This window comes from Alternaria incomplexa (assembly GCF_024043165.1).
Source record: "Alternaria incomplexa strain BMP 0042 chromosome Unknown scaffold_19, whole genome shotgun sequence".
NCBI lineage: Eukaryota > Fungi > Ascomycota > Dothideomycetes > Pleosporales > Pleosporaceae > Alternaria > Alternaria incomplexa.
Window position 1 is genome coordinate 1 of NW_026249868.1, and position 270,391 is coordinate 270,391.

Consider the following 270,391-nt stretch of genomic DNA (forward strand, 5'->3'; position numbering starts at 1 on the left):
CCCCCCCCCCCCCCCCCCCCCCCCCCCCCCCCCCCCCCCCCCCCCCCCCCCCCCCCCCCCCCCCCCCCCCCCCCCCCCCCCCCCAGCAGATGCATTCGTCTTCTTCTAAGACTATTACTACTTATTCCGTATAACTACCTGACATTAGAGGTATAAGACCTCAACCGCTATTCAAAATATCATATCCTCCGGATTATTCCCGTTCCAGTCGCACACGAAGTCATCTATTGCCGCATTCGCAGCCCCATCATCCGCCGCAGCTGCAGCGGACATGGCATCCATGATTTCCCCAGCGGAATTCTGCTCCACGATCTCAGGTTCTTGCGGTAGCGGGGGGTCCGCCCACATACTGTCAACCGCTGGATACGCCGAGGAAAAGAAGGCCGGGAGGTTCTCAGCGGGCGCCACATCCCTGATCCAAGGTTCTTGGACCATCGGGGCGTCCTCCCATATACTCTCAGCCGCTGAATACGCGGGGAAAGAGAAGGCCGGGAGGTTGTCAACGGTTTCTACAGCTTCGGCGCTGTCTTGCCCACGCTCTTGTAGGCGGCAGGGGATTCCTGCCTCGACGCGTTGGTCGATGGTGTACTCGTTGAAGCCGGCAAACGGGGCGGCTTCGAACGCGAAGTTTTCCTCTGATGAGGAGTTGGTGGTGGTGGTGGTGGTGGTGGTGGTGTCAGGGGTTGGTACCTGGAGTACGACCACAGGTCTAGCCTTGGGAGGTCTTCCCCTCTTCTTTGGTACCTGAACCTCCACCACGGGCTTAGCCTTGGGAGGTCTGCCCCTCTTCTTTGGTACCTTGGGTACCTCGTCTTCCTCCCCTGACTGCCTCTTCCTCTTGGTAGGCGCGGAGGGAACGGGGACGGAGGGAGTTGTTGGCCATGTTGGAGGTATCTCCCCGTAATCATCCCCTGTGAGGTCGAAATACTGACCGTTTGTAGTAGCATCAATGACGCCACCCTGCTGCTGATACCTAGGCGTAAAGTGCCTCCTAGCATTTTGAAACATAGGCTTTGGGACGAAAGCAGAAGAAAAGCAATTAGTAGCAGCGACGCCAGGAGTGCTCACGGCGCCGGGTTGTGACCTACCCGGCATGTGAGAGTAGTATTGCTGGTTGGGGACGGAACCAGCAGGGAAGCAGTTAGTGGCAGCGACGCCGGGAGGAGGGAGCTGTTGTGGCATGCTCATCTGTTGGGGCTGGTAGGTTGGCCTTGGGGCAGAGATGTTGATCCACTGGTGCAAGCTTGTACTCCACATGCGCTGGTGTTGGGTTGCGGTGTAGGTGGAGTAAGACATGTTCGTGTGTGTGGATGGCTTTTGGTATGTGTGGATGAGTGGTGTTGAGGTGGTGTGTGTGTGGGTGGAGAGTTTGGTAGTTCAAGATACTTTTGAAAGTTGCGATGGTGAAAGTAATTTGGTCTGAGAGTTTGAGATATTAGGAGAGACGGAAGGGGATATCAGCTATTTATTGCAGCGCAGGAAAGAAGATGTTCGGACTGCGATATATCATAAACTTGGTTCATTTTGAGGTGTTTTCATGACTGTATGCTATGGATGTAACAGCGGTGTTGGAGGCCGAGCACATAGGCGCAATCAGACCAGTAGAGAGCATGGCAATTACCTGAGAATACATGGAAGCGTCCTCCCAGGCATCCATTTGTCGCTTGGACCACAAGAACAAGCCTATCGAGTTGATGTCCATTACGCGCGACCTCGCACACATGATTGATCTGTGACTCTTTTCAAAATTGCCTCGAGCCGAGCCACTATGCTAACCGCTTGTGTCGGGGCCACAACCCGTGATGGTACCAAAATCCCCTCGAGTCCAGCTTCCGGCCCAAGGCACCCATATCACGCGGCAAGGCACGGATATTCTGCTCTTCCATGAGCTCCCCCACCCGTTTAGCGAACTCCTGGCGCGTCTCCACTTCTTCCTTAGTCATGGAGGATTCGGTCATGGAGCTGAAACTCATGATGAGGTCGAACCAGTCGTATACGCGCATATCAGCAATGATCCAGCGCTTTCCCGGCGTAAACTTCCGATGGGTTGCGATTATGGCTCTTGCGACATCTTCGCCGTGGATGAAGTGCACAGCGCCTCGCTTAGCAACATCGTCTTTGGACTGGCCGAGGCGAGGCAGCCATCTCGCGGGGACGCGCTCGCCGCCGTACAGACCCGATAAGTTCAGCACACAGCCGTGGAGCGCTAGCAATTCGTCTTCCGCGATAGCTCGCTTGTCCTCCTTGTCGTATGGCGCGTCATCAGCGCTCCAGTCATTGGGCAGTTTATTGAAGATACCCGTGGATCCGAGCTGCACCCAATTGTTCTTTGCGCCGTGAACGGAGCGGTAGAGCCCTACGATGGTCTTTGACTGCGAGTGCCCCACCAATGGAAAAGTGATGATTACGGTTTGCGCCGCTGGCAGGCGCTTGTATGGCTCCGCATCACCAGATTCGGGGTCGAACTTGAACGGAATGGTGTTGTCTCTTCCGCTGGTGGTGGTTGCGGCATACGTAATATCGGTGTCCTCCAGTTGCGGAATCAGGAACGTGGACGTCCATCCGGCGCCCAGAATCAGTAGGTCCACCTCTTTCATTTGCTCGCGTAGCATTCTGTGTTGCGGGTGTGGCGATTATTGCCGTGAAAGATGTAGCATACACGAGAGATCTGCTGTTTGGGTGTTATAATTTTCAAGAGGTTGAGCCAATGGGTGACACAAGGTGGGAATCACAGCTGGCGTTGTCGTATGAAGTCGTGACGTCTCCACACGAGCCAAATTAGCTTGCATTCCGCACGGCCCATCTGTTCGGCGCAACCATCCGCACGGGAATTCTAGCTAACCTGCAGGAGGCTGATGTTACTTATTTGAAAGCCTACATACTTCAAACTCTTCCGGGCTATATGAGATCATGGACTGTGTATGCTGCATCTCAAGGTAGAGGTAAGTACTATGTTGAAAGCGACGAAGATACCTAGGTACTCTGGGTTTGGCCTCTAGAAACTTGGTTCTAGAGGTGTCAATCCAGCCTTGAGAATCCAATGGGAGCAAGTTGAATTATAACCATAGCAGGCGCCATCTCAGTCTAGATGACAGTTTCGCGATTAGGTAAATTGCAGAGACGTGGATTGTCGCAAATCTGCTTTCAATCGAAATCTGGAATTGACGTCATGTGCGGGAGCTTGTTCTCACGTGCCAGCGCGGTTAACCCATTACATCTGAAATGCGCTGATTGGCTGCTTCCACTTCCAGGGGCCGCGTCTTCGTCATCACTATGAGCTGCGCATCAGCCCGCGAGCTCAGACAATCTGTCGTAAAGATCAAAGATCATTCGCTCATTGCATGCTGTTTGCGCATTCCAATTGATCATCCAATGCGAACATCACGAGTTTCCCGAGACGCGTCCCGCGTTGTCGCAGCGAGTCGCACGCAACGAGCGTTACGTCAGACACGAAGCGCGACCAATGCGCCAGCTCCAGTCAAACGCGAGCCAGGTAGCGACGAGAATGCTGGATCAGATTCAGACCTCAGCTCTGCGCCAGCGGACTCCGCCTCGGATGGCGAGACGCGACGAATGCCTATGAAGAGGAAAAGAGGTCAGGACATGCCAATCATTGTAAAGAAGGAGGTAGAGGAGACATCAATCACTACAATCGCGTCGCCGAAGAAAGTTGCCAAGGTCAAGAAAGCGCGTCGTGCGCCTGCGAAGAAGATCAAGACCAGCGATGGAACTGTCACGATGGAGCCACCTGCGAATTGGGAGGAGATATATACCCTAACGAGAGAAATGCGGAACGAGAACCTCGCACCGGTGGATACTATGGGTTGCGAGAGCCTAGCGAAAGACATCAGGTCGCCTCGCGATCGACGGTTTCAAACGCTCATTGCTTTGATGCTGAGCAGCCAGACCAAAGACACTGTCTTAGCGCCTGTCATGCGAGGCATGCAGGAGAGGATGCCTGGGGTATGTGATCCGAGGCTATATGGCCATTCCCAGCTAACATAGTGCAGGGCTTCAACCTCGAATCGGTCCTCGCCTTAGAACCCCCCGAACTGAACGCGTTCATCAACAAAGTCGGCTTCCACAACCTCAAGACCAAGTACATCAAGCAAACGGCCGAAATATTGAGAGACAAATTCGACGGCGAAATTCCAGACACTATCGAAGGGCTGGTGTCGCTACCGGGCGTCGGACCTAAGATGGGGTACCTGACGATGAGCGCAGCTTGGGGCAAAACCGAGGGTATTGGTGTCGATGTCCACGTCCACCGCATAACCAACCTATGGGGCTGGCACAAGACGCAGCAGCCAGAACAGACGCGTGCAGCACTGGAGTCATGGCTACCAAAAGACAAGTGGCATGACATTAATAACCTGCTGGTGGGCTTTGGGCAGACAATATGTTTGCCCGTGGGTAGGAAGTGTGGCGATTGCAAGTTAGCGGAGAGAGGTCTCTGTCCTTCGGCAGTCGTAGCCAAGAGCACGAAAGTCAAGAAAGAAGCTGTTGTGAAAGTAGAAGCTCCCAATGGCAGCGAAGAGGCGGTGGTGAAAGAAGAGAAGGTGGTGGCTGAAGTCGATGAGATCAAAGCAGAAGATGTGGAAGTTGCGATAGACATAGAAGATATTGGGCAGGCGCCACGAAGAAGGCTGCAGAGGAAGAAGTAGTAAGTAGCCCTAAAACCTATCTTGAAGCCATAGCACGGCGTCTGACCTTCAAATCAGAAGCGCACACCTTGAACACAGTGTTACGTTTTGTCGCGTTGGTTTGGTGTTTAGCAGCAAACGCTCTAGTATGGTCCTGGAGTGGGCCCTTTCGTCATGCAGACATCGGGACCACATCGCGCCTTCCAGTCTTCACCAGGCAACGACACGCGTTCGAGCTCTTGTCTTCATTCCTTAGTCTACTCACCGTGAACTTCTGCGAGCGTCCCTAAACGAGTGCTGACAGCGCTTCTGTCACATCATCCTACAGGCAATTCACTGCACACCAGCCAAGTGCTGCCTGGTCAAGCACGGTCTTTGGTCCCTGGCGACCTCTTCCGTGGTACTCAAATACGTTCCCCCACGCCTACTTAAGCATTCGCGATTGGCCCACCCCTCAACCGCACCTGAGAAGAGAAATTCCACCGATCTCACTTCCGCAGACGCAGCCCACAACGCCGCTGCACCTACACCACAGCAGCTAACTACCACAAGGCTCAACGACCAGCACCCACTACGACACCATCCACCACTGTGGGAGCCAGCGACATGCCATCTCGACCAGAATACGAGGCGTCTACTCGGAGTCAGTCACGACGTGAGGGCCGTTGCGCTGCATCCGAATCAACAGAATCCGATCCTGCATACGTCCCCATACTCCAACGCGCCTTTCCGCGCGTCGCGATTCTACTGACATGCGTCACCTACCTCGCATCATCGTTCGCAGCTGTCTATGTCGGATTCCACGGCATAACGAACATGATATATCCTCGACATAACCAAGCGGTCGACGAGTATATGGCGCTTTCAACATCCAAGTACACAGAGGACGCACTGTACAAGAATTTGGATACACTTCTCTCTAGCCGACTAAACCGCGGCTTCATGGAGACTCATGAAGACTGTCTTGTCCGCGGTCTAAAGGAGGCCAACTACGAACTCTACGGCCTCGGCTTTCAGTACCCTGACATGCGCACGCAGGTCATGGACTGGACGATGGAGAACTGTGGTAGACTGCAGTATACGCCACAAGTGGTGATACAGGATCCAACCCCACAGCAGGCTGTGCTGACATACTGGGCTGATGCGAGCTATCGCTCTCGCCGCATGCTTGAGGGAGCTCTGGGAGCCTTGCAGCAGCAAGCTCGTCGTTTCTGGAATCTACTTTCGAGCGCGTTCACGGATAGGAAACCATCTCCCATCACTGAACACGTTCCTGTTAGTGCCAATACTAGCGGAACACTTCCTCTGAGTCGAGCCCTGCCTAAAGTACCGTTCGGCTTCGCTCTACGCTGCGAGCCCACCGAACCATGCCGCCTAGTCTACCCGTCTGGTTCTTCAAAGCGTGCAAACAAAGTCGGCATCTCACGCGAGGCCCTCGCGAAGCTCAAACGCAAGATCAAAGAAATGCGGGACGCCAACCGCCAAATCAAAAAAGCTAAATGGGCTACGGAGCAGGTTGTGGTCTTTTTCGACTACGTCCACGCCTCTATCTTGGTGGTCATGTTTGCGATCATCTTCAGTGTGGCACCGTTCGTCATACCCAAGGCCGTTCGCCCTCCTCCCCCTTCCCGCAAGACGGAACAGATCAAAATCATGCCCGCATCCCTGCATTTTTGTTTTGTAGGGAGACTGATACAAGAGCTGTTGTTTTCGTACCCAATACAGCTCCCGTATGGCGCCCGGTGGGCAACGCCCTTCCAGCTCTACTTCCTGTTCGTTGGTAACACGATGCTTCTTCAATTCTTCATCACTACCTGGCCGTGGTTCGAGAATGTCAACCTCGCATATAAGCAGATCAAAGAGCTCTACTTTATCGCCCGAGGGTGGGAGGTACCTGACGGAGCGATGGACAGCATGTTGACTTGGTACGGAATCCACATTCAGCCGGCGGACCCCAAGCCAAAGCCTACAGAGGTTCCTGGTGGAACGATGGATAACATGTTCAGTTGGTGCGGACGCTTTGAAGCGGCGGACTCCAACTTTCAGCCTCCGGAGGTACCTAGCGGAGCGATGGACAAGATGCTCTATCCGTGCGGAATCCAGTATCAATACGCGGACCCCAAACCCAAGCCGACGGAGGAACCGGCCACGGTCAAAGTAACCATGTCTTCCCCATCTGATAACCGCCCACAGCACGCGCAGTCGCACCCATCGCACCAGGGTCTGGCCGCTCCGAGCAGTTCACCCCAAGAAGGTCCCGAGGCGCACTTCAAGAAGGTCCAAGAGGCGTCAAAAGTTCAGCCGGCCGAGTATATCGATGTTCCGGAAATCGGATCCGTCGTCGATACTGACAGCGAGACCGAGTCTGAGGACGAGCATGGTAGCTTCGTCGACCTGGCCTGTGGCGTTACGCCTCAAGTCAGCGATGTGGAATCCGGCTGGTCTATTGTGGATGCTTAGGAAAGGCATGAACATCTAGTATGGAATATGACACGGTTGTTGTCTCATGGCACGTAGCACGGGAGTTGTCAGGCATGTCGGCGCTAGAGCTGTTCCGTTTGGCGCGTGTGGTGCAAGTATGGTATATGTACAAGAACATGGTTCTTTTCACATGGCGATCGATGTCGGCCGTAACGGCTGTCAATATCTACTATTAGTGTCAGATCAATATAAATGATAACTTTCATGTTGTGGCCTATTCGTGACCATGAAACCCAGAAATGTCGAACAGGAAGATGAGATGGTAGTAAGGTTGAAAGCCAGTGAAAGTTGCTACAATCTACGCCTCTTGAGGCCTTGCCTACTCGGGACTTTGTTGATTTTACTCACAAGGTAGGGTGGTGGTGACAGGCCGGGAGGGTGAATAGGAAAACCACCACAATCCACGGTTTTTGCGACGAGTTACTTGTTTAGGAAGGAGTTCGATGTGAGATGAGATGAAAGGGAGGTGGAAGCTAGACTGCTGCATCGAGCCCAAAGAGCATCACAGCGAACTCCGTGACTAGAGCAACAATTCTTCAGGAAAGTAACATTAGAAGTACACTACACTACCACATCCTAGATCTAACGACCAACTAATCTCAAACCCCGCTCCAGAACTCCAGCGCTTTTGCAAATCATCCTACACATCCCCCTCTATCTATTTCTTCCCATTTCCGTTCCCGTTTCCATTCCCATTCCCCACACCAAGACACTTCCCCGCGTCTTCCAATTCCCCCAACACCCTCATCTCAAGCTCACTCAGCGCATCCTCACCTGATCCCTTCCTTTGACTCAGCATCTCCAACTCGCGCTCGTCGACAGCAACGATACGTTCGCGTAGCGCACTCTTACGGCTAAGCCAGCTCTCGACATCTTCCTTGATGTTTTCCCTGTCCCAGTCCAGGAGGGCGACTTCGTTGGCTTGGATACCCAACTTGGGTCCTTGTTTGCGTACGTTTTCTAGGATGCTGGCGATGAGGGAGAGGGAGTGGACTTCCGAGGCGACGGTCAGTGTGATTTTGGTGGCTGATGTGCGGGACGAAGGGTTTGAGTTTATGCTTAGGGCTGAGCGGGCGAGTTGCTCGGGGAACTGGTTGAGGAAGGATGATATTTCCGCGGCGATGGGCGGGCCGACGGAGAGGAGGAGGTTGAGGCAGAGGGGCAGGATGCCTTTTGTCCAGATGCTGTACATGCGGGATGGGTTGTTGAAGGGTCCCATGCCGTTGGTGCGTCGGTAGTAGTTCATGATGTTTGCGGTGTTGAGTTGGCTGAGTATACCTTCCACGGCCATGGTCTCGGCGAGGGCTGAGATGCTGGATAGAGAGAGTAGGAAGAGGACGCTGAGCTCGCCGTAGATGGGGTCGTCGACGCCGTTGTGGGAGATTGTTAGGCGGTCGGCCCATGAGAACAGACTGGTGGCGTAGCGCACGGTGTTGCTGTTGGCGAAGAGGAGAGCGGCTTGCTGTTGCCACTTCGACATCTCTGGTATCGCGATGATGCGTTGGAGAAGCGCAGTGAGGAGAGCGAAGTCAGATGGCGAGACGGATGCGGGTTCGGCGTGGAGTTGGTTAGCCAGGCTGCGGAAGCCCTTTGCAACCGTGTCTGACAGAATCTCGAGGAGTTGGGTGGAGATGGGTTCCGTGTATTTGTTGTGGCTTGTGGGCATTGTGCCGCGGAAAGAGGAGCGGAAGGATGCGTCGTCTGACGTGTCCGTGTCTTCGATCAGATGGAAATGAAGGGCGAGGTACAGGATTCGTAGCAGAGACCGGTAGTAGTGCACAGCGTCAGTCGAAAACACGTTCTCGAAGTCGGGCGTAGAAGTGCGGATGGCGTTCCATACTGGAGCGAGTAGTTGGCGTGCCTCGGTCGTTCGTACTTTGGCCTCCACCAGCTTCTTAAGCAGTGCGAAAGCCAAATCTGCTCGCAGTACCATGAGCTGGCCAAACAACGCTTCCGGAAGATTCGATTGTTGATTGGCAACCATGCACTTCTGAATGACACCGACAAGGACCTTGACTATGCGCTCATCCTTTGCTACGACTTGGCTCAGCTCAAGAGCCAGTAGCTTCCAGCCTTGGAGCAGTAGGACTTGAGACTCAACGAGGCCAAGGTTGTAGTTGGCCTTCTCCACTTCGGCAGCGAAGCCCGTACCTTCTCTAGGACCTGTCCATTTGCTGTTGAAGCCCAAAAGCTGTTGAGCAAGGTCGATGTCGTAGAAGAAGGCGCGCCCAAAGGTCTCCGGGTAGAGTGTGGTTCGCTTGAGGTTTCCTAATGAGACACCAGGATACTGTTGCTCGAGGTTCTGTTTGAGATAGCCGTGCAAGGATGTACTGTATGACGGTAGCTCCAAAGCAGTATCTTCCAGGTATGTCAGACTCGGCACAACATCCTTGAGCACAGTGATGTCGCCCACTTGCCGCGAGCTGTGGAGATACATGGCGATGACTTCGCATGCTAACGACGCAAACCTGTTCTGGAAAGAGCGCTCCAGTGTCTCGCTATTGCTGCTCATTTTTGGTTGTTTGGGTTGCTTGGCCATCCACTTCAGGAAAGCAAGCAGCTTCTGGATCAAGTCTTTACGTTGCCTTAGGTCACCCATCGCCCACGACCAGTTGTTCTGCGCTGATGAAACAAACTCAAGCATGGCAGTGTAAAGAGGCCATGAAATCCCACTCGCGTCTTTCTCGGGCAAAGCCATGCTAGAAAGCGAATCGAGTGCTCGCGTGAGGAGAGCTTTGTTTCTTGAGTCATGGGTCGCATCCTTCTTGGAGCGAATCGACTCGCGAGGTGTGCTACCAGTGAGCAGGTACAACGAGAACCATTGCTGCTTGCACGTTACTACAGCCGAAAGCAAGTTCCAGACGTTCGTCTGAATGTCGACTATTTGCAATGGCTCATCTAGTTGTGACAGCACACTCAAGAAGTTCTTTGCAGTCCGTGGTCCAAGGTGACCAAGTAGGGAAGGCGGTTCTTGCTGTTCAATCTGTTTCCGGGCAGTCTGCTTTGGGTCTCCGTCTGCCATTGCTGAGTCTTCTTGTCCAGCGACCCGAACAGCACCGCGTACAAGAGCTTCCAAAAGGAGCACGACCTGCGACTTCCACTTGTCACTGGTCGCATATAGTCGTGCTAATAATGGCGTAGCTTTGAACAACTGCTGCTCCAGGTGTGTCCAGGGCTTGTTAAGTAGTATTGCAACCCTGACAAGGACATCGGCGAAGGCCACAGTAGTTTGCGTCTGCTGCATCCACAAAGCACTCGAGGTCGTGAGCAACGTGATGTCACTGGGGCTGACACCAGTAACCAGAGATGTCATCAGCGGATTCGTTGGAAGATCTGCACCAGATCGCGTAAGGTATAGCTGGGTAAGGTACTCAGCGATGGGCGCGATAGATTTGGCAAGTTTAGCAGATAGCTTGGGCTCGTCGTCGACGCTGTACGCAAGGTTCAAGATCGTTGTGAAAACCTCGCAGATAGCGATATTGATCTCAGGACGGTGGTTGGGTTGGGAGTATTTCCAGTTCAAAGAGCTCTCGTATATGCTGGCAAGGGTCCGGCCGAATGTAAAGAGAATGGTGCTCATGATCTTATCCGACGTTCCGCTTTCTGAAGGCGCAGATGCATTGAAGCGACTAAGTGCTTTTGTCGGCACTTTGCGAGACACCGATCGCTCAACGGCATCCTTGACGAGCCCCTTGTAAAGTCGAATGCATCCTATGAGGAAGTCATATCGCCCAAGAACCATCTCAGTTCCGATCAGAATAGTCGCCAAGCTTCCGTTGCCGTCGCCTTCTAGCAACCTGCTCCTAGCGAGCCAGGGCCATACCCTATGTGGTGAGACGATGATTAAGGCCTCTAGGAAGTGGGTGCAGTTGACCAGAAGCTCTAGAGAAGCCTCGTTACTAGGCTCCTGGCAGAGGTGAAGCAGCTCCTCCTCGAAAATGGCAAGCACAATGTTGACAGTATCCTGGCTGCTTTCAGCACCGATGCTGATCGCCTCCAGAAGTTCCGCTGAACAGATGCCCTCAGAAGCATGTAAAGAAGAATGCATCAAGTCGGCGAAGAGTCCGATGATCTCGATGACGCTTTCGCGAGATGCGGGTTGCTGCGTGGCGGTTTCGACCTTACTGCTGCCTACAGGGTATGTTGAAAGCAGCTCGACTAGGTACGAAAGTGTAGAGTGGTGATGATGCCATACCGCCACGTAAGGCTGTGAGCTATCATCAACGATAATTCCTTCTGTGCCAGCAGGTATTCCAGACAGGCCGTCAGACTGTGTTGATCTGCCGGAGGTCAATAACCGTCGTTGCCCACGGAAGCTTGAAGGGGTTCCAGTCGAGAAGAGTGGAAGATTGGCTGTAAGCTCAACCCAGTTGGCATTCTCCTCCTCGCGCGTCAATGCATAGTCCCTGAAGCCTTCTGGGAGGCGTTGCATAAGTCGGTTGTGGTTCCCAAGCTTCTCGATGAATGTAGGCATGCCGTTCTGCATGGTCTTGTCCCCGCGTGTCAATGCGCTACAGAATTTGAGGAAGGGCGTCATCTCGTAGGGATAGCGTAGGCGAGCTTCGTTGAGCAGCAGTGGTCGAAGGATGTATTCGTCTTCCAGGAAATACGCAACAACCGGATCAGCATGACGAGAAATCTCCCCATTCTCCCATCTACGGAAGGAGTTATCACCGGTGAGAATTGTGTATGTTGTTACTATCAGATCCGGGCTGTACGCAACAATGTCACTGCCGACTGCGGCGCGGATGAGTTGGAGGAACAGTAGACGAATCCTATCCTGCGATATCTGGTCGATCGATGTTCCAAATGCAGGCAGACTGGTTTCGACTAGCTGGTTGATGATAGCTAGCACACCCACTGCTGAGCTGATATTGGCCAGCTCCTCATAAGGCATCTTGCCGTCGAAGAGCTCATGATTTTCAAGTCTAGCCACAACTAAAGCAGCCTCTTCGAGTGGCGAAGTCTGAGGTTCCGTGTTCCCTGTGTCGTTCGACGCTTCGATGAGACGGTCACGCTCTTGTTCCTCGTAGCTCGCGCGGGTGGTGAGCCTCCAAGTCAGGATAGCCCAGGCGAATGTAGGTGGTGTAGCCGGACTGGCGCCCAACAATTTGGCCTCTCCGAAGATTGTGGTAATGCTCTCTACAACTGTGCCGTTGAGGATGTACGATGAGGAGTCCCAGGCGTTGCAGTTGCCAGACTCGAGGTCGTCCATGATCTTGTCCACCTTCAAAATAGTCAAAGACATTAGTGAAGTCAGTAGCTGTATCACCGGAATGAGAGGTTCCTGGCGAGCCGTGACTGCAGGGAATTCGCGGAAAAAGCCGCGGAAACTGAAGGCTTTGAGCCAGTCCTCGATGGTAGCCGCAGGTAGGAAGTCCTTCGCAACCAGGTCTGCGTGTACCAAGGCCAGGTGAAGGATATGCAGCATCTCGGTAGTCTGCGCGACGACCCATTTCTCTGACGCAGGCTCTAGTATCGATTCGTCGACGTCCCAGCCATAGCCGGTGTCTAAAGCGTCGCATCTTTTGGTGAATGCTTTGAGCAACTCGTCAAGCGCCTTTCCGCCCGAGGGGCCATCTTGCGCCGCTGCGATAGCCTGTCCAAGCTCTTCAATCCAGCCGGCGCCAATGCTAAGGTAGTCGTTGCCGTAGATGGTCTGGCTGCGCAAGTTGGATGCACAGCCCCACGAGACGAGAAGCTGGCTGATGCGTATGATGGACGCGCACGTCGAATGGTAGACGTCGAGGATGTGGAGGCGGCGCTGGTCCTTTGGTTCGAGATGCGCGGTCTTGGAAGCGAGCGGTGAGGTCATGATGGATGAGTTTGGGACGAAGGTCGAGGCGCCTAGATTTCCGACTCCGGCGGCTTCCTGTACGCTGAGGGCCTCCTCTTCAGTGAGTCCACTCAATAGCTGTGCGGTTGGCCTGCCTTGCCATTCCTGGACGACCAACTGCAGCGCTGCATATTCTGATATCTGCGCCTCTTTGGCCAGCCACAGGCTGTCGTCTTTGATCTCTGCTACATCGTAGTGTTCGCTCTGTGCGGGCGTGACGCTGATGGGCGCGGTCTTTGATTCGAATTTGCTCTTCTCCTGCGACGACGGGTCGGGAAAGGGCTTCCACGGGTGGCTGAGGATGTCTCTGTTCTCGTTGGCGGTAAGGAAGGCGCGTAGGGCGTCGCTTTTGGACGCGGTTTCGGGGTCGCAGAGGGCGCGGTATGCGATGTCCCAGGTCCTGCTACTGTCAGCTACGTTGCTGCGCTCGATGCAGGTAAACATACACAAGCTGCTGCTCGCCCTTGAGGCACTTGCCCAGGTCGAACTCGGGGGATTGGATGGGGGCCATGGTTGCGCTGCAGTGCGCGAGTAGGAAATCAGCTACCCAAAGGCCATGAAGGTGCTGGAGAGGCGTGGGGGTGGTGTTGCCGAATGTTTGGCGTCAATGGCTACGAAAGTCGCGAAAGCCAAAGCTCACGCGAAAGTCGAGCTAGTACGTGCAGGGATCATCACAAGGGCTCTTTCTTGCGATCCCTCCCGACACCTTGCACACACACTTTTCAATCTTCTGGAAGGAGACCAATTGCGCAGAAACTTATCATCGCCATTTGGTTTTGATCGTAATGGTTCGCGTCGCAATGGGGTTTCGTTTGATTTTCAAGTACCTTCTGCCAACAATACAGCGAGAACTTGCCCGCGGACTGCCTGCACACGGAAAAAGACCTGTCCTCTGGTATATCCAGAATCTGCATGATCTGTTACATTTCCTACATCCAAGAGGTCGCGCAATAGCGGCGTTGCTGTACCAGACATGAGGTACGGTATGGTAGCACTAAGGACCGATTCATGCCACCTCCGTGTTAACTCCGCAGCCTCAATATCTGAATAGTGCATCATTGAGTCACCCCACTACTCTCCTAGACAGCCATTCCTTTCCACCTTTCCGTCCCAAAGTGCACTCACATCTCTCGGTGCGCACTCCGTTAATCGGACACTAATATATTCCAAACGTTGACCTCGCCGTCAAAGGGCCGGCGCGCTTTCTGCCATCTGACCGCCGGAGGGTACTCAGACGAAGCTATATAACAGCCACCGGGCTTCCAACGCGACGGCAACGCTGACGCAGAACCCCGCCCAAGATGCCCGCCCTCGAACTAATCGACCACTCGCCCAGCAATCCCACACCCTCTTCGCCCATCCCCACCGCTTCCAACGTAGTACTCATTGACAACTACGACTCGTTCACCTGGAATGTGTACCAGTACCTCGTCTTCGAAGGCGCGAAAGTGACCGTATACCGAAATGATGAGATTACCCTCGAAGATCTCATCGCGAAAAACCCTACACAGCTGGTAATCAGCCCAGGTCCAGGACACCCTGAGAAGGATGCGGGCATTAGCAATGCGGCCATCAAGCACTACAGCGGCAAGATCCCGATTTTCGGCGTGTGCATGGGCGAGTGAGTTCTCGGTTTCCGGTGGGCGCAACACGCGGGGCAGTGCTGACACGATCAAGACAGTGCATTTTCTACAGCTACGGCGGTACTGTAGACGTCACAGGCCAGGTCCTGCACGGCAAAACGTCGCCTCTCAAGCACGACGGCAAGGGCGTCTTCGCAGGCGTCTCGCAAAACGTCCCCGTTACGCGCTACCACTCCCTCGCCGGCACCCACGGCACTCTCCCAGACTGCCTCGAGGTAACTGCGACCATACCCGCCAACGAAGAAGCCGAAGTCAAGGAAGTCGTTATGGGCGTGCGACACAAGGAATACGTCATGGAGGGTGTACAGTTTCACCCAGAGAGCATCTTGACAGAGGACGGTCGGCTCATGGTGAGGAACTTTCTAAAGATGCAGGGAGGCACCTGGGCCGAAAATGAGCGACTACAGAAAGAGGCACATGCCCAAGCAGTCGGTGCTGGTTCCAACGGCACAGCGACCGGCGCAAAGAAGGACAAGCAAACATCCATACTGGAGAAGATCTACGACCATCGCAGGGCCTCGGTCGCTAAGCAGAAGGAGATTCCGTCCCAACGACCCAGTGATCTACAGGCTGCGTACGATCTCAACCTAGCGCCTCCTCAAATCAACTTCCCCGAGCGTCTCAGGCAATCGCCCTTCCGACTGTCACTCATGGCCGAAATCAAACGCGCATCACCCTCCAAGGGCATAATTTCACTGTCCGCATGCGCTCCCGCTCAAGCAAGGCTGTACGCAAAGGCCGGTGCAAGCACGATATCTGTACTTACTGAGCCGGAATGGTTCAAGGGTAGCATCGACGACCTCAAAGCTGTTCGACAAAGCTTGGAAGGCATGCCGAACCGTCCCGCCGTCCTGCGCAAGGAGTTCATCTTCGAGGAGTATCAGATCCTGGAAGCTAGGCTCGCGGGTGCCGATACAGTGTTGCTGATCGTCAAGATGCTGGATGAAGCAGTCTTGAAGAAACTCTACGACTACTCCCGATCACTTGGAATGGAGCCTCTCGTCGAGGTCCAGAACGCCGAAGAAACGGAGATTGCGGTCAAGCTGGGCGCTCAGGTCATTGGTGTGAACAACCGTAACCTTGTGAACTTCGAGGTCGACATGGAAACTACCAACCGTCTAATCAACATGGTTCCAAAAGAGACGATTTTGTGTGCGCTAAGCGGTATTTCCGGGCCAAAGGATGTCGAACCATACATCAAAAGTGGAGTTGGCGCAGTTTTGGTGGGTGAAGCGCTGATGCGCGCATCCGACACCGCTCAGTTCATCGCGGAGCTTCTGGGTGGCTCATCTACCAAGAAGACGGGAACAGCATCAAACCCGATGGTGAAGATCTGTGGTACTCGCAGTGCTGAGGCCGCAAAAGCCGCAATCGAAGCAGGAGCTGACCTCATCGGCATGATCCTCGCGCCAGGAACCAAGCGAACAGTCACAGCTGAGACAGCTCTGGAAATCTCAGAAACCGTACACAAGACCAGAAAGCCTGTGGTCTCGAAATCCGGGCTGCTTGCTGAATCAAAGTCCGCCACCGATTTCTTTGAGCATGGCGCAGCACGACTGGTGTCAAGTGACAGTCACGCGCTTCTCGTAGGCGTGTTCCGAAATCAGTCACTAGAGTACGTACTTGAACAGCAGCGACTGCTGAATCTAGACATCGTACAATTCCATGGTCAGGAGCCATTAGAGTGGGCAAAGCTTGTCCCGGTTCCTGTCTTGAGAGCATTTAACCCGCATAACCTTGGTATCGGCTCAAGAGGGTATCACGCTCTACCACTTCTGGATGCAGGATCCGGCGGCTCGGGTCAGCAGTTGGATCTTTCAGATGTCAAAACAGTATTCGCGAAAGACGATGGTATCAAGGTCATATTAGCTGGAGGATTGAACCCTGATAATGTTCAATCTACGCTCGCTGGTCTTGAGGAATACCGGGACCGCGTGCATGCTGTCGACGTCAGCAGCGGTGTGGAAGAAGATGGCAAGCAAAGTCTGGATAAGATACGGGCATTCATCAAGGCGGCGAAGAACCAGTAGTGGCGGTTCAAAATACGACTACCGAAGCTGAAGGTGATCTTCGGAATTATCAAATGTAACACAAATGGCCCAGCATTCTTCTGATCTTTGCTTAAATATTCTTAATGGTCCTCTTTTCCTTACGAGTCAGGCAGCTCATAATTTCGATAATGGTGGTTTGTGCCGCCGCAAAAAGCGGCCTGGAGTCGCTTTGTCGGCGTCTCTTACCTCTTGATGGCAGCCGCACGGTCCCGGCAAACGCTATATCACTTCGGCCGCTGCCCACCACCACAAGGTAAGACCGACGAGGGTCTCGCCAGATGTACACCCTCAATCTGGACACCATAAGCCCTCATCTACGTCCTCAAGCAAGTTTACACACTATCACTCCTACACTCTACAATCCAACCACCGCGCCGCTACAATGGGTGTGTTGGACAAGCTTATTATTGCCGTCGTTGGTACCCATACCCATGATGCTAAACAAATCAAAGCCTGGATCGAGCGAAACGGCGGCAAATACTCTGCGAAGATCAACAAGAGCGTCACCCACCTCATCGCCAGTAAAGAGGCATACAAGAAGCCCGCTGACGCTGTACAACAAGCCACCGACCTCAACATCCACGTAGTCAGCTATGACTGGTTCGATGACTCGTTGCAAGCGAAGAAGAAGCTGGGTACTAGGAAGTACACGTGGGAAGTGCTTATGAAAGAAAGGAGGAAGAAGAAAGAGCTCAAGAGGATAGGTACTCTGGCCGATGGCAGTAAGTTCAGGAAAGGCTGTGAGAACATCGAAGGGTTGACTGGATCAGGTACGTCGAAGACATCTCCCGTTGTTGCGAGAAAGCCGAGGAAGAGCAAGAGCTTCTTCTTTGCCACGTCTGCCCCGGTAGTTCCTTCAATCCCCTTCATTTCCGCAAAAGAAGACCTCTTGCGTAGGAGGGCGGAAAGGGAGGCTGCATTGGCTGAAGATGTTGGAGCTGGAGCTTGTGAGGGCCAGGCAAAGAACTCTATTGAAGTCATGGATGACACTCCAAGCCCGGCCAGCCAATCTCCAAAGCCTGTCACTCTTATCAAGGCACCCCTCAAGAAGTCCAAGCCCCCTTCTACCTCTAAGAAAGCCCCACAAGCTAAGATTTCTCACTGGAAAGAGGATTATCACTACTATCAAGATACGGACGGCTTCGAATACAAGATCCTGCTTGTACGCGTGGACAATCCTCCCTACGGCTCTGCAAACGTAAGCTCTGACTGTACAAAATGCTTGCGACACATATACTGACCTCGTACGTCTGCCTCTACAGTACCATATTGGGCTATTGGAGAGTCATACAAAGCCGCATGTGTACTGGGCGCTTGTGCAGTACAAGCCTGCCAAGATCTTACCGGCAGCGGAGAAGGAAGAGAAGGAAGATGTCAAACGACAAGTATCTCTTAGCAGCGAAGAATTTACTCAGCACCCCGAAGCAAATCGTCTACTCTCCCTCATCACCAAGCCAGCTCCAACACCCGAGGCTCCGTACAACGGCGAGCTATGCCCCCGCAGCAGTGACTTCGCTACTGCCATGCGCTCATTCCGCCACGCCTTCCGTGATCTTACCCTCCTCTCCTGGGAAGAACGCTTCGACGACGACAAAACCCTCCAAAAGGCGCGCGCCCAGCTCCTCAACATTGAGCCCTTCTGGTACGGAAAGCCGAAAATGGGCATGCCAATGGGCAAGTAGCGTCCATATCCAGAAGCGATATAAGACACGTACTAACTTCTTTAGGTCGCCTCCCCCAATCACCAGCCATGTACACAGGCACAACCTCCGGCCTCGAAGTCCTCGGCGATATATCCGACACCTACGTCCGCGGTACCTCTCTCCTCCCCTCCATATCCCACCTTCTCACCAGCCACGGCTTCATCGGCGGTCCCATACATCGCGACGCCGAAGATGCGCGCAAAGCTGAAGAAGCCCGTCTCCAAGCTATCGCCGACGCGGAAGAAGTTGAGAAGAGGAAGGCAGGTCTACTTCGAGCGAGGGATATGAAGGTCAACCATAATCGACCCATGTTCAATGGGCCGATGGGCAGGCCGACGGTGGATGTGTACGGCCAGCATATCAGTTATAGGGGTGATGGCGGGGTGAGTAAGTATTCGGTGCCGATGCCGGTTGGGGGTGGGGCGAATGCTAATAAGGGGTTTGTGGCGCCGGAGTTTGCGCATTTGCTGAGTGGGAGTAACAGGAAGAGGAGGCTGTTTCCGAGTGAGAGGTTGGAGTGAGGGGGCTGAGGTTGGGTGTCGGCATTTGGTATCTATGGGGTCTGAGACGTGGTGGATGATAGAGAGAGACTTTGGTTCTTGGTCGCGGTGACCTCGGGAGTTATCGGAAACGTCTTGGTGGCGATATTCTGTAACTTGCATAGTATGGCTTCATAAGCTAGGGCTATATTCTTCTACCGACTATCGAGAATCTACACTGCGAATGGAAGCTTGCATCAAAGTTGTTCTATATTTGGTATCCACTCAATGAGGCAATGCACTAACCCAATGTGTCACTAGCGTCTAGCCTCTCCCGAGTCCAAGCCCTGGAGACGCGTCCACGGGTCCCTCCATCTCTCTTCCCGTCCCACCTACACCACGCTCCTCATTGACCTCCACATCGCCTAATAAGCGATGTCTCTTTCTTTTCGGACATATAGCTCCAACGAACTTATCGTGCGAAACCTACAAACGCGCAAAGCTATGCTGCTTGCCGCGGAGCAGCTTGACGTAAGCGGCAAGTACATCGGTCGACGCGTATCGCGACCAACAATCCGCAAATGTACGAAATTACTGCTTAGTGCTTGCTTAAGATCTTATTTCGATCGAAATCACGAAAGAGTTGGCTTGGTAAACAAATTCTCGTGATCTTAGAGACCCCTGGCGCTTCGCTTTGTGTCGGGATTGTAGACTCGCACGATGCACGTCAGGTTCAACAAAGACATTTTACATAAACTTCATGGGTCCATTTAGATGACGGCAATGGTCTGGCAAGCCGACAGTGTGAGCTGCAGCAGTGTTCCAAGCACTGACATACTGTCATTGATATGGCGATTGATCTAACAGCTTGCTGCCATGAGCTCTTGTTCAAAACATATTCTAGCTTGCTAATACGCGTTGTCTAGAGAATACCAAACTTGATACACGATTGTCAATTTGCCAGATGCGGCTATATGAGTATCGCTTTTCCAGCATGCAGAAGCTTCTCATCATACCTACGTTTCGCGTTCAAACCAGATCCTCAAGTTAGAGGCTCAGTTAGTAACGGGGAATATCATGTCGCAAGGTAGAAGGCCGCCTGGAGGTCCACCGCCGCCCAGAGGTTCTCAGCCACCTAGAGGTTATGCACCGCCTAGAGTTCCACCACCGCCCTCGGGTCCTCCGCCATCCAGAGGTTATGCACCGCCTAGAGTCCCACCACCGCCCACAGGTCTTCCGCCACCTAGAAGTCATGCACCGTCCAGAGGCCCAACACCACCCAGAGGTTATGTACCACCCACAAACAATGCGCCGCCAGGTCCTAATGCACCACCTAGGGGCTCAGGACAATCTTTCGCCCCGTCCACTGGTCCTTCGAATAGCAATCAACGAAACAACAATGACTGTGAACAAGTCGACACGCGCGCCCAGTTTGGACAGAAAGCCATCAGTCTATTCGCAAAGGCGAAGCAAGGTGTAGATGCTGCCGATAGCCTCAGCGTTCACGAGATCCGCCCGTCATTCGTTGGACCGCAAGGTCTCAACAGCCTCAACCACGTCCTCACAAATCATTTCACGGTTAAGCTACCAGAGGTGCTTTATTATTTCGTTGTCAATGGAATGGAGGAACGCGCTGAGACCGCTCAACCCGTTACAAAAGAAGACGACGAAGTCGGTTATGAAACTGACAAGAAAGAAGAAGGAGATGAAGCCGGTGCTGAGACCCACACGAAAGAAGAACAAGACGAAGCCGTTGCTGAAAAAAGCCCTACCGATTCCACCGCTGAGCCAACAGGCGAGACACAACCTCATGATGAAAACACCAAACTCCCACCGGCAGCAAAACAGCGTTTGATGATGGAAAGCCTTATCAGCTCAAACGAACTCCTCAGATCCCAGAAGCATCTCTATGCTAGTGATGCAATGCGGCAGATTGTCTCATGGACGAAACCGACTACTTTATTCCATGCAAACTCCGTCCCAGTTGACAAGATCGTGGCCGAGTGTGAGTATACAGTCCGCCCAGCTATACCATCCAAAAACCTAGATGCGATCGTCAAGACTCTAAAGCTCCAATACAAAGGCGAGATACCCGTTCGAGACCTTACCAAAGCTGCGCACGGCGTTCTTCCTCAGTTCACTATCGACCTGCAACGCGCTCAAACCATTGCAATCGACCGAGCACTTAACATGATCATCACGAAGGCAACCATGGCCTCCGAACCTGATCTTTTCCGCATCGGAAGTAAGAAGATCTTTACCGAGGCTGGTAAGCAGGAGCTATCTCCTGGAGTCTTCGCTCATCACGGTTACTTCTCAAATGTCAAGGTTGGAATGGGATATCCACTGCTGAACGTCAGCTCGGCTACGAGTGCCTTTTACGAACCGCTGAACGTATCGACATACTTGAGGAAGACGAACAACAGCTATAACTCACTCAAGAACGTCAAGGTTGAAATCTCGTACACTCCAGGCAAGACGAGAACGATCAAGCAATTTGGGAGGCCTCCTCGCGATCAGCTCTTCGACTTTGGCAACTCACAAATCTCCGTTCTCGACTATCTGCGATCAAAGGCCATCGACGGAATTCTCCTAGATCAGATTGCGGTGTCGGACTTCCTGTGCGCCGATATGGGCACATACACTTCACCAGAATGGTATCCTGTCGAAGCGCTGAAGATTGCGAAACATCAGAACGTCAAGTCGCTCTCCCCTGAAGCTACAGAAGAGATGCTCGAAGTTGCCAGTAAACTACCCCGGGAAACCTTGAACAACATCGTCCAGCGTGGTCTCGCCACCTTAGGTGTAGGGACTCAAGAGCACCCAAACTCAGTTTTGAGTGCTGCAGGCATCAAAGTGAGCCAGAAGCCGCTTTCTATACCTTTCCACAAGGCCACCTTTCACCATGTGTGCTATGGTACAAAATCAGTGCAAGGAAAGGAGCTTGTACAGGACGTGTCCAAGACCTGGGGCCTATATGAGAGACGGTTCTATGACACGAAGATACGTTTCGTTGGCCCGGTTGTGGTCTTACTTCCACAAACAATCTTCGATAAAGTGGACAAATGGTACGGCAAGTGGGTCGTGGATCAGCTTTTGATGCAATTCTCCGAGACTGGCATTCAGCGTACGTCCAACGGCCACCTTGACGAGTCGATCAACTTCGACGAGAACGCTGCAGACATAGTTGCTGAGCTCAAGCAAAGCCTTAAGAAGGCAAAGATCCTCGGCGCTGGCATCGTGGTCCTCGTCAATCCGTCTACAAGCCGATACGGCACGACGGTACTCTACAATCAGTTCAAGCGGGTTGCCGACCAAGCCTATGGGATGCACACTACATGTGTGATGCAAGCCAACTGCGACCGCTTCCTTTCGAAACCCAAGCCCTATTTCGCCAACATCGCCATGAAAGTCAACATCAAGCTGGGCAACGTCAACCACATAGTCAAGTTGAAGGAAGACGACGGTCGAGCACTCATACCTATGCTTTACAACAAAGCCGGTTTGGTTGACACCATGATCCTTGGCGCAGATGTTACTCACGCACAGAAGGGCAGCAAAGAGACTACTCGCTCTCTAGCTGCTCTAGTCGGTAGCGTGGATGAAACATTTGGCCGATATGCTGGCTCAGTGAGCTATCAGACTCAAAACCAAGAGGTATTTCTCGCATTTCGCATAGAACTACAGGCTTCAGCTAACTTGGCGATTAGATCATCGATGAGTTGCAAGGCATGGCTGAGCAGCGACTCAATGCTTTTGCCGCAAGGAACAAAGGACGACTGCCAGCCAACATCCTGTACTACCGAGACGGTGTTGACCCAGGACAATACCCCAAGATCCGTGCTCACGAATTGCGCAAGATTAGAGCAGCCTACGCCAGCGTTGCCGAAGCACGACAAATCCCCAACCCCAAGTCTCCCTTGATCACCGCCGTCGTCGTCACTAAGCGCCATCACACTCGATTCTTTCCTGAGGTTCCTCCTCCACCCAGGGAGAACCCCAACTGCAAACCAGGCACGGTCGTCGACTCCGTAGTAACACATCCCAACTACTTCGACTTCTTTTTGCAATCACATATCCCCGGACCAGGAACTGCGCGCCCAACGCACTACTTCGTGTTAGAGAACGACATGAACTTCACCCCGGCGCAACTTCAAAACTTCACCAACTGGCTTTGCTACACATATGCCCGCGCAACGCTGCCTGTAGGGTACGCGCCACCGGCGTATTATGCAGATCTCCTGTGCGAACGAGTGCGGTGCTACTTTCATGACTTCTTCAATCCGGCAGACCCTGGGCTGAGAGATGTAGGTAAGAATCAGGGCTTAGGTGACCGTGAGTTGAATGCATTGAAGAAGGATACGGCGTGGGAGAAGAGGTATGATGATAATGGAGGAGGAGTTGATGCAGACGGAAATGTGGTGCCTCGGAACGATCATGGACCTTGGCACCGAGCCTTGAACGATACGATGTTTTGGCTGTGAAGAGGGATCTCGAGCGATGGGTCTCTGAGATTGGGGTGGTAAATATTGTCATGGTCTGTTTCTAGTTGTTGTTCGCACGCGTAGATTCATTCAACGCACGTCTTGTGGGGAGCGGCCCAACGTAGTATGAGAATGATGAGTCAAGACCTTGAGTACTGTCTACTTGGTGAGACACAACATCATGTAAGCGGCAAACTGACTTGGGAATCGCCTACTGCCATCTTCCTCCAACGTGTTCAATAATCATTGATGAGCCGTCGTATTTGACACTGAATCTCCTCGGCAGTACAGATGCCGACAAGCGTCAAGCAGCAAGCATATCGCATTGTTCCGCGGCTGTAGCGTCACGCAACGCTTACGACCCCTGGTACCTGCACGGCTGGGTTTGATATCTATCATGGCAACGAACATCTTGTAGCAAAGCTGGCTTGTTGGTGGAAACCACGGTAAAGCAAATACGATTTAAGTTTGCAAGATATCAAGAGAAGGACATAAAGACTTCCACAGGCCCCGGTATAAATGCCTGCTTAGTAAGTAGCATACTCTCAATCTTTGACCCTCTCCAGATACCTGTTCAGTCCAATCTTCACAACGATGGTTCGGGGCTGTTTCAATTGCGGTGGCCTGCATTATCAGCAGAGCTGTGAGTTACTTTGTGTGGGCTGCCCTAACTCTGCTCATGCAGGAAAAGACTGCCATAATTGCCCTGTGCGACGAGGCAACAATCTCCGTGGCCGTAGTGGCGGTTCTTGTAGTCAAAGAGGTGGACGCTCTGCCGCTCCAGTCGGTCATTATAGTACTGGAACTTGGAATAGTGGTGATTGCCCCGTCTATCCAACAATGGCATACATACCAAGCCCAAATGTGAACCAGCCAGGCCTATACCCGCGTGTCCCTAGTTCTATCCAGGATATCAGCGGACTCTACCATCAAAACGACGCCCCGGGGTACCCATTATTTCTAGGAACGGTTACTCATCCTAACACTCACGGGCAACCTACGTTACCCCTCAGAGCAGCCAGGTCACGACAGCAAAGTAAGTCAGCCCGACACAATCAAACCTCATCTAACAATCCCATAGCTCCATGGGACCTCCTTCAACAACGCCTCTATGCAAACCGAGAACATTTCCCCTGTATCTGGTGCGGAGATTTCCATCACTGCCTGCTTGATTGCCCCGGCCAGCCAACAACTTGGCGCGCTCCTTTGCGTACTCAGATAGTTCAGAGCGGCTACGAGACCCTAGCAGGCTTTTTCGTCGTGAGTTTACAGGATCGCCATAGGCCGAACGAGGATGTGCCTTTCTTGACCGCACAGCGCAGACCTTGTTACAGCCGGACGGAAAACCCTAACTCGATGGGAGTCACGCAGGCACAAGGGCAAGGGCGAGGAGAAGGACGAGGAGGCGGAGGCGGAGATGAAGTTTCGGGCACCTTGGGTTGTCAGGATGGAACTCGTCAGCCTGGTGAAGACCAGCCGGCTCCTCCTACGTTGCCTTTGACGCAGACTGCTTTCGACGAACAGCGCTCACCCCAGCACCAAACTGATCAGTCAAATATTGATATGCTGGGGGGCGCAACGTTGACGTAGGCCTCTCATGGTGTCTGGAGGGAACTTCTCAATTATGCCGCAAGCTAAGTCGCTCTAGTCTTGTGTATACTCGAAGAGGAGAAGAACATCTCTAGAAACACGAGCTGGATCAGATCTTACGGCTGCATCTAGTGCCAGTCTCCTCATAATGCACTCTGTAGAAAGAACCTCGTGATTCATAAGCTCAGGCCAGACAACAACCAACCGTTCTTGCATCTGGAAGCGCCACTTGAGTCCATCCAGCATATGAAGAAGGTGGTGCATCCGCTCTTTGATACTCTTTTCTAACGATCCTGCAACTTGGCTCAATCCTTGGGATGGCTCTTTCTGCTTGTTTCCTTTCTTTTGTACTTGCTCCCGCGACAAAATTTGTATCATCTACTGTGTATACACCCGACCGTGTGGTGTTAGAGTGACTATCTGGGTAGCACCTCATCTAACCTTTGAACTGGAAGGGATACAATAAACACCCTAGAGCCTACATCAGGATCAAAACATGCAAAGCAGGGGGCCTAACGTCAACGTAGGCTCCAGGGTGTTTAGCTTTTCCTTTGTATAAGGTGGTAGAGAACGTATTGGTCACGAATTGACACTGATGTGCTTCGCCATGTACAACTGTTTCTCTAACCTGTATAGTTTCCAGTCTACACCATGAGAATACGCTCAGCGAGATGCCATACTGGCCTTAGGACAATAGCCTATGTTGTAGGTGCTGACATTGTAGTAGAGTTGTGGGCGCAGTCATGCCTAGGTGCTCTCCGGGTTGCACGGTTGTCTCTGAGCGTAGCCAGTCAAAGATGGCGGCAGGGCGGGATCGATATCGCATCGGACACTACCTCTTTCGGGTTATTACCGTGGGCGACAAGATCTAGACCTGAGTACGCTGCAGGCCTTGTACTTCTACTCCAGGTCAATCGCGCGAACAACACACAGTATTGAAAATGGGAGAGTGTACAATGAGGTCCATCAAAACGATGCTGCCTTGTCGTGATGATGGAGACAGTGATGCTGCGCCTCGCACGGGACTGCACGCTACGCCCGGGCGATCGTCACTAGCGATGACTAAGGGCGTGCCTTGCCCGTTCTTGTGCGATTGGTGACGTGCGTCTTCGCGGCTCAGAGCTCGCTGATTCAACAGGGTCCCTTCATTTAATTTCCCTCGCAGCCCACATCAAAACAAGGCGACGCAAGGTTCAATCAATCGGTTTTGAGCACTGCCAGTCCCAGCGACCCAGCATCCGCTGTTCATTTTACCAAGACTAGTCTTGTTGTGCGGAAGAATTGCTGGACTAATCGCCGCGCGCTCACGTCCGTCGGTCAGCGCAAGATTCCGTAGCTTCCGCGGCTCATCTCAAGCTCCACTGCGGCATTCCGAAACCATCGCTCCAACGCTGCCAATCCATCCCAGCCAACACCAAACATGTCGCAAAACTATCAGCAATACGGCGGCAACCCGTATGGCCAGGCCGAGGCTGGATACGGCGCGCAATCAAACCCATATGGCGGCACCGGCTACGGCTCAGCCAACCCCTATGACGGAGGAGTAAGCAGTCGCGACCGCGCGGCGTGGACTCAAAGACTGACGCGACGAAACAGTATGACGGCCAGGCCCAGCAGCTCAGCCCGCCGGCGCCCCTCCAACGTCATGGCGACTCCAACTATTCGCAGCCATCGCAGTATTCGCAACCCGGCGCGAACCAGCAACCACCCAACGTACCGCATACCGACGTCCCCATGAACAACATGCCTGCGTACAGCGAGCCGACCGCAAACACCGGCATGGAGGCGCCAGGACCGCAGCCGCTCAGCCGCGACGACTTCTTCGCGCGCATCGAAGGCGCAAAGTCGCGCATCGGCCAGCTCACTTCCGACATCCAAGCCATTGCAAGCGTCCACCAGCGCATGCTATCGTCGCCCGACAACCGCTCCACCGCCGAGCTCGAGAGCATCGTGACCGCCACGCAGATCAGGAACACCCAAATCAAAGACGAGATCAAGTTCCTCGAGAGGGATGCCGTGCGCGACCCCAACGACCGGACCAAGAGGACGCAGGTGGAGGCGCTGAAGAGGACGTTCAAGACACAGCTAGAGGACTTCCAGAGGGAGGAGGCAGACTACTCCAAGAGGTATCGCGAGGCTGTCGGGCGCCAGTACCGCATCATCAACCCGGATGCGACGGATGCCGAGGTCAACGAGATTGCCAACTCGGATCTGGGTGACGAGGGCATCTTCACACAAGCTGTAAGCTGACACAAATTGTACGAAACAAGAAATACGTCATTAACAACCCGCAGCTCAAGTCCAACCGTAGCGGCCAAGCCTCGAGCGTCCTTGGCGCCGTCCGCGCCCGCCACAACGACATCCAGCGCATCGAGAAGACCATGGGCGAGCTTGCCCTCCTCTTCACCCAGCTCAACGAGCAGGTCGTCTACCAAGAACCCATCATCCAACGGACCGAGGAGCAAACCGTACAAGTCAAGGACGATACCGAGAATGCGAACAAGCAGCTGGACGAAGGCATCAAGTCGGCCAGGCGCGCGCGCAGGCTCAAGTGGTGGATCCTCTTGACTGTCATCCTGATTCTGGCCGTTATCGCGCTGGTACTTGGATTATACTTTGGATTGAAGAACAAGGACAAATAGAGGATGTAATGACCATGTGGCGGTGTGAAAAGAGGAGGATGCGATATCATGTTGGGACTATGTTTCTGTATAGGGAAGTGGATGACTTCTCGTTGTTTTCTTATTATTAGTAATGATCCGGGCTGCACTCCGCAGTGACGAATGTGTATACAAAGGAGGTTTCTTGGTTGTATCTGAATGTATGCGCGTGGTTCTATCGAGCTGTAAACACAATACAAGATAAAGTCTACTTTTAGAACACCCGTTCGTGAGGTACGAGGCGGTTCCAAAAACACGAGCGCCTTTCCGAACGGAAGTCGGCAAGGAATAGTTCTTAGCGCTGGTGGTATGATGGCAAAAAGGCCGTAAAACAAAGACTACGTTCCCAACATGAAAGTCTCGACCGCTAATGAGATTCTGGACCGGCTGGCGTAGGTACAATCGATAGAGCTGCGGCAAGGCAGCGGGGGATCCGTTTGGGGAGAGGGCGTGCTCTTGAACTCGATCCCAGATGTGCTGGCTGGACATGTTATGTTGAGAAGGCTGGCCAGGGCTCTAATAATAAGATGGCAAACTAGCCTGCCAGAAAACCGCCTCCCAGCATTTGAGATACGGAGGCTGATGATTAGCCGATGAATTGCCAATGAAATGCCTCACCAGAATCCAAGGCTCGTGATGTCAAGAGACAGTGCCAGGCGCGGACCGACTACCTCGTTTCACAGCACAGCGTAGGCAGTATCGCCGTTTCGGAAGCGAGCAGCGACCAGCCAGCCATGCGATCCATGGATGCAACAGCAGCCCACGATGCCTCCACATGACGTCGTCAATCCAATCTTAGCCGTGGGCCGTCATTTCGGCATCACGCCTGCGCGACATGGGCAGCGGCATGCGTTGAGACGTTTGATACCGATCGCCAGCGTCTGCGCAACAGAAAACAGTGAATGATTGACGGCGGACGCGTGTTTCAGCGCGCTTCACTGCCGTCGGTCCAAGCATGATCGCCACGGCGAGCCAGTCTGCTTAGCTAGGCTTGACGGTGGGCTCATGCGCGTTGGCGGCTGCTTGGAGGTGGGCTTGGTGCGGCTTGTTCAGGGGTTGGCGCTGCTTGCATGCTTGTCTCCCAGCCAGGACCGATCCCCACCGGGGTCGCAGCCTATCACAGGCCGAAGGCGCAGTGCACTAGGGAATTGGACGCGTCGCCTCCCTCGCAGTCGACTGCTTAACCTGCTGCGTTCCCCGTTGAATCCTTCCTTCTTCAAACTCACGACTCCAAGTGCTTCTTGCTACTTACACCTTTATTCTAATCGCAACTTCTAACACTCGTTTCACGGGAGTTGCTCTTTACTTCGGATTTCAAAGTATTTTACTTGTTTACTTCGGCCCACCAGTCGCTATAACAATCGCTCAACTGTAATTATCATCAACACCCACACGACCATCATGAAGACCTTTGCCATTGCCGCCGTCCTTGCGGCCTCCGCAGCTGCAACCCCCGCGGCCACCCAGAAGCGGGCAAACATCACCCCCGTCACTGTCAAGGGAAATGGTATGTAGACTTATTATCACAGATGCAAGTCCCTACTAACATCTACAGCTTTCTTTGCTGGCAACGAGCGTTTCTACATCCGCGGTGTCGACTACCAGCCCGGTGGCGCCTCCGATGCAAAGGACCCCATCGCCGACGAGGCTGGCTGCAAGCGCGACATTGAGAAGTTTAAGGAGCTCGGCATCAACACCGTCCGCATCTACACTGTCGACAACAGCGCCAACCACGACGCCTGCATGGGTCTCCTCGCCGATGCCGGTATCTATCTCGCCCTCGACCTCAACACCCCCAAGTACTCCATCAACCGCGCCGAGCCCCAGAAGTCGTACAACAAGGTCTACCTCCAGAGCATCTTCGCTACCGTCGAGATGTTCGCAAAGTACGACAACACACTGTTGTTCTTCTCCGCCAACGAGGTCATCAACGACGACAAGACCACCAACTGCGCTCCCTACGTCAAGGCCGTCACCCGTGACATCAAGTCTTACATGAACGCCCGCGGTCTCCGCAAGATCCCCGTCGGTTACTCCGCCGCTGACGTCGAGAGCAACCGCTACGAGATGGCCGACTACATGAACTGCGGTGACGATGCCGCCCGCAGCGACTTCTTCGGTTTCAACGACTACTCCTGGTGCGACCCGTCCTCCTACACCGTCTCCGGTTGGGACCAGAAGGTCAAGAAATTTGCCAACTACAGCATCCCCATCTTGTAAGTCTCCCACATTCGCACTACATGGCTATTAGCTAACATTCACAGCCTCTCCGAGTACGGTTGCAACAAGGGAACTCGAAAGTTCGAGGAGGTCAAGTCGCTCTACAGCACCGACATGACCGGCGTCTACTCCGGTGGTCTCGTCTACGAATACTCCCAGGAAGACTCCAACTACGGTCTCGTCGAGATCAACGGTGACTCCGTCAAGGAGCTCGCTGACTTCACCGCCCTCAAGGACGCTTTCTCTGCCACCAAGAACCCCAGCGGCGACGGCGGCTACAAGAAGGACGGCCAGCCCGCAACCTGCCCCGACCAGTCCAAGACCTGGGACGTCACCATGAAGAGCGACGAGCTCCCCGCCGTCCCCTCCGGTGCCCTCGACCTCATGAAGAAGGGTGCTGGTGACGGCCCTGGTCTCTCCGGCTCTGGCTCCCAGCAGGCTGGTTCTTCCGACGAGAACCTCGCTCCTGCCGGCTCCGGTGCTGTCACCTCCGGCGGCAAGGTCCCCACTGCTACCGGTGGCAGCAGCCCCTCCGGTTCCGAGGGCGCCGCCGCTTCCATCCGCCCCGAGTTCAGCTTCGCTCCCCTCGTCTGCGGTGCCGTTGTCCTCGCCTCTTCGCTCTTTGGCGGTGCTCTCATCTTGTAAGAGTATGCCAGTAGAGCTGTGTGTGTTTCTTCGATGTAATGCAACGACCCAGCGCGGGCAACGTTATTGGGATAGATTTGGTTCTTCCTTTCCAAGTAGCATTGGCTTTGAAACGCTTTTCTGATGGGAGTTGGTTGACTTTGTTGTCGGCCTGGCGTCTCATGTTTTTTTTCTTGTTGTTCTCTTTGTTTCAAGTATCTCAGTATATATCAGGAAATACAAACACATTGAAAAATCTATGTTGATTGGTTGTGAGTGTGGTTGAGATTGTTATGCGCTTGGTACTTTGATGTTGACTTAGGACAAGGTTGGGTGTTGGCATGGCGCTCTGACCTGCTGGGCTGCATATAAAATCATGTCGACGGTGTGATCTCCTGCTTCCTTTCTACATCCACGAGCTCACCTCGCTTTTTCAAAACGCCCTGGCCTCTCCGTCATGTTTCCGCTTTTGTTCCAAAAACGAAAACGTGAACCTCGATGTGTGCCTCTTTCTTCTGGGTTACCATTACCAAAACACACCTGCTACCCGCCCTCATAGAATCCCGGTTCAAATCGCAGCGAGAGATTTCTTATGATTCCAATTCCTCCTCGCGCGTACCGAAAGCAACCCAGTCATGATCCCATGAGAATCGCGCCTGAAACCACACTTCTACATTTTACTTTAAAAACACACTGTCAACAACCACATGGCTCTGCGTCTTCTTCAAAAATCTACTCCAAACATTTCATGACTGTGCGGTGCGTTTCCAAAAACTACAATGTAGATATCATGTCTTTCTCCGTCGGACTCTGCGGACTTCATCAGAACATCATACGGCACGAGAAGAATGGGAGATGGAAGTATGAAAGTCACCTTTCTCACGCAGGAGTTGCTGTCTTCTTATCTACACAACTCCATTTTATTTTACCAAATATGCAACAAATGCACGCTATGGGTGTCTGTCTCCTTCCGAAAAATCAGCCATTATGGAATCATGAGCGTGTCTCTTTTCCAACACTATCAACACAGTCGATGATGTGCGGTGGAAGGCAGCAAGACTTCATTTCATGCTTTCGAGGCGATCAAGCTGTATAAATACCTCGCTTTCTGGGCTTGTCTCTTGTATACCATTGTACTTCTTCATTATCCAAAAATCGAAGACTACAACTTCCATGTGTCTGTTCTGCCCTTTCTTCCAAAAGCTAAACATTAACGGAGCATGGTTCTTCCGTCCCGGCACTCAAAACATATCGGATATCTGGGGTATGTGCGGTCTGCTGCTTTGCTCCGAGGTTAAAAGAAAAGAGTGGGCTATGCTGTGATGTTCTGGGACTGGGTTGAGCAGGTACAAGAGATTTCTCCGAAAGCAGCAATTGAACGACTCATGCGGCATCGTTGTGCTGTGCAGCACGCGCAGAAATCAACACGGGCAAAAACCTTTGTGTTTGGCGGCGCGCTCTCGGTGTATTGACGAGTGTACTACCCCGAGAATGTATAAAGTCTCCTACTGGGCTGCTTCTCCTTCTCTTCTCCATAACACATTCCCCTTCTACTTCCAAAAACACTTCGGCAGCGACGTGATGTGTCTGTCTTCCGAAAAGAGACAGTATACAAAAAGTTAGCAGCGAGACTTCCTTCCTTCAAAACAAGCAGTCCGTGAACCTGATGTCTCCGTCTCGCCTCGGAGTTACTTCACAAATCCGGCACCAGCGAGTTGCGTGCAACCAAAAAACAGAGCTCATCTTGCCATGCTTTCCCGGACGTCTTGGCGTGGTAGTCATATATAAACTGCCTTCTTCCTGGCTTCCTGCTTTTTTTATTTTACTCTCTACATATCCAAAAGAGTGTCTTCCCAAAACGTTATTTACATGGTTCCATGTGAGCTTGCTCTGCTCTTCTCCAAAGTATCACCAGTTCTGCGAATGGTTGTCTCTGCCTCGAGAAATAAGAAAAAAGATTCTTCGTAGTCTACATGGTCGTTCTGCTCCGCACTGGCATCACTAAAAGCCGAGTGCAGATACTTCATGTCGCAGAAATTGCCGACTGTTATTTCGGATGAGTGGCGCGCTGCCTGCAAAGCATTGACACAATCACTTGATGGTTTTCCTGAATCGCTGCCTCTGTTCTACTATATAAGCGCCGGGTTGTTCTTTACTTCTTCTCCAACACTTCCTCTACTTTCGACCAAAAGGAATACGCGAACGTCTTTATGACGGCTGCTTCTCCGTTCTCAAAATCCTCCTATAGCATACATATGACTTTGGAGATTCTGGCACCGGAATCCGATATGATGAACGTGATGTTCTGTCCCGTCTTCCGTTGCGACTGACTCAAACCCGTCATCGCTGCAACCATGTTTCCAAACGTCACTGCGATAAACCATCAATTCTACGTTTCCCTCTTCCGAAAAGTGCTACCGAAAAGAACGATGTCTCTTCTTGTCTTTGGAGCTAGCTGCAAAAAGCCTATCTGTTGGAAACAATGTGTTGTACGCGAAATAAAGACGCTCTACGAGGTTTGCATGTGTTTTGACCGTTGCGCCGTTATTAGACAGATGGGTATTTAAGACGTCCACGATCGACTCTCTCTGAATCTTTTGTTACACACTTTCTACCACTACTTCCAAAAAACAAACCCATCTTCACAATATAACTTGCTTTGTCGGAAAGACTCAAATCGCCGCTCGCTTAAAAGCATGTCCGTTCCGGCACTCGGTGCTCTCTCGTCTATAAAGTCCAAGGACTGCGAGCTCTCACTTCCTTCACCTATACGTATCTTCTTCTTACCAAAATACGCCAAGAAGAGTATCATGGGTTTGAAAACTAAAGGTTCTTTCTACATGTCCTGTCTCTTCCGAGCTTCTACAACTTCCCAATACGAACATCGTACTTTCTTTGCAAACCCTACCCAAAAAAACAAGTTAAGCACCTTTTCATGTCTTTCCGCTGCACCAGAAAATGATAGGTTACTTTTTTTATGTTGTCGGCCTGCCGAAACTTGCATGGATTACCTGAATGACTGGCTTCTGCTGAGTCGGCGACGTCGAAATTCTTCAAAACATCAATTCAAGCCCACATGAGCACCGAGGCTTGCTGGCTGCTGTACAAAATCCAACCCTTGGGGCTGGACGTTTCTTTATCCTCACTTACTTTATTATAATAAACAAAAATCGTCATGAACTCTTTCATGGGTGTGGTGTCGAGATCAAAAGTCCATGTGCCTGTCCAATGTCCGCTTCGTTTGCTCGGATTCATAATCATACAAAAGCCATACTTATTGTTGCTGCCTCTGAACCATCGAAAAGAGAAGACATGATCGACATCAAAGTACTGTACTCCGCCACGAGGATGTTCAAATTCCCGCTCCTTTCTCCAAAAGTTCGTCGAAACCATTCTATGTCGGAAGCAACTGTATGCCACTGCTTCAGTCGTCAATATCGCCTTTTGGGCCGCCGATGTACACTTCATTAGGGTGCGTCATCTGTATGGCTATGATTGGAAGTTTGCCCGAAGAGTTTGAGTAGTATAAAAGACCACAAAGCGAACGTCGAATCAACGATGCAGAGTCAGTCTCCTACATCCTCAAGCTTCCTAAAAGCAAAATCACACACGCTATGCCGGCTTCTTCCCTGAGCGCCAAAAAACGGCTATAGTGGCTCTCATGGAGTCAGAAGGACCTGTTAGCTGTGGATAATGCTAGTGTGTCGAAAACCAGCCTCATCGTTTCCCAAGACAGTCTTATTCTCTTGTGGTTGTCCAATGCGCGGGGGAAGTCATCATCTATACTATAAAAATACATAGCCATATCCACCGTCCTTTCGAACGAACATAAATCTGGAAGCAACACTGCACCCCCCGTCTACTCAACAATCCCAACAACCTTGACCTCATCCGTCCTCCACTTCCTCATCGGCACCTTCCCCAACTCCCCTCTCAACCTCTCCTGATCCCCCCAAACCTCCTCACCAACCTCCTCCCTGCTTACCCAAGCCCAATCCCCTTTAAGCACACCCACCCCATACCTCCCATGCTCCTCTCCCACCTTCAACAACCTCGTATCCGAGCCCCAGATCCCCGCTTCGTCCGGGTCAGAAATCAGTGTATAGCTCCTCTCATGCACAGTCTCGCTGTTCTCGAAAACGAGGACTTCAGTCTCGTTGGGCGGGAAAGGATCGGTTTCGCCCTCTACGTCTGCGTCTGGCGGACTGTAGCCTTTCATGGGCCCGCGCTTCTTTCCGGTTTTGAGATCGCGGAGTTCAACGCTGGCTTTGTTGCGGCCGTGGGGTATGGAGCGTAGGACGGCAATGCCTTTTGTGTTGGCGATCTCGGAGCGCGAAGTGTCTAGACGCCAGGCGAGGGTGATGGTGCATGGTGGGTTGCCTGAGACGGATATCGTGTCGGTTGAAGTAAGAATAGTCGGTCGAATAGGCGGAGGCTTGGGAACTGTAGCGAGGGCTTTGAAGGTGTAGCTAGGGAGTGGCGAAGATGGCTGCGGTATACTTTCTGTCTCCGGCTCAGGCAAACTGTTCGGGTCATTATGCCCACCAGCGTACCATGTCGTTATGCCGTGAGACCGGAGACGGATGGTATACGATTTCCCCGCTACGAGCGATGATGGATCGAAAGTATAAGGCATGGGGTTCGAAACTGTAGTACCTGGGCGAGTCGACCACATGATATAGCTGTCGAGCTTTTTGGGGTCTAGTATAAGGAGTCGTCGATCAATGTCTTGAGTAGCGGTCTTGGAAGGCACATAGTCCACACTTTCACCAGTCTCTGCGTCGACGAGTTCGAACAGGCCTTTTGCAAAGGCTGCCTCCGGATCAAAGATGGTGTGTTTGGTGTCGATGGTGAGTTTTGAGTGGTAGTCGACATTGCGTACAAGGCTGATGTCGAAAGTATCGCTGCAGTCAATGTAGCAGAACGCACTGGTGTAGAGCGTAAAATGTATGGAGGGAGCCATGGAAAGATTTACGGCAACAGGTCTGCGCTGATGGCTTTCTCAGTACAGCAGCGACAAATATAAAGTAGGATGTGTCGGTGGTGTTGCCTACCTATGGTGGCCTGACGTCAATGGCGCTAGTCCCTGGTCGGGTGTCAGCTTGTTCTTATTCGTCGCATCGTACATGCATAGTAATAATACTTCGCCTTTCGCCCCCCAATGAGACATCTCGAGTGCACAAGGCATAATCGAGATACTTTTGGGGCGGAGTGACGACACAGCCATCGTAGACTATCACCTCTTCAGGCGCCATACTGGATTCATACCTAGCTGTGCGTGTTCTGGTGAGTCCGTGCCGCTTATTTCTGACCAACATGTTGAGCCAAGTATTGAGGCTACATGGTACCTGAAGCTTGGAAGAGGTAAGCCGCCCCATATGAAGCACGAGACAGATCGACATGACGTTTAATCACCTGTTCCTTCGTCTCGATCAATCGTCATGTCTATGTTGCAAGAGAACTTGTCCGAGACACTCGCGATCCATCCACACATTGGGAAAGCCAACAAGGCCCCAAAGTTTTAATGCAAGACGGTGTTGTCCCGTGGAGTCGGGCGTAAACTGTGTTCTATCTATGGTGTCTGCTGTTCATGTATGACATCTTCTCAAGTCGAAATAGCCCCAATAATTGCGTATAAAGCACTGGTTGTCTGCCCGCTGGAATCTTGATCACACAACAGACCGGCTACTATTAAGCTGAACTACCTTCTACCATTACGAGAATGTACCTCAATCTCAGCACCCTTGCTATAGTGCTTTCAATCAGTTGGCGTACCTCCGCTAAGCCCATCGATGGGTCAGTCACACTTCAATCATGTCTGATGGCCATGCAGAACTGACTAGTCACAGCAAATTTCACGCTGTGAAGCGGGAAGACCCCGTATCCTACCCGTACGGCGATGCACTTCCCAACGAATTCCAGTGGCTGGGTTGGGACCCCGAGGATGCGGATCAAAAGAAAGACGGACAAAAGATACACGAAGCGTTCAAACAATGGGTACGTAATCGGTCACATGAAGGGGAACCTCCTTTTATCACCCCCTCCAAATGAGCGTATTGCTAAGATGTCTTTCACTATCTAGGCAGAACTAGCCAAAGCAGGCGTTACAGCAGCCCAAGGAGCACCCGATAACGTACACTTCAAACGCTTCTTCGGCACCCAAGATGCGGACGACACCAAAGCCATCCAAAACACCATGGCAAACATGTACGACAACACGGCAGGCACAGCTACAGAAACCATCAAAGGCATGGTCCTGGAGCGCTCTGACTTCGGTAACCACTGTGTGACAGACGGTTGGTTCGCGTATACAGATGCGGAAACCGGTCATTTCCACATGTGTCCTAAAGCCATTGCCACGAAGCAGAACTCGGAGACCCAATGTACGGATTTTGCGCGAGACTACATCGACAACACGGCTAGGACGCTGTCTTTTGTGATGCTACACGAGTTCACGCACTACGATGATGTGACCGACGACAGGATTGGGCTTATGCAGGATCACGCCATAACTTCTGTCAATTGCTTCAACCTGGACGATGAAGACAAGCTCGAAAATGCCCAGAGTTATGCGTTCAATGCTGCAGTAAGTCTTGGTTCCAACGACAGATATGATTTAGACTAAGATAGACTTTTAGGAACAATATTGGTCTGATAAATGTCCAAACAAGGACTTTACGGACCCTGGTGTAACACGCCCGGCTGAACCAACAGAGGCTGTGCCTGCGACTACATCAGAGGCGCCGTTGCCTACAGAGGCTGTGCCTGCCACTACATCAGAGGCGCCGTTACCCACCGCACCACCTTCTTGAGGCTCTCGTAAGAAGGGCGAGATACGTCAGAAATTTGCGTGCAGACGGATAGCGATTCTGCTTGATAGGAAGAAACGGACACTCTTTTTGTATGGCGTGGAGGAGAAGATTTTCGGTCAGTAACAGCACACAATTATAAAGCAACGGAATGTACAATATATCCTCGATTTCTCACACGTCTCACGTAACACATCTCATCTCATCATCACCACTCGATCTATCAACTACGCATACAGAAGCAGACGAAAACGCTCGAAAAACACAAGAACAAACAGGGGTATCTCAAGGCTCAGACGATATGCAACAAGGACGTTAGAACGCGTCGCTCCCACCGACCGTAACGCCTTGTGTCAGTCAGGGTCGTCTTCTCACGAGCCGGTGAAGAGATGCCAGACAACTGTAAAAACAGGTAGCAAACTCCACAGAACGCCTCAAATGCCGCATGCAAAACACGTAAAGAAAACTAGTTCGTAATCAGCCACCTGGCATGTTGAGTGCCATCAAGTGGCAGACCTAAAGGTGGGGGCTGTTAGCGGTGACGCCTTACGAAGGCGATGCAGGGAGCTCAAAGCTCCATCCTCTCAATGATGCCCTCGCTCATCGTCCGTATCTTACTCACGGCCCTCTCTCGGTCTACTAGTGACTCAACGTCGCTGTCGTCATCGCTCTCGTAGTACTCGGCGTCCATGCTCATGTCTCTGGCTGGCAGGTACCGCTGTTGTTCTGCATCGACGACATCGCCGGGGTGATCAATGACCATGTTGTCGAGCTCATCACTGTCTCCATATGCCTCAAGCCCCTTCCTAGCACGATCGCCGAGCCAGTATTCCGCGCGCTTCCTACTGCCCGCATTCGCACTGGACTCGTACTTCGATGCTTTGAACTTGGACATTAGTGACATGGCCACGCTGGGTGAATTCGACAGAGCCGATATTCCGCGGAGGTAAAAGTATGCAACTCGCTTGCGCTCCTTGTTGTACAGGAAGAAGTGGTGACTCCAAATCGCACCGTCATCAGCGAATGGGTCATCTGACGGCTCCCATGCATAGTATTCACAGCTCGACATGTCCATCTCCGTATCGAGCAGGTGCCAACTTCGCGGACTCCATATCGGCGACCCAAGTGGTGTGACTGCGCCCGCTGGTAGTCCGGCGGAGTACACCTGTGGGCGCAGATAGTACATTGTAGTGTCGATCTTGTGCATGAAGCTGTGGATGGTCTCGCGACGGAACTCATCAGGGTTCAGCGTGTTCGCGAAGTCGTAATCGATGTGTGTGGCATTGAGCGTCGCGATGAGGTATGCGAAGGTGTGGCGGTTTGCTGCTTCGCTGAAGGATCCGAACGGCGTGTCTCGGGAGATGTCGAGTTGGTCTGCGAACTGAGCTGCCGACTGCTCGGACAGCCCCGCAACCGCTGATAGCAAGTCCTTGTGCCGCTCCTCGAGCGTCCTCTCGATGCGCTTGTACAACTTCTTGTCGCTTCCCGCTGCTTTAATCGTCCAGAGATCGCATCCGCCGATGATTGCTGTGTCTTGCGTATCGAAGTTGAGGGCGAGGTTGACCTCGTGGAGGGCGCACAAATCGAGGTACTACGGTCCCACCGGGTCAGCTATGTCGTCACTCTGGCCTTATCGCATCGAGCACTTACCTTCATTGCGCTTGATGTGGACTCGTTTGGGCTGAGTGCCTATTATGGAATATATCGCGTATGATCCGAAATCTTCGAGATACGGTGTGATTCAGCGCGCCGTGGCTGCTGGGCGTGGGTGTGGCTGTGGTCGGAGGGGGTAGCCTGCGCGAACCGATACAACAAGTAAACACGACTCTAGGCTGGCTGCGGAGAGGAGAGGGTACTGTCGTTCGGCCAGACGATCGTCTAGCAGGCAGTGGACATATGTATGGCTTGGGCGTGGTAGTGGTGTGAGATGTCGGTGTCGCTGTAACGACGTGGTCGCGATTGCGGAGAAGGTCAGCTTGGCGGTGTCGCCGAGCTAACAGCGGCATGTGTGTCGGGTCGTCCTTCCTGATTGGTCGATGCGCAACCTGCCTCTCAACCAACAACAGCTGCCGATAAGAGTGGATGGGTAGGCGACTGGTGTTGAGTGTTGATGTTAGTTGTATGCGGCCATGCCGAGTGTGTCTGGTACGCGGGGCATGTCATCTGATGGTCGAGCACGTGAAGGATAGAAGATGCCTGGAGATGAATCCACGTGAATTCGGCAACGTATCATTTGATGAATGCATGTCAAGGTTCTGGGTGAAGGACCAAACGCTGATCCGAACCAATTGCTGTCACGAAGTGCAGGTGCGCAGTGTCTCAGCGGTGTGGAGACCTGTAGCTAGATGAATAAGGTAAGTGTACCAGCATAGGGAAAAAGAAAAAAAAGGGAGAGAGAGTTGTCAAGTCTATCAGGGTGAAGTCTCGATATCATGATGTGTGATCACGTTCGAGCCCTTGAACCGCTTGTGTCAAACCTAGCTGTGTCGAGCAAGCCCGCCAGTCCGAGGTGTATGAATTGTAGTAGATAGAGTACAGCTACCGCCATCCGCTCTACAAGGCAGGATGGCAGGTAGTGCGTTCTCCAGATGATCCAACCCCTGCGCCGTGTGATATCGTTTCGCTCTTGACGCCTGCCCTCGGAAAGATGTTTAGCATGAGCCGTGTTGTGACAGTCGACTGTGTGCCGTAGCCCTACCCCAAACTCCAATAACGCCGTACAATGTGTGTGTTCGTATGCGGACGTCGGATCGGGTCTACAAGATGCCGCTCTCTCGAAGTCGGCCTTTGAATTCATCCGCGTTCTGGAAGCCATCAGGCGCGGTCAGTGGGGACTCTTGGGACGGCGATGACGGAGAGCCAGAAGGTGAGGTGCGACAGTGCGTTCCGTACACGTTTTACATAATCTTGGTAACGATATCGTCCTCAGCCTGACGACAGGGCGTGTCAGCCAGCTGGCGCTATGGGTGCGTGCGGCGAAACAGACCCGAAAGTCATCACACCTCACTCACCTCCATATCCTCGAGGCTGTCTTGCTGTCCTATACACCGGAGCACGTTCTTTTTGCTGCTCTCTTGCATCTCACCGGCCAGCAGTAGCTCGTCCAGGATGAAGTAGGCCTTTTGGAAGTTGAAGATGATGTCGAGCTCGCAGACGTTGCCGTAGTACTTGTCCATCTGCTCGACGTAGCGGTGGACGATTTCGAGCGTGATCAGCTCATTGTCGGTCGAGTCGCAGCCGGCGATGAAGAAGAGCGAGGCATATCGGCGATATACGATCTTGGTGTCTGGAGAAAGTGTGAGCTAGCGAAGCTCTTACCCCTGCCGGACCCACTGACCTTTGTATTCTAGGAAGTTGCACATGCGGGTGCGGCGGGCGAGGACGAGCTGCGAGACGTCTTTGACAATCTTGGCCTTGTCTTTGGGGGCGAGCGTGGTGAACCACTTGGCTAGGCGCTGCGAGCTTCAGCAAGGGACTAAGGATTTAGGGTGAGGGACCAACCACTTTGCCCTGCCGGGACAGCAGAATGAGGTACCTGAGCTGTTAGCACTATAATCCGTTTTGGGCAGTATGTGGAAGTGCATCTTACTTGATCGTCATGGTGTCGTGTGAGGAGAAGATGGCAGTCGCTTGTGTCTGGCGCAATGGGGAAAGATGTTAGGTTCGGCGATCGGCGGTCACAGGCCAGCCCCGCGACTTTGAGACGTCAATGCGCCCTCATATCCCCGCTATCACCATCTGGTTTGGACAATAGACACTTGCGCGCAAGCAGTTCTGCTCTTAGCTCAGCCCTACTAATCATTGCCTAAAGCCTTGCGATTCAAATTATCTGCGCTACTGCACATCCGACGCGACTGCTATCCTAAGACGACCCACCCGCTGACAAACGTTCACCCTCCATACGGCAACTCGAATACCCCCGAGGAGTCACCACCACACGATATAGGAGGCTCTTTCGTCAGAACTGTTCTATCTCGCGTGATAATTGCGCGATACGACTGATCGCCATCATGAAGCTCGTACTATCTACCTCGTATGTCTCTCCATCTCTCCAAATGCCTTACCTAACAACCCAGAAATACCATGTCCGGTGGTCCTTCCGTGATAAGACGACCCTTCTTCGAGAAATCAAACACTGAACTCACCTCCTCCCTGCGCGCAAACTTCGCTGCCCACCAACCCTCTCCAACACCCTCAAAACCCGACTACACAACATGGACCACCAAAACCGACTCCGCCCTATACGTACCCACGCACACGCCCTCACCCCTTACCGAACCACGAGAATCCTACGATATCACAGTCAAACTGTTCTACCTCCCCAACATACCGACAGACAGACGCTGCGCACAAACACGAGAAGCGATAGAACTCGTGCTGAAAGAGCTGGGCACATCCTCGATAGACCTCCTCATCGTCAGTTTCCCCGGCGTATCCTTCGACGCCGACGATGAAGATTCCGATCTCGACGAAGACGACGAACCGCCCTCGCCCCCCTCCGCAACACAATCCACAACCGAAAACACCACCGGCGACTGCCCAGACGCTGGCGCCCCACCAGAAGACATAGAAACGATGGTAACAACATGGCGATCGCTCGAGAAACTGCACGCAGAAGGCCTTGTATCGAAACTGGGCATCGCTGAATTCGGCGTCGCGCGCTTGACCAAGTTCCTCGAACAGACCAAGATAAAACCAAGTGTGAATCAGATCAACGTAAGGGACTGCTGTGTCGTACCCAAGCCGTTGATACTGTATGCGAAGCAACAGCAGATCGAGCTGCTGACACACAATGACTGCACCAACATCTTACCGCGCGGCACGCTACGGCAAATACTTGGTTCGGGAGAGAACGGGTCCGGTGTTTTGGCAGGAGAAGGAAATCAAGATGGGCTTAAGGGCGATGTAGAGCCGCAGTGGGTAGTCAAATATACGGCTGTTGTCAAAGATAGGGGTGTGGTGGAAAGTAAAGGATACTTTGCTGTTGCTGAATTAAGGGATTCATAAGCACACGAAGACACAGAATCACTCAAATCAAATACAATGTTCAGATGACTCAGGCCATGACGATTTTGATTATACATATATCAGGCGTCCACAGACTACTCCATGCTCGCCCATAAGTAAGCACCGACTGGCTGCTGTTTCTATCACGGGAACGGCGCAAGCGCTCCGCATACTTTGCAGTTCAGCAACTCTCCGCGGCGTCCCAAGTTCGCGCATACCAGCGGTTTACCACACTTCTTGCATTTTGCCAGGTCAACTCTACCGGCTTCTGCCTTGGGGTATGTTGTCGATGACTGCGCTGGTGCGCCCGAGCTGGCCTTGCCCTTTGGTTCAGTGTAATTGTTCATTGTGGGTTGTACGAGTGTTGGGTAGGTGTGGTAGACGTTTGCTCTTATGTGTATATGTGTCTTTGGTAGTCGGCGTTTGGTCGAGTTGTCTTCGTATGTGCTAATTCGGGTGGTGGGAGGAAGGTTTTGGGGGGTATTTGCTAAATATGACCATTCACCATGTAAACCCATACTGTGCACTTCACTGCGAGTTCTCTACTGCGTTGTAGAATGTCAGCATGCATCTCCTAGAAGACTCTTGATCATTCGTCTTCAACTTATGGACGCTGCTCGTCCATGGAATCAAAGTGGTGCCAGGCTTCATCACAGCACGGACTTCTTCAACAGACTAAAGTGCTACGTGCGCGACTGGTGAGTACCCTGACAATGAAGTGCATATGCAGCTATTCGCTGGACTTTCAGCTTCACGAAGCCTCCACTGTGAATACATGAGTGCATCACAAAACCCACATACATAAGCTTTTCGGTAGCCCGTCATGTCGGCCCCCATATCTCCAATCTTCCCCAACCAATATACCGTACACGCACCCGATCTTGACCTTCAATGTCCACCCAAGCCAACCCTCCAAGCAAACAGTCCGCCAATACGGCACCAAACACCTCATACGAACACGAGCAGATCTCGGAATCCGAAACCGACCTTCTCATTCCTTATGTCTCCGACGGAGAAGAAGAAGAAGAAGAAGAAGAAGAAGAGGAAGTCTCCGACAACGAACCTGGTCCCTTCGGCCACTGCTGGCACTGCGACGCCCCATTACCTCTGCCCACCTCAGATGAAACCAACGTCAACTGTCTCGAATGTCAGTTTCCGAACTAATTCGCGCGGCGGACGAACGACTAATCTGGCTAGGTCATCAATGCGGCGGATGGTTGGGTCCACCTTGAATGGGATGGCGGAATGATTGGAGTGGGATGTGGCGTTTACTACTGAGCTTGTGTCGCCGTAGAAGAGATGTTATGAAATGTATGCCGCGAGGATGCATTCTAGAACGAACGTGTGCCTATGCTGGTTGTAGATTTGCAATAATTTATATTTCTCTTTATGTTCATCTATCAAGGCAAGAGTTTTCTAGGCATTGCTCCATTAGCAAGTCAAACTAGTAGTGATATCCATTTCTCATCCAGTCTGTGCTATGGCAGTATCTCAGTAGTCTAGTTCAGCTAATTAAGCCTCCAGCAGTTGCTTCTCGAGAACTTTCTGGTTATTCTAGTGAAAGCGTGGAGAGTGCGGTCACTCCCATGCACACATCCGTGCTTGGCTACTCAACATGTTCTCAAACGATACTAGCATTGCGCATTCACTCCTCCGCATCGTCTGTCAACCGTGTTTGGCCCCAACACACAGCGGGCTCCCAGTCTCCTTCTCCCATATCATTTCTTTAACGCTCTCGCAACCCAGCTCAAACATACGTGTGCAAGATCCAATACTTCCAACACCAATATGACAAAATCGTCAGCACCACCAGCATCCGCGTCATCTCGAAAAGTCCTGTCATGTCTACCCAAAGCCAATCCAAGCCGCTTGAGGTATACTTTTCAGTGTATGGTTCTGCCCATACAAACCCAGTTATACTTAGCATTTCTGGTACAACCTGCCCAACCCCTACTCCTACCTCCACCCCTACTTCCACTTCCAGGTACACCCCTCCACCCTCACCCTCCTCCAGACCCGCACAACTAACACCACCCCCATCAACCAGCGGCGCCTCAACACCCTCACCCTGCTCTTCACGATCCTCTCCCTCGCCTCCCGAGATGCACAATCACAGCATGTACGTCCAAACCGACAAAGGCATATACTACCGAGACGAAGGAGAGAAAGACAGGAACGGGAACGTAATGATTCTGAAAGACCCTTGTGAAGACTGCGGGGGGGAAGTAGTCTGGGCGACCAAGGGGCCGTGGTTGTTGATTTGTCGGGATTGTGGGGAGATTCAGTAGGGATGAGCGGGAGGAGGGGAGAGTCGAAAGGAAAGAGCACAGTGAAAAAGAGTTCGGAGAGATGAGGGATGAGAACATGTGTACAAGTAGTGGCTGTGTAGTGCGCGAAGATGGGCTGTATGTATGTAACAGGTGCCTTCTGTTTATTGGTTTCGGCGCCACGAGGGCAATGGATGAGGTGTACTCTGTTGAAGGTTGAGACTACCAATACAAGGTATATGGATAGTGTCTGACTCGTTCTTCTGTCTACCCATGTTTCAATAACACTTTGCAAGTCTTCTTGACGTCTCGTTGAGATGCTGTCATGGACCCAAAGCGTACTTTATATCAGTCCTTGAACTATGAGCATCACGAGTGGTGCTATTTACCGTAGCATGGTAACCACATGTTGTGTAGTCTAATCATTCGCATGAACCTGGTCAAGGATGTAGACACTAGTGCATGTCCTGAGTGCCAATATAACGGGAATTCGTCATATCAAACTACGACCAGAAAGGATATCCCTTCAACTCCTAATTCCCAGTTGGACGGCCGCTGGAACTAGATGCGCGGACCCAGCGGGAGCAAGCGCTTGGGTAGAGACGCCGTTCATCCAAGCGACATCCCCATCAGGAAATCCCTTTGTCCCCAACCATGCGGGCCGTTAGAGTCTAGAAAGAGTTCCCGGTGTGATCAGACCGTGTTTTGGGTTTTGGAAGGAATGCGCATGTCGGAGATGAACTATTCCTTTCGGTCTTCGCCAATGAGGATCTTGGTATAGGGACTTGGCTATAGCTGGCCAGCGCGTATAGGCTTACGACAACGACAGATAGTAACATGGCGCTATGCTATCGACGCTATCGCATCGTTTCGAAGTCGACATCCTCGTGTACGATAGCACATCGTTAGGCCACCAGAAGTTTGGCACACATATGTCGAGATACGTTAGCGCCATCAAAGTCGACAGCTAAGCGTGAAGCGGCTCATCACACGCATATCCTCATCATCGTCTTTCGTGTCAGCAAACTCAAAGTTGGTGGCGCAACGCCCTAGTCCAGGCACACGTCCCACCGTGGGTCAAGATGTACACCGATCAGGAGGTATAACCACGAGGTCGCCTTATCGATAGGAATTAGGTTTGCCGTGCCGCATGTCTGCTTTCTTTTGGTCGATGGAATGGGACAAGCGACGCCCATCCCAGCGCTACTGCGACCAAAACGTCTGCTAGTGATGGTCAGGTGCCACACACCCTTCTGGTAGTATCGCCGTCATGGAGCCGACGGCAGCGTGTTCGTACTTTTTGAATGGTTTGGGGAGTGAGGTTTTATTGATTAGGGGGGTTGAAATTGATGCTCCAAACTCGAGATCGATGTTTACCTCACCGCAAATACACATTCGCGCCGAGTTTCCACTTGCATACAAACAAAATATGTAATTTGTCGCAACGAAGTCTTGTAGCCCATCAACCGCTGAGACCCGCTCCGGTATCCGGGAGCTTGAGCAGAGTGCGGTTCCTTAGTGTCCAGGGGACGATCAACGACCCTGTTGGTTATTGGTTCCCATCCGAGCGCTCTCGATGCAAGGGGTCGAGGGTCCAATGAGTGCTCGTAACCACCCACCACATGGAGGAAAAAGGATCGTGTCTTACATGCACTACATCCACTAGAAAGAGCTGCTGTATCGACAATGTAGACAAGATTGTGCAGAACGGCCTGGAAAGCTTAGTCGAACAAACAACCCTTACGTTGAATGTGCATGAAGGATTATTCTTCGTACACGTCGCAAGTGAGCTCGGCGCTTTGCTGCAATCCTCCATGCAGGCTGACGAGCTGTAGGAAGGAAGATGGACTTCTGACGAGAGCTTGACGAAACGTGGTGCTGACTGGCGCGCGGGTCCTGGTAACTTTGCTTTGCCCTTGCATAGTTTTCATGTAAAGGATTCATTTCGGAAGCGTACAGTCAGATCCAACAACAAACCTATCGCGCTTATCACCAAACAGGTGGTGTGAGCTGAATTGCAGTTCACATCGAGCGCCGGATGGTTTCCTGCTAACTGTATAGGTGTACAATCGACCAATAAGGTTCCTAACCGGGACGACATCAGAGGCGACCATCGGTCACTCCGTTGCGGGGTTCCAGGTCAGAGGTCGTCACGAAGTGGCGCTGCCTCCGGCGTGCCTCAACCAGCTGTCACTCTCGTCTCGTTGCAGTATGCCTTAGCGAAAGAGGGGCGCACAATCGAGGGGTCGGTGGTAGTAGCTAAAGCTGAACTATCAGCTCCTGCGACAACTGGCCAGAGCTCCGATAGCCAAGTATAGGGCAAAGAGACTGCATGCATGCTGATGTTGTCTAGATCTGCTAGTACCGCAGTGCAGGACGCTGATCGTTGGAAATCGGTCGCCATTCCGGTGAGCAGTGGTCTGAAGATATGAAGCCATGCTTTTCTCTGCGTCTGGAACTGCCGGTACGTAGGCGATGGTTTCAGGTGAGGTAGTAGGGTGTGGGGTTGAAGCATCTGGTTCGTCTGGGGAAGATGGCGGCCTAGACTTTGGACCGGTCGAACAGCCGGAAGCGAGCGGGAGGCAACGAACGGCATTTAGATCACGTTGGACGACCATCTGAGTGGTTTACAGCACGATGAACTTTTTTCTGTTGGGAATGCGCGTGGTTGGCTGTAAGCATATCGAGAGTGCGGCTCTGCGGACCCAGGCGGCGCTCCTTCGTTGTGTACACGTCGCTGGGTGAGGGATTGCATTCGTGTACAGCCAGCAAATTACCCGGCCCACCTAGAAGCGCAATTTCCCGCATGTACTCGTTGCCTTGGTTGCAGGGCTACGTCAAGCCAGCGAATGTGCCGATGGTGCTCGTGGCATTATGACGATTGCTCAGGATAAAAAAACAATGCTCGCTTCGCTCGGGTCTGAGGTTTGTCTGTGTGGCTGTCAGGTGGTGTTCAAGCAGGGGAGGCGCAGCTGTGGCGGCGGAATGTTTATTGGCTGTAGTGCCGGCAAATCTCAGTGCGCTTCCCCCTTTGGGCAAGAGGGCAAGAGACAGGCCGGAGATTGCCAATTTCGTCCTTCCTGAGGATCAAAACAGACGTGAAACGAGATTCGCAATTTTGGGTCTCCGTACGCCTCGCAACCTGGCCAGCGAAAACAATACTTCCAAGAGTCGGAGTATCCTAGGAATTGTGGATGGTCGGATGGAGCAACCTCCGCTGTCCATCTCATCGTACATCGACAGGCGCGACCTTGCCCCTGACTTCAGTTTGGTAGCCACGCGTCATAGAGGCCGTTGTTGACGATACGACGCTGCTTGACACTGACAAGTAACGACGCGTCGGCGGGCGCCAGCGGAAGGTTTGGTGCAGGGAGTTTGGCGCGTGCAAACCAATGGACTGACCCGGAGACGTTCGCATGGTGTGGAGCAGCGCCGTGGCTGTGCAGTGCCATAGCTCTTGTATAGTGATCGCGCTGGCGCAATTCCAAGAATAATACAAACGACTCTATGTATGTAGAGTTTTCGGGAAAGCTGAGGCGCGGTGCGTGGATGCTGGAGGAAGCTATCGGGTCCTGTACCCAAGAATGAGGGGATGACCTTTGTTGCACGATGCTTTTTCGTTCACCGCTCCACTCGACACGCGATCGGAAAAAAGAAAGACAGATCTAAATTCGACGGCGCAGCATGAGCGTTGCGATGGTCGTCACAAGGACAGCCGTTATGTGCACTACGCTCCACAGATCGGGCTGTTAGTACCGAGCGGCGCGATACGTGGTAACCTTCGGACTCGTTTCAAGATTGGAATCGTCGTATCCTCGCAAACATGCTCACTATGGGGGCCTTGGCAGCAATGTTTTCCGTCTGCAAATGGCAGGAAGCCGTGGATCAAGAAAAATGAAGTCGAGTTTTTCAATTGCGGGACGTAGCTCGGCGCATTGCGCCGATGAGAGATGGACCCTGGAGATCATTGGAGATGATGCAGACAGCGGGAGACATGGGACTCCATGTTTATGACGTCGGAGGATATTGCGACTGATTCGCAAGTCTGCTTGGTTGGAAGGGAAGCGATGAGGAATGGAGAGGCCGAGCATGTCCAGATTACACAAACCCTAGAGCGTGCGAAGCCACATCGTTATCTCCACATGCAGGTGCGAGCCGGAACATTTTCTAGAAAGCGCAAGGAGTTGCAATGTCGATGCGTCGAATGGGGCAGCAATGCAGTATCGTGCATGCAGGGACATGTTGACTTGATTGCCCTGACCCGAAGGCAATGAAGCTCTGCGAGTTTTCAGACTCTTGTCTGAAGAAGACCGGGACGAAGTGGCCATGTGGTACGAAGCCGAGTCTGCAAGCCCCATTGTGGCGGCATGAGACACACATGGTATTGAACTTGTTGCGCCCTCGAAGCCCAGGCCGGTCCTATCAGTAATGGAGGGAAAGTTGTGTGTACAGCATGGGTGCAGTAGGGATGAGCAGATCTGTATCTGCTCCTTGTCTCCTCACACTTGGAGGTGCTTATAGTAGGTCCGCAGGTCCGGATCCGAGATGGCTTACTTCTTGAGCTGTTCAGTATCGTGGAAACCATTGCTCAACTCTCTTGCGCTCGACCTTCCCCATCGGCAGGATGTGGGCGTCGGACGGCAACAAAGCCTTGCATCTTGCCTCTGGCATCCCGCTTCTCCGCATTTCGTCTATCACATCCTATTTATGGTGGCGAGGACGAGCGTCCGTCATGGCTCCAAAGGGGGATAGCGAGGCGTCATTGCCCCTGCATAGCGAGGATCAAACGGGTGTAGTCTAGTCAATTGGTCCGAATTGCATATCAAATGCACGCTTGGCCATACATGTGCCGGGGTGCGCAGCCCCACCTCGAACGGGTGCTGTGAAACATCGAGTGCGCATCCTTCTGTCTCGAGGCCGAGGGTGCGTGAACACGTCGGGCAGTGCGGATGGGGAGAGTGGGAGCGTGGGCAGGTAGGGCCAGCTGCGGTACATGCAGCGGAAGCAGCAGCGCTGCGATTTGATTGTTAGCCGCGCTGCCCGATGGTTGGTTGCGGGAAGGCAGGCTGTTAGTGGAGAGGGGTCGGCTGGCGGCATGTAGCCAAGACGCACTGGGAGAAGATGGACAAGCAGAGCGAAGACGATGCATATCGCGTGCAGCCGCCTCAAAGGAGAGGGGTCCTGCAGCGCCTAAGGGTGGACGATATGAGCCAGGACTGCAGTGCGCATCTCGACGGCAGCAACGGCAGACTTAGAGAGCCGCATGCACGCGAGGCACCACGTAGCTATTGGACAGTTGTCACGCACACGTTATGAGATTGTAGCTGTCGCTAGTGCCGTGACGCTGTACAGATAGTGCTGATTCCTTGGAACCTGGTGGGAACTGAACTGGCAAACTACACGAGGCTAAGCAGCTATCGGCCGACTCTAGCAGACTATCGGCAGGCATTGGTTAACCGATGGGACTGCTACATCATGGTTGTGCAGAGCGCTGGAAGGGTTTGCTCCCACGTCGCCCCGGCATCGAGGCGTGACTCCTACACGTGTGAGGCTGCCGCGGAGGGATGGCCCTGCGACGGCGCACTCTGTTGTATTGTGCGGGAACCGGTCGACTGACGTGCGCGCAAAAGCAACACATAGCGACAGGTGCCTGGCTGGTACCTGGCAGCGCGTCGCGGCATCGTGTGGATCAGGCGTGAAATTACGAGGGAGACAACGATTAGCATGGGTAAAGCACGAACCGGGGATCCCTGCGCGGTGTGGTGGTGCGTGCTAGCGTGGAGCCCGCCTGGGAAGGAACGACCGACAAAAGCGACAGTTGCCCTGGTGCTCGTCTCCCACCCACCTCCGCCAATTCACTGTCACCACCTCGCCGTCGTCCCCGTCGCGCCCTGCCGAACCTCACTCTGGAGCCCATTGTCGTTACTCACACTAATTGAGGCGACTCTAGGCATCTGTCCGCTCATTTCCCCCGTCATTCCTTAATCCTGGGTGTACTGGCTTCACTCACTGCGACTACTACCACGGCAGCCTACCGACTTGCCCACTCCACCCGCAGCACTACCTCGACCTATACTGTACGCCTCGCACAACCTCACAGCCGGTCCTGCAATCTGCTCTTGCGCGTGCTGACTGTTATGTGTCAGTAGTAATCGCGTCAGCTCTTGTACCTCGACAGCGCTTGTTTCGTCTCACGCCCGCTGTGCCCACGCCTGTAGCACCCCATTCCCCACCCGTCCAACCACACTCTGTCCTCGCGCGTCCGGCAAGCTGTCCCTGGAACGCACCACCCGTCTAGCTCGCACATTAAGCATTGTGCTGCGCGTCCGTTGGCGGTACCATCTCTAATCTCGTCAAGCCCCATCGTCGCAGATCGCTGCGTCCGACAGGGCAGCTAGTAGTTCACCATGGCCGAAATTGCCCTGCCACGACACCGGGCTACACAGTCGCAAGCTGGTGTCGGCTCACCGCTCTACCAGCGACGACAACACTCCAATGCCGGCCCCATTGAGCTCATCCCCAACCCGGAATTCTCCTTCCCCATGCGAGGACCAGATACCGCCTCTTCAGAGCCTGCACCCACAAACTCGCGGCCAATGTCCCTGCAAGCGTATCCAGCTGGTCGTCGAGGCTCCATGCCGCACTACCGACAGAAGTCTATCAACGCTCTACCAGACTTTTCCTTCAATCCTGCAGGACCAGCAAAGCCAGCCACCATCGAATCTTCACCACCACAGTCACCGGCGACACTGCCTGTTCCAGTATCGCCGTCAAAGCCGGCACATGGCCACAGACGCGGTGGGAGCGAGTTCATTGGCGGTGATGTGCGACCCGGCGGCACCACCCTGATGAGCAGCAGCCCGACAAAGGGAGAGGATGTTCTTCCTACACCAAGCTCGACACTGCGTCCGGGTCCGCCAGCGGGTCGTCGCGGACACGCTCATCGTCGCTCGGGTGCCATCTCCTCTCACGACCTCACAACCATCATGAACCCACCTGCTCCAGCGCGAACAGGCAGCGCGCCCAACACACCCTCCGAGGGCAATCAGTTCGCTTTCGGCCACAAATTCAACAGATCTGTCTCGCAACCCTCGCTACGCGAAAATGGCGCAGACGATGAGGCGCGACCACCATCAAGAGCCCGTGTTACCTTCTCCGATAGAATCGAGACTATCCGTCCGCTCTCCACCATCTCCTCCGAGACTGAAATCTCAACCATCAGGGGACACTCAGCTGCCAACAGCCTGTCCTCGATTGTTAGTTGCAGCAGCCCGGCGCCTGTGCGACCAGGACGCCCCAGCACAACCCTAAACACAGTTGAAGACGAGGACCGACCAAGCACGGCTGGAATGGTGCTCGACAAGTTCATGGGCAGCCGCCTAAATGGCGAGGTCATTGAACGCAAGCGACCCACGTCCGCCATCTCCCCTATCTCGCCAACCGCGCCCACCCCGAAAGTACAAGCCAAGCGACGCAGTCTCTTCCAGAAGGATCGCAGTGATACCTCAGTTCCTACTCTTCCTACCAGTGCCTCCGATCCTGCACTCTCTAAATCCTTCGACACACCTCTGGCATCACCCACTAAAGATGACGATTCAGCACAGGTCGCCGAAAAGCCGAAAGCTGCGTCGCGCAAAAGCGGTCGCAAGCCCCGGAAAGTCAAGTCATGGGCAAACTCCATTATCACCAGGAAAGGAAAGCACAGCAAAAAGGCAAAGGCACGATCTCCGACACCACCACCATATGCGGGCATGGACACCGAAGACTCCGATGAATCAGACGAGATGGACTTTGATCCCAACTTCGACGATGACACCACAGTCACCATCGTCTCCCCCACTGAGAACTCAGTTCCTCTGCCGAAGATTGACACCGACTACGCTTCGTGGCAACCACGTGACCTGAAGCGTGTTGATTCTGACATCATGAGCCCGGTGATCGACCTTGATGCCGCACTTGGACCCTTCAACACTCCCAATGGCACGAGCCCTCGAACCCACCAGCGGGGCTTTTCGGCACATCGACGAGCCATGCACAGTGCTGGCGGCATTGCACCTTCGCACAGGAGGACGGAGAGCGCCCCTGAATTGATACCCTTTGAGAACCGACCATCAGCAGTTGCTAATGCTTCGCCTATGGCCGATGTGTTCGAAGAGGAGGAACCAGAAGACGACCTGACTCTGGCGATTCCTGCAAAGACTGCAAAGGCAAAGTCTACTGCTGCAGAACCTGAAGAGCCGAAGATCTCGGTCGTGGAGGCAGATGCGAAGCAGGAAGGCACTGCTATCAACTGGAACTTCAACGACGGACTTGGCATCAAGCGTACTGCGAAGCACGACGACGTTGATGCATCTGAGCCACTGTCTCCTCGAGCAGTGCCTGTTGAGTCCAGCGAGAACGTCTCTGAGCAAACGCAGGCCTCGGAACCCTTTGAAGTTGTGGAAGATCATGAGGAGCCCCGCACATCATCACTCACACATTCGTCCGACTCCACTGTCACCGCCCAACCAATGGAGGATTCGCCAAAGCATCATCAACCTGCCATGAACTTGTCGCTCCCACTGGGTCAACAAAGTCTCATGACACCCGACACGGTTACTTCTTCGTTTTCCTCGCCAGATTGCCGATCCAGTCAGATTTCGTTCGATAACGGCCGTGGAGGCACTGCAGCTTCCTCGATGACCGACTACCCCGTGATGCCTTCTCCCCGCTTTGGCGAGCCTGGACCTGAAGTTCGCATCTCTACGGAGGTCCCGTCTCTGACTTCTTCCAGGTCGACGATGACCAGTGCAATGCAGAACGCATTCCCGCTTGTCAGTCCCCGTCGATTTGGCGACCGCACCTCGTCTCTCTCCTCTGATCCCAGTGAGATTGAGTCCCGCCGTCGCAAGCGCTCTAGCATTGCTAGCCTCTCTAGGCTGATGGGAACTTCTTCTTCCTCGTTCAGCGAGCGCAGCAAGCTTTCCATTGAGCAGCGTCCTCAGTCAGAACATCGCGAGCCCACCAAAGACAAGAAGAAGAAGAACATCGGAAGCAGATTGAAAAAGTTCTTCCAGCACACCAGAGATTCCTCCCCATCAAAGACCTGAAGTGTTCATCATTGTCACGACTTGTACATCTTTGGCTCTTGCCTCAACCGACGATTTGCAGTTTGCTTTCTAGTAGCTGTTTCCACATCACATGACATTATGGCTGTGCTTCCATGAGCACATACATCACCTCTTTCCTCTCGCATGACCACGGAGTTTACAAGCGATGAATATTTAATGGCGCATTACCAACCTGCGATGCATACGCGAACCGGACTTTTTCTTACTCTCATTGAACAGCATCTCTTTCCTTACGAGTACTAGGAGGACGAGTTTCTAGGATTCCTGTGGTTTGCATCATTGCATGGGACCTCACCTGGCATACTTTGACTGGTTTTCACTACGGCGGTAGCCATACACCGACCGCACATTCAATTTCCTTGCTCCACACTCTATCGGAGGTATATATTTGCTTATACCGTCCACACGCTCTCTCAGAGACGGTCGATTCTGCCCTTTGGCAGACATTTCACGACAGGACTCTTTCTTTACTTCCTTTTCTTGACAGTCGTTTATTATGAAGCAGTACATACATCAGGGTATGCTGTAGTAAGCTGAGAATGGTGGGACACATGTATTTTGAACATGGCGGCACAAATCTCGTTGGGCAATCTGTACCATGAGCTTTGGAAAGGATAGATAGTGGGTTGAGCTGGATGAATGGCTGCAATCTTGAAAAAAAAATCAAACTATGAATCATCTACATGGCCTTGTGTTCTCTCTCGTGACTCTGGAAATCACTGCAGTCGTGTCTCTCCCGCTTGTTCGTGACAATGCAAATCTCGCTTCTTCATCCATCGCTTACCTTGAGCCGCTGCAATATGTCTCTGACGCCAACATGCCTGTCCACATCCTATCCGTTATCAGGACAACCAGCGTGAACTGGCCACCAGCTCATGCACAGCCGTTATCGCGCACTGGCCTCACAATCTACCACATCGCCCGCGTGACAGCGGGACAAGAACCAAGATTTCATCTCACTTGCCCCGAGCGAGCCGCCACGGCGCACATGCACGGCAGGGACTTAGTCAGACCACGCCGTCTAAACGGTAAAGTGTAAAGTGACATAGAGTAGTGCGGGAAGGGACATGCGACCGTCGTTACGAAAGCCGCCCCCCATCATGCTGAAACCTCCGCGCCGAGGTTGCGCACTGTTGTATGAAGGATTGCCGTTCATCAATAGTACGGCCGGGGGTCGACCGTTTTCCCTGTTCCTGTCTCGCTTCCGCGCTTTCATTTATCTGTGTTGGAGGTTGTGCATGTGGGGTTAGCAGGATATGCAGGGGCGTTGGTGATCATTTAATTTGTAGATGGACCTCGGGAGTGTCAGGTGGTGAAGAGTGAGTCAAGAGAGCGACGCGATGCAGGTACGAGTCAAGCGAGGTGTTTCAGAATCTGGGGTGCGGGATGGATGGCGAAGCGATGGTGGTGCTGAGGCTGCGCTGTGTTGGCGAAGGTGTTTGGGGTCGTTGCTAGGGGAGATGGCGGGATGGGTCTTTGGTTTGCTTTGATGTGGGGTTGATGACCTCGAGGAGAAAGATTGGAGCAGCATGGTTTTGACATAGTATGGGCCGTCATGAGTCCTAATGTAAAATGGATTGTAGAGTTGAGAAGTAGACCTTATTTCACGGTTGCCTTTAAATGGAGAGCGGTACCTAGGTATGCTGGAGGGTTACACATGCCATGTAGGTCCGAAATACTCCATTCAGCGCTGTCATAGTCGACTTGGGTGATGCGTGAAGGCTCAACATTTTGCAAGTCTTATTGGAGGTATCAAACATTAGGGAACTCTCAATCGTGAAGTTCCTGCCTCGAATGCGCATCAGACTCGAGCATCGTGAAATGCGGTTAGTCTCGATTCGTGTTAGCGCACTTTCACGGTGCGGGCAAGTTGGCATCACCGAGCAGTGACGACTGGAGCTCCCCGCAACAGCTCAACAGCTCCACAGCTACCTCTAGACCCCGAAACCTGTCAACACGATCGCGAAGAACCATGGCAGACGAAGAGAAGGAGAAGGCGGAGAAGATCGCGGCGGCGAAGAAACGCGTACGTCCTCCCTCTACATGTCTCATGACTTCCTGAAGGCTGCCATTGCTCAGATGCAGTTGGAAATGGTGTCTTTTCGTAGCCGAAGTTTGAAAAGACTCATCACAGCTAAGACGAAACTGACAAATACGCATAGTATGAACAATTGAAGAAACAGAAGGCGAAGAAGGCGGGCGGAGGAAAGAAGAAGGGAGACAAGACTGAGGAACCCGCCGAAGCCGAAGCCTCTACTGAAACTCCGACCGAAGCAACTTCTCCCGAAGAGAAGCCCGAACAAGTCGCGCCAGAACCCGTAGAAGCCACAAGCGTGCCAGAGCCGCCAGCAGAGGACGATGACGAGCCCTCGGAATTAGCTGTACCCAAGCCGTCGCACGGCCGCAAGCCTTCAGTCGCCGTCGATTCGCGACAGCGCTCTGAATCTTTTTACCGGTCTGGAGCCGCCGGTGGACCTCTGTCGCCTGGAGGAGGGGTTGCAAGCGAGGTTTACCGGGAACAAGCGCAGAAGATTGAGGAGCTCGAGAAGGAGAACAAGCGACTGGCAAGCGAAGTTGAAGAGAATCAGACCAGATGGAAGAAGGGCGAGGAAGAATTGGAGGAGCTGCGAGAAGGCAGAGGCGATGTTGCGCTCGCGGTGGAGAAGGGCAAGGAGGCTGACAAGCTGGTATGCATACGGGCACATTGGAGCGTATGACGAAATACTGACCCACGGTCTAGAAAGCCGAAGTCGAATCGCTCAAGAGACAACTTGCGCAGGCGCAAACGCAGAGCAACAAGTCCATACGCCGTACGTCGACCGCATCGCCTAGCCAAAGCGCATCCATCGACGATCTGAACGCGCAGGTCGCTTCAAAGTCCGCGACTATCGAGTCACTCGAGCTGGAGATATCGAACGTCAACAGACAGCTGTCAGAGCAAACGAACAAGAACAACGAGCTTCAGTCGAAGATCACAAGCCTGGAATCTGCAGTGCAAAGGGCGGAACAAGAAGCAAGCTCGACGAAGACTGAGCTACAAGATTTGAAAGCGAGCCTGGACAAGGCTGGTGATCAGGCAGAGAAGGATGGTTCAGATCGCGACTCTGCGCAGACGCGCATTGCGCAACTAGAGGCTGAGTTGGGCACCGCGAACCGCAAGGCCTCAGACTCGGTCTCGCGCGCAGAGTTGCTGGAGAAGAAGATCGAGACTCTTACACAGCTACACCGCGACAACGACTCACGAAACCAAACACGCCTGCAAGAGCACAAGAAGATCGAGCGCGAAGCAACAGAACTACGAACCCGTATAACAGGTCTCAGCAATGAGAACGCGCGTCTCCGAGAGGCAGAGCAGCGTCGCCGCAAGGCAGACCTCGGCTCTATTGAGGACTCCAGTGTTCAAGAGCTCCTAGACGAAGAGCGCGACCGTCTCCTCGCAAAAGTGCGCGAACTCGAAGAAGAGAACTTTGAGCTCCGCCGTGGCGTATGGCGCGACCGTCGCCGCGACATGCAACCTCCCATCGACGATCAAGCAGACGCCGCACACCCCTACAACAGCTCCAACAGCTTCGACGACGTCGACCTATCCGGAGCGCCATCCCGACAAGTCCTCCCCAACCGCACACACTCGTCCTTCCAAGACGTCATCCAGTCTGGCATCTCAGCCTTCACCGGCCAGAACCCCGCGCATCGACGAAGCGACGCAGCGAGCAAGCCGAAGCCGAGACAAGAGAGCCTGGGTAGTTTGGACGAGTTTGAGATCGATGAAGATGCGTTCAGGCAGGCGCAGGAAGAGGAGGGCAAGAAGAGACTTGAGAGGGTGAGGGAGGTTAAGAGGGGGCTTGTGCAGTATAAAGGGTGGAGACCAGACTTTGTGGACGTCAGGGTGGGGATGGGTGGTGTCTTTGAGATATAAGCGCCGGGTCACAGATACATGGTTATGGAGGCTATGTGTGATCGAGCCTTCGGTCAGCTTTAGGAGAAATTCAGACATGAATACCATATCTAGTACTTTTGAAGTGGTGTCTCGGAGGTAGGGCACGCATCATCTTAACATTTCACGGCCTCGGAAGACAGCACATGTACATGCACGAAACGCGTTTCGTTCATATATCCGCTTCCATGGAATCTCCTCTCCATGGTGTTTCCCATTGCGGATTTCTGGGCACATTGCGTTGGCCTCGTAAGTTTTGGAGTAAGAAGCAAGGAGGTATAGTATACAAGACTCGGATGGACAGGGCTTTATATACGTGCTCGGAAGCCCGGAACCAGGCACACACGTAAGCGACAAGTGCCTTCGTGACAGAATGATGAACAGCTCCTCTGGCCTTTTGCGACACTGCTCACTCTCTATGAGTACTTATCCGTTGCCTTTTGGTGCCACAGCACACACCGGAGCGGAAGGCATGCGTTTGCCAAACATCGATTTAGGTCCCGTTGGCCATGTATAAGTCGAAGGTTGTTTTGGAAGAAAGCTTGTTCTCTTTTCTCACATGAAATCATTCCAGACTGACTTTAGTATCCATGATAAGCCCTAAAATGGCCTTTTGACAACTCCTCACCGCACTCATGGCATCGGATTGCTGCAAATTTTGTTTGTTGGAAAGAAGGACGGTTGGAAGACGGTAAATGTGGCCGCAGCCACAGTCCGCCGAGGCATAACAAGTCCCGGTTGCTTTTTGGAGAATGTGCGGAAAGATGTCTTGATGAAATGGAAAGGAAGAGTACAGGTCGGAGAGGTTTATATACTTAGCAGCCGCCAGGCGAGCGTCACAGAGGACGGACTTGCTGGGTTTTAAGAGTAAAGAAATCTAGATTTCCTCAACCAGAGCATACCACAGCCTTTCTAAAGTTTTTGAACCGCGTTTCATTTGACAGGTGAGTTATCACGTCTGCTTCTCCATCTCCATGCAGTTTAGGTTGGTTGTATTTTGGAAGCGAGAGGAAGCACATGGGCGCTCATGCATGTCTTTTTTTTCTTTCGCAAACATCGTAGATGGCGTTTAGAAGTTTTGGTGTAGTAAAAGGCACGAATGGTGTCTAGAATCGAAGTAGGAGGAAGCCGAGGCGATTTATATATGTGGGCGCGACAGTACAGCAGGAAGATACAACCTACTTGTGATGTTTTTTGCTACGCGAGGACATATTGCCAGTCTGCACAAGGTTTCTCTTATCCCTGAAGAAAATGATGCATATTTCTGTTCTCTCTGCGACCTGGCTCACATCCACGACTTCTTGGGGTTTTGGTCTTCCCAGGAACATCACAAAGAGGTTCGGGATGTTTTGGAGTAGCGATAGAGTGGATAAATCCCATCTCCAAGATGTATTCGCGAGGACTTTGATGCGCCTCAATTATTCCTATGTACAACGTCGTTGAATAACACATTGATGCCCCTTTGTTTGATTATAGCTGCTCGGCTAATCGATGCAAGTATATGCATCATATTGGTCAGCGTTCTGACCTTCCAGCACTGCATGCTGTGGGTATGGGCAAAGCCTCCTTGTCCTGTTACTTCCATCTGAAGGCTCCGTAGCCAGAATGTACTCAGGAGCTACGCCATTTTCTACCCATGGAATGAGAGCTTCGAGAGAGTGGTACTTTCCAGGAACCTGAGGATAGCTAGCAGCGGGGCCGCAGTGACCACCACCCGGGACCATGAACAAGCGCCAGAAATCATTAAGCTGTGCCTCGCCGTAGATGGCTTTCGCTTCGTTGTGTTGATCGATAGGCCAAGTAGGCGCGTTAAATGGGTCAGCCCAGCCTATTCGCGTAAGTCTGATTTCGTGCTCGTGCAAATCTGGTGGACGACAAACCTTGCGATGCGACAAGTTTTCCACCTCGAGCCCTGAATGCATCGAGTCTTGGGGATGTTGCAGTGATCAAAGGACCTGCAACCTTGTCCACAATCTTGACATCGTTCTGAAAGTCGAAAGTAGTGTAGTCATAGCTCAAGTTCTTGAAGACAAGGTTCTGCAATATAGGTACTGCATACGCGGTGTAGAGAGTTTCTTCCAGCAGAAGCCATTCGGATTCCGATCCCTTTGCAAACCCGGGGTATATATCGGCCCCAGGTCCAGCGTAGAACGCTTCAAAAGTGGCAAGCTGCGTCTGATTCAGACATGTCGTTCTGTTATTCTCAACTTGAGCCTGCCCAGACCGGCACAGTAGTGATGTAATTTCGAAGTCGCACTTGGTTGGATCGTCGATCACTCCGTCTTTCACGCCATCAATATCATCACACTTCTCCAGTGCTGCATCCCTTGCAAACGTGAGTACGTCCTGGGCTAGAAATGCACCAGGCTTCCGTGCGTGAAGACCGTTCCACAGAAACGAAAGGATGAGATGGGAGTACCAGTTGCCGGCACTTCCTGCAACAATACCATCGAAGATTTCGGGATGGTACTGGGCCAGTGCATATCCTTGAGCACCACCTGTGGAACAGCCTGAGAAGTAAGACTTCTGTGGCGGGTTTCGGAAGAACGTCGCTGTGATAGCTTTTGCTGGTACAGTGAACATCGCGATCGAATCCCGGATCCACGCTGCGGTCTGGGCATATGAGTGAAGGAATGGAACATAGCTTCCTGGCTCGGAAACGCCGTTCTCGGAAACCAAATGTCCAGAGTCACACCTTGAGGCCTATGAGTTAGCTCAACATGGCAAAACACAGAGGGGGCAAAAAACAGACCCTCCAACAGCGAAGCCAGAGTTGAGATTCGTGGCCATTGCCTGGTAATCTATCACGCCTGCAAGTCCGCCATTGCCTTCATGATGATGTCAGCAACCACGAGGCACGAGCACTGATCTGAATGATTCAATACGTACCGACAGATAAATAGCGCCCATTGTAATTTCCGTTTTCGGGTAGCCAGACATCAAAATGTAGTGTGTTATTTGGACCATATGGCATGAGTCCAACAACACGGCAAAAGGAAGCTGTATTTGTCTCCGTGATATTTTGAGCAGCCACAGCTGATATGTCTGCAATTCCGCCAATGTTTACCCGACTGGAGTCGACAACGTAGTCCACGCTGTGTCGTAACGAAGTACAACTGTCATGGTCCACGGGGCTAGAAAGTGCTGCCGCTAATAACGCGGCAAACGTGAGCTGTGTATAAGCAAAGTGCAGCATGGCAGAGACTTCAGGATGGTAAGAAGGAGTGAAGCGCTCGTTTACGATAACATGCGAAGTATTTGTCCTTTTTGGCGCGTGGCCCTCGGCCCGATCGTAACTTCCGTAGAATGTCAATACGCACAAGCGTCGGTGACGATCACCGAAGGCTTTCTCAACGAGTCAGTAGTTTGTTGCAATGAATTTGCAAAATCTACCGAGCAAGGGTCTGGTCATTGTGGACGGCTCACGATGCGGAGTGGTTTGCGGGGTGGATCGGGCGGGCTGACCGACGTGGAGAAGAGACAATCGGCGACGGGCGACCGAGCCCGAGTAGGAGCTAGACTAGATTGGGTGCATGTCTGATGCTCGACTGATAGCTTCCGGTACAACAGAGACCCGACTTCTGCCTGCGGAATGCTTGTTGATTCTTATTCTACCTAGGTAGACAGCCAAGGTGCCACAGCTGAATCTTGCATCTAATATTTGTATCCTGCGACAACCATGTCCCGATAATTGGGAACTAAAGAAGCGTGATCAGGCAAAAAAGCAGTGCTCATATACCAGTAGCATTAGAGAGTAGCTCGGGCTTCCTGCAGCGACCGCAATCTCCTCGCTCACATTAAATTGGCATTCGCGGCATTTGAACACATCAAATCTGACTTCGTGCCGCCTTTGCCATGGGTGTGTTATGCTGATGATTTTGGAAACTGTTCGAGAGAAAACAAAACAGATCTTTCATCAAACATCCTACTCTTCGTTGAGAGACATGTATCTTTGAGTGTTTCTGAAGATGCGATGATTTTAGGAGGAAAAAGCGACTAATGCTCGTGTTGGACTTATGCATTGGCCATGAAGTAGCACATACTTTGTGCTTTAAAGAAGGTAACGGGATGAGGATTTGTTGGGATCAGTCCAGAAGTCGTAGACATACAATGCTTTGGACCTTGCTCCGCAGTAAAGATGTAACAATATCGTAGCAGTAAGAGTTTAGACTCATGAAGACGAAGGGAAGAAGGCAAATCTATCTGAGTGTCGCTTGTAACTGTTTTCCCGGAGACATATGGACGTTGTCCGATGGTTTTTGAAGTGCTGGTCAAACACATTATAGTAAAAGAAGAGAAGAGACAGGACATCAGAGGAATCCATACGTCGACCAGCGAAAAGACATAGGCTGATCGCGTCGCGTTTTGTGCGCTAGGAAAACCTTGTCTTCCTTCTTCCCATAAGACATATTGTGGATGGTTTTGAACACGCTCGATTGAGAGAGCAGAAGAAGAGAACAAGCAGAGACATTTTAATGGAAGACAAACGTTTTGGAGACATAGGTATTCGCACCAGTCATTTTAGTAAAGCCAGACAAAGGCGTATTAAGGAAGGAAGAAACGGCAGCAGGGAGGGTTTTATATGCTCCAGCCTAGCCCAAGGTCATTCAGAGATCATCGTCCACTTTAGTTACTCAGATAGAAACTCCGTATCTTAGCGACGAAGTTCGCCATCAGCTCCACGGTCTTTTTCTTTTGATCAAGATCGGGGCAGAAGAGGACAAGCTCGGCAGGTGTTCGACCGTATAATCTCGAGAGTAAGCCCCGAGCAGACATATTTCAGGAGAATGATTGTTTTTGTAGCTGTAACACGGCTACTTCATTGGAATAAAGGCCTCTGGATCTTTCTCACACACATGGCATTTCCGTACAGGTGTTTTGAGAAGGAACGCTTTAAGTGTGTCGAAACTTGGGAGGAAGTAAAGAAGAAAGCGTTGCGAGAGGGTGAGCATTGTATACTCGTACTGACGGGCACACTAATAAATCGTATCCAGTCTCTCAGAACATTCATGGGTTCTCAAATGATTTCTGTGCCACATAGGTAGGAAGCAGCTCCATTGCTTTCGTGATACTAAGCAGCGAAAGGGCTAGCTGCCATGTAGAAAGCCATTGCCTTTAACGCAACATAAAGCAGATAGTACAGTATTTCTGTAGGCAGCGCTTACGCCGAGAGCATCGTCATATCCTCGTCGACTTTTTGCAGAACCATGAGTGGAGCAAAAGCGAAGTTTAGGAGGAAAGAGATCTCGCGACCAAGTTTCGTTCTCATTTGGGGTTTAGAAATGGTACTCCGTACTATGTGTGTGAAGGATATTAGAGGAAGGGCGTCGAGAGAAGGTTTGTGTACGCCATCTCAGAGGTGCGCTCTTCCCAAACATAAATACTCATCCATCCATATTTAGGATCTCGTTATCTCAACAAGACAGAACGACCATATAGTGCGGTTTTGAACTACTTCTCCAGTCATGAATCCGGATGAGTAGCTTTTTTAGTTTTTCGCAAAGCCACCGCCGACTCCAGACATACGCACTGGCTTTCTCGTTTTGATTGCGTTCTCAGACAGATACTCGCAGTATGTCTGCGTATTTTCGAATTTTCTGCACCATACCTCGGCAACAATTCGGTTTTGGAGTCACAAGCCAGACTTTTGGAGAAAGAAAGAAGAGAGAGGAAGCATGCGAACTCTGCTGGTGTATTTATAGCAAGCCATGTTGCCAAAATGTATTTTCTTTTCCTGCGCCTGCGCGACACCAGGCATCAGTGTTGTCCTTTTCTTTGGACATTTGCATCGCCGCAGTTACTCGCAGGAGCCACATTGCTCGATCGGAATGCGAATTTGGGAAACGATCTTTCCATAGGAGACCGGCATGGTAGTTTTGGTGGTGGGTCTGCCTCACAACAGACCACGCATGGGAAACCGGTCTCTTGTTTTTGGAAAAGCTCGATGCGCTTTTGGTTCCGAGTTGTAAAGCGAAGAGAGGGCATGAGACATCGAGAGACGCGAAGACTTCCGGTGCTTCTCATACAGGGGACGCTTTTTGTTTTTAGTTGTACAGGAACTTTGAGATTATTCTATAAAGGATAATCGGAATGGAAGTCGTCCACATGAGTGTCTGTGATAGAGCTTTCGCGCTCGCCAGCAGCGCATAAATCCTGACCTCGCAAGTTTTGAGAAGCAAAGGAAAGACGCGAAGACATGAAACTGAAATCCGTGTAGTTTTGAAAACTGGAAGAACTGTGTTTTTGAGAACCTGAGAGTGTGGTATCTCAGAGAATGGCACGACGACATGATAGCACTCCAGTTTGTTTTCGTTTTAGAGGCCAAGACCGTGCCGAAGGTCATGCAACATGACTTTGTCCATTTTGTTTTGGAACAATGTGGAAGTGAGTTATAATAGGAAGAGTGAGAAGAACAGAGACGATCAATTTATATGCAAATTCGAAGCTGCCAAGCTATCGTTTTGGTGGACGGTTATGTTTTGTATAGGGCAACGGGATGTCGACTGCATACGGAAATTTTGGTGAAGAGTACGCTGAAAATGAGATTGGCGACGAACTCGCGCATACTTTTTGCGCTGCGATTGATGGTTATATACGTGACTGTAGAAGTCTGGGTTGACTACGGTGAAGTAGTATTAGAAGAAGTCAGACGAAGGAGCAGAAGTGGAAGAAAGCAACTCAGGTCGGCACGAAACGACTGTGACCACACTCATGCTGGGGTGTGTATGAGGGTGCATCCATCACTCGTTGTTCGTGATGCGGCGTCATCTAAGCTCACTGTGATCTTCTTTACCTCCCGCTCACACCACCTCCACAACACTAGTCCCCAAAGAAACGCGATAAAGTCCCGAAGATCTTCGCAAGCCCTCCAGATCGCAAGGTGGGCGAGCAACTCGGTACGTGATGCGAGCGGCCAGTTCCGCACCCAGCGCCATGCCGTCATACCATCACCTGCCGCCCCGACAGCGATCAATCAGGCCTAGCCTTCACACCCCAGATCGAAACCCTATCTCTCGCCCGAACATCGGTATACACATTCTCGCATGCATGCCAGATACCGGTCGTGTGAAACTGGAAAAGGGCTGCGCAAAATAGGACTTGGTGTTGCGTCAGCAGGCTGCGTAACATTATGCATGTCATACAACAGCATGCAGGAGCCGTGAACGGTATCCCGTAACCGGATTGCCTGTTGCCGTGAAGAGTTCTTTCTTGACTTGCCACACGATGCAAGTATAGGTTGTAGTAAGAATACCTCAGAGTAAGTATTAGCGTCGTAACGAATTTCCATTTCGCAATAGGGCGCGGAGCTGGACGCCGTGATGTTACATAGCCACCGTGATCGATCCACTTAGTAGGTTCGCGGATGGCTAGTAGCCTGTTCATCTGCCGCTGTTGAGCCGTGGGCTTCTTTTCCTGGTATAGATGGGTGGATCTTGTGTGGAGAACTCTGGGGCGCGGAGGCAAAGGGTTTTTCCCGGCGGCGTGGGGTGTTGGGATGCGGGAACAGAAAATAGGTATCGCCGTGAAGGAATTCTCATTCACGTGAGGCTGAATTGGTTTCTGGAAGAAGATGAGGCGACCGCAAATAGCCGGAAGGATGCGTAAAGTCAAACAGTGCTTACGCAACTTAATGGGAGATTAAAGTCAAAAGACGGACTCAACAGGTAAGAGGACGTGTCAAGCCACAGGGTCGGGAATGACAGCTAGGATAGACCCTAGATCTCGAGTCGCATTTACCTGGGATAGCTTGCGACGAACCGCTGAGCTTCGCTTCATCTGCATGCTGCAGCAGGATTGCATTCGAAAGAACAGCTACCCTTACTCCCGAGTGTGGACAAACGCCTCGTAATCGTGATAGTGTACTCCTACGGCCTCAACACATCATGTTGAAGATGTCGCGGAGCCGGGTGAGTGAAAGACCGAAAGCTTACCATAATCGGAGGTGTCACAGGAACAACAACTCGGGGACTTAAGAGGTAGTATCGGCTACCGCGGAAGACGTCTAGTTCGACCTATCGGGAGATGACGATGAAAGCCAAGCGGCAGGTGATAATAGACTACGGTGCAAAGTACCGCAGCTCCTGCAGGATCGTGTCGCTGTGGCCATGACGTCGGGTCTGACTCTTTGACAATTCAATCGAAAGGGTTGAGTGTCAAGTAGTCGCTCGCGCTTAGGGTCACAGGTACAGAGCTCTAGGTGGCGAAGCGGCAGTGCATCCTAGGATGCGGCGAGGTACGTACCAAGCGTGCACGTGAGCTGCAGACTAGAATCCTAGCGTCGCTTCAAATCGTGTGTCAAGCCCCACTTGGTCTAGCTTCTCCTGGTGCTATACAGTGGGTAGACTGCTGGGCGTCAGCAATGCTGCGTTATATTTGGGCGCTCAACGTCGAGGCTCAAACGACTGCAGTAATATGGGGTGATCTTTCGACTGCGTTAAGCGAACTAGAACAAGAGAGGCAGTGCGCCTAAGGCAAAATACGTAGTGCCGTTACCTTGCGTGCAATTGAGTGGAACACCATGCTTTTGCGTTGCGTGCACGCTGATCTGTTGTGGGCTTGTGTTTGTGATGCTTCCAGACTCAGCTTTCGCACCTGTTACTCCGAACAGCTCCCAGTGCGGATGGCAACCGAAAACGGCTCATACGTGCCTTATGCAGGTGTGTGATAGGTGGAGCTGCAGGGCGCAACACTGCTGGGGGTTCGCAGTCGTCGAGATGAAGTACGAGGGGCAATTGTCTGGGGAGTGCGCCGGGATAACCTTATCGGGTTAGGCGTGCGTCATCGGTTCGAGCGGGCTTGAAGCGAACGGGAAGAAGCAGACGCTCGTCATTAGATATCTGCATGGGCGGTCGGCATCGTGTTCGCGACCGTGCTGTAGACTCGTCCCGATGGTTGCACAAAGGAAGCACGTCATGCTGCACGAGCAGTCCAACGTGTCGTCGTTACGCGGCCGCGAGAATGCTGCTCGGTGGTAAGACGTGCATTGGCAGATGCGAACATGGCAAATTTGGTCCCTACACAAGCTATCGCGCGGTGGTTATTTGCTCTCCTCGCACCAATCGCGACGGATTGTATAAATCCTAAAGTTTCATGCCATGGCCAAGCCACCTGGGATTGTCGGCAGAAGTGACAGGAGAGCCATGCAAATTATTTCGCCGGGGAATTTATCGATCATCGATACTTGCGTTTGGCGAGCAATCTGGTGAGATGTCAGAAAGTATAGACAAGGACTGGGATGCAGATCGAGTGGTATGTGCGTTGACAACTGCATTTGCATAGACGATCTTAAGTGGCTCAGCGAACATTTACAGCCACGATCAGCAGTAGGAAGTCGAAAGCTGCTCCTGCTTGTTCGGTACATCTTCTACAGTGCTTCGATTGACGTAGATGGCTTTGGTGTCGCTGAAGGATTGCTCCGTGGCTCCACCATGTGGCCGTTCGATTGTAGATCTGCCACGAGCTTACTGTGGTCGTGCACCAGCAGCCGATCTTCATTGCCACAAAGCGCAACGTCACTGGCTAGGGTCTCGTGCAATATCTCGACTGCGAGACAGCAACATGGTCATAGCCGAAGTTTGAATTTGGCAATGCAGACCCGACTGGCGAAGCAGCATGTTGCTTAAGCCGAAGCGAGCGTAGCGGGAGGCCGAAAAGACGATAGTAGCCTGACGATGCCGTCATGCGCGGTGGATGCTCCAGTACGCGTAGGAGGGCGACGCGACAGACCGAGAACGTCAGGGTCCTGGGCTGCCGAAGGTCAGGTGCAGTAGTATACCCACCGCGGCCTGCGGAATGAGACAGGGCGTGAGAGATTTTTGTCGTCGCTGCCATCGGCTCTTTCCACATCCGCTGCTACGATGGGGCAACTGTGGTTCGCGACGTTGCAGTACCGGTTCTCGCAGCAAGCGCATGTACTCAACAGACGGCCAAAGACGACGGGATCAACGCTGCGAGGCGGTGATAGGTGGGCGGGTCGAGCAGCAGCGACAAGGGCTAGGACGACGGCGATGGGAACTTTGCAGGCCGTGGTCATGCGGCGCTATGTGGCATGGGTCTCTGGGCAGTCCATGCTTTACCCCAGATCTCGAAGCAGGCTAGCCGCCTTTGCTGCCGCCGTCCAAGCTCTGCAGGCTCGACCTTGGATTTCCTGGGGAAGTTTGCAGGTATTGCAGCCCTCACCGATGTCAGCGCAAGCAGCTATCCGCCTGTGTAAAAGCAATTGAAGTCGCCCGGCGGTGCTGAGTGGCGCGCTGGCGGCATAGCGTGCTGTCAGTAGTTGCCCGTTCCTATAGTTAGGCGCTTGACGGCCGCAGCTGCATGGGCCGTGTATGCGAGGCCCATTGTTGTGCGCGCATCTTGCAGCACCCAGCATCGTTCGCCAGTATCGGTGACAGGCTGCTGAAACTCGCTCTCGGAAGCCCGAGCATGGTCGTGCCTCTAGACCCGTGCGGTACTCTGGGTATCCTCAGGGACGAGTAGCTCTCTCGCCAATTAATATGCAACCGGCAGGCCATTGGAGCTCCACAATCTATCTCCGCCAGGCGAAATGAAGCCGCCCTCGTCGGGAGCATGTTATAGATGCTGCGGCGTGCTCTTCGAGGCCGATTCCACTAATAACGTAGGTGGGTGGTGTGCAGTGTACAGTGCTGCCGCGAAGACGATTGCTACAGGGAGCCGAGGCCGTAGCTGTGGGCCCCTGGCGCAGTTGCTGCAGCCAAGCCGCGAGTAGTCCTGAAGGCGACGCTGCTGATCGCAGACGCCCATCGCTGCCTCTTCAGACGCGCAGGTAGAGGCGAGGGCATCGCAACGGAAGTACTCCGGACAGGACCCCTGCGCCAGAATGGCCGTTTGCTGGGGGCTCCACTTGGGAGAAGCCCTGGTGCTTGCAGGCCCGTCGAAGAACCTGGGGCGCTGGCCAGTTGCATGACACGCTCGCCGCCTAGCTCCAAAGCTTTACGAGCCGTGAAGTCTGGGGATCTGCTTACAATTCGACGAGGCCGCCGTCGCCGTCGCTGTGCCTGATCTCGACACCTCCAGCTCCCTCGCCACAGCTCGACCGCGTGCGACTTGCTCTGCGTGCTTCCTGACTCTCGCTGCTCGTTGTAATAGCCATCGTCCCGCGAACCTTGGCCCGTGCCCGATTCCCCAGACTCGGCCTGCCCTCTGCACCTCCGACCAATCGTTGTGTCGTCGCCCAATTGCTCTGCCCGGGACCGAAGGTTGTGTCTGCGCTGTAATCTAGCCTTTTGGGCCGTACCAGCCAAAAGCCGCCGGCGCCTCCAGCAAGCACCGCTGGTACAGACGCTTACATCAAGGCTGGACCCTCGTGCTCAACCAGCTCCACCATCTGCCACTGCCTCTGCTACTGCTGACCACAGGCCTCCCGCACTGGCTTCACGCTCTCCGGGACCAGCGGTAGACACGTACGCACGCCGACCTATGTACGGACCGATCCAACTACATCACACGTCCGTTTTCCTGGTACCTTTCTTCCCTCAGCGTAGGCTTGCTCTTGTTGCGAGCCCTTGCCAGGTACCCAGCTTGCCTACCTCCGACCACTTCGACCAAGGTCCCCTGCAGCTATCAATTGGCTTTTGCTGTACATTAGCATTGTCATCCCAAGATCCAATTCCATCTTGATATCCCACTGCTACGAGCTGCGGCTACGAGACGCTGCGTAAACAAGCTCTTAGACGCTCTTTCCACCTTAGAGGCCTATACAAGGTACTTTCGTCTGCTCCAGCTGGTCGTACCTCATCATTCGCTGACATTTGTGTGTGTTGGCAGCCTCTGATTCAGTAGATTCTTTGTTTACTCCGAGAGCTTGCTGCCCCGCGAGCTGCAACGAGCTCGATCCAAGATAGCTCTCATTTCAGTACCATCAGTAGTCCGCTTCCAGTCACCTTGAGGCGGGTGTATTTTCGACTCGATTGTGGACGTGATTGGTGTTTTGCCAATCCGATACATGATCATGGCGAAAGTGGAAAGCACGAGCCTGCCAGGCCCCGCGACCTCGCCGGGCGACGACTCCAACGGTTCGGGCAGCGCCAGCAACTGTGAGTAGGAGCGACCGCCACACAACACCATGATAGCTGACAAAGACCGCTAATCGCAGCTTCCGCATCTACAGCCAAGCCCGCAACCTCGCCCACCGTCCAGACCTTCCCTCCGCCCAAGAACGACAAGCCCCGGCCGCACGTATGCGCGACGTGCACACGCTCATTCGCGCGCCTAGAGCATCTCAAGCGACACGAACGATCCCACACAAAAGAGAAGCCCTTTGAGTGCCCCCAGTGTACGAGATGCTTCGCGCGACGCGACCTCCTCCTACGTCACCAGCAGAAGCTCCACCAACAAGGCGCGACCAACACAAGACCCCGCAATGGACGTAGGGAAAGCACGACCGGCCTGCCGCCCAACCCTGCCGCCCGTGTACGCAAGAACTCGGTCTCAAGCAATGTGGGCGGCGCCAAGGGCAATGTCATGAGGCCACGCGCAAACACCATCAGTCACATCGACCCGACCGCCCTCAACAGCTTTCTCGCCACACATGGAACTTCGATAGCTGGCGGCAGGGGAGGCCACCCAGGTCATTCACACCATTCGAGCCTATCGGGAATTAGTCAGTTCGACTACAGGGGCATGTCGACAGCTGCCGGCAACCATGGCCAGTCTCACGGTCTACCAAGACTAGACACCCATATGGGATTCGGTATGGGTGGCGGTCTTCGCACGGCTCCCATCCCAGGCATGGCTGGTTCTGATGACCGTGAGCTCGAGAAGTTCTTCGGCTCGTCAGCGGCTTCTACGATTAACCCGAACCAGCTGCACCACTTCAACGCAGGCATCGCACTTCCACAATCGCCCTTCAAGCAATTCGCTAATCCCTTCGCCGGCAACAATCCTATTGAGGAAGACGATTTCGGCTGGGGAATGGGCATCGACAGCAACATGGTCTTCACCGGAGCCAACGAGTCGGCTCTTGACGGCTCCTCGCCATCGGCCATCAGCACTGCGAGTCAGGGTGCTTTCAACGACATGATGCTGGACGGCTCAAGCCAACAAAACTCAGCAGCCATGTGGCACAACCCTCTAGTCGCGCACACCAGCATCAACCCAACCGCCTTCACACTCGATGCCATGGCTCCGGTCTTCCCTGAGCTTATGATGAACAACAACACTTCACAAGAGCTAGGCGATCAGGGCGTTCAGAACGATTTCTACTCGTCTACTCCACCTCCTTTAGTGGCCATGAGCCCTTCAGCTGGTATACCCGGTATGCCGAATCAGTACTTTCAGACGCCCATGACTTTCGCTTCTGATGCCCGCAGCATATCATCTTCCTCATTCAACGGCAGCGCAAGGCACAGTTCTGTCTCATCATTTTCCACTGAAACCATTACAGACTCTACGCGGCAGGCTATGATGTTCAACTTGACTCAAGCCATGGGCTACGGTCATGGAGCTCAACGGAGGTTCTCGCAACCCGCAGTCAGCTCGCCTCTGTCCAATGGTACCGGGAAACCTTCAGCCCAGGCTGGTATACTCCCTAGCACTGTCGACATCCAGCGCTACGTCAATGCGTACATCCACTACTTCCACCCGCACTTACCTTTCTTGCACATCCCCACACTTTCTTTTGATACCCCGGCGTACACATACCAACTTCGCTCGGCCGGAAACTACAGCCAAGATACCATGGTTGGCGGCGGTGGATGTCTCATCCTTGCCATGGCCGCGATAGGTGCTTTGTACGAATATGAGCAGAATGTCGCAAAAGAATTGTTTGAGGCTGCGAAGAAGCTGATTCTATTCTACCTTGACGAGCGCCGCAAAGCTGGACTCTCGGCTGTCAACGGGTCGAATGCCGCAAACGACCACATCAACAAACCACCACTCTGGTTAGTGCAGGCTATGTTGCTCAATCTCATCTTCGGTCACAGCTGTGGCGATAGACAGGCCGCTGAGGTTGCGAGCACCCATTGCGCAGCACTTGTAAGCCTTGCTAAAGCTGCTGGCTTGGATAAGCCAACCGCTCCAGAGCAGACTTCTTCCAGTCCACCCAACCATACTAATGGCGACAATGTGGATATGTCTGACGAATCGAGCTCGCAGTTTGGCCAACATGCAGATAGTGTGGACGAGCACGCTCAGTGGATTCAGTGGAAGAAGATCGAAGAGCGTAAGAGGACTTACTTTGCCATCTTCTCCATGTCGAGTCTGCTTGTATCCGCTTACGCGCATTCTCCACGCATACTGAACTCAGAGATACATCTAGACCTACCCTGCGAAGAGGATCTCTGGTCTGTTGACAGTCCTCAGACGTGGGTGGCTATGGGCGGACCAATGATCGCTCAGCAACGCGGTTTGTCTTTCATCTCGGCCATGACATACCTTCTCGAAGCCAGTTCACGGAATACCACCTCACGGATGCGAAACTCCTACCCCCAGGCATTTGCAGGCGGGCAGCCAATGAACGGACCCTCTGAGAGCGACATCCGGCCCAGCACATTCGGTTGCTATGTGCTGATCAATGCTATGCACGTTTACATTTGGGAAACGCGGAACAGACACAACGGTCGCTTGTGGAAGGCCCAAGAGACAGAGGCCATGCATGCCCAGGTGGAGCCCGCTCTCAAGGCCTGGCAAGTCGCGTGGAGAGCCAACCCGAACCACAGTATTGAGCGCCCCAGTCCCTTTGGTCCTCTTTCCGCCGACTGTATCCCATTACTAGACTTGGCCTATGTCAGGCTCTTTGTCAACCTTGGTCGCGCGAAGGAGCTCTTGTGGCAGCGCGATTTTGACGGCATGGCGAACGAACTCGCCAGAGGCATTGACATCGTCGGCCAAGCAGACGGGACCCCTGAGAGGTTTGCATCGATGGATCTCAACTCAGGTTCTCCAGGCCAAATGGGCTCACAGGACCACGTCAGTCCCGGAAATGCGGCAAACGGTTTCTCCAACTCTCAGTCGTCCAAACGCGAAAGGCATCTCCGAAAGGCCGCTTTCTACGCTGCTGACTCCCTTTCCATGGCAGACAAACTGGGTGCCTCGTACGCTGACTTCACGGCTCGGGAGCTTCCCAACTCATCCGCGTTGTGCACTTTCGATTGCGCTCAGGTCCTTGCTGAATGGGTTGCAACTGTGCAAGACCGTGTTGGTCGTCATATGGGCGTGCTCGGTAGAGATGAGATTGATTTTGCGGGAGTGCCAGCTGTTGTACTTCTTGAGGAGGAAGACATTAAGCTGCTACAGAAGATCTCTGATATCCTCCACCATGCTGATATGAAGCTGGCTTACGACATATCGTCCAACAACCTACCGATGCTGGGTAGTCTTTCCAACCTCGGGCATTGCGGTTACGGAACCAAGTTGCTGATGGTGACGGCTTACATGCTGTCAAAGGCCGCTGTATGGCCTGGTGAGTCTGCCTGCTCAAAACCTATACAACATCTGCTAATATGACAATAGTAACCCATGTCCAAGCTCGTGCACTCGAGGCGCATGCCCAGCACATCAGTCAGCGAGCAGAAAACTCGCTTCATATCCAGTAATCATCTGCCTTCTTCGAGCTTGTACAGTACTAGACTTCTTCGGCTGTCGATATGCCTACTGCACCGTGTGTGCCTCTCGGATACCCTTTTTTACACACATTTTCCATCAGGTTACGACATTCTCAAACAACGACCGCACCCTCATTCATTGATGGGCCTTCTTGTACAGCTTGCTTCGTTGATCTGGATCAGAAGCACTGCTTCGGTCGCTTAGCGACAGCTAGAGCACCCCCGTCTTCCAGGTACATATTATTCCGGTGTGGACTGCACGTATCTCTGAACCACCCACACCGGAATAATGGATTTTTTTTTTACCCATCATTCCGGTGTGGGTGGTTCCAGAGATACGTGCAGTCACCATCCGTCTACTCACCTTTGACGACATCGCTGCCAGTACTACTTCTGTTTTTGTCATTTCAGGCGTTGGGGACAGGACGCAGGGCGTTCCTTCTCATCTTGATTTTTCGGGTTTTATTAGGAATTTGTACACATGGCGCTACGTATCGAGGCACGTTGCTGGTGAGCAATCGTGTCTGACCCGGCGGTGGCTGTAACACGAGCAGAGTAAGATGATACTACGAACAATCCTTTACGACAACCTGGGTATAGGGTATGGGCGGCGCAAATGGGACAATGGGTCAAAAAGTCAATTTTGATCACGCAGCTAGGGCATACCTGCATCACGAATGAAAAATCTACCACCCCAAACTCCATTATGCCTTGTGACTCCGCGATATGCCGCTGATACTTCAACCGCCTTCTCCGGTGCAACCCCTACACGAAACTCAGGTTCACCAAGCATTTTGATTCGCTCGTTGTGCTGTGTCACCATCTTAGCGGGTGGCTTACCACTGCGGCGTTGTTCTCGAACCAAGCAGCGGCGACGCCGTTTTGAACCTAAAGATAGCCAAAAGCCACCTGAGCAAGATCAAGATCTGGACTCTTCAGCGAAATGGAATCTAGCTACCAAAAGACGTATTGCGTGACTTGGACATGTCCTCATCTCCGCGCACATCTCCACGGTAGACTACACCATACAACCCCCTCCCCCCCTCAACCAATCCGCCATCCCGATGACCAACACCTCGATGCTCACACTACCCCAGTGCCCAGCCCAAGCTACACTAAGCCTCACAGCCTCACTCCTCTAACCCAAACACACCACGCAGCGCCGCCGCCGCCCTCGCCAAGCTCCTACGCGTAAAACCACTCGTACGCAGATCGAAGCACTAATGCACTAACCCAAATGCAACCACACACCACGTGTACATACGAGCGTGCGAGTCTCCATCAACCACCCGGATGCGCTCGGATGACATGGAACACGGCCGGCACCATTGGCGGCGATGCAGCCGGTGCGCCAGCCGCAAGAAAACGTGTACGGTGTCGGAGGTAACTCCGGAGTGATCATGGGATTGGGTATGCGCATGGGAATAGCGCGGACATGACATGGAGGGACGGCGCAGGGTACAGGGTCAGTCAAGGATAGTGGGCAGGGTCAGGGTCAGGGTGGGCTGGGGAAGGAGGGATCGGGGGAGTGTTGCTGTTCCTGGATTGAGAGGATGGGGGATTGATTGGGGTGAGAGGCCGGTCTTGGGATGTGTTACGTTTTGAGTGTGTTGAGCGATGGTGTTGGGGGTGGTAGGGCCGATGATGTGAGATGGGGGTGAGGCTGAGGGTGAGGTTGCGATTGGTGAGTGTGGAGTGGGAATATGTGGATGGAAATTGGAGCCTGGTATGCGATATGAAGTGTGTTTGTGGTGTATACTGTGAGAGCGCGGTACTTGCTAGGTGTGGATAGCATGGCCTTGCTGTGCAAGAGACTTCAGTATGTGTCGGCTACAAAGCTCTACGGTACTCTCAGCCCTCCGAACCCGCAGCCTTCACTATCCTTCGTTTACGAATTCTCCGTGGGCAGAAAAACGAGGTGTAAGGGCTGTCATTCGCGACTACCTGCCATGCGTACGCGAAGAGCTAGCTGCGACGCGTTGATTGGCTAGATTCGGAGCTTGGGTCGCGTACACCTTCCGCTACAGATCGCTCTTTCACGTCAACCACATTCGCGTCTCTGTTTCAACACATAGCCTATTTATCATCACACTCGATTCACAGAAAGCATAGCAGAGAATAAGAAGCATATCGGTTGTCAGGATGTCGCGCCCAGCAGCGCGTAAGGCCGCTCCTAAGGGGGAATACATCGAGACCGTATGTCTCTCCTCCCCTTCCGCATCAACAAAACACCAGAAAAACATTATCCATATCTTGCGCACCCCATTACCACATCCTTGCCATGTCATAACACCATCAAAACCCCAAACCATGGACCCTCCCCACTAACACCACCCCCAGGATTCCGGCAACAAAGTCTCCCGCCGCAGCGCGATCACCGGTACTGCCAACATCACGCTCGGCGGGCGCACCGTCATCATGGCCGACGTGCAACTGCGCGGCGACCTGCACCCCACACGCTCGGCACCTTCTTCGTCTGGTAAGGACGTGACGCCGACGAGCATCAGCATAGGGCGCTGTACGGTCATCAGCCAGGGAGGCGTGATTAAACCGCCGAGCAGGATCAGTAGGGGCCAGGTGCATTATTATCCGATGAAGATTGGGGATAATGTTTTTGTTGGTACGTTTTGTTCGGATTCTGATGTCTGCTTTCGAGGACTGTCATGCGAGACGTCTGGGTATGATGTACGTTGTGTTATACTAACCTAATGATGGCAGGACCAAACTCGACTGTTCAGGCTATCTCCATTTCTTCTCATGTGCACATCGGGCATCACTGCAACATCGGTCCTTTTGCTATCATTAAGGAAAACGTCAAGATATTACCACATACGGTTGTACCAGCGAACATGGTCATTGCGTCGGGGTCTGTGGTGGGCGGTCAGCCGGCGAGGGTGGTGGGCGACGTAGGAGAAGGGTGGGGTGTTAGTGGAGGAGGTGGTGGTGGATTGGGTGTTGGCGGTGGAGGGGAGGAGAAGTGGGTTGAAGGTGGCGATCTTAGGGAGCTGGTTAGAAGTATTAGATGATGGTGGGATTTGCGCGTGGGTTGAGACGGAATGGGATGGAGAGATATGGCGAAGAGAGGAGCGGGTTGATATCCAGGGAGGGTTGATGCATTCTTCCAGAACATTACGAAATGCTATTTCTGGTTCATTGAAGCTACCAAACTACGATACAGGTAGTTCAGATCCCATCTCAAATATGTACAAAGAAAAAAGGCGAAAAGCGCCAAACGATCGAGCGCAAGACTTGCGCAACTCAGCGACTACCAACGATGCTGCATCGTAACTTCCAAGCCAGCCCTCGAATATCGCTACCTGATCATCATATGGACCGTAACAACCGTATCGTTCGTATCACTCAAAATCTCCATGAAACGCATACATAGATCGCAGCGAAGCGTCTCCATTCTCTATCCTAGCTATTACCCGCCCGTAGGTGACCAACGTATTTACATCCATCTACACCATCTCGCTCCCCTTCTGCGCTTTGACCTCCATGGTAGTCAACTCAAACTCTCTTTTCTGGTAGATACCCTGCGTGTCCCAAGAATCGGGAGAGCTCTCGCTTTTCGTATCGTTAAGGGTGGTTCGTCCATCGGAGTAGATGTGCGCCTTGTGCGTGGATTTGGTGCCGATGGTTGGGCCGGGGCCGAAACCGAAGCCGAAAAGGGATGGAGCTCTGTGTGATGTTAGCGTTTTGCGACGACAACAGTACAAGACAAGGACGTACCGGCTGCGTCGCCTTGTTCCTTCTGCGGTGGAGGCCAGCTTCTTCGATGTAAGGGAAGTCTTGATGTCCCGGAGGAGAGGTCGCAATACGGGTATACACTGAACAATGATGGTGCCGACGATCTCCGAAGAATACCAAATGTTGGAATGAGCGTTGCGCCAGAAGTACCACTCGTCCTTCACGTTGCCCTCGTCCTTCCAGCCTGTGCGTACAGCAGATACGATCGCGACAAACATTCCCTGTTCCGAGGTCAGCGGTGGATTATAGGGGCATACTTGAAGCAACGCACCAGACTCATGGCAACACAAAGCCCAATCTTTTCCACCTTCCGCATGTCGAGGTTCCACGTGATGACCCAGGGGAAGACTGCGAGGATAAAGTCCATGATGATGTTGTATACGTTGCCGCCTTCCTTGAAATCATCCCTGAACTTTGAATCGAGGCAGAAGTCCAACCGGTACCAGACGTCGTAGGATTCTTTGCCGCACACTTTTGCCCATTGGAGAATGACTTTGGCAATCATGTATGCATTCATGCTGCCAATGATGAACCATAGTATCCATTGGCCCCAGTTCTTAGTCAGCTTGAGCAAAGTGACGGCGAAGGCAGTTTTGGTGAGCGATTGGTTGATCAGTGTTCCACAGGAAGTAATGTTGATGAGTATGTGCATTCGATCGTCCCATGTGTCGGTCACATAGCCTGTGGCATACTCGGTTGTGATGATGGCGTTGTTGACAGCAAGTAAGACCTGTTACACCATCAGCTACGACTATCTGTAAGCCCAACAGGTGCCTTACCCATGCAACGAGGAGGATGTGGTCATCCCACCAGAGACCGTGGCGACGTGTGACTTTGATCCATATCCGGAGCGCCAGGAAGAGTGATGCACCAGCAAACAACGCCCATAGCCCAATGTTCAACTCGAGCGAAGGATCCACGTAGTGGTGACCCGAATCATCGTGGTTCCGGCGGATCATGTTTTCCCAGCGGTCGGAACGGGATGCGGCATAGAAGCGAAATGAAGGAAACCGTAAAGAGTGAGATGTAGTCGCAGACCGACAAAGTTAAGAAACGAAAGAACGAATGCCTCCGGCACTCTACACTGAATGACCGGGGTGGTGGGTGGAAGAAACGACGAACAAGAAACGCCGTAAAGTGCGAAGCGGCACGAGGTCTAGATGACATTTGCGCATCCCCGTGCAAGGATTCCAGGGCTTTCCTGTTGTTAGCATCGATCACAGCCCAGCAAGCGACAATCTGCTTGACATTCCAGACTCGGAGGTTTTGAAATGAGTCCCATCTCGAAGGATGGTTGGTGGAACCACTATGCCGGTAGTGGGCAAGCCCCGGGCGCCGTCGCACGATAACAGCTGTATCTTCCGATGTATCCTGGGGAAGCTCGTGTTTGCTAACTGAGATAGACGTTAGTAGGCGAGCCTCCCATGGCTTGTGCTGACGCGGAAGGGCTCCGTCATTTAGTACACTTGGGAGAAGCAAGCAGAAGCTGCTCAGTGCCCTTTAAGCGGTGGTTTGACGACATTCAGATCAGCGATGGTCATGGCTACTGAGATAGCTGCCACACAGTGGGACAACGTCGCACAGATGTGCGAAACATGGCAAATGCCGCGACCGTGCTTGCTTCTCCTGGGTGTGCGCAACGTTCCAAAGTCGTTCCAACGTCGCTCGAAACAGGCCACGTGCTGAAGACGCCACTGCGTCCGTGTACTGGCGGAGAATTACAACTACGATAATCCTTGGGGGGCGGCTCGATATTAATCGATGCATTGCAAACACCAGCTCAACTGCGCCGAGCGTGTGGTACGGAATGGGTAGGCCCGGGAAGCCGCAGTTATGCCGACCGGTAATGACTGGCATCCCCAGCGCGCAGACTCTGCTGTTGGGTTTCTTCGCAGAGTTGGACACGAAATCGATGAATCGCGAGGGAAGGGGTGGGAAAGAAGTGTTTCAGATTGAGAGGCGCCGGGTCAGTAGCCGATGCGCTGTTTCGAAACGGGTAAAGCATATCCGGGCGCATGAACGAGGACGTCATTCGATCGTGCGCGCGACGAACACCTCCCTTTTTCTTCTCTATTTCCGACATACCATGCTATAACAAACACATCGGTTAGCAGTATAGGAGGAGAGATGCTGGATGACTTTAGAGAATTCGCAAATGAAGGTTGCGCGATGATGGTTCCTCATTACCCACACCTCCAAGCGAAAACAATCGGGCATGTATAGCGGCGTTCCTTCTCTCTCGCTCTTATCTCACTTGCTGTGCAATTTCTCAAGATGCTCGTTCCTTTTTTCCTACTCCCTCCACTTCGCGATAGTTCGACGTCCTGTAACGCCCCAACGGCGCGCAATCTCAGGTTTCGATGTAGCGCAACCGCCGTGAACCCCAAGACTAAAGGAACCAGAACAAACTACACGCAGGCGCATATCGAGTTCAGATTGAGAAATTGCATTCATCTAGTTCGCCAGATCTTGAGTTGATCTAGGGCTCGCTCCTTCTTCGACACCGTTAGAGACCCGTTTCGCCAAGTGCGCATCGCCGTCCAAGCGGCATGCCAGTGCCTCCTCGAAGTCCTCGGATGCGATTGGCTCGTCCGTGCTTGGAAAATTTTGTCGGCAAAACGTGTCTATTAGCCGACCTCAGATCGATCTCTTGGTTGTAGATTTGGGTGGATGGACATGATCTTCAATGTAGCAAGCATCCCCTGTTAAAGGGGTTGAGGGCGCGTGCTCTTGCGACTTGAGAAGGCTGAGCGAGATTCGTTGGGTGGTTTAAATCAACGTTCGCATGGGCAGCCACGCCCTACGAGGATTGGGCCTCACCATACCTAGGTATCCGCACTCGTAGTCGCCTGGCTCCATCCAACTTGTTTTGAAAACATATCGCAGACATGAGCGGATCTTCTGCAAGTAGTTGTGTTTCCGTCTTGCAATAGAACCGACATCATTGGCGGATACGACGAGGTTCGCGAAGCTACCCATGGTTACGCGATGATGGGTACTACCACTGCATACCTCTGGCGAACCAAGGGAGGGATTTTGCAGTACTATTTCTTTATGATAAATCTAGAATTATCGCGCAGTCACCATCGCGCAACAAATCTCCTCTCACATCTCAAAAAGGAGAACACGATTCACAGCTACATTCAACAACAGGTCCTGGCATACACAGTTCAGCAAGATGGTTCCATGTCTAACGCCGGCAAGCGCACTGCGCTTCACAACCAGTCATGCCACCAGTTCAACAATAATGTCACTCTTCTGTACATTTGCAAGGCCATCCACCTTCTCAAGAAGGAGCCTCACCCTATCTCGCGGCTTCCGATCGTCTATCCAGTCCTTAGGCCCGTACAAGCAGACTGTAGCATCACCAAAGAACTCACCACCCCGCTTCCAAAGACCAACACCTCGAATCACCCCTTCTATTTCGCCCCCATGGAAAATTAGGTATCGATACACATCCAAGGTCAAGAAGCCCGAGTCCAACATCCGCAGATACTCAATCCTCGCTCTACTGTTCACCCCCAGTATAACGTTTCTAGCCGTCGGAGTATTATATGGCTATGGATTCAGCGAGCCGACCTCCAAACAAGGGGGTGAGAGAATGGGGAAAGCAACGGGAAAAGAAATCGGGAAAGTAACGGGAGAGGCATTGGAAGACGGACTCAGTGACCCGTGTATAGCACACGTCAGTAGGCGCTGGGCGCATATGTACAGCCAACCCTGGCAACCCTGGCTCGTCGGCCTGTACATCTACGGAAGCTTGGAGTAAGAATCTGCAAGGCTTTTTGAGACGCCGGCCATCGTAGTCCTACGGCGGCTGACCCCGGAATCACCCAAGCGGGCCACAACGCCGACGGGAGACTATCAACACCTCACCAAAGACAAGATCCCTATTCATTCGCAACGACATCCACGTCGAGCTCTCGTTCACATACGCTACCAAACCCCGGGAATATTGCGCAACACGCGATAATGTCTTTCCCGCCGTCGCGTACTGCATTTTGAAAAGGAAGGAGGTCTCCTGGGAGTGCAGATTCAGACCTCCGGTCCCTCAACAGTCAGCTTACATCCCTGCGCTGTGTGTATGCTTTTCGATATGAGTATGCCGCTACCTCCCTTCTCTAAAAGACAGTAGGAATAACCCAGACGTATACATGGCCTTGGGATTTGGTAAACTTCGGGTCTGATACCAATGTAGTCTGCAGCGCACCTGTTGTCTCCTTGAGTCTATTTTATGATTAGATAGCAATACGAGTTACCCAGGAGTCTGCATTGCCTTGTCACTGTGAGTACGGTCGCGTTTCTGCTGATGTATGCCGAAGCGCACTTGTTGTTGTTCTAGGTGCACGTCATAATCAGTTCGCAATAGAAATCATCAAGAAGTCTGCGTTACCTTAGCATTTCAACATCTCTGGTTTTGACAGTAACATAATCGCAGCGCACCTGTTACTGTTCTTGGCCCATGTTGCGATTAGCTAGCAATGGAACTTACCCAGGAGACTACATTGCCCTGGGGTGTTAGAAACGTTCACTTTTATACCAATGTAGGCTGCACTACCTCTTTGGTGGTCTTCAATGTCAAGTAGCGAGATTCCATCATGGCAGTATCTTATTTTTGTTGTACCGGCTATGTCTTGATGTCATATAAAGGGACTATCTCAGTCAAGCATATCGACATACTCTGGCACTCCACTTTCCGTCGCAATCCTCATCCGCTTTTCAGTTGGGCTTGGACCAAAGCTAGCGCCTAGTTGTCAACGGCAAGCAGAACAGCCTCATACTTGTTCTTCCAGTAGAGAACATCGCTGCTAGGCGCAGCAGCTCCAACACCGTTAGTCTTCTTGGAAACTTTGGCTTGAGTAAGCTCGAGCTCCAGGCCCCGAATGACTTCGTCCCTGTCAACGACCTCCTGGCGGTACTGATCGGCCTTCTTGTAGGTGGGTAGCATCTCCTTGTACTCGCTGTAGGAGCGCTTAGCCAGCTCAGTCCATTCTAGCACGGTCCCCTCGAGCTCTTTGATCTTGTCCTCGCGAGCACGTGCTTTCTCCTCGTTCATGAAAGACGGAGAGCCACCGACAGCGAAAGTGGGGCTCTTGGAGGCCTTGAGCTCGTTGATATCGGCCTTGAGTTTGGCGTTCTCCTCCTTGAGGGACTCGCAGGTCTGTACGGTAAACTTATGCTCTTTCTGCTTGGTGAGAAGCTCGGTATTCTCCGATTCTAGCTGGTCAACCTCATCGTCAAGACCCTCGAGCTTCTTCAGAAGCCCCTCCACTTGGGTCTTGGTCTTGGCTTCTTCCTTCTTCCTGGCGTCCAAATCGGCGCTGAGAGTGCTGACTTGTTCGGAAAGAGTCGACTTTGCTCGCATGAGTTCGGTAACCTGGGACTCGAGGTCGGCGAGTTTGACGAGACGCTGCTTCAGCTCGGCGTTCTCCTTCTGGCAACCACCAAGGTCGATCTTCAGGCCTTCAGCTTGCTTGGTCTGCTCGTTGAGTTTCTAATAACATATTAGTCCAACCTGCACTTAAGTTGCTTGTTATGTCAAAGCCACTTACCGCGAATGCCTTCCCATGCTCAGCTGCCTGGTTGCTGTAGCGCTCATTCAGAGCCCTGTTTTCCTTCTTTGCCTTTTCGGCCTCGAGTCTAGCAGTGCTCTCGCCTCCCTTCAACTGGCTTATCATGGTGTTCAGAGCCGTGTTCTTCTGTGTCTCCTTCGCGAGAAGGTCGGCGGTCGACTTAAGCTCGTCGGTGAAGCGATCGGTTGTCGCCTGCTCGTCGGCCTTCGTCTTAGCCTGGACATCTTGGAGCGCTTTGCGCAGGGTGTCGGCTTCTGCAAGGTGCTGCTTCTTGGATTCCACGAGAGTCTCCAACTCCTTTTCGAGAGCTTCGAATTTGCGAAGATCTTCCTCCTTTGTAGAGCGCGCTTGCTCTAGGAGGTGCGCATAGTTGTCGATCTCGGTGCGCAAGTTACCCTTCTCCAGCGTCAGGCGTGAGACGCGCTCTTGGAGGGCCTCGAGCTCCTTCAGCTTGTCGGCAGTCTGCTCCTTGTGCGCAAGGAAAGCCTCTTGGTGCTCGAGGATGAGGTTGTGCTGGATGTTGACCTACATGGCATGAAAGAATTAGTGACTGATTCATCGGTATGAAAGGCCTTCCGGGAGTCACTCACCTTCTTGTGCTGAGTGTTGAGTTCGTCTTGCGAATCCTTGATGGCCTCGTTCACCATCGAGCTGTGATACAAGCTCATGTTGTCACGCTGCTTCTCGAGGAACACAGGCAGCTTCTCCTTGGCGTCATTTGCCGCAGCAAATAGCGCCTCCAGTTCATTCCACAGGGCTTCAACAGTTGGGTTGGTCGCATCCGGTGACTCCGCGCGGATCAGCTCCAACAGTCGGCGCGTATTGGTGACCGTGGTCGAGACAGTCCTGGTGAACTTTTTGGCATGCTTGGCGACTTGTTCCTTCAAAGCATTACCTTGGGAGATGGCGAGCTGCGCATCGGGGTTGTTCTGGGCTGTGTTGAGGACTACGTGAGCGCCACTGTCTGCGTCAGCGTTGTGGTGAGCGTCTTTGAGGGCCACATCGGAGTTGTTGGTGTTGGGGGTAGTAGTCTGCTCCTTGGTAGCGATGACGCTGTCGACAGTGGGGGGAGCAGCAGCGATAGATGCAGATGGGTTGATGGACGTGGCCAAAGCTGCCTTCTTCAAGTGCGGAGCAGCATACTTGGAGTATCCGAGAGAAACGGGACCCATGTAGGGCTTCGCGGACGCCATATTGCGTGGTGGATGGAGAGAGCGCGGAGTTCTGTGCTTGATGTGAGCCGCTGTCAATCACTACGGTCGGATGTGAAAATGAGGTCGCCGTTGCGCACGATGTAGTCGAGTGCGATGAGTGAGGGATACGACTTACGATTGACTGTAGACAACTACGAGAGTGTAGGACGGCTTTGTTCGAGAGGGTTGGGGGTGCGGTATTCTGGTTGTTGGGGTGAAGCTGGCGCCGTGTTTGTGGACAGAAGGTAAGGGCAGTCGCGCTCGGCCTCAGGGCAACAACGTAGGCAGGTACTCTCCACCACCTAATCGAGCCAATCTCACTGATGAGAGAGATATCGTTAGACGTATGCAATCAAGACATCTTTGTCATAAAGTGAGAAATGAAAAGAATGAATTAGATGACTTGTCACGTGCTAGCAGAAAGAGCGACTGCCTTCACCTTTTCCCACGCTAGCATAACGACTGGAAGGAGCTATGGGTAGTTGGCAGTCATGCTGAAGAGCGGAGGCGCCTCATACAAGGAAGACATTGAACAAGTGCGCCGCAATCTCCATTGTCGCAAAGCGAAAGTTTGATATCCTGAGATAATGTAGACTTCTAGGACTCTGCATTCTTCCTAAACGGGAAGAACACAGGAAAGACGGAAGAGGTGGAGAATGAGATCAAAAGGAAAAGACCTTGCAGCAAGAGAATGTAAGGTTAGATCGATCTTCGACAAGAGAAATGAACCAGGTACCTTTGTCGTCGTCAGAGCTGCCACCTGGGCAACAAACGTCCCTCATGATATTAGAACGTACCTCAGCAAGAGGCCGCGGACGATAGAACTCTTCAGACCTACATGTTGGAGTATTGTCACACAAGTTTGTCAGGGCGATCGCGGAATGCTGATTACTTAAGATGCAACTTGTGGAGAGAACAAGTCACCCACTCCAGAGCTCCCCATGGTCCCCACAACCCGCCAAGATGGACATGCGACCTAGAAACGGGAACGTGGCTCTTGGCTGACTCAGGATACGATGTTGGATCAACGTCCCCTCAAAAACGAACAAAACATGCTGACAAGGCAATGGCAAAACACGGCTTAAGCCTCGGTTACAGGACAGAAACACAAAAAGCAAAAGACACGCCATTCTGCTTGCCTGTCAAACCAGGAAGACGGGTCAGATTCCCATTCGGCATGCTGTGTGACGGTCACGTCGGCGTGCGATGGACCACGATGGATCGCGTTGGCCGTGTTCAGACGTGCAGAGGGCACATTTCAATTTTCATCGAGTGGGTTCAGAGTGGAACAGGAGGGTTCCAGACACGCAGGCAGCCGAATACCCGCGCAGAGGACGGTCCGCCCCTTTGAGGATGTTGGAACGGCGCTAGTTCGTTGTGGTTTTGGACGCTCGTGGAATATGTTGCGGTGGGCCCCTTAGGGGCTCCTCGCTATTTATCCAGGTGGCCATGGGGAACCGCCGTTGAACCAAGCGAGTGGGGGTCGCAGCGAGTTACCTCGGGTTCAAGTGGCTGAAGTGGTTGAAGTGAAGTGAAAAGGGCCGGAGAGGCAGCAATCACAAACATGTCGAGAGAGAAAGGCCGAAACGAGGCGTCTTGGGTAAGCATTGGAGGTGATGGGGTGGGTCCACTTTCGGAGGTATGGCGCGGAAAGAGCCGCCATCCAGCGTCTGAAACATAGTCGGGATTGCTCCTAGGCCGTCCTGCAGCAGTACGGGCGAGCTGGCGCGCAGGAATGCATCATGACGGAGAAGAAAGCAGGCGAAAGTTGGGCAAGCAGTGCACGAGCCGGCAGAAGGAGCTAGTTGTATTGCACTCGCGGCGAAGGCAGGGCTAGCAGCGTACAGAGACAGCCCCCTACGGTGGACGAGTGAAACGCGGAGGCACCGGTACAGGTCCGAAGCATCAGGTTGGGGAGCAGATGTCTAGTCATGTTGGCGAGCGACGGCAGCAGGCTTCCTAGCCCGTGGTAGACTGGATGCAGCGGGAATCGATCGTCGCGCCAGGTTGCCGTGTCTCGTGGCTTTCACGTCGTCCATCACGTTGCGGGCGCCGATCGCGTCCGCATGGGGGACTGGCATCCGAACGTCGGGCGTGCACGCTTGACCTGCCCTTGGCCGCCGTGTCGCGGGAAGACATTTAATATCATCCTGCCCGCCCAGCTGGGTCACGGCTGCTGCTGCGAGCATGGGCCTTCATCGCGAACGGTGCAGATCAGGGATTCTTTGCCGACACGTTATTTCTTAGGCCAGTCGCATACCGTCCCGGCTGTTCAGTCGTCTGTTAGTGCTGCATAGTGTCTCGTTTGCGCCCTCCTGCCTGTCCATTGAGATACTTTTTTTGCTTCTTCGTCCCTCGTTCAGTCGCGTCGCCCTCTGCTAGCACCGTACACCACCCACCACCACCACCGCTCTACTGCACCCCTCCCAACCTCCGGTAGCGTCTCCCGCTCGCCTCAGATTCCAATTAGCTGCACGAGTCAGCCCGCTAGGACCTCAGCTAACACGCATGGTAGGCCTTGACTGCTACCTCGCTACTGCTGTATGCTGTAGCCCATCCCTAGCGTGTCGCGACTTCTCCTCTCCATCGCCGCTGCCTCAGCTCCTCCACGACGTCACCCATAGCAGTTTATGGCACCGGCAATCATGTGCTTCGGACGAAAACCCTCTGCCACCGACCCCGAGTCGAGGAAGAATGTCGAGATCGAAAAGAACCTCCGCGCCGACCGGAAGCGGGCTGAGCGCGAGGTGAAGCTGCTGCTACTCGGTATGCATTGAACGGGCCCCGGTGATACAGCGTGACTGAGACAAGAGTGCAGGTGCCGGAGAGAGCGGCAAGTCGACCGTCCTCAAGCAGATGCGCATCATCAACGCAGGCGGATTCCAGAGCCTCGAGCGCAAGACATGGCGGGCCACCATCTTCAACAACCTGGTCTCGGCCTTCCAGACCATCTACGCAGCCATGCAGGAAGACGACATTGACTTTGAGGACGACGACAACATTGTATGTCCCATCCAATGGCTCCTGCCCAAGCACCACTAACCGACGACAGCGGTACTCCGAGATGGTCAACTCCGCGCCCGACATTGGCACTGAGGAGCCCATGCCCGAAGAGTTCCACACAGCCTTCAACTCGCTTTGGGCCGACAAGGGCGTGCAGCTCACAATCCTCAAGGGCAACCAGTATGCGCTGCACGACAACTTGAACTAGTACGTCCACCTCCTCCGCCTCGACCACTCCCAGGCTAACAATTCAGCTTCTTCCAAAACATCGACCGTCTGTTCCAACGGGACTTCCTGCCCACCGACCAAGACATCCTGCGCACGCGATTACGGACCACCGGTATCTCCGAGACCATCTTCGAGCTTGGCAACCTGACATACAAGATGGTCGACGTGGGTGGCCAGCGCTCAGAGCGTAAGAAGTGGATCCACGTTTTTGACAACGTGCAAGTCGTGCTCTTCCTCGTGGCCATTAGCGGATACGACCACGTGCTAGTAGAAGACCGGAATGGCGTAAGTCACCTTTTAAGTACGCACGCTACGTCCACTAACACCACTAGAACCAAATGCACGAAGCTCTCATGCTATTTGAGTCGATATCCAATTCCAAATACTTCGAAAAGTCGGCGCTTATCCTCTTCCTCAACAAGATCGACCTCTTCACCGACAAGATAGCAAGTGGCATGAGCCCAATCCGGAGGGTCTTCTCCGACTACACCGGCGGGGACCGAGATGTGGAGGCCGGCAAAGAGTTCTTCGCCAACAAATTCCGCAACCTCGTCCGCCAGCCCAAGAAGGAGGTCTACGTCCACTACACCAACGCGACCGACACCAACCTGCTCAAGATCACCATGGCGTCTGTACAAGACATGATCGTCCAGCGCAACCTCAACGCACTGATACTATAGTAATCACGGATGGTCGCGTTGCGATCGTCGCCGTCTTACACACAGCCCAGGAGAGCGCTCGCGCGCCCACGCGAAAGCAGGGGTGCACAACGCACACGCGCCCGCGCTGTCGACCCACCTGCCCTAGAAACGGATAGTCCGCCTGGCGGGACCGGAGTAGCAACGGACTTTTAGTGGACGAGAAGAGACGACTTCCACGGCCCTTTTCCATTTTATACCCCCGATACCTCTTTCTCCGCTTCTTCATCATCTTCGCCAGTACATGACGATCTCACGACTTAATCTCTTGGTCTTGATTCTAGTCTTGATCTTGGTCTCTTTTTCTTCTCTCTTGGTTTGTTTTAGTAAGCGGATAAACGCATTTTGTAGATTCATAGTGTATTGCAGATCTGAGGAGACGAGCATGTCTTGGAACTCGACTGTGGAAAGATACAGAGGCTGACAAAATCTCCCTCCCTATCTCGGCTTTGGACAACTACCGTTCATTGGGTATTGTGTACCTAGTACTCCTGCGCAGTCACTCACTGCGAGTGGGCAGGGTCATAGATTGGGGTTGGGCAGTGCCATGTCCAAAAAACATATTACATGGCATTGGACGTGCAGCGGGGAATGCAGAAGAGGTACATTTTGCTGCTGCAGTGTAATATCAACAAACCATCTTACCCAGCTCCGAGACATTCTTCATCTTGACGTACTCCGGTTCCCGTAGTTTCCGTTTCCCGTGTCGTTGCATATGCAGCCACTTACATAGCCATGTTCCCATGTCCGGGGGACGCAACTCGCAACTTGCATCATATTTACCCTGATTTACCCACCGCAAGCGAAGGGAGATATGATCAGGATGGTAAAAAGCCGCAATCCCGCGGGGTTCGTCAACGCCCATGCATTATGCGCCTCTGCGGCGTGGTTGCCTTACAGACCGAACCAGTCGCTCTCGGTCCGTGCCGCTTCAACCCGGCGTGGGACGTTGACTCGCACGTCGCGTCGCAGAGTGGGAGGAGGGTCTATCCCTCCATAATGAGGGAGTGGCTGAGCTGGTGGCTTGGCTTGGATTTGTGGCGTCGGTTTGTGGTGGAGAGAGATGAGATGGGTGGATGTGTACAGAAAAGAGTGAGATGGATTGTAGTGCAGTGCAGTGCGATGTATTGGACATGCGGGGTGGGTGGTTAGGCGCGCACAATGGGATTGTGAGGTCACGCGAAGAGTGTTGGCGGAGTGAGTAGAAGGGTGCTGTTGGTGAGGGCAGTGTGGTTTGTCGAGGGATGCGAAGTGAGGTAGTGCGGATGGGGGAATCCCTTGCTCTGAGGAGGGGACGATGCCTGTGAGAGGGCGATAGTAGGCGCTTGCTAACACCATGTGTTGTCGTAGGTAGACACTAAGAGAAGGCCAGCAAGCTAGGTTGTAATATGTGCAAGTATGGCAAGATTGATTTGACGGTGCAAACAGTGCTCTATCATGGGCGAAACAATACCCATTCTATACTGCAGATAGCGAGTATCAGAGGGTGCATCGAAGCCACACTGCTCTAACAACAGACACCACTAGAACATATAGGGGAGATGATCTAGACCACACACCGACATCTTGTCACGAGACCTAGGTAAATATCCGTGGACGTTCACCGTACTCTCGACCGCTTCACGCTTCTGACATGTGCAATGCTCTCGTGACGGGTGCCGGCTGCCAGTGCTAGTGCCAATCGGGGAAACATCGGCGCGTGGAGCACCTGCAGCAAGTCCTGATAGCCGGCCCTTGAGCCTCATCAACACCATCGTCATACCCAATACCCCTCCACCCAGCTGGCCATGTTCTCGCCCGCTGTTGGCAGAGTCGCCCGCTCTGCAAACACCTTCGCTACTGCGCCAGCGACTTCGTATGTCTTCACCCGCTGCGCCCGCTCTGCGCTGAGCACCAGCACGGCGCCGCAACAACCCTTCCGACCCAGTCACCAGCGGCGCTACTCGTCCTCGAAGCCGTCCACACCCCCGAACAGCAAAAAGAAGCCCACGGAAATAGATCAGAATGCGACGGCAGAGCTCCAGGGCGCCGGCAAGAAGTCCAAGGAGACGAAGAAGCTGAAGGAGCCCTCGACGGCTACCACAGGCAACAACGTGCCCTTTGTGCCGCCAACAAACCACCTCCGGGAAGACGGTAAGATGCCGCGGGGATGCACCTTTCCTTCCACATGCTGACGTGCTGTAGATGTCAAACTATCTGCCTTCTTCGGCCTCCACCGCCCTATCTCCATCTCGCGCTCCTTCCCCAACGCGACGTCGACCGCCGAATTTGACGCCTTCTTTGACGTAAACCGGGCGAATGACGTGCAAAGAATGGAAGCCACCAAGAACGTTCTCGCTGGCTTCCTGGACCGCGTAAACGCCGAGATCGACGCACAAGAGGAGCAGCGAGCCGATGCGATACAATCGGAACAGGAGGTATACCACCTCGATGTTGAACCCACACAGCAAACCGTAGAAGACTGGGCCTCTCGCCTTGTTCCCTTCCGAGCACCAGCGGCACCCGAGCCGTACGATGCACCAGCGAGCGCGCCTCAGGCCGAGTCACACTCCGCTGAAGGCCTCTCCGCCAGCATCAACCAGCGCATAACCGAAGTACCGCTGCCCGCGCAAGAGAGGAAGCCAAGCACATTTCGCCAACACGTTGCCCGACGAAGATATGGCATGTACATGATTAGTGTAAAGAGGCAACGGAAGCTCAAGATGAAGAAGCACAAGTACAAGAAGCTCATGAAGAGGACGAGGCTGTTGCGGAGGAAGCTCGATAGGTTGTAGTGAGTACATAGCGTTGGCGTTATAGACATGCATGGCCAGGTCGAAGAGAATCACTTCATGGACTCGCGGACTGCTGGCCTTGGGACTTCGATGTCGCCTGCGCAGGTGCGAAACCGGTCGCAGTGACCAGGAATAACACCCGCGCCTTAACGGTCGCCCCCCTACGGTCCTTCGTTTGACAGAAGGCATTACGAATTTACTCGACTCATCTTTGGAATCTCGCGCATTGTCCTGGTGTTTTGAGCAGCTTGTTTTTGATCGCATATGACGCCAGACGGGGCCGCTTCTGCTTTCCAAATACCACCGTCAATAACCACCATTACGTGCATTTCCCTTGCATTGTGTTTCTGCCCGAGCATCTCGCTGTTTCTTCATGCATCGCAAAGAGTCTCTGAGAATTCGAATGGAAGTTTAAGATGCGAACGCATTGATGATCGGCGCTGTCAAGCGACGTTTGTTGACGGCGGCTATACTACGCTCTAGGCGTAGTCCCGTGTCGCAAAGTCACATGAAACCCCACCGCGACTGAGGCCGTCACAACACCCCCAACATCAGGCAGCACGCACGTCAGTCGACTGAGTCGATGCCCCGCACGGAAGCCTTAACAGACGGCTCCTAAGGCGTAGCGAAGTCGCAGCCCGGCAATCATACGTTCCAGCACGCTCAAGAGCGCATGACGCCTTGGCACGAACACCCCTCTGTCATTTTTCCACTGCGTTTTCACGACCCCGCTGTGTTCTGGGCGTCGGATCGAAGGCGGGATACTCGTCTTGGGCGCATGGTTGAGACGTCCAAGTGATCCTTCCCCCAGGCATGGCGCTTGGAGGTGAGTCCCTTGGAGAGAGAGTGGCGGCACAGATGAATGTGATATATAAGCCTGGTATACCTCGCCCACAGATTGGAAGGCCAGCAACTTCGACAACAGCAAAGTCAACAGTAGCATCCAGCAAACTCCCCTTCTTTCGCTTCTTACAGCACTTTTTCCATTCTTTCGCCCAGGTCGGCCTTTATATCAACTTCATCTACCTATTACTTACTTCTTTCATTACAAGAGCTAGTCTCTCGTTTTCCTCCACTTTTAACGTTTAACGCATTACTACTATTATCGTTCTTTCGATTCCAAATCACAACCACAACAAATCAGCAAACATGGTTTCCAAGACTTTCATCATCGCGGCTATGATTGCCTACGTCCAGGCCCGTTTCGGCCAGGAGCAAGTCCCCATCGATGCTATCAGTCAAGTTCAGGGTGGCGATGGTGGTGCCGCTGCTACCATTGCTGGTGCAGCCATCTCTGACCTTCTCGGTGGAGCAAACTCTTGCGATAAGGTATGTGCTTCTCCACTTGTTTACCCGACCTCCACATCTCCGGGTCTCAGGCTAACAAACACACCAGCTCGTCCGTGCTGATCAGATCTTCACTGAACTCGGTGGCGGTGCTGATGCCCTTGCTGCTGCCATTGGTATGGTGACTGCGGAGAAGAACACCAACCCCTTCGCTGGCGGCAACGCACAGAACGTCTGTGGCGATGCTTCGCTTCCGGCTACTGCTGAGCTTCGTGGTATTACTCCTCTCATCGACCCTGACGTCGATGTCAACGGTGATGCTGCTGCCCTTAGCGCCAGCAGTGCTGCGTCTCCTCTTGCCGCTGATGGTCTGAGTGTCTTTGACCTCATGGACCAGGCTGGTCTCGGTGACCTCGTTGTTAGCCAGGCTTCGGCTGGTGGTGCTGCCGCTGGTGGTGCTGCTGCGGGCGGTGCTGCTGCCGACGGTGCTGCTCAGGGTGGCAACCAGGCGGCTGCTGGTAACGGCAATGCCAACGCTGGTAACAACGCCAACGCTGGTAACAACGCCAACGCTGGTAACAACGCCAACGCTGGTAACAACGCCAATGCTGGTAACAACGCCAATGCTGGTAACAACGCCAACGCTGGCAACAATGCCAATGCTGGTAACGGAGCTGCCAATGCCGGCAACGCGAACAACAACGCTGGTAACGCTACTGCTGGTAACGATGCCGCTGCTGGTAACGACAACGCGAACAACCAGAACGACAACGCCAATGCTGGTAACAACAACGATGCTGCGGCTGGTAACAACAACGCTGGCAATGCCAACAACAACCAGAACCAGAACAACAATGCCAACGCCGGCAACGACAACGCAGCTGACAACGCTGGAAACGCCAACAACAACGCTGGAAACAACGCCAACAACCAGCAAGATGCCGCCGCCGGTAACGATAACGCCAATGCCGGCAACCAGAACAACAACAACGCCAACGCCGGTAACAACGCAAACAACCAGCAAGACGCCGCTGCCGGAAACAACAATGCCGGTGCCGATGCCGGTGCCGACGCAGGCAACGCAGCAGCAGGCGGTGCCGGCGGCGCCGAAGACTTCGGTCTCTGCACGCCCACCATCACCTTCCAAGGCGGCGAGAACGGGCGCCCCGCCGACGAATTCACCTTCCAGATCGCGGACCCGCTCGCGCGCGGCGGCCAAGGCGAAGCCCTCAACCCGGACATCATCACCAACGCGCTCTGCAACCAGCTGACCAACGTGTGCGAAGCCAACGAGGCTGCTGTGGCTACTTGCGAGAGCGCTGCTGCGGCTGTTCAGGGCGGAGACAGGAACAAGGCGCTTGCTGATCAGTTTAACGAGCTTGTTGGATTCCCTGGTGCGGTTACCAACCCGGATGGTGGTGCGGAGGATGTTGGTGCTGCGGCGAAGGCGAGGAAGATGCGTCGTGGTCTTAGGTTGTAAGAAGGTGGTTGTGATATAGAGGATGAGAGGGGTATGAGTATGAGATGAGAAGATGGGAGTGGGAGAGGTGCTCTGAACGAAATTTAGATGCGAGGGAGGGATGAACGGTACGCATTTTTTTGCTGGATGTCTACTGTTGTTAGAAGTTGGCTCGACTTTTCCTTTTTTTTTATACTGTATTCTTATACCATTTCATTTGCGTTTTACGACGAGTAGATTGATATCGATGAACAAATCTGTTACGATGATTATTGTTTCTCTGTTGCTGGCTTGTGAGTTGCAAATGATGTCTCTCTGGGTCCTCCCTGAACATCCTTTACCTTGTATCATTCGGCTGTTTGTTGGATACTCGCAGCTTTTGTTGAGTGGCTTCATTCGGTTGCTGGTACCGAGGCTCTCCTCAACATCGTGGTGGAGGCGAAGAAGAGAAGGCGCATTTGACCCAGACTGGGGCCTGGCCTTGGTTCGAGCTGGTCATCGAAGACGTACTTTGGTAACCTTGGTGGAGGCAAAACTTGAGGGAAGCTGAAGTCTGCATTCCGAAAGACCTCGCCGATGTTCATACGTCCTTCGTTGCGTTGCTGGTAGCGAACCTCGTCACTTGGGTTGGGGCAAAGCTTGAGGGATCACGAGATCTGTAATTTGAGATACACTGTCAATATTCCTGTTTCCCTTCGCCGACTTGATAGTTCTAGACTCTTAATCCAGTGGGAGAGGCGTTGATTTGAGACGGTCGATATGTCGGCTCTAGATCTGCCTCCTTTGCCTGCGCAGTATCTTGCAATGAGAGGCGTTATCTGGACGCCGACCATATTGTGGTTCTGGACTCGTTTCCTTGTTTGCGCAGTATCTGGGTGCTGAAGGGTCGACCCACCGGGTAAGCTAAGCGCTCTTTGCGCCATGTACGTACACCTACATTGGCAGCTGATTCATGGAGCCATCCGGACAACAGCGCAAGCGGAGATTTCCATACGACGTCGTGTGCCATAATCGTGGTAGGAGGCACCTCGAGATGCAATCTAGAGGAGGCTGTGTAGAGATTTGCATTCGCATGCAGAATGCTCCTACTGCAGTGGATCAGGAGTCTTTTGAAATGTCTCGAGATGTAATCGATGTGTGTGTTCAGTGGTAGCGAAAGGAGCTGCACCGTGAGTGTGTCTCGTGGCACCACTTACTCCACGGGAGAAATTATCGGTATCTGTGTTTCTCCTCGGTCGACGGGACCTAACCCACACCCTCACTTCGGTAGACACGCGACTGCTCCAGGAACGGCGAGGTAGTGGCCCAGAACTGAGGGAAAAGCAAGCGGTACCGTTCCCTACATTGTGCCATGTGGGTTCGATCGAGGCTCCGAGTTCCGTTACTCCGCCTCGAAAAAGCAAACAAAGGAACGTGGCTAGACAACGTCACGAGAAAATCTCCGGAGTCTGGAGTTGTCGCAGCTTGCAAGGTACATGCAAGTCCTACGATACGACTTCTGTTTTGCGGACTTGGACGCAAAACCCGACCGAGCGTCTTCACCACACGGGCTGTGCTTAATCTAATGCAGACAGGATGGATACTTCCTCTTCCGAGAATCCTCCCCGGCATCCCCGCCCTGCTCCGCCTTTACAATTGTGTGCGCTGCTGGCTGTTGGTACGCGATATGCGGTAGATAGCGATGTCACACGCTCATTGGCCATGGGTAGGATGAGGTTACTTGGTGTAGCTGATCTGCAAGTCCGTTGCGATCTGCGCTGCATCTGTCTTCCGCGGAGCTGGTGGGGATGGACGCTCGACTTGCCTACGAAGGCGAGGTGGCTTGCGGAGAGACCCTGAGCTAGAAGGCATGGAAGAAAGGAAGGAGTGTGTGTGGGGATGGTGAGTCTCGCCAGGACCAGGGGAACCATGTGCGCGCTTGGAGTCGGTGAAGTGGAATGAGCTGTTTTGGACAGCGAGACGAGTGTCGTGAGCTGGTTATGATAGCGAGGCAGCTTTGCCGTTCCGAGCAAGCGGCTGGCGCACAGCGATCATGTGTTGGACGATCATTGGGAATTGCAGGAGGCCAAGGCAGAGCTATGAGCGTCGGTAGTCCACGTGTGAAGGTGCTAGAGTCAGTAAATCCCGCTGTCGTTCATTGCTTTTGAGGCGGAATCAGGCGGCAGCCACAGACGCATTGTCATGGCACACAACCCTCCTCACGTCGCATTCGCTTCGATGTGGCGCAACGAGTGCAATGCCGGAGTCGAATGCCTGGCAAAGTGGCTTCGTACGAACTCTAAACGCGAACTTGAGCCGTCGACACCGGATGGGTAGCGCCCGCCCTTGGAGTGAAGCTACTGGGACGTTCGTGCCTGCTAGGCCCGATCTGGGCAAGGGGTGTCATCCAAGATGAGGATCAGGTACGACTGCATTGACTCGACCCACCAAACACGTTTGAGGGCTGGCAGAGCGAGGTGGTTGATGGTGAAGAGCAGCGGCGGAGAGAAGGGCCGCCGTGGCTGGCTCGCCAGCTAGTGTGGCAAAACGGCTGCGCCACGGTGATCACAAAAGCTTGAGTGCCCAACAGATGGACTGTTTGGGTGACAGTGTAAGAGATGCGTTCACTCGACATGACATGGCGGCAGGCCATGCAAGTAGTGCAGTGCTCAGACAGCATTACGCAAAACACTAGGTCCGCATGGGCTTAGGCGCGAAAGTGGGTCCCGATGAAAATCGCGTGCGTCTCGACATGCATTCCTTCCACACAGACAACAAAGCCTGTTAGCCTCATTGCGCACGAGCGTCGTCTAGCATGGCACATTATTAAGAGAAACATTTAGCACAGGGCGAGAAGCCAAGGGAAGCTGAGAAAAAAACTTTGAGACGTGCTTGCTGAGAAAAGGATCACCATCGGTCCTTTACTCGGTCCCATTCCCCCGCCATCCGATTCGCACCGCTGCAACAGGCCCTGATGACGACGTAGGTGCTAATCGCGAGTGTGGTTCTTCAGTTCATGGCGAAGTTCCTACCTTACACCTTCTTATATGCCTTTTTTCGCCGATTGAGACGCGGAATACTATAGTAGTCTATGCTTGCCGCTCGCCAACTCCCTGTGGATACCTACTAGATGAATCAGGCCAGCATGACCACTCCGCGACGGAAGGCATGTGTCGAGTGCCGACAGCAAAAGGTACTTCCCCACCTCAATGCATCGCGACAACGTCCGCAATGGCGAAGATGGTTTACTGATCATTTTTTTGCCAGATCCGATGTGATGTCGAGCAGCACAAGGTACCGCATGACCCATGCGGCCGCTGCAAGAAGATGGGCCTCGAATGCCGCATTCTTCCCACATCAACCAGAAACCTGCGCCAAACAAAGGCAGAGATGCGACGCGAATTGGAAGAGTTGCGATGGAATATGAGGCAGGGGCAGAATCCTGGCGATGCAAACTACCCGCAATCGACAGCATCGCCGACCGTCGACATGCAAAACTACGCTCCGCTTGAACACGCTTCGGGCACATATTCTGATCCTTCCGGAAGGACAGATGCATCAGATTCCATGTCACCAGCTTTCGACTCGCGGCCGCCGACACGAAAAGGTTCCGATCATCATGGCACGGTACCGCGCGTGATTGACGGCTACCTGCTCGATTCAAAGAGAATTGACGATTGCTTCACCATGTACGTTGACTTAGGGTGGCATTCTTATCTATGCTAACATGACCGCAGTTACTTCACCCAATACCATCCGCTCTTTCCTATCTTGGACCCTTCAATAGGGCCGAATGACTATTATGACCAATCGCCGTTCTTGTTTTGGACTATCGTGGTCACGGGATCGCGGCGGTACTCTGAACATGAAGTCCTAGAGAGGACGAGCCAACCCATCACCCAGCTCGCATTCTCTTCAATGGCGCTACGCACCTCACAAGTTCCGATCATCCAAGGTCTACTAATTCTGTGCACATGGCGACTACCCACCAACTCAATGTACAAAGATACGACACACCTCATGTGTGGATCGGCAGTGCATCTAGCGACACAGATTGGTCTGCACATAGCAGGTGTTGGCCAGGATTTTGCTAGGACGCCGCTTGAGAAGGACCAGTCACTCAAGGTGCAACGCGCCAGGCTCTGGCTGTGTTGCGTCATCGTTTCCATAAGGTGAGGTCTTCCAAACAAGTAATACTGTGACATACGCTGACCGTATCTAGAACGAGCTGTGTTGAAGGTATACCACCTCTTGCTGAGTCATTCTTCGATGGCGATGAACAAGACCGTGAAGACATGGTTCCATACCTCCCGTCTGACCTGCAGTTCCTGCATAAAGTCTACATCATCCTCATGCGTGCCATGGTTGCCATGGGCAAGACCAACTTACAATCCATTCATTGTGATGTCCGTGTATTACGATCATTGATTGGCATATTCGACTCGCAACTCCTCAGCTTGGCCCCATCCTCTCCAAGTGAACTCGGTAAGTCTGACCCGGCTCTTTCGAAACTTGAACTAACAAAATAGACACCCTGCAACTTAGCTGTGCACGTATTCACGTAATGGCGTTCCATTTCTTCGCCCACCCTACGAACCCTGGACCCGATGCCGAGGGTCTTTCACGATTCTATTCCCTTTGCATCTCAGTTATCCAGTCCGCTTCGACAATGCAGACGACACAAAAGATCTTCCTACCCTCTGTCTCGCAATCATTCATTGACCGAACTATTACTCTGGCTGGGTTTACCATTCTTAGACTCGTTCGAAGTCCGCTTGCTCAACATCTAGATGTACTTGCGGGCGAGCGAGCTTTCTCACAGGCGTATGATTTTCTCAAGAACGTCTCTTTACAACCAGGAGATATCCATTTCCGAACTGCGCACATCATGAAGGATTTGTGGGGTAGCGACAAGGTGTTCCGTAAGAAGGATGGCCGTGTGGAATCGCTATATCTGAGGTTGAGGACGCGATTGAGCATGAGCATTAGCTACGACATGTTCTGGTACTGGCGAGAAGAGTTCAGCAACATGAAGAATCCGTACGGCGATGAAGTAACTCTTTCACACGAGAATGTCCAACAGAACCCACCTCGTAAGCATCTTACGTCAAGTCTGACGGGCTCTTAACTAACAAACATGTCAGAATACCCATCCCAACAACAACAGCACCCACAGCAGCACCAGCAGCAACTTCCGGATCCATCGATGAGACAGCAACAACTCCCGGTGACCAAATTCGACCCCAGCTTGGTGAATCCTCAGATGCAACAAGACCCGTCCGTAATGAGCTTCGATGCCTGGGAAGGTCCAGACTATGGAGTGCCGCCAATGCTTGATCAATTTCCCGATTACGACTGGGCGGCCGGATTTGAGTTCTCGAATGCGGAAATGCCCAATGTGCCGGTTGGTCCTATGAATCCTATGATGACAGCACCAGGGCCTGGAGGCGCACCGAACATGGGATACACCTACGGTTAGATGTTGTTGGGTATGCGTGAAGGAATGAACCGGACGCGGCGGAAGAGTAATAATAGCGGTTTCTCGCCTGGTGCGGGAGTTGAAGCGTTCAGATACCGTATACCTACTCAAATACGCAATGCCAGGGAATATACTTTACCCCGATCGTCCATTGCAGACGCCACATATGGTCTACGAAGACTTCCCCAACGTAGACATCTGGATTCGGGATCGCGATCGCGGGATCGGTAACACCGCTAGACGATAGTCCAGGAACGGATCGCGGTGGCGCAAATCTTTTGATCGCTTCGATGCACGCTGCATCTTCCTGGGAACAGGCGCGACGCCAAAGAGCTGGGGTGGTGTGCCGGCCTGACCGAACGAACTCCGAACGCGATGGAGATGAATTACCAAGGCGTATATGATAACAAAGGGTCTTTTCTTCCAGTGGGGACAGTCTGACAGGTACAAGACGAACCTTGCAGGGAAAAGCAAAACGTGGGTGCGATCACCTGTAGTGCCTTCATCGCGCAGCCTGACCCTGATGGGCCACTAGCGGCGCCTTGTGCACCACAATCCAAAGGCGTGTACCCAGGTGGAGGAGGAAAGAGGAACCGACACAAAACACCAAAGCAACCGCCATGCCGGCCGCCAGCTCACTTTAAATCCCAGTCTACCCCTCTCACCAACCCCCCATGCGCTCGCTCGCCTACCCAGGAGACTTCGGCATCGGCCAGCATACCCAACGGGGCATTCCATCCTCCAAATCCTATCTCATACGATATCGCCTCCCGCCTCCAACGCGCCGACCATGGACATCGGCGAAACTGAATTTCGCAGTCCTGTCTGACCAGTGAGAAGGGACAAGCATGGCGCTCCTACCGGTCAAACTGCCGGCGAACATCGGCACCACACTACGTCAGCAGCAGGAACAAGGGCTTGTTGCGGGGGTGGTCACCACCACGGCTGCGGCTTTTCGCTTGGTGTTTTGCGCATCGTCTCGAGCTGTGGATATGACGTTTGTGGGTTGTGCACTTTTCACTATTTTAGATGTTATAGGGTTGGTTGAATGTTCATCCGAACGGAGTTTTCGCTTTCGCCATCGCAAAAAGAAGATCTTTTCATAAACGCAAATGGCTACGGAGTACTTGGCCGAGAAAGACGGGGGGAAGGGCATACACGGGTCTGCATATCTGCGGCGTAGCCTCTCAACTGAAAATAAGTGGTGTGGTTACTATTCCTTTACTCCTTAATGCTTATTTCGAGGTTAGCTATTAGATTTTCTATATAAAGGCTGTAGGAGTTAGATCCGGTTGGTTGATAATGATTAGATACTGTTCCCAAATCCGCGGTCGCTTTTCGGGTTGACAGCATCCTAGTTCGCAGGACGGGTACGTAAGGCCATCGCTGCCGCATCTGGTCGACTATTCGTGGGTAGCCCAGCCTTACTTGTTGCGGCCCGCCACAGTGTATACGCAAGACGCCGAGTCTCAGCGGGCTAAAGTCAGGCTGTCGGGTGTACCTTCTTGCTCGTTTTGATGCCTGACGAGGATACTATACCCCTTGAATTGATTGCATTTGCTGCTTCTGGTATTAAGAAAGAGTTGGTTGCGCGTGCACAGTAAAGAGTCGGGTTATCGTTGTTATCGGCATTCTCAAAGCGAAAGAAGAGAAGGCAGTATGGGATCCAGCAAAGCAGGACAAACAGAAAGGAAGATGACGGCCGTCGAGAAACTGCGAAGCATGCTGGCGGATCCAAACAAGTTCCTTTCTTGTCCCGGAGTATACGATGGCTTCACAGCGCGGATAGCCCTCCAAGAAGGCGTAGACTGTCTATACATGGTACGTCTCCCCCATCTCCCCATCTCTATATCCACCAACATCGCCCTCACGATATCAAACAACACCAAACGAACCCAACTAACACATGTCCAGACAGGCGCAGGAACAACAATGTCCCGCCTCGGCGCCGCCGACATGGGCATAGCCACCTTCACAGACATGCTCACCAACGCCACAATGCTCGCCTCCCTCTCGCCCTCGACGCCCCTAATCGCCGACGCAGACACCGGCTACGGTGGCCCCGTCATGGTCGGCCGCACAGTAACCTCGTACATCCGCGCGGGCGTCGCAGGCCTGCACCTCGAAGACCAGATCGTGAGTAAGCGGTGCGGGCACCTCAACGGCAAGCAACTCGTCGACATCGAGGAGTTTGAAGCGAGGATCCGGGCTGCGAGATTAGCGCGGGAGGCAAGTGGCGGTGACATCGTCATCATCGCTCGAACGGACGCGTTGCAAGGATTCGGGTACGAAGAAGCCCTACGCCGTCTCAGTGCGGCAGTCGCTCAGGGCGCAGACATGGCGTTCCTGGAAGGCGTGACAACCGCCTCAGACGCGCAGCGCATATGCTCCGATCTATCTCCCACACCTTGTCTCTTCAACAGCGTCCCCGGCGGCGTATCCCCTGATTTCTCAGTCGAAGAATGCAAGACCATGGGGTATAAGCTTGCTATTTTCCCGCTGCTGGCCTGCGAGGTTGTGTATCCTGCGGTTAGGAAGGCGGTGCAGCAGATGAAGGCGGGGCATGTGGAGAGTGTGGAGGGGGATGGGAAGAGGTATGGCCCGAGGGAGTTGTTTCAGGTTTGTGGGCTGGATGAGTTGATTGAGTTTGATGTGAAGGCTGGGGGGTTGGGTTATAAGAATGGGGCATGAGGGGGATGGGATGGGCATGTATGATTGCTGCATGGATATGAGAGGCAGTGAGGCTTGGAGAGGCGTTGTTTTTGCGTTGGAAGGAGGTGGGAAATGTGCTGTATACCACTCATCGTTTTGCATTTTGGTTTAGTTTCGAAGAACGTTCATTTCTGTTCAGATATAACTTTCATCGTGATCTCAAGACTTCCATCCCCCAAAGCTACTGTAAAACCATCCTTTACAACACCACACATATCCACAATCTCCAACACCGCCCTACGTTCCTCAAGCCTAGATCCCCCACCTCCTCCCAATCCTCTCAAACACACACCTCAAATCCTCAATATCCCTCCTAACCTTCTCCAACTCCTCAAGAGGCTTCCCCTCAACCTGGCCCCTCCTAAGCTCAAACTGTAACCGTGCAATCTCCTGGATAATGGCAAGGGTGTTGTTGTAGTCCGTAGCCCCATCACGAGTCGCCGCCTCCATCTGCCCAAACGCCTTCCTATAGTACTCAACCTTGTTGGCAGGCGACAGTGTATGCCGGGCTGATAGACTTGGTGGCGCGTGCGTGACAGAGATACGAAGGGTGGGGATTGTGTCTGTTGTAGTGGTAGGCTGAGTGGGTGGTGGAGGAGTAGGACGGGTGGGCGTAGTGGTTGGTGGTGCCAAGTCTGCGGTGGATCTTGGTTTTACATCCGCCGATGCTCGTAGACGGGCGTGGTAGTGTTCGGAGATGGGTAGGTCGGCATCGTGATCGCCTTGCTTGGGACCGCAGAAGTAAAGGGTGCGGGTTTGCGTGGAGAGGGCGAAGATGGCTAGGGGGCCAACGACTCTGGAGTTGGTGATGGAGCGGATGCTTAACGCGAACATTTTGGGGGAAAGCTTTGGTGTCTTGGGCTGTTCCTAAGGGGTGTTTTGTATTGTTGTAGTTGGTTGACTTGGTAGTGGGCGTTGTCGTAGATTAGTAGGTACAGTTGACTTGCTACGAAGGTATTTCATGCAAGGAGGAAACTGCGTACGCTTTATACGTGTAGGAGTGAAGCATTGCTGTTCACTCCTGGGATTCAATGCACTGACCTGTGGTTGTCCATTCAAGTGATTTGGGTCAGCAATAGAGATGCAAAAGAATGCCAATCACCACAGCTTTCCAATCACGGTACCACGGTCCATCTGCTACACGCCTACAATCATACAGCCAGTGAATGGCTGCCTTGGAAAGGCGGTCCTTGGTAGACCTCGACGGATCGATAATCATGCGCTCGCTACCATACAAAGGGGATTTCAAGGCCAACCGCGCGCGTCACAACATGAGGAATGTAATCAGTTTTGTATGGAACAGATTTATGAGAGTAGAGCGCAAAGAAGTGACTTTTAATCCCGGCTGAACACGGGGGAAGGCTCGTACCTTCAGAGATCCGCCAAGTATAACTCTGTCATGGACAAAGAGCTAGCTACTCCATGATATCCTTGCCCTCCACCGACTCGTCTTTCCAAGGTTGGGGCACCAACTTGAGGCCCTGCTCTGGCCGACGCAGATACACCTTGTCCTTGCAATCCTCTTCAAGCTGCTCAACGGAGTTCTCGCCAATCCAAACCCATTGCCTGCCGTACTTCACAATCTCCTTCTCGTTGCCTTTGCCATCGACGACCGTCTCCCGCTCTTGGAGCTGATGCTTTTCAGTGATATCCTTCCAGCTCTTCATTTTCCCAAACGCCAGATTGTGAACATGTCCAATAGGTCCGGCGATGATTCCGTGAGCAGCGCGTAATTGTGAGATCGGCTTCGGGTACTTCTCGTCGCGCCTAGAGAAGAACAAAAGTTGTTTGAAGTTATCCTCTTCGAACTTCAGATCCCAAACCTTCATCTCTGCAAGGTGGGACAGCGGGATGTGGAGTTCGACCGTCCGCCGATCAGCGACCGGACAAGCGTCCCTGATGAGCGAAGAGTAGTGATTGGAGACCCAAATTTGGTGGGTGAAATACAGTCCTCCTCGTCTTGCGAAGTCTGTTGGTCCTAAGGACTCCAGTCGTGCGAGATTTACTGATCCATCCTCTGCTATGCAACCCTCGCATCTTCTGATTTCAACACTCTTATAAAGCGCGAGGTGTCCTCCAGGTGCGTTGGGTACGGTGTACGGCTCGCCTGCTCCTCCCCTCAGATGTACACCTGGTGGGGCTGCTAGCTCTTGTAATATGCGGGCGTTCATATCTACCAGTGCGAGATAATTGGTCTCAAGAATTTCCTCAAGCCACTCGGATAATGACTGAACTCCCCGGATCACACGGTGCTCATCTTTCATAAGGGCGTCAGAAATTTCTTGCTTGATGCCGGCATCTGTCATCTTCTCTTTCCAATCATCATCCTCGTCAAGTATGTCTGCGCATATGTAGACGACGTGTTCGATTACCCATCGTTGTAAGTCGATGTTCGTGTGCGTAATCTGCTGCCTGTGTTGTCTGCTGGCGTATAGTGCTTTTGATTTGTCTGGAGTCAACCCCATGAACTCGAGAGTCTGCGCGGAATCTAGTCGAGTTGGAACAGAGATGTACACGACTTCTTCCGAAGATGAGGACGAGTTGGACGCGCTTCTTGAAGTAGTTGACGATGGTGGGCTTAGGAGGCCGAGGGAGATTTTTCTAGTGCCGTTGTTCTCCCCGCCAACAAGAGACGCGTCCCTGACTTTGAGGCGCTTGACTGTGTCTTCTGGGAGCAACTGTGGAGATGACATACTGAGAGACTTGTTGAGGTGGTAATAGTCGTGGCGGAAGGTCAAGTCAAACAAGTAGTAGTTCCGCTGTAGAGAAGGAAGGTGCGAGGGAGTAAAAGTCTGGTTAGAGGTATTTATTGCCTTAGAGTTAGCGCGCAGTAACTTTTTGCTCTCTCACCTTCACCCAAGGTTCTATAGTTGAGTTACCAGGTCAGCCACTCGAATCTCACAGGTAATTGGGCGACGCCCGATAGGCCAGAAAATAGACTGTTGCCTAGAGCGAACCAGATGTAGAAAACATGAAAGCTTTTACCTTTACTAGTGATGTAAAGTCATAGCTCTTGCGTACAAACACCGGGTGCCTTCTCATGAAAGTCTGCGCTCACAGAAACTGCAATACTCGTGGTAGATCCGGCTATGATGACCACGATCAGGACAACGATTGATTTAAAACGGGGATGAACGAACTCCCCACCGACGACAAATCTGTGGCCTACGTCGTGTGTCCGCCAACGCCGCGAAAGAGATTTCAAAGTCGGGTACCCTTGACTCCACTGCACCATCCAATGACGCCGATGCCAAATCCAATAATTGCTCAGGTGACTTCTAGCCGACTCTCTTGTCAGCTTCCTCATCTGCAGGCGGCGCCGTCTCTTTGGTCAAGTAGTCGGCATCCTCGGCCTCTTCGTATTCTGCAATCAGACCTTGAACGACTTCCTTAGCTTCGTCGAACTCGCCGAGACCATCCTTGAAAGGCACTTCACGCTTGTAGCTTTCAAGGAAGGCGTTGCGTTTACGGAGGGTGGAGTATTGTGCGACTATGCGCTTGAAGAGCGTGGCGATACCCGTGTGATTTGCGAGCATGAGTCCGGAGACACGGTGCGAAGAGGTCACGTAGGGCGACTTCTTGGTCAGCGCGACTTGAATGGAAGCGGGGCCCCAGGGTATGAACGTAGCGAGACGTCGTTCGCGGATGCGCATAAGCGATTTGTGTACCTGAAGTTGGTGAGCTAGATGCATGAAATTAATCTGGAGAAACATACATCTGAGGGATCCGCTTCTCCCTGGATGATGTTCAGGATAGACATGTAGCAGCTCTTCTTGGTGGGGTTGGTGGAGACCATGCGGTTCTTAGGCTGCAACAGTCGTCTCATGACGTCCAAGACGGTTGTCTTGCGAACCGTCTTGGCCTGCTCCACGTTCTCACCAGAGAAGGGGGTGTATGAAGTCATGAGGAAGTGACAGCGCGGTGTGGGAATGAGCGAGGCGACGATGCCAACGAGATCGTTGTGCATGTATCCGGGGTAGCGAAGGGTCGTGGTACTGGCGGACATGACGGTAGACACCAGCTGGTTGGTCTGCTCGAACGACGGGTTCATAACGTGCAGTCGGTCTGCAGCGATCCTGGTCAAGGCTCCGTTGTCGAGGACAACCTGGGAGGTCAGTATGGATATATGCAAGTAGCACTGGGCAGCTTACCACGGAGTCAGCATTCTGCGTCAGCCTTCTCATGCTCAGCAGACTGTTGTATGGCTGGACCACTATGTCGCCGTCCTGCGTGTTGGGGAAGACACTGTAGGTCTGGATGAGCTTCTTGGGGAACCTGTCGTTGAGGCGTTCGAGCATGTAGGAGCCGAGACCCGACCCCGTGCCGCCAGCGATGGAATGCAGCATCATGAAGCCCTCGAGCGAGTCGGAGCCGTCTGCCTCGCGATCAATCATATCCAGGATGTCCTCGTGCACCTGCTCGCCCATGCTGTAGCCCATGCCCCAGTTGTTGCCGGCGCCGGTGCCATCCTTGTGTATGTAGAAGTTTTCGGGGTTGTAGATGTTCTTGTAGGCGCTCGACTGGATCGAGTGCAGCACTCTGGGCTCGAGATCCAAAAGAATGGCGCGGGGGATGTAGCGGGTGTCGTCGGACTGGTAGAAGAATACGTCTTTGCGGTCGCCGCCCTCGGTCGCGAAGTCCTCGAGGTTGCCGTCGCGGTTGATGCCGTGTTCCTGGCACAGCTGCTGCCAGAACTGCTGCCCGACGCTGTTGCCGCACTGGCCCGCCTGCAGTGTTATTATTTCTCTGATACAGATTAGCTACACCATGTGACCGCAGTCTGAGATATACGCGCGCGTACCTAGGCATGGTGGTGGTGGTCAGCGACGACGTGGTGGGATGCGGACGCGCTCTGGGCGGGGTGCACGCGTCGGGTCGCCAAATGTTTGGACCCTGCCGTCATAGCTCTCTCCACAACACCATTGCCTTGACACCACCACGATCGTGAATAATCACCACATTACCACTACCCACAATAGTAAAGCTTGTTGTTAATATTCACATACTGCTACCTATTGCTCCTCCTCTTCTTCCCTTATCCTGACTAACGACTTGCCCTGAAATCCAAAATAACACTGGAACAAGAAGGTATAGATCATGCAGAAGAAGTTGTACCGCAGCACATCCAGCCACATCAACATCGTCACGCCGTCCTTGGTTCCCTCGTGCCATGACCTCCGAACCTCCAGAAATAGCTTCGGGTCGTCCGTCACCACGCCGTCGAGGCCCTGCCGTATGTCCCAACGCATCCGGCTCTCCGAGTTCACCGTCCATCCGTACACGGGCCGACCGTCGCCCTGAGCTCGCCGAATGAACATCTTGCCGCATGGCGTCATGAGGATGGCCTGGGCCATATTGGACGAGACGTTCGGCACACTGAAGAAATGTGACGCAATGAGTGTTGAGAAGCCAATATGCGAAATCGAGAAGCCGGGCAGATATCGCGAACATAGCGGAAGAAATTTGGCTGCCCAGCACCCAAGCACAATGCGCTTACTCCACGGTCTGGATGGAGCAGCAGGCACGCTATTGATTGTTTCACCAATCAAGCGCATCACATCGTCGGCATCGTTATCGAGCTGTATCGCGTCAGCAAGTGCTTGTACAACTCGGCTAGCACAACATACCTTGATATCGAGCAATACCCAGATATGTTCCAATCCAGGTTGCGCAAGATATTCGAGCAAATCAATAAGACGAGGCATCGGCTCATGAGGTGCTTGCAGCGTTCTCAGCTTGCTTATAAACTCATAGTCGCAATCTATAACTTTTTCGGGCCTGCCAAAGCATCTTCTCAAGTTTCTGTCCTACAGAATGGTCAGTATACGATCGGGGTAAGATCTGATAAACTCACATGCGACAATACGACTACACCGTCCTTCGTCAGATGAATGTCTGTCTCAAGAGCATCTGCGCCTGCCTCGACCGCTCCTCTTAACGAGGCCATAGTGTTCTCGGGGTGCTTGGCCATGTACCCTCGATGGGCAATAGCCTGCGGTAGCCGCCTGCCTGACACATCTTTACGCGCAAACGCAAACGTAGCTATCCAGCTGGTCAATTTACATTCGCCACCAGAACTCAGTAGGTTTCCTACCTGCGGGGAACTTGGTCTTCGGGCCGAGTAGTGGCTGCTCTACAATCTTGTCGAGCTGCTTCGTGAGGCTCTCAAACACCGGCGGTACTCCTACAACCATCTTTTTCTTCTCGAGCAACGGTGTTTGCACGTCGAAAGCGCTTTCGGTGTCTATCCTGACCTCAGACATGACGATGTGCTTCTAGCGTGGCGGTTCCGAAAGCGGACGGAGCGGAAACTTTGGGTAGCGTGGTATTCGGGCAATGTACAGCGAAGGACAACGAACGAACGTATGCGCGACTTGAACGTGAGGACAAAAGATACAGATCTATAACGGCAAACAAACACACAATCTCCCTCTCCACACATCCACCCGCAAGGCAAATTTGCGGCGCGGGATCTCTACGATCCATTCCCTACGTTCGGCCGCCGAACGCGCCCTCTCTGGCCGCAACACACAACAAAAATGCGCCGTGCAGCAGGACCCATCATCCCAACCCACACAACTGCACTCCAGGATACCGAATCCGTCCCAGAATCAGCCACCCACATTACCGCAACGGGCATAGGTAGCTGCAAATTGCAGACGGATGGAGACACAGCCTGTCCCGCATTGGCTGGCAAGCCAGGCTAAGCTTCGTTCCAAGATGGAGCCATCGAGCTCCGGATGTATCAGCTCCCGGGCGCCACTAACAGTTGGAGTTGCAGGTATGCAACCCCCCTTGTCTCAGCAAGTTACGTGTCAGATAACGCGATTGTATGATGTGTTATTAGAAAGTGGGATTATCCCTCTCCCTACGCAACATCATGCGTCTTTTACCGCCCGGCGTAAATGGACACCGCGGACAGCGAAGGATGGTACTGTCAAGCTGTCAAGGTTGGTGAAATTCCATCAGATCCGGTGCCGTGGTTGATCTACCGCTAAATGCGCGTGGCGCGTCGATCAGGTCCTGGCTGGCTTGCCTTGCGTGCAGCTGCGCACGCATGCCGCACGGGTTTGCTGTCAGGAAGATGACTTTCCCGTATGCACGGCACGTACATATCATCCTGTTGTATGCAAGGGTTTTAGTAAAAATTGCGCATGCCGTTGACCGCTCGGGCGTGGCGGCGCGGGCATGCGGATGTTCTAAGATTACCTATCTAATCGCTTCACGTGGATCTTGCGTGTCTATCTGGATCCGCTTTTTTCGCAGACGCGGGGCCGATGCGATGTTTGTTCGCGCGATGTAGTGGTGATCTTAGTATTCTGGCGGCGTGTCTGAGGCCATCTTTGGCGAGGGCGCGGAATTTGGAAATAGGCTGGTCGGTGGCCTTACTGATACCTACCTCGCTAAATGATCCCAAGGCCTTGTATACTCATTATACTGAGATGAACCGGCATAGTTATGTTTACGGGCATGTACGCCAGATATTGTTGGTGTAATATGTATTGTTCAGGCTAAGATCTTGCTTTCAACTTAGGTACCCAGGTACTACTTCCAAAGCCTCACGAGAGCCTCTCAGCTCACAGAAAAACTGATCGTCTGAATTTGTCAAGTCCGTCTAGTCCTCAGAGCCGACTGCAATGGTAGCCATCGAAGTGTGTACTCTTCGTACTGAATCAGGAGCATCTCGCGCGTACAGCTATGGTGCGCAGGCTGTTTGACTGTGTTTGTATCGTCTCCCGCGGCTATCAGATCCTGGAATCTACAGAAAACTCCATCAAGTCGAGCCCTCCAATTGAAGAGATGAGTCTCTTTCCTCGTCAGCTTGGATCCGTCCTACTAAACTGATTACAGATACGAGAAGAGTGTGGGGGCGAAGATATCCTTCAGCCTTGCGCGATATCTAATCCGTACCCGGGTGGCTCGTGCACCAGGGTCCTTCACAGTCACTGTGGGGTAAACATCACGATAGCATGATCTATCAACTTCACGTCAACCAACGGAAAATTACTAGGTACATCTAGTCTTAACAACTGTGGCTTCATATGCTCTCTCATTCAACGATCCTTCCACGCTGATAAGGCTGAACGTAGGCAGTCCTTGGTATTGCACCTGTCTGTGACATCACACCACTTGCGCCCGTCAGCACTTGAGCATTCCTACGCAAACAGCTAGCCGATGCCACGACTTTGACCTAGTTTAAAGACCGGCCTCCCAGAAACCCGGGTTTAGAAGCAATGACCAACCCCTAGCATACCGCAAGCTCCGCGGCGGCCATCATGTCTTCGCTACTAGAGTACCGACCTCTAGCGGAGAAAGAGTTTCGGCTGCTAATCCTCATCCCTGCCGTATCAATAACCGCCCCACTGCGAGTGCACGTCTTCCACGACAACGTAGAACACCCAGAAGCGTCCTACGCCGCACTTTCGTACACGTGGGCGTCCAAGCTTGAAGGCAACGACGACAACGATGATTTGCTCGAATCCGTGGATGTGGACGGACACGAGACGTTCCTCCACCAGAATCTAGCCAAAGCACTGCGGTCTATCCGTCTCGAAGTCCCGCAGTGTATCTGGGCTGATGCCCTGTGTATAGACCAGAATAACATACCTGAGCGCAACATCCAAGTCACGCTCATGCGGCAAATCTTCTCCAACGCGACGAATGTGTGGGCGTGGCTGGGTCCGCCTGCCAAAGGAAGTAATCTGGCCATGGACTTTCTCGCCAACCTAGCTAGTCGTTCTAACGAAGAAGGTATCGGACCGTGGCTTGGAAACGAAGGCATGCATCCGGATACATACCCCACATGGGAAGGCCTACGGACCCTAATGGCGCGAAACTGGTGGAAAAGAGCATGGTTGGTACTATCTCTATACAAACAGCATATGAGACATTGACTGACTTCGTACACCCACCTCACAGGATAGTACAAGAGTTCGCCCTAGCCAAAGACGTAGTCTTCATCTGCGGCACGCGACGTCTCTCCGCCGACGCCCTAGAAGCAGCCGACCACCTCATCTTCATGGAATTCACGCCCTCAAAGAACGAGCGCGTCACCGCTCTCACACGAGCCGTAGACATCAACCCGCGCGTGCTAGACCCAGCCCGAAACCTAATGAACCTACGCCGGCGTCTGCAAGAAGGAGAACAGCTTTCCGCCTTGGCCACACTGCAGATGACTAGACTGACCAACGCGACAGACCCGCGGGATCACCTATTTGCCAAGATTGGACTCAGTGGACGCGAGTTGATTGAGTTGTGTCCGCCGGATTACGATGCCAAGGCCGAGGACATCTGGTTCACGTTCCTGAAAGAGTTCATCAAGCAGAAGCAAGATCTTTATGTCGTCTGCCTTGCGGGTATGCAACCGAGGGCGTATCATGCGCTCCCTTCTTGGCTCCCGGATTGGGGGCCTTCGAAACCGCAGTATATGCTTACTTCGCTGTACACGGGGAAGCAGTGGCCGTTCTTCGATGCGGCGGGTGGCGCGGCGGCTGTTGCGACTATTTCGAGCGACAGGATCGAACCTGGCATCTTTCTGAGGTGTAAGGGAGTCGTCATCGATACCGTGGATGGCGTCGCAGGCGATCCATGGTGGACAGAAAACCCAACGTCTCTCCGCCAATCTCGATGCAAGAAAAACGCGTACGGAACACAAACTGCTGCCTTTGAAGCGTTGGTCAGGACAGTGACTGCGAATACGAATCGCATGGGTGCCTGGGGCGCACCTCCTCCTGAATTCAAAACCGTCTTCGCGAAACGGTGGCATGAGCTGAGGGACACGACAGCACCGTATGAAGCTGACAACACTCTCGATCGGCCTCTTCCCTTCTACATGCGAGCATCAGGTTTCGAGCGTGCGTGGCGCAGTATGCGAAATCTGGAGTTGGATGGCTTGGAGTTACATGAGCATGTCGAGGCTGGTTTGGTAGATGCACAGAATAAAGCGCAGGCGTCGAGTTCCCGAGAAGGCTCGGGAGAAAGAGGGGGATTTGATTTCTCGGTATCGGCACCGTTCCATCCATTGTGGACTGCGCTTGAGCATAGTGCTGGGCAGGTCTGCTATGAGAGGTTTGTTTATACGACTGAGGGGGGTTATCTTGGGGTTGGTTCTTCTACTGTAGAGCCTGGGGATAAGGTGGTTGTGCTACTGGGCTGTAAGGTGCCGGTCGTGTTGAGACCGCTTGAGAAGGGGTATCAGCTTATTGGGGAGACCTATGTGGATGGCATCATGTATGGTGAGATGACGAAGGGGTTAGGTGAGGGTATGTCTTCTGTGCCGGTTGAAGATCTCGATCTTTTCTAGGTGTAAATACTCATCGAGTTGTACTTCGTCAACCTTACTTTGTCTGAAATATCAGCGCGTTGAGGACACAACGAGTGCTTCTCTGTGTTCGTTATACCGCTTCAACCCATGAAGGTATTAATATAACATGCTTGCAATGTCGTCTATTTGTTCTTATAATATTCCTTACTTTCATCATCGCTATCGAATGCCCACGTACTGGCAGCCTCCAAGTCTTGCACCGTCGGATGCTTCCACATATTCGTAATTTCTCGTTCCACAATCGTGGTATTCCGCTTGTCCTAAGTAGCGCCGTCGAATGTTGTCGCTCCAGGCCTGATATTGGGCTTACGTTGCATAGCATCCACGTCTTGATACACCACTCCTGTAGACACCAAGTGCGCAAAGGCGTCCTCCTCCTATGAAGCAACCTCGAACTTTGGTGTGTACTTTGCGGCGGCACTGGCGAACTCGGCTTTCTTGCTCGCCCAATCTGCGACTGCCCTGTGCTGTGGGGCCGATGTTTGCAGCTGTGATTTCAGCTGCTCAGTCTCTTCCTTCTTTCCAAGCAATGTGTTGAGGACGATGAGGTTTGCGATTGTGTCGGCCGAGGTGCCGTCGATAGAAATGGCTTGTTGGAGAGCGGCTTCGGCTTCTGGGAGGCGGCCGAGGTGAATTTCCGATACGGCCTGTGCGACGAGCGAGTGTGGGGAGGTGGATTGAGCGGTTGTGGCTAGTTCTTCGAAGACGTAGAATGCGGACTGGTACTTCTCGCCGCCCTGAGTGTGGTGTTAGTGCCATGACATGTGACAATGATGTATTAGGGGACCTACCTCGCGCATGCCAACCCAGCTCTCAGCAATGTTGACTAGCAGACTGTCTTGTGCCCATTTCCGTGCGCGTTGGGCCTCTTTCGTGGCCAGATCTGTGCGGTTTTGTTGGAGGTGGATTTGTACAATGAGTGCTACGCTGTCCGAATGTTAGCCGTGATTGCCCAAAATCGTCCATGCAAAGGAGCTGTTCAACGTACGCATCCAAACTGCCCTGGTGCTTGCTCAGCACATCAAGCGCAGCCTCCGTCTCGCCCGCCCTCTCCAAGACGATGCCCGCGCAAAGCTGCACCGTCAGGTTTTCCTGACCATGTTGTTCTGCCAGTTTCTTCGCCTGGTCCACTACGTCTTTGCCCTGCTCACAGTCTGCCAGTAGCTTTACTGCGACCAGATCTGGAGTCTTCTCGGATGCGAGCTCGCTGGAAACGGCTTGTGCTTGGCCCAGCGCGATTTGGCTGCGGAGTTTGAGGACGCGAACGGGCAGCGCATTTGACGCGGAAAAGGACGACGTGTCGAAATCGAGGACTTGCTGGTAGGCGCCGGCATGGAAGGCCGAGTGGATGTTTATGAGCTCTGGACAGTCGTTAGCGGGGCTTGAGCTGGCGTGGCCGGCGCTTTGACGAACCTCCTTCGGGCGAGTAGGGGTCCATGGTTGGAGTATGTGTGAGGTGGCTTTATTGAGTGAGCGACGGGAAGATTTGGTATCAATGGGCTATGGATTGGAGATGTAATGGTGTTGAAGCCAGATTGAGTTTGGCCTGTCTGCTCGGACCCTGGATGGCGCTCATTGGCTGCTGCTCCGCAATCCCCATGTGGCAGCCACCATCATGTCATCAGATAGAGGGAGATGCATACAAATGTATGCGAAGCAATGACTGTATCTATCAACACCAAATACTACCCCTAACAACAAGCCGCTACACCCGACGGACAGTAAAGGTCATGAATCTAGTACCCGGAGGTACAAGCGTCGTCTTCATCCTCTTCGATAGATCTTCTTCACCAAGCACAGCTTCAGCCTTCCATTCCGTTCCAGTTTCCTCCCCGACCTGCTTCCACATGCTCGCCCAGGACTCTGGATTGTGCCAAAAAGCAGTCTGCTCTTTCATGAGGTGTGAGAAGCTGCCGGCTTCAGGCTTGCCACCTTGGCGTCCAACGATGAGACTTCCAGCCACTGGCCTCAACAGTTGGACCACGCGCTTAGCTGCTTTGACCTGACCGTCCCAATCGAACAGATGGAAGAATGAGGCGGCATTGATCATGTCCATCTTGCCGTCTACCCGCTTCAGCTCCGAGTTGGCGTCGAAGATGTCGGCTTCCATGAACTGTGTCTGCAGAGTTGACTTGTCGAGGAACAGATCATAGCCAAAGCCCCAGAAGTCTGTTTTGACATCGGACGCGTACGTGTTCTCCGAGGGCGCGCCGTTGTGCATCAGCTTGCGGATGTCCTGGCCCATACAACATCCAAGGTCGAGGAATTGCTCCCCGTCCTTGATGCGACTGAGGACTTCCTGGTAGGCTGGGTTCTTCTCGATGGAAAAGTTCAAGAAACCCCAATTTCCCAAGCAAGGATACGGGAACTACAAGATCGTCAGTACAGCTCGCTCTTGTTATGTATGGCAGACTAGACTCACGACCGAGAATGCTTCATCTCTTACACGTTTGATGTGAGTGATGATGTCCGCTGGTCGTACTTTGCTGTACTTTTCAAACAGATCTCGCGTTTCCGGACTAGGCTCTTCCAATTCCTTCGTGTACCATGGCAGTAGCTCAGGGTCCTTCACATATGCCTTGGTCGCGACAACTTGCTCTACTCTGCTGCGCTCCTCCTGGGCTGGGTCTTGCACTGGGACGACTTCGGTCATGTTCGGGCCGCTTCTGAGTGATACCCAGTGGTAATGAAACTACGTGTTGATCTCATTGTGAGCGTTGCGTCCCGGCTCTTTATGCTCCTCCTGCCTGCAGTCTACACCCATTTGCGTGTTAGTATGAACCTTGCAGGCTGACGGCCGCCCTCGTTGTCAGCACTGCTTTAGCCACCCTCTACATCAACTCGGTGTCGCATCCGCGCCGTCTGCCCGCGAAAATCACGCAACAGAGGGACGTGGGATGGCAGCATGAAGTGCAGACGTGAGATGGAGATAATGCTACCCAATATAGATGCCTTGCGGCTGGACCTTCCCGGGATGATGGTGGGGGATGGCGGGGCAGGTACGGCGCGCGCGACCAGTGACGTGCATAGGCCTAGAAAATTGTGCCCAACGCAAACACCAGCAAAAACTCCGCCAACCTGAAGGTCCCCATATATATCCGGCGACAGCTCTGTCAATCTTCTGTTTACTCCCGTAGATCACCTTTACTCTATACACCTTTTTCTACATACAAACCCTTCAAGATGCCTGCCATTGAACACCCTACCATCAAGGGTAAGTAAACTCAACTTTTACAGCAGTCATACAACCACACCCTTTCAATTGCTGACATTCAGTATAGATGGCTGGTTCCGCGAGATCTCCGGCATGTGGCCCGGCCAGGCCATGACCCTCCAGGTCAAGGAGGTTCTTCACCACGAGAAGAGCAAGTACCAAGACGTCCTGATCTTCGAGTCGACCAACTACGGCACCGTCCTCGTCCTCGACAACGTCATCCAATGCACCGAGCGCGATGAGTTCTCGTACGTCACAACCGGATGGGAAAATGCGGACAATGGCTAATAGTAGAGCAGATACCAGGAGATGATCACCCACTTGGCCATGAACGCCCACCCCAACCCCGAGAAGGTCTTGGTCATCGGCGGTGGTGACGGTGGTGTCCTCCGTGAGGTCGTCAAGCACGACTGTGTCAAGGAGGCCACCCTCTGCGACATCGACGAGGCCGTCATCCGTCTCTCCAAGCAATACCTCCCCGGCATGTCCGTCGGCTTCGAGCACCCCAAGACCACCACCATCGTCGGCGACGGCTTCAAGTTCCTCGAGGACAAGAAGGGCGAGTTCGACGTCATCATCACCGACTCCAGCGACCCAGAGGGTCCCGCTGAGGCTCTCTTCCAGAAGTCCTACTTCGAGTTGCTCAACGGTGCGCTCCGCGAAGGCGGTGTCATTACCACCCAAGGTTGTAAGCCCTCTCCTAGTCCACTCAGTTCATGTCCACTTTTCGACCGCCATGCGCCGGAAAGGTGCTGCTTTGGTCATTGGCTAACATTCTTGTATAGCCGAGAACCAATGGCTTCACATGCCCCTCATTGTCAATCTCAAGAAGGCTTGCAAGGAGGTCTTCCCCAACGTCGAGTACGGTTACACCACCATCCCCACCTACCCCTCCGGCCAGATCGGTTTCATGGTCTGCAGCAAGGACGCCAACCGCGACCTCAAGAAGCCCCTTCGCAGCTGGTCTACCGAAGAGGAGGAGCAGCTTTGCAGGTACTACAGCAAGGAGATCCACGAGGCGGCTTTCGTTCTGCCCACCTTTGCTCGCAAGGCTCTCCAATAAGCGTCTGGCTTGTCGGATTTCTTTTCGTTACGACCTCACTAGATACCACGATATGTGATGAATATCAAAAGACTGTAAAGTCATACCCAACGAAACATCGATACTTTCGACTGCATACGCTCTGGCATGATTGTTCTGCTAACTACTAACATTCTACACCAAGCCGGCGACATGACAGCCACAAGCGCCTGGTTACTTCTTGCGCTTCGGACCGCACCCCACTTGCCAGCGCACAACAATGCGTCCAGCTTCCAGGACATCGGCAGTTGAGGCTCTCGGACGCTTAGTGAGAAATGGTGCCTGGGCAGGCTGCTATCATGCGCGAGTTTCAGCAGCCAGCTTGAGCCCTGAGGCAAACACACAGTCGCTTGCCTGTGAGTGGACAGAAACGACACGGAGACGGGCCCTGCAACCATGTCGGTAGCGGTTATGAGCCCACTTCACCCTATGTTCCACGCGACATGTGCCGTACACGCTTGCCACATCTCCATTCCATGTCTTAGCCATGCGTGGCGTATGAAGTCTGTGGGCCATCGGTACTAACGGCAGCAATGTCATGCAGTCCGCAATCGCCCGGTAGACGTGTCAAAGAGGTCTACATTTAGCGAGGAGCGAGCTGTCTCGTCCAAAACTCTCCTGTACCAGATGAAGATTCGAAGCAACCGATTACTGTTGGCTGCAGACTAGGCCACATTGGGTTGTTTCGTCCTCCAAATGATCTCGCTAGTACAGCCGACAGATGGCATAACTTTTGCGGTGATGCGATTCGTACTGAATCACGATTACAATTTCCCTTGACTGTAGTACCCGCTGTGGCTTTGTAAACGAAGTGTGGATCAAACACGGAGGGTGTCGGTATGATCCGACGACTGAGACCCGTCGGTGAGCGAGCGCTTCTCGACCATGATCCTCAGGGTCATCGAAGGATTCTGTCAATCCAGCGGTGTGGCCATGCTGTGGAGCGTGCCTGCGAAGACAGGATGACAGGAACTTCTGGGCCGTTGTGATCTGTGTCAAGATCGCGGTTTGGGGTGAAGCGTCGTTCTATGTTTGGCAGATGCTCCGGCGTGGACCCACGAGTTTGTGACACGCGAAGTGTCACAACGTTGCCGGCGGGCTAGCCGCTACAGATGGCGGAATCTTTGGTTTGAGGCTGGCGCATGGGATCGTGATGTGGCACTGCTCCATAATGGCGGTGGCAGAGATGTCATTGAGACGGAGAGTGAATATAGTAGGTCTCGCATCGTGCCCAATACCTGCCTCAAGCTGCACCACCTTCTTTCCCCACCTGCGCCTTCGCTCTTTCGGTCACGACACCGTCGTGCACACTTCACGTCTTCTTCTTCTTTTTTGTACAAGGTCGAGCCGGGCTCTTCCTTCAATATAATCTTTACTTCCACGACGGGTTACACGATCACCGTTAGCAGCCATCACACAACGTCACGACTCGCGCCCATGCAGTAGTACAATCCCTCGCTTCCTTCCTCTCCTTTTCATTTTGCCTGGAGCATTTATTACCTTTGACCGAACTGTCTGGATACGTTCATCTTTCGCTGTACATACTTCGCGAACATACTTGCCGCCGCAACCGAATAACGACGCCGATTAATATCGCACTCTCCAACCTGCACACCAAGCGCGCTTAACGAAGCTCGATCACTAAGACAGAATCAAGCGACGATGTTATCGGCAACATACCAGAATGGGGAGCCGTTTAGTCCGGCCAAGGTTCATCCGCTCCTGTCCCCACAGGCGCCCAACTCAAGTTTCTCCGACCTTAACCCCGTCGATGCCGATGCCTCATTTAATAATCCCACCCGCCCAGAGTCTCCACAGCCTCCGCAGACCAGCGTCCACTGCCCCCAGGACGCGCCGTATAATGCATCGGTAGTAACGCAAGAAATTGGCGGTACGCCCGCTGCAACACAAGATCCAGCCAGTCTGACCTCGGACGAATCCTCCCGCAACGACGACCCCACCGTTATCACCAAGTCCTCGTCCATCGAGAACCTCTCCGTCCTCCCGCGCGTGCCCTCTTTCGGCGAGCATCGCATCCGGAAGCACCGCAAGAACGCCTGCTCCATCGATTCTGCGATCCCCCGCCAGACCATTCTTAAGGCGTTGCAGTCTCGGCCACCACCATCGTCGACGTCACAGTCCATGGACACCGCCATAATGGAGAGTGCAGGGAAGAGTGCGCGCTCAAAGAGCATCACGCACTCGCAACTCGCAAAGGCGCTCAACGAGCTGGAACTGCATTCGGCCGACCTTTCCGCCAGCAAGATGGCTGCGCTCGCATCCCCATGCTTCTTCCACAAGAAGTTTGACAAGGCCGTGAACCTTGGAAAGGTCATGGAAGAGATGAGCGATGCCGAGGACGACACGATATCGCATTCGAGGCTCATGCAGACCGCGAACAGCGTCCGTGAGGTCTCGAAGCAGTTGCAGCGCCGACCCATCAAGATGACGGTGCGCAATGTCATGATTGTCACCAAGGCGCGCGATAACAACCTTGTATACCTCACGCGCGAGCTGGCAGAATGGCTCATGACGACCTCGCGCTACGGCTCAGACGTGGGAGTGAATGTCTACGTAGACCACAAGCTGCGCAAGTCGAAGCGCTTCGACGCAGCCTCGCTGTTGGCCAAGGACAAACGCTATGAGAACATGCTCCGCTGGTGGACACCGGATCTATGCTGGGAAACCCCTGAGATCTTCGACCTTGTCCTTACTCTCGGTGGAGACGGCACCGTCCTCTTCACTTCATGGCTCTTCCAGCGCATCGTGCCACCGATCCTCTCCTTCTCACTCGGCAGCCTCGGATTCCTCACCAACTTCGAGTTCGCACAGTACAGGCCCGCGCTCGACAAGATCATGTGCGAAACGGGTATGCGCGTGAACCTGCGCATGCGCTTCACATGCACGGTATACCGGTACCAGAAGAACGCCGCGGCCCAAGGCTCACCCTCGCACATTGAAGCCGAGCAATTCGAGGTCCTCAACGAGCTCGTCATCGACCGCGGCCCATCGCCCTACGTCTCGAACCTCGAGCTCTACGGCGACAACAACCTGCTGACCGTAGTCCAAGCCGACGGCGTCATCTTCTCCACGCCCACGGGCTCAACCGCCTACTCCCTCTCCGCAGGCGGCTCGCTCGTGCACCCAGACATCCCTGCCATCCTCCTCACCCCCATCTGCCCGCACACCCTCTCCTTCCGCCCCATGCTCCTCAACGACAGCATGCTCCTCCGCATCGCCGTGCCCCTCAAGTCGCGCGCAACCGCCTACTGCGCCTTCGACGGCAAGGGCCGCGTCGAGCTCCGCCAGGGCGACCACGTCACCATCGCCGCGTCCCAATACCCTTTCCCCACCGTCCTCTCCCAGCCCACCGAGTGGTTCGATAGCATCAGCCGCACGCTCCGCTGGAACTCGCGCGGCGCGACACAGAAAGCTTGGGACGGTGATGAGGACGGCGAAGAGGCTGAGGAGGAAAAAGAACCGGATTTCGACATCGACTTTGATAATGACGACGTTGATCGCGATTCTGGATACAGTGCTGAGGGGAGCACGGTGGATGGCAGGGGCAGTCCGATGAGGAAGGGTGTGGTTCTGCCTTTCTTGTAGGCTTTGTCATCCCCTTGCCTGCCTGCGAAAGAGGTGGATGTGTATATGACATGACAGGGGAACGTTGTCTATTCTCTTCCCACTGGTCATCCACTCACGCATCGTCATTGCTGCTTGGGCGGGTCCCGGTGGTTTCCTTTTTGGTTGTGTATATGATGGTTGTTTGGATAGACGTCAGTCACATAAGCATCTTTCTACAGCATTTTTTCACGTCATTCGCTTGCGTTGGTTTGTTGGTGAGCGTATATTGCGAGAGCTATGATATCCTTAGAAAGCATGTAGATGAGTTTGGTGGTAGTAGACACTAGATAGTCGTGGTGGTGATGAAATAGAAAAGTGGTTGGTTTGGCGACTTTGCCTGCCCCCCTTTGGCTACAACTTGTTCTTGTTCCTTTACTGCGTGTCACACTATATCTTTTGAACATCTACCTGGTTATCAAGATCGTCTCTGAGCCTATCATCCACAAGCGCGTCCGCCAACCCGGCGCCCCAGCCAGTGTATGTGAATGGCATACACACTCTATCTCCGCGAACATTTCTTTCCATACGCGATTACTACCATAACCTGTCCGGAGGGCTGGATTGGTAGCATCCAAGCCGGTTCCTTCCGATGTGTCAAGGTTGGTGGTGGTGTGTCTTCCCTGGAACCGTGGTACTGTAACGGAAAACCGCAGAGAACCAGATGACTGTCACGACCGGATGAATATCATCCTGCTGCCTACATGGCATACAGAAAAACTCTACAAACAGCTCACATAGCCATAATCATCTCCCGAGGTCGTCTTAAGTATCAAAACAACCAAGTCTCATCATAATGTCGTTTCTTCGACCCATTATGCGCACACGCATCTTAAACGCCTTAGGACCACTTTCGCGACAACTACTGGCATCTTCTACAATGCCTGTTCTAAGCCTACTTCCGCGACAACTACGACTGGCGTCCTCTTCTGCAACGCCCGTCTCAAAACGCGTTGCAGAACGCATCGCCCACAACCCAGCACTCCACTGCGCCACCTGCCCCTTTACAGCACACGAGCGTGTCTACCTCAAAGCGCCCCTCACTGGAGGACCATTCCTGCCAGACGACAAATTAGTCAAAGCGATAGAAAAATACTATCTCACACGCGCAGCCACCACACCAACAGACTACTCCGGCGCCGACAGCGAACAAAACTACATTGTCCGCACCAAGAACCTCGAAGCCGCCCGCCGCGAAAGGGCGGATTTGATAAAGAAACTCCTCATCAAGCAGCTTGCTGCAAAACATGAGGTACCTGAGCGCGAGGCGAAACGGGTTGTACGGAGTCTGGTGCATGATGTTGAAAGCGTCCGCGAGCGGACGCAGCGGCGGGAACGGCGGGGGAAGGGATGGCAGGAGAAGGGACGACAGGAGAAGGGACGGCAGGAGAAAGAGCAGAGAAAACAGAGGCTACCACAGGGAGCTTCTTGGGACGGTTCTCGGTTTGATAGGTTGACATGCTACATTATTGGTGCGTTACTTGGACAGGGTGCCTTTAACTGGTTTCGGGATAATTATTTGGATCGCTATGAGCGAAGGGATGGAAGTAGATCGTAATATGGACGTTGATTGAGACTACCAAGGCATGGAAATCGGTAAAGGTGGTAGTCGTGGTGGGGTTGGTTGGTAGACTTGCATTAATACACTTCACTCAAATACACTTTTGCCCCAGGGATGTCTGCACTTGGTGAGCGTTGCAACTGCCCTCTCGCAGTGACCATGACTTCATTTTCTCTGTTCTACCCACCTCCGACACACAGATGTAGTCTATCACTTCTGTTCGTATGGATCCCAATGTCTCCCCTTCCCAGCCAGATCTTCAAGCTCGTCAAACGTGAAGGGCATGTCCACATAGTTGTAGAAGTCCAAAACGGCTGTGGTTGGGATAGTCAACCATTCAAAATTTCGCTGTGGACCATACCGTGGATTAGTGGGCACAGCACGAACAGGGTCGTAGTCCGCGTCCAAAACTTTGACCAGGCTGAGATCAGGATCTTGTAGCACCTGAGCATCCGCCAACAGGAAGATGGCGTTCTGCCAGTTGTTACACTGTAGCCCTCTCATCGGCTGACCCCCACTTTCTTCCCGATAGACTTGACGGACGTCTTCCATCGATAAGTCGTTCAAGGTGGTGGGAAGTGAGCGTGCATCAAGTCGAAACTGATCCCTTGCTTTTGCGACAGCGTCAGGCATCTTATCTGCCCCCTCCATCTCGGGGAGACCTCGTTCCACACCATCGGTGATGTTCTTGAGCAGCCTCTTCCACTGCTCATTATAGCCAGGGCCATAATATGTTCTGTAAATCGTATAGCCCCAACGTACCCGTGGACCAGAAGCTGTACTCGATGCTCTTCCGCCTCGCAAAGGTGGTCGAGGAAATCTGAAATGTTTTCTATAGCGGTCGGGAAAACAGAGATAAGGAGTGGCTTGGGTAGATTTGTACGTATGAGTCAACGTTGGTAGATGTATTGCCTTTTGGAAAGGCCGCGCCAAGTAGTAAAAGAAAGCAGTTCGTCCGGCACTTCAAGACGCTAGTATGCGGGGTATCCCTGCAGTTTCGCGGCGAGGTAGGCGGCACGGTCGCTGCTGCATGCGCAATTGTGATGTGGGCAGGAATGGTACTCGTGCTACGGGATCGATGGAATTAAAGTGCAATACCATGGAAGCTTGTACGCCTCATGCCCTTGATCTTGAAGAACTTGACGAGGTCGTCATCCCGCTTTTGCTCGAGCTCTTGGACGTCTTTACCTTGAAGCTCGTCGGAAACGCTTGAACCTAATGCATCAATGCTATCCTGTGACCAGTCGAACTTGTGTTCCTGCATATCCTCAACCCAGACTCGGCTTGCAGGTCCTAGATGCTCAAGAAGGTGCTTAAACCCTTCACTGCCACCACCTCCTCCCATTGCATTTGCCAGGAATGGCCCAACCATGGCCCACCGAGGCCCCAGACTAGTAGTGACGCAAGCGTCTGGGCACCTGTGGTCAGCAAACCAAGGAAGACATGCGGAAGACGAGAAACTCACCAAGGTCCTGGGCGGTGACTATACCACGAGCCACTAGGCTGTATGCTTCATTACAAAGGGCAGCTTGAAGGCGGTTGGCGACAAAGCCGGGTACTTCCTCCTTGATGTGAACAGGACGCCGTCCCACGGACTCGTAAAAGGCCATCGCATTTGAGATAGCTGACGCACTTGTGTTTGAATGTGGGACGACTTCCACAAGTGGCATGAGATGAGGTGGGTTGAACGGGTGGCCAATGAGTACTCGTTCGGGGTGCTGACACTGGCTGATGAATTTCGAGCTTGGAATACCTGAAGATGAAGAGGCTATGACAACATCTGGCCGAACAGCCGCGTCGATCTCGGCAAGAAGTTTGGTTTTAAGATCTGGCCTTTCGGGCGCATTCTGTGCCATCCTATTAGATGGTGAACTTGTAGAGCAGCTGATTATATGCACTCACCTCTTGCAAAAAGTCCACGTCTTTGTAGTGTCTGCCTAGAGTCGCGCCTACAAACTGGTAGTTCGAAAGCGAAGCGCTGGATGGAGAGTTCGAATCAGCTTGTGGCACACCGGATGAGTCTAGTGTTGCAATTACTTTTCATCAAGACCCATGGTCTCTAGCGCAGGCCAGATACTCTCCAGATAGGACGCCAGTTTCTCCTCTGCGCCAGGTGCCGGGTCTGCAACAATCACACGCAGGCCATGAGCGAGAAAGAGACCGGTCCACGATGCTCCAATCACGCCAGTGCCAACAACACCGACGGTACGAATGGACATATTCGAAAGATACCAGAGTTCCAAGACTGCGAAGGATGGTTGCAAAGGTCTGTGAGGAAAGATTGGATGGTTACTTTATGGGGGCCGTCGTCCCTTTAATGCGATCGCAGGAACTGAATCGACTTTGGTACGCATCGGCCGGGCTGTTACATGGAGGTGTACATTCAGATGGTGTGCCTACACGGTGAGGGCCGGGAAGCTGCGACCAGCGTTAGTACAGGCCTTTCTTTTTCGCACGAAGTTCAACAGCGTCAACATAGTATATCCGCTCAAAAGACCTACTGAGGAGTATTGCCTGCGAATGAGCTGCAACCAGTGTCGCATCGGATCTTCCCATGGCTCGCCCGAAAGGTCGGCCGAGTTCTGTTAGAGAGTCTACGACATTGCACGTTGCATCATGCAAGGTTTGGTCTCCAAACATCATCATCACTTGATAGTAGAACAGATTGAACACCGTCCCAACCAATCCATGGATGAGAGCCAATTGGCGGTGCCGAGGCAAGATTGGCCGTCAGCCAATGGGACGTTGAGCCGGGAAAGAGGCCCAACCGAGGCCAAAGCTCTTCACGTGGTTCGATCGGCTCCCCCGGGCCTCACCCAACGTGCTGACATTCTGTTCTGCAGGCGCAGCCTAGACGCTGCACCTGGCATCAAGACTTCGGCGTTCGAAGATGCTACTACCGTCTACGGGCGTAAGCCACAGCCGCCAATGGAATGTTACCCTTCCCAATACGATTGGCTGCGGACTCCCAGGTATCGTTACACAATGGTTGTTTCCAAAAAGGAGTTCATCCATACATTATAAATGTCACCAATGTCTACAGAGTTCCTTCCTGCACATCCTTCTACTTTTCAGAGAAGCATTCTCTTCGTTTCCTTCACCGCTTAGCTACTATCAACGTTCTCCAAGCACGATTGTACCCTCGTCATGGCTGTACATCAAACGACAAAGGACGCCTTTGGCCCTGGAACATTCGTTGATCGCGACTTCATTGGTGTGCCTGCCGATGCGAGTAGGCTACTGAAACATCTGGCTGGTATCACACCTGGCTTCACGACCGAGGAGGCTGCCCTGAATGATGTCGAATTCTCTGGGGGGGAACTACCCATCATCCCAGGACCCTTGAAATCGCAGGTCTTTGTGCGTACTCATTCCTCCCTAAATTTCAAAAATCACCATGTGCTCACTCTCTTTGCGTAGTCCGCCGTTCTACATGCCATGATCGGCATTGTTGCCAAAGAGATCAGCGCACTTAAGGGCATCCAAACGGGTAAAATTCACATCGACACTGACAAGTGTGGTCTGTACCCTGCCACCGTAGCCCTCGTCGACATCGACGGTAAAGAACTCGGTGATGTCAAGACCGATGGCACCCTTACAAAAGCCAGTCTGGATGTTGACAAGGGCTGCGTCAGCAAGAATCACATGTACATTCGCTCGTGGGCCATCTACCCAACTCGGGATCCTCGCATCTGGTATCAGGTAATGAGTAACCTCAACGCCCCAGCATTTTTCAAGGTCTACGATATCGACGGAGAAGCCCCTGTTGGCACCAGAGAAGAGGCGTATGAGCTGATCAAATCCACCATCTCCAAGTATTCAGCCGCCGAACTTGACATTAAAAACATGGAGAACGGATTTTGCGGGCAGACTTGCTTCACGCCACAACACTGGGCAGAAACGTCGATGGGCAAGCGACTGGCTACGCATCCTTTGATCGACTACGCGCAGGTCAAGGGCACTTCGGCATTGCCACCCGTACCCTTTCCACAGACTGGTGATGCTCGCCCGTTGACCGGCATCAAGGTCGTTGAACTAGCCCGCGTAATCGCTGGTCCAGCAATGGGAGCGGCTCTTGCAGCCCTGGGTGCGGACGTCATCAAAGTTCAAAGCCCCGACCTCCCCGATCTGCAGGTACGAGGCGCTCTACGCTCTATAATTACATCGATCTGACATTCACTAGCCTTTGAGTATCACGCTTACCGCTGGTAAACGTACATATGCGTTGGACCTTCAGAAAGAGGACGACAGGCAAGCCTTGACTGACCTTATGGCGGATGCGGATGTCATAATCCAAGCGTTCAGGCTACGCTCTCTCGAGCGGAAGGGCTTCGGGCTACAGGACTTGGTTGAGATGTCGAGGCAACGTAACAAAGGAATCGTCTACATTGATCTCAATACCTATGGACCGGATGGCTACTACGCAGAACGCCCGGGATTCCAGCAGATTGCCGATGCCGCTTCTGGGTGCTCTTATGTCTGTGGCAAAGCTTATGGATTCGAGGACGGTGTCAGTGTCCTCCCTGCTCTTCCCGTTGCCGACATGCTAGCTGGCGCGGTCGGTGTCGTCAACGTTCTCCTTGCTCTACGTGATCGCGCAACTAAGGGCGGATCATATCACGCCACCTCAGTCCTAACGTCGGTGGATGTAATACAACTGGGAGAGGCATTTGGATTGTATTCGCCGGATACAATGAAGAGAATCCAGGACAAGTATGGTTTCAAACCCATGACACCGGACCTGCACGTGGAAGATCTTCTCTACATCCTTGGGGAGGCTTGGTCAAGCCATTCGGACCTTCTGCGCCGTGATGGATACATGGTCACTTTCAACGATACGGCATATGGCAAGATGCACTCAATATTATCTCCGATCGTTCGGTTTGACAACGATGATGTCAGTCCTCGATGGAGCCATGGACCCGTAGGATATTGTGCGTCAAAGTATGAGACTTGGGCATAATCACGCGTTGGCGATACCGCTTGTTATCATTACGATTAGATAAAACGACATTTTAGCCAGACTATGGAACACGATAGTCTTACCACTGTCATCCTCATCAAATGACCAGAATTGCTCCTCCTGTATCGGCTACACACCATATCCCAGCATCCTTGTGGTGGCACAACCCACTGGTCTCGTTGAAGTTATGGACAAGTACTTCATACTGCAAACATAAAGTAGGCTCAAAGCTGCCACGACTGGTACGGGTGACGGTGTCATGGAGAGCCAGTCGATTGAAGGTATTTCTGTATGGCATTTCGCCGCGATGCGAATGTTTTCAAGGTTGAGTTGTATTGCAATCCTCATTGGAGCAGGTGTTGCGAAGAGATCAACAGGATCTGAATCACCAATGGCCCCTCTTGTTCACGAGCACAGCCTCATCGTCAGTATGGTAACTCTCTGCGACCTCTGTCGCGCCGTCCAAGCTCTTCGTTTCCGGTTCTTCAATGACAATCACCGGTCGGTTCATCGCGCCATAGTTGTCCGTGTGCCCCTTCGAGATCTCCACCTCGACATGTGAAGGCCGGCGACTATCCTTTGGGGATAAACTGGGCTCTGAAGTCACAGTGTATTGTGTCGTGGCCTTGATGTTGCAGTCATAGGCATGGGCGCTCTTGCCGATGTTGCCGAGCTGGACGCTGCCCCGGGTGGAGGCGAAAGTATTGCTATAAGGTTCCGATGCATGGGTGGATGGGTCCTTGAACTCGTGTACTGCACCAGTGCGGTTGAAGTTCGAGATGGCGATGCGTCTGATCAGGTTGGCCATGGCCATTTCGATGTTGAGTTTGACGAGGTAGCACAGCGAATGGAATTGAACGTAGCTGAGATGGCAAATCGTTAAGATAGGACTAGACGCAATGATGAAGAGTGACTTACACAAAGGCTTTGGGTATAGCGGTAGCGGCGATAAGCATAACATCCATTAGAATCGACAGAACGATGATGCGCTGGTTGAATTGAACGATTTTGTTGTCTGCATGTAAGTATAACTGTCAGCGCTAACCTTGTAGTATAGCATTCGCATGAACTGGCTTACACTTTGTGAGACCGTTGCGGATCAAATTGTTCTTCACCATTCTCAAGAAGTACCAGTTCAACGCCAAATCGATAATGAGGAATAGACACTTCTCAGTGCGATCCCAAGCCGCGCTGATGAACTCCCAATAGTGGCTTATTTGCATCCGGGCTGGTATCCAGATAATGAAGCCGCTGATAATGACTACTGTGATATAGACAGTCACTGCAATGAAAATGCGATCGCCGTGCATGCGATTAACGTCAATAACTCTGATGCGATTGACGATGATCTGGAAAAGAAGCATAACCTGGAAGCTCCAGAAAGTCACTATACAGAATCAGCACAGTTGTGGTAGGATCAGTTTGATACATGCGACTGACAAATTGCAAAGTAGAAAGCAAAACCTGTAAACTATCAGCATAGTGTCTTCGAGGGCGCGGATGATACTCACTCGCTGGAATGTGTTTCAGCACATGCAGATAGCCAACAAGACCCAACGCAAAACAAGCCCCCAGCTCCAACCAGGCCATCCATAAATAAGGACTTCGAATCGGAGTTTTCGCCAATTTGGTTTGATGGTAGATCTGCCACAAAGCGAGTATGACGTTTGCCAACGTGAGGGCCCATGGAATGGAAGCGACAAGGACATCGAGGTTGGTGAACTCGTCTTCTGTGTAATCGGGTGAGATGAGTGGTCCCCAAGGCTCGCTCACGACACCGGGTCGGTAAAGATCGTTCAGCATGGCGTCTACTGGAGGCGCTCTCGTAGCGAATGAGTGTTGTTTGCGACTACGAGAGTGGACTGCGTGCTGCTCGAAATACATATGCTGGTCCGCGAGGCATAGTTAAAGGATCTCAAACACCATCTGCGGAGATGCTCCCGAGTTCATGGCACCGACAAAGTTTAGCCATGCACGATCTTGATGGTATTTGTGGGCGGGAAGTTTAAACATGCACCATCATGATGGTGCCTGTGGACGGGAATCGGCATCTCGCCAACATAGCGTCGATCGGAACTACATCCGCTGCCACGTGCTGGGGAACGTCTAGAGCGTACTTCGGACAACTTTAAAGTTTTGATGAGTGCATCGAGGGTTCCTACGGCGCGACTCTGGTAGTCTAGAGATGGGACATTGTCGGTGTTGTCTCTTAACGTTTTCAACAAGGCAACAGATGACGACAAGTTAATGTGGCTGGAGAATTTGGCTTGGGCAGTCGGCAAATGCCTAGCGTCACCGTCGAGTGAATGTCTACATTCCTACCCTCCAACCTATCCTAAAGGTGCGCAATGGCAACAACAGAGACGTTGGATGATGGGGGGTGTCAGAAATCCCTTGATAATGGTAGTATTGTTGCTGCTGCTGCTGCTGCCTCGGTTCAACTGCTCCTACCCTGAACGCTCGCCATTCAAATGTCACTCGGCATCAATAGGGAAGCCCGGCAACATGCTATTGTCCCCAGTACCCCATCGACATCATCATGCAGTTTGCTAGTTACTGACCCCTGAAAGTTGCTTGAGGCTCAAAATCTGCCAAAAAAGCAATTATCAGGTACACCTTCGGACCCCCGAGGCGCGCTACGGTGGCTCACATCTCGGCCTGACACTATCCGGGGTCCTCTTTCAGGATGCACGTCAACCCTGTCCGAATCAGTATGTGCCTGAAGTTTCACGTGGTAGAGACTCGCCAAAGGCACCTACTAATGTAGTGTGGCGTTGGAACATGCGGATAGATCCTGGAGAACAGTCCGCCTGTGGCTGATTCGTCCTGGGACGAAGGGAAAACAATCGGTGGCGTAATCGACCGGAAGTCGTTGAAGGACCCAGACTCCGTTCCGTCGCTAAACATTTGAGAACCCGTTAGTGGCCGTCTACCAGGACGCCAGAACGACGTACTCCGTTATATGGGCGCGGCATAAATCGCCGAAGACAGTGAAGATAGGTGTAGTCGCGTTCACTACCATCGCCAGTCACGTTCTTCGTGTTTCGTATTTCGTGTTTTTGTCAGACCCTGAGCACCACCAAACTACTACCCCATGCTAAGAGTCTTGCGAAATGCGAAATACGACTGTACTTGGTGCTACTATACCTAGTCGTAGACCCGTTCACGAACTATCTGTTTGACTTTCTTATCTGTCTGTTAATCTCCTCAGTGGCTCTGATCTACGTTTAACCAAGTCGGTCCAGCGAATTTGTCAACACCCCATCGGCGCTTCGTCATCCCCACTTCATCTAGCCACGACAAAATCCTATCAAAGCTATCGCAATCAGACGGCATATCAAGATTACATTTTAACAACCAGCTCGGACTAAATATGTGTCCCGACCAGCGTGAAAGGCGCACTCTATCCACCCTATGATAACAAACTTAGCAGGGTTTTTTTCCCAATCTAACATATTGAACCCAGAGTCGCGATTTTGCAGGCACTCCAGACTATCTCCGCAGACATGATGCGTTTCCTGAGATATTTCGGCGCGGAGAAAACACCACTTTAGTACATCAACGGTGCCAGCACGGAGCAAGCTCCATAGTGCGTTCAGGAACTCTTTTTAGTATCTTGAAAGAAAAAACATGATTTTGAAGTTGGAGCGAGGACTGCGCAAAGAATAGGGCTTATATAGTGAGTCCCACTGGCTTTGCCAGACTATGCTTCAAGTAGAATTACCGACCAGATTCATGGAATAGAGCTGGGAACCATCGACTCAGGTCCATACACCACCTGCGCAGTGCTTCAAAAGAGTTCATGTCGGGGTTGTTGCTGATTTCGAAGCCGTGACGTGGGAAGAAATCGGCGGTGTTTTTGGAGCCAGCGGCTTCTCACACTCTTTTCAAATGATGTGATTTTGCAGGATAATCAGGAAGCCCTCCATGACTATTGCGTGGTTCATCTACAAGTCATAAACATCGAAACCAAGGCTTTAAGACCAACCGCGCGCGCCACAACATGAAGAATTCGGTATCGAGCTTTTCTCTTCTTACATATTGAAGAATGTGCCGACTGGCAAAGGCGAAACATGCACGCTTGTGTCCTTGATTTTGGACGCTGGCCAGGGAAGAGAACCGGAGCGCCGAACAACATAGTGTATCTGCAAATGTATTTTTGGTAATGTCTCAGCTTTTGGCTGCAGATGGTATGAAGGAAGAGATTAGTACATTTGCGGCAGCAAGACTCTTTTATAAGCAGCCCGCGCTAACATCAACATAGCGAGCAGGCAGATTCTGAGACGTAGCGACATGAATATAGCCGGTGGACTATTTAGAGAGCTGAAAACACCCTCGGCCACATCGATACTAAGGGGTGAATTTTGGAGGCTGCTTCCGGAACATGGAAGTTCTTATTACACCATTTAGAAGTAAGTGTACAATAGAAGCATTAGAAATTCCTTTCCATAGACTTCTTGTTTCTGATTTTCAGATGGATGGATAAGTTGGGCCATCTAAACTCTCCTTACTCCATATGCAGTGAAGATAGGTCTTTTGATCTTCCGCGGTAGGATCTCCATATAGCCTTCAATTCGATTCTTTTGGCCTCTCTGCCCATGTCCATAATGGCAATCGATCTTTGTCGACTCGAACAGCACGGACAGGTCATGCGTATACCGGTGGTCGGTTTTGAGACTTATGTCGAGAGGAAAGATTCTCGCGCAGACATCGCATCTTGATCGCGTTGTTTTTTCGGTAAATGTTTCTATTTCTGTAAGGTATTGGGGAAGAAGAAGAGAAGCAAATCGAGGGTTTATATACCCGACGAGAAGACCAGGGAAAGGCGAGCACGCCATGAATGGGTATTGTAGACTTTTTGGTCGGCATAAGACACTGCTTGACGAGCTTTGGTGCAGACTATGTAGACTTCAGAAGCTGATTTGATGTCACGAAGCACCGCCCCTCATGACATGTCGCCCCCACACTTTGTTTTTGGGAACAGCAGACGGAGGTTGCTCATACGACGAGACTCTTCAGATTTTTTGATTTTTGGGGTTCAAAATGAGAAGAGCACGCCTGTAATTTGTACCGCACGCAAGAGCCGAGCCCATTAGGGCGTAGAACAGGGTTTTTGGAAAATGTAGAAAGAACGCAGACTCGCTCCGGACATGAAATGGCGTTGCATCATTTTTGGTGTCCACAATAGAATGGAAAGCAATGAAGGAAGAAAGAAGAGAGCAGCCGTACGACAGCTTTTATACCCATCAAGCTAGTCCAGCCGTAGATTGATCGAGGCAGAAGCTCTCTTCATAAGCCAGACTTGTATAGTTTTGAGCCGAGAAGAGCAGCCGCACATGGTTGTGTCAGGGACAGCTTTTGGACTCGAGAACCTCTCATCCAGCTTTCATCGTCTTTTTTTTTGGTATCTCACTCTCGTCGAATGCCCGCGAAGCCACAGTCTTCCCATGTACGCTTCAAGAGTTACTTTCAGCAGAAGCAAAGTCTACATGGAAACCAAGGCAACATTCTTTTGAGGTTGCCACAAGGACCTCGTGGTAGTCTTTCTTTTCGTTGCCGTAAAAGGGGGAGAAGGCGAGGGAGAAACCACATGTTGTAGTCCAGACTCGTTTTGAAAGAGGGGTCGAAGAGCAGGACAGCCGAAAGAGCCATCACACGGATCAATGAAGGTTTTGATAACACCGAATAAAGTGTGTAATGAAGAAACAAAGTATGGAGGAGACAGAACGAGGCTTTTATATCCAACACAGTGTCACGAGACCCTCACATGAAGTGAAAGAAGACGAATCCATCGATACATAATGCGCGAGAAGCCGTCACCAGCGATACTCAATCGTATACGTCTGGGACAAGATCAAAATGATTGTAATATATAATGAGAATTCGAATGAAAACGCCATACAAGGCGATAGTGCTAGCCATCACGGCTCTATGTTATAAATATACAAAGAATGAATACTTGGGCTGAGCGGGTCACGCTCTAGCGGCTCAACCACCATTATCAGCTCAAGTCGGCAGTTTGGATATTACACTGGTTCCACGCCCAATACCCTAAACACCGTTCTGCAACTTCCACAACGCCCACCTCAGAATGTCGATCCTCAATCCTCAATAGCAAAGTCATCCCCACCGTCCGCCTCCGCACTCTCCCTACCCTTCTCCCCGGGCGCAAAAATATCCGGATTACGATTCTTCAACGCCGCAATCTGACTCTCCTTGAACAATTTGAACTGCTCCGGGTCCTCCTTCTCAAGATTCCTCAGCTCCTCAGCATTCTCCACGACGCTGTTGAAAGCCTGTTCCCAGCCTTTGCCCTCAATCATATGCCTCATCTCGTCGCCGCTGTAGTTCTGGAAGTATGCGCGCAGGGTGCGAAGATGTTCGGGAAGACCTTGGTCATCTGCCGTACCGGAAATGAAGGAGACGTGGTTTTCGGAGACGTCGGGGGTGGTGGGGCGGGATGGGTTGAAAAGACCGGTACGGACGCGGTGGCCGAAGCGATGTAGACGTCCTTCTTCGAGCGACATGTGGCGGGATGCGAGGGAGACGTCGGAGTTGTGGCGTGAGCGTAGGGTGGAGGGTTCGTCTTCGTCGGATTGATCGGCGGTGAAGTCTGTTGAGACGCTGTTCTCGAGTGTCGGTACGAAGGAGGTAGGTGGTGAGCTGCTGAGTTTGGAGCTCGTAGTGGAAGCGGCATCGGATGGCTGGAGACGTGTCTCTGGGTATTCGTCCTCGAAGCGTTGGATCATGCCTTGGAGTGTTGTATCCAGGAAAAGTAAACGACCTGTCAGGATGTTAGCATATCGACACATTGGGAAGTTTGTGTAACTTACGGTAGTTCAGGTCATTGTCACTCTTCGCCTCTCTGATAAGTGCAGGCTGAATCCTTGACCGTGTGTTTCGCGCAGTCTCGAGAAGATCCTTGGACATGGCTCTGGCCTTGCTTGGCTCTTCAAGCACTGGTACCCTATTCCTGCTTCTAGGAGTAGAAGTGCCACTTGCTGGCATTGAAACCCTTCGGAGATCGTTCTCCTTGTGCGAAAGACAATAGCTGAGCGCTTTCGCAATGCCTGTGCCTCCCACAATGTAGTCGTTATCTGCCGCATTCGACATGTTGTCAGTCTCCTGGTAATCGTCTTCCGTACCGACAAGACGCAGCAGGATGTCCGGAACCTCAACTTGCTTAGGTGCTGCTCGAAGCTCTGGCACTTCATTGATGGATTCAATGTTGCGCAAGCAGTATGCGACAACTTGTTTGGCGAGGGCTTTGATGACTTCGCCTTGTTCTGGAGCTGGGATATCGACATCGACACAAATGAGCGATTTGGACAGCTTGGCCGCTAGAGTGAGTGATGCATACAGCGCAGCAGCTTCTTCTTGTGTCTCCTCGTCGGTCGAACTAGCGACGCGTGTTATTTCAGGGTTCTCGAGAATGTTGATGTGTGCGATATGTGGACAGTCCGGCAGGATCTCCGCGATAGCGATCGCATCTTCCGGCTTCATATCGACATTCATGAGATGTATGCGTTTCAGCTCCTTGAACTGAGGCATGTACTTCCTAAGGAGAGACAGGGATGTCTGGCCCATGAAGAGGCCTCTGTTGTGCGAGAGATCCAGGAATCTGAAGGAAGGTAGATTGATGAGAGTCGGAATAAGTGTCTTGAGAGCATCCGGAGTGAGATTAGTATCCTGTAGGCACAGCGCCCAGAGTGGGCTGTTCGGGCAGGCCTTGATACTTTCGCAAATCTTGTCCATCAATGATCTCAGGTCGTTCCCTCCAATGTCAATACCTTGACAAACACCAGAGCGCAAGTAGTGTAGGACGTGTTCCAGGCCTTCGGCGTCGATGTCGTTCGTCGCCAGACTAAGACGTGTAATACCGCTGATGACGCAGCCGTCGATGATTTTCCGGATGCTTGACGAAGTGAGGTTGCATTCAGCCATGGCTAGCTCTTGAAGTTCTGAACCGCCCAGTCGTTCCGAAATGGCCTTGGAGAATATTTCGGCTACATCTGCCGATTTAGCGTCCTTGGTGGATGACGGTGCCTGTGTGCTGTTCGTAGGCGGAGATGCCACCTGCGGGCGAGACTTGGGAAACGGTATCATCGACACGTCGACCGCCATGATAGACTTGCACATGTATAGGAACAGAGCGATGTGTTTCCAGCCTTCAGCTGTGATCTTTGGGTTGTTCTTGAGAACCAGCTTCTTGACTGCGCATGAGCCTTGCTGGCACAGCCCGTCCTGTGTTCCGTCGTTGGATAGATCACGTCGCTTCGGCGGCTCAGGAACCTTGGCAGCCAGGAGACCGGCGAGTATGACCCGTATCTTCTCGTCGTTCAGATCTGCGTCTTCCAAGAACAGTTTCTTCACGGGTACGATGGCGAGCCAGTCGGATAGCGTCAAAACGTCAGCCAGCTGCAATCTCGACCCTGTAAGATCCAGACAGGTGACAACTCCCGGTTGAACAACAGAACATGCGCGCGGTGCCGCGAGTTGGTCGCTAATGCGCTTGAGGATAGGAGATTCGCGGAGTTGGCAACATCTTCGGTAGATACGCAGCGGGTCGATCGTCGGACGGTCTTGAGCGCGAGGGGTCGGCGCCCCAGTCGCAGCAGGTACTCCTTCGGCGCTGGCGCTGTCGTCGTCTCTGGTAAGCTCCATGGGGATTGTGCCATTCTCCTCGGCCTTCTTGCGTTTCTTCTCTTTCCGCTCTTTGCGCTCAGCCTCAGATCGCTTCTTCTTCTCCTTCTTCCGGCTCGGCTCCTGCTTGTCCTCGTGCACGACTGTTCCCTCTGGGTTCGACTCGGAATCGTTGCCGACGACTTCTTGGGCGATGGAGACGACACCGTCTTTGTCCTTTTCCTCCGCCACCGCGTCCGGGTTTTTGAGTGCCTCACCCTCGCCGCGCTCCTTCAGCTTCTTTTCCTTGCGCTTGGTCTTGTCGTCTGTCTCGATGTCATCCTTGTACTTGGGTCCACCAGCAATCTCAACGTCCACGCAGAATGCCACCTTGCGCAACTTGTTCTGATCCAGCTCCGGGACTAGACATCGCTCCCGGTTGGGGTCGACGTTCATGATCTTGCGCGGGCACATGCCGCCGTTCGGATAGACCTTGCCAGCGGTGCCGACCTGGGTTCCGGATGACAGGCGTCGCAGCACGTTCCCCACGAACGAGCTCTTAGGCTGCTGCGGTATGTAGGGCTCGGGCGCGCCATTAGTGCCCCCCGAAGCTGCCTGTATGCCGTTCAGGGCGCCGTTGGCCGAGGGTGACGCGTTAGCTGTGCCATTAGTAGCAGCGGGCGAGCCCTGGGCCTGGGTGTGTGTTGTTGCGGCGGGCGAGTTTTGCGACGAGAACTTGGAGCTGATGCTGTTCATCCACGAGTTGCGTCGCGAGCTGTTCTTCGCGTCGGGTGGCGTCGTGCCGCTGCCATTCTTGTCGGTACTGCCGCGGCCAAGCAGCGCTGGACGCTTCGGTATCTTTTGTGGAGGAGTTGGGCCAGCGGCCGCAGCTGGGGGCGGTCGCGGCGGCGATGCGGGTCTCGTAGGCGCCGGTGTCGGCTCATTATTTTGCTGCTCGTCGTGGCGGGGTCTGGCGGGTAGGCCACCATGCGACGATGTCTTGGGCGGCGCATCTCTGGTCAGGCCGGGCGACGAGGGCGCCTGCTGGCGATGGTGATGGTCTGCTCAGGCGCAACATGTTAGTAGCCTCTCAAGCTCAGGGTTGCGCCGCAAAGCCGAGACGTCTCCACCCAGCAGGGTAAGCGGGCCTCACGTACCTCTAGTCGAGTGATGCAGCCATGATACATCAACACCGTGAATGTCTTCCATGGCGGACGCGGTATCGCCGGGTGTTTGTACGGCTGTCATTGCGTATATGGGCCTCTCGCCATGCGTCAGGGTTGCAGACGGCCTCGGTGAGGCGGACGGAAGTCAGCGGGGTTTCTGCTTCCACGAGAATCCGCCGATTGGAAATGCTGCAAACTCTCTCAGATAACGTGTTCCGTGCGACTTCAACGACTCGCTGCGCTCAAGGCTGACGGCTGCGTGATTTCTGGGAGCTGCTCTGTGCGATGCTCGGCCGATGCGATGTTATGGCGAACGTGCACTGCAAGCTGTGGGAGCCGGCCGATGACGAAAGGTGTCGGCTGATTGCGCTTCGGGTCTCCTTCTCCTCTCCACACCAAGCTCTATCGCGTCCTCAATCCTGCCGAACATTATGATCGACGGCGAGCATGGCCTATATAGCTGTCTGCCCTCTTCCTTGAAACGAACCTAATCGCAACATATCCACATGCCTTACTCTGCTGCTGGCTGATGACTCCGCGGAGTAAAGCGTTGACTACCGACTGTCCCCTCAGTGCCGCTGAAACACCTGACCGTCATGGCCACACAAAAACAGCAACCCGTGCTTGTCTTTCCACATGGTCAAACCTGCGACAGCACGCCATGTGGTTTCGGCCACTACCGACCACACGCGCGTGTCACATGTTGCTATTTCAGAACACTTCACACACGCTGAACAGGAGGGGCACATTGTTTGGGGGGTATCTTGTTGTGGTAGCCAATCGCGGCTTGCCGTCTCGTCATCTCATTGAGGTCGTGAGGCTAAGTACAGTAGATGTATCCTGCAAAGGCAGGCATCCTTTCCATGTCATCCCCAGACGCCAAAGCCGTGCTTTTGTTATGATAGAACAAAGTAGGAACAAGAGAAAGGAACAGCTTAAGCAGTGATCTCGGCGATCTTGGCCTTGACGCGCTCCTCCTTCTCGGCCTTGGTGAGCTTCTTGCTCCTGTACTTCTGCGACTCGGCCTTCCACTCGTCCTTGGACTTCTTGGGGGCCTCGCCCTCCTCCTTCTTCCAGGGGTCCTCACGGATCTGCTTGTGTGCGTCCTGGTACAGCTCCTCAAGACCGTCAGCCTCGATGTCGTCATCGATGTAGCCGCTGAACTGAGACTTGTAGCGCTCCTCGTCGTCGTCGGCGAGAGTCTCCATGTACTCAGCGACGTGACCACCGAAGATGTACTTGCGGAGGGTCTCGGCGTCGAGCTCCTTGCCTTCCATGTCGTATCCGGGGAAGCGGTTCTCGGAGTGGGGGACGAAGACACCACCGTCGGAGCAGCCCTTCATGGCACCGAAGACACGGGCACCGGTGGAGGTGCGGGTGAGACCGACATCCAAGAAGACCTTGAATGGGCGGCGCTCCTCGCCGTCAACCTCGGCGGCCTCGGTGAGGGTGAATTCACCGTCAGCCTCCTCTACACCAACGAAGTCCTCGTCAAGCTCGAGCTTCTTGAGGACACGGCGGGCAAGGAGAAGACCGGTGGCGTAGGCGGCGGACCAGTTGGTAAGACCGTGGGTGATGCCGTAAGCCTTGAGCTCGTGGGCACTGGATTTTGTTAGTGGTTTGTCAGGCAAAACGGAGTCGTGGGGACGTACTAAGCAGCCATGAAGACCTTGTCACCGCCAATCTCGGAGTGGACGACTTGGCAGATGATGTCCTTGTTGGTGAAACGGACGACGAGGCGGTACTTGGGCGCATTGTACTTGTTCTTGGCCTGGGTGATCAACCGCTTACGGGCGTAGTAGTCGGCTGCAGATTGTTAGAGAGGTCGCGATTTGAACAGTTGGATCAGAACGTACTCTTTCCCTGCCTGCGGCGCTTGTACTTGACTTGGTACCGCGAGAAGTAGGCATCGTTCTTCTGGAGCTTGGACTTTTGACAGAGTCAGCGATTGGCGCTTCAAACCCGCATTCGAAGCATCTCGCAAAGACTCCACTCGACTTTCGTCGAAGCGGGGTTGCCGTATGGCAATGGAATAGAGGGGTGCATTGCGGGCGCAATTCAGGGCGTACTTACGAAAGGCATCTTGACCTGCTGTTAGTTGAACTGGCTGGAGAGAAAGTTCGGTGTTGCAGAACGACGATATTGAAGTGGGCAGGAGGCGCTCGGACCAGGCCTTAAGCGATGCGCAAGTCGCGACTTCCCCAAGTTCCCAGGTGGGTGACCATGCGACTAGCATGAGGTGGGTGACCACACCTGAGCATCTTCCAAGGTTTTTTCTAAATAATAAATGCAGAGAGATGTTATTATCTTTGGATTATGAACGGTCTTCGAGTGTAGTGATGTCAATTATTGTATGTATGGGCTACAGAGGAAGAAACCTCTTTGGTACACCAGACCTGCAGCGACATGCGATGTGTAGCATATCATACATGCTGTACATTGCTTTTGTTCTCCGCTTGTTATCATTCTACAGTTATCTCGCAATCTTGAAGACATGAAGTGACGCATTTCAAGTTGTTGTGAGCCTCGCATTGCCCGTTTGAGTGCTCACGGACCCCTGGCCAACCATGCGCCCCGCCAACGTCGTCAACCTCAAGGCAGGCAGCCCCGAGCTACGGCCAGCTTCCAACATCCACTCTTTCAGTCCCAACAACCTTTCGAGCTTTGCACAGGATGGCTGAAGCTCCCATTGGTATGCGCAGCTGCCTCAGCTATATGTGAAGCTCTACTTACCCTCAATTAGTCCTCGATGGCGGTACGGGTTTCCTCAAGGCGGGTTACGCCGGACAGGTATGTTCTATACAACGCGGCTGACAGGTCATGGCAAAAGCTAACAAGTCCCTCTTTAGAACTTCCCCGACCACCAGTTCCCCTCGATAGTCGGCCGACCCATCCTGCGAACCGAAGAGCGAGATGGCGGTGACATCCAGCTGAAAGACATAATGTGCGGTGACGAAGCAGCGGCAGCGCGCTCAATGCTTCAGATCACGTACCCTGTATGTGCATTATCGAGATCTCAAGCTGCCTCCGAGCTAACGCTGTCTTGTCCGTAGATGGAGAATGGTATCGTCAAGCGCTGGGATGACATGCAACACGTCTGGGACTACACCTTCCACGACAAGATGAAGCTCGACACTACAGGCCGCAAGATCCTCCTCACCGAACCGCCGATGAACCCGCTCAAGAACCGCGAAACCATGTGCGAAGTCATGTTCGAGCGCTACGGATTTGGAGGTGTATACGTGGCGATCCAGGCTGTCTTAGCTCTATACGCGCAGGGATTGTCATCTGGTGTGGTCGTCGACTCGGGAGATGGTGTCACGCATATTGTTCCCGTATACGAAAGCACTGTCCTCAACCATCTCACACGCCGTCTCGATGTCGCCGGACGCGACGTGACCCGCAACCTCATCGCCCTCCTGCTACGGAGAGGATACGCCCTCAACCGAACCGCCGACTTCGAGACCGTCCGTCAAATCAAGGAGAAGCTCTGCTACGTCTCATACGACCTTGAGTTGGACCAGCGTCTTAGCGAAGACACAACCGTGCTGGTGGAATCCTACACTCTACCTGATGGTCGTGTCATCCGGGTTGGCAGCGAGCGCTTCGAGGCTCCCGAATGTCTGTTCCAGCCGCATCTTGTGGACGTTGAGCAGCCCGGTATCGCCGAGTTCCTATTCAACACCATTCAAGCGGCCGACGTCGATGTCAGGAGCAGTTTATACCAGGCCATCGTGCTCAGTGGTGGTAGCAGCATGTACCCGGGTCTGCCAAGTCGGCTGGAGAAGGAGCTCAAGCAGCTGTGGCTCACCAAGGTCTTGGGCGGAAACCCGGAGCGACTCAACGTGGGTACACACCTACTATGCCGGCTAAATTCTGCTAACACATACACAGAAATTCAAGGTCCGCATCGAAGACCCGCCACGGCGAAGGCACATGGTGTTCCTTGGTGGAGCTGTGCTCGCACACATCATGGCCGACAAAGAGAACATGTGGATATCAAAGGCAGAGTGGGAGGAACAGGGCGCGAAGGCACTGGAGAAGCTGGGCGCGAGATGATAGTAAGGAAAGCATGCAGCGACATACATCAACCAACAAATCCAACAATTTCACGACACGACCTGCGTACCGCAAATAGTATGAGTGACCCGAGACATGTCGCTGGTGATATACTACTTGTCACACCTTCTCAAAGCGGTCTTGTTTGCCGCGATTAACCTCGGTGTTCCATAAGCAGCCTCAATCTCCCACCTTATACAAGGGAAAAACTGAACAGGTCTGTAGACTACATTAACATAAGTACATGCAAAGTGGGTGTATTAACATCGATGTAGACCCTAGGGTGTTCACCTTTTCTCTAGGTTAACGTACTTCATTGCTTTTGCCTATTCCTATGCTAATGCGCGCCGACTCAATGTGCCCGAGCTCCTCCGGCGGCTGCATTGCTTCATCTACCTGAGCCGCACGCGGGAGATCTACCAAGCTGTACAACAGTACAACTTCTCCATCGCAAGTTGACGCATTGACGGGATGCCCAAACAACTGCTCTGATAGCCGCGCTAAGCTCTGTCCTCTGGTGCCCAAGCCAAACTACGTGACGGCATCGCATCGCGGCGAGCAAAGCCGGACCCTCTATAGAAGAACATCACATACATTAAAGTTCGTGCGCTGGCGTCATCGGTCAGCGCTCAGTAGACGATGGAAGAATTGTGTGTAGGAGCGGCTTCGGCGGCAGTGCCTTCAGGCGGTATTTCCGCATGTTGGGTAATATGGGATTGTGCAGCGTTGTTTGTACCGTGCGAGCGGCTCTCCCTCCAAATAATATCGCACATATATTCTTCGGCGATGTTAGGGTGAACTTCGGGATAGACAGAGAAAAAGGCGCATGATGGATCACGATCGGTTCACGTCGTTACATCCAGCCAATATGTGCATGCCCTTTTGCGAAGAATGTCGCGGTTGTGCTGCACAGGTGGAATGCACTTGGCGTTGCGGCCGCAGTGTGGTGGTGTCATGTCTTGAAGGCGCTACCGTTTGGTCTCATCAGACCGTACTTTGGAGAGCACGCGCGCGGACGTGAAAGAAAAAAGACGTTGCTGCAACCTGGCGCAGGGCTCTGCTGCAGATGCAACGGTACCCTATCACACCCACCACGGCGCTGCAGGGCAATGGAGGGCAGTTTGCAATGCTGTCTTCACACCACGCGTTTAGCGCCGGGCATTCCAAGGCGGGCACGTGTTCGGTCTTAATCATGAGCCGGGCATGCTGCACTGCGTCATAACGGACAAGCTACACAAGCTGCTTAGGCGTGTTGGACGATTCGCATGGCTAGCGAGGCAGGAATTCAGCGCCCCGCCCAAACCGCGAAACCAAGGCCTGCGAGGTGAAATGACGAGATTATAGCGCCTGCTATCATGGCGCGCCTCGCTGTAGCGGCCTTGTCCTCCGTCGGTACTAGCTATGTAAAGGCCGCTGTGTACCAGTTATCCTATTCACTGTTAGATTAGCTTTCAACCCTCTTCGACGCACTGCACTCCATCTTACTTTGATTGTGGACCCAGGTTTCGGGAAAACACACGCGCCATCTGTACTCCGCCATAACCGGCCCGCAGCCACCTGTTGCAACTGATAGACACCGGCTTGGTGTGCTGCCAGTAGCAGGCGCCTGTGCTTCCACCACATTGAAACGGGGTCCACTTGAGCCGTGCATCAGGCTCGTTACCCTCTCAGGAACGATTACCGCACGACGGTGCGCCTTCAAGCGGAAGATCAACACTGTACCTTTCCAATAAGATCGGCTACCATCCCCGAGCCCTGCCACCAAGTCCCAAGCCTCTGCTGGACCCTCCCGCTGCTAGATATATTAGACACCGCCGCTGCTCTGTGCTTTGCTGCCTGCAAGCACGGTACTCCATCTTTCGATTATCCCTCTCCTCGCTGTCATTCAGGAGAAGTTGATATAACAACTCACCGGAGCCGCACCCTTCCTTCCTCCAGGTGAACGCGAGATATACTCGCCACTCGTCATATGCGATCTCCGCCAACGTCGCCTTCCCTTTCGCGAGTCATCTTCAGATCCGATACCTCACACCAGAACATGTCTTCTCGAACTGCCGACCGCAGCATGCCTGCCATCAGCTCGCCTCTCTCGCCCAGATCACAGCCTCTCGACATCCCTTCCCAGGCTCGACGTCGCCCAGCCATGAACCCACGGCAATCCAGCAACACCGGCCCTGCTGCACACCTGAGGCTTCCTTCTCTGCCCCGCTTCCACCCAGCAAACTACGCTTCATCCCAAGGCTCAAGTCATGCAAACACGCCTACTGCTGGTCCTGACAGCCCCAACTCGCCCGCTTCGCCTCGATCATCCAACAGGCAGTACGAGGTTCAGAGACAAATGTACCTCTACCAGCAACAACTCCTCGCCAACACGAGCCGTCAGCACAGGGGCTTTGGACCGAAGCCAACCAGCCCACGTCTGGAGCCACTCGCCAGCCCTGGGGTAGTCACTCCCTTGGAACTCGAAGAAGACGCCGGCGGCTACCTTACCGCTGGTGTGAGCCGTGCCGAAGCCGACCAGCACGTTGAGAAGTACATCCGCGAGGAGGCTCGTCGAAGGGGAGAGTACTCTCCTGGCCGTGCAACCTCCGTTGGTGGCCATTGACTATCTCGCCACCAGCAAAAGCAAACACACCACCACTCAAGCACTGGCACTCGGACACGGCACCGAAACAACTAGCCGCTCTACGCCTTTCTATTTGTCGAGCAATTTCGGAGTTATATCACCTACGGCACGGAGCATCAACGGCGTTCATCATCCTCATCACCATTACAAACAAACAAAAAACCCAGCACACGAATCGTACACAAACAATAGACGGAGAACGGATGGAACGGCTCGTTCTAGCAAACACGGACTCGCAACATTCTTCTTCTTCTTCAACCACACACTCCAAGTGCTGGAGCGTGGCAACCCGATCGCTTTTTCTCAAATACCCAACTATGCGTTTCTCACCCTCGGAGTATACAAACGTACCGCATGCATGCATCTCGCCTGTCCATAGCTTCGCTGTAAGCGCTCCACCAGTTGGTGTCGAGCTGGGCAGATGACGGGTCTTCTTTTGTTTCCTCATGTAGCTAGCAATGACAATTCAACTCTATCCCATTCATCATATCATTTTTTTCGCCTCCGTGATGCATGCCAACAATGCCTCGATCTACAATCTCACAAATCTCACCCAACAAACACTGCCACCTCCACCCTCCCTCCCTCTCCGCCATATCCAGATAGGTAGAACCCGAGCATGCCGACCTACCCGACTCATGTCCTCCCTTCCCCATTCTTTCGCCCCCATTAAAAAATCACGCCCCTCCACTTGCCCACCCCGTATCCTTTTACCCAGCATGCCAGCGCGCGCCGGCCACATTCGCCTCTCTGAAACACGCGATCAGCTGCTAGCCGCCGAAACCAGCGGACATGTGTACAGACGTGTACTGAGTCGCTGTTACCACCGCTAACGTGATTCCCTGCACTTTCCTAATGTAATCAACCACGGCAATGAGAATGCAGAATATTCCCCACATCACTCCATAGTTACTAAGGTTGCAAGCCAACGCATCGTAGCGTCCACTAACCCGTGCGAGCGGACCCTGATTCTTTCTTTGCAGTTTGGAAATTTCCTAATCTGCGGGAGGCATCCAATCCAGCTTTGCACTGGCAGGTTTAATCATGGGCTACCACTATGTGACCAAGGTCTGCTACCGCTGTGGTTGCAGTTGCACTCTCGCTTCGCATCCAGCGGCACTTACCACCAAATCTTCGGGTCAATCGTGATTTCAAAAACCAAGGGAAAGGGATAGTCGAAAAGCAGGTTTAGACGGCCCGTTGACCAAATGTTTTGATCATCGCCAACACATGGCCATATATCAGCTGAGATATCGCTGTTCATGTTGATCATTCGGCGACGACATTGGCGTTGGTCGCCGCAGGCCGTTCGCGTAAACCTGCGTGTGTTTGCGAACAAAGGAAGATGGCCCAACTAAAGATCATCCTTCTATTCTGAATGGGTGATGGGGGATGTGAGATTCGCCAAGCGCAAGGTGCCCCGCAGTGCTGTGAAGGATCTTCATGGTGGATTGCTGCTTGGGGTGAAGTGTGCCGGGTGGGTGATCTTGGCCCGGAAGGGTTTGGACGTGATGCTTTCGAGGGGAACCGTGATTGATGTGTTGTATGTTGCGCATGGGCGGTTGTTTTTGCGGGAATATGCATGTGTTGCGCATATTGTTTGTGTTGTTGAGATTAGGGCCTTGCCGTACAACAAATGTGCTGGTAACATCCTTCTCTTTGTTGTCCTAAACCCACATCTACCCAACGCAAGCTGCACTAGAGATGAAAGTTGGACTGCGTTTAGTTTGCCAGCACATGCTATTTTTGCACAGCCCGCTCAAGATCGCACAGGAATGCCACAGAAAAACAGGGTCTTTCTTATCGCCGTGTTATTTCGTTTTGGGACCGGCTTCCCTGCGTCTTTTGATACGAAAGCCGTTGGTTGGTGTGGTGTGGTAGACTTGTGCCCCGTGCACCTTCCTTCACGGATCTAAGATGCCGAGTAAATGCCATGTGTGTGGGTCAAGAGTTATGCAGGGATTCGGCATCGGTTGTTTGTGAGCTCCCGGGCATCGATGCTGTTGTCAGTAAATATGTGGTGCGCAAAGGTCGTGGCACCCTGATGACGCGTGATGATGAGAGTGATGCAGAGAGAGACGCGTGTATATGCTGGGAGAGCCAGGGAAACCTCGAGATGGAGGAAGTGGTGCGATTGCAGCCTCTTACTCGTGGACCGCCGAGATGATTGCAGATCACGTGCGTGCGCTCATGAAGATCAGGGAAATCATTTTGAAGATACTAATCGCTTGTTCGTCTATCTTGAGTCGACATTGCAGTAGTTGCATTCGAGCCAATCGCTCGTACTCCAGGGTAGATTAGAGCCGCGCCTGCTACTCGTCATTTGTCGCAAGTCGCTCTATCGTCCAATACCTTGGGCTCGGTTACTATACAATGAGTTAGAGCATGATTGGTGCAGTAGTGCGTGCATGTCCAGGTAATGATGAGTAACCGGTGGTATTTTTCAAACTCCACAAGACGGCACACGATAGGTATTTCGAATCGACACTGCCTCCACTTCACGAGGCGCGAAAGCCATTAGCGTACGCTGCCCAAGTCGACTCGCTGAACTCTGTCAGTTATTAGCATGCCGACGTTGACGCACGTGGCCGTACGTTTGCCGCTCTTTCACCGCTTACTCTCCCATTGCGCCTCTCACGCCATAATCTTGGGAAATTTGGTTCGAACCGTAGCTAGTGTGACATGACGACACACGAATCGAAGGCCCAGGAATCGGGTCGTCGTCGGACCCTCGTCTGGAAAATGTCGATTCGATTGTAGCAGAGAGTCAGGTCCACTTCTTACTCCACAGCCAGCGCGATTTGTAAGTCGAACGTAATTCAGGAACGTCCAGGAACGATGGGGATGTGTTTCAGGAACGCCAATCATTTCGCATGTGGAAGGCGCTGGGGATCGAAAAGTCAAGATGACGATTGAAAGAAACTACGTCAGCGGCGGTCGCGCTGGGATCTGGGATGCGTGAACATGATTAGGCCTCATGCAGTTAGACTCCCTCCGCTCTCCGCTGCTCCTTTGGGTGAAGGATACCTCAAGATGCAAGAGCATGTAAACATCAACAATCTTACCATCGCGATGGTCCGGACATACACTTCGATGATGCGGCGCTCCACACAATCTCGAAATCATCCTGACGATGCATCGGGAGTCTCCCTTGAGCCGCCTCACAGCTGAACTTTCTCCACATCATAACGACCACGGAAATGCAGTGCGCACATCAACAAGTATCTTCCACAACCCCACTTGAGAGCCGCATCATCTGCGACCCCGCAATGCCGTGTGGGCTTTTGCGGAGGGTGTGGTCAGATCTTCTCACCGACTTCTCGTCTTACCAACCCGTCGGCTCACAGTGCGTAGTCAACTTATGCAACGATGGATCCAGAAGGTTAAGTTCATGTTGCATCGTCATCCTCACCTGTACCTATGCGTCATTGTTGACATCAAGAGGCGGACAAGTACAATCACGGAACACCGTTGTTTTCTTAGGTTGGCGCGGGCCACTTCACCGCTGGCTTCTCATCAATGGTGCAAGGATTGGATGAAAAAGATATACGGAGCCTGCTCAAGACTCCATCCTAGATGTGGTCAAGTACTACTGTACATGCACGGAAACCTTTCTCGTCTAGGCATGGCATGGCGGGGAAACCTGCAATATGCAACTGCGCCAGGTCTCCCATCAATAGCATGAACTCACGCAGGAGACTGTTCCGTCATGGATTATGAAAAGACAGGCGTCGAGGACGTCAGCGTGGGATGTTGACCCAAGAATTGGGAGCAACCGACAAGGTACCTCATCCACCAGGTGGAGGTTGTCAAAGTAACCTGACCAGCACTAACAGCCTTGCTTACAACTACAGTTAAGAAACCCAACCACAGCCCAACACAAATCAATCAGCAATCTTCGATCGCAGTATTCCTACAGTCACATGTACCGCTCCTCCACGATCGCGATCGCCAGCACAGATCAGCCGCGTCGGGCCTTTATTATCGGACCGTATAGGGACCCGCCATGCACGAACGGGACATGGATATCTTTGCGGCAACCACGCGTGGGATCAAGCGTCTCAAATTTCTACGCGACTCGGGATTAGTTTCCTTTGGGTGATCAGGCCGTCGGGCATGCCCGCTTTCCTTGCTGCAACGGTTGCGTGGGGTCCTCGAGGATAGCAGGATACAGGCCCATGGCGACGCGCGTTGGTTTGCGGCAAGCTCGCTTGTTGGCTGGGTAATCGTTGCTCGATGGTGAGGTGAGGTCTCCATATTGATGGATACTTATGGAGACGACATGTGTGGATGGTTTGAACAATGGTGAGGCTTCAAGAGTAGACGAGCGAGCCGCGTATGGGTACTGCTGCGGTGGCGAAGGACTTCGATGAGCATCTGGTCGGGTGAGGCGGTTGTGACAATAAATAATTGGAGTGTTCTGCATTCAAGTCGATTTGGTGTGTCGGCCATTGCGAACAGATGGCAGCAACGTATGTGCTTCACAGAACTCTGCTCAGCGAGTGCGTCAGTGGCCTCAGCTGGCGACGAGCACTATGAGTTTGTCTGCTCAATATTTCCGCTCGGTATGAGTGCGCATCGTACAGCGAGCGCGGCATCGTCAACGCATCAATTCTTGTACGCTGGCAGACCGCTGTATCAATTCCTCTTCAACAGAGTAACCTCGTCATTCAAGGAGCATTCTCATCGTAGCCATGCATATATAAGTTTGCGTAAAGACTCGAGTACATACTCTCTTTCTATTTCTAAAGCAATCTTCTCTAAACCGCGTTCTCATAGCTACTCCTGACAACCCCAATAACATAAAAACCAACCATGGCTCGAAAGAGCTCTCGCAGATCCCGCCGCACAGAAGACCACCCCGACCCCTTCGCAGGCTACGACCCGAACGACCCCCGCGACTATGTAATGAGTCACACAACACACGACGATGGAACCCACGACTACTCTTCTGGCCACATCGACACACCAAACCATGGTCGTCGCGGCGGACGGCAGCCGACCTACGACGAAGCCGGTCAAATGGGTTATACTCACGCGGCTTATGAGAACCATATGGGCGGAAGGACGGCTGGGTGAGTGCACTCGATTCTTCTTTCGCATTGTTTCTCGCCATGCTGACTTGTACGTCTTACTAGGTACGGCCGCGGCTACGTCCAAGGTGGACAATACGGCTTCAGGAAAGGGAACTATGATGAAATGTATGATGGATATCAAGAGGGTGCCGATTATGGATACGACAACATGTATCAGCAAGGTGCTTTTCACGGTGATTTGTATAATTGGTATGGGGGCTATGATGACTTCACTGGTGGTGGCATGGGTGGGTATGGTGGGTATGACGACTTCCACGGCGGATATGGGGGGTATGAAGGGTATGGCTACGGGGGATATGATGACTATGGTGGAGGGTATGACGGGTACAACGATTATGGAGCGTATGGTGGTTATGGTGGTTATGGTGACTATGGTGGTCATGGTGGAAATGGCGGATACGGCTATTACTGAGATCTCATATGAATAGTCAAGTATTGCGTTTGGACTGTCAAAGACAGCCCACGAAATTCTTGCTCGATATCCATAGCTTCATTTGATAAGCAGGGTAATCTGAATTGATGTCAATCATCGATCTCCAACATTAGTCATCATTTAGCTCAGGTACTGAGGTGTAGTAAAGCAATGTTTTCTATTCTCTAGCAACGATTGTAGTATGGTTTTCTCCCTTTTTCTACATGCAAGCATCGTGATAAGCCCCTGAGGGCAATAAGGAGTGTGAAGAATCGAATGCTACTTCTCCGATATAGTCCACAAAGACCTCTGCACTGCGACCGGAATCCTCATCCTGCTTTGCATCTTCTGTACACCTCTGCCGGGCCGACGTTGAAGTACGATGTTTTGCTGGCACAGATATCGGCTTAAGGCCGAGTGTTGGCGCAGACGTATGCAACATAGCACCTGCAGGTAAGACGGCAAGCCAGGTTGCAGGGCGAATCTGATCCAATATCGATATCTGTGCTAACGCACTGGCGATCGCCTTCTTTGGTCCTGCCGACGGAGCGCACTGTGGGTCGGGCGACCCCTTGTGAAGCATCTTGCCCCGTTGGGTGGAAGAGAGGCTCGCAGCCAAAACGTGGTACGTACCCAGTAGGAATAACTCCTACGGTATCATAAGACAAGAGATCAGTCGTATCCGTTGTTGCCAGTGCCTATCTGACTGGCAAAAGCCGTAGAAACGCTACGAGCATCGTCGTCCTCAAAGCCACCAAGTCCACTACGTAGACCGCGACCAGCACCGAAGCCAGTGCCAACGTTGGGACCCTGGCGGGTAGTCTCTACGTAGCGGTTGAGACGGTCAGACTGACTGAGGGAGGTCGGCTTGTTGTAGTCGTTCAAGCTCAGGCCAGACAGGCTGATACCGCCCGGTGCATCGCTGCGAGTATCGGTAAGCTCGCTAGCGGCGACCGACTCACCAGCAACGCTTGCAGGCGCGCCGTTCTTGCCCTTACCGTTGGGGCGACCAGGAAGAGGCCATGACTCCTGGAAGTTGGAGAACATGGGAGGGTAGTTGGAGGGGACACCGACACCACCAAGAGCAGAAGAGTGGACCGAAGAGACGTCATCTGGGATGTAGCCGACAATTGAGCCGTTGTCGTTGTACTCCTGGCGGGGCTTGTTGCCGTTGAAGCCAGCCTGTCGACCGGAAGTCATAGCATTGGCGTGCTGGTAGGCCATCTGGTAGCGCTGGGGACCACGGTAAGTCTGCTTCGGGCGGCTGAACTGCAGAAGCGAAACCTGCAAGTTGGTCAAAGGACCCTCAACAAGGCAGTTGCGCTCCTTAAAGTGCAGAAGAAGGTAGTGCCATAGCGGATGCTTCGACAGGACCTTGGGGTTACCCAGAATGACGAGACCGTACTTGGCTCGGGTCAAGGCGACGTTGAGACGACGAGGATCGCTCAAGAAACCAATACCCTGGTGGTCGTTGGAACGGACACAAGATAAGATGATGAAGTCCTTCTCACGACCCTGGAAAGCGTCGACGGAGGCAACTTCGACTTCCTTGTAGTTTTCCTTCTTAAAGCTGCCGGTTGCCTGCATGGAGCTGACAACATAACTACGTTGACCTTCGTATGGAGTGATGATACCGATATCGCCAGGTTGTACACCCGCCTTGAAGAAGCGGGTGACAATCTTTTCGACGTTCTGAGCCTCGGTACGGTTGAGGTAGGATGTTCCAGAGGCTGAGATTTCTTCGGCACCGAGGTTGGACCAGAACATCATGGGGCTGTCGACAACGGGCCAGGGAAAGTCGACATCGCGACGGATGCGCTCCTGCATGGTGACACCGTTCTGAAGAGAACCCTCGTAGAACATGTTCGAAGGGAACTCGGACAGACAAGGATGCATACGGTACTGAACCTGAAGGCGAATAGGAGAGCATCCCAGAATGACGAGACGCTCGAAGAGAGACTGGTTGAGACCAGCTGTTGCGGCCTTCTTGTTCATGATGACAGGTCCAAGTTGCTGGTGATCACCAACAAGCACGACCTGCTTACATCCTAGTACCAAGGGAATCATGCACTCTGGCTCGGCTGACTGTGTCGACTCGTCGATGAGGACGGTGCGGAACTTCATCTTGGAGAGACGAGGATCACCAGCACCGACGCAAGTGCAGCAGATGACATCGGCTGCGTTCAGAATCTCGCGCTCCGCTGCTCGGGTAAGCTGCTTGAACTTCTTCTCATCTTGGCTTGACAGTTCACCGACATCGCTCTTCAACTGGTTCAACTTGTTGAGCTCGACGTTGGTGTCGTTCATGCGGACTTGCTCGTGGAGGGAGAGGAAGCCGACAGGAGATTCGACATCCTCCCTAGACTTAGCGGTGACACGGACAGTCTTCAGCCCAGTAAGATGAATACGTTCGCACAGCTGGTCAACAGCGACGTTGGAAGGTGCGCAAACCAGGACCTGGCTACCGCTGATTTTGCAGAGATGGTAGATGATGGTGGCTGAGGTGACAGTCTTTCCAGTACCAGGAGGACCTTGGATCAAGCTGAGTGGCTTTTGAAGAACACTCTTGACAGCGTTGATTTGACTGGCGTTCAATTCAGGAAGACCTGGAACGCTGAACTTGCGAGGAATCTGGATCTTCATGGGCGCGGAAGCAACCTCGTGGCCGAGAAGACGATGGAAGATGTAGCCTGAAACACTCATCTCGTCGATGGCAAAGGTCTTCATGGCATGTTGCATGCGGTCAAATGAAGTGGCCTTCCAGACGTAGTCGGCGCTGAAGTTGTGGGTGCACTCGGTAGGGACGGACTTGTGGTCGCCCTTGGTGCGCAGCTCAATCGTCACCTCATCGGACTGGTTGTTTGGGATCTTGATGACATATCCAACGCCTTCCCAGTGTGGACGGAGTTCTCCTGTATAGCGCAAGCGCATCTCGTCGCCGACTGCGAGCTTGACGTCGCCCAGCTCGAGCTTGGGGAGGATGAAGCTGGCCGTGTGCTTGTTGTTCAGGGCCATGTCCCAGCGAACGACAAGGTTGTCCTGCGACTGCGACTCCTTCAGCTTGCGATCATAGTCGGCCTCGATCTTGACTAGGGGACCAAAGACGTTCTGGTATTGGAAGGCGTCATCGTAGCGTAGCAGGACCTTGGCAATAACCTCCTCTTGACCAGCACCCTTCTCAAGATCGGCAATTGTAGCATTCGCGTTGTCCTTCCATAGCTCTTCGAGTTTCGCGATCGTCTGGGGGCTGAGGTGGCGGGCGCGGAGTTGCTCCTGATCGCTCGGGGCAGGTACGAGCCAAGGGAGGAAGGAGCGGTCCTCGATGAGCGGCTGCCAACGCGACACGTCCCAGTTCATGTCCTTTTGCGAAGGCATGGAGGCGCATGGCTGGCGACATAGGAGGACGACGACGGTGTCTGATTTGGCGGGGATGAAACCGAGGAGGAAGACGTTCTTGGTACCGCAGTTGTAGCATTCGAGCGTCGTGTCGCCGAGCGAGGAGGCGGGGTGGAGCTGGACTTCCTTGTGACGGGCGCGGACAAGATGGTTGATGATATGCGAGGAGGACGAGTTGCCACGGGCGCTGCAGAACCACTTGCTGCAGGCGAGACACTTAACAACGCTGCCAGCGTTGTGAATACCACAGTATGCGCCTAGTCGGGACATTAGTATGCCTCGCATTCCCTCCCAAACCATCATTACCTACAAGCGTGTGCTGGTAGCTCCACCTCGGCGTCTTCCGCTCGCATAGCAGACTGGCCGTTGCGTCCGCCGACTGGCATGCTGGCCATGCTCTCCAGGTCGTCTTCATCGTACTCTTCGTCGTCATCTGCGCGTCGCCTACGCGAAAGACCACCGCGTGCAAGATCGCCGTCGAGAATGCCCTCGTCTACGTCACCGGCGTTGATGGTGGCAGCCGAGTCGGACACCAGGTGGTTGCCCATGTGCGTAAAGGCACCCTCCATGATGAAGGTTCGCGTCCAAGGCTCCTGCTTTATTCGAAATTTGTGGGGTCGGGATCAGAGGGTCGGGGGCAGTTGCGGCCGGAGGTGTTGTGGGTAGAGTATGAACAGGTCGACTGCTCACACCATTTCCAGCGGGAGGTTGTGTGGTAGCGCTTGGCGTGTTTGCGCGCGCAAGTGGTGGTGGCGGCGAAAGATTGTGTCTCAAGGTTGCAGCAATTCAGCGGGGTCGGAATGTCGGAGCACAAGGCTTAGCGCGTTTCTTACCTGAGGCATCGCTCTTTCCTTCACAAGACCCTCACTCCGCCATCAAACACCATAGCTCCGGTCGAGTCTCTTTTCTTTCTCCTTTGTCCGCCCAATACCGCCATTCTATATACCTCGTCAGTTCAGGACCCGCCTCTGTGGCAGTGGCGCTCTGCTAGGTTTCACAACGGCTTTAGATCGTCAGTGAAATGACCTGCAGCAGAGCCGCATTAATGGACCCTTTATTCTAGTGCCAACGTCTTTTGTACGGTTGTGTCGAAACCATACGCCCCTCATGCACGCCATCTTTGGACTTCTTACTTGCGAGGTTCGATACAGTGCGAGCTGAGGAGTCCGTGATTGCTGCTCGACCATGTCTGTAGTAATGGTTCACGGCTTTGACCGGTTTCTCGTGCTGCAGAAGACATCACTCACATTTATCGCATTCATTCGCTTGTATGACGTCAAATGTGGCAGTAAGTTACGAGATTCTATCATGGCCTTCCCCCATCCGCCAACTCAGAGGTCTTACCAGTCACCCCAAGTGTGGCTTTCACAATGGCCGAGTAAGGGTGCTCGGCTCACGTTACCCGAATACTCTATACAACTCGAAAAGACAGGTCTTCACGGCTTGCAGAATAATTCACAAGAGCGATTGAACACCATCGACGACGTTAGCCAACTCCGACAAAGCCCGAGGTGCGACTACAGTTCGTGTCGCATTCTACAAAAAATCGAAGTAGAAGTACAACTCGTCTTGCATACTCCCTACTTGCTAAGATATCATAGTGTGTATCCAGCAACTTGGAAATGCGACACGAATTCTGGCCACCCCTGATGACACCTTTCCTACGAAGCGAGCATTTCCACCCCCACGTCTGTGTGACGGTACAACGTCAATGTACTGATACATGACGATATATTCAGTCTCTTTACATCGATGCTGCGTACTGCCGACGCAGTACGATGCCAACCCGCCGAGCACTATCGCCGGAGAGCATCCGAGTGCCCCACACCCACTCATTGGAAGTGGCGGCAGCCGCAGTATCCACACGGGTAGGCTCGTTGGTTCCAGGAGACAAGGCAACAACGTGCCGCACGGGACTGGCCGAATGATCGATCACCGCTTCTTTACCTCATGCGGGGTGCAGTCTTGCGGCACGACTTGCATGCGTTTCTACCACTGGCATTGCCTCCAAGCCGCATGCGCACACTGTATCAGCCAGCCTGCGATATGGTTTTAGCAGGGGTGGCGTTGCCTCCAAGCTGCAAGCCACTACTTCATGACTTTGGCTGCATGGGCTCAGAGAGCATCGCGAGGTACGTCGGTCCATGTGTATCGCAAATTCACAATATCTAGTGACAATGGCGTGCGACCCAAAATACGTAAACAGCGCATGTTACGGCTTGGCTGAGGCATGAAACTTCTCCGTATGATGCCGCGAGGCTACGTGTACACGTTTTGGTCCACGCGCAGCTTACTCCGTCGCTTCGCTGAAGGATAAGGCCCCAGACTATTCGATATTACGGCGGGCTGAAGGAACAGGAGTGAAGCAACATGATCGACTGTACCGCGCCAATGATACCTGACGCATTGAAAACCACGCCATATGCAGCCGGCTCGAACAGTCGTGTCATAGATAACCGCATCAGCATTATCGAATGAGCTTCGTACTCAGAATGTCGATCGACACTTGGGCCATCAGAATCAATCACTCTATGTTGATTGATCACCTTCTCGCGGCACTTGCGGCTTCAAGAGGTGGCCAAATATACCGGCTACCTGGATATATGTTAGTAAGCAGTCTCTTCTCTGACCTACATTGCCCGTTGAGACATGAACATCCCTACACCTGTACTGCAAAATAATCCGAAGTAGGTCATCTCGTCATTATCGCAATGATAATGTCACGCATCTGCAAGCCTCCTGCTAGTCAGCAGCTTATGCACAACGCTCATCTTTCAATCCGACATTCCCGAAAATGCGAAGCGAGAGACGGCACCATTGAGGTTCATGTTTAATTCCACATGCATATACGATCTTACATCGACCCCATCAGGCGACGACATCCTGCGCCTTCATCATGCAGGACGCCTCATTCACAGAATCAACAGCCCACCGGAAGATTTTACATCTGACGGGCTATCAGTTCATGCGCAGCCCCCACATGAAGTACCACGTTGTTCAGCGCCTGGTTCGCATATCCACAGTGGGACCCTGCTTGGTGAAGACTTTGATGAAGAGATCTTGAGTAACCGCGGCTTGCGCCTGCACAAGTTGATCGGCGAATGCGAAAGCCGCGGGAAGGACATTCCAGCCTCAAGTCAATGGCTTGACGTTTGATCGGAGTACGGCGCCACGTGCGGTAAACACCACGCTGCAAGCCTCGCAGTCAAGGAACAGAGTGGATACCCAGCACCTACCACCGAGTCGAGCGCGCTTATCTCACAAATTGCGGAGTTTACCAATTTCGCAGAGTCCTTACATAGAACAGTTACGCCCCGCAGAAGCGAGGTACCCATACCAAACGCCCCGAGGCTCGTGCGAACTCAGAACTCAGCTTAATGCTTACGAGAGAATCGGAGCATCATCTTCACCGATCAGAAATCACGGTGACACAAATCCGATATGCCTCACCTTTTCGAATCTTCTTTTTTCGGTGCAGCGAACATCCACTCTCAGCCTCGTGCATGCTGCAACCTCCGCAATAGATAGTGCAATCGGTCCTACTCCACGGTCATACAGCATCGTAAACGCAAGGCACAACACCCACCTGCCTTTCCCGCTGCTACATACCCATCACACAGCATACTCGTGACATGTAAAACACATCGGATCACCATCCGAGCAAATAGACTTTCGAACAAATCACGCATGGCAGTTCTCAGCTCCGCATCCACCCGCCTCGCAGGGCAGTCGTACATGAACACGTACATGAAAGCTCGGCCCCGCAATCCTTTCCAAGATTTTCTCGCTCAAGCGACAGTCGCATTCGTGATAGCTCTTGCCAGGCGAGCCATTCACGTACTGAGGGAGTGACATCCACATCGTAAATGTCTCGCATATGTTCTGCATGCTTTCGCATCCACCATCTCCGATGCCCAATGTGTGCCTCAAGCCCAAGCTGTCCTCCGAGAGGTTGCGAGCAGAGCGCCAGCAGCGGGAAACCAAAACTCTACCTAGCTACTTACCTAACCAACACGTGCCCTTACCTACCTACCCGCGACATGCGTGCCCTGCGTGCGTGCGTACGTGCAGCGAGACTTAGCAACACCTCACGCCGAAGGAACGCTGCGTTGCGCTCGGACACTACGCATTGCGTGCATGCTGTGTAACATACTATACATATATACACATGGCTCATGACTCGGTACATGATCCAAGCCCATCTGCATGCTGCACACTGCTCCGTAGTAATCCACGGCCATAGGTCAGAAACGGGAAGGAACGAAACGAAGGAAGGTGGACGAATGCGCAGAGGAGAGCGAACGCACAGCCGCAAAAGACCAGAGTTCGCGTCACACAGGCACAGCCGCAGGCAGGCAGGCAGCAAGACTATTGAATTTTGACTCGTCTTCGTATACTTGAGCTTGAACTTGGTTGAATACGCCATGGAGGTTGTGCAACGTTACCGCGGTGATCGGATCGTGCCGTTCTGGTTCCGCCCTTGGATTTTGCTTTTTCGCGTGTCCGCCAACTCGCAGCTGCCAGCCTCGAACGGTTCCTTCCATACTTTCGGTACGGAGGCATCATCGCATCATCAGTACAGTAAACACCAACGCGCATCTCCATCCATTCGCGCAAGGCCCACTGCCCAAACCCAATCTCTTCGTTCCCCTTACCTCACCACTTTGCCTCACTTGCCTCACTTCCTGCCTTACCTCTGCCACTCAAATCCATGGCCCAGTCCAGCCTCTGCGCCCAAACCACATCCGCAACACCCGCAAGACCGGATAGTGGCTTTTGCGTTCCCGTGCTCTGCGGGGAACTTTGAACCCACACTTCCGTCCGCCGTCACTGGGAACCTACGAACCAGCGAGCGAAACAGTTTACGGGCAAGCGGGCGTGCGCAAGGTTTACACTTTTTTTTGCTTTCACAACCCTACCCGTGCGCCACAACAGTCCAGATCTACGACGGACTGTTTGCTCCTTTTTCTTTTTTGTCAACGCCAACGGATTAAGTGGCTAAGCTTGTGGTTTTCTCCGCACGTTAGCTAGAGCGGTACGGTACGGTACTGTTGGTTGCAGATGCAAGTGCATAGTGTTGTCATGATGTAGTGAAGCCGGGGTGCGGAGTAAGACGTGTTTAGTGCTGCATGTGGAGAGTGAGTGTGGGGTGTGTTGGCAGAAGTGTCATTCATTCATTTTCGCGAAGAAGCTACTGCAATAGTAAAGCGCAGCTGTAGTGTGCGTGCGGATGGTTACAAGCTTGGGAGAGAACACGAGGTTAGGACGGAAGCTAGCCACGTCAACCACGGCCGTGGTGGCAGGCAGAGGTTAGCTGGAAATGCCATCGTTCAAATTACCATGTCTGCAGTGCGCATGCGTTGCGGCGGCGTTATGCGGCTCCGAGGAAGTGGTTGAGAGGGAGCGTAGCTCGTGCTCTCGAGACGAAGATCGTGAACGGCTGCGTCGATCGGGCTGCAAGGCCAGCCCGCTCCCAACCCATCGCCCCTTTCCGCCAGTTCCAGTCCAGCCAGTCTCCTGAGCGACGGGAAAAATATTTTCTGTCATCATTCACGGTGGTCAGAGCATGGAAGCATCGAGAAGGAGGGTTGTGTGGAAATTTGACTTCCAAATCTGCGCAATCGTGGCGCTGAAGCCGTGTGGTATCATTTCTAAATGTTTGTTGAGTGGTATCTTCCTGATGATTAACCTTATCCCACGCCAATGCCATGCCCATTACCCACAACAAGCCAAAGGGCCAAAGAGTGAACATGCGCCAATGCCCACCCCCTCTTCCTTGCAAGACTAGCATGCAAGACCGGGCCGGCCCACGTATAGAAGTGAAGAGAAAAAGATTGCACCAAACCATGTCCTGCATCGAAGCGAAATTGATCGTCCTCTATCGGAAGGAGGAGACGAAAGAAAGAAAACAACCCGAAAAGTCAACAGCCGACCGTCCATGCGAAAACCCCGCACCGCAGGCTCGGCAATTGAAAACAATGCTATGCAAAGCAGTTTTGATGTTGTCGTAGCGTCGTTAAGAGTTTGCTAACAAAGGAAATAAGAGAGAACAGTAGAAGCTTTGTACAGGTAATGATCGAGCGATGAAGCTCAAGAAGCAAGTCTATGGGATATCGCCAAGATGCAGTAACTAAGGTCAAAGTTTGCTCGCCGGCAAACTATCCTTGTTGGTCCCCCATGGTTGAGTGTTGCGCCGATGACCGATGTGAAAACAAAGTATTGGTTGTAGAAATGGGTATATGCTAGAAGCGAAGAGTGGGACGAGGCGATCAGTGTCCAAGAGGACACATGATCAACGATAACTTTTGAGTGCCGAGGCCAAGTTGCGGTTCGATGGAGTTTTGATAGCCGTCGGAAGCGGGCCTGCCAACACAATGCGGTTGCGCCAGGGCGCGGTATTTTGATTGAGGATGGGTCGGGATTGTTTGCCGTGGCCCTTGTCGTGGCGCCAGGCACCAATGGAAGATGCCGAAACGGAACGCCGTAGGATAGCAGAGTAGAGGTCGGTATGGATGAAATGTATGATACAAGCTGGATCGACGCGTGGCGCGTCGTCAGCTGCAAGCAGTGGCGTCATGCTACGCTATCGCTCGAATGTGCTTGAGCGACTGATGGAGTCTAGGTCGGATTCGCGCGACTCGCTACCCGCGCGTTGCTGTTCTTCCTTGCGCTTCCTGCGCTCGCTGGGCGCACGGCTGATCAAGCGCCTCACGAAGCTGCGGCTTGCCTTGGTGTTGGTGGGCTCTTGAAGCGGGCTGGCAGGCTCAATGGATGATCCGCAAGAAGCGTTGGCGGCAGGCTCGGGTGCGTCGACAATGTCCTGCTTCTTGATCTTGCAGAAGAGAGTGGAGAACAGGTATTGCTCGCCATTGCTGTCGTAAAGCGGGAGATGGCGGTAGCCTTGCTGGATGCTGTTGAGCTTGGCCGTGAATGTAGCAAGAGGGGCGTGATTGGTGGTTCGGGCATCGAGCGAGTTCCAGACAGTCCAGCGGACGAAGACAAGGCTGGGGTACCTGGTCGTAACTGTCATATCAATCTCGTTGCCGAACTCGGGGTTGTAACCATTGCCCTCTACGATGCGTGTTCGCTTGCGCAGGGGATTGCCGATGCCAGAGTGGCCATTGCGAGCAGATGCGTCCTGTCCGCCGATACCGGTGGCATTCGCACCCATGTCTTCAGCACAGTACATCTCAAACTCAACATAGGGGTTGATATTGGCTTCCTGTCCGAGACCGCGGGGGCGCGGGAGCTGTTGAGCAGAGATGATTTGCACAGTGAACTTGACTTCCTTCTTAGGTGCCTTCCTGTGACCAATGACTGGGGTCTGTGACTCAAGACGAAGAGCAGCTGGCTTCAGCACGTAGCCGGTGCGGTCTTCTCCACCAGCAAACATGGCCTCGTTCAACTGTTGACCGAGATCATAAGTTTGCCAGTTCAGCGCAGCCATCTGGACGCCGCGACGCCAGAACTTGAGGGGATCAAAGTTGGACGAGTTGATGCGGAAGGCGTGAGGGTAGACGCGCATGAGGCAACGCATGTTATGCTCCTCAAGCAAGTGCTTCTCCCGGGCTCCGGGCTTGGTGAGCTTCTCGAAAGCGCGCTCGTTGATGGAGAAGACATGGTTGAAGGTGTTTGCATCGATGCTGCCAAAGTCGGTGAACTTGACTCCTCTTGTGTAGACACCAAGATTGCCGAGCTCTTTCGTGATGTTGCTGGTCTTGGTCTTCTTCGGCTTACGGCGATCATCTACTACCTCAGCAGTCTCGGCAGTGGTTGCATTGGGGCTGTCGCTGTCTTCAGCTGAGCTCACAGCTGCGGAAGTGGGTAGCGTGTTGTTTGATGTTCGGGGTGTTGCCCAGAAGGATGCTGCTCGCTCTGGTGGGCTCATTGAAGGCGGGCTGGAAAGAAGAGGCGAGTTCGGGATGAGGTTGTCGTTCAGTATCACGGGTCTCGACCATGGAGAGCTGAAGCTGCGCTGTCTTCGGGAGGTGATCTCGCCCATGAGAGCCCTGGTGTCGATTTCATCGCCAGCAGCACGCTTGACCTTGATGAGAATGCGGTGCTTCAGCTCTTCTGGTGAGGGTAGCGACTGCGACTCAAAGTCCAGTGGCTGGAGAACCAATTTGTCACCAAACTCCTGCATCATGATCTTGACCATGGCAGACTGTTGGACCGGAGAGCAGTGCACCTCAAGCGAGAGGATGACTGGATAGGGTGATTCTGTGAAGGCGTACTTGTTGATGACCTTGATGGTGTCTTGGAAGAGGATGCTCTTGGTCAGAGTGCGGCCGTGCATGACGACCGGAATGTTGTCGGCGCCATCCCAGCAGTCGATCTCGAGGCATCGGCAGCCCTTCTGAAGCGCAGTAATGTACGCCTCAGTGCTTGATTCGCCTGCAACTTGACGGCCGAGCAGGTAAGTGTTGTGTGAGCTGGAGATGTAGTACTCGTTCAATGGTCGGTTGAGTTCCTGTGGCTGGCCGGCTGGCTTGAGGATGGAGTTGGCAGCCGAAGTCAGGTACGTCTGGAAAGCGGGGAAGTTCATGGCCAATGGCAATGGGACCTCTCCGCCCTCGGTCGGAGTAGCAGCCATTCTGGGTCTTGTTGCACGCGCAAACTTCTCAAAGGTGTTGGTCCAGTATTCGAGGTCGGCGTTCACGTCTACGCCTTGCTCGCGCTGCAGAAAGTCGAAGAAAGTGTACTTGTCCATCTCAATTTTTGAGCCAGACGTGTAGGTCTTGTAGATCGCCTTGATGTCTTTGCGCTCCTTGAGGCGGCGCACAAAGTACAAGAATTGCGATTGGTTTAGTTTTCCAGCGTCGAGGGTATCGGCTTTCTGGAAGTAGGCGCGAAGGGTGGCTTCGGTGCAGTTGATGTGTAGACTTCGGCACAGCTCGACGGTGCTGGGGAAGTCAAGTGTCTCGTCGCCCTCGCCACGCTTCTTCATTGCGCGTTGCCAGACGAGCTTCGCGCTCTTGTCGGCAAAGCCCAAGAGGCCGGCCATCAGGTCGATGCGGTTGCGCGACACAGACTCGAGCGTCTGAGTCCACATGTTGAAGATGCCAACGTCAGGCGCAATCAAGTGCATCGTTCGTATCCGACCCTTGGAGCGTGTTGTGTCGGTGTAGACAATGGTAAACCAGTAGGGGGCCCAGTTCTCGGATAGGTTGCACTCTTCGCGGTAGTGCTTAGCTTCCGGACCTGAGCGGATCTCCTTGACATCGTCGATGTAGAAGGCTTTGGAGGGGCGCGAGGAATCCCAGAACACCTTGGCTGATTCCAGATCGAGCCGCAGGTTGATCTCCTTCTTCTCCTTCTTGGTAATCTTTCTCAAAACGGTGCCCTGCTCGAGGCGCGAGTTGCGTACGGGGGCGACGACGGCGGCATCTGGTATCGAGCTGAAGCTGGGTGTTGGGTGTGAGATGCCAAGGCCGTGGATGGGCTCAAAGGGGTCTTCTACGGCTTCCTCCTCTTCAAAGGCGTCGAAGTCGGAGATGCCAGTGTCGGCGTCGGCGGCAGTCCTGCTGTCGCTGCGGCGGCGCATGATGACGGGGCCGGAGCTCTTGTCGCGCTGCGCAGACGCATTGCCTCGGCGGAAGCGACCTGGAATGCCCTGCGCGCCGCGGCTCACTCTGCGGATCAGACCTGGTCCCTTTCCTAGGGCCTCGGCCATGGCTGACGGTGAGGACGTGGGCGGCGACTGGACGGGTGGTGGAGGCAGGAGCGACTCGGGCAGGGTGTAGGAGGGAATGGCCGGCAGCGAGGACGAGACGGGCACCATGCCCTCGGGCGTGGACTGCAGGGAGCCATTGAGAGAGCCATTGAGGTACGAGGCCGTCAGCGCGGGACTGGAGCGGGCGGGTATGGTGATGGCGCGTCCGAAGCTGGGCGAGGGCGAAGGCATGCGCGGTCGCGAGATGGCGTCGTGCAGCAGCGACATGGTTGGTGGTGTGGAACAAGCAAGAGGATGTGACGGGGCGGGCTAGTAAATCTTCATGGCGCGGGTCGTGGTGAGGGAGAAGGAGCGTAACGGCGAGCGGGCGCCTCTGGGTAATAAAAGCAGACAGGATCAACAGCCTGCTGGGTCCTGGTGGAAAAGCGTAGGCTAGGAGCAGCTTCGCATCGTGAGACTGACGGAATGCGTTTGGGCTATGACGAGTCGGGCTTGGGAAGCGCGCGCTGCGCGAAGATGCAGACGCAGGTCAGCTGGGATTACTGGAGAATTGACTTGCATGCACTCTGCATGGATAATTTGGGATCTGAGTACTCCGGAGCAGTCGTGGGGGTTGCAAGCGAATCGCGTCGGCAGACCAGGGCGGGCGAAAATCAGTCAGCGCGCGAGTGGGCGCTGCAGGAAATGCGGAGAAGGGTGTGGTGAGGCGGCGTATCGTGAGTGAGGTGGTGGAATTGTCGGTGGTGTGAGGGTCTTGTGCGTCTGCAATTGGGCGTAGTGTGGATAGTTGCTGGATAGTGTGCGAGAGGAGTGGGCTGTAGGGCAGACAGGTAGTAGTATATGGGCAACGGCTGCGCTTGGCGGCCGTCTTTGGGCCAGGAACAGACAAGGCGCTCACCGAATTTTCAGCTAAATCTTACAAGCACACGATTATCCCTTGACTCCTAGTCATTCGGGCTTCCATCCGCCTCCGCTCAATTCGGGCTCCGAGGGCACTTCCCTGTTTGTCTCCTGGCCTAGCGCTCGACTGCGAGAGCCGCGACACTGGTTAAGGCCCCACTGAGCAACGGTGTCCTGTATGACGCAGCCCATGGTTATACTATGGGGTCCGCCAATCATGGCGCCTCACCGTTCGTCGCCTGAGCATCACGGCCACGGCATTCCACAGGCACCCAGCGCGGCAGCATGGCACAATGCGATGACAGGGCAGTGCATGTTCTGCTCTTGTTCATTGTCCACCGAGTTGCATCACAGGGAGCCATGCTCCATAGTCTGATCCATCGCCCATTGTCACGATGCCGTGCCTTCCGGAGCGGGCATGGCATGGCCGCACGAAGAAGCAACCTCAGCGGCCCTGATGCTGTTCGGTTCGTGTGTCGTCGATCAACTTTGACTCACCGGTATGTTACGCTGGCCTGTTAAAACTTTGATGGGTACAGGCCCGCTTGGTAGTATCGACTATGTCGCCGTCGTCATGTTTGCTACATCGTGTGCGCGCGGTATACTAGCTCTGACTGGCCTGGCACAGCAAGACGGTGAGTCCGAGTCACACGAAGCAATGAGTGTACTGCATTCCGCCCACAGTCGCTGGAAACAAACCGCCAGCCAGTCGCATCCGCGGTGCAAACGCCCCATGTGTGGCGGTGGAATTCCCCATCTCTCACACGTGGCGCGCGGGCAAGTGAAACCCAAGTGCGAAGCCGGCACAACGGTTCCATCATCATAGCCGGCTTCTGACGGCCGGCGCAGAGTCAGGGATCCGCCGGCGACGCCCTCCAACCTTCTGCTGGCCCCTCAATTTGCTGCAGCCGACTCGGCTGCTTCACAATTCCAGCACGTCCCGCTCCTCACAAAGAATGGCGCGACAATGCGGTGCGCCCAATGCTCGTATCCGCATCGCCCTGCCACTGCGAGTCGCGTGATTGTTCCACAAACTTTCCACAGCTTCGAGAAGGAAGGATTCCTGCCCCTGGCGCCCTGCTGCCAATCAAACCACGGTCGCCCCCGCACATCAACCGCACACGATGCCAACGTGCCGGGCTTTCCACTTTCGTACTGTCCATGTGACTTGGGGCGGTGTGATGCATCACAGTCCATCGTTGCGCTTTGTCCAATCGTTTCTTTGATGCGCAGTAGGTATTCTGAGCTGCCGCTTTCATGCCTTGATTCCTTTCATGCCCTGATGTCGTGTCACCGCATTCGGCCCTTGGGCACCAGCGGCCTCTCGTAGCCCTTCGGACACATATCCGGTAGGCTCGCCGTTGTCGTCGTTGCCGTTCGCTAAGTAAGGATGGCCGGCACTGTGTTGTCACAACTCGTAGGGCTCACCCGAAATAGCGCTGCACGTAGCCCCGCCTGCTCTGAGCCTGCTCGAAACATTTGCAACGATGACATGCATCTCTGGCCAAGATACCATGCATTCAGTGCCCTGTACCCATTCCCCGTGCGAAGGGTGATGCCTCCACATATTCATATCGCTATCTTCACATGGCTTTCTGCATTGAGCTTTTGCATCACTCTGCTGCTCCATGTTTGCGCTGCCGATGCTGTCCGGATGTTGAGCAGCGCGGACGATCGGAATCTTATTGTGTCCATGAGCTGAGCTGAGCTCATGCTACCGGACTGCGGCATGAACTGCCCATCGTACACATTCTGCGCCAATGAGAACATGTAGGCCCCATAAAATATTTTGATTCGCTCATGGCACTAGGTCGCACGCCGATTGTTAGCCTACCACGGTACTACGTTGCGATATCGATAGGCATGAAATGGCGAATCCATGTTACAGGAAGAGCCGAAACTTTCCACCAAATTTCAGCCTCAGGCATCCCGCGTCCGCACTGAGACGACCAACCAGCATGTACCTTGTCAACGTTTGTTAGGATCGACGAGGTGGAGTGCCCCATCATCGCTCGTCAGGATATCGCAGCCAGAGGAAGACCCTTGCGAATTTCCGCACAATATGCGTCTGTTCGACCATGTTGGATGCTGTGCAACGGCGCTGGCATGTCCATCTAGGTTGCGGGACGTTTTTGTGCTACTGAAGACCCTTGAGGAGATGATGTCTGAGGAAGCGTGGTTCTGCAGAGATGCATGGGATTGCCCGTCGAACACTTTACGACCCGACATCTTCTCGCCCTGCTTATTCCCGCTCACTCCCTCAACAAATTCACCAAGTCCCAATGGACCGTCGTTGAGAAATGTTGATGGCGTTAAAGCTCTGGATTCCAAGGCGTCATAGCCCGTGCCAGAAGCAATTCGAGGTCTAGACTCGAACGTTGCAGGGCTGACAGAGCTGACGGCACGAGATAGTGGCAGACACCTTGAGGATGAATTCTCCGAATATTTTTGAACCAGCGGGGATGTCTTGCATGCATGATCATGCATTCCTTGATCGTTATCGTCGGTCTGAAAAACAAACGCTTGCCAATTCTTCTCGTCTTCGTCCAGACTTTGCACAGCAGCGTTGACCGGTCTGTCCCGACGAATGAGGGCCATGTCGGAGGCATGCACCGATATTGGTTTTCTTACACCTCTCTTCAAAGACGGCAAAGAGGCGGAAACGGAGGACGAGCTAATGCGACTCTCGTTGCCCTGACCTTGAGTGGCATGCTGTGACCAGTCCATTGCAGCTTCGTTATTATGTCTCTTGGCGGGGTAATCATGCGGGACGCTGCTTCTGGATAGAATGGATTTGTCGGAGTGGCTTGAACCATCGGAGATTGCGAGATACGTCTTCCAGGGGCCCTCATCGACGATTGTATTGGCAGCAGAAACGTCAACACCGACTGATCGTTCCCTATCAATATTGTGCTGATGCACATATCCCGTCTTGGACTCACCTACCGAGTCTGGATCGTCAAAAGGCTTTGTCTCACCGATCTGGTTGCCATCCGACGCAGTGCGACCACGGGCACCTGCAGTAGAGTTGGAGCCGCTGAAGGCGAGACGAAATGCGCGCTCTTCCCCGTAAGCATGGTGTGAGAGTCGGAAGTCATGCGTAGAGCTCTTGTTTTCACGAAAAGTCATCGTCGCAGGTTGACACTGCAGCTCAAACTGGTCACCCGTAAAGCTCTTTTGCTCAGACGCGTCTGGAGAAGGACTAGCTACACTGCGCCGAGCAAGGCCATAGTACTGAGGTTGTTCACCGGTCGATGGCGCACGGGAAGCAACATCAGCTTGCTCGAAAGCACTAGTTGCTGCAAGAAGCTCAAGGTCGGCAGGTGGCTTCGCTGAGCGTAGCTGTGCAAGCGGTCCTTCCTGGTCGAAAAGCATGGATTCAGACGAAGCATGCGACTGCGCATATTGGTCCAATTGTGTAGAGTAAGTGTTTGTCATTGCATCTGTGCCAATCCGGATTCGAACATCATCTAGACGCTGGCGTGGACCACTATCTCCATGGACTTGGGCAAAGGAATCGTCTGCAAAGTCATGGACTTCATTCCCGAATTCATCCTTGTTCTTTCGTCTTGGGGCTGCACCGCGTCCTCTTGTCGTTCTTCTGCGCTTGCCGATCTTGCTCTTCTCTCTGCTCGAGCGGAACCGCAGACTGACCGGCTTCGATGGGTCGATGCCGACCCAGTCTTTCTGTGTTAAGAGCCTCTTCCTATTCGCTTCGAGTAAGTGCAGTTCCGTATCGGCTTCGGAGGCCTTGCGTTTTCCGTCACGCCAGTCTATCTATCTATTAGTATCTGCGGTCACTTGGGCAAGTGAGTGACGAGCCGTCACTACTACCTTTATGAGTAAGCCGATCGTTTGGGTGTGGTTCTCCATGGGGCGATGTCTCACGGCGTTTTGCGGTTGGCTGATAGTTGCCTGGCGTGTGGTCAGGCTGCGTTCTCTCGTTGCGACGTTTCGCTGCGTGCCCCGTGTGTCGCAGAGAGCCTGAGCCAGATGGTGCTATGCCTAAAAGGTAGGAGTCTCCATCGTCTTGCAAATAGCTAGGGCGAAATGGAGCGACGGGAGAGTTAGTATCATTTTGAAGCTGTGTCCGCGCTCGGGCAAAGTATGATTTCTGCTGTTGGACCACGCCCGTGTTGGCTTTCTTGGTGCGCTGTAGCGAGCCACCTGTCCAGTTCATATTCGAACGCGTCAAAGTTTTCCTGTCGCTGTCCTGGATATGTGTGGGCCGATGGAGAGCATATCTTGGGTTGTGCTTGGGGGATGAGCACTTTGCTCGTTGCAGTTGCCCAGGTGCTGCGCGCGCGCTTGCCGACTGGCGATGGGCTGCTCCTTCCCCTCAGCGGCTCCTCTCTCACGTCACCCTCATGAACCCCGAACCTGCAACACAACTGCAGCACGTCACTCCGCCTCTCGTAGCGCTGGCCTACTCATCTTCCTCGCTTAGACTCAGCTGTACAGCTCGAGTGTCTTGCGCGACTCATACTCGGATCTGTCGTGCCGGCGGCAAAACGACTACAGATGCGAGGGTCCAATCTCCTGATCGATCAGCGCCTCCTCCATCTTCCCTCCGCAAAACTAGTGGACCGCCGCAGATGTGCCGAGACCCTGCGACGGGAACCCCGTGGGTGTAGAAAATCTTCTACATTAATGGCCAGAGGGTGGTGGAGAAGGGACCTAAAAGATCATCGCGCTGCTACACCATCTTCAACACATACAGCAACATATGCGAGGGCCTCGAGTTCTGCAAAGCCGATTTTAGAGCTATCCACAACTCAAAAACTTTGGGGCAACTCCTGGGGAAATCGTGGAGAGGTGGAGAAGAACGTGCTCGACGACCATGGCCCCATACAAAGGTCCACCACCTCCAACGAAACCCCGTTCATCCATCTCTTTAGAATTCGCAGCCAAAACACCGGTCGCGATAAGTGCGCTTCCTGCATAATGCTGGAGCTAGTTCAGATCATTGCTCCTTGCAGAGGGAATTCCGGTCCTAAACGGGTCTTGCGGCATTCTGAAAGCGCCAATGTGCACAGGATGCGTGACTTGACTGGCCGCTAAATGTGTTCTCCCAAACTGACCAGGCACTCGTGTTGCGTTCCCACCCAAATGCCTCAATCTACGTCCACTACGCCAACCACTAATCGTCAACAGTCGTTCAGCTTCCGTTCTCGAGGGTTTCTTTTTGTAATTTTCTATACCAGGTGTTGAGCTTGGTTTTGAGTAAATACCACCCATATCCACAATGGCAGCCCGATCCTATAATGCGGAATGATGGCATACATGCTTCCTGGCGCCGCAGTCCATACTGCACATGCGCCGCCAGTTGCGGTGTACATTCATGTACAGTTACGTCAAGCGCTATGGCCTGAGACTATGCCTGTGGGTACTGGTTCTACTCGCGGCCCACCGCATGTAAGCTGGGGAGATATGGCTCAATGCACGCGCCTACACTCGGAAGAGAGGTGCGTCAGTCGTCTCATTCGACATGTGAAAGGTAGCGATAAGGCCCGCGCATGGAATCGCAGGTGTGTCTCGTCTCTATCGATGCTATATTATTCAGTCGAGGTCGGTTTTCAATATGGTGACGACGGACGAAGGCTAAGAGCCCAAGAGCCTAAGACGGATTGGCATGTCTGCCGAGATAGCCTACGTTTGAGCCTCAAGTTGCCTCATCTAGCTTCCGATACTTGGCGATAATTGTCGGCCGGATGGTTCTCGCCGGAAACGAGGAGCTATCGATCGGAGCTGGTAGACTCCAAAGGGACTCATCAGCATCGCCTGCCCTGAGTCCCTGAGGCTCTTCATTTGCGGACGCCCCAGCCGATTCGAATGGCTGTTCCAAGGCGCCGAAGCGATATGCGAGCTAATCAGATATGACATCACTAGCGCAAAAGACCCTCAAAACTCTGCAACACAGTTCCACAGCAACACCAACCGCGGCCGTCTACCACATGGCGCGCATGGGACGGCAATACTTTGAGACCGCCTGAGATGCAGGAGGCCCTGTACCGTGACTGTCATACCCACTATTATTGCAACATTACCAGACTACTTGTCGAATGGGCATCGAGAAACATGCCACAATCTCTCACCACATGTCAGAAGCGCACGCCTGGGCTCTCCCTACCGCTATCGAATTCCGGTGTTGCAAAACCGTCCCTTGCCCTCAATCTGCCCGAGTGACGCCATAGATCTACGCAATGCCATCCAACAGAATCCCAAGCCATACCCTTATTGTTCAGGGTCCGGCACATTTACGCAGAAGCGCAGTGTACGGTGCCGCTAGAGTTGCAGTGGACGTTTGAGTAGTGTAGGGGGCGAAGTACAGACTACCTTGTCTCTTTGGTATAAAACTCTGGGTATCTGCGCGTAAACCAACCATCAACCCACCTCCACATATCCACATATCCACATACCCACAGTTCTCTCCGCTTCCTTTGAGGGGTTTTCTGGAGACATTACCTATCTATCGGGCTCGCAAACTATAAAGGCTGTTGTACTTCCAGCGTTTTCGAACTTGCTCAGACCACAACTGTACAGCTTCTTGCAACAAACAACGTTGCAAACTTCCTCGAACCCAAACTCCACACACTCCATCATCATGTCGGCACCTTCTCTAGCAGCCCCTTCAACGGGCATGCGTCGCCTCTCTGCCAGTGAGGCTACCAGCGACAACATCAAGATGGGCCCAACGGTCGTCGTCCCCCCACAACATCTCATGGCCCCCTCATCAAAAGCATCAGAAATCGCCAGTGCCTTCGAGACCGCCAGACATCACCTTGACGCTGCCAACACTCCTGGATCTCCTGGCTACACTCCCCCAGAGACATCAGTTACGGACAAATACGCCTTCGCTTTTGGTATGTTAGTCACCATGGCAAAACAAGTCTTCTCTAACGCATCCTAGATATCGATGGTGTCCTCATCCGAGGTGGACGACCCATCCCAGAAGCCGTTGAGGCCATGAAGATGCTCAACGGTGAGAACGAGTACGGCATTGTTGTACCATACATCTTCGTTACAAACGGTGGTGGAAAGACTGAAGCCGAGCGATGCGTGCAACTCAGCAAGCAAATGGAGATGGAAGTATCACCTGGACAATTCATTTGCGGACACACACCCATGAGGGAGATGGCAGAGAAGTACAACACCGTTCTCGTCGTTGGAGGCGAGGGCGAGAAGTGCCGCATTGTCGCTGAGGGCTACGGCTTCAAGGATGTGTAAGTTGGTCCGTAACTTCTGTCCATGACATCGACTAACATCGCTCCAGCGTCACTCCAGGAGACATCATCAAAGACAACCAAGATACTACGCCCTTCCGCAAGCTCACAGAGGAAGAATACAAGAACTCGCGAGTCCGCAACTTCGCTGAGGTCGACATTGACGCCATCTTCGTGTTCGCCGATTCTCGCGATTGGGCATCGGATCAGCAGATCATCCTCGACCTGCTGATGTCGAAGAACGGTCGTCTCGGAACCCGATCTGCCAACTTTGACGAAGGCCCACCAGTCTTCTTCTCTCACAACGATGTCGTCTGGAGTGCTTCGCATGACCTTACCCGTATTGGTATGGGTGCTCTCCGTGTTTCACTCGAGGCCATGTTCAAGGCTGTCACTGGCCGCGAGCTCAAGACAACCGCATTTGGCAAGCCTCAGATTGGCACTTTCGAATTCGCCACCCGCCTGCTTGCCGAGTGGCGTCGCGACACCCACGGCATCAACTCGGCTCCTTCAACCGTCTACTTTGTAGGTGACACACCCGAGTCTGATGTGAGGGGTACCAACGAGTACAACGAGCACACCGACTCCGCAAACTGGTACTCTATCCTAGTAGAGACTGGTGTCTACCAGCGCGGCACCACACCTCGCTTTGAGCCCAAGGCCATTGTGAAGAACGTCCTCGACGCCGTCAGGCACGGCATGGAGCGCGAGTACAAGAAGGCTCTCCGGGAGAGCATGATGGAGACTGGTGTGCTTGAGGAGTAGGGGGTTTTGACTCTCTTCTCTCTTTCTCTTCTTTGCTTTCCTTTCTGCATAGCACGGCGTTTGGGTAGTACCTCATTTGATTTCGGCAAGAGTCACTGCAGCAGTCGCTATAGATGATAGACATAGCTAGATCGCGCAATAGTAGACACAAACACAATTCATACAAGGCAGGCACAAATTGCCTCGTCACTTCAATCAGCCAATCTCTCTATTGCACATCCTCACTTTGATCACTAACGAAGAGCATCGCGTGTTTCAAACCAAATGACCATCTACGTGAACCAACTACCGACGTCTGCATTCGCAAGCAAGTCGATCCGGCCTTATTCATCCCATCACCTCGCCTACAAATGCCTCAACGATAGATCCTACCAAAAGGCAGCGAGCGAGTGTCGGCGGCAACTTCCGATTCGATCACTCCCACCCGGAATGACGAGGAGCGCAACGCCGCGTTACCCGGCACTTTCCACACGGCGCTCAACACCGCGAAGCTTGTATTGCGAACCGCCTGAGTCGGGCCGAGGTGGCTCGTAGTCGCCGGTTAGTGCGACCAGCGACCACTTGTATTACGACGGCCTCCATGATATCAGCCCACGTCACCAACGAAAAACGGCCGAGAACAGCCTTGCCGATGGGATCGCGATGAGAGAGAGATGTGGAGTAAGACTGTGGGAAGTTAATTGTGGGTGTTGTGGGCTGGAAGGATTGTGAGAGAGTCGATTGCGTGACTGTTAATGGCGGAACGTGTTCCGCAACTGTAAGAGGAAGTTGCGAAGACACGGTTAGGTCCCTCATCGCGATTTCGTGTCTGGCTCCACTACGAGAATACTGATACGACGGCATGTGACATGCATAGATGGACCATGTCCTCGGCACGGATAACACATCTTCCAACGGCCGTGGTGTACCGTATGTAGAGCACAGCACAGCAGCTCCGACACGTTTCGAATCGATCGACGAGGCGACGTTGCAACATGGGCCACATGTGGACCCCCCTCATTGCGAGGGGCACACGACGGATGAACCATCCTCATCCCACTTTCGCGCAATCTTATCGTTTCTCCAACGGGTGGATGAGGGACGACCGGCGGAATAGTGTTGCAAACAATTCTGAGACAAACATACGGCTATATTCTAAACTCTCGAGATGAGCCCGACACGACACTGACAGTCTGAGTTCGCGCTTGACTCATGGCCCTGGACCCCGCGACTCGTTTGACAACAGCCGGCCGCTGACGATCTGGGGTGGCCTTGCGGGCAATGCTGGACGTCAAATAACGAGGAATTACCTTGCGCGTTCTTCCAGGGCTGAAGCATGCAGAGGTTGGGGGGTAGCTGGTCAAACGTGAGACCAGTGATCCTGATTGACAGCCAATCTGACACTGAAGATCCCGTCTGTCTCATTTTCCCCTTCTGGCAAGTGAGCAGATTTTACCGTCTCCCCGCTGGCTGAGGCGTTTTGGTTCTCGTCGGTCCGTAATGAAGCCTTGCGGCAGGCTGCTCGACCTGCGCTGATAGGTATGCTGGACCCTGCAGCTGAGGGTTGCAGATAAGCGGTCGCTAATGCAAATGGCCGATGGTCCGCTCGGCAGTCAACGTGTACGCTCTTGTACAGAGTTCCATGTGATGGTAAGCTGGGGCTGGGAAATGATTGTCGTACGTGAGGGTGGTACTGTGTGAACCACTAGTCAAGGCCAAGATGTTGGTGAAGGTTTGGCTGAATGGTAGGTTTCTTGCCCTTCTCGAATCCGATTGGCGAGCATGCGTGTAGAGGACTCAACGAAAACAAAGATCACATTCCATACACGTGTGCATCGGTGGATTGTTTTGTCACGCGTCAGATGTTTAGTTTCAAACACCACTCCACTGTGGAGGCCTCAGTTCCACGGAAGATGAGAGAAATGAATGGTATTGGTATATACGGAAGGAGAAGAATGGACAACGAGGAAGGCTTGGCGATATGTAACCACTTCCCCTCACTCAGAGCGCTCTTCGTAGGCGTTGAGACTGTAGAACCAGTCCAGCTTGTCTCGTATAGCCTCTTCTGTGTAGTCCGCGTCCTCAACGTTCTTCGGTCGGAACTTGGGCTCCATGGGGTCGATGAACATGGTGGAATTGTCGTAGCCCCATTTCTCAAGGTTCGTGACATTGAATGCCACCATCATGCTGCGTGTTGTTAGTATGAAACCTCGTGACTACCGTATCCGAGAAAACTTACTCGTGGTCTTCGTGGACGAGATTGTGACAATGAAACATGTAAACACCTGCCCACGGTGCGTAGCGAGCCACAACCCTGACGACTTCACCAGGAGCGATCCACACAACGTCCTTCGTACCCGCTGCTTCATATGGCATCACCTCATTACGATTCCCCGTACGAGACAGCACCTGGAAGTCGACCAGGTGGATGTGAACAGGGTGCGAGGCATTTCCACCTCCGTGTCTCAACTCCCAGATCTCATCCTCGCCCAGGACAGGTCTTGTCAAGATACGGTTCTCGATGTCTTCCCAGCCTACACCGTTGACGAGCCACTCGCCGTCGATTCGCGAGAATTTGAAGCTCTTGGTGATGTTCGTCTCCGGAGGCGGAGAGATGTAGCGAAGGTCGGATGGTATGGGGTCGTTGTTGGTGCAGTCTGTCACGGTGTCGCCGACTACGAAGCGCATGACGCGATCAGTTGCGGCGAAGTCAAGGTTTCCCACCATTCCGCGCTCGTTGAGCATTGTGATGTTCTTGCCTTGGAAGTCGGCGAAGTCGACGACGATCTCGTAGCGTTCACCTTCGGAGATAGCGAAGCTCGACGTGTTCACGGGGTGGGAGAAAAGTCCTCCATCCGAACCGATCATGGTGAAGTCCACGGTCTCTTCAGTTGCATCGTCTTGCAAGTATAGGACAAAGGCTAGATGCCGTCAGCGGAGTCGTAAGTGGTGAATAAGGCAGGTTGACTTACAACGGCTGATGGTACCGTCGAGAATACGGAAGCGATACTTCCGTGGCTCAACGTTCATGTACGGCCAAGGCTGACCGTTCCTGTTTGTGGGTCAGCTGCGAAATCAGAGATCAGAATTGATGCGTGCTTACACATGGATGACATCGCCCCACAGTCCAGTATTGTTATTCGTATCGAACAAGAGAGAGCCATCAGGACTGTATGTCTTCGCACTCAAGGATAGAGGGATATCATGGTCACCAGTTGGCAACCCGAGGGCTTGTTCGTCTTCGTCCGTTATGATGTAAAAGCCAGAGAGCCCCCTGTATACATTTTCACCGGTCTGGCGCTCGGTATGGTCCTGTTAAGAGTCAATATGCGGGCAACAAGATGAAGGGCGGTTGAGAAAGACTGACATGGTACCAGATCGTTCGAGCGTTCTGTGCGTTCGGATAGTAGTAGTCTTTGTATTGACCAGGGAATGCGTAGTCTGCGGCCCAGCCATCGAACGGAGCACGGTTGTACTGGCCGTGAACATGGACTGATGAGTTTGTTGGACTGGTGTTTGTATATCGCACTACTGCCTCTGATAACTGAATCAGCTTTGACTTCATAGACAGGATGAAGCGGAGACATACCTCGCCCTTTTCGCATCATAAATGTCGGTCCCGGTGACGACCCATCATATGTGTATAGAGTAGTGGCTGGTAGATTGGGGTATATTTGTTGGGTGGCAGCCTTGACTTCCACCTCGTAGTAGTCGATAACGGCACCGGTAGTCTCATTGGTGTAGGTGCTACCCACTGTCAGCATTCGGCCACTTTCAACACGATGAGTACTTACAATTTGGCCTCCTTCACAACAGGTATTGGTAGTGGATACTGGAAGATCCATGTGTATTCTGGGCTGTCCCATCTTTCGGTCTTGTTGTTTGAGGGTATCGTGTCATATGGTGGTACGCCGGTCGGGCTAGGAATTGGAATGTGTGAAGGCAGAGTTACGTTGGCTAAAGGAGTGGCACGTATGCTGTGTATCAAACAGCCGACGAAAAGAAATGAACGAGTGACAAAGGGAGAATGCATCTTGGGAAGGAAACTCGACCAGCCTGCTTCCGCGGATGACGAGGCATCTCGAAAGCTTTAAGGAGAAAGCGATCAAACATTGTTGTTGACGTATGAGAACAGAACCGATCGTTTGATGAGGCATGGGCCATGTGATAGATCCTGCGTATCTCGCAAAACGAAGGACAGGCGCAGGGACTGTTGTGGCTGACTCCCAAGCATGCGGATCAGTATGTAGTGACTCCTCTAATCGAGCCAGGATCCACCATATTGGGAAAGGAAGTTAAGGAGAGTTGGGCCATCGAAGATTGCACGTTGAGGTGAGTTGAGAAGAGCGAAGAAAAAGAAAGTCAAGGGGGTTCTGCGGCGGTACGCCACGAGAGTGTAGTCAGTGTCGTCGGCATCATTAGATCTAGACACGAGAAGAGCGCTATACTGTTCTCCATCACTCAATACTTGAGCCGGCTGTGCGATTACAGCGTGGCGCACGAGTTGATGTCGTGAACAAGGAGCTGCGATGATCTGTGGACCCTTCCCGCGTGCAGATGATGTCTAGGCTCAAAGCGGTAACGCTAATGCTTTCTTTGGCTGCGCTTCCTCCTGACACTACGGTCTTCTCGCATTGCAACCGCACGCAACACCAACGCTTGCGCAATACCCTGACACTACCTTTAGATGCGTTCTCTTATCTCTGATCGCTAGTTACGAAGCTTATGCTTGCGTGTCAGTCCCTCCCTCGTGCCCCTCCTATCTTTGATCAACACTTCGCCAGATGCTGTAGCTCGGCTAAGCAGCGCCTCACGGTCTCCGCATCTCTCAATCTTGACAAAAAGCACCTCGATGTCTATTCTTGCTGTATAGCCGAGCACTAGCACGATAGCGAGGCTGAACGCGAGGCCCCGAGTTATTGGCATGTCGCACCTGCCACACTACCACCATGCTTGTTGCCATGATCGGCATCACGGCTTCGAATACTGCATTTTATGTGGTGGCACGGCATGGCACGCTCTATACATCTGGTTCGGGAGATTGCCACCGTTGACGCGGTAGGGCCACGAAGCGGCAATCGATAATCGAAATGGGAAACGCACGCCCTCCAGATATCGATATTGCCCGGTTGGAATACGTGCACCGGTATCTCATGGCTGATTGTTGTTTTGACGACGGAACCAAGTCATGCGCTGATGCATTAACAGACCCGGTTGCATAGCGTGAGAAAGTACACGAAGTTGCGACTTTGCAAAGCCTATCATTCGGTCGAATGCGCTGCAAACATCAGCAGTCGAAATATTTTCACATCTTGACTAATTCGATCAGGTTAGCAGCTCAAGTACTGAAAGTTCTTTTGTACAGATATCACCGTTGGGTGGTAGCATTCCTGATCGATCCTATTTCGGCAAAGCAACCCTACATGGGGGAAAAACAGCGAGTTGGAGAGACTACTGTTAGACAATAACGTCGTATCAAACTGAAGCAGTCATTCGAATTTCGGCATAAAGCACTCATCGCCTTCGGGCGCTAGAGCTTTTCGCGATGCCTAGTAAAACCCATAGCCTCCAAACCCTCCACCGTAACCACCGTAACCTCCGCCATATCCTCCTCCGTATCCTCCTCCGTATCCGTCATCGTACCCACCACCGTACCCACCGTATCCATCATCGTACCCGCCATACCCATCGTATCCATCATGTCCGCCAGCGTATCCTCCGTATCCACCGTCAAACCCTCCCCCATATCCACCGTAACCTTCATCATACCCGCCATATCCGCCATACCTATCGAATCCTCCATCATAGTCATCAAAATATCCACCAGGAGCATAGTCCTCATACCCATTATCATACCCAAACATTCCTCCAACGGGCATTCCCCGTTGAAACCCCCTCGCATAAGCTTGCCCTCCCATTTCCACGTCATCGTATGCATCATGAAACCCCTGGAAATGCCCCATGGGGAATCCTTCTCTCATACCACGTTGGTCCCAGCCGGCCTTCTCAGCCCGCTCACGGCCTGCCTTGTATCCTTTTTTGGGGTGGCGTGGCATATCGTCCGTTGGGGGATCTTGGCCTGGCAGCCAGTACTGTGCCGTGGATGTGCGCCCATTTGTGTCCTCATAATGGTGTGTCCATGGGCCTTCTGAAGTAGCATGAGGACTGGCTGCGAAGGCGCCGTCTAATATGTGTTGCCGGCTTGGTGCCTTCTTCGATTTCTTCGCCATTGTTAATTGAATTAGATAGTAGGTTGCTGGAGTAGTGTGAGTATTGCTAATTTACGAAGTTGGAGTGTGTGCTGAGAGAAAGAAGAAGAACCAAAGAGCAGAGTATATAGACGATGTCAACCTGTTGATGACGACGCCAGATGCTGGCGACTCGAGGTCTTGCTGGCAAGATCTTGATGAAGAGAAGCTATACGTTTGTTCGAAGTGCGACTTGGCTACAATAACATGATGGGGCATGCTGTTTGTTCGACCAGTCACACGTTTGTGAATTCCACCTCGCCTTCTGTTATCCCTCGTCATACTTCCTGTGTACTTTGTGTCCATACGAACCCGTCGCATGCCTAGATCTTCCGGATACCAATATCCGTACAGTTTAGTGTTGTCATCAGCGGTGATGATGGTGCTCATCATCATCACTCCTCGTTACGATCTTTCTCCACCTCATTAATTCGTTAGGTTGCACCCCGCTAAACACCGCCCATGTGAGCCGCTGTTGTTCATTTCGTTGGTTTCGCTAAATGCAAACCTTAACAAAAACTCCAACGCACATGGAGCAGGCGGGTTGTCTTTTTGTTTTATCTTTTGGAAAACTCTCGAGCAAGTGATGGCGAAGAAGAAGTAAGATTCCTGATCTTTATGTAGACTTAGATTTGCGCTAAGCTCATTGCGCAAGTGCATTTACTGCTCCGTAGATACCCATGGACGACTGCTTTAGTGGTTTGGAAAAGAGATGGTATCGTGATAGATCTAAGGCAAGAAGTCCTTACACCATTCTTCGAAGAGTTCAGCTTTTTGGTACAACGAGGGGGAGAAGCGAGGAGCACATGGATGTCATTGTGGCTGCTTTTTGTTGGAACGCGAGGAGGCCCGGTGGATGTAGAAGAGTGAGAGAGGATCCTGGGAGTGGAAGCTTATATAGTACCATGATCCGCTCAAAGCCGATCGCATCAGATCAAGTTGGTTGATGCTTGGACAAAATTTGGAAGGAAAGAAACTCATTGTGTGGAGAAAACGACCCGGGCAAGCCATGAGCGCAATTCTTGTAGGTTTTAGTGGAGAGTTTTATGTGCTAACCAGAACGAAGAAGGTAGGAGGCATGCTCTTCTCTCAGCCATGTTTTGAAAGAACAGCGCGCTTTCTGAGGAAGTTACTAGACACGAACCATACGCCGGAGAAATGCAGCTTTTGACGTAGCCTACAAACCGAGAAGGACACATGGTTCAGACCGGATTATCACTCCAGTAGTTCTCTGGCTCGATTCCGGCGTCTCAATGAGGACTGAGGACTCAATCGCCCAGCAATCTCCATACGTAGCTGATCTCGGGCATCTTCGTTTCGTAGGGTGTTCTAGAAAGGCATTGGCAACATGTATGTCTTTACCGTCTTTTTCGAATCGAGGAACCCAAGGTATGTTTTAGTTGATAAGCAAGAGAACAGGAGGAGGGAATCAGGTATTTATGCGCTCATGGAGGCGAGGAAGACATCACGGTGGTGAATCCATATTTTTTTGTAGTCACAGAGACACATCGCTGGGTTTCTTGCTGACGTTTCGGTCGATCTCGGACGCCAGGGCAGACATGGCTTGTAAGTGGGATGTTTTATTTTTGGAGAAATAAAGCGCTGGGAAGGACGCAATCGCCACATCATTGCCGTCGTTTTCGTTTTTGGAAATATCGGCGATAGTTGTAGGTTGGAAGGGAATAGATAACTGGTAAAGATGCTTTTATAGTGCCAGACTGCAGAGAAAAACACATCAGGACTATCTTTCCTAGTTTTCAACTCGGTCGGCTCCCGTATATCACATCTCATGTACTTCAGAACAGCTTTCATTTACCGTGACTCTCTTGATTTTGGTGGGTGAGCACTTTCCTAATCGGGTAACTTTTCGAAAGGTGTCGATCGCCGGCGTCTGCATAGTTACCACCGCGCCCCCGGCCCAGTAATTGTGACAGCAGGCCAGCCCACCAGACATGTGTTCTGAGCCTCTGGTCTTCAATTTTCCTCCCGAGAGCAATGACGGTACATCACAGAAACCGGGGAAGACGTGAAGGTGAATATAGAGGCTGGCATCGACTTAGGCGACTGATTTTCGCGCAGTCGTGGTGGTCCTCGGTGGACACATGATACTGAAGGTATGCGCTTTGGCTGCCAGTGCACCCGCTTCATAGGGACTCCGCATCCTGCTTTGTACTCAGAGAATTCCCATGGTATAACCTTTCATAGTACTGTTTTGGAAGTCTCGGCGATTTTGACATTGGCATCCTGGGAGGAATGGAAGGGGCTTCCTTCTCGTTGCATGAGAACACATGAAAAGAGTTTTGGAGAGACCAACGCAACGACAAGTCCATCTGACGCCTCACGATCGTTTTTTTGTAATAGAGTACCAGAAGTTTTGTGTAATAGATTAGGAGAAACTATGCGGGAAGTCGCACATCTTTTGTAGTGAGCGAGATGCAGACAAAGACACATTAGTACATTTGCGACCTCTTTCTGGTACAGGAGGGTACCGAGGTACCGAAGGTCTTTCTCCCGTGAATAGTAGCTCATGTCGTTTCGTAACAGCATTGCTATCCAGAACGCGGATTTTTGTACTTAGTAGAAAGCATGCTCTTGCTAAGTGCAGAACCGAGGTAACACTCATGAAAGAGTGCGGCCGCGACTTTTTGAGACAACCGAAGTCATGTAGAGGCATGTGCTCTATTTTGATAAGACAGAGAGTCGCTAATCTGACCATGCATATAGCAGGTATCATGTTTTGGTGTTCTTTCGCCCGAGCGGAGGGTGCTCACACCCATGTCCTCAGGTGTAGCAACTTTGAGAATAAGCTTTTGAAAAGGTGTCGGGGTTGTAGAAGAAGGAATAAGGGTGTAGAAGACATCATTTATACACCATCTAGCTCCTCGGATCAAGATCCACTACAAAGAACAAGCTATATGACCATCGGTTTGCAGAGCAACTCGGCCACAGTTCGCGTTCAGCACAGCGGTAGTGCGCTATGAGGTGGACTTGGCCCATCACCATTTGTCTGGGTCCCACCAGGCGCCTGGGCCACCAGCTGTACCATTGCCGATTTCCTCGAAGAAACACATTTCCAATTCAAACCACAAAGTCAATACGTGTTCGGAAGACATGGTCAACCACCCAAAGTAACGCTGGGGGCCGAATGCCGTATTCTTTGGCACAGCAGCAGCCGCGTCGTAATCCGCCGCCACACATTTGATCATGCCAAGGTCAGGGCTCGCCAACACGTCTGCGTCGACTAGGATGAAGACTCGCCATGGACCATTGTCTTTGTTCATTGGCTGGCCTCCCGTTCCATCGTGGTAAAGCTGCCGTACCTCTTCGAGTGTCAAGCCGTCCAGGACCGCGGGATCTGAACGAGCATCTAGTTTGAAGAGTTCCTCCGCTTTGGTAATCATGGCAGGGTCTTCATTTGATTCTCCATGCGCTTTGAGTCGATGCTTGACACCAGTGGTGATGTTCTGTAGCAGCTTGTCCCATTGCTCATTAGCTCCGGGTCCATACCTAGGTAATAAGTCCGATAGATGGTAAATCCCCAAGGCTGGAGATAATCGTTAAGCTTTAACTGCTCTATGCTTTCGCCCTCGGGTACTTTGCGCAGGCTGTCGACGAACTTGGTGATCCTGGGTTGCATAAACATGGTGGCGTTGACAAATGTGTCGTGAGGTGGGTTACGTGGCCAGGCCGATTTTGCGCGGATTGCTGAAACATTTGCAATGGGAAAAAATAGCGTGATGAGCGCCTGCAGAAAGTCCAGGAAGTCGCGAAGCGAAGGATTGCGGCATGGTACGAATGGGCGGCCTCGGTGGCTGCCTCGATTATTCCATCGCTTCCGCGAGGTCTCACTCTCTGAAACGGAATCCGTGGCCATTGCAGAAGTACATAATACTATTAATACTAAAACATAGAATAAGAAATAAAGGTATAGAAGACACTATTCATATATTATTTAGCTCCCTAGGCTACAACCTAACATAGATGTCCAGTCGTCAAGTTTGCGCAGACAAATGTGACGAAAGGAGGAAGAACAGCGAGAACATCAGATTAATGTCTGTGCTTTTTGATCTCGCATGTATGGATGTCTCGCTTTTCTTTTGGAAGATCTCGTCCGCTGGATCACGACTCATAAGATTGCAGATTCGCGATTTTGGGAATCATCGAAGATGTATATGCAGACGAGACCGAGGCGACACATGTCTTGTGAATTGTTATCTTGGATAATGGCTTCTTTGCCAGAGACGCAGACATATCGTCTTGAGCCGCAAATTTTGGTACGGCGACCAAGAAACACCGGAGGAAGGAACGCACATAAGGTACAACCAGTTGAACTTTTTGGTAAAATGAGTTTGGGTGGAATGATATGATTGAAGGAGTAAGAAGGCCCAGCGGCGAGGTTTTATACCTGTTACCAAGACCCGCTAGCGACGCCTAGGAAACAAAAGTGTGTTGCTCATGCGTTTGTCGATGTGTGTTTTGGGGATGTGGGTGCGGTCAGCGCCGCGGCTGTGATGGGAACATTTGCATGTCCATAACATGGCTTCTAGGATATTCTTTTCGTATGGTGCTGGTGCTCCATGCGTCAGTTTTGACGATGCGACGAGGACGCAAGAAGTACACTCGGAGTATACTTCAGCCCTTCCTAGGGTCAGCAGATCGTTTTAACGCTCGGTCTCATGGTATCTGCCTTGCCATTTTCACGCACAGCTAGCCCATTCAGTATGCCATCAATTCCATTCAATGCAAGTGGTATCAATACTCCATCATGTCTCCCGCTGCCAATTGTATGTCCTCCGCTGCGCCATCATCCACCGCTTATTTACCAGCCAACTCCTTCTCGATATCCGCCTTAAGATCCTCAGGCTTCTTCGTGCTCGCCCACCTGCCCTTAACCTTTCCATCCTTGCCAACAAGGAACTTCTCAAAGTTCCACTTGACGCGCTTGAGGCCCATGAGGCCCGGCTTCTCGTTCTTGAGCCATTCGAAGGCGGGGTCTGCGGAAGAGCCGTTGACCTATGCGCAACAAAAAGGAAGTGAATTAGCGTGTGTTCGTTGCATCGCATAAGCCGTGGGTCGTTCGTTCGTTGGTTGCTTACATCAATCTTGCCCAGCACGGGGAAGCTAACACCATAGTTCAGCTGGCAAAACTCCTGGATCTCGTCGTTGGAGCCTGGGTCCTGGCCACCGAACTGATTGCACGGGAAGCCGATGATTTCGAAGTCGTTGGGGTGTTTGGCCTTGACGTCTTTGTAGAGCTTCTCGAGACCCTCGAATTGGGGGGTGAAGCCGCATTTTGAGGCTGTGTTTACGACGAGGACGACTTTGCCGTTGAGCTTGGAGAGGTCGTAGGGGGTGCCCTTTTCTGCGTGGGGGTGTTAGATTGCTGTTGGGGAAAATGGGAGGGAGATGGGTGAGAGCGAGAGGGAAGAGAGGTGTGACGTACTGTCCTTGGGCTTGAAGTCGAAGAAGCTCGTTGCGGAGGCCATGGTTGTGTAGTGTGCCTTCTTTCCTGGTACTTCTTTCGTTACGTAGACAGTCGTCTTCTCGAAAACAGGTATATAGGAGCGTGTAGAAGTCGTATAAGCACAAGGTGCAAAAGTGGTGGTAAGGCTTCGGAGCTTTAAGTCGTGTCGCAAAACAGGTCTGAAGTTCGTCGCGATACGCGGGGCTGTGCGGCTTGTCGCCCCTCCCAATCGAATCATGGCATGTGATCGTAATCGTAATCCTAACAATCCTACGCAAACGCGGAACTCCGTTGACCGTGTTTTGCTTACTCGAAGATTCGGTCTAGCCAGGCACGACTGTTTGACTGGCGGTTTGGGCTTACGCAATAAGACCCTGATGGAGACCCGATCTTTGGCTCTGGCCATCGGGCCTGACAGGTCAGACACAACCTCGGCTTGTCCCACCCACTGCGCACTACGGACGAAAATGCACCTGGCGGTGGGGCGCTGTCGACGACTTCGGTGATTGCTTGCTACATTTGGGACTTCACGCGATGGGCTTCTTTAGATAAATAGAAGGTATTTGGAAGCATGAGGGGCTGCCGAAGTATGCCGGAGTCGGGGAGGGCACCCACGAGGTAGCAGCTCAGGCATCCTCTATTGACATCAACGACACCAAAGGTCACACACACATGCACATGAAGAGTGATTTTGATAAGACAACAACATAAATAGCAAAACTATGTACAAAAACAAGAACAAGCTCTCCTCCAGCCACCAACGTCCGCGCGGCGGGTAATGATGGCTATACAAGACTGACCTCTTCTCTATGGTCATCCTTCCAAATACTGACAACTAGCCAAAGAAATACAACTGTACTAATTACACTCCTCCGTTAACATTAGATCAATCTGATACATCAACCAACTCATGCCATGCATAGTGCAATGAGTAGACCTCAGTCCTTCTCCCCCTCAGCGGGGTTGCTGTCGCTCCAAGAGCTGACTAGCTATCCTTTGGCATCCGAGTCCACGGCTGGGACATGTCCTTGGCTCTGTATCCTGGGTTTTCTCCGGAGATTTGTGGCCATCCAGGGCAAGTGGCATCCATCCGAGACTTGTGGGAAGTCATGGTCCTTCATCCGCGAGGCATGCGGGAATCCATCCGGCTTTCGGAGAACGCAGAAAATCAAACGCGATGTGTATGCATTGAAAAAACAAGGGTAGGGGTCCGGCTTTGTGATGACAAACCTGCTGGCGGTTGTCTCTGCAGACGGAGTCTACCAGACGTGTGCTTCATTCAGCCGCCGAAGACATCTCGGTACTGAGTGCAGATGTCGTGAAGGCCAACGACCTCCTTCGTCAACTGGATGTCGTCACCGAGCTCGTTGGGGGCACTGAGATTGGTCAGAACATCAATGATGTGCTGCTTCTTGCTCAAGAATTCCTTGGTGAGGGCCTCGCGACGCTGCTGGCGTTGTTGCTCGGCAGTGAGCTTGACAACCTTGACGCGCTTCTCACCAGTCTCCTCAGCCGACGCCTTGCGCTTGCGAGACGCTGACTTGCGAGGAGCCTGTCCTTGGACAGGCGGCGATGGCTCAGTAGTGGGTCCATCGTACTGGTGTACTCTCTTCATGTGGTCGAAGAGGTTGTAGCGACGAGGGAAGCCGTGACCTGGCACAGCGCGCTCACAGTCGCGGAAGTGGCAAAGGTGCGGCCTTGCGCCGTGACCGTGCATACCGTGCGCCTCACGTTCGTGACGGAGGAGGCATGCAGTAGAGGAGAACTGCACACCGACGCAGGTCTTCTTGTTGCAGCGGAAAGGCTTGAGGTGAGAGTCAACGTACTTGCTGTTGAAGGTGTTAGTGCATGTTGGGTTGTGTAAGAATGATACATACTCGTAGTTGCACTTCAAAGCGGTGGGCTTGTGGGTACATCCGGCCTTGCCCTCCTCAGGGCAGTGATACTTTCCATCCTTGTCTGGTGTCTGCTGGTAGAGAGGGTGGCTGCGGGCGACCTTGGTGCGCTCCTCTTCGAGCTTGGTCTCAGCTGCCTCGGACTGGGAGAGGCTGTCCTCGTTGTCTTCCACTGAGTGGGCGACAGACGCGGGCTTGGTGTCCTCAAGAACGTTGACTGTCTGAGGGAAGTGGACGCTGGCGGTGCTGGTCGGTGTGCCGACGAATGCGCCGAAGCCAGCATCTTGAGCTGAAGCTCGCCGTGACTCTTCTTGGAGAGAGTATGATGAAGAGTTGCGTAGAGTGGCGGGACGCTCCGAGGCATCGTAGGAGGCGCTGTGCCAGTTGCGCTGAGGCGAGTTGAACATGGTGTCGTTTGTTGGCCATGATGTGAAGGTGAAGGGGTTGTTCTGGAAGTTGGTCTCGGATGTAGCCCACTGTGGTGAGTCGGCGATGGTGGACGGTGCGAAGCGAGGCATGTTCGCTGGCGAGTAGTGTGTGTAGTCCTGAGCTGTAGAGTAATTAGCATATGTGAGGGGTCCCTCTGTGGCATTCCATGTTCCGGATGTGGCTGGTTGCATGTGGCTCATGTCCAGGGTCTCCGGGAATGTGCTGTAGTTCTCCGAGCTCATGGTCGGCGAGTAGATGTCGCTGCCAACAAACTGGCTGCTGATCCGGCTATCCTGGTGGTGGAGCTCCGGCTTCTGGGCTCCGCGCCGGCTGGCGCCGCTCTGGCTCTGGTATGCGCTGTCCATGCTGCACTCCGAAGCAGTATCCTTGATTTCAAAGAATTCTGCTGTGTGCATGTCCTGGAAGTCTGAAGAGAAAGGAAAGTCCGGTGCGGAAACGACCGGGGCTGGGATTTCCTTCCTCCACTCAGTGATGTTTGAGATGTAGAAAGCACTCTCCGGTGGTGAGTCGAAGAAAGAGTCGCTGGACACCAAAGTTAGTATCCAAACGCGCAAACCTAACATGTTCGTGAAGATGTACAAAGGAAAACGCCATGTTAGTATGTCCGAGGATGCCTATAGAGAGGTCAGTCAAAGCAGCGCAGAGGCGTCAGTGGTAAGCACGCACCTTAGGAAGCCAGTAAGATTGGGATTGTCTGCGAGGTAGCGACCTGGTTCCAGGGGAGGTAGGGACGGCATTATGGATGAGCTGAAACATCCATGAGTCCTTTAGCGAGAAGTTGATGATCCAGTGTATAATCCAGTGAGATCCAGTAACGTCCAAATCATCCAGAACATCTTATGCTCCTTCAACAACAATCAAGTTAGTTTCGGATCAATGAGTCGATGTGGATAGGCTGAAGCTTCAGCCTACAGTACGTACTTCGTATCTCCAAATGTTTCCAAATCAGTCCATGACCATGGTGGTCCTCGTTAGCGTCCAGTGGAAAACCGTGGCAGGGTCCATGAGAAGTCCGTGTGGCTTGAGATGCTCAAGGCAGGTCCATGATGGCTTCATCCTTGTGGGCTCCTTAGGTGTAGATTGCGTACATCGATACTACCAGTCGTGTCGCTGAGCGCAGTCGAACATAACATAAATGAACGACATTGCTGAGAGTTGCCTACGTTGTCCTGGGGGCGGTGCAGGGTTGCATACCGTTGTTGTTGGTCATCTTCCAGATAGTGCGTCGTAGTGCATGTGACTAGCGCGAGGATCCACTCGTGACTGTTGACCGCCGATTCAAGAGCTCTGCATGATAGCTTTGAAGTCGGGGCAGCGAGGCCTCGTGATTGTCGTGTCTACAAACACTGCAAGGGCAGTGCGCTACGTCTCTCGAATCCAAGGCTGTCCTGGGAAGCATCCGGCATTGGGTTACTGAAGAAAAGTGGCCAAGTGGAGATCCTGTACCAGGGCGGCACATCCAGTGGAAGGTATCCTGTGGCATCCTTTGGGCATCCATGCGGGCTGTAATGGCGGCAAACAAAAACAAACAGTAAGAAAGAAATACATGAGTCTAGCAACACAGGATGCCGTAGTCAAAGCTAAGAAACGCGTAAAGCAGAACATGAGTTGGGGGGAAACCGTTGGGCAGTAAGTACCTGGATAGGGCTCCGTCTGGGCTCCGAATTGTCATCCTGAGCAAGGGCTCTTGTTTGAGACTGTCGTCTTTGATGGTCGTTGCTAGCAAATTATGCCAGAAAAATCGCTCGAATGAGCTGGTTTGCAGAGGCGATTGCTGGTGTCGTGTGTAGGTAGGTGTGTGGTGTTGAGTTGAGAAGAGAGGGAGGAAACGAGCGGGACAATAATGTGTGGGAGGGCGTGCGTGCTGACCGGTTGGTGGCTTAGTTCGAGTGCCAACGCATAGGAGAGAGCCCCACAAGCATATCCCACGAGTAAAATCTTGTTGCGGTGCTTCGGCGGTACAAAAACCAATGGGCCAAAATTCTTTGGCGGCCGGGCTGGGAAGGCGGCTTTCTTATCAATTTGTGTCAAACGCTAACGTCACAGAGACGGCGCTCGGTTCTCCAGTTATCCTGCACGTCTCGCGACTTACATTGGAAGGACAGCGTTCCGAGTCGGCGAAATATCGATGTCGCTCATGGGTACGAATTGTGGGAATCTAAACTGAATTGTTGCCGGGGGATTGCCGGGCTTGCATAGTGGGAAGCGATCGCCGCTGCCAACCACCAACCGCGAGGCCGGATGGCGGCTCGACAACGCCGCCAAACCTGCAAAATCAGGGCCTGTTGCACCGGAGGTACACAAGATCGTTGTGATTCTCGTGTAGTCCCGCGATCATCATGAATAAACTTTACCCCGGGGATAATCCTCTCAAATCATGGCAATAATGCAAATGGAGAGGCTGAGCGTTGCGCACCTCCCGGCGAACGCGCAATAGCAACAGCGTTTGATTGATAAGATGTGGTGTATGGGACAACGGTGTCCCTCCCTCCCTTCAGCCGGCTCACCCGCAACGTTCCGCACTGACTGTCCCCTTGAAATCTTATTTATTCATAGCAGAAGGAGATGCGCGCGCGCACACATGCGGCGATAGGAGCTGCTTCTGAATCGGACTTCTGAATCGGATCTGACTTCGCTTCACGACAGACATGGCGGCACCTGCATACATCACAGTGATACAATCCCACTGGGATTACCTTATCAAGCGTGCGCTGTGGCACAGGCATCGTCGGCGGCTGCTTGGAGAAACCACGCACAGCATTTAGCCTTGAGACGTTACCAGGCGACACATCGCTTACCCGGTGATGGGTGTCTGGCAGGCGCCTCAGATTGTGGCCTACTTGGTGGCGCATGCTCTCTGCGATACGGAAATACTGCAAAGTCTATTCATTGTCAGAAAGTGTTCGACCAGAATGTAGACGTGAATAATTGTGGGTTTTTTTGTGTCAGATAGGAGCGAAAGACATTGCTGATTTCGTTCCTCACTGTCCGAAGACTAAGATGAACTATGCTTTGAAAATTGTGGTATCATCAGGAAAGGGGGAGGCAAAGGACGAATGTAACATACCTTTGGTACCTAATTACATGGTGGCGTCCTCGTGGACCTGTCAGTTGTCAGGGTCCTCGGCCGGCGACGGCAAGGCGGACGTCGAGGCAAGGCAGTGCAGTCGATGACACGCACTGAGTTTGCGCCATGTGTGAGTGTATGTGTGTGCGGCTGCATTGAAAAGGAGAGTGTTGTGCGACAAAACTCGGACAGCTTGGATACGAGGGAGATTTTCTCTCATCGGCCCGGCTCTTCTGTGGCCGAGAGATCTGCATCAGTACCTGCCAATCTTCACCTGTAAGAACCAGTTTGATACCCAACGGCGGGGAGCCTCAAACTCTAAAGACACGGCTCAGGACGCGTGTCGCTTCCACCTCGGTTTCTTTGACTCAAGATGCGCCGGTCGCCATCGGTGTCGCGGAAAGATTGGTGGATGCTTGCATCGGAGAGGCGAGTGGCCTTGGAAGGTGAGGAGAAGTTCTGCAGTGCAAGAGCGGAAGACATTTTCTTCCAGCCTCGCTTATCCAATCGGGTAACGCGTCGTGTTTAGTCAGCCATCAAGTAAGCCATTGACGTCATGCACGTGATTTTGCCCGGGCGAGATTTGATCCCGCTGGCCCCTTGACGGTGAACTGGACGATTTACAGGGTCCGTGGAACGCAACACAAAGCAAGGTGAGTAGTTCGAGCACCGTCCTCTGATGACATCAACAGCGTTCGCACAAAAAGAAACAACGATGACCTGGTCGATACGGTACTCCGGAGTATGCACAAAATGTCCAGGTACTACCTGGCGATAAGGGTTTAGCAGCTTCAGCGCTCTGTAGCTGAACGGAGTTAGCCGTCTGGTCGAGCTGGTCGAGCTCGATGTGAAGCAGGGCAACGCGCGTGGCTGCTTTAGGTCTTGTTCTCAAACACACCGTCCACCACGCCGTCATGGTTCCAGTTTACCCCGGGATCAAGCAGTGATCGGGACAAGACCGATCTACTTCCAAAGGCTAGCGCGATCGATATGCTATGAATGGTACTAGCACGTGACTCAGCCCCCCAAGGGTCCGCCGATAATCCAACCGGTTCTGGAATCTCCCAGACTATCTTCGAGACCACGACTGTCAGCCTGGATCGAAGTCACGTTGTGGAGGACATGATAGCGGGGGTTCATGCCAGGCAGTCCCGAGCCGTACATGACGCGTATGAATCATCAAGACCTGATTCGCTGGATAAGGACCCTTTGCTCTGAACAGTGAGCTCGTAAGCAGGTTGGCGTTCAGCAACTGCCCTTTCCATGTCATTGTTACAGAAATCAGGGTCCAAGCTGCACGTTTGGAATGCGGGGGAAGTTCAGCATCGTCTGATTGGTACGATCAGATATCGTCTGCGTAATGGTCAGGCCACGAGCGATCGTACCTTTGAAGACATTCAGCTGAACAACGGCTATATGAAGCTGCTGCTGTCCGTTGAGAAGATGGTATCACAATTCAAGCCTACACTCAGCCTCAATCAACATATTCAATCAACTTCAACGTTCTCAAATACCTCTATCAGTCCAATCACACTACACAATGCCTTCCCCATTCCAGCAGAAGTACTCTTCCCAGAACCACAAGGTCTTTGGCGACAATACCACCCCAGCCATGCCTGAAGCACCCAAGCAGGAGGCCGACCGTCGTTCTTCCGAGTCTTCAGTTGGCTCTTCACACTACGATGGCCGTCGTAGGGTATGTTCATCCTCTCTGGGTTCATACTCAGGATGTTCTTATATCAACAGTTGCTAACATCTTTCAGTCTTCCGCGGCTCAGCGATTTGGTAACCTAGAGGCCCTCAAGCGTCGTCAAGACGAAGAGAGCATGGCTCGCAGGCAATCATTCCACGACGCATACGGAAAGCCAGGTTTCCTTGGAACTCTCTGGAACAAGTACGTCATGCTTCTTTGCCCTCGAATCCTGACAACGTGCTAATAGCTTGTAGCTTCACTCGTGGTCCCATCACTCCTTCTCAGAAGTAGCTTGATTAGCACTCTGATGTTTCTTTGAGTCTTCCCATTCAGCATGTTACAGCGATGATTGAAGTTTGATGAAGCATGCATTGCCGCATTTGCGCAAAAACAGCATAGCGATGGAATTGGTCAGTTTTTAGACGGCCACACGACTTGTACTATACCAAGAGGATGTATCATAATTTGAACAATTTGTTCTCAGGACACCTGTACCAGATGTTGTGATGTCTGTCTTAGCAAAAGCTTAGGCTCGTGTGGGGGTGACCCACCATGCCACGATTGGTGTTCGCGACAGTGACGTCGGAGAGAACACGTAAATTCACATGATCAACACCTTTCACCAACTACGCGCTGCCTAAGCCCAAACTATCTTGACGAAACAAGAACCTCGAAGAAACACAAGCTGAATAAACACGTCTCGACCTAAGATACAGCGTGTACCAGTTGCTACCCCGCCAACGTCACCTCTTCATCACTCTTGCCTGCTTTCAATCGCGTCCACCTACGAGCGCACCACCACTACCCTTACGATGACCACAAGAACTCGCTCGCCAGGCTTCGGCGACACTACGAGCATCAACCTCAATCGCTTGCTATCCAGATTAGACCGCTTAGTACTGGTCGACCCGTCACCGCAGTTGCGAAAGTCCACCTACGAGCGCGCACGTGTGAGCGCAGTAAGCTTCACACAGTCATACATTCTATCGCATATACTGATGGTATCACAGAACATTGAACATGCCCGCACCCTACTCCTCAGCCTCGAACACTCTGCCTCTACGATACCCTCCAAGTCGAAGAAAGCCGAACTACAAAACGACCTACAACAGAAACGCGAACTCATAAAGCAACTCAACCAACGGATATACGAGCTCAATCAGCTAGATGACACGGAGTCAGAGAGATCGGTAGACTCTGATGAAGAAGACGCGGATCAGTTTCCCTCGTATGCACCGAGAGTAAAGACGGAAGCCGGGCGCGATGTGTCGACATCTACAGAAGGCAACGAAGCATTTCAGAATGCAGCACAAGGCATCGCGTCAGAACTGCGCCGGAGAGGCAAGCCGGAGGCGAACGCAGCAGGGACTCAATCAGCATCCGGCAACTCTTTGTTTCCGTCCAAATCTACCTCAAGCACAGCCGACCCTTCGCTTGCGAAAACAGAAGCGCTCCTCTCCCACGAACGCAACGAACAAGAAGAGCTCACGACGGACTTGCTAGATATGGCAAGACAACTGAAAGAGCAGTCAATACACTTTGGAAACACGCTCGAAGGGGACAAAGGCGTAGTGGATCGCGCACTTGCAGGGCTAGACAAGAACACGTTGAACATGGATGCTGCCAGCAGGAGGATGGGTGCCCTGCGGCGGATGACTGAAGGCAAGGGTTGGTGGGACAGGATCAAGCTGTATGGCATGATCGCTGGGCTATGGGTGATCGCCTTCCTGATCGTCTTCGTTGGGCCGAAGATTCGTTTCTAGGGCGACTCTCGATCCTGCCCATCCATGTCGCAGCCATCAGCCTTGAACAGTCGTATACGCATTGCAGGGGTTAGAATAAGTTGGCGGAATCACAGCGCAAGCTCTGCTCGACTGCGAGCATCACGAACAGCATCGTACGATTATTATACCCACCCAATTCACTTCATTTTCATATCGGTCTACACCCAGTACAGCGCATTGTTACCGTCCCAGTGGTTCAATCTTGGGTACTCCACGATGGGGCTGCCCGATCTTCACGGCTGAGCCACGTCAAATCTGGACCCTGCGCATCTGCATGTACCCGCTTATGTAGCGGCTCCGAGCTTCATCTTAATGTGTGCTGTCGCTCGACAACAACATAACACAGCACCACCCACCCTTCTCACGCGATTTTTATTGTTATAATTGGTGTCGCGACAACATGGCCGCCATGGAAATGCACTCATTGGGCGCGCGCTGTACGTACTCGAAGCCTGACACGCCGTGACGGACAATCACTACCGCTCACAACCTACAATGTGCATTGCCTGACAAACATCTCCAGCACTAAACCACGCGTCCGCCGATACCGAAGCCGAGTACGACCGTCTCCGAGACCTTGCGCGCCAAGAAGCCGCAAAACGCTCCTCCTGCTTCGACAAAGCCCACCAAGCGTACGAATCCGGCGATGGAGCGCGCGCCCACGAGCTTTCCGAAGAAGGCAAAGCCCACGCCGCGAAGATGGACCAATACAACCGTCAAGCGCGCGACTACATCTTCCGGGAAAACAACGCCGAGGGCAGAGTCGCGGGCGACACCATTGACCTCCACGGCCTGTTCGTAGAAGAGGCGGAGGATGTTCTAGAAGAGAGGATTAGGGTTGCGAGACAGAGAGGTGAAGGCCATCTACACGTTATTGTGGGCAAGGGCAACCACAGCAGGAACCACGTCCAGAAGATCAAGCCGCGAGTCGAGCAGGTGTGCCGCGAATTGGGATTGCAGTATCGCACTGAGGAGAATGAGGGTAGGATCTTTGTGAACTTGCAGGGTGGTGATGTGCATGAGATGCCGCCGCCGCCTCAGGCTCCGAGCTATGGAGGGTACCCTGGACAACATGGTGGTCAACATGGCGGCCAGCAACATGGAGGTCACCAGCAACATGGCGGCCAGCAACAGCATGGTGGTCAGCAACACGGTGGCCAGCAGCATCATGGACAACAGCAGGGTCAGAACGATGAGATTGAGCAGATGGCCAAGAAGGGCTTGTCTAGGTTGCTCAAGAAGCTTGGGTGCTGTACGGTTATGTAAGGCTGTCATTGATCTACTCTTGTGTAGGTTGCAGGGGTGATATGGAGGGCTGAAGAGACGTTCAGAGCACGTTTGATACCCGCGAATTGGATGAAGAGATGAGGTTGGATAGGGACGATTTGGATGTATATAGATGGTATATGTTTGGATATACCAAAACGATAAGAGTATATGAAGTCCTGCTCAAATGTCGCGTTTCCTTGTTCATTGCTTATCACTTCTCATCTCACCAGCTGAACCTCTTTCGTATGAGAAAGAGATCCACCATGTAGACACAAAAGCCGTGTGGACTTCTCAAAGGAAATAGAAAGACACAGTAGCATCATCAGGAACAGATGATGGCATGGAACAACTAACATGAATTGGTAGCAATCAATTTCAAAGTAAGAAAGAAACGGCGCAATCGAACGCACCGAGAAATCTCAAAGAAGAACTCAAGCTCATATGGATCTTGAATGCGCAAGCCCCACATGACATCGTCTTTCGCATTGAAACCAGAAGTGCTCCCGAAGATGATGAGAATATGCTCACTGCAACCTGTATAATGCTCAATCAAGCCGAGACGTGCATCGTATACTTTGCACAATGGAGTCGGCTGCAACGACCTGACATCATGCTGCACCCTGCCGATAAGGCTGGTACGACGGAGGCGTTCCCTTCCTTCCGAAGACGCATGTAACAACGTTTGTGCGAAACCTTGTGTAATGAGTGACGTCTTGTGTGCTGTGGAGACGGATTGAGGATGTGAGATCCATGGTGTTCATAAGGCTGCATGTGCATCTCATCTGAACAGAGAAAATGGCGAGGATGTGTAGTGATACAGCGACGTCATCTTGTCCTGTCTGATATCCTGTTCTCTGAATGCAACAGAAGCTTCGATAGATTAGTCTGGTGTAACGAACCTTTGATGAAAGTCGCGAATGACGTTCACGGAGCCCCGGCCCGTTCCTCCACTTTCCATGCGCCTCGGACGCTGAGCACTCTAACATTCTACACCTAAACAACCAACACATAAAGTACACAGCATGATGACACAGACGCAACCGCCAGCCATCCCGTCGCCTCCGCCAGACCTCAGCGCCAAACTCCCCAAGCTCGTCCCCCGCAAACGCGCCCCCACATCGCGAGAACCGCCGTCTGCCCCTCCCCCACCGACGCCCTCGTTACCCGCGCCGCCGAATCTAGAGAGACATACGTACACGCGACCCTCGAGGCGCATATTGAGCCCAGAAGATCACCAGTTGTTCCTCAAGAGCAAGACATGCACGCTAGTCGAAGCGTTCGTGTTCGGCATCGCCGACTCAGTACGCGACCGCAGCATCTCGAGCATCAAAGATGAAGAAGTCACAGTCACAGTCAAGACAGTCGTGCAGATACTAGCAGAAGCGGAAAAAGTGCTAGACAGGTGTCCACCAGAAGATACAGGCTCGCGCTTCGGCAACCCAGTCTTCCGCACCTTTCTCGATGAAGTCGAGACCGCGTTACCGCTATGGCACGAGAAGCTCGGGTTGAACGACAAGGCGCAGGTCGATGAGATAGCTACGTACCTCCACAACTCCTTCGGCAACAAGCGAAGAATAGACTACGGCTCCGGTCACGAACTCAACTTCTTCCTCTGGCTGCTCTGTCTAAACCGCATCGGCATACTCCCCGATACTACCTTCCCTGCGCTCGCCCTCGTCGTCCTCCCCGCATACCTCCGCCTTATGCGTCGCGTCCAGGAATCATACTACCTCGAGCCAGCGGGTTCGCATGGTGTCTGGGGCCTGGACGACTACCAGTTCCTTCCGTTCTTGTTCGGCGCAGCGCAACTGCTTCATCACCCCTACATCACACCGAAGAGCATACACAACGCGTTGGTACTGGAAGAAGAGAGCAAGGAATTCCTCTACCTGGATCAAATATCCTTCGTCAACTCCGTCAAGAACGTCGAGGGTCTGCGCTGGCATTCACCCATGCTGGACGATATATCCTCTGCGAAGTCATGGGCGAAGATCGAATCTGGGATGCGGAAAATGTTCCGCAAGGAGATTCTGGAGAAGCTACCTGTTATGCAACATTTCCTGTTTGGTAGCTTGGTGCCGCCTGTTGAGGGCATGAGCACGGAAGAAGAGGCGGGTGTGGAGAAGGAGGAAGAAGAGGAAGAGGGTGGGGAGGTCAAGGTTTTTGATGATGAGACGGGGAAGAGACATGTACATGCAAGTGCTGGTTGGGGTGATTGCTGCGGTATTCGTGTACCGGCTGCGGTTGGCGCGGAGGGGGAGGCGAGGAAAGGTGGTGCGAGGGGGTTGAGGAGGGTACCTTTTGATTAAGACTTCAGAAGACCATGAAGAGTGTAGACGGGTGTCTGTAAAAGAATAAAAAAAAGACTCCATTAAAAGACTACAGATCCGAGAAGAAGAAATGGGTATAAGACTCCACTGATGGTGTCGGGTATACCTAGGTAGACTAACAATCAACAAATCCACACCTCCAACCCAAACCAAAGCTACCATCCAAACCTCCCCCAACAATCCCACCCCCACCATCCACCATCTCTACCCCATCACTCAACCCGACTAACCGTCGCAGCCCTCCTCCTCCTCGTCCCCGCCTCCAAATTCAACAACGCAAACCTCTCCAACAAAACCGCCCTCTGCACCACCGTCTCCTCATCTTCCCCCTCCTCGTCCCTCTCCTCATCCCCCGCCCTATCCCCAACCGGACTCTCCACCCTCCGTCCCACATACCCATTCTCCTCCAACACCTCGCCCAACGCACTCCTCGTACTGCTCTCAAACTGTATGCCAAACCCGCCGCCAGTCCGCGACATGGCGGTCGCAGTGCACAGCCAATTCTGTGTTGCGGCTGCTACGCGGCTTACGGTTGTGGCGCCGGGTGGGGAGCGGCGGGCGGTGAGGAGGGAGAGGGCGGCGAGCGGTTTTTTGAGCTTGGTGGTTAGGGAGCGGGTTAGTTGGAGGGGGGTGCGGTGCCGCGGTTTGGGTCCGGGTGGTGCTGGTGCTGGTGGGGTGGTGTCAGGGGGGATGGGCGTGCTGGCTTGGGGACTGGCGAGCGTGGTTGTTAGGGGGGCGGGGAGGGTGAGGGTTATTGTTGGTGTTGGTGGTGGTGATGGGGGCTGTTTGCCGTCGGTGGGATAGGCGGATTGGGCTGTTGAGGTGGATGAGGCTGAGGCTGAGGTGGATGAGGCTGAGGCTGAGGTGGAGGGCTTGGGTGTGTCGACTGTGGATACCGAGATGGAGTTTCCTAGGGTTTTAGAAGGGTTGTCTGGTTCGTTGGATACGAGACTGGTGAGTCTGCGTCTGATGTTTAGGGTGTTGCTGGGGAGTCATGTTGTTAGAGTCGAGTTGGTAGAGAAAAGCAGTAGTGGGGAAAGAGGAGGATGTATAGGGGGACTTGCAGTGGAGTCTTCGTGTCGGAGTCGCGATGAGGAGTATCTACTGCCTGTAGAAGTGGTGACGGTGTTGAGTTTGTGCGAGAGGGTATCGGAGTAGACAGCTCTAATCGGCGAGGTTGTTGCGGAGATGGTGCTGGCGAAGATGTAGTAATTGCAGAGTTGGTGACAAGCAACCGGTTCTGTGCTTCGCCATCTTGACGGACTGGCACCCGCTGAGCTTGTGGCGACGGATATTGACGAGCTCTCAGTGAAGCTGGGTCTTCGACAAGACGATGCTGCTGACTTGAAGAAGACGAAGCCCGTGATGATGGAGTGTGGGAAATTCTCAGCGAGCCAGAGCCTTCTACCCGGCGGTGCTGCTGCTGAGCCACCGGCGACGGAATCGAAGAAGGCGGCGGCGAACGATCTGGCACTGGCTGAACTCGTGGTGATGGACTGTGAGCTACTCTCAACGAGCCACCAACTTCTGATACTGGACGAGGCTGTGGTGAAGGAGTAAGGGGAACACCCAGTGGGATATACGTTCCAAACCGACGAGACTGCTGCTGAGCCGCAGGCAACGGCGAAGAAGGAGGCGAACGTCTTGACCTTGACCTGTCGATACGCAACGGCCTGGGTACGTCGACGTCCTTCGCATCTGGTACTGACTGTAGAAGCGGCATGGCTAGAACGAGGAGATGGGTATCAAGTCGCTGAACGCACGTCAATGAAGGAGAGAAGATGTTGAGAGTCGTTGACAAAGAAATCGTCTGGGTATCTGGCAAAAGAGGAGAATCTTGGGGAACTGAGGTACTAGGTCCACCGGCCCTCTTGTACTGAGTTGCTTACATACTCCAGGGTGTTCTCGTGCTGTAATGGATTAGTCGCCATGATGCAGGTGAGTAGCCTATTGTCATATTTTTGAGCTCCGGAGGGTTAGCAGCTCTCTGTTTCCAGTGTTGATGCATTTGGTACTGTTGAGACTCAGGGCCGACCATGCTGTACATTTGCATGTGAAAGCAGTCTTTTGAGTCATCTCGATGCGTCCGACAGCGGCGGTCCGTGATCAAAAAAGTTCATGTAACTTTGGAATTCAGGGACGACGCATGCCTCGTCTTTACAAGAGACAGCGATCGACGGTGTAAGTGCAAGCCACCACAACGGACTGGCTGAAATATCAAAAAATGCTTTCAAAAGACAAGAAAGTGGCTGAACACCTACTGATATACCATCTTCTGCCCTCGTAAGTCCTTATCCAAAGAGACCCTTTCTCCTCATCCAGTCTCCACTACCCAGGTTCACGTCAAGGGTCAACCAGTGCCGCATCCAACATCCCGATAGCGATATTACAATGACACCCTTATCATTACATCACCTTTACTTCTTCATATTTCTACTCGTAATAATACTGACATGGTTCCTTTCCGACTCAAACAGTGCAGCCGTCATGCCGTTGCCTTCGGACAAACAAGTGAACACCACAGAACAAACGTAGTAAACCGAACCAAAATTCCATTCTAACATCCGGGGTGACGATATAGTCTACCCTTTGCAACGCCTAAGTGAACGCCCATCTATGCATGCTATACTAATAATCTTGCCAAACCAAAGTACGGCGCAGTACCAAAGATTCTAACCCAATATGATGCCTCATGTGCGGCGCGTAACGAAGTCCGAAAAACAAAGGGTCTGCACAAGGCGACCATGAGACCCCGTCCCAGATGAACCACACTAAATGTGCAACCAAAAAAATGAAGAACAGAAGAAGTTCTACGTAGCCGAAGCCGACAAAACAACGGATCCACTCCTACATGCCATGACCTGAACATACTCTCCGTCGGCATTCAACATGATGCCCTTTGCAGCCTCTTCGTCGACTGGCTTTTCAACTTTCTTCAAGAAAGATTGAGGAATTCCAGTAGTACGTTTGGCTTGGAAAACAGGCTTGAAATCGGGATCGTCGTTGGTTGGACGCGCCCATCTAATCATCCAATTCACTAGGCGCCTCTTCAAGCTTGTGTCTCCTCTCCTCATCCATCTCCTTGTAACTCGCCCAGGACAGCAGACTAAACGCACCGATGATGAGAAGTCCTCCAACAATAGCCGCGGGTGTAAGTGGCGAATTGAGCGGCGGGGGTAGAAGCTGGTCGACGAGCGCAACGATGAAGATGGTGAGGAGGGCGGCGACGGAGGAGAGGACGGGCGAGGTGAGGGAGATGAGCGCGAGGAAGGCTCCTGAGAAGGCTGTGTATGAAGTTAGTATGACGGTGTTTTGGGGAAGGAGCGAAGGAGGGGAACGTACTAGCATTAGCCAAAACACTGATTGCCATCATCCACGCCTGCTCTCCATGCGGCAGCTCGAATAATTCCCACCCCATGTAATGCAAAAACGGCAGCGGAATCCACAGCACGCTCAAAGTGAACGCGCCAATCAAACTACCAAACAGATTCGCGAAGATAACACCTTTGTTCGGTGCGGCGCCTTCAGGCGGGCACGCGAGTCTCTTGTACAGCACTTCGTACAGGCCATACAAGACACTGCCAATGCCAATGACGAGGTTGCCAAAAGCGCGGTTCTCGGCTTCGTGCGACGGGGGCGCCTTGTCGCCGCCGGCTCCGCCTCCGGATTTAGAACCGTGCTTTGCAGGGGACTGGTCGCCGTATGCGACGACGAAGACGCCCACGATGGCGATGGCAACGGCGACGACTTTGGAGGCGCGGACTTTTTCGTGAAGGATGGGGATGCTGAAGGCGTAGGCGAAGAAGGCGGAGCAGTTGTAGATGGCGGTCAAGTCGCTGGCTGTCGTCTGGTTGACGGCTACGTACCAACTTCCTCCGGCGAGCGTGAGAGCGCATGTGATGAAGGATGTCATCTTGAGCATGTAGCGGACGGGCGAGACTTGGGATTGGCGCGGCGTGGGGTGTAGGTTCTGGTGCTGGACCATGAGGGCGGTTTGGCGCAGCAGCTGGACGTGGCGCCGCCAGAAGGTCGGCCACGGCTCGTTCCAGTGCTGGAGTCGCAGCAGGAAGAGGGTCGCGGGCCAGAGCACTATCCACGAGCCGTGCGTCATGTACAACATGCAGTACGGCTTCTCCCATTTCAACTGATGCTGGATGTATACCGCCGTCTCGGTCTGGACTGTGAAGCTCACCAGACTCAGCGCAAGTAGAAACGCAGCGTATGTGTACTTCTTCCGCGTCTCGTGCTTGGCTTGCATCTCGGGATCCCGCTCGTGGAAGTGATGTGTGCTCCTTCCCAACAACCCGTCGTCCATGTTGTCGTCCTCCGTCTTGCGCCCGAGCAGGGGCGCATTCGCGCGCCCATACTCGGCGTGGTCCAATGAGGGTCTCAGATCTGACGGCATGGCCGCGTCGTGTTCATCCCAGTCGTCGAACTCGAGTTCTGAATTGCCAGGGCTATCTGGTTCTCTGAGTGCAGATTTGCCGTTGGCTTTGCGATGTTGGCGCGACGAAGAGCGTGTGCGAGAGAGTTGGCGGGAACTCGAGCCGGAAGCGACGACGGGCGAGGTACTTCTATTTGGGGGCTCGAGGGTGAAGTCTTCGGAGAGGGTGTGGACGAGGGTTTTGCGAGGATGCGGCGGAGGCTTCTTCCTCAGCGGTATGGACTCAGCAGGCATAAGGTGAGTGGAGGCGCAAGCGAATGACAGTACCGGATGGTAGGTGAGTGGGACCGCTGCACGCGTGTGATAGTCTCGGGCGGCAGGACACTATGCTGTCTTGGATCGTGGTAAGCAGCTGGCGATATCCAGGTGTTCACAATGCGATGCGGCCCCTGCATCCCCAGGTGCCGTAACCTCCGCGAGAACTCCGCTCCAAGAGCCCAGTGTCCAATCGCGCGCCAGCTACCTCCGTGCCCACGCGTCCCAGCATGCCCACAAACTTAGACGCTCCCCCTTTCATCTCCATCCTCCAAAAACACCCTCTGCGGCTCCATCACGTCCGTCACGAAGGTTGGGTGTCGACCGCAGTTCCGCCTGAGCACGTCATAGCTTAGCCTCATGCGTGAGAGCGAGCCGCCTTGCATCTAGGGTCATGTGAGAGATAATAACCCCACGCACACCACCTGGGCACCCATGTGCCAGCAAGTGTCTCGCATTAGCGGCACACTCACGAACCATGAGCGCGGCCGGATGTTTTCGAGATACACGCGGTAACCTAGGTACTTTGGGTTGGAAACTGGGCGCCGTCGTTGGTGGAGGGGAGAGAAGTGGTGGTTGCGCCTTGAAAACTAACAGAATAGAAGGCGCACAAGACTTGTAGAGATAAGACATGAGTGATGCTCTTACAGTCCAGCCCGCCTTTGTCCATTTTCGGCTCTCTATGTCTTCGCAAGCCATCCTGCCTTTGCAAGCACCCATTACTGCATTCAGGGAAAAGACTGGGCACGTCTCTCCCGCGAAGTATAACTATAGAAAAAAGCTAAGGAGGCTATATCGTCTTCGGATAACTACAGACCTGTTTGTTGTACCATTGTAGACTTCAGCGCATCTGTTTAGTTCCTTCCTTGTATAAGATGCGTTATAAACCTTGGAAACGTCTTGATACTCCAGCCGTATGCACCCCGACAGGTGCGTACCCATATGGCATGCTTGCGACACGTGAAAGTTGATCCAACTTGGCGCACGACATCCTCTTGGCAATGTTGATGAAGGCGAGTAGCTTGCGAAAAAGACAAATCGCCAAACGGTAGACCAGACTTGAATACATGTATACATTAAGAGATAGATGTCTCGCTATCTTGATCATAAATACTCGTTAATCCACCGAACCAACCCAGTCCAAAACCTCACCACAAAAGCCCTACAACGGACTCCCATCCAGTCCCTCAGCCCGTTCCTGTGTCTCCGCCTCCTCCAACTCCTGCAGAATCTCCGGTAACATGGACTCGACGTCTTCCTCGCGCTCGCCCAGCGCTTTTGCGATAAGCTTCTTATACGTGCCTTGCTTCTCACTCATGCCTGCCACACTGAGATTACTGACAACTTCTCGGACGAGTTCTCGCCGCTCGAGTTGCGCGCGGTGTAGTAGGAGAGCTAGTCGCATCTTTTCTGTAACGTCCACAGGCGAAGTATCGGCATTTTGCTGTGGCATGCTACTGCATAGGCGGCGGAGTTCGGCTTTTTGTTCAATCTCAAGTAGGGACTCGGCTTCTTCCACAAGTAACCGTAGTTCTTCTTCTTGCTGCCGATCTGCTTCGTCGTCGTTGAGGTCGATGTGTATGCCATTCGACATGAGCTGGAGCTCGGCGACTTGTTTTCGTACGGCTTCCAGTTCGGCTTGGCGCCGCTTGACTACTCGTTCTGCGTCAAAGGATTCTGCCTCCTTCTCTTGCAGTTCGGATTCGTATGCCTCGGCTAGCTCTTTGCACTTTTCCAGCAGCGTTGGAGCGACTTTGTTCATGAGATTTGAAGCGGTCTGTGAGCGGTACTGGATAGGTTCTCGGACAGCCATGCTGGGGAATGGCACTGGAATTAGCGGTCCTCCATCCAGATGCGGGACGTGTCCGTTGTGCCGGTGTTCTGGTGGTGGCGCGAAAGGTGAAGATGAAGCCTGCCGTGGGCGTCCATGTGTTCTTCGTCGACTGTTGAGCTCTCTGATCAGGTCGTCTGCCGTTTCGCCCTTTTTGTTCATTATGTCTACCGAGACGTTACGTCCCAGCAAACTTCGCACGCATTTCCTCGCCCCGTTCCGCGCAGCAATCATGATCGCCGTGTCGCCATTCTGATCCACTGCGTTCAGTAACCGTGTGACCTCGTCTGGTATCCATGTTTCTGACAGCTTGTTGATGATGCAGTCGAGATACCACCTCGCGCAAACGTACTTATTGGAGCTGCTCGTTGTCGCTGCGATGTGGTGGAATACGGTACTTCCAAACCAATCTGTCCGGTGAACTGTCTGCTGAAAGATCTTGACCATGCTGGGCATAGTCTCCTTGTCAAAGTTGTTGGTGAACATGACGGCGCGCATTAGGGGTGTCTCTAGGTTGTTCGACAGACAATCAATACGCGCTCCCCGGTGTATCAACTCCTTCACGACTCCCACGTCGCCCATTGCCGCCGCCCAATGCATGGCCGCATGTCCCTTCTCGTCGATCGGTCGGTCCAGATTTATGCTCTGCGGTGGTTCAGGCCATGAGACGGCGGATTCGTGGTCCAACAGCATGAAGTAGTCCAGCAGCTGATCTGCCCATATTTGGTGTTGCTGATCGAGCAGAGACATCTGGTCCATCCCCCTCTTGCGCTTCCTGTTGCCGCCCGTCGAGTACGAATCCAGCATGTCTGCGTCGCCCAGCATCGACTCGGAAATGACAGTCTCGTTGTCCGGTGTCTCTTCGCGGAAAATCTGCGACCTGATCTGGGAGGCCTCGTACGGCTCTTCGCTAACTTGCGACTGCGCGCTGGTGGTTACGAATGCTGCGATATCAGTCAGCATTGTCTCCCATATCCAAGCTTGACGACGACCAATGAGAGTGACCTCCTACACTGCATAGACTCAAGCGAATAGACGTTTTTACCATTCCGAGCAGCCGCAGCCGCAGTTTGCTTGGGCGGCTTCATGCGATTCGACGCAGCAGTCGCATGTTTGGGCGCAGGAGGAGGGCTGCGGTCGCCAGGGACATAGTCGAAGATGGCGCGCATCTTGTCCAGGACGCCGTTGCGCTCTGCCAAATGGCGGCCCTCTTCCAGCGGTATCCATGTGCCCTGGTATTTGCCATAGCCGCCCTGGACCTTTTCATGCACGCCCTTCTGGACTTCGCGCTCGAGGATGCGGGTTCGCGCAGGCTTGTCGTAGTCGGCTACCTTGAGGATGTGGGTCGCGTTGATCCAGTCGTCGGCGCGGCGGCGCATGACATGGTTGCCGTTGACATTGCACTCGTAGACGGGGACCTGCAGGCGGGCTTTGTCAGTGCATCGTCGCAAAGGTGAGGTGTCGCAAGCAGTGGGGAGTGCGCACATTACTGTATGTTGCCGAGTAAATCTTGCCATCGGGCGCGGGGGGCATCTTCACCATTCGATTAGCTGTAGAAGGTGTCTCGGGGCGTGTCAAGTGATTTCGTGAAGGCGTGTCTGCGGTTCGCGTCAGACCTGGGGGAAGGCGCGTTGGAGTCCGCGTTCGCGACGGCCCTGCCAAGCGTCGGGGTCATCAGCTGCCTTTGCCGACACCAAGTGAACCTCACCAAGCTCGCCCGCCGACGACCCTCCGCCCACCAGCCCCCCGCGCGCCATTGACGATAAACAACACCCCGGGCCGCCAGTATGACTGTCACAGAAACCATCAAGCATGCCGTCGGCCTCGACGGCGAGCCGAGGAGTACGCCGGCCCACGCATCCTACGCATTCAAGTAATAGAAACTGACGGGACCGCAGAGGCTACCCGCGAGGAAATGAGCGCCGCCAAACTACCGCTCCCCTACCGAGACTCATGCGCACATCTTCTTATCCCCTTGAACCGGTGTCGGTACGAGGAGTACTACCTACCATGGAAGTGCGAGGTACGCGAGAATGGATGAAGAAGGGCCAGAGTGGGCGGCTGACAAGAATTCCAGAACGAGAGGCATTCATACGAAAAGTGCCAGTACGACGAGTTCAAGGAGCGGGTCAAGAAGATGGACGAGCTGAGGGCGGCCAAGAACGGACAGCGAAGCAACTAAGGTGTTATGCGGGAATGGTCCATGAACGTGTCAGTCACGAGCGGAGCATGCTGCATGTATATATCAAAGCAGCAAGAATCATGAAGACATCAAATCCATGTTTCGGGGCCAATTGGCATTCTGGACGAAAGGCATTGGAGCAAGAAACTACAGCTCTGATTTGAACCCCGTACTCGATCATTCTACGATTCATACTGAACGCTGAATCGCTATCTTGCAGAGATTCTACCTCTATGAACGCCTCTATCAAATCTACAACCTCGCCTTGGTATCTTCCAGCGCAGCCTTCTCCCTCAACTCCTTCCTCAGAATCTTGCCAGAAGGATTCTTCGGAATCGCGTCAATGAAATGCACACCACCTTCCAAGCGCTTATGTCTAGAAACACGCTCAGCCAGCCACTTCTTGATATTTTCAGCCGTCTCAGGCGTCGCCTTTTCGGGCGACTGAGGCATAATGTACGCGCGAGGCAGTTCATCGCCATTACTGACAAAAGTTAGCAGTTGATACAGACCGGATGTAATCGGGCAAACTTACGCTTTAACGCCAATAACAGCAGCGTCCTGCACATCTGGGTGGTCCAGCAGCAGCGCTTCCAACTCCGCCGGTGCAACCTGTAGACCCTTGACCTTAATCAATTCCTTCTTCCTATCAACTATGAAGAAGTGGTTCTGTTCATCCACGTAGGCCACGTCTCCCGTCTTCAACCACCCATCTTCTGTGAGAGTCTCCTTGGTCGCGTCGGGCTTGTTCCAGTACCCCTTCATGATGTTGGGTCCGCGAACCCAGATCTCGCCTCTCTCGCCTTGCGGCGCTTCGACCTTGCCGTCGTCATCTACGACGATCTTTGCTTCGCAGTTTGCTAGGACTTCGCCGACAGAGAAGCTGGATGAGTAGGCAGATGGCGGGAATGTGGTTGCTGCGCAGGTGACTTCCGTCATGCCGTAACCTTGCTTGACGTTGACTTGGCCGTTCGGCCATAGCCGCTCGAACTCCTCAATCACTTCCCGGCCTAGTGGGGCAGCGCCCGAAGACACGCCCGTCACGGAGCTCAAGTCGAATTTCTTCGTCGCGGGGTGCTTTGCCATGGCCACGATGACCGGGGGTACCAGAACCATATCCGTAATGCGGTACTTTGATACGTTCTGTAGCATCTCGACAAAGTCGAACTTGGGCATCATGTAAACCGGTACGCGTTGTTTTACCGCACCGAAACAGAAGATGGCTTGCGCCATAGCGTGATACATGGGCAGGAAGCAAAGGTACTTCTTCGTCTTCAGCTTCTCATGGTAGTCGGGGCTGGTGGTCTGGATGTGGATCTGTTGGCTGCAGTTTGCGACATAGTTTCTGTGCGTTATCATAACACCCTTTGCAACACCAGTCGTTCCCGAGGAGTAGTTGAGCGCAACTATGCGATCGAGCTCTTCAGGTGTCTTCAAGTCGGGCCATGAATATGCGTCGCCGCATTCTGGCGTGTCGAGCAGTTCAGTCCAGTGGCGGACATTTCCGAGCTCCGTCTTCTTCTCCACTTTACGGCCCTCGAACGTGGCAACACCATCGTCGAAGACAAAGATGCGCTCAGGACCCATGCCAATCTCTTTCGCAGCTGCGATTCCTGTGTCCAAACTGCCCTCTGCGCATACCATGAAGCGCGCTCCGCTGTCTTTCAATTGGTACGCTAGCTCTCGGGCAATGTAAGTGGGATTTGCGCCGGTAAAGACACCCTCTGCCATGACGATACCCATCACTACTGCTGGGAAGAAGAGCGTATTTCCCGAGTAGAGCAACACGCGATCTCCTGGTTGGAGGCCTGCGCGCTGCAGACCTGAAGCGAAGCGTTTCGCATAGAGACGAAGATCGTGTAACGAGATGTTGTACTTTTCGGGTTCGCTTGCCGAAAGATAAAACGGTGCCTTTGGTAGTTCTACGGTAGGCGAATCGAATATGTACGTTGGTAGTGAGACCTGGGGTATGGGGAACGAATACCGGGATTTGATCACCATGGTGGCGGTTCAATGTGCTGGCTGAGCAAACGTCGTAAAGATGTCGAGGAGGAGAATCAACTTGTAATGACGGGGTCCACTCTTATCACTCTTGGTTCTTGGCCCACTATTGGTATCCACGATGCGCTCCGTGCCGTAGCCCTTGTTGATGGCTTGCAAAGTCAGACGCCCGGCGATATAGGCGTCAGCGAAATCCTACTCGGCATCCATCAGCGACCACTCAATCAAGTACACGTACACACAGGAATAGTAACTTACGTTCTACCGATTCCTTCCTCTGCTTAGTGATCCAAATGTCTGAAATATTACAACGACACTTTTCGAGATGGGAAGTCGCGATACATGCATGGTGTAACCCAGCGCACCCATCCACCGGTTCTACTCTACCCCGAGGCATCTCTGCTGACGCCGCTGCATAAACGGGGTGACTAGTCCAAGACAGCACGTCGGGTAGCTCGATTGCGTTAGAAGTGGACTCGGACGGGGGACGGAAGTGAAAGTGGTGAGGTGCGATAAGCGGGGGATTGCTAGTTGTGCCGAGGTAGAAGTCTGGGGTAAGGACGGGGGTTAGCGAGCGGACGTCTGGGCATGCGAGATGGGATTATTCGTCCGTTATTCTAATCATTGCTTATTCAAAAAACTCCTATTTTTATTCATGTCATGTTCTATACCTGGGTACAAAAATCCATCAAGAAAGTCATGTTCAGAGTCACGTCTCAAATCAGCATTTAGTGCGCCATGTCAACAGACCATCTCAAGTCATATCGATCGACATCGCAATTTTCTTTTCAAATCCAGCAAAACCATGACCAGGTAGAAATCGTGTTTTTAGACGGACATCCCATGTGAGGGTAGTCATTTTTGGTCAGACCATGTCTGAGTGATGAGGAAAGAAGAAGTCGGGGGGAGTGGAGAGGTACTTATACATCTGAGATGGCGCTAGAGGGGGAATACATGGGACGAAGTATTCATCAGCGTGACGTCCAACATGCGCTGTCGGCGTGAAAATCGTTCGTCATGACGCTATCACCTCTGTCAAAACAACATGTCGTCACGACGAGGCAGCGCGAACGTCAGGCGCCACGAACCTCAAACGATCGTAGCCAACAAATCAATTGATGCCCCTCCACTCGAACGGACAAACAGCGTTTGTAGTCTGCAAACCAACCTATCACCCGGCAGTCTGACGTCCAAACATCCTCGAAGCACGTCAACCCTGTGGCTGCCAGCGCCAAAATATCGCCATACTACCCACCATGTCATATCCGTCAACATCCCTCACAATCCCAATTACAACTCCAGAAAGCAGTTTGATCCGTCGCGCCCGGTGCCCATATATCTCCACCGAGGCCACATTAAGTACCTCAAGGACGTTGACTCGATCTCGCCGAAGTCTCTCGCGGGTTTGTAGGAAACGCTGCTGAGCGCTTTGGTTTTGTTGGCGGACATCATTTATTATCCCGGCTGCAAATATGTCGTCTGATGATGTATGTGAAAACGTGGGTGAACTTGCAGGTGACGGCGCTGATTGGGTCTCTCGGCGCCAGTCTTCAACCATCAATGTCGTATCCGGGCTTGGTGGTGGTAGACTCTGAGTTGATCGCTGTGGTGGTGTAGCCCTCGGAGGACTTGAAGATTGTTCCATCGGACGATAATCTCGAGATGTAGGCGTCCACGGCCTTCCAACATCTGGGCCGAAAATCTCGTTCATAGATCCTCTTAACGGCTGCGGGTTTGGTCGTTCAGGTTCCTCTTTACTTCCTTCATCGTCCTCCTCATCCTCGTCCATTACCGAAACACGGTCCTCGGGCTCGCGTTCATCATCTGAACACTGGAACTGTTCCTCGAACATATCCTGCATGACCTCCAACGCACCCATGAAGATACGACCGGACCAAGTCTCCAACATGTTAGCATGTCTAAGCTGGTCCTCCACACGCCGAGCAACCTCAAGCTCCAACCATGCCGATTCAGCCGCAGCGTGCATCTCACATATCATGACCCATTGAAGCCCCGCCTGGATCCGCGATGCGCATACACGTTTTGGAATCCCGACATAGCACTCCGCACCAGTTCCATGGAGTCTGAGTTGCTCGTCGAAAAGGCTGTCGGTGATCGTCAACAGCTCCGTATAGCGTTTGGTGTCAAAAGACGCATCACGGTCGTAATACGTCTCCTTTTCTTTCCGCGCTAGCGCTTCCCTTGCTGGTGGTAGCAGGTTTAGCTCGAAGAGCTCTTGTCGACAGCTCGGGCACTTGTTGCGGTTGTCGGTGTAGCCTTCTGTCATGTCTCGTATACATTGTAGATGCAGTACGTGTTGGCAAGGGAGTTGAGCGAGGCGGGTACTCGAATCTTGGGAGTCTACCTGCATTCGCTCCAGACAGATGGCGCAGTCAGAGTCGCCGGCGGTCCCGAAGTTTTGGCTTTGTTGACGCATTCGCTCGTCGAGGAAGTACTCGAGGCTGGGGAGGTTGTTGGGCGCCATATCAGCGGAGGGTGTGCGAGCTGGTTGAGTGCGGAGTGCAAGTGTGATCTTGGTGCGTATTATAGCGGTGGGTGATTGAGCTTCTGGCGCTCTATATATGGCCATGTGATTGCCTTCATAGTGAATGGCTATAGGTAGCAGTATATGTGGGGTATATAGTTGTGGCGATGCGCGAAGTGAAATACCCTACCCGCGACATGTACTGAGCATCGCTTTCCCTGTGGGAAAGATCCGATGAACCCCAAGGAGTCTGTATATAAGCTTCCACTCGTTTGCTCCCAACTGTCAAGCAAGCAACACCTCTAACTCAACTCAACCATGTCGATGCAAACTTCCGCATCAGTTCCTGACCAGCAAGATGGTGTCATGCCAGACTTGCCCGCAATGGGGCATTTCATAACTACCATGGATGGGTCCGTTCAGTACTCCGAGCAGCTTCCCGAGTCCTGCAGTATATGCTGGGAAGACTTCAACTGGGACAATGGCGTTGCAGTGCGCCTTCCATGCGGCCACATCTTCCACAATGAATGTTGTCTCAACTGGATGAATTCAGCCAGTGAGAACCGCAACGCCTGTCCCATGTGCCGCACGGTCTTCTGTCTCCTTAATGCTCTGACACCCGAACAAATACGCGATAACGAAGAAGAGCACAGCGAGGGTGTATACAACCGCGAGGCTTACTACTGGCTTATGGCTTACGCTGACTCGATGTACGATGGAGAAATCCGGAATGATCACCCGGATTTAGTGTACATTCTATGCGAAGTGAGGAGGGGATGGCATCGTGAACATCATCACCAAGCGTACGAGTTCATATGCGACTGGCATGAAGAGATCGGGGACAACTGGCTTGAGCTTATCTTAGCGAATCATATCCGGAACAGGCTCAGCGAGGACGGTCTTGCTGACTTTTGGGCAAGCCAAGAGCTTGAGACGAGACGCAGTGGGCTAGTGAACTGTGTGAACTGGATGATTAGGGGTTCCAACTTCATTGGCGAGGTCTGGGTCCCCCAGAATATGCAAGAATTCGAAACGAGGGCCGCGGAGAATGCAGAGGACAATGAGGATCACCAGCAAGAGCAACACGACGACGACCGTCAGGCTGACGAAGATTCAGAGGACTACGAGAGGTGGGCATCTGCTCATACCCACGAGCACGGAGAAGGTTCAGAGGAAGGCGAAATCCTCGAGGACGCAACCACAGAATCACCCTCCGAACTTACCCATCCTGAAAGCTTCGTACTTTCCGATCCTGAACCAAGTCCAATGAACAGCGGTACAGTCCAGCAAGCTATCATAGCACGCAACGACGCTATCCATCAACGTTTCCGGGAAGAACTAAACGCAGAGATTGTCGTAGGAGCCTTGCACGAATTACACGATTTCAGGAGCGCTGAAATACTACCCTATGAAGAAGTACAGCGCCGTCATTCGCGCTCCCAATCTCCATCCCCATCTTCACCATCTTCACCCTCTCCATCTGCATCAACAGACTCTCTCTTTCCTCTCCCCTCAGCCGCCTCACTAGCCGACCTCCCTCACCCACATCCCACAGTCTCGCAACAAGACGTGGCCGACACGCGCTCCTGGCTCAGGTCAGAGGGCCACACCATCCTTTGCGAGATGCACAACGTAGCTTCGGTTGTGTATCAAGGCGATGGTACTTATGATGTGCATGGTTTTGAAGGGGATGATATGGGGGTTGTGAGGGATGCGGATGCGTATCATGTCGTGGGGTGGATTACGATTTTCTATCGTTATGGAGAGCATGGTGGAGATGTTGGTGGCTCCAGGGGTCGGGTGCTGCGTCCTGTTTAGTTAAATTTCCTGTGTAAGATATCGGGGCGGGTTCAAATGGAAGAATTGATGAACGTCATTACTTTCGTGTGGAAATGTATCCAGAGTTTTCTTTGCTTGAAAGTGAAGTGGGAGCTTGCAACTGAGTATGTTTGACGTTCCTGTCTTCCTGTGTCGTCCAATTGGTGAAATAATACGCCAGCCGTGGGTATGCCCCTTCTGAAGTGTGACCGACTTGTGATATCCCCAAACGCCAACGCTATGCATAACAAAAATGCGTGAAAGATGGACCTCCTATGATATCTCACAGGAGCTCAACTATGCCTTGTCCTCGCCCTCATCATCACTACTTTCCCTCTCTTCCCATCCCACCATCCGTCTCAACACGCGATTCTCTTCTCCTAACTCTTTACATCTGCCCCTCAATCCTTGTTCGACTTCGCTCTGGCATCTTAATGCGCTCCTTGCGTTCTCCGCGACGCGACTCAGCCCAGCCTGCCAGTCTGCGTGTTCAAGCCGCAGCGCCATAGATGTTGAGCGTTCCTGATCAAGAAGCCCTTGGTAGTGTTTGTGCAGAGCGAGCATGGCCGAGGTTTGCGAATAAGCGTACGGACGAAGTTTATCGAGGAGGAGGGTCAAAGCGGATTCGTAGTCGGTGAGGAGGGCGGAGAGAGATGTATTGGTTGAAGTCAGGGATGCGATGGTTGTTTGCGCGCTCGAGAGCTGTGATTGTAGATGTGCTACTGTCGCTGCTGTAATGTGGGTTAGTATGTGTTCATCCGAGTCCAGACGGACATCGCCGTCCAAACCCTCTCAATGCAGACTTAACATACCATTGATCTCTCCATTAACCTCCCTCATGCCCATTCCACTTGCACTTCTCGGATTGAGCCCACCGACCTCACCTCCCTCTTCTTGTGCAGCCCTCCCTTGTATCGCAGCGACACCCTCCACGATACCCCTCGTTTGCGCCTTGTTCTCTTCTAGCAATTGACTCAGCTGCTGCACCACCGCCCACAGATGGTTCATGTCCGTCTGCTGGCCGCCGCTGGGTAGGCCATTAACCATTGGAACGCCGTTTTGGCCGCCGCCGTTAACTTGCGATCCTGCAATACTGCCAGCTTGTGAATGTGAGGGAGAGGGCGGAGGGCGGTTTTGATTGTGCTGTTGCTGGGCTTGTTGTTGTTGGGAGGACTCGAGGAAGGAGAAGTTGTTCATGGCGACAATAGTGTGGGTGGGTGGTGGAGATTAGGTAGCTGCGGATATTGGTGGAGTTGGCGTGCGGCGCGGGCTTGATGGCTTCGGTAGTCGGGCTTGTGATTGGATTGGAAGTCTGATGGTGGGATCGTAGGCGCCTACCAAGATCTTCTCAGTGACGCGACACTGGATCGGGCTATAGAATGCTTTTCTGCGTCTTGTGCGGGGTCAGGTTGGTTCGCGTTGCGGAGTCTTGAGGCTTGTTGGCGATGCGCTCTGGGACGTGTCCAGATGGCGCTTGCTTGCTTTGGTGCTAGCGGCTTGGCCACACTCTACGGCTTGACTAGACAGCGAACCATTGCAGATGGGTATGACTTTTTAGTGATAAGGTATCGATAGTACTAAGTAAAGAAAGCGTAACTAGAGTATGCGAGGGTAAAAAGCAAAAATATACCACAAGAGGTATCCGCAGCCAACCCATGCCAAAGAACAACCTCCCCCAATGGTATCCAACACTCCACAATAAGACTCGATGCGAGCCTGCTATGACCGGAAGTCCATCCCTCCCTGGGGAGCCGAAGTGCTACTCACTCATCTATCAGGCAGCACATACCTCCTTTCTACACTCATCTCGCGATCTGCCTCATCTTCACCTTCAAACCTCAACCTAACGAGATTGTCCACACCATCTCCTTCTTTGCCACCATCTTCTTTCTTGACCTTACCATCACTCTGCTTCCAGACAGCCACCACTTCCGCTTTGTAGAAAGTAGTGGTACCTGGGTAGAGAGCGAGAACATTCTTGCCTTTGCTAAGGTCTGGTAATGTGGTGTTTGATGAGGGTGGTGGGATGGGTATTAGGTGGTTAACGGAAGCGCGATAGGGTACTGATGGTGTTGGAGGGTCTGGATCAGCATCGATGATCTCGTACCGACGTTGCTTTCCTTCGCCGATAACGGATGTCACGCGGCATAAGATGCCCTCGCCCTCGAACGACATGGAGGACGCCGAAGAGCGATTCTTCGCGTTGTTTCGGTAGAGGACCTCTGTCTGTGGCGAAAGACGTGGTCGGATTTCTGTAGTAATGTCGTCAGCTGACGTGGTGTCTGAAGAGACATGGGACGATGTGTAAAAAGGGCGCTGTGATAGAAGAGATGGTACATGGTGGCATGAGCACATGAAAAGAAGTATGAGATCAGATGAGGTGAGATTATGAGCTTGCCTATCCGACTACAAACCTCGAACAAGCCGAAAGGAAATATGCCAGTGGGTATCGTCTGCCGTCTAAGGTGAACGCCGATAGCAAGGTACAGCTCAACGCTTGGTCTTGTACTTGATTGTGGGCTTGGTTTTGGAAGAAGGAAGAACCATCTTACCCTTACCCGAGTCGTCTTCGTCCATCTTCACACTGCCCTCTCTCGCAACAGGCACCGATCCTGCTCTGCTACTGCCCGACTTGGCTACCAGTCGATCTTTCTGACTGCTGATAACGACTTTTGGGCTGGGACCTCCAGGACTGTCCGCAGCCATGCTGTCGCGGTCGTCAATGTTGTCGTTGTGCTTTCGCTTGCCTTGGCGGTCGCGTCCAGACTTTCCGTGCCCAACGCTGGTGGCTCGTGATGCTGAGGTCGGGGCCTCTTCCGACTGACGGAGGGCAGCCAGGAGTTCTATCTGGGTGGAGACATCATTGCCGCCTTCGACCTGCTGGAGAAGGGTCTGTGCCTCGTTTAGATTACGTATGTTGTCGCGCAGAAGGTCTTCAAGCTCGTCATCAATACGGGCTGAGGTTTCCTCGCCGCGGTCTAGCCGGGTTAGCACAGTGGGACGAATATGTAGTAGTCAGTTGGGCAACGAACGCTGACGAGCAGACTGTTCTGCGACGAGGGCGGTGATTTTCTCTTGCAAGGCATCCGACTCTTTCTGCGGCATGTCAGCAAGGGAGCGGATTCATGTGTAGATAATTTAGATAATGCATGCGACAAGGCACGGTCTGTGTAATACCATGCATTTGTCGACGCGTCTGGCATCTGTCTTGATCTGTTCCCAGAGTTGCCGCTGCTCCTCTGTATCTTCTTGGTCATAGTAATATGGTTTTCTTCCATATTTGTTTCGGTTATGGCCCAAGTAGCCGTCAGAATCGCGAAGATCACGCGGTACTTCGCTCATGGTGAGGAATGCTGGCGATAGATATGGAGATGCAGACTGTAATGCTGGTGTTAATGAAGAAAGTATATTCGTACCATGAGTTGATCAACGCGACGTCCGTCAGCTTTGATCGAGTTCCAGAGGGCTCTTTCCTCGTCGAACTCCTCCTTCAACTGACCACGGGGCCTGCTGCGGGCTGCCATGTTGAGGAAGTTGTGGCCCGTCAACTCCCCAGCTCTTTTCGTGTTACCTAAGGCGCTGCAGGTAGTTCATGTGGTGGTGTGGAAGCGACAGACTGAGGTGGAGGAAGGGAAGTAGCTGCAGATGATCAACGTCGGGGCATGTAGTCGGCGGGATGCAGGGTAGGGTACGCTAGTCATGGGAGAGGGGATGAGCCTAAACCAACGGCAGGGTGACGATTGTGCGGGACCAAACAAGTGGACCCCGCCCAGAGCTCCTCCGCCAATTCGCGGCATCGCAATACATACGCAACCTCCACACTCGACCGAAACCATATTCAAGATGCGGAACCCTCTTATCAGACTAGAATGCGGTAGGTCGAGATAGTGAAATTGATTTGAGCCAGCATTGGCTAACTAAATCCAGGTGTTAACAGCTACGACTGGGGTGCGTGCCCCGCGTCATCACTCACCTTCGCCCCAGCAGCATGCTGAACCAACCCAGGCAAAGTCGGCAAAGAGTCTGCAGCCGCCAAATTTCACGCTGCAAATGCTTCAGACTTCTCGATCGAAGAGGAGAAGCCATATGCCGAGGTATGAAATTCCGGCCTGCGATTGACGCGTCGTTGACACGGTTAGCTATGGATGGGCACACACCCGTCGCTCCCCTCGAAAGACAAGGAAACTCAGCGAACGCTGCTCGACCTCTTCGAAGAAAACCAAGCCCTGTTATCAACAGATATTGCCGAGCGCTATGAGAACAAGCTTCCCTTCCTGTTCAAGGTCCTCTCCATCAACAAGGCCCTGAGCATCCAGGCACACCCGAACAAGAAGCTTGCCGAACAGTTGCATGCAAGCGACCCCAAGAACTACCCAGGTCAGTATAATTACGGAAATTTCCACAGAAATACTGACCTCACTAGATGACAACCACAAGCCCGAAATGACCATTGCGGTCACTCCCTTCGACGGCCTCTGCGGCTTCCGACCCCTCGCCGAAATCGCCCATTTCCTCAAGACCGTTCCTTCATTGCGAAAGTTAGTAGGCGAAGAAGAGGCAAAGAAGTTTGAAGACACCATCAGTGGCAAAGAGACATCGGACAAGGAAGAGGATATGCAGGAGAACAAAAAAGCTCTGCAATCTGCCTTTACAAAGCTCATGAACACGGACAAGGACGCACTATCATCTGCCAGTGAAGAGCTTGTCAAGGCAGCGGAGTCTGAGGGGGACAAGTTCGCGGACGGCGGCCCACCCTCCAACGACGGCAAAGAGCTCGCAGACCTTGTCGTACGCCTAAACTCCCAATTCCCCGGTGACATTGGCCTCTTCGTCCAGTTCTTCCTCAACTACGTTAAGCTCGACATCGGCGAGGCCATGTTCCTCAAGGCTGATGACATTCACGCCTACCTCTCCGGCGACATCATCGAGTGCATGGCGAGCTCTGACAACGTTGTCCGCGCAGGCTTCACACCCAAGTTCAAGGACGTGGACAACCTGACAAAGATGTTGACATACAGCTATGCGCCGATCAGCGAGCAAAAGATGGAGCCTAGGGACTACTCGCAGGTCAGGTTGAACGCACCGGCGTATAGCTCCAACAGCAGCAACAAGCTGTACAACCCACCGATTCCCGAGTTCGCCGTAGTACGGACTGCCCTCAACCGTGTTGGAGGAAAGGCTACGTTTGATCCGATTGATGGGCCCAGCATCATCCTCTGCACAAAGGGCAAGGGAACGATTAGCGCGGGACCAAAGGAGGAGGAGATCAAGGAGGGCTACGTCTACTTTGTTGGTGCCACAGCTGAGGTCGTCATCAAGAGCGATATCGATGCCGAGGACGAGGAGGGCGCAGAGGGTCTGGTAACATTCAAGGCGTTCTGCGAGCTTGAGGACGGCAAGGGCAAGTTATGAGGTATGATTTATGTGCCAAGAGGCTACGAAACCAGCATGATGATCTGACGACAAGAGAAACGTCTTCTTGCTATTTGTATTTAAGTAGATAATACGTCTATCATCTATGAGTGGTATCACAATGCTATGAGTCGCTAAGTCTAGAACAACAAGGGGAGTGAAGTGTCGCCTTACTCCGGCAAACTCCTCATGACACCTTCAAATGCTACCAATGCCATCGCATTCGCCGGGAACGCTCTCAGGAAGCACGGCACGAAACCCCGCCAGTACCCTTTCCAGCCTTGCTCCCTATACACCGCTTTCGCAGCATCTCTCCACCTCGGAAACCTTCTTTGTGCCAGCGGATCCGTCATGATACGCTGCTTAATCACATCACTCGGGTAGCTCGTCAACCAAAAGACCTGCGCCGACAGACCTCCCGCCCAGAAATTGACAGCCGGAGCAGACAGTGAAGTCCGCTGTTGCAACTGCCGCGTAAAAAGGTCGTAGGTCCCCCACCAGAAGCAGAAGAATGTGCGGAAGAGCAGTGTAGCGCTGAGACCATGGTACACACCCCTCATTCCATGACCAGTGTATATCTTCTTGAGGCAGTCGATTGGTCCGGAATATAGACGCGACTTCTTATCCGCGGCGTACTGGACTTGCAGACGTGCCTTGATGTGTTCGACGGGCGCGGCGATGAAGGAAACTGTCCATCCTGCCATTGTGCCTGCTAACGCGTGGCCGTATACGGGCAGTTTACGCTGTTGTTCGCCGAATTGGAGATGTGAGGGGGGGTTGAAGACGCGGTCGTTGAGAACGCGGCGGTAGACGCTTAGGGAGCCTAGCATACTTTGTGGTGTTAGTATACGGAATATGAGGGGGTGCTTGGGACTATGTGTCTGCGTACATGGAGTCCATAAACATCCATCCTACAAGCGGTGGTGTAGCGCCCTTGTACAACCCCGCGAAGCCTTCTTTGCGGAGTGTCTGCATCAGACAATCTACCGGACCGCGGAAATGGCTTTTCTCGGTCGTCTGGAGGCGGACTTTCACCGTGTCGAAGGGGTGACCGACTATCTTTGTTAGCTATGTTCAATGTATGTGCTGGGGGACTGATTATTTACCAGATAACTTCGCAATGCCGCTGAACACCCCAGCGACAAAGCCGCGGTAGTGCTTGGGAGACTTCTTCGGCTCATCAGAGGTAGCTATCAGCGCGGTGGCCGCCGGCTTTGAGTCGCTAGTTTTCAGGTTCAGGGCTGAGGTAGCCATTGTCGCGTCGCTGTTCTCCGGTACAATATCGGAATCATGCCTCCCGTCCAAGAAAAAGCACAAAAGGCATGCAACACGTCAAAAGATCACGAAGAAACGAAGGTAGGGAGAAGCAGGGCCGTCGAACAACTCAACCCATTATTCTCGGTGGAACTGTCAGCAGCGGTCAGTACAGTAGGCAACTTGCAGGTTCCGCATATCGGAAACGTACAAGCGCCCGCGATGTGGTGACGATGTCGACAGGGCCGAGAGATCGGTGTGTTCGGACCCCCGAAAGTCGCGTTTTAGTGCCTTCCAAGCCAGGGCTGGACCCTTGAGATTGGCTTGCCAGATTGGTACGATGGTTCCTTCATAGACCTTAGCGGCTGCCCCTCCATATGCACTTGCGATCGTGTGCGACCGAGGATGGCGCGGTTTGATCTTTCTGTTGCAAATCAACTACTAACGTTGCTTTCACTAACTACTCTGTATACCTTCTGATAACTTTGCTGGCGCGCGCGCATTCGATACACGTGTTCTAGGTAACTATGTCGGCGACTACGAGTGCGACGACGGCGCCCGCTGCGGGTGTAGAGTCGAAGAAAGGTATGTTGGATGTTTGGCGGGGCGCGTTTGGAAGAGCTGTACTGACATCGGCGCAGTATGGACGACTCTCATCACCAACACGGCATACCTCACCGGCCTCCTTACCCTCGATTACTCACTCAAGAAGCACGGCACAAAGTACCCGCTCATCGCTTTGTACACGGATACCTTCCCCGAAGAAGGCCACACGGCGCTCGATGAGCGCGGCATACCGAAGCAACATGTCAAGTACCTGCTGCCAATCAAGTCCAAGGACTTCACCGCAGACCCGCGCTTCTACGACTGCTGGAGCAAGCTTACGCCCTTCTCGCTGGAGGAGTACGACAGGGTGGTACAGCTAGACAGCGATATGTTGGTCCTGCAAAACATGGACGAGCTCATGGACTTGGAGCTGGACGCACCGAGTACAGGCGGCAAGGGCGATAGAGTGTTTGCAGCGAGCCACGCATGCGTGTGCAATCCGCTCAAGAAGCCGCATTACCCCAAGGACTGGTATGTCTCTTCCCTTATACATGCATACGATATGTAGACTAACACACCTCTAGGATACCAGAGAACTGCGCCTTCACAACCCAACACGCCGACCCTACCACCGCCCAACACACCGGCGCCCCCTCAACCGCCGGCCTCCGCATGCCCAACGGCGGCCTCCAAGTCGTAAATCCCTCGCTCGCAACATACAACCTGATCCTCGAGCAGCTCTCTAACGAGGCATCCGGCGACTACGACTTCGCTGACCAATCGCTGCTGGGCGATTTGTTCAACGGCCGCTGGGTCACGCTGCCATATACGTACAATGCGCTCAAGACGCTGAGGAATAAGGGCGTGCATGATGTGATCTGGAGGGACGAGAATGTTAAGAATATACATTATATTCTTAGTCCGAAGCCGTGGGAGGAGGACGATGGCAAGTCAACGTGGGAGACGCATCAGTGGTGGTGGGATGTTAATAATGAGAGGAGGAAGGAGGAGAAGAGTAGGGGAATCGATGATGGATTTTAAGCTCTCACGATGTCGTGGGGTCTTTGCATAGTGGTCGGCGTAGAGGTGTAGAGTAGTATGTGATACTTGGGTGAGCATCTTACGAGAAGCCCTGGAGGCGTTGCACAGTGGTGGGGTAGGGGGAGAATAATGCCCTGCATAAAAAGTATTTGGCAGCCACGAAGGAAGAATACATTCCATCCAATGAAGACTGCGTTCCGGCTATTGAACAGCTCACGTATTGCGTACGAACACCTTCCTTTTCGGTAGCACGGCTTTCTACACGATGTTTTTCAAGTTTCCTCTAGGCTTGGCGCCAGGGTTCCTCCCCGATTCAGTAATCCCTCAAGCTCGGTAGTTATGCTTCTTTCAACACATGGTCCGCACGGTGTACCACGTCATGGTGGACGGTACTAACCCTGCATGGCCAGTGTACAGGCCTTGTGAAGAACTATTCGTAACGCGGACCAACATTTGACTATAGCAGCCATGCTCGGGCAGTTGGAGGGACGATTCGAGCAAAAAGTCGCAGAAAACTTCTTGCATCGGCTTATTTCGCCCGAGATATGAGTCCTCGACGATATTTGAGCCGACTATAGCAGAGACTAAATCCCGAGGGAGGGCTAGCCAAACGGGAAGATCGGAATACGTCACGGTAACGCCGTGTGTACAGGCAAGATGCAGTGAGTGAACTGCTGCCAGTTCCCACACGAACGGCGCAGACCCCACGGCTTCATCAATCTCAGGAGTAGCGCCGCGTACCTGCGTTTGCCGGCATTCGGTGAATCGAACGGCGGCGGCAAAGTCACACGGCAGGAAAGGCTGCTGGAAACTATATGGCTAGCTGCAGCTATCGTGCAGCCAACGCGCATGCAGATGCAGCGAGTAACGCATGCGGAGACCCTTTGCTTCATCTTAGCCAAGATTCGCAATCAAAGGGCGTAGTCGAGCTGTGAGCCCCTTTTCGCCGACTGAGGCAAAAGCAGGAGAGGCGGTGATGGAGGTGTGTGGTTGGCGTGTAGGATGAACCCGTCACGATCAAGCCGTTGGGCGGAGCACAGACGTTTGGCAGCTGCGATCTGCAACGCGCCTGCTGCGGTTTCACTCCTGAGCAGCGTGAAACCTCATTTCGTGAACAGCGCCAGCGCCCACGCGAGACCCTGTCCCGAGTCGCTACACATTTGCATCTCCTGTGCCGTCTACATCTTGACGTCTTCTCCCACACACGACCACCATTGAATCTCACCGACACGCCTTATCACGCCCGACCGCCTGCCGTCTACCGTCCTCCGTCGCGCGCACTAGCTATAGCTCGCTTTCGCCGATATACCGCCCACTCGACACCACCACCAAGTCCATAACGCGTAAATCAGCACCATGGGGGGTTCAATATCCAAGATGATGGCCAAGGTCTTTGGCTCCAAGGAGATGCGCCTGCTGATGCTGGGCCTCGACGCCGCCGGAAAGACCAGTACGCACCACCATCACACCACATACGCTGTCGCTAACTCTCCCAGCCATCCTCTACAAGCTCAAGCTCGACCAGGACGTCACCACGATCCCCACCGTCGGCTTCAACGTCGAGACCGTCACATACAAGAACACCAAATTCAACGTCTGGGACGTCGGCGGCCAGGACAAGATCCGTCCGCTCTGGAGACACTACTTCTCTGGTATGTTGGGCCGTGGAGGCACGGTTCCGGGTAGGCGAGTCGACATGCACGCGACTGCATGCGCATGGCTCCTACCTTACCCGGCCTCCTATGAGATCTATCAATTGAACGACGTGGCTAATCGCAATCACAGGCACCCAAGGTCTCATCTTCGTCATCGATTCCAACGACCGCACCCGCATCGACGAGGCCAAGCAGGAACTCACAAGGATTATCCAGGACCGAGAAATGAAGGATGCGCTGTTGTTGGTGTTTGCGAACAAGCAGGATCTTAGCGGAGGTGCGTAGACATGAAAAGTGCGAATGTGAGGGATATTGGGCTGACACGATATAGCTATGCGACCAAAGGAAGTCTCGGACCGTCTGCAATTAGACAAGATCGCCAAAGACCACGTATGGAAGGTCGAGCCCAGCTGCGCGACAACAGGAGAGGGTATCTTTGAGGGATTGGTACGTTTGAACCCTTCTCACTCTGCGCATTGCACCCATCTAACATTCACATCCAGGCCTGGCTGTCCAACAACGTCAAGCTACCACCCGGCGCCAAATAAACGTCTTCCCACCTACCGCGATCCGCGCATCCCTGTCCCTCTCTCACACACTGTCCGCGATACCTGAACGACTTGCATGCTCTTCCCTGCATATACCCGGTTTTGTCCTCTTTACTTAATGTCGCACTTACTCTTATCGTCTTGTAATCTTCTTAATTGGGACTTGTACATTAGATATGTACAAATCTTTTTTCTTTGTCTTGTGTGTAGATCTTTTTCCTGTTGTGGTCCGAAGATGGGTGCCTGGCTGGGCTGACTGGTTGGTTGGCTGGTTGGGCTGTCTATAAGCAAGCGACACTGATATTACCTCTGTCTGTGTTCTGAAGTGCTGGTGGTGTGGGGTGTGGATGGTGATGTGGAATTTTTGACGTCTAATTTCTAGGTTGGCCGCGACTACCTTCTCTAACGCTCCTTCCGAATCCGTCCTTGCGACTTCCTTTCCCCGCACTCATCAACCACGGATCTCCCAACCCCACGGTTTTATCCCCTCTCTGGTATACGCATTTGACTTCTCTTCATCATGAACACGGCTCACTCTACTTCCTTGACGATCACCGGCGCTTGCTGCACTCGAGTGAGATCGCACGCATTGGAGTGCACTACACGAGCAAGCTTTGACGGATTGCTTGTATGCAGGTGAGTTGCGCTCTCAACAAGCCGAGTGTTCTTGACTGAATGAGAACTGACTGTGAATTGAAATACAGCGTCATGAGCTTGGGATCAGCATAGCGGTCCCGATGGCCCTGCAGCGCTTTGGAATCCGCCTGTGCGGACGCGCATTCGACTGGAATCCACTTCTGAAACCACTTTACTGACGTCTAGCTCATTTTGCCGATATCCAAGTTGCTTTGCCGACATCCAAGACTGACTTGTTTGGTTTGCGTCACAATCAGACATTTCAGAGTGGTTGGGGGCACTCTTTGTCTCTCGAAAACTGCCTCCCAAACACGATTGTGTTGGCTTGTCTTGAGTATTGGCAAGCAATGAGACACTCAGACATGTGTATATGAAGATGCTGGAGGACAGTGTTGAGATGGACACCAGCGAACGCAGCTGATACCTTGTCTAGCTACTCGAGACGAGAATTCAACCTCAAGGCATCGCGGCACTTCTTCCATCCCCTCGTCACTCACAACTCGTGGTTTCTCCTACGTCAACACTCCAGCCATGGCTCAGATCCCAAACCTGACCCTGGACGCAGCCAAAGCCGCACTCACTTCCGACTTTCTAAAGAGGATCAACGACGACATCATGTACGAGAAATGCATCTGGTGCAAGCCGGGCCAAGCCAAGAAGAAGAAACACGCTCTCATCGACTGCCCTACTGCCCGTCCCTCGCCCGCCGATCTTACTAAACTCTCGCACGACATCTTCAATGACCAAGATTCCAATCAACAAGACTTTGCGGTTGCTTACATTCATCATCGGCAGCTTGACTTTCATCCTCGACCCGATGGAGCTACTACTTTTACGGCTGGACGCTTAAGGGCGCAGATGCCGCCGGCGGTTGTGCCAGTAGCGGCGCCTACACCTGTAGCTCCCCCTGCTCCTATACCTGCTACATCTGTTCCTCCATCTGCTGTACATACGAATCAACCTACATCTGTGGCACAGCCACCTCCAGCGGTATTGCCGGTTCCTCCTACTTCATTCGCGACTTCCGCGTATTCCCCGCTTCCAATCGTCCCTCAACCGACTGCTAGTTCCGCAACCCAACAAACTCTAACGGGTATGGCAGCTACGCCTACCGGCCAGATTTCTTCCAGTCTTGCGAACGTTTCTCTTCCGCCAGCTAGCGGCTCCATGACATCCGTGCCAGTTGAAGTCACAGAAGCTCCTGTCTCTAGAGACATGGTGCCGGGCCGACAGCGACCGTTCGGACGTGATATTGCAAGGGACGGAATTCCATTCGGTTCGTCTGAGAACACTGTCCGGAAATTGCAAAAGCTTCTTGGGAACAAGGTCACTGCTCACTTTCCGCCTAGACAGGGATTTGCGGAGTCAACCCATACTGTCTACACAAACCACTACGCCATTGACATTGCTCCTCAGACGATTCTCTACGAATACAAGATCCTACCTTCTATACCTGGAAAGAACAAGAGGAAGATCAGAGCGATTATCGAAGCTGCTATCAAGGACACGGACTTTTTGCAGAGCAACCAGCAGAATTTTGCTACAGACTACTTCGACACCATAATTGCTTGGAAATCGCTCCACACCTCAATTGGGACAGGTCATCCCAAGCTCAGCGGCGATGGTAAGGCAGGCTCTGAATGGAAACTCAACACCTTCGTGGAGAGCGGCACACAGCTTCCGTTGCGGTTCAGGTTCGAGGGAGTTGTCGACACGCAACCGCTGTTCCTGTACAAAACCATCGACCCAGACTATGCCAATGCAGACATACAGCCTATAATTCGAGCGCTGAACATCTTGATATCCAAGTGTTTTGACGAATCGAAAGACTATCAGACAATGCAAACCGGCGCGAACAAGTTTTACCTGAAGGATGCGTATGAGGTTCTTAGCAATGGAAAGAAACCAGGCCCAGAACAAAAGCTTTCGCAGTCGCTTTGCACAATACGAGGATACAGTTACACCATCAAAGCAGGTATTGAGCGGGTACTTCTGAACGTCAACGCCGCTACGAGTGCTTTCTTTCTCGCGGTATCCCTAGACCGGGTATTCACCGACGACTTGGCATTCTCCAACTTCAAAGACCGCGATTTCAATGCTCCGCTGAGAGGCTTGCGCGTCTACATCAACTATGAGAGGGGCGACAAGCTGCAAGATCCAGAAGCTTGGGAGAGATTGAACAGCGAAAAAGGCCGCACAAAGACCATTCAAGACTTGGGCGCGATGCTTAGTGTGCAACAGTTCGAACTTGAGTCTGGAAAGGTGTGGACCGTTCAAGATTATTTCGAAAGCAGTAAGTAGGCCACAGTACACCCGTCATATTCGAACTAACGTGTATAGCGTACGGCAGAAAACTTACATATCCTGATCTTCCAGCCGTCAATCTCGGCTCGCGACAAGAGCCCCGATGGTACTGCCCCGAGGACCTCATCCTTCTTCCATATCAGATGTACAAAGGCTTAGTGCCAGACGCAGTCACAGCTGGTATGCTTGATACCGCATGCCATATTCCTTATGATGCAGCAGCTCTCGTCGATGTGGAAGCCCTCGAGACTATGGAAGTTCCAAGAGACACAACTACCCCACTGACTTTGGTGAGTCAAACCCCAATGCAGGTATCTAGCGTACTGCTAACAACTCCGGGTTTCATAGGCTAAGTGTCCGATTATCACTATCGATCCACGAATGCTCAAGGTTCCCAGCGCTCAAGAGCCTTATCCTACGATACAGTACGGCAATGATAGCACGCTTCAGGCTAAGAACAGGTGGAACACAAAGGGTCTGGCACTACTCGACCGAAACCAAAATACCCTTTTCAAAGGCACCATCATTGCGAGCAGCGGTATGTTAAAAGGTTGGAAAGTTTCCCCGGCTTCTTGCACCAAAGATCTACGCCAATTTGCCGGTGGACCAACGACGAACGGAACTCAGACGATTCCAAATTACAGCGTTGCCACAATGCAATTCCCTTCTGGAGAAGCCAAGCCTGTAAACACTGGCTCACGCACCGCTGTGGACAGTGCACTCGAGGCTGCAGCGAAGGGTACAAACTTTGCTTTACTGATCCTGCGAAACAAGAGCGCGGAATCATATGCGCATTTCAAGGATCTATGCGACCGAAAATGGGGCTTCCACTCACTCTGCGTCACCCAGACAGCTCTAAACGGGAGCGGTCGAGGTCAGCTCATGGGTAACCTGATGCTGAAGATGAACCTCAAGACTGGTGGCAGCAACCACTGTGTTGCAGACGGAAAAATGAAGGAAATCATGCCTAACACGCTGGTTCTTGGAGCAGACGTCACACATCCAGGCAAGGGATCGATTACTGGCTGCCCATCGATTGCAGCTATCGTCGGGTCCATCGATGGCTTAGGTGGTCGATTCCTTGGATCCATGAGGCTACAGAGCAAAGACAAGAAAGAGGTAAGTTTTTGTGTGCGATATGGTGAGCTACGCGAAGCTAACGAGTATCACAGATCATCGACGAAGTGAAGGCTATGGTTGTCGAACGCATCATTGATTGGGTCGAGGAACATGGCGGCACCACCCTCCCCACGAACATCCTCTACTACCGAGATGGTGTTGGAGATTCTCAATACAGAGACATCAAGACCACAGAGCTACCGCAAATACAGCTTGCTTTCGACACCGTTGTTACGAACTTGAAGAACAAGAAGAGCATCCCGAGCACTGCCAACCCAAAGATCAATATCACGGCGATAGTCTGCGCGAAACGTCACAACACACGCTTCTACCCAGGAGAAGGCGACGAAGACAGCCATAACAACTGTCACCCCGGTACCTTTGTCGACGACGTGGTCTGCTCGCCATACTACCAAGACTTCTACCTACAATCCCATTGCGCCCTGAAGGGGACAGCCCGTCCTACGCACTACTTCGTCATCCAGAACGACATGAGCAACAGCGTCGACGATCTTCGTCAGCTAGTGAGTTGGACCTCTTTCCTCGACTGTGACATACTAACCATTCACTAGACCCATGAGCTATGCTACAGCTATGTCCGCGCTACCGTCGGTGTATCCTACGCCTCACCTGCCTACTACGCCGACAAATTGTGCGAGCGAGGCCGCATCTATCTCCGCGACTTCTTCGTGCGAACCTCCAACGGCGAAGTCCGGCGCAGCCAGCTCGAAACCGCGAAGCACAAGAAAGAAGACGAGTTATCGAAGATTCGTATCCAGAAATTTGGTGCTGAACGCCACGCGAACGGTCGCAAGCGGCCGAAGACTCTGGGAGAGCTGGAGATGGAGAGCGATGATAAGAAGAAGGTCGAGGATGAATGCAAGGAGTGGGTCATGAAACAGGCGAAGAAAGAGATGTATGGTGGTGAGGACGCACCTGGTAGGAATCCCTGGCATGCGAACATACGCAAGACTATGTTTTGGATGTGATCGTCTGCGAGGATGAGACTAGAGAGCATAGTGGTGGATGGCTCACACTGTGCGGATGGCGAGCGGATGTGTTTCTCTTCTTTCCTCCTCTTTTGTGGATTTCTCTTATTTCCTTTCGTCTGCTGTTGCGTCGCGTTTTCCTACAACCTTGTCATAGACTCTGCTTTTTGCCCATAGATTTCCTTACTCAATAGACTGTTTCACTCACAAACCCATTGCAACTCCCCACAAGACTCACATTTCGCAAGCATGGCATTAAGCGAGAAGAGCTGAAGAATGATATGACTTCTATTGAAACAAGTCGCTTAACCTTTCGGAAGCTTGACTGAATGATACTAAAGCGTTGACATGCAACACTAGATGACCCTTACACTAACACCTCTAGCCATATTGCAGGCTTGCCCTAGTCTAAACCACACCAAATACAAACGCCGTAGCGCTAGAATGCAACGATGAAGATGAAGAGCCAGGAACCAAAATTGCGCCAACCCGTCGTCAAAATACGTTAAGAATGTATACAGCGCTTGGAAGATCATTTCCACTGACCTTGGCTCAGCTTGAGCAGGCCCTCTACGCACCCAGCTTCTTCTGCTGAGTTTATACTAGAGCGACCACTCGCGTCGTCACCGTGCATGAACTGTCGCAGCTCATCGTCTTGCTCGGGGTCGACAACACTCTTGCCAGCTTTCCGCTTGTCCTTGGCCAGCATGGCACCGAGACTTGACGTCTGCGACATCAGATCTGTGTTCTCTCCCAGTATCTTGCGAGCTGCTCGTGAAGCAGGAGGCGTAGCGGCGACTTGGCGGTCTCTTCGTACAGACTTGGACGCGTTAGGCTCCCAGTTCTCCTTGTCGCTCTCCGTTTGCGGGAACTCGTCCGACTCGGTGCTTTCGCCGCCCTTCTTGTAGTCGGCATAGTCCTTGCTGGAGAAGCGGCCGTTGATGGTGGACGCGCGTTGCATGGAACCGCGAGCCTTCTTGAGTGGACTGCTTTGTACTTTGTGTGAGCTGTGGCGTGCCATCAGCGGACTGCTGTTTTGGCGGGCCTGGTTCTGTGCTAATATCCTTCGGTTCGCGCGTAGTATGCCAATCGCGTCAGCTGCACTGCCACTCTCCTCTTGTTCGGCACGTGTTGTCAGGCTGGTTGTTGATCGGCTCTCGGGATCACACCAGAACTCCCATGCGCGCGAATCCCTGCTCCTTCCGATATTCGATGTTGTCCTTGGTACCTTGGGGCTCGGCTCGCCTCGCGCGGCGGCGGCTAGGCGGTCGTTCAAGCCAGCTGCACTGTAGCTTCGTCGCAGGCCAGCAGCGGCACGGGAGAAGGAAGATGGAGTCTTCTTCGACTTTGGCGGTGATGGCGTCTTGTCGAGATCGGTGACGATACGCGCAGTGCCGTCCTCATTGGTCGCTATCCGCACGAAAGAGTGCTTGCGCTTCAGTGGCCGGGAAGGTGTTTTGGTCGCATGGTCAGGTGATACTGAAGGCTTCGGAGGGGCGTTCGGAAAGGTGATGACTTCGGGCGTGTAATCGTCGAGATAGCGAACGAACGACGCGCTGCGACGGTTGGAGATCCATGATGTGCGTTGTTGCGCGGCGCCCTGTGAAGATGGTGCAGCCTGCTGCGAGTTGCTTATTTCAGCGGAGGCATTTTCGGTATTTTGAGTTTCGGTAGATGGCTCTGCGACAACTTCATTCGCGTTCTCTGGTTCGTTGGCAGAAAAGGCAGTGTCGATGGTGCGTGGCTCTGGGATCGTTTCGTCGGAAGTGAGTTCTGGCGTTGCGGGCTGCTCGGGTGGGTCAGACGTCGGACACTCGCCCGCGTCTTTCGGCCCCGGCGCGTTATCGATATTGCGCGCAATGGCTACCGTCTCGTCCTCGGTGGGCGGGTCCGACATGGTGGAAGAAGAAGACATCAGCGATGCCGTGGAAGATGGTTCGAGAGGCCGTGAGCGACGGCGGTCGTTCTGGCGTTTATCTAAAGCAAAGCGTGATCAGGACGTGTTTCGAAAATCATGCGCACAACCAAGCCACGCGCAACACTTCGGAGCGATTCAATCGGATCGATTGAAAAGCAAGCACCAGCGACGCGCACAACAGATGGATTGACTTACTTTGAAACCAAATCTAGGACGCGATGTTAGCAAGGCGCGCACACTCGTGACGTGGAGAAATTGGCGCTTACCTGAACTTCTTTCTCGCCAAGCGCGACTTTGCGGACGATGTCTAGTCGTGCAGCCTTGTCTGGCTTCGGGTTCTTGAGATATTCCGACTTCAACACGTCTTCGTCTTCCTTGCTGCAAGATGTCGTGGTCAGCGCTGATGGGGTGATGGAGAGTCGTGCCCGCGGGGTAGGCCGAAGTAGCTCCCGATGGTAGGTTGCGCACGAACCAACGCGTTGAACATGGGTCGACACGGTCGAGATGGAAAGGCAGAACTTGGATGGAATGAGAGCATACCTGGTGCGTCTTCTCTTCTGGCGAGCAAGAGCTTTGTTGTCGACATCCGGTGGCATGTGGTTTGCGACAGTTTCCTGCGAGTGCACGAGGAAGGCCAATTGACCACTAAAACTGGCGCGTCTGACGGTGGGAAGACGCGATGACGCAGGCGAGGAAAACGACGGCAAGGGCGATGAGGCGGACATGATGGGATGACAACAATGGATGTTGGCAATTGGATTTGGTGTGATCAGAGAAGAGCTACCATGAAAGAGAGTTATAGTAGAAAGAATAACGCGTTCAACATGGTGGCAGGAAAGTAGTGTGCGAGGCGCGTCTTCAGTCGCGTACGTATCAGATTGGTCCGAGCCGAGCGCTTGCCTATGTCGTGCATACCACTTGACTGAACTTGCCGCCCGTGCACACGACCACTCCAGCCTCATATCCTGTATTATCCATGCGGCAGATGGTCACGCATGCACGAGCATGATGAGGCTGAGAAATTGTCACATTCTATCACGCCCAATCTAAGCATCGCTGACAAAAACGCGTGCATCCCATCACTTCGATAGCCTTTCGTCGTTCATGTCGGCGTCTTGCAAGGAACTACGCGAACGCGGGACGACAATTATCTGTTTTGCTTTTCCAAGGTTCTCAGCCCTATTTCGGAACACGTCCAAGAACGCGCGTGAGCAGAGCCCATTGCACAGCAGATTCGTGCAACAGTATTGGGCCTCTGTATATTGCCGCCCCTTTCTCGACATCATCTGGTTCCACGCGGGATGAAGACGCGTAGGAGTCGCGACGAAAACCATGCTTCTGTTTCCACACGCGTAGCACTGACAAAGCTAGTACTCAAAAAGGATAGTGGTGAAACACGTCCGCACGTGACGCGCTAACCCTTCCAATCACCCCGCCACATCCGCGAAACACGAGTCAAACAATGCACGGTTCTGCTCATCACAACGTTCTGACACAAACTCTCTACCATCGGTATCCTCCGATGACCTACCCTGTCTGTACGCATCATTGCGACTGCAATCTAGGCAGCGACACGCTACTCAACGACTATCCAGTCCGGCCTGCAGTCTAACTCTCTTGGCTGTAACTCTCACCGTCAGATGGGCTTGCACGATGCTCAACCACCATTCCATCTCTCTTCCCGCAGATGCGCATACTCACTTGTCCTGCTTAGCATCTGACCTTTTGCATGCACTTTGGTCTAGTCGCGGTCTCATTGTTCCATCCCTTCCTACCCCACATCCACCGGTGAAGACACATACAAGGCAGAAGGTTTCGGAGCAAGAGTCGGAGGGTTCCGTGGCCTGATTATACAGATCTTTCGCGTCAAGACTGATCGGTGTCTTTCTGCCTTGTACAGTACACTCTGACGATGTCTGTGTTCAGGAGCCAAGGAGAGTTGCACTGCTCGGACCGAAGCCGACAGAAGATATTCGTAAGACAGCTTACTATCCCGCAACCACGTGCTGCATGCGGCACTTCTGGAGTTTCAACATTCGCGTATTGGCCATCGAAATCTAACCGAGTGCCCGTGGCTTTTTGGCGTTCGTGCAATCCTTGAGCCTCACCGGTTTTGGCCCCATTTTCCTATCTCGTCATCACCAGTTACCTCCTAACCTGCCATTACGATGGATGATTGGCGGAAAGTACCCTTGCCCAAATCACAGCTACCAACGGTGTGCTGTTCTGACAGCCCTACGAAACAAGATAACCCGACCGCTAGGTTCCTGTTCGCGTAGGCGAGCTACTGCATCGAGCCTCGGATGAGGGTTTCACACCCGAGAATCTACACTTCGGTCAGAGATACGGTCGCATCGTGGTATAGGGCTAGCCCTACGGATCCACTTTCGTACACAGACTCCGCTTCCGCCGCGAAGCTTCTGGAGTCTGAGATCCTTTCGCACGATATAACCGCCACTCTACCACTGGAACGCGGACCGTGACTGAACGTTCAGCTAGCACTTCAATTGGTTGGAGCTCACTGCCTAGTGCTATTGTCGCAGGACATGACTATGCACGGCCTCGATGCTCGTTTGGCTTTGATTCGCCGGGGCCAGGTGTTTCTTCCGTTGATTTCATCTCTAGTCCTCTGATCGGATGCAGGGCTTAGGCCTCTATTCCTCTCTTCCCGGTCTCTGTCCGCCATCCGCAACAAGTGTGCTATCTCTTCCACTGTATCACATGTTGAGCCAAGAGTCACGGGAGCTGTCGTGGACAACACTCCAGCGAATCGGCCCCTGATTGTTGACTAGCGAACATTTGACCCAGCGGGAAAGGCGTCGAAAGCAGGCAACTGTACCCAAGAGGCGAAGAGGTCCGCCGTTAGCCCATCATCATGTCTTGTCGCGCCAACCTCCGAACACCCATGCACGTTGCAGAAGACGGTGGCAGTCGGGCTACCTTCGTGCTAGCACTAGACTGGGCTTCAGGAATTCCTTGATGTAACAGGCTTTGTCTGTGTTTCTTTACGCTACAAGTCAATCTCATTGGCAGCGTCACTTCCACATAACTCTGTATTGTAAGCGATGTTCCCATATGTGCAGCTTTCCCCTGTTGCTGCGATATTTCAGGCCGACCACGATAATCTGTGCGTTACATTCACCCTTTTCACCGATACAGTGCCACCCTTGTGAGTCACGGGCCTTCATAGCGATGTGGTGGTGTTGACGGAGGCAGTCTTAAAGCCCAACTCACGTTCGGCTTTGTGCTACACAAGATACAGGATCGAACTTATAAGCTCATACGCCCCAGCATCCTCTTTTAACCTAACAAGCTCAAGCAAAGCAATGTCTGGCAACATGCGCGTCGCAATAGCAGGTAAGGCAGCTATCAAGGGCCAAGCAAACTACGCTCGGGCAACCTTCTTACACTGTTAGGCACTTCTGGTCTAGCGCTTCTGATAGCACAAGAGATCAACAACTCGACGAGCCACCAGCTGATCATTCTCTCGCGAACCGTAAGTACCCCTTGGAAGAACACAGTCCACCTCCCGATTACCAAGTGATGAATTAACGATCACCAGCATCAAACGAGCCTGATCGCTTCTGGTTACAACTGTCAAGTCGTTGACTACAATAGCCCCACATCTCTGCAGCATGCATTGATGGGTGTCGATACTGTCATCTCGACTGTACTGGGCAATCCCCAACTCCGTCTAATAGAAGCTGCTGTACAGTGCCGGGTTCGTCGCTTTGCACCTGCGGAATTTGAAGGTCTGCCAATTCAGCGAGGCCAAAACGCGCTGCTCGATCGTGGCCGCAACTCTGCGTTGGCTTTACTGCACCACTACCGCGCCAATATACAGTATACGGTCTTTGTTTGTGGCATACTTTATGAGCGCTTCTCGGTGAACGGGATGATGTCTCATCGTCTTGGGACTCATAGCGGCTATGGAAACGAGGGAGACTTCATCGCCGACCCACGGCAGATGACTTCGATGGCACCGATTTACGACGCAAACCAAAACCTCTCCTGTATCTGCCTGACATCCGCATACGACGTGGCACAGTTCGTCGTTCGTGCCCTCGACATGCCAACTTGGCCTTCCGAGATGAGCATGTGTGGTGAGCGTATGACCGTCCATGCCTTGGTCGAGGCTATCAAGGCGTGCCGTAGTAAGTATCATCACCGTCTGTCTGATGAATGAACTTTGCTAACATGTCCTTAGACCGACCATGGGCTAGCATTGACTACCAAGCCCCCGCCAGTACGCAGGTATTCTTTACAGCATTCATGCAGTTGCTGACCGACTACGTAGATCTCGAGTACCAAATGACGATGGCTCAACTAGGAGGAGACACAGCCGGACAGAGGCGGCTCGCACCGCTCCTCGCGACAGCGGAGGGGCGCTATGATTTTGCGGTACCCGCCTACCTCAACTCAGTCTACCCAGAAGTGCAGGTCACTCGTTTCCAAGACTGGTTCCTGCGCAACTGGGCCTCGATACCGTGAACCAATACCATTGTGGAGTATCGTCCGCTACTATGACGATACTTCCGGGACCGAAGAATATCCGCACGGGACTGGTCATACTTGGATCGTACACAAGGGTTCGGTTCCTAGGATTTTGACAACGTTTCATGGGGCTCCATGCTCCGTCTTCTCCACTTATGTACTGATTCGATTCCGTTCTCAGACTGCTTCTATGTACTAATATCGAGTTGGCGATTGAACTAAGGTCTGTGGGTCGCAATAAAGCTCCGAGGCGTTGACGATGGGATGCTCTTTGCGGCTTACAATGCAATTATATTCGTAATGTTATCAAGTCTGCAATCCCCAAGTCGTTGCAATTTTACAAGGGTTTGGCAGTTGTGAAGTCTTGATCAAGGTTGTGTCGCTTACGCCTGAGACACTACCTGGAACGCCTCCACTGCCAACACCGCACGCGACACGTAGCGGCTCGCTCGTTCCGAAGCACGAGCAACGCTAACTATTTCTGCAGAAGCATACCCGATCTGCGATGATGTGAGGAAGGGTCTTGTCAGAGTTTGATGGCAATCTTCGATGGGGAATTACATCAAGTCGACGTCACCGGTGGGGCAACCGCTCCCCACTGCCATAATAAAACCACGACGCGCCTGAACACTCTTTTCTTTTCAGTATCACAACCACAACTTCAATTACATCTTCACGACCAGATTCACATTCTCAAAAACTTTGTCTTTCTTCCTATACCTACAACGTAAGTTTCATTCCAAGAGGTGGTGTGGTGGACGGGTTAAGTTTGCCGTTCCTGGCGCGACGCCCTCAAACCATCCACGAGCACGCGTCTGTTTATGTTGCTAACATATCTTCAGCACAAACACATTCAAAATGGTTTCTTCTCAGCAAGGCTACGCTCCCACCACCGTCGACATGAAGGGTAACACCCAAGCTGTCAACGAGGCTCAGTCCAACCTCCCTCTCCCCGAGCAGCCCCCTGTCGCCTCCGACTTCAACTCTGCCGATGCCAGCACCGTCAACGTTGGCTCCGGTCGCCAAGAAGCCCCTTTCGCCTCCGGCGGTGGTGCCATCCGCGAACCCGCTGTCGGTGCTGGCGGTGTTTCCGGACGTGAGGCCAAGGATGGCCTTGGTGGCATCCCCAACGACGCTGTCTCGCGCGAGGCCAAGGACAAGGCTGGTCTTGCCGACACCACCAACAAGGACTACGGATACCCACAGAAGAACGACCCCAGCGCGGGCGTCAAGCAGTAGAGTACTGCAGGAGGAAGGATAATGAGATACCCGAAGCATCATGGGATTGTATGATTATGGCTACTATCACTGCGCTTAGTAGCAGACTGCAAGAGCAGTCTTACGATGATCAATGAATGAAATGAACGAACAAACGAATATGTCATCTCCCTGTCGAATTGTGATGTCGTGATGAAGACGATGATGTATGAATGAATCCCATTGCCCCATGCTAGACTTCGTGCCAACGCCTCACGCGTTTCGGATTAAACTGCGCATGCGACAGGCGCACCAACAGCATCTGGCCGGATGTCACCCGTTCCTGACGCCATGTCAGCCGCAGTATGCACGTATGCCCGACTCTAGCATATGTATGGGTGGGCCCATTGCCGCTTTCCGAGCTACCACTGCTACGGCCGTTCGACTAAAGGCGGGGTTGTTTTGAGCACCTAGGTAAGGCTGAAGTAAGGTGGGATGTCTCCATGTGACGACGTCATGACGCAAGTATATCGGGGCTTGAAGTCTGACGGTATACATAGGTCAAGTTTGCACTTGACTTCAGGTACTCATACCACTTGAACTACCACAACTTCCAGAATCCAATCAATTGATTTACTCCAAATCTCAACAATTACAACACAAAAGAACTATACCAAACAACAGCATGTCGGCTTCGCACGGACAGAAGGTAAGTTCTCCGTCTGGAGCTCTCATACTTCGTTGTTTATCGCTGGTCCATGACCTCGTTTGTCATGACGGAATCGCAGAAACACTCACTAACTTACTGTCAATAGGTTACCACCGACCCCGCGTCTAAGATCCCCGTCCACGAGGGTGTCGGCACCGTCACATCAGACTCTCTAGCAGGCGAGTCTCTGAAGGGCGACGGTTCATTCGGCGAGGGCAACCCCAAGGCCGCAGCAAGCAAGCAGCCATCAGCATCAACCACCACAAACACCCACGACACATCAAACGCCACCAAGCTAGACGCCGCCGTCAATGCCGAGGCACGCGACGCGCAACAAGGATGGAACGAGGAGAAGATCATGAACTCAGGCAAAGGTCTGGGTAAGGAGGCCGGTGTTGGTCCTACATACGCAGTTGCTGGTGGAGGTGCTTCATCAGGAGGCGCTGCCAGCGCTGGCACAGCACCTACAGGTGTTGCTGCTGGAAAGAACATTGACCCCAGTGTTCTCCAGCCCAAGGGTGCCAACTTGAAAGAAGACCCCAACATGAGCGGTAACACCAAGTTTGGCGAGATCGGTACAAAGGATGACCCTTCTAGGCAAGCGGAGCTTAAGTTGGCGAAGGCGGCTGCGGCGAGTGCTGCGGTGGAGAACAGGGACCTGGCTCAAGGCGGCGACTCCAAGTTCAGCAACTTGGGTGATACCAACGCCTAGAGTTTCGATGATGCATGGCGATATACATCCACCATAGAGTAATGAGCCTAACGAATAAAAAATAATGACCTGCACCTGTTATCGATGTTCTGTTGATGAAAGCGACAAACTCGAGGGGTGAAAGCAGCACGTGGCGGGGCCCTCCCAATCGGGCCTCTTCCGCGGGCACGGACGCGGGCCGTTGCAGCAGTTCAAGGTGGCCTTTCGCGACGCGGCATGAACCTCAACTGTCAATGTCGTTCATTATCCAACCCACGCTTCTTTCTTTTACCTAAACGTTCACCGAATCGGAATTGGGTCTGCAGCACCCCGATTGTTCGTTTGACTGCCCACCATGAACGGCTACGGGGATAACGGGCACGACGAGGATCCATTTGGCCCAGCCAAGGGTGGCATTGTATCGAGTTTCGATGCCTTTCGTAAGTGTTATCTTTACGCGGGTGTAGAGATGAAGGGAGGAGTAGCTGGCAGTTTGAAAGTCTCGAATGGCCAATACATGTCGTGATGCGACTTCCCAGCCACATGCGACATCGCGCTTGATCCAGTATGAACCCAATGCTAACCGACGTCTACAGCTAAAACTAAGAAGACGTACCTCGTACAAGGCCGTAACTCCTCCGCCTGGACCGTGACGCTCATCATAACGTGCATCTACCTCGCCTGGTCCGAGATCGCGCGCTGGTTCGCTGGCACAACCACACAGTCATTCGCCGTTGAGAAGGGCGTGGCCCACGGCATGCGGATAAACCTCGACCTGATAGTAGCCATGCGCTGCGCCGACCTTCACGTCAACATGCAAGATGCTGCCGGTGACCGCACCCTAGCTGGCGAACTCCTGCGCAAAGACCCAACATCATGGGCGCAATGGACCGGCAAGAACGCCGAGAGTGGGACACACGAACTTGGCAAAGATAAGAAAGTTGGATGGGACGATATCGAGGATGTACATGAGCAGCTGGGCAAGGCGCGGAAGAGCAAGTTCAGCAAGACACCGCGCGTGCGTGGACAGACAGACAGCTGCCGCATCTACGGAAGCATCATCGGAAACAAGGTGCAGGGCGACTTCCATATCACGGCTAGGGGCCACGGATACATGGAGTTCGGAGAACATCTGGACCATTCCAGTAAGTCCAAAGAATCAAGAACCACGAAGACAGCAGTAACTAACATCCACAAGCTTTCAACTTCTCGCACATCATCCGCGAAATGTCCTTCGGCCCATACTACCCATCCCTCGTCAACCCGCTCGACAACACCATCGCCGTAACACCAACACCCCAAGACAAATTCTACAAATTCCAATACTACGTCTCCATAGTCCCCACCATCTACACCGACGACGCATCCATGATCCCCTACCTCACATCCAGCACATCGGAAGAAGACACGCCCTTCTCAAACATGTTCCACACCACCCACGCCATCAAAACCAACCAATACGCCGTCACATCGCAGTCCCACAAGGTCGCTGAAACCTACGTACCGGGTATCTTCGTCAAGTTCGATATCGAGCCTATTCTGCTGGCGGTGGTGGAGGAGTGGGGTGGCTTCTGGAGGCTGATTGTCAGGCTGGTGAATGTTGTCAGTGGTGTTATGGTTGCGGGGAGTTGGGCGTGGCAGATGTTTGATTGGGCAAGTGAGGTTATGGGGAAGAGGAGGAGGAGGGGTGATGGTGTAGGTGTGTTGGGGACGCCGTCGGTGGAGAAGAAGAGCTGGGATTAGAGTGGTGGTTTTGATAGAGGAGGATGCATTGAACGGCGTTTAGGTTATGGGGAATGGGTTTCATCTTGGGAATTTTGTGAGTAAAGTAACCTCCTTTCTACGAATCTATAAGTGCTGCATACCGTGGAGTATCTGTATTGGCAGAATGGCTCGTGGCGAATATTGGATCTTGAGATTGCGGGACTGCGCCATTGCGCTATGGTACGTGTTGCTTTTCGTGCCTTACAATCCGCCCCTCTTGCGTAGCTGACACTTCTGCATAGAACCCTGGAAGCAGCGCGTACTTCAACCCGTACGACCAGCTCCATCAAATGAGAAGTATCGCCAGTTCAGGAATCAGCGCGCACTTCGACAAACGCTCCAGCCGACCTCTCTCCCACCTTCTCCCTCTTTCATTCGTTGCTTGGCGGTTTGTGCTACAAGGCGCTAGGCTGTATCTCACTTGCTCTTGCACCACCTTCGTCGGTCTTTGATTGTTTACCTCCCCACAAAATACTGACAAACGACCACATCACTATCTACTCTCTACCCTCTTTGGCAGAGGCTTCTACCACCAAATACTGACGAGCGAACGAACGCACCAAAAAACTTTCTTTATCGCATTTCTACTCGACTTGACTACACCCCGACTATGGCGTCGCCAACTCCACCGCAAGATCAAGGTGATTCGCGAGATGAAGCCGAGGAGGAGCGAGATGATCGGATAAGGGAGGACCTTCGGGCTAGAATGGTAATTTATGGCTATACGAAGTGCATGTGAGACATATACTGACTTCGTACCCCTACCTCTGCAGCCTGCTATGGCTGGTCTTGACCGTCGTGGGGAATTGTCGGTCTCGCAAGAAGATGCCCGCGAAATACAGCAACGTTCACAACAAGATACCAGGCTTCGGAACAGCTCGCGCCTGATTCGTGCAAGGGACGCTTACGAGGCTCGCCGCGCTCTCGGTAGTCAGACTGCGCGCGTCGCTCCCAGTAATCCGACCGTCACTGAAGCAGAGGGTCAAGGAGCCGCCACTACACCGCGCCCAGATTCACCTCTACCTGCGCCACGATACAGGCGGATAGGTCCAACCGAGAACGTCAATGAGCTACACGTTCCTCAGAATCGACCTGCCACAGAGCGAACTAGATGGTCAGACCCAAACTTGGAGTCGCGTCTAGCGTCAGTCGGTCGTATTCAAAACATATTGAACCCTGAGCCTGTTCAGACTCCCCGGGCTAAAAGCCATATGCCCACTCTGCGGTCTCAACCGGAATTCTACATGACCGGAGTGATAGCTGTCGACCCCACCGCGGAGGGTCTTCCCGACAACGCGGAATGTACAATCTGTCTTGAACCTCTCTCATACGACGTGGTAAAGTTCCACGCTTGCGGCCACATGTTTCATGTGGTCTGTGTACAGAGCTGGTTCGATCAGAGCGCGCCGCGTACGGGTGTGAAGCGAGGTACTTGCCCAAACTGTCGACATCAGCTGTACGAGCCAGATCCGCGATTTGGACGTGCGCGGCAACCTGCTGCTGTAGAGCGGACGCCTCAACAGTTGAGTGCGTTGCTACGTGCTTCAGAGGTTGAACTGGTGGCTACGACACGACCTCGTACCCTAGAGACTCCACAGACGAATACTCCCCGAGTTACTGGTAGTCCCGATCGTGAGTCCCGTCTCGCGCAGTTCACTGCTGATATGCAAGAACGTGTGAGGGCGCATGACCAGCAAGAGCAGCAGGCTGGCAATGCTCCAGCCCCAGCTCTAGATCGAAGGTTTGTAAGCGTCACTCGAGTACCTCATGTCGCTCCCGGATCTCACCTACCTGGATACGCGCCTCATCGCATTGAGTCATCGGAGAGCCCCCGAGGCGGTACGATGGAACGAGATTTGCCTACTGCCCGGCTTCCTCCGTTTCAACTAGGCTTTCCTAGCACGGCAGATGGTCGTCAGCAGCCAATTAGTCAGAATCGAATGCTTGAATATCAGCAGATGTTAAATCAACAGCGACAGAATGCATCCAACAACTCGCGATTCCAAACACTTGGTCGTTCAGCGGCCAGTATAGCAATGACTGATGCATTGCGCCGGCCTACTACATCCGCTAGAGAACCAGAAACTGGCCATGGACCGTCAGATGTGGCGGAGCCGGACGAACATTCTGATGCCGATGATATTCCCTTTCCAACATTCATTCCGGAACGACCTCCAACATCAACATTTCAATCTAACGGACTCTCGAATCAACCACGCGAGTCTCGAGCCGATCTAGCAGCACGTGCTATCGCGGAGCGTCGCCCCCTGTCAGAAGTACCAGGCCTCAACACCGGAGTTGCAGCTATCCCACCTCTTTCGCCACAAGAGGCTGCACGACTTGTCAGGGTCCGCGAGTTACCAGGGTCAGGGCTTGACCTAGCTACCCGCACTACTGATTCACTCCGAGACGAGCAGCTCATGTTATTGGAACGCCTCCGCGCGGTACAAACACAGATAGGCCGAAACCTAGAAGCATCTGGAGAGCTTCCAATGAACGCTATCGAGCGAAGGGAACAGATACGGGAGAGGGAGCGGAATGACCCACGCACTGCACATCTATATGGTGGGCCGGCGCCTGGGCCGCAGGATAACACTGCGCATCGGCCGCTGCGAATCGCGATTCCTCGACTTGCCGACCCATCGGTTACTGACCTACGATCATCTCGCGAGCCTCCTGATCCAAGAACCATGGGCACAGGAAATACTATATGGGCGACCGATCATGTTGCGCCATCGCGCGATACTTGGGGTGTACCCCCCTGTCTGCGGCTTCGAATGGATCGTTAGGGTCACCACATTATGTATATCCTTCCCCTCCAGGTTTCCACCGCGACGTCTCAAGAGTTCACAGCCCACTCTTTCCTTTCTCCCCAGATGGCCCCCGCACTGCTACGGACAGCAACATGCTGTATGGACGAACCTTCGACGATGGCCGATTCACGTTGTTGCCTGAGTTACCCGCTTTGATTCCGCGCTCTGATACCGTAGCCGCTGCTCAGCCTGCTTCTGAAGGCAACCAGAATGCAGCCGCGGAAGACACAAGGTCAGTACAACATCCACGTCGCGTATCTAGCACTGTCGTGAGGCACATGCATGATGACTCACTACCCTTCAGGGCCGCATCAACAGATCCTACTGCCTTCAGGCAACATCCCCCGGGGCGTCCTAGGCCATCTTCTATTCTTCAGCGAGCACAAGAGGCCGCTGCATCAAATACACAGCGCTTTCGTTCTCGTGAAGCACGGTCTGAATCGCCCCAAGAAGATGACAATAGCACCGATGTTCCCGAGGCATCAAGCTAGACTTGTTACGTTGAGATATCAGGCATGATAGAAAGAGGAGAATGATGAGCGCGGTTTGGGCGATTTGGGTACGATTGAAGCTTGAGCGCGTTCGAAGAGACAATACATAAGACCCCTTGAGCTTTGAAGTGGGGTGAAAAGAGAATGTTCATGATGCAGCTAGTGTCAATGATGGGTTGTTGGCTATCAATGTTGGGCTTACCTCAACGGGGCCATCAACGGTTTGGTGTAGACATCGAACGAATACAATAGAAATCATTGATCAAATGTCTTGTTTGTCAGCCCCGGTTTTTAATTAGAGTCGCGAGTGAAGGCCTGAGGACGCGAAAGCCCAGATCATCGTGACAGATATTTCACCCAAGACTGCAGAAGAAGCAGTGAAAGTAGTAGGTCATAGATCCTGCCCATAGGATCTTACATTGTGAATGTCCATCTCGCCACAGTGCTGTACAGCCACAGCCCAATGCTGTTCACAGTCTAATAAAGAGGAGCCTATATTGTGTGATTCCCGCCGGGTTTCAACAGATAATCTCCTCAACCCACATTCGACTCTCCAGTCCCACCTGAAAGTATCAACCAGCACAGCCGTGAACATGGACTCCTACGTCGGGCGTAGAACTCCGGAGCCCAATGATACATCATCGTCTTCTAACGAGCGTGATGTCCCACAGACCAACACCACACCGCCGTCTAACATGCCCGCTCTCCGCAGCCAAGGAGAGTTCTTCATGACTGGCATCATACCAGCAAGCGCCCAACCAGAAGACTCAGACTGCTCTATCTGTGCCGAACACCTGGCCGAGGATGTGGTACAGATAGCTCGCCCATGCGGCCACATGTTCCACGCTGTCTGCCTGCTCACCTGGCTCCAAGGCGATGGACGACGAAACCGCACTTGTCCCAATTGCCGCTGTGAGCTGTATGCGGCGCCAGTGCCCCAACCGTCAATGAACCTTGATCCTCCAAGCCGCACCCGAGAAGCTATCATGGAGCAGAGGATACAGGTACAATATGAGACCTTGCGGCGTGCGCGAGAAGATCAGATAAACAACCTAAGGGTTTTGGAAAATAACCTAAGATCGACTCAGGTCGCTTTGGGACGAGAGCCTACAGCCACCCGCACACCGATTCCTGCGCAACCGGTAAACTTTAATCATCGCCCCATCCCGCTTTCAGACACACCAGGTGACAGCGGGCGATCGAGAAGGTCAACCCATGCTGAGAACTTGGGGCGTCGGGCAGAATATGCGAACATCGCCCATTGGCGGAGACAGACTGCTCAGGAACGAGAGGATGAGGCGGCCCTCGCAGCACTTGTTATGCGACCGCCCGGTTCAGATCGTGTCGTATCCCGGTCTGTGGGCACACCAGATACTACCCGAAGAAGTCGGGTTGAGGATGTCTTGGAGGCAGAAGATAGGAACCGCACTCGAAGGCCGAGACTGGTCGTGGAAAGAGACGCTGAGGGAGTCGAAACGGTGGTTGGTACGTGGCCGCCTCATAGCTCCCTTCATGGTGAGCCTGTAGCCAGCTCCGCCGATCAGACAAGGGTATCGGGAAGAGCAGAAGAAAGGGCTAGACTGCAATCTAGGCATGACTTAGCGGTGGCTGAAATGAGACAACTGGAAGCAGCGCGTCTTCAAGATGGGCTTCTACACGACAGTGCCGAAGCAGCAGCACTCGAGCGAAACTTGGCAGATCTGAATAGAATCAGGCGCGATAGCAGACAGCAACTTCAACAGTTGGATAGACGAGCCGCAGAGGAAGACCGTTCGTCAGATGATTCGATTCCCAGTATCAGGGAGCGCAGACGCCAACGCATGGCAGCTAGACGGGCTGCTGGAGAAGACAGCTCGTCGGACGCCTCGTCAGATGTCCCCAGCATCAGGATGACACGCATTGAAGCTATGGCGAACTTACGAGCCGCTGAAGAAGCCGCTGAAGAAGCCAGATCCTCACATAATTCGAACCCCAGCAGCCGAGTTACTGACGCCGATGCGAGGTTGTATTTAGCCAGAGTGAGGGCAGCGCGACTGGAGGAAGAAAACAGGGCGTTGATGGAGGCAGTCTCAAGGGGACAGACCAGCCAGACGCCAGAATCCTCAGCAACCAACAACATTTCTCCACGACCTACGCAGTCTGCGGCTCGAGACCCTATCATTGGGAGAACCACATACCCGGCTCCACCACAAAACACCACCGAACCTATCGCCTCAGCACGCGATATCGCGCCGAGTAGGTTAGCACGAGCCCGTCGTGTCGCATTGCTGGCCGGTCGTGGCGACGATGTCTCAGAAGAAGAGATCGCCGAGTATTATGGCTTTCCTGGTCTGACTCAGCTGCACGATGAAGCCACTTTTACACGCATGTCGAACTTGGCGCGCATGCGCGTTCGCGCTCAAGCTGCTGCTGAGCTGGCCACTGTGGACATGATGAATGAACAGGATGATGAGATTCGAAACTTGTTTTGGCCTGGAAGGCAAGCCAATGACAACAATTGATGATGTAGCTTGTTCGACGTATTGATGCGTTGTCGGTTTTCTTTTGCTCTTTAGATGGATCCTTGGGTATATAACTTGCCTCGACCGAATAACTCTTTCCCTTGTATACTACCCCCCAGTATTGTGTTGTTCCTCCCGTGATACTTCCTTCTACTTCAACACCCACTCTCTTTCCCCCTCCCTCACATCCACAACATCACGTTCGTTTTTAATCCACTTTGCCTCCCCGTACGGCCGCACAACAGCCAATACCTTCGCCTTGACCAACGCCAACGGCAGCGGTCCAAATAGTCTACTATCCCTACTCCATTCCAGATTATCGCCTTGTACCCAACAATGTCCTTCCGGCACTCTTATGACCTCTTCCCTTACGCTCGCCCATTTCCCCTCATGATCCACCGCGTTTACATCATCTTCCCCGCGCCCCGGCGTGACAATACTGACAAAGTCGCCCGGCATCCCAATGATGCGCTTGCACCCACTTTGCTTGGGGAATATGGGATGATTATAGGTTATGATGTCACCAACACGAAGGTTGCGACCGCGACGATGAAGCGAGGAGTATAGTATCCATGGGTGGCCCTTATAGTGATGGGGGATCGTAGGTACCATAGAGATGCCGCTGGTGGAGGATATGCCGCCAATGTAGGAAGAGCATACGTGGAGGAAGACAAAGCCTTTTGCGACGGTGAGCGCGCTACCTGTTGGTGTATTAGCAAATCGGTTCGGAGAATAGTGTTGCAAGTACTTGCGGCCTAGGGTTTGGACAAAGCCGGAGCGGTTGAGGGTGCTCCATGGTGGCGGCATTACAATCGGATCCTGAGCTTTACTATCGCTCTAGCATCTTTTGTCTGTGATGGCGTGCCCGCGGCGGTCCACAATGCTGGCGCGGTGTTGTTGTTGTTAGACCATCATCGAGGTCAAAGATGCCGACTTGTGGTGGACTTCTTGCATGGGAAAGCGCTATCAGGTTTTCGGAAGTTCCCGTCGGAGGACTTGGCATCGTGTTAGCCGACATGCCTTCATCGTCAGTACCGATTCCGCGTCATAACAGGGATTTTGCGTCGCAATGCCCCAGGCAAAGCCACTGCATTTCACCAATCGTCTTACGTGTTGCTCTAGCCAGCTCTCACTAGAAGTTCATCACTTGGCCAAACCTAGCAAATAGCTTCATTCGGAAATTGTTACGAGATTGGAACGGGCAATTGCTTGCTCGGTTGCTTCGCAAGTATGAGGACTGAATAGTATTGGTATAGCATTATGTTTCGGAGCTCGGTGGACTTGGCATGTAGTGCTGGCGGAGTGCTTGTATAAGATGTAGTACGAGGAACCCGGAGGTATAGTCGCAAAAGAGCAACTGACTGAAAACATGCTTTCAACATCTCTACTATTTCTGTTCGTATCGAAGGCCATCGCTGATTTCGTTGATCCGCGAGACCATCTGGTCAATCGACAACACCAAGCCTTACAGGACTGCCTTCACACAAAAGCCGTCCCTACTACTCTCAATTCTTCTTCAGATTGGACTTCTCTCACCACCGCATTCAACCTCCGTCTCCAGTACACCCCAGTGGCCGTGACAATACCAGAAACTCCGCAGCAAGTTTCCGATTCAATAACATGCGCAGCTGCAGCTGGCATCAAAGTTCAGCCCCGGTCTGGAGGACATTCGTACGGGAGCTACTCTCTCGGCGGCAAGAATGGTAGCTTGACGATCGATCTACAGAAGTTTAATGAGGTATCTCTGGACAAAGGCAGGTAGCTTACTCGTTTCTTCATGATCTTTACTAACAGATCACAAGGTACTGGTGTCGTTCGAGCGGGAGGCGGCGTGCGTCTCGGAAACCTCGGACTGGGTGTATATAAACAAGGTCAGGCCGCACTGCCTCACGGTACATACCCGGGCGTTGGTATAGGAGGGCACTATACGCATGGAGGCTTCGGATACTCTTCTCGTCGCTGGGGTAAGTACCGCTGTTTTGCAAATATATGTAACGACTCTAGCTGACCGTGATGTTGTTTAGGGCTTGCACTCGACACGATCGTGGCAATGGACGTCGTACTGGCCGATGGAACTCAACTTCACGTCACACGCACTACCCATCCCGAACTCTACTACGCGCTGCGTGGAGCTGCAGATAGCATCGGTGTCGTGACTACCTTCTACCTGCAGACCCAGCCCGCTCCGGCACAGATCGTCAGCTACTCCGTGAACTTCACTTCCGCGCTGAAGTCTCCATCTTCCGTCGCCGACGTCCTTCTTCAGTTGCAGAAGTTTGCCCAATCTTCTCCTCTCATGGACCGTAACATCACACTTGAGGTCTACATGAACATATTCGGCACCTTCGAAGTCCGAGGCTGGTACTTTGGCGACCGCACACACTTCTCCAGCGCCGTACTTCGCGCCATGCTTGAGGGTTTGCCCAAGGCCGACAACACAACGATCGCGACCAGAAATTGGCTCGATGCGCTGCAGGATATCGCAGAAGGTGAACCTCTTGTTGAGCCTTTGACTGGCTACGACAACCACCAGACCTTCTACACCAAGTCCATTGTTACGAGAGAGGCAAAGCCACTTACACGGCGCGCACTGGAGAGCTTTGCTGGGTATGTCATTAGTAAGGGATTAAGCGCAGAGTCTCCATGGGAGACTTATATCTCGCTATATGGCGGGAGGGATAGCCAGATCAATGTTCCATCGCCTGATAGTGCGGCGTATTCGCATCGCGATTCGCTTTGGGTTTTTCAGGTAAACTCCTCTCCTCTCCCCTTCAGACAACACTTATCGGGCAGTATTCTCTAAACAGCTGGCTAACCTCGTTATTGATAGAATATTGGTTCCTCGGCCAATATGCTTCCGCCTTTTGAGTCTGGCATCAAAGCGTTCGTGCAAGGACTCAATACCGCTTTGACAGACGCACAGCCCGATGGCGACTTTTTGGCATACCCGAATTATCTAGATCCAGAGTTGACACCAGCGGAGGCGCATCGATTGTACTATGGTGATGCGACATATGGAAAGCTAAGTGCGATTAAGAAAGTGGTAGATCCAAATAAGGTATTTTGGAATCCACAGGCGATTGGGAACTAAGTACCTCTTCTCTAAGTTTTTCAGTCCCTCAATTCGGCCACAATGTCAACTGTAATGCGAATATATTATCCTATTCTTTATCACATAACTTTACTGCACTTAGATTATACTCTAAAAGCGCGCACTTTGTGCAAAACACCAAGATCTGAGTACAACACAAAAGCTAGTCCCAAAAGAGCAAGGTCCGTTGCTAGTAAGACCTTAACCCCGATAACGCATCCCACTTCACGAACTTTGCGCGACTTCATGTGAACGCGCAAACATGGGTCGCACTGGAGATGAAGTGAAGGGACTAAAAAGTCCAGAGCAGGCTGCTTTGCGGTGAGTGTGTCATGGATGAGATCATTGTGCTCCCTCTCACTGATCGTGTGTGAAGGCCTGCACCAACTGGTCTCGATGCGGAAGGGACGTTGCAAGATGCTGTAAGAGGTGCTTCCTTTTCCTCTTCATACTATCAACCCCATATCATTCTACTGTCTGAGTGATTAAAAGCACAATGCAAATCGCGCGGCTAGTTCCTCTGGCGATTTCTCATTCTCACATCATATGCCCCAGACGTCGTACTGAACATGAAGCATTCCGATGTATCTTACGATCTTGCATCGCCACTAATACTAATTTCAATTAGACCTGATAACATCCTACCACGATCTCAACCCCTCAACAATCGACATCCTCACCACTGAACCCTCACCCCTACAATTCATGCGCCACGTCGCCCGCAACCGCCCCTTCATCGTCCGCAACGGAGCCAAAGACTTCAAAGCTAGAAAAACATGGAATGCCTCGTACCTAAAGTCCGTGATGCAAGGCCAGAACGTCAACGTAGCAATCACCCCGCACGGAAACGCCGACTCAGTCGTCTCCCTCCCGTCAGATGGCGCGATATTCGTCAAACCGTATGAGACCGAAGAGCCCTTTGAAGACGTCCTCAACAAGATCCAACGCCAAGAGCAAGAAAACGACTACAGCGGTCCAACACGCTACGCGCAAACCCAAAACGATAATCTACGTAACGAATACTCTACGCTCTTCGCCGACGTACCCAAGAGCATACCGTTCGCACGCATAGCACTTGAGCAAGAACCCGACGCTATCAATTTCTGGCTCGGAAACTCTTATTCCACGACTGCTCTACACAAGGACAACTACGAGAACATCTACGTGCAGATACTGGGGCGGAAGCATTTTGTCCTCTTGCCGCCTGTAGAAGCGGGTTGTGTTAATGAGAAGAGCGTGCTGGCTGCGACTTACACTCCGAAACGGGAGGATAGCGCGTCTTCTAGTGCGCTAGAGAAGGGTGATCTGGTCATCAAGGTCGATGAGCCGGAGGAATATGTACCTTTCGCGACATGGGATCCGGACCAGCCTGCTGCCAACACCACGCCTTATTCCCAGTACTCGCAGCCACTCCGAGTAACGCTGGAAGAAGGCGACATGCTATACCTACCCGCACTTTGGTACCATAAAGTGAGCCAGAGCTGCAACGAAGAAGGAATCTGTTGCGCGGTGAACTACTGGTACGATCTCGACTTCAGCGGCGGGTTTTGGAGTACTGCGAATTTCGTTCGGAGCGCCGGGCTACTGAGCATGGGAGACAAAACTGCAGTACAGGGACAAGACCAGAGATGATGATAGTGTGTATATCAACAAAAGAAACAAACTGTACTACGATTAGGGGTATCTCTAGGATCTACAGTGACAATCAAGTCCAACGCCATGCCAATGCTTCTCTAAATCTCGTCTCCGTTTACTCTATTGTCAATGCTTGATCTTGACTTTAATCCCTACGCCCCTGGCGCTCTGCCATACACTGTCGCTAACTTTGACGGGCAACTTGCGTCCTTTGAGTCTCTGGTCTATCAACCATAAACCCACGACGAACTCGTATCTGCTCAACCTTCCCACCCCTCTATTGTCTACGAGGTCCCAAACTTCCTCCAATACGTGTGTGGGTAGTCGGCTTCTCGTCCAGATCTCTTTGACGAGGAGATTCAGCACATCGGCTGATGGGTCATCGTCGGGTGGTGCGTTATCCGGTGAGGGTATGTGACGACCCTTGTTGGCAGCCCATACACCTTCATAACGTTTCCGCTCCCGTTCGGTTATCTGGTCGCGCCATCGCTTTCGTGTCCCCTCATGGTGCTTATTCGGGTGTTTCCGCCCCTTGATGCCCATAATGCGTGTGCCCTTCTTCTTGTATTTGTCGACCTTGTTGTCTTCCTCATCGGAGGATGACGGTTCTTTGCGCATTGTAGTTCGCAGCTTGCCGGCGCTCTTCGGAGGGGATTGTTTGGGCGGCGAGGGCGATCGGTGGAAGGGCGAATGGTGATGATGCTGTTTGCGCGGCGGGAAAAGAGGCTCGACTGACATAGGTCGAGGGGCCGGCGAGACGTTGCGAGAATGGGAGGCTAGGGCGGCGCCCATTATGGCGCTCGACAGAGACTCGCCAGTCATGTGCTGCGTGATCTGTTTGACAGATTCTCGCTGGTAGTTGTTATGGTACACTGAAGGCGACCCAGTTCTGTTAGCTGACATTGGTCGACGCGGAGGCGAAAGCTTCTGTAATGGAGCCATCGAGGCTGGGTTCTGGCTCTGGGTGCGAGGCTTGATCTGTATCGGGGCTGAAGGCTGGAGTTTGTTCGCAGCTCGCGCAGGTTCAGTCTTCCGCGCGGTCGATCGTCGCGGTGGAGGCAGAGCAGGTCTAGGCTTCTCGTCTTCCTCCTGGTCTTCTTTGGCTGACTTGAAAGATGTGGGAGTCGACGGTGACTGATAGCTTTCTACAGACGCAGACACTCTGCGGCGGTGTAAGGACGATGACTGCGTTGTGTCCTCCGACTTGGGCCGTGTTTGCCGCGAACCTCTCCGCTGCGGCTTTGAAGGTGGGGACGTGGATGTATTGATTGCCGCCAACTGCACCGGCTTCTGTTCGATTGGGGGAGACTTCAGAGGGTCTTTCTTGGGTGTATTGAAGTATGCCTGATCGCTGCTGCCATCAGCATATTGTGGGGGCAGCTGGATCTTGTGCTTCGGTTTCGGCTTGACGGGCGGCGGTGTCTGCGTTCTGACTCTCTGCAGCGGCGCATCATCTTTCGGCTCGGGAGGCAGTTTGAACGCACGTTGTGGCTTGGGCGATTTCACAGGGGGTGGTGAATTCTGCGCAACGCGTATCGGTGCGGAAGGCTGCTTCGTGGGTGTGCTGGGTCGCGCCTGCTCAAACATCTTCACGAGCGAATTCGTTGGCGGTATGGGCGTCTCGTCGGTGGCCTTGTGTTGTGGCTCTGGTCGTCGGGCATTGCGCGCAGCTGCAGGTGACTCTAGGCTGTCTCTCCTCTTCCGCGACTGTTGTGTGGGCTTCTGAGACTCGAGTCTCGCAAGCACATTCCCTACGCTGCCCGAGGGAGGCAGTGCATCCCGCTCGTTTGGCTGCTGTTCGCTCATGGCGGGCGGAACAACGGCCTTGGCCTGGGGTATAGGCCTCAGAGGGCTGTGTCGAGCTGCCGCAAGCCGTGCCGCGATATTCGAGGGCGACGAGACGCGGTCGGGGTGATCGTCAGGCACGCTCAGCGATGCCGTGCTGTTCGAATGGGATAGGTTCGGCTTACTGACGCCTACGGAACCACCGGTATGGTCCCTCCGCAAGGATGCCGGATTGCCTGTGCCGACTTTGGTTGCAGCGAGCAAAGCCCCATTGTCTCCCCCAGTATACGTGTTCACTAAAGGCTTCGGTTTCGCGGGAGGTTTGGAGAAGGCTCGAGCGGCACCTTGTAGCGCAGCATCCCGTACATTGTGTTGGGTGTCGCCGGTCGACTGCGGGACCCAGCCCTGCTTACGTGCAGCGCTCATTTACGGTCCATTGGATGGTGAGTAATAATGACGTATACGGACAATTAGGGGACAGTAGTGCGGTTGGAAAAGGTGTTTTGGCGCGACATGAAAGCAAAGAAACGAAGGACTAAAGGGAAAACGAGTGTTGTGGAGTCGCAATTCCCCCAGTTTCCAAGATTAGTATCGTCAGCCTTGTGAATCACGGCGTAGGTACCCACTGGCATGGGTGACGCCTTGGGAGATGCGCTAGCTCGTTGCAGCCTGACAGCCACGTGATCACGCGTAATGCGGCTTCCAGGCAACCACCACGACCCTGCCTTCATATACAAACAAACCTTACACCCGTCGACGCACTCCTCCAATGCACCCAAAATGGCAGAAGATATACCAATGCCGGATGAGGAGGCGGTTAGGGAGAACACGCTCATGTATGGTCATGACGATGAGCTCGACGACAAGTACCCTACCCGGCCGCTGAACCTCCACAAGACGCCCCGCTTCCATACCCTGTTCACGGACCTTTTCAACCCACTCATGGAAACACAGAAGAGGAAGCAGCCTGTGGGAGCTCGTCGAAGAGTCGGGCCTCACGGACACTCCAACCTGTCACCCCATGAAGCGAAACGCAACATCATCGAAAGATATATTGCAAATTGGCGAAAGGAAGTTGGTAACGACTTCTACCCCGCAATGCGTCTCATGATTCCCGAAAAAGACAGAGATCGAGCCATGTACGGTCTGAAAGAGAAAGCAATTGCCAAGATTTTGATCAAGTGCACCAGCATGAAGCCCAAATCTATTGATGCCGACCACATAACGGAATGGAAGCTACCTAGCCAGCTCAGCTCAGCTTCGAATGCATCTGCGGGCGACTTTCCTGGACGATGTTACGATGTCTTGTCAATGCGGCAGATGAAGACCGAGTACAGCGACATGAGCATCGCCGAAGTCAACAATGCTCTGGACAAGCTGTCGCAGGTTGGCGCCGAAGAGGAGCAAGTCAAGATCTTCAAGCGGTTCTACCGAAGGATGAATGCGGAAGAGATGACTTGGCTCATCCGTATGATCCTTCGTCAGATGAAGATCGGCGCTACTGAGAAGACACTCCTCGACATCTGGCATCCGGACGCGGAAACACTGTTCAATATCTCGTCAAATCTGCGGCGAGTGTGCTGGGAGCTCTTCGACCCGGAGATTCGTTTGGAGGGCGAGAGCACTGAGCTGAGCTTGATGCAATGCTTCCAGCCACAGCTAGCTCAGTTTCAGGACAAAGTAGGTAACTTTGAGAAACTGGTGAACCGTTTCCAAGCAAATGCAGACGATGACACGTTTTGGATTGAAGAGAAGCTCGACGGGGAGCGCATGCAGCTCCATATGATTGAAGATCCCGACGCACCTGGCGGAAGGACTTTTGGATTCTGGTCACGTAAAGCCAAAGACTACGCATACCTCTACGGCAGACACTTCGAGGGCGACGAGGCCGGTGCACTTACACGTTTCATCGAAGACGCCTTCGGAAAGAACGTACGGAACATTATCCTCGATGGGGAGATGATTACCTGGGATATGGACAGGGACCACATCGTGGACTTCGGTACACTCAAGACGGCAGCTATATCTGAGAAAGAGAATAAAACCGACAAGGATACTGGTCAGCGGCCATTGTTTAGGGTGTTTGATTGCGTCTATCTGAACGACAAATCACTCACACAGTACACGCTACGCGATCGACGTCGCGCCCTTGAGAGTGCTATCAAGGGCAAAAAGCGTCGTCTAGAGATCCATCCTTACATCGAGGCACGCTCGCATACCGAGATTGAACCGGAGTTACGGAAGGTCGTTGCAGAGTCATCCGAGGGTCTGGTGCTAAAGAATCCGCGCTCCATGTACTGTCTCAATCAACGGAACAACGATTGGATGAAAGTGAAGCCAGAATACATGTCAGAGTACGGCGAGTCGCTCGACTGCATTGTTGTCGGCGGATACTTTGGCACTGGGCGTCGCGGTGGCGCCCACTCATCCTTCCTCTGTGCATTGCTGGAGAAGGACACGATAGTGGCGAAAAATCCACTGTGTAAATCCTTTTTCAAGGTCGGTGGTGGATTCACTAAGGAAGAATACGCTGAAATAAGGAGTCGCACGGAAGGTAAGTGGCATAAATGGGATCGTCGACAACCGCCTCCGTTCATCGAGCTGGGCGGTGACGACTGGAATCGGCAACACGAGCGGCCAGATGAATATATCCAACCCTGCGATTCCGTCGTCCTGGGGTGCAAAGCAGCAAGTGTCGAGAATAGTGACAAATTCCGCATGGGATACACGCTTCGCTTTCCCCGCTTCCAAAAACTCAAGAAAGATAAGCGATGGGATCAGGCGCTTTCAACACAAGAGTGGCTGGAAGTAAAGAGCCGAGCGGAGACAGAGGTCAATGAGAAGGAAAAAGAGTTCAAGATCGAACAATCCCGAAGGAAGAAAGTCAGGACAACGAAGAAGCCGTTGACGGTGGTCGGCAGCGACGCCATCACCACACCGTACGCAGGCCCAGCATCCAAGATCTTCGAAGGCCTAACCTTCTTCATAATGACCGAGCAAATCACCCCATCAAAGAAGTCCAAAGCCGATCTCGAAGCCCTAGTCAAAGCCAACGGCGGCAAAATCGTACAGCGCGACTCCATGGACAAGAACCTCATCATTGTCGCAGACAAGCGACTAATCAAAGTGGCCTCGCTGGAGAAACGCGCAACAAACAACATCGTCAAGCCCGTCTGGATCCAGGATTGCATCAGGCAGAACGAGGTAGACGCTACTCCCCTGCCATACCTACTCCCGTTCGAGCCGAACAGGCACATGTTTTATCTTCATGACGACGATCAACTGGACTACGAGAATAATGTTGATGAGCATGGGGATTCGTATGCGCGCGATGTAGCGGATGTGGACGAAATGAGGAAGTTGCTGGAGGGTGTGTCGGTGCCAGAGGATGATGAGGCGTTTGAACGAGAGGGGTTTCTGGATCAACTGGACGATCATGGGGAGTCGTTTGCGCATCTTAAGACACATATGTTTGGTACGGTGAAAGCTGCCGTTCAGAACGATACTGGGCGTCCAGATGGTATGCTGAGAGTACGGCTAGCGAGAAACTACATCCAATTCGGGGGCGGCGTGGTAACTGACGACATAAACGCGGAAGGCGTCACACATGTCGTTGTGCTGGATGAGCAATCTCCGACGAGGGACGCGAAGAACAAAATCACAGGACTTGCCAGAATCGTTGGCGTCGCCTGGGTTGAAAAGTGCTGGAAAGAGAGTACCATGATTGACGAGGAGAGATATCAATGGGGCTGAGCAACGCCGCAGATGGAGGGTTAGTTAGTTACATCTCTTATGATACCACGAAGCCTTCATAGCAATCTTATTATATTCGCTTCTCAAAACGTGCTCCCACTAGTCAAACCGCGCTTCCAACCTCTCTTGGTCCTCTCCCCGGTACTCGTCCTCGTCACCCTAAGCTCCCTCTTCTCCACAACGAGCGCGCCCCTACTCTGCGTCAACCGTTTCCTCAGCTCATCCTCCTCTAGGTAATTCGCCTCCGCACCCAACTCCTCCCGTATCGCAGCCGAGTAATCCATAATGCTGCGCAAAAGCCCCGGTCTCCTTCCACTTCTATACATCATCGATCCGCGTCGTGTATCGAGCCACATGCCGACCATAATACAGACCCAGACGAAATTGAATATCGATACCATGAAGAGGAAGATGTATGAGAAGCCCCATTGGTACGTTTCGCTAGGCTTGCAAGATCCGTGGTCCAGCAGGTAATACCCGGTGTAGGAGTGGTTCGCATCTGGCCGTGTTTCAAAAGCGTATTGAAGTCTGGGATCTTTGTTGAGACTTTTGCTGGAGTCTAATCCATAATCATCAGTGGGAAAGCTTGCGATGCGGAGGCTGCGAAACGTCGATGTCGTGTTGCCGTCAAACACCCAGTCAGCCGTGATATTGGGGTTCCGAATTCCATTGGTCATATTGAAACCGCCGGCGAATTTGATCTCAACAGATGGTACTTTAGTGTCTAAATCTCCTACAAAGAAGAATGTGTAACTCCAATTGCTGAACTGCCCCATGTCTAAGACACGTCAGTTGAGACCTAGAGATACTCCTAGCATACTTACGATGGTGAACGGCATCAATAAGCGGCTGATCATCCGCTGTGACGATGAGCGGTGCTTCCAAACCCACCCTATCCGCGTCCTCGATGATGTAAGCCACGTCCTTAGCTTTGCTCCATTCCATGAGATTGCCATCAAAGTCCTCGATATACGGCTGGTAAGTCGTGATATAACCGGTCATAGCTGCCATTAACGTTGGGAACGCGATTACATAGAGGGTGGATAGCAGCATCGAAAAGATAGCGAGCCAACGGAACAAGCGCTTCCACGTGCACGCTCCATAAGCCAGGAATTCCTTCCCTAGAACACCGAGCGTAGCCATTGTTGTTGTCTCGAAGGCTACAGCGGCGTATAGTTTGTATGATGTGTGATGCATCTCCATGTGATATACCAGCCACTCATTGAAGACGCGGTAGTTCACCCATGCCAACAAAAGCTGTCCGCCTCTTCCAATGATCAGGTCCCATGCGACATCGATGACCTTTACCTGCGTAAAAGTGAGAGCACCGAAGCTCAAGTTCGGTGTAAAGAAGTAGGAAGAATCCATGATGCGCCATGTTGCTCCGGTGGCTTCTTTCCAAAGGCCGTTCGGGTAACAGTCTCGTCCCATGATGTATCCCTGCGATACCGTTTCCGCCGCCGCAGCGAGGCCGACAATGCCGGCAAGCGCAAGAGGGATTGCCAACAAGACGCCAGTGACTCGCCAAGGGAAAGGTGACCACTTCTCGTAGAATGTCGTCCTGCGATCTTTTCGAGGCCATTCTTGGGGCGATTCGGACTTGGCGTCGCTGTGGCTGTTGGCCATGGGGAGAAATTCGGCGCTCCTTCGTGTATCGTCATCAGCGTCCTGGCGAACGGCGGAAAATTGCGTCGTAGATTTCATCTCTGAAGCGAAGCAGTGCGCGATGCATACCAAGGAAATAAATCACGAGTGGACGTGGCGACGCCAGCCTTATCTGAGACGACTTGCAGATCGGGCGTATTTTCAGGCGTCCTGCCAGTCCGGGGATTTGCGCAAGGCGCAGCGCCCGTATTTGGGGGCCAAATAGCTACCAAAGAAATTAACTTCTCTTTCCGCAAGGACTGAGTAACTGGCGGCATGTCTCAATTAGTTGCAGTAAGTGGGTGCGTCATAGAGCTTGTTGATGAAATCGCAGCGCCGGCGACAAAGGCAGCTGCAACGATGCGATCACCTTGGAGAGCGAGCATGCTGGGCGGCTGGATGGTCCAAATGGGTTCCCATGCATGTACGGAGACTGTTTCCTGTCGTTGGTGTCTCAAAAGTTGAGCATAGGCATCTGGGCTCATATGCGAGTGCCATGGTAGAGTACTTGTCAAGCCTCCCGGCACGCCCGCCAACCTGGCCCAGGGAAGGCAGACCCTCACGCCAAGGCACTAACAGCACAGTACCCACCATAGAGACGTGAAAGTCATCAAGTTGCCGATAACCTCCATCATTCTACGATATAACATGAAGATACACCCCTCTGAGCGATAGCCGGTCTCACCCCGGATGCGCAATGAAGTATATATTGAGTTCTCGCCGGCACATAGCTAGGTTGGGTATAGCGCCGCGCACCCCGCTCCCCAGCAGGGCAGGTACCGAGCAAGGAGGTACAAAGGCTGATAGCACTTTATATTGTCTCTGACAAGATGATTCGCTCGTAACACAGTCGTCACGCGACAGCCTGTAAACATAATGCGAAGTCGCGGGTGCAGACTTGCGGTTATCTGTCCCTGCGACAGCAGCCTTATACATCCAACCCCCCCTACTCTCGTCGCGTTGCTCAAACCAGCCACATGAGAAGCTAACATGGCAAACATCTGGACGACCCGTACAGTCCTTCTAACCGGCCTCGTCATATCTCTCCTCGGCGCCTTCTACATCTACCAGTCTCCCACCCCACTCAACTTCAGCATGCCGCATCCAAGTTCCAGTGCGAACAGCATACCGGGATTAGAGTTTACAATGAGCCAAATATCTCGGTCTCCGCCTACTGTGCTCGTTACGCTCAAAAACACCAGTCCAGGTACTCCTTACACGATCTTGAAGTGGAATACGCCGCTTGACGCCTCCGCACTCAACACTGGCGTTTTCACGGTTACCGATTCGGTTAGTGGTGAGGAGGTGGAGCAGACTGTTTTGCAAATTAATCGCAAGATGCCGCCGCCGCAGGGTTCACTTGTCACGATTGCGCCTGGGACGGAGGAAGAGGTTGAGGTTATATTTGATAAGCCGTGGATGCCTGAGCGCAAGCCAGCGAAGTACAAGGTTCAAGCGAAAGGAATATGGAAGGGTGTTTGGGGAAAGTACGGACATGAAGTCACGAAGGAAGAGTTGTATGCTTACGCTGACAGCCCGTTCAGTGGATGGAGGTTTGCGACGGGTGAGGTAGTCATGGAAGTAGAGTGAAGAGATCAAGACGACAATGTGGGTAGAGTGGCAAAGCATTTTACAGTATTTGATTCTTCTGTAACGACGGAACTTGTTCTGTTTTGACTAGCAGCCTGCTGATAGCCCGACCGCTCAGCAGCTGTTATGTACATTCTTTCTCCTCCATTGTATTTCTCTCGCACTTCAGCTTTATACGTGCAATGATCCCACAGTTCAGCCCAGCCAAACCATCATAGAATCTTGCACTGCAGCAATGTCTGCCACAGATACTGCGCAACGTCAGGACCCCATCGCATTCGTCATGATCTTGACCACATACCTTGCTTGGCTTGCCAATGCGTTCTCTTATCGACATTCGTGACTTGTTTGACGATGTTGATGAGAAGGCCGATGAGCCGTAGGTAGATGAACCGTGAGATGATGTGCGTTCCATTTTGTGTATGGCGACTAAGTATGCGCGTGTGTATATGCTTGTGTATGTGTTTGAAACGGTCAAAAAAAAAAGAAAAGACGACTTGATATGTCCAGCAGTAAGGATAGTGGTATAAGAAGGAATGACTTGATGATACTTCTTAAACACAGCAGCGACAAACCCATAATATATACTCAAGTACCTACCCAAACCTTCAGCCCAACTTCCCATCAAGTTTGGTTGATCGACCCTCATCGACCTCGCAGATCCTCACCCAGTCCAGCCCAGCCCCATCGCCGTCCCAATCCACCACCCACCTGCACCAAAAATTCTCCAAACCTTAAACTCTATTCCAACACCCGGATCAATAACCCACCCAATAGCAACCGCAACACCCATCCAACGCGCCAACGGCATCACCCGCTAGAAACCGTATTTCGCGCCTTTCCGCCTCCACGCGAACGAAAAAGCAAAGAGGGACATGCAGATGGGGCCAGGGCCAGCACGTCAAGCTGGAAAATCTGAAACGCGGAGCATGCGCGCCAACGGCCTACCCCGTCTGTAGTTCGGATTCGGTGCGAGGACCACAACGCGGTTTAGCTTGTGTACATTTGCAGAATGCGAGAGTGGGGATATGCAGGTATGTCTGGATGGAGAAATAGCTGGTGAGGAATAGTGGGGATGGAAATGCCCGCGGAGGCGGAAGTTAATCATCAGGATCTTTGGTGATGCGTTGGGTTGCGACGACTCATGCAGATGACCCACCGGCATAATTCTTGGTCGGGGAAAACCTCGCACTCTGGGTGAGAATGTTCGTATTGGAGAAGAAAAGAGTGCGCCTTGAACTCAGACTTGGGTCTGATCTTGGTTTGCGCTGATCGTTGGAGATGTACTGAGATCTGGTATGCAGGACAGTTGTGATGACTTCGAGTAAGGAAAAACGTTCCATCACATCCATCGCAAGCATATCGAAAGAAATGAGGCTACAGTACCCTGACGCAACCCCATCGAATGCCATCTCAATTCCCATCAAGTCCATAAGCTTGCAATACGCGTTTCGCGACGCCCTCCCCACTCCAATACGCCCCCGTCACCGTCCCCAATGCGACAAACGGCGCGCAATGTTCTCCCGCCAACCAAACACCGCGTTCAGGCACGCCTCTTCGTAACGTCTCCACATCTTCGTCACCCTTCTCAAGCCCTACCTGGAAATTGCAGTAGGAGCCGTACCCGGCGAGTTCGTCATTTGCCCAGGCTGTTGCTAGGATGGCTGTAGGGGTGCAGGAGGGATCTTTGGAATTGTAGTTGGGGAGTTTAGTATAGTAGGGTGCGAAGAAGGAGTCTAAGAGGGTGTTGTGCTTTGTTTGGGGATTAGAGGCGAGGAGTTGCGCGATGTGCAGGCTGGTTGGGCCAAAGGTGTAGAAGAGGAGGGTTGGGTGTGCTGACCCTTCTGGTAAGGCGGCCAGGTTGACGGCTTCTTGGTCCCAGGATTCGGGGTTTGTTTCAGATGCATAGGTTGGATGTGTCCAGTGTGTGAAGCCTGGGTAGTGAGCTGGGTTGACGGGTGAGTCTTTCGCTTGGTGGATGGGCGCCGTCGTTGCTGTTACGTTTGGTTTGCTGAGATCGCGGGACGCGGATGGCGAAGTTGAGTCATTGGTGATGGGCTCATTCCAGAAGGCTTCTGGGAAGCTGATGTACACCTTGTCTAGATGCCCGTACCCTAGACTTCCAACAGCCTCTGTCAGTCGTTTCGGTAATTCTGGAACGAAGGCCCCGAGATTACGCTTTAACCAGCCCAGTGGAGCTGTCATGATGACCTCGTCAAAGGTCATGCTTTGTCGGCCTTCAACTTCGACGGCGACGCGTGTATCTTCGGTCTTATCTCCTGATATGATCCGCTGCACTTTATGCTCAAACAGCATCGTCGCGTCCTTCAGTGCCGGCTCAGCGATCTTCTTCAGTACCTTGTCGTACGTAGATGCTACGAAGAGATTCTCGCCATCGATGCACTCTTCAAGCCAGAAGAACTTTAGGCTTTGCCTCTGAACGGGCGATCCAACGAAGGCGCCCCACATCTCTGCCATTTGGAGGATTGTTTGCTGCTGCTTCTTTGCATCATCATTCTTGTTGGGGAACATTTTCACGACCTGTTCTTGGAAGTAGTCATACAGGCTTTTCTCCGCTGGTATCGTCGTTGAAGTCTCGTTCGACAGCTTCATGGCTTGCTCGATGATGGCCCACACACGCTCGGTGTTCTTTGCCGCGTCTTTATCCGACATGTGGTTCCCCTGACTGTCGAAGACTGATTGACGACCATCCCAGTTCATGGTAGTAGTTTTGGTCTCTTTGGCCAAATCCAGTATAGGGTTGTCGTCAGTCCCGTGTATCCAGTTTGGCCCACTGCCAGCACGGTCAGTTCATACAAGCTACATTGAGAATTGCGAACTTACAGGTCAACCCTGTGGCCGAGCTCATCGCTTTGGCATAGCTCACAGCTAGTTAGTGTGCGTCAAAACTTACACAGCTGCATAGACATACCCTCCCACCAACCCGATTCCGGCCCTCCAGTATTGTCACCTTAACGCCTTGCTTCAGCAACAAATCCGCACATCTTAGTCCGGCGACACCAGCGCCGACAACGCAAACATGCGGTATCTTGCCCGCCGCCCTCCGTATCATGTTCGCCTTTTCCATGTAGCCGTGATTGTGTGGCGAAGTAGACAGGTCTTTCGAAATTCGAGTCTGCCTCTCAGGTGTTGTTCTATCAATCGCGATGTCAGCCCTACGAACTGCATTCTCGTTGCCAATGTTTCCCATGTTGATGGTGTGCGATAAAAAATGATAAGACGATTGTATTGAGGAAGGATAAAATGGGCCAAAATGACGCGATTCGGAGTAACCAAGATTATGTTGACAAGTAAGGCTGCCAGATCAGTCGTCGCGAAACGTGGTTCCGAGAGTGTAGGTACACCGCGGTTGCCACACTAGTGGCGATGCGTAGACCGTGCTGTGGGGTGCATCATCTTGGCTGCAAACGGAGGGGATCGAGGAGACGACAGGAACTAATGTTGGAAGGGAGATCTTAGTTGGCGAGAAAGCTGCTAACCAAGCGGTAGTCTAGGTGGCACGGTACCTCAAACGCATATAGCCGTTCACGTACCTTGGAATTTGTCTAGCCTGGAAGAGGAAGCGGCTCGTCAAGTTTTGGTCTTGTGACAAGTGCGAACCAATATATTGTCTCAGTGCTGCCAACGTGATGCTATTATGTTGGAAGTGAGGCGTGATAAGATGGATGTTGTACGCTGTCAGGCGTATGCACGTCAGATCGCGAACGGCAGGCGCGACGCTAACTTTAGTTAGTGCCACGAGGCTGAACCAGGCACATGATTGGACGAAATGGAAGATAAACTTGAGCTCAACGCTGTAGATTTCTATCTGAAGAGTACACAACGAGTTCTGTCCTCGTCCGTGGTGGCATATTATTGCCGTGGTATCATGTCTCATCCATCATCAATAGATCGTCCATTCCTCTGCGTCGCACTTATTTGTCCTTGGAGCCGATATGAAGTTTGTTCTTCATCTTCTCCTTCAAGTGCGACATCTTTCCACCCTTCTCCTCGCCGCTTGGGGATGTAGTCAAATCGGCAGACTCGGACTTGCGACCTGAGTGCTCTCCAGTCAAACCTGCGGCACCGTCAGTACTACCCCGACTTTGTCCGGGTTCCCGTGTCCACAAACCAGAGGCAGCGTTCTGTTTGGCAGCAGCCGCTTCGAAGTTGCTGCTGTCAGAAGGAACGCCTGTTGATGTCCACTCTGGAGTGTCGCGGTTCGCAGAGGCCTTCTCGGCATCAGTCTTAGTGTCGGTACCAGCGCCACCCGCGTATGTGCTTGAAGCACCGGTTACAGAGTCGGGAGCAGTGGTCTTGATGGCGGGATCAGGGCTGGTAGTTGTGGTTGCCGTGGAACCAGGAGCCGCAGGAGTAACATCGCTGGGACCAGTAGGACCAGCACCTGGCGCACCTGAACGGCTGATGTCGTCAAGTGGGGTGTCCTTCCAAAGCTTATCCGTTACTCCAGCCTTGTCCGTGATGCCAGTGGCCTGGGTTGTAGAGGACGTAGCGCCAGTGTTTGACGTAGCAGCGTCGGGGTTGAGGGGGACGATGGGCATGCCAACGTAGGACGGGTCCTTGCTATCCGAGTAGATCTTGGGGTCGGTCGATGTTTGGGTCATGGTCTCGGTCGGTCCCTTGGTGGTAGGGTCGAGCTTCAGGAACTCATCTGTGCCAGAGGTCTTCTCGGCTGCCTTCTCGGTGGCCTTGGCTGTGCGATACGTCAGTATTTTGTTCTACTAGCCGTCATTGTCGTACACTTACCATCGTTGCCCTGGTCAAAGGGCTCTGTTACAGTCCCCTTACCGAGCTCTCCAGAAACTGGCTCTTTGCCCGCAGTCTCGTTGTTCGAGTAGTCGAGGAAAGTTCCCTTATCAGCCGTCGCTAGAGGGGTCGCTATCAAGCGGGGTCAGCACAGGTCGTCCAATGCGCGCGTTGGTGGGGACTCACCAAGATTGCCCTGGTCGTAGGGCTGAGTGACAGTGCCCTGACCCTGCTCACCGGAGATAGGCTCCTTGCCGGCAGTTTCGTTGTTCTTGGTCTGGTCGACTGCCTCGTCCGCCTTGGTCTGGTCGCCGTAGATAAGCTTGGAGGCTGCGCCAGCAGCATTGCTTGCGAGGTTGGTGATGGTCTCCATTCTTACTGTGTTTTACAAAGGTCAATTGTAAGAGTAGAGAGGATGAAGTGGGGGAAACTGGGTATCGTGAGTATGCGCGGAGTCAAAGAGTCCGTGTTGGCGCGTTATGAAGGCAGGCACGCGGGCAGTGACGTAGGTTCCTGCCGTGCCTGCGTTTGTCCCTGTTCTACCCAGGATTAAGCCACAGCCAACATCAACACCAACGGAACAATCTATATACAGCGAGTGACGATGTGGGGCTCATTTCAAGCGTATACCTTGATTTAACCTCAATCAAGCTCGACAATGCCGCCAACATACCAATCAATCTCATGCACCGCAGCGGCCCGGAGCAGCGGCCAGGCGCTTTCAATGGCTGGCGTGTGCGGGTATCTGGATTTAGGTCAAGGCGTACCACCCTAGATCTTGGGCTTCGTAATTGTGATCAGCTTGCTGCCCATGCTGGAAGCTCGAATCTCGGCCGCGCGGGTTGAAAGCGACGCGGCTGGGTTGACGTCATAGCTGACTGCAAACATGTCAAACATAGGTCTTGGCGCGTTTTCGTGTGTGCCGCGACCATGGCCGGCGCCCTTCACATGCAGCGCCCTCCAACAGCCCTGACACACGTATCGGGGAGGTCACAAGTAGGAAAGTGCAATTATTACGGAAATTTGGTTGGCCTTCAACACGCCACACTTCTTCAATCTTCGTCGGCCAGCTGACATCTTTCTACCATCAGATCCCACCCGTCCAGCCTGTCCGTCCACACGAACTCCTCCATATACTCTGAGCGAACCGCATCCCAGCCCGCATAAGGCATATCGAAATGGAGGAACGAAATGCGATTCTCAACTGCGCAGGGCCACCGGCCGGAATGCTCGCGCAGGATCTTGTCTATATCCCATAGCTCGTGCATGTCCGCCTCGAAACGCACCGGAACATCGCCGCGCACCACCGCCTTTATAATGTCGACGAAGTCATCGACTATGGGAGCCGTCCTGAGTTTCAGTTTTTCAGCGCCGTCCTGCCATATCGCAGCACGGATTATGGCATTGCAGAGAAGCTGACTGGCTTCCTCAGTAGGGCCATGTAAGACCAAGGAGAAAGAACCCGTTGGCAGATCCATAATCCATGGCATGCTTGCTTCGTGTATCCACGCTACAACATCCGCGAGACAGTACTCGATACCGTAGGGACGCTCGTCATTACGGACAAGCGCAGTCCCCCAGCTGTTGACGCGCCGCTCTATCCGAAGTCTAGGATTCTCGAGCAAATATGGAGCAAGCCCGCGTGCGTGAGTCTGGGAGAGTCTTAAGCCCGTGTAATTTTCCTGGATAACAATTTTGCGCACTTGCGCACGCTTTTGGGGTGTAAGGCGCTCGAGGAATTGAATGGCAGCTGCCGCTGCCGAGAAGTATCTTTTGAATCTCTTGAAGCGACCATTATGGAATTTCATAGGTTCCGGTGCGGCTGGAACATATTTCGCGATCCTGTCAAGATCTCCCTTCTCTGGAATCCACCAGAGCGGGGGCTTCCAGTCGATGATCTGGAATAGGGTGTCTTTCGTGTACAGTGGTTGCCGAGAGTGACTTCCGCTCTGGTCGGTGTAATCATCCTCGTACTCATCTTCTCCATCCGTAGGCGGATCACAATCCAACGGAGCGGTAATCTTGGCGAATGGATCGTACGCTTTGGAAACGAGGCGCTCGAACGCTGGATGCGTCGCGATGATCTGAATGAGATCTTGAAGTATGTCATCTTTGACGAGATATCTCAATGCAAACACATGGCGAAGGTCGTCTTCCTGCAAGCGCGGCCAATGCTCCCTGATAATCGTTTTCTCCAGCTTTTCCACCACTGTGTTGCCTGGATATCTCGATCGCAGCTCTCTCAAGACTTCTCGTGTGACAAGTGGATATGCATCTGATAGCATTTCACGAAAACACGCATTGCGCCCTTCTAGGAGACTGTGGTACAACGAGGCTACAGGGTTTGAAGTCTCGGTACCAGGATTCTGCGGAAGGACGCTGAATCGGTGCGTGTTCGATTCAAACGCCAAACCGTCTATCTCTTGTGCCACTCTTTTGCAGGTGTAGATCAACGCGACATCGATCTTTTCTCCGTTGGCGAGCCGAAACTTCTTGGCCGATGGATCGTAGATATACCCTTGCTATTGATGCGTGTAGTACTCATAGATCTTATCTCGCAGCTCTCGTGGCAGCCGGAAGAGAAGAGACTGATGTTGATTGTTCATGCTGGGTCCATCATCATGACGAAGAGGGTCTGCGATGTTGGAAGTTTGCATTGCGAGCATGGAGGCAAGCGACTGGTATCGCAAAGGCCTCCGAATCATGTTGAAGCACTATCATTCGGGCAGGGTGGAGGTTTTTGCGTGAGGAAACGCGCAAGTCGGTACGTGTCAGACTGATCAAGGGCGCCGCGGAGGATGTAAGGGTGGCGGCGTAGCTTCATTCCGTTGAGCATGCACAGTACGACTCATGTAGCAGGTCATTGGCTCGTTTGATCTGATAGCGAAACTTGTAACCGGCGGGTTATTGCCAGGTTGCCAGAGTTATTAGTAAAAGGCAGAGCAAAAGTTACAACATTACTGCATTACTCGGTCTACATAATCGCATGTAGTAGTTAAAACGGAATGGTCTGCGCGCCGATACAATTCCCTCGCTTCTACTACTCTTCTCCGGCCAATCGCCTCCACCCGTTTATTCTATCCATCCATTCGACGTTTTCTTCATACACCTCGCGCGCCGCTTCCCAGCCACCATCCGGCTCGTCGAAGTCCTGAAGACGGAACACATCCCCGACATAACGAGGCCAGTCACCAACGTGTTCGCGTAGAATCTTCTCAATATCCCATATCTCGCCCATGTCCGCACCATCGAACCTCGCCGCTATTTCCCCTCGCAGCATCTCTTTGATAACGTCGACAAAGTCTTCGGCTACAGCGCCGGCTTGATCATAGTCGAACGCTCGCTGCTCCCGCCGAGCTATCTCGACAGCGCCGTCTTGCCATATCGCTGCTCTTACAACGGCGTCGCAAAGCTGCTGGCTTGCTCGTTTGGAAGGCCCGTGCAGGACTAAATTGAAGCACGCGACGGGCATACCTAATTGGTACACTATCTTGATCTCGTTGATCCATACAGCGATTGCCTCTATTACTCTGCTTGCGAACTCGTCGAAATATTCGCTCTCATGCACGAACTCGGTATACCAGACATCGACCCTGCGTTCTATGCGGAGATCAGGATTCGCAACGCACAACGGTATGAAAGCCTGTGCGTGAGTTTTTGAACGAGACACGCTCAGTCGATCCTCCTGGATAATGATCTTGCGCAATTGCCTGCATATGTTCGGAGAAAGCCTCTCGATAAAGCGAGTAGCTACTGCAGCTGCTGAGAAGTACATGAATGGTACCCAACAGTCGTAAAAAGGCGGCTCTGGAGGTACTTTGGGCCACGGAGGCAGGAACTTCAATACTCTTTTGAGCTCAGTGCGGTCTGGAATCCACCACGCTTTTGGTTTCCACTGCAAGACAGTCATCTGAGTTTCCTTTGAGTAGCAGGGCGTATCCTCATTGTCAGATTCGTCGGAGGAGTCGGAAAAGTAATCCTCATCCTCAGAAGGCAAGTCCTCGTCATCTTCCTGGGGACCCGTCGCCTTTCGTAAATCTATATCGTACTCTCTCGAAGTCAAATAGGAAAACTCCGGATATGTCGCCAAAATCTCTACCAAGTCTTGCAGCACAGATTCATCATCGTAAAAGTCTAGGGTCTCCACCGTGGGTAGAAATCCATATCGCAAATTGGTCCTCTTGGTTCTTGAAACCTCTTTTGTTATCCTTTGTACTGCAAGACTCCATGGATATCGTTTCCTCAGCTCTTGCATGACCTCCACCGAGATGAGGCTGTGAGCCCAGTGTACCATGTATCTCAATCGACACCCACGGTCGCCGAGAAGAAGCTCGTACATGAATGCGTTCGTGGGATGGCCAGTAATATCTGGCGGACTGAGCATGGTGCGGAAAGTGATGTCGTTCGTTTTGAATGCCACTCCATCCATCTCTTTCGCGATCCTCTTACAAGTGTATCGCAGACTGATCCTAACCGCGTCCCCGTTATTCGCCCGAAGAGTCTCCGAAGTCGTGCGATGGCTGTATCCCTGATCTTCCCAGACGTAGTAGTAATACACCTCGTCGCGTAGTTCTCGAGGAAGACGAAAGAAGACCGACTGATGCTGGTCCATGATCATGGGCTTTTTCGACTGCATCTTGGCGCAAGAAAGTTTGTGTATGTTGGAGAAATGTGTCGCGCGAAGCTTTTGACGTTAAGCTGAGAGTGTGTCTCTCATGGTAGCGAAAGGGCGCTGCCAAGGGCGCAAGGGCGATGGCGTACCAGAATTATCTGGAACACAGAAGCGGTACAGCGAATATCAATACATGTAAGTCTAAGAGTCAACAGTACCTCGGTGGCTGATTTAATTGCACAAGGAAGATCTGAAAGAAGAAGAGAAGATAGTTTAGATGGGTGACATACGTCACTGTAGACCGTGATGACTGGACAACGAAGACACAATATCCTGATTTAGCCAGCCCAAACGGCTTCCTTGTCACTAAATTTCGCCATCCATGAGGCAGTTAAGCCATCGCCGACGATGTTGGTATATTCCACCCATTCGTCCTCACTACCTAGTCGGATTCATTGACCTCATTCTGCTTCAAAAAGCATCTCAACCCCCTCCATGTATTCTGTCCAGTCCACTTGAATATAGTCTCTGTGCTCCCACACCCCAAATCGCTCTTCATGTGCAGCGCACCAGCCTTCCGGTGGCTCTTCCAGGTTGCGAATTTCGAAAACATCCTCCAGGTCCGAAGGCCAATCGCCATCCTTTTCTTCCATCAGCTGGTCGATATCCCATATCTTCCCCATGTCTGCGTCGAATCGAGCTGGAATGTTCCCTTCTACAACCCCCTTGATCGCCTCCACGAAGCCTTCACCAAGAAAGTGAACAAAGTAGTGCCCTTGGAAAGTGTCGGCTTTTGCGATCGATGTACAGCCTTCCTCCCAGATTGCTACCCTGACAGTGGCATCGCAGATTTGTTGGCTCGCAAGAGGTGATCGGCCGTGTAAGACCAGATTGTAAGAGCCAGGCAGCATCCCCAAGACAAACAGTGCTTTTGTCTCACTAATCCACATCCCAATTTCCTTCATTGTAAGTTGGTTCCCTGCATCATGGGTCGCTCTCGAAGTACGTATGAGTGAGGTACGCCATATGTCTACTCTTCTCTCAATCTTCAACTGAGTGTTGGAGATACAAAACGGAAGTAGGCCTCTTGCATGACTGGAGGATTCGGGGTCGCTGTGCTCATCTTCCAGTATAGTGACCTGGCGGAGATGGCTACGTGCGGATTCGCTGAGGCGTGAGAGGAATTGAATCGCGACGGCGGCTGCAGAGAAGTAGGATCGCCTTCCTCCCCGTATGTGTACCATATCAAAAGGATCAGAATCATCGTCGTGAGGTAGGAACTCTGCCACTGCTTCGAGGTCATCATTTGTGGGGATAGACCAGCTGTCAGGTCGCCACTGTAGTACTCGCTGCTGTTCTGCCTTGGAAGTGTATACGGGAACATGCTTCATAAGATAATCCTCGAATGCCTCCCAACGGGTAGCCCAGTGCTTAGTTGCCACGAAAAAGGCCCTCCTCGCGTTAACATCGAAGTCGCTTGCAGTCATGTGCCAGAATTCAGGCTCCGTGGATATGATATCCAGCAAGTCTCGGATGATTTCGAATGTTTGCGCTGAGAACTCGTTATAATCGACTGTATCAACATCTTCGGACGAATCCCATAGGTGTCCACGCGCTAGGGGTCCATTACTGTCTCCCTCTCGATGCAATTCCCTCATCTTCTTGACTGCCAGGTTCGCTGGATGGCGTTCGCAAAACTTACGCATGGCCTCGGCTGTGACTAGAGGGTATGTCCATTCGAGCATGCGACTAAGTATGGCACCCCTTCCTTCATCGATGTAATAACCGAAGATTTGGGATTTCATGAGTTGGTCGGAAGGCCTGGGGAGATCGACCATCGTGCGGAAGGTTATTTTGTTGATTCCCAAGGCAATACCCTGCATCTCCGCCGCTGTTCTTTTGCAGGTATATTGAAGACTGAGATCAATGGACTCGCCGCCGTCCATTCGAAGTGTCTCAGAGGTGGTGTCGTAGTAGTAGCCGTTTGCTTGGGAATAGTAGTGGTAGATCTCATCTCGCAGCTCTCGTGGAAGACGGAAGAGGAGAGACTGGTGCTGATCCAACGCGTTCTGTGGTGTCGGGTCCATTGCCATAGCTGAGAGGGCTTTCTCTGGATTAAGCGATTGTGATGTGACTCTAAAGAGAAGACACAGAAGCGGCGTCGCAAAGGCTTTGGATGGGTATTAGAATGCGATGATCCGGGAAACCAAGACCTTTTACATGGGGAACGCGAAATTCGGCACTAATAAGACTCGTCAAGGGCGCTGTCAAGGGCGCAGCCGAGGGCGCAACGGCGGAGGTGTACCATGGTACCACGAACCCCAAGAGCGGTATGACGAAAGCCGAGTTCTTTGAGTCGCAGAGGGATCTGTGGTGAGAAGACTGCAGCCTTTCATTCGTACTGTCTAGTCCTCCTCTTCGAGCGACAATTCGTGTCCAGCATGCCTAGTGGCAGTCTTCACATATACGTCTTCGCTGAGTGCAGGCCATTCGCCAACATGGTCGTCCAGGAGCTGGTTGATGTCCCATACCTGTCCCATATCGGCCTCAACTCTTGCAGGAAGCTCACTTGTAACCATCATCTTAACACCGTCCGCAAAGCCTCTACGCATTGGGTAGGCGACATAATCGGAGCTGGGACCTAATCTATGCTCAAGTATAGTGCAGCCCTCGTCCCAAATGGCAAGCTTGATGAGAAGGTCGCTCAGCCGTTGGCTCGCTCGAGGTGTGGGTCCGTGAAGAACCAAGCAAAAGGACTCGGGTGGCATCCCAAGCCTCTTGAGGAACTTGGTTTCAACGAACCAGGGCGCAATTTCCTCGATTCCGTCTTCTAAACCCATGCGCTCGGACAAGTAGTGCTGGTGAAATACGTCTACTCTCCTCTCGATCCGAAGCCTGAGGTTTTCGCAGCAGAAAGGAACAAGGCCTCTAGCGTGAGTTTGCCTATGTGCTTCGCTTATTTCGTCTTCCTGGATGATAATATTGCGTAGATGCGTCCGAGTGGCTGGTGGCAGGCGCTCTAAGAATCGAATAGTCACCGCGGTAGCCGAATAGTACGTGTCATCCAGATACCACCCTCGGTCAAAGTCCTCTACTATTGCAGGCGGCCGTGGAAGAAATTCGAAGATCGTGTCAAACTCAGCGCGATCCGGCATTCGCCATGGGTCCGGGCGCCATCCAAGCATCAACGCCTGAACCGTCTGATTTGGGTACTCCAGATCTTCGTGTACAATCCTACCATCTGTGCAAAGTCAGAGAACAGCTCAATTTGACTAGCCGAAGCGTGCCTACTGTCGTTTTCTTCAGACTCTCTGGTATACTCTTTGGAAGTCAACCGCCAGAACTCTGGGTGGGTGGATAGGATTTGCAACAAGTCTTGTAGTAGGGTTGTGTGCGCTGTATAGTCTATACTCCATACCACGCCTTCATTAAACAGTGTCCCGGAGCTGAGCCATTGAATCCTGTCGCCCATTCTGATGAACGCTTTCTCGATCTGCTCCGCCGCGGTACTATCTGGGTGCAGCTCTCGTAGGCGTTGTATAGCTTCGAGCGTAACCAGAGTATAGGACCACTCGAACATACGTCGGAGAGGTCGTTCTCGTTCACAGAGAAGATGATTCCATAAAAGCGCGTTCGAGCATTCGCTGTCAGGTTCGGGTACTTCGAGCTTTGTACGGAATGTAACCCTGTTCACCTGCAGAGCCAGACCCTCCATCTCGGTCGCAGTCTTCTTGCAAGTGTACTGCAAACTTAAATTGATCGGACGTCCGCTAGCCTGTCGAAGCTTGTCAGACGTGGCATCGTGGTGGTAGCCGTCTTCCTCAAGGACATAGTAGTGGTAGATCTCATCGCGCAACTCCTGCGGGAGACGGAAGAGAAGGGATTCGTTTTGGTCGTTCATTTTGATGAGGCGGTGTTGGTGTTTCGAAGCGTCGCGATGATGAGGGCGGACAGTTGGTGGAAAGATGTCCAAGCGTGTGTCTAGTGGCTGTCGTGCGCTGTCGAAATGTCGACCGGTAAAGTTTAATCGATGAGCAGTACAAGCGGACGAATTGTAGTGTGTTTCGTAGCAAGAATTTCCCGAAAACTTTAGATACTAACCGTAGCAATCCCGCTCGCGCAAATTCACCGTCGGTGATGTTGGCTGCGAAGAGTTGAAATTAGTATGGTAGGCGGAGGGCGCGCGCACATCGAAGGGCGGCATCACCAAAGAACGCGCCTTTCATCTCCATTTTCATCTCGTCCATGGCAAGAGACGGGAACTGTACGCGCATACAAGATATACATAATGGTTGAGCGTGTGAAGTTTGAGGAGCGGTGGTTGGGTGTTCGGTAAGTGAGGCGGGCAGTTTGCCGGCGGCAGGCGGCAGTCGGGTTTCAACCACCCAACCACCCAACCGATCAACGAGGAAGTGACGAGCACTTGAGTTTGACAGTGACAGCAACGGTTATCGTCGCATAATGGTGCAATGGATCGCTTCGACGACGTTCAAACTTTCCTGCCGATTCCATCCGCCTTCCAGAACGACGTGAAACACATGTTAAACTTTACTCCAGGCTCTGCGCAATGTGTTGTAACACGGCCTCTTCAGCTTACACCCAAACTAAGTTACGATTGCAATCAATCATCTTAGGATGACAGGTTTCAGCAAAATGACGCGAACCTTAGATCCTACTTCCGTAGTAAGACAGAGCCAAGTTTAATGACGACGTACGCTTCATAAAGTCATTGTCCCGCCGCCATGGGCTAGGCGATGTATCTCAACAAAGACGGTATTGCTTTGACATCATGCTCACAACGACAATCGACGGTAGCGACTTTGAAATGGTTTTCTTAGGACGCGGACATCTTTCACACGCTAGTGAGGGTAACAATGTGTGCTCTTTGGAGCAGGACGAAGGCAGTGAATGTCTCGACCTCTTTCGGGCCCTTTCTACCGTGGTTTTGGGTCAGCAGATGTGCAATCGGACCAAAACAAGGCATCTGAGCCTTCATTCATCTATCAGTTCTGTTCAGAAATGCGACCTCGGGCAAACAAAGGTACTTACACTCTACTCCCTGCCCAACGCTACTTTCCACACCAGAACGCTCCATCTCCGCAGTCATGGAGGCCACAACCCACCAGCTGTCAACATGCCCTCACCTCATCCCCTTACCTCTCTCAGAGACTAATTATCATCGCCGGCAGCCTAAGATCCGGAGTATGTCTGACTTTGATATACAACGACTTCGACGCTCTGACAGCTTCATGAATCACAACTACCATATCAACACCGCACCCACGAGGCCTCGCCGCATGATATCTGGATCAAGTACCCCAGAATCCAAATACAGGCCACACCACAGGAAGGGCGAGCTACGGTACGACTTCAGATTCGGCAACGGCTTCGAGGAAAAAGCCGCGCGCTTCAAACATGCTCGACATAGACGGGATCGAAGCAGCGTCTTCACAGTCGCAAGCGCACATACACTGTGCTCGATACCATCCGAGCCGCCAACCCCTACATCGCCTTCGCAATCTTTCCTAGACCTATACTCACCGTCTCTCCCTCCTTCACCAATCAAGGCCTCCAATCCGGCATACGCGACTACATCCCACTGCACCCTGACGCCCCTAGAACTACAAGACTGCATAGCACACGGTCGTTATTGCCGTATCAAGACATTCCTACTCGATCTTCTCCACCTAGATCTCAAGTCCTCGTCTTCTGCCTCTACCCCGAGGACCTCGGTGAGGACGAGCTGCAGTCACAAGTTCCACCATGGACGGTGCAAGAGGTGCGATTTACCCGAAGCTATACTCCCGTACATTGATGGCGGATTGCTAACATCGGGTTTCCATTGCAGGAATTTTGGATGTGAAGAATGTAGTGATAAGCATATGTCAGTTCAAGAAGAAGACTGGGTGGAGCGAACACCCTCACCGCTGGATATCTCGGATGAAGCACCGCAGATTGATGTAAGTCTTCCTATACCCTCCTCTCTTTTCCCCAGGGTATCACTAACATATCTCTCCTATAGCCAATCGCTTTCATCCCCATCTCCACCACCCGACCCCATCCTCTTGATACCGGCAGCGACTCCGCATCCACATCGACACCCAGCCCTCACTCCAGCTTCTCCTTCTCGCCATCCCTCTTCGAATCTACGCCACTCCCCCAAGACACCCCAACGAGCCCCTCACCGTCAACAAGTCCAATAAACTACTCCCTCCCCATCCCCTACTACCGACCGTCCCGCCCAACTAGTCCAGCAACACCTTCCCGTGCCCGCGTACCATCCGGCTTCACGG

The 270,391-nt window shown here is 52.9% G+C and overlaps 83 protein-coding genes across 83 annotated transcripts in view; 44 read left to right on the forward strand and 39 right to left on the reverse strand.

Annotated features, from left to right (window-relative positions):
- Positions 1-171: 171 nt before the first annotated feature.
- Positions 172-1,188, reverse strand: J4E90_010033 (uncharacterized protein; the record flags this gene model as incomplete). The annotated part of the gene is made up of 2 exons (XM_051439549.1): positions 172-911; positions 1,089-1,188. The coding sequence occupies 2 exons, from the start codon at positions 1,186-1,188 to the stop codon at positions 172-174; spliced, it is 840 nt and encodes a 279-aa protein (XP_051286458.1).
- A 578-nt stretch (positions 1,189-1,766) lies between these two features.
- On the reverse strand, positions 1,767-2,612 carry J4E90_010034 (uncharacterized protein; the record flags this gene model as incomplete). Its single annotated transcript, XM_051439550.1, has 1 exon — positions 1,767-2,612. One exon carries the CDS (start codon positions 2,610-2,612, stop codon positions 1,767-1,769), a length of 846 nt encoding a protein of 281 aa, XP_051286459.1.
- A 661-nt stretch (positions 2,613-3,273) lies between these two features.
- On the forward strand, positions 3,274-4,664 carry J4E90_010035 (uncharacterized protein; the record flags this gene model as incomplete). The annotated part of the gene is made up of 2 exons (XM_051439551.1): positions 3,274-3,963; positions 4,011-4,664. The coding sequence occupies 2 exons, from the start codon at positions 3,274-3,276 to the stop codon at positions 4,662-4,664; spliced, it is 1,344 nt and encodes a 447-aa protein (XP_051286460.1).
- Positions 4,665-5,249: 585 nt separating this feature from the next.
- J4E90_010036 (uncharacterized protein) lies at positions 5,250-7,103 on the forward strand (the record flags this gene model as incomplete). Its single annotated transcript, XM_051439552.1, has 1 exon — positions 5,250-7,103. The coding sequence occupies one exon, from the start codon at positions 5,250-5,252 to the stop codon at positions 7,101-7,103; it is 1,854 nt and encodes a 617-aa protein (XP_051286461.1).
- A 679-nt stretch (positions 7,104-7,782) lies between these two features.
- On the reverse strand, positions 7,783-13,471 carry J4E90_010037 (uncharacterized protein; the record flags this gene model as incomplete). Its single annotated transcript, XM_051439553.1, has 2 exons — positions 7,783-13,360; positions 13,407-13,471. The coding sequence occupies 2 exons, from the start codon at positions 13,469-13,471 to the stop codon at positions 7,783-7,785; spliced, it is 5,643 nt and encodes a 1,880-aa protein (XP_051286462.1).
- Positions 13,472-14,261: 790 nt separating this feature from the next.
- TRP1 (bifunctional tryptophan synthase trp1) lies at positions 14,262-16,633 on the forward strand (the record flags this gene model as incomplete). Its single annotated transcript, XM_051439554.1, has 2 exons — positions 14,262-14,581; positions 14,656-16,633. The coding sequence occupies 2 exons, from the start codon at positions 14,262-14,264 to the stop codon at positions 16,631-16,633; spliced, it is 2,298 nt and encodes a 765-aa protein (XP_051286463.1).
- Positions 16,634-17,036: 403 nt separating this feature from the next.
- J4E90_010039 (uncharacterized protein) lies at positions 17,037-18,336 on the forward strand (the record flags this gene model as incomplete). Its single annotated transcript, XM_051439555.1, has 2 exons — positions 17,037-17,852; positions 17,917-18,336. The coding sequence occupies 2 exons, from the start codon at positions 17,037-17,039 to the stop codon at positions 18,334-18,336; spliced, it is 1,236 nt and encodes a 411-aa protein (XP_051286464.1).
- A 68-nt stretch (positions 18,337-18,404) lies between these two features.
- On the forward strand, positions 18,405-18,878 carry J4E90_010040 (uncharacterized protein; the record flags this gene model as incomplete). The annotated part of the gene is made up of 2 exons (XM_051439556.1): positions 18,405-18,740; positions 18,795-18,878. The coding sequence occupies 2 exons, from the start codon at positions 18,405-18,407 to the stop codon at positions 18,876-18,878; spliced, it is 420 nt and encodes a 139-aa protein (XP_051286465.1).
- A 1,035-nt stretch (positions 18,879-19,913) lies between these two features.
- On the forward strand, positions 19,914-23,151 carry J4E90_010041 (uncharacterized protein; the record flags this gene model as incomplete). Its single annotated transcript, XM_051439557.1, has 3 exons — positions 19,914-22,493; positions 22,547-23,046; positions 23,148-23,151. The coding sequence occupies 3 exons, from the start codon at positions 19,914-19,916 to the stop codon at positions 23,149-23,151; spliced, it is 3,084 nt and encodes a 1,027-aa protein (XP_051286466.1).
- A 3,179-nt stretch (positions 23,152-26,330) lies between these two features.
- Positions 26,331-27,552, forward strand: J4E90_010042 (uncharacterized protein; the record flags this gene model as incomplete). Its single annotated transcript, XM_051439558.1, has 3 exons — positions 26,331-26,453; positions 26,507-27,151; positions 27,205-27,552. The coding sequence occupies 3 exons, from the start codon at positions 26,331-26,333 to the stop codon at positions 27,550-27,552; spliced, it is 1,116 nt and encodes a 371-aa protein (XP_051286467.1).
- A 1,419-nt stretch (positions 27,553-28,971) lies between these two features.
- Positions 28,972-30,435, forward strand: GEL1_2 (beta-glucanosyltransferase; the record flags this gene model as incomplete). The annotated part of the gene is made up of 3 exons (XM_051439559.1): positions 28,972-29,077; positions 29,126-29,786; positions 29,835-30,435. The coding sequence occupies 3 exons, from the start codon at positions 28,972-28,974 to the stop codon at positions 30,433-30,435; spliced, it is 1,368 nt and encodes a 455-aa protein (XP_051286468.1).
- Positions 30,436-34,273: 3,838 nt separating this feature from the next.
- Positions 34,274-35,377, reverse strand: J4E90_010044 (uncharacterized protein; the record flags this gene model as incomplete). Its single annotated transcript, XM_051439560.1, has 1 exon — positions 34,274-35,377. The coding sequence occupies one exon, from the start codon at positions 35,375-35,377 to the stop codon at positions 34,274-34,276; it is 1,104 nt and encodes a 367-aa protein (XP_051286469.1).
- Positions 35,378-36,228: 851 nt separating this feature from the next.
- J4E90_010045 (uncharacterized protein) lies at positions 36,229-37,039 on the forward strand (the record flags this gene model as incomplete). The annotated part of the gene is made up of 2 exons (XM_051439561.1): positions 36,229-36,411; positions 36,497-37,039. The coding sequence occupies 2 exons, from the start codon at positions 36,229-36,231 to the stop codon at positions 37,037-37,039; spliced, it is 726 nt and encodes a 241-aa protein (XP_051286470.1).
- Positions 37,040-37,791: 752 nt separating this feature from the next.
- J4E90_010046 (uncharacterized protein) lies at positions 37,792-40,823 on the reverse strand (the record flags this gene model as incomplete). The annotated part of the gene is made up of 5 exons (XM_051439562.1): positions 37,792-38,814; positions 40,235-40,509; positions 40,561-40,678; positions 40,725-40,758; positions 40,813-40,823. 5 exons carry the CDS (start codon positions 40,821-40,823, stop codon positions 37,792-37,794), a joined length of 1,461 nt encoding a protein of 486 aa, XP_051286471.1.
- A 410-nt stretch (positions 40,824-41,233) lies between these two features.
- Positions 41,234-42,230, forward strand: J4E90_010047 (uncharacterized protein; the record flags this gene model as incomplete). The annotated part of the gene is made up of 2 exons (XM_051439563.1): positions 41,234-41,256; positions 41,300-42,230. The coding sequence occupies 2 exons, from the start codon at positions 41,234-41,236 to the stop codon at positions 42,228-42,230; spliced, it is 954 nt and encodes a 317-aa protein (XP_051286472.1).
- A 713-nt stretch (positions 42,231-42,943) lies between these two features.
- J4E90_010048 (uncharacterized protein) lies at positions 42,944-43,394 on the forward strand (the record flags this gene model as incomplete). Its single annotated transcript, XM_051439564.1, has 2 exons — positions 42,944-42,948; positions 43,148-43,394. The coding sequence occupies 2 exons, from the start codon at positions 42,944-42,946 to the stop codon at positions 43,392-43,394; spliced, it is 252 nt and encodes an 83-aa protein (XP_051286473.1).
- Positions 43,395-50,904: 7,510 nt separating this feature from the next.
- Positions 50,905-53,586, forward strand: J4E90_010049 (uncharacterized protein; the record flags this gene model as incomplete). The annotated part of the gene is made up of 1 exon (XM_051439565.1): positions 50,905-53,586. One exon carries the CDS (start codon positions 50,905-50,907, stop codon positions 53,584-53,586), a length of 2,682 nt encoding a protein of 893 aa, XP_051286474.1.
- Positions 53,587-55,579: 1,993 nt separating this feature from the next.
- Positions 55,580-57,523, forward strand: J4E90_010050 (uncharacterized protein; the record flags this gene model as incomplete). Its single annotated transcript, XM_051439566.1, has 3 exons — positions 55,580-55,633; positions 55,770-56,294; positions 56,348-57,523. 3 exons carry the CDS (start codon positions 55,580-55,582, stop codon positions 57,521-57,523), a joined length of 1,755 nt encoding a protein of 584 aa, XP_051286475.1.
- Positions 57,524-59,025: 1,502 nt separating this feature from the next.
- On the reverse strand, positions 59,026-60,737 carry J4E90_010051 (uncharacterized protein; the record flags this gene model as incomplete). Its single annotated transcript, XM_051439567.1, has 4 exons — positions 59,026-59,369; positions 59,422-60,236; positions 60,294-60,369; positions 60,431-60,737. 4 exons carry the CDS (start codon positions 60,735-60,737, stop codon positions 59,026-59,028), a joined length of 1,542 nt encoding a protein of 513 aa, XP_051286476.1.
- An 8,775-nt stretch (positions 60,738-69,512) lies between these two features.
- Positions 69,513-73,095, forward strand: J4E90_010052 (uncharacterized protein; the record flags this gene model as incomplete). The annotated part of the gene is made up of 3 exons (XM_051439568.1): positions 69,513-69,597; positions 69,657-72,962; positions 73,013-73,095. The coding sequence occupies 3 exons, from the start codon at positions 69,513-69,515 to the stop codon at positions 73,093-73,095; spliced, it is 3,474 nt and encodes a 1,157-aa protein (XP_051286477.1).
- A 3,470-nt stretch (positions 73,096-76,565) lies between these two features.
- Positions 76,566-77,813, reverse strand: J4E90_010053 (uncharacterized protein; the record flags this gene model as incomplete). Its single annotated transcript, XM_051439569.1, has 4 exons — positions 76,566-76,785; positions 76,837-77,075; positions 77,126-77,584; positions 77,634-77,813. The coding sequence occupies 4 exons, from the start codon at positions 77,811-77,813 to the stop codon at positions 76,566-76,568; spliced, it is 1,098 nt and encodes a 365-aa protein (XP_051286478.1).
- Positions 77,814-81,601: 3,788 nt separating this feature from the next.
- On the reverse strand, positions 81,602-83,620 carry J4E90_010054 (uncharacterized protein; the record flags this gene model as incomplete). The annotated part of the gene is made up of 3 exons (XM_051439570.1): positions 81,602-82,348; positions 82,407-82,952; positions 83,018-83,620. The coding sequence occupies 3 exons, from the start codon at positions 83,618-83,620 to the stop codon at positions 81,602-81,604; spliced, it is 1,896 nt and encodes a 631-aa protein (XP_051286479.1).
- A 2,645-nt stretch (positions 83,621-86,265) lies between these two features.
- On the forward strand, positions 86,266-87,531 carry J4E90_010055 (uncharacterized protein; the record flags this gene model as incomplete). The annotated part of the gene is made up of 5 exons (XM_051439571.1): positions 86,266-86,386; positions 86,439-86,623; positions 86,673-86,830; positions 86,878-87,136; positions 87,184-87,531. The coding sequence occupies 5 exons, from the start codon at positions 86,266-86,268 to the stop codon at positions 87,529-87,531; spliced, it is 1,071 nt and encodes a 356-aa protein (XP_051286480.1).
- A 1,805-nt stretch (positions 87,532-89,336) lies between these two features.
- J4E90_010056 (uncharacterized protein) lies at positions 89,337-90,323 on the forward strand (the record flags this gene model as incomplete). Its single annotated transcript, XM_051439572.1, has 2 exons — positions 89,337-89,682; positions 89,734-90,323. The coding sequence occupies 2 exons, from the start codon at positions 89,337-89,339 to the stop codon at positions 90,321-90,323; spliced, it is 936 nt and encodes a 311-aa protein (XP_051286481.1).
- Positions 90,324-91,472: 1,149 nt separating this feature from the next.
- Positions 91,473-93,090, forward strand: J4E90_010057 (uncharacterized protein; the record flags this gene model as incomplete). The annotated part of the gene is made up of 2 exons (XM_051439573.1): positions 91,473-91,652; positions 91,720-93,090. 2 exons carry the CDS (start codon positions 91,473-91,475, stop codon positions 93,088-93,090), a joined length of 1,551 nt encoding a protein of 516 aa, XP_051286482.1.
- A 3,525-nt stretch (positions 93,091-96,615) lies between these two features.
- J4E90_010058 (uncharacterized protein) lies at positions 96,616-97,838 on the forward strand (the record flags this gene model as incomplete). Its single annotated transcript, XM_051439574.1, has 4 exons — positions 96,616-96,737; positions 96,786-97,220; positions 97,271-97,533; positions 97,807-97,838. 4 exons carry the CDS (start codon positions 96,616-96,618, stop codon positions 97,836-97,838), a joined length of 852 nt encoding a protein of 283 aa, XP_051286483.1.
- A 98-nt stretch (positions 97,839-97,936) lies between these two features.
- Positions 97,937-98,527, forward strand: J4E90_010059 (uncharacterized protein; the record flags this gene model as incomplete). Its single annotated transcript, XM_051439575.1, has 2 exons — positions 97,937-98,141; positions 98,193-98,527. 2 exons carry the CDS (start codon positions 97,937-97,939, stop codon positions 98,525-98,527), a joined length of 540 nt encoding a protein of 179 aa, XP_051286484.1.
- A 1,722-nt stretch (positions 98,528-100,249) lies between these two features.
- J4E90_010060 (uncharacterized protein) lies at positions 100,250-101,218 on the forward strand (the record flags this gene model as incomplete). Its single annotated transcript, XM_051439576.1, has 2 exons — positions 100,250-100,348; positions 100,442-101,218. The coding sequence occupies 2 exons, from the start codon at positions 100,250-100,252 to the stop codon at positions 101,216-101,218; spliced, it is 876 nt and encodes a 291-aa protein (XP_051286485.1).
- A 273-nt stretch (positions 101,219-101,491) lies between these two features.
- Positions 101,492-102,073, reverse strand: J4E90_010061 (uncharacterized protein; the record flags this gene model as incomplete). The annotated part of the gene is made up of 1 exon (XM_051439577.1): positions 101,492-102,073. One exon carries the CDS (start codon positions 102,071-102,073, stop codon positions 101,492-101,494), a length of 582 nt encoding a protein of 193 aa, XP_051286486.1.
- Positions 102,074-102,654: 581 nt separating this feature from the next.
- On the reverse strand, positions 102,655-103,932 carry J4E90_010062 (uncharacterized protein; the record flags this gene model as incomplete). The annotated part of the gene is made up of 1 exon (XM_051439578.1): positions 102,655-103,932. One exon carries the CDS (start codon positions 103,930-103,932, stop codon positions 102,655-102,657), a length of 1,278 nt encoding a protein of 425 aa, XP_051286487.1.
- A 585-nt stretch (positions 103,933-104,517) lies between these two features.
- TUB4 (gamma-tubulin) lies at positions 104,518-106,048 on the reverse strand (the record flags this gene model as incomplete). Its single annotated transcript, XM_051439579.1, has 4 exons — positions 104,518-104,907; positions 104,955-105,344; positions 105,391-105,985; positions 106,041-106,048. 4 exons carry the CDS (start codon positions 106,046-106,048, stop codon positions 104,518-104,520), a joined length of 1,383 nt encoding a protein of 460 aa, XP_051286488.1.
- Positions 106,049-106,251: 203 nt separating this feature from the next.
- Positions 106,252-107,502, reverse strand: J4E90_010064 (uncharacterized protein; the record flags this gene model as incomplete). Its single annotated transcript, XM_051439580.1, has 4 exons — positions 106,252-106,818; positions 106,867-107,046; positions 107,094-107,281; positions 107,334-107,502. 4 exons carry the CDS (start codon positions 107,500-107,502, stop codon positions 106,252-106,254), a joined length of 1,104 nt encoding a protein of 367 aa, XP_051286489.1.
- Positions 107,503-109,515: 2,013 nt separating this feature from the next.
- Positions 109,516-111,542, forward strand: J4E90_010065 (uncharacterized protein; the record flags this gene model as incomplete). Its single annotated transcript, XM_051439581.1, has 2 exons — positions 109,516-110,093; positions 110,159-111,542. 2 exons carry the CDS (start codon positions 109,516-109,518, stop codon positions 111,540-111,542), a joined length of 1,962 nt encoding a protein of 653 aa, XP_051286490.1.
- A 398-nt stretch (positions 111,543-111,940) lies between these two features.
- J4E90_010066 (uncharacterized protein) lies at positions 111,941-113,001 on the reverse strand (the record flags this gene model as incomplete). The annotated part of the gene is made up of 4 exons (XM_051439582.1): positions 111,941-112,300; positions 112,355-112,490; positions 112,552-112,924; positions 112,977-113,001. The coding sequence occupies 4 exons, from the start codon at positions 112,999-113,001 to the stop codon at positions 111,941-111,943; spliced, it is 894 nt and encodes a 297-aa protein (XP_051286491.1).
- A 267-nt stretch (positions 113,002-113,268) lies between these two features.
- J4E90_010067 (uncharacterized protein) lies at positions 113,269-114,216 on the reverse strand (the record flags this gene model as incomplete). Its single annotated transcript, XM_051439583.1, has 2 exons — positions 113,269-113,931; positions 113,986-114,216. 2 exons carry the CDS (start codon positions 114,214-114,216, stop codon positions 113,269-113,271), a joined length of 894 nt encoding a protein of 297 aa, XP_051286492.1.
- A 530-nt stretch (positions 114,217-114,746) lies between these two features.
- On the forward strand, positions 114,747-115,840 carry SPE3 (putrescine aminopropyltransferase; the record flags this gene model as incomplete). Its single annotated transcript, XM_051439584.1, has 4 exons — positions 114,747-114,777; positions 114,845-115,025; positions 115,077-115,465; positions 115,563-115,840. 4 exons carry the CDS (start codon positions 114,747-114,749, stop codon positions 115,838-115,840), a joined length of 879 nt encoding a protein of 292 aa, XP_051286493.1.
- A 1,680-nt stretch (positions 115,841-117,520) lies between these two features.
- Positions 117,521-119,464, forward strand: J4E90_010069 (uncharacterized protein; the record flags this gene model as incomplete). Its single annotated transcript, XM_051439585.1, has 1 exon — positions 117,521-119,464. The coding sequence occupies one exon, from the start codon at positions 117,521-117,523 to the stop codon at positions 119,462-119,464; it is 1,944 nt and encodes a 647-aa protein (XP_051286494.1).
- A 2,663-nt stretch (positions 119,465-122,127) lies between these two features.
- J4E90_010070 (uncharacterized protein) lies at positions 122,128-122,899 on the reverse strand (the record flags this gene model as incomplete). Its single annotated transcript, XM_051439586.1, has 2 exons — positions 122,128-122,453; positions 122,509-122,899. 2 exons carry the CDS (start codon positions 122,897-122,899, stop codon positions 122,128-122,130), a joined length of 717 nt encoding a protein of 238 aa, XP_051286495.1.
- A 1,291-nt stretch (positions 122,900-124,190) lies between these two features.
- On the forward strand, positions 124,191-126,006 carry J4E90_010071 (uncharacterized protein; the record flags this gene model as incomplete). The annotated part of the gene is made up of 4 exons (XM_051439587.1): positions 124,191-124,403; positions 124,464-125,177; positions 125,227-125,940; positions 125,989-126,006. The coding sequence occupies 4 exons, from the start codon at positions 124,191-124,193 to the stop codon at positions 126,004-126,006; spliced, it is 1,659 nt and encodes a 552-aa protein (XP_051286496.1).
- Positions 126,007-126,391: 385 nt separating this feature from the next.
- Positions 126,392-127,809, reverse strand: J4E90_010072 (uncharacterized protein; the record flags this gene model as incomplete). The annotated part of the gene is made up of 5 exons (XM_051439588.1): positions 126,392-126,869; positions 126,925-127,021; positions 127,085-127,393; positions 127,447-127,470; positions 127,518-127,809. 5 exons carry the CDS (start codon positions 127,807-127,809, stop codon positions 126,392-126,394), a joined length of 1,200 nt encoding a protein of 399 aa, XP_051286497.1.
- Positions 127,810-132,107: 4,298 nt separating this feature from the next.
- On the reverse strand, positions 132,108-135,876 carry J4E90_010073 (uncharacterized protein; the record flags this gene model as incomplete). Its single annotated transcript, XM_051439589.1, has 3 exons — positions 132,108-132,790; positions 132,840-135,689; positions 135,786-135,876. The coding sequence occupies 3 exons, from the start codon at positions 135,874-135,876 to the stop codon at positions 132,108-132,110; spliced, it is 3,624 nt and encodes a 1,207-aa protein (XP_051286498.1).
- Positions 135,877-136,729: 853 nt separating this feature from the next.
- Positions 136,730-137,876, reverse strand: RPL5 (60S ribosomal protein L5; the record flags this gene model as incomplete). The annotated part of the gene is made up of 4 exons (XM_051439590.1): positions 136,730-137,396; positions 137,447-137,600; positions 137,651-137,723; positions 137,868-137,876. The coding sequence occupies 4 exons, from the start codon at positions 137,874-137,876 to the stop codon at positions 136,730-136,732; spliced, it is 903 nt and encodes a 300-aa protein (XP_051286499.1).
- A 591-nt stretch (positions 137,877-138,467) lies between these two features.
- On the forward strand, positions 138,468-139,853 carry ARP2_1 (Arp2/3 complex subunit, actin nucleation center; the record flags this gene model as incomplete). The annotated part of the gene is made up of 5 exons (XM_051439591.1): positions 138,468-138,486; positions 138,538-138,584; positions 138,644-138,790; positions 138,848-139,639; positions 139,689-139,853. 5 exons carry the CDS (start codon positions 138,468-138,470, stop codon positions 139,851-139,853), a joined length of 1,170 nt encoding a protein of 389 aa, XP_051286500.1.
- Positions 139,854-141,891: 2,038 nt separating this feature from the next.
- On the forward strand, positions 141,892-142,458 carry J4E90_010076 (uncharacterized protein; the record flags this gene model as incomplete). The annotated part of the gene is made up of 1 exon (XM_051439592.1): positions 141,892-142,458. One exon carries the CDS (start codon positions 141,892-141,894, stop codon positions 142,456-142,458), a length of 567 nt encoding a protein of 188 aa, XP_051286501.1.
- A 15,508-nt stretch (positions 142,459-157,966) lies between these two features.
- Positions 157,967-161,323, reverse strand: J4E90_010077 (uncharacterized protein; the record flags this gene model as incomplete). The annotated part of the gene is made up of 1 exon (XM_051439593.1): positions 157,967-161,323. One exon carries the CDS (start codon positions 161,321-161,323, stop codon positions 157,967-157,969), a length of 3,357 nt encoding a protein of 1,118 aa, XP_051286502.1.
- A 1,888-nt stretch (positions 161,324-163,211) lies between these two features.
- J4E90_010078 (uncharacterized protein) lies at positions 163,212-165,829 on the reverse strand (the record flags this gene model as incomplete). The annotated part of the gene is made up of 3 exons (XM_051439594.1): positions 163,212-163,356; positions 164,478-165,733; positions 165,785-165,829. 3 exons carry the CDS (start codon positions 165,827-165,829, stop codon positions 163,212-163,214), a joined length of 1,446 nt encoding a protein of 481 aa, XP_051286503.1.
- A 2,731-nt stretch (positions 165,830-168,560) lies between these two features.
- J4E90_010079 (uncharacterized protein) lies at positions 168,561-169,944 on the forward strand (the record flags this gene model as incomplete). Its single annotated transcript, XM_051439595.1, has 3 exons — positions 168,561-168,819; positions 168,867-169,179; positions 169,230-169,944. 3 exons carry the CDS (start codon positions 168,561-168,563, stop codon positions 169,942-169,944), a joined length of 1,287 nt encoding a protein of 428 aa, XP_051286504.1.
- A 1,976-nt stretch (positions 169,945-171,920) lies between these two features.
- On the reverse strand, positions 171,921-173,956 carry J4E90_010080 (uncharacterized protein; the record flags this gene model as incomplete). Its single annotated transcript, XM_051439596.1, has 7 exons — positions 171,921-172,110; positions 172,163-172,844; positions 172,896-172,975; positions 173,027-173,235; positions 173,291-173,460; positions 173,513-173,670; positions 173,718-173,956. The coding sequence occupies 7 exons, from the start codon at positions 173,954-173,956 to the stop codon at positions 171,921-171,923; spliced, it is 1,728 nt and encodes a 575-aa protein (XP_051286505.1).
- A 5,211-nt stretch (positions 173,957-179,167) lies between these two features.
- J4E90_010081 (uncharacterized protein) lies at positions 179,168-179,814 on the reverse strand (the record flags this gene model as incomplete). Its single annotated transcript, XM_051439597.1, is given in 2 exon segments — positions 179,168-179,664; positions 179,679-179,814. 2 exon segments carry the CDS (start codon positions 179,812-179,814, stop codon positions 179,168-179,170), a joined length of 633 nt encoding a protein of 210 aa, XP_051286506.1.
- A 1,172-nt stretch (positions 179,815-180,986) lies between these two features.
- GPX1 (glutathione peroxidase gpx1) lies at positions 180,987-181,657 on the reverse strand (the record flags this gene model as incomplete). The annotated part of the gene is made up of 3 exons (XM_051439598.1): positions 180,987-181,184; positions 181,268-181,533; positions 181,615-181,657. The coding sequence occupies 3 exons, from the start codon at positions 181,655-181,657 to the stop codon at positions 180,987-180,989; spliced, it is 507 nt and encodes a 168-aa protein (XP_051286507.1).
- A 1,257-nt stretch (positions 181,658-182,914) lies between these two features.
- On the reverse strand, positions 182,915-184,717 carry J4E90_010083 (uncharacterized protein; the record flags this gene model as incomplete). Its single annotated transcript, XM_051439599.1, has 3 exons — positions 182,915-183,464; positions 183,513-184,502; positions 184,647-184,717. 3 exons carry the CDS (start codon positions 184,715-184,717, stop codon positions 182,915-182,917), a joined length of 1,611 nt encoding a protein of 536 aa, XP_051286508.1.
- A 3,870-nt stretch (positions 184,718-188,587) lies between these two features.
- On the forward strand, positions 188,588-189,031 carry J4E90_010084 (uncharacterized protein; the record flags this gene model as incomplete). The annotated part of the gene is made up of 3 exons (XM_051439600.1): positions 188,588-188,743; positions 188,811-188,941; positions 188,995-189,031. 3 exons carry the CDS (start codon positions 188,588-188,590, stop codon positions 189,029-189,031), a joined length of 324 nt encoding a protein of 107 aa, XP_051286509.1.
- A 521-nt stretch (positions 189,032-189,552) lies between these two features.
- Positions 189,553-190,503, forward strand: J4E90_010085 (uncharacterized protein; the record flags this gene model as incomplete). The annotated part of the gene is made up of 2 exons (XM_051439601.1): positions 189,553-189,699; positions 189,751-190,503. 2 exons carry the CDS (start codon positions 189,553-189,555, stop codon positions 190,501-190,503), a joined length of 900 nt encoding a protein of 299 aa, XP_051286510.1.
- Positions 190,504-190,924: 421 nt separating this feature from the next.
- Positions 190,925-191,790, forward strand: J4E90_010086 (uncharacterized protein; the record flags this gene model as incomplete). Its single annotated transcript, XM_051439602.1, has 2 exons — positions 190,925-190,961; positions 191,048-191,790. 2 exons carry the CDS (start codon positions 190,925-190,927, stop codon positions 191,788-191,790), a joined length of 780 nt encoding a protein of 259 aa, XP_051286511.1.
- A 1,025-nt stretch (positions 191,791-192,815) lies between these two features.
- Positions 192,816-194,102, forward strand: J4E90_010087 (uncharacterized protein; the record flags this gene model as incomplete). Its single annotated transcript, XM_051439603.1, has 1 exon — positions 192,816-194,102. The coding sequence occupies one exon, from the start codon at positions 192,816-192,818 to the stop codon at positions 194,100-194,102; it is 1,287 nt and encodes a 428-aa protein (XP_051286512.1).
- Positions 194,103-197,144: 3,042 nt separating this feature from the next.
- J4E90_010088 (uncharacterized protein) lies at positions 197,145-198,801 on the reverse strand (the record flags this gene model as incomplete). Its single annotated transcript, XM_051439604.1, has 2 exons — positions 197,145-197,407; positions 197,466-198,801. The coding sequence occupies 2 exons, from the start codon at positions 198,799-198,801 to the stop codon at positions 197,145-197,147; spliced, it is 1,599 nt and encodes a 532-aa protein (XP_051286513.1).
- A 1,183-nt stretch (positions 198,802-199,984) lies between these two features.
- On the reverse strand, positions 199,985-202,195 carry J4E90_010089 (uncharacterized protein; the record flags this gene model as incomplete). Its single annotated transcript, XM_051439605.1, has 3 exons — positions 199,985-201,597; positions 201,666-202,071; positions 202,139-202,195. 3 exons carry the CDS (start codon positions 202,193-202,195, stop codon positions 199,985-199,987), a joined length of 2,076 nt encoding a protein of 691 aa, XP_051286514.1.
- A 245-nt stretch (positions 202,196-202,440) lies between these two features.
- On the forward strand, positions 202,441-202,835 carry J4E90_010090 (uncharacterized protein; the record flags this gene model as incomplete). Its single annotated transcript, XM_051439606.1, has 3 exons — positions 202,441-202,495; positions 202,552-202,676; positions 202,731-202,835. 3 exons carry the CDS (start codon positions 202,441-202,443, stop codon positions 202,833-202,835), a joined length of 285 nt encoding a protein of 94 aa, XP_051286515.1.
- A 252-nt stretch (positions 202,836-203,087) lies between these two features.
- Positions 203,088-204,836, reverse strand: J4E90_010091 (uncharacterized protein; the record flags this gene model as incomplete). The annotated part of the gene is made up of 2 exons (XM_051439607.1): positions 203,088-203,319; positions 203,371-204,836. 2 exons carry the CDS (start codon positions 204,834-204,836, stop codon positions 203,088-203,090), a joined length of 1,698 nt encoding a protein of 565 aa, XP_051286516.1.
- Positions 204,837-207,639: 2,803 nt separating this feature from the next.
- J4E90_010092 (uncharacterized protein) lies at positions 207,640-209,139 on the forward strand (the record flags this gene model as incomplete). The annotated part of the gene is made up of 1 exon (XM_051439608.1): positions 207,640-209,139. One exon carries the CDS (start codon positions 207,640-207,642, stop codon positions 209,137-209,139), a length of 1,500 nt encoding a protein of 499 aa, XP_051286517.1.
- Positions 209,140-209,436: 297 nt separating this feature from the next.
- On the reverse strand, positions 209,437-210,336 carry J4E90_010093 (uncharacterized protein; the record flags this gene model as incomplete). Its single annotated transcript, XM_051439609.1, has 2 exons — positions 209,437-209,870; positions 209,952-210,336. The coding sequence occupies 2 exons, from the start codon at positions 210,334-210,336 to the stop codon at positions 209,437-209,439; spliced, it is 819 nt and encodes a 272-aa protein (XP_051286518.1).
- A 570-nt stretch (positions 210,337-210,906) lies between these two features.
- J4E90_010094 (uncharacterized protein) lies at positions 210,907-212,663 on the reverse strand (the record flags this gene model as incomplete). Its single annotated transcript, XM_051439610.1, has 4 exons — positions 210,907-211,391; positions 211,692-212,117; positions 212,172-212,235; positions 212,556-212,663. 4 exons carry the CDS (start codon positions 212,661-212,663, stop codon positions 210,907-210,909), a joined length of 1,083 nt encoding a protein of 360 aa, XP_051286519.1.
- A 319-nt stretch (positions 212,664-212,982) lies between these two features.
- J4E90_010095 (uncharacterized protein) lies at positions 212,983-214,551 on the forward strand (the record flags this gene model as incomplete). The annotated part of the gene is made up of 5 exons (XM_051439611.1): positions 212,983-213,013; positions 213,067-213,087; positions 213,145-213,233; positions 213,279-213,516; positions 213,563-214,551. The coding sequence occupies 5 exons, from the start codon at positions 212,983-212,985 to the stop codon at positions 214,549-214,551; spliced, it is 1,368 nt and encodes a 455-aa protein (XP_051286520.1).
- Positions 214,552-214,721: 170 nt separating this feature from the next.
- J4E90_010096 (uncharacterized protein) lies at positions 214,722-215,805 on the reverse strand (the record flags this gene model as incomplete). Its single annotated transcript, XM_051439612.1, has 3 exons — positions 214,722-215,382; positions 215,441-215,606; positions 215,658-215,805. 3 exons carry the CDS (start codon positions 215,803-215,805, stop codon positions 214,722-214,724), a joined length of 975 nt encoding a protein of 324 aa, XP_051286521.1.
- Positions 215,806-216,332: 527 nt separating this feature from the next.
- On the forward strand, positions 216,333-217,392 carry J4E90_010097 (uncharacterized protein; the record flags this gene model as incomplete). Its single annotated transcript, XM_051439613.1, has 3 exons — positions 216,333-216,390; positions 216,447-216,882; positions 216,936-217,392. 3 exons carry the CDS (start codon positions 216,333-216,335, stop codon positions 217,390-217,392), a joined length of 951 nt encoding a protein of 316 aa, XP_051286522.1.
- Positions 217,393-218,748: 1,356 nt separating this feature from the next.
- Positions 218,749-219,595, forward strand: ARF6 (ADP-ribosylation factor, Arf Arf6; the record flags this gene model as incomplete). Its single annotated transcript, XM_051439614.1, has 5 exons — positions 218,749-218,842; positions 218,889-219,074; positions 219,178-219,324; positions 219,379-219,494; positions 219,551-219,595. 5 exons carry the CDS (start codon positions 218,749-218,751, stop codon positions 219,593-219,595), a joined length of 588 nt encoding a protein of 195 aa, XP_051286523.1.
- Positions 219,596-220,762: 1,167 nt separating this feature from the next.
- J4E90_010099 (uncharacterized protein) lies at positions 220,763-224,643 on the forward strand (the record flags this gene model as incomplete). Its single annotated transcript, XM_051439615.1, has 6 exons — positions 220,763-221,002; positions 221,351-222,524; positions 222,572-222,825; positions 222,884-223,654; positions 223,708-224,178; positions 224,227-224,643. 6 exons carry the CDS (start codon positions 220,763-220,765, stop codon positions 224,641-224,643), a joined length of 3,327 nt encoding a protein of 1,108 aa, XP_051286524.1.
- A 532-nt stretch (positions 224,644-225,175) lies between these two features.
- Positions 225,176-227,286, reverse strand: J4E90_010100 (uncharacterized protein; the record flags this gene model as incomplete). The annotated part of the gene is made up of 4 exons (XM_051439616.1): positions 225,176-226,620; positions 226,757-226,769; positions 226,828-226,939; positions 227,102-227,286. 4 exons carry the CDS (start codon positions 227,284-227,286, stop codon positions 225,176-225,178), a joined length of 1,755 nt encoding a protein of 584 aa, XP_051286525.1.
- A 3,251-nt stretch (positions 227,287-230,537) lies between these two features.
- Positions 230,538-232,294, forward strand: J4E90_010101 (uncharacterized protein; the record flags this gene model as incomplete). Its single annotated transcript, XM_051439617.1, has 4 exons — positions 230,538-230,715; positions 230,769-230,807; positions 230,859-231,048; positions 231,898-232,294. 4 exons carry the CDS (start codon positions 230,538-230,540, stop codon positions 232,292-232,294), a joined length of 804 nt encoding a protein of 267 aa, XP_051286526.1.
- A 643-nt stretch (positions 232,295-232,937) lies between these two features.
- J4E90_010102 (uncharacterized protein) lies at positions 232,938-233,673 on the forward strand (the record flags this gene model as incomplete). Its single annotated transcript, XM_051439618.1, has 2 exons — positions 232,938-232,961; positions 233,068-233,673. The coding sequence occupies 2 exons, from the start codon at positions 232,938-232,940 to the stop codon at positions 233,671-233,673; spliced, it is 630 nt and encodes a 209-aa protein (XP_051286527.1).
- Positions 233,674-234,007: 334 nt separating this feature from the next.
- Positions 234,008-235,395, forward strand: J4E90_010103 (uncharacterized protein; the record flags this gene model as incomplete). The annotated part of the gene is made up of 3 exons (XM_051439619.1): positions 234,008-234,092; positions 234,249-234,797; positions 234,851-235,395. 3 exons carry the CDS (start codon positions 234,008-234,010, stop codon positions 235,393-235,395), a joined length of 1,179 nt encoding a protein of 392 aa, XP_051286528.1.
- Positions 235,396-243,271: 7,876 nt separating this feature from the next.
- On the forward strand, positions 243,272-245,944 carry J4E90_010104 (uncharacterized protein; the record flags this gene model as incomplete). Its single annotated transcript, XM_051439620.1, has 4 exons — positions 243,272-243,828; positions 243,904-243,970; positions 244,052-244,247; positions 244,941-245,944. The coding sequence occupies 4 exons, from the start codon at positions 243,272-243,274 to the stop codon at positions 245,942-245,944; spliced, it is 1,824 nt and encodes a 607-aa protein (XP_051286529.1).
- A 129-nt stretch (positions 245,945-246,073) lies between these two features.
- Positions 246,074-248,158, reverse strand: J4E90_010105 (uncharacterized protein; the record flags this gene model as incomplete). The annotated part of the gene is made up of 1 exon (XM_051439621.1): positions 246,074-248,158. One exon carries the CDS (start codon positions 248,156-248,158, stop codon positions 246,074-246,076), a length of 2,085 nt encoding a protein of 694 aa, XP_051286530.1.
- Positions 248,159-248,512: 354 nt separating this feature from the next.
- On the forward strand, positions 248,513-251,485 carry LIG4 (DNA ligase (ATP); the record flags this gene model as incomplete). Its single annotated transcript, XM_051439622.1, has 1 exon — positions 248,513-251,485. One exon carries the CDS (start codon positions 248,513-248,515, stop codon positions 251,483-251,485), a length of 2,973 nt encoding a protein of 990 aa, XP_051286531.1.
- An 83-nt stretch (positions 251,486-251,568) lies between these two features.
- On the reverse strand, positions 251,569-253,111 carry J4E90_010107 (uncharacterized protein; the record flags this gene model as incomplete). Its single annotated transcript, XM_051439623.1, has 2 exons — positions 251,569-252,263; positions 252,310-253,111. 2 exons carry the CDS (start codon positions 253,109-253,111, stop codon positions 251,569-251,571), a joined length of 1,497 nt encoding a protein of 498 aa, XP_051286532.1.
- Positions 253,112-254,119: 1,008 nt separating this feature from the next.
- J4E90_010108 (uncharacterized protein) lies at positions 254,120-254,719 on the forward strand (the record flags this gene model as incomplete). Its single annotated transcript, XM_051439624.1, has 1 exon — positions 254,120-254,719. One exon carries the CDS (start codon positions 254,120-254,122, stop codon positions 254,717-254,719), a length of 600 nt encoding a protein of 199 aa, XP_051286533.1.
- Positions 254,720-256,132: 1,413 nt separating this feature from the next.
- On the reverse strand, positions 256,133-257,930 carry J4E90_010109 (uncharacterized protein; the record flags this gene model as incomplete). Its single annotated transcript, XM_051439625.1, has 3 exons — positions 256,133-257,513; positions 257,564-257,583; positions 257,634-257,930. 3 exons carry the CDS (start codon positions 257,928-257,930, stop codon positions 256,133-256,135), a joined length of 1,698 nt encoding a protein of 565 aa, XP_051286534.1.
- A 724-nt stretch (positions 257,931-258,654) lies between these two features.
- J4E90_010110 (uncharacterized protein) lies at positions 258,655-259,859 on the reverse strand (the record flags this gene model as incomplete). Its single annotated transcript, XM_051439626.1, has 3 exons — positions 258,655-259,433; positions 259,487-259,618; positions 259,673-259,859. 3 exons carry the CDS (start codon positions 259,857-259,859, stop codon positions 258,655-258,657), a joined length of 1,098 nt encoding a protein of 365 aa, XP_051286535.1.
- Positions 259,860-260,538: 679 nt separating this feature from the next.
- On the reverse strand, positions 260,539-261,771 carry J4E90_010111 (uncharacterized protein; the record flags this gene model as incomplete). Its single annotated transcript, XM_051439627.1, has 1 exon — positions 260,539-261,771. The coding sequence occupies one exon, from the start codon at positions 261,769-261,771 to the stop codon at positions 260,539-260,541; it is 1,233 nt and encodes a 410-aa protein (XP_051286536.1).
- A 755-nt stretch (positions 261,772-262,526) lies between these two features.
- On the reverse strand, positions 262,527-263,870 carry J4E90_010112 (uncharacterized protein; the record flags this gene model as incomplete). Its single annotated transcript, XM_051439628.1, has 1 exon — positions 262,527-263,870. The coding sequence occupies one exon, from the start codon at positions 263,868-263,870 to the stop codon at positions 262,527-262,529; it is 1,344 nt and encodes a 447-aa protein (XP_051286537.1).
- Positions 263,871-264,559: 689 nt separating this feature from the next.
- On the reverse strand, positions 264,560-266,191 carry J4E90_010113 (uncharacterized protein; the record flags this gene model as incomplete). Its single annotated transcript, XM_051439629.1, has 1 exon — positions 264,560-266,191. One exon carries the CDS (start codon positions 266,189-266,191, stop codon positions 264,560-264,562), a length of 1,632 nt encoding a protein of 543 aa, XP_051286538.1.
- Positions 266,192-266,503: 312 nt separating this feature from the next.
- On the reverse strand, positions 266,504-267,999 carry J4E90_010114 (uncharacterized protein; the record flags this gene model as incomplete). Its single annotated transcript, XM_051439630.1, has 2 exons — positions 266,504-267,339; positions 267,390-267,999. 2 exons carry the CDS (start codon positions 267,997-267,999, stop codon positions 266,504-266,506), a joined length of 1,446 nt encoding a protein of 481 aa, XP_051286539.1.
- A 1,862-nt stretch (positions 268,000-269,861) lies between these two features.
- J4E90_010115 (uncharacterized protein) overlaps positions 269,862-270,391 on the forward strand; it is a gene marked incomplete at both ends in the record, with an annotated part of 1,414 nt that continues 884 nt past the window's right edge. Inside the window, one exon of the mRNA XM_051439631.1 lies at positions 269,862-269,877. Coding sequence (XP_051286540.1) covers positions 269,862-269,877 — 16 coding nt within the window. The remainder of the gene's footprint in view (positions 269,878-270,391) is intronic.